General features: G+C 36.2%; 52 protein-coding genes, 15 non-coding genes and 7 pseudogenes across 78 annotated transcripts in view; 34 read left to right on the top strand and 40 right to left on the bottom strand.

The window, feature by feature from the left end:
* The window catches only part of Y50D7A.13, a gene marked incomplete at both ends in the record, with an annotated part of 5,164 nt that extends 3,102 nt beyond the window's left edge, over window positions 1-2,062 (top strand). For both annotated transcript variants that reach the window (NM_001312976.2, NM_001312977.1), the window contains one exon: window positions 1,987-2,062. In NM_001312976.2, the coding sequence (NP_001299905.1) occupies window positions 1,987-2,062 (76 nt within the window). The remainder of the gene's footprint in view (window positions 1-1,986) is intronic.
* taco-1 (Transcriptional regulatory protein) lies at window positions 2,008-7,409 on the bottom strand (the record flags this gene model as incomplete). Its single annotated transcript, NM_064782.6, has 5 exons — window positions 2,008-2,375; window positions 3,884-4,117; window positions 6,028-6,261; window positions 6,419-6,547; window positions 7,200-7,409. The coding sequence occupies 5 exons, from the start codon at window positions 7,407-7,409 to the stop codon at window positions 2,325-2,327; spliced, it is 858 nt and encodes a 285-aa protein (NP_497183.1). The 3' UTR covers window positions 2,008-2,324.
* A 1,107-nt stretch (window positions 7,410-8,516) lies between these two features.
* xpd-1 (General transcription and DNA repair factor IIH helicase subunit XPD) lies at window positions 8,517-26,436 on the bottom strand. The gene is made up of 12 exons (NM_001361883.3): window positions 26,325-26,436; window positions 25,786-25,915; window positions 25,002-25,291; window positions 22,739-22,990; window positions 19,627-19,782; window positions 14,571-14,828; window positions 13,896-14,061; window positions 12,359-12,638; window positions 11,055-11,242; window positions 10,790-10,886; window positions 9,966-10,071; window positions 8,517-8,892 (listed from the first exon to the last, which is right to left on the bottom strand). Exons 1-12 carry the CDS (start codon window positions 26,427-26,429, stop codon window positions 8,653-8,655), a joined length of 2,268 nt encoding a protein of 755 aa, NP_001348650.1. The 5' UTR covers window positions 26,430-26,436; the 3' UTR covers window positions 8,517-8,652.
* Y50D7A.18 lies at window positions 12,818-12,868 on the bottom strand. The gene has a single exon (NR_052039.1). It is a non-coding gene; the product is annotated as an Unclassified non-coding RNA Y50D7A.18 (non-coding RNA).
* A 197-nt stretch (window positions 26,437-26,633) lies between the features above and the next one.
* On the bottom strand, window positions 26,634-36,991 carry phkg-1. 2 transcript variants are annotated; one of them, NM_001381687.3, is made up of 7 exons: window positions 36,863-36,991; window positions 35,243-35,429; window positions 33,872-34,065; window positions 32,007-32,251; window positions 30,137-30,401; window positions 28,366-28,470; window positions 26,634-27,746 (listed from the first exon to the last, which is right to left on the bottom strand). In NM_001381687.3, the coding sequence occupies exons 1-7, from the start codon at window positions 36,965-36,967 to the stop codon at window positions 27,567-27,569; spliced, it is 1,281 nt and encodes a 426-aa protein (NP_001368037.1). In that variant the 5' UTR covers window positions 36,968-36,991; the 3' UTR covers window positions 26,634-27,566. The 2 variants fall into 2 exon arrangements, with proteins under 2 accessions (NP_001368037.1, NP_001360127.1); NM_001373828.4 differs by having other exon boundaries at window positions 26,648-27,746; window positions 33,872-35,429.
* Window positions 36,992-37,154: 163 nt separating this feature from the next.
* Window positions 37,155-55,682, bottom strand: hpo-29 (N-alpha-acetyltransferase 16, NatA auxiliary subunit). The gene is made up of 12 exons (NM_064779.6): window positions 55,602-55,682; window positions 55,464-55,548; window positions 53,514-53,776; window positions 52,293-52,427; window positions 50,689-50,959; window positions 48,343-48,797; window positions 46,561-46,842; window positions 44,475-44,828; window positions 42,403-42,622; window positions 40,685-40,828; window positions 39,610-39,770; window positions 37,155-38,263 (listed from the first exon to the last, which is right to left on the bottom strand). The coding sequence occupies exons 1-12, from the start codon at window positions 55,674-55,676 to the stop codon at window positions 38,150-38,152; spliced, it is 2,559 nt and encodes an 852-aa protein (NP_497180.3). The 5' UTR covers window positions 55,677-55,682; the 3' UTR covers window positions 37,155-38,149.
* Window positions 44,303-44,452, bottom strand: Y50D7A.17. Its single transcript, NR_052038.1, has one exon. It is a non-coding gene; the product is annotated as an Unclassified non-coding RNA Y50D7A.17 (non-coding RNA).
* On the bottom strand, window positions 52,022-52,088 carry Y50D7A.16. Its single transcript, NR_052037.1, has one exon. It is a non-coding gene; the product is annotated as an Unclassified non-coding RNA Y50D7A.16 (non-coding RNA).
* Window positions 55,683-56,436: 754 nt separating the features above from the next.
* hpo-38 (DUF19 domain-containing protein) lies at window positions 56,437-61,097 on the bottom strand. Its single transcript, NM_001393249.2, has 5 exons — window positions 60,944-61,097; window positions 59,406-59,494; window positions 59,082-59,198; window positions 56,752-56,813; window positions 56,437-56,607 (listed from the first exon to the last, which is right to left on the bottom strand). Exons 1-5 carry the CDS (start codon window positions 61,089-61,091, stop codon window positions 56,493-56,495), a joined length of 531 nt encoding a protein of 176 aa, NP_001380066.1. The 5' UTR covers window positions 61,092-61,097; the 3' UTR covers window positions 56,437-56,492.
* Window positions 61,098-62,710: 1,613 nt separating this feature from the next.
* Window positions 62,711-70,110, bottom strand: klp-20 (Kinesin-like protein klp-20). Its single transcript, NM_064777.7, has 13 exons — window positions 69,970-70,110; window positions 69,794-69,908; window positions 69,319-69,463; window positions 68,532-68,642; window positions 68,391-68,470; window positions 68,012-68,334; window positions 67,451-67,622; window positions 67,193-67,400; window positions 65,846-66,188; window positions 64,524-64,697; window positions 64,045-64,136; window positions 63,951-63,999; window positions 62,711-62,909 (listed from the first exon to the last, which is right to left on the bottom strand). Exons 1-12 carry the CDS (start codon window positions 70,105-70,107, stop codon window positions 63,960-63,962), a joined length of 1,941 nt encoding a protein of 646 aa, NP_497178.1. The 5' UTR covers window positions 70,108-70,110; the 3' UTR covers window positions 62,711-62,909; window positions 63,951-63,959.
* On the top strand, window positions 67,644-67,693 carry Y50D7A.15. Its single transcript, NR_052036.1, has one exon. It is a non-coding gene; the product is annotated as an Unclassified non-coding RNA Y50D7A.15 (non-coding RNA).
* Window positions 70,111-84,157: 14,047 nt separating the features above from the next.
* W10C4.2 lies at window positions 84,158-84,225 on the bottom strand. Its single transcript, NR_052035.1, has one exon. It is a non-coding gene; the product is annotated as an Unclassified non-coding RNA W10C4.2 (non-coding RNA).
* Window positions 84,226-84,402: 177 nt separating this feature from the next.
* On the top strand, window positions 84,403-90,363 carry W10C4.1 (G-protein coupled receptors family 1 profile domain-containing protein). Its single transcript, NM_064776.4, has 8 exons — window positions 84,403-84,597; window positions 85,008-85,187; window positions 85,674-85,895; window positions 87,132-87,393; window positions 88,253-88,327; window positions 88,384-88,445; window positions 88,861-89,001; window positions 90,100-90,363. The coding sequence occupies exons 1-8, from the start codon at window positions 84,434-84,436 to the stop codon at window positions 90,188-90,190; spliced, it is 1,197 nt and encodes a 398-aa protein (NP_497177.3). The 5' UTR covers window positions 84,403-84,433; the 3' UTR covers window positions 90,191-90,363.
* Window positions 90,303-97,064, bottom strand: F40G9.17 (26S proteasome non-ATPase regulatory subunit 10; the record flags this gene model as incomplete). Its single annotated transcript, NM_001393248.2, has 5 exons — window positions 90,303-91,455; window positions 93,490-93,662; window positions 94,269-94,418; window positions 96,079-96,234; window positions 96,975-97,064. The coding sequence occupies 5 exons, from the start codon at window positions 97,062-97,064 to the stop codon at window positions 91,302-91,304; spliced, it is 723 nt and encodes a 240-aa protein (NP_001379947.1). The 3' UTR covers window positions 90,303-91,301.
* A 112-nt stretch (window positions 97,065-97,176) lies between these two features.
* On the bottom strand, window positions 97,177-99,423 carry sec-20 (Sec20 C-terminal domain-containing protein). The gene is made up of 6 exons (NM_064775.5): window positions 99,311-99,423; window positions 98,982-99,090; window positions 98,812-98,929; window positions 98,674-98,756; window positions 97,838-97,981; window positions 97,177-97,556 (listed from the first exon to the last, which is right to left on the bottom strand). The coding sequence occupies exons 1-6, from the start codon at window positions 99,418-99,420 to the stop codon at window positions 97,416-97,418; spliced, it is 705 nt and encodes a 234-aa protein (NP_497176.2). The 5' UTR covers window positions 99,421-99,423; the 3' UTR covers window positions 97,177-97,415.
* Window positions 99,424-99,544: 121 nt separating this feature from the next.
* Window positions 99,545-100,540, bottom strand: cox-17 (Cytochrome c oxidase copper chaperone). Its single transcript, NM_064774.5, has 2 exons — window positions 100,437-100,540; window positions 99,545-99,761 (listed from the first exon to the last, which is right to left on the bottom strand). The coding sequence occupies exons 1-2, from the start codon at window positions 100,527-100,529 to the stop codon at window positions 99,663-99,665; spliced, it is 192 nt and encodes a 63-aa protein (NP_497175.1). The 5' UTR covers window positions 100,530-100,540; the 3' UTR covers window positions 99,545-99,662.
* Window positions 99,701-99,721, top strand: 21ur-15576. Its single transcript, NR_052034.1, has one exon.
* A 38-nt stretch (window positions 100,541-100,578) lies between the features above and the next one.
* ubc-20 (UBC core domain-containing protein) lies at window positions 100,579-102,688 on the bottom strand. Its single transcript, NM_064773.7, has 5 exons — window positions 102,566-102,688; window positions 102,418-102,513; window positions 102,268-102,350; window positions 102,085-102,211; window positions 100,579-101,124 (listed from the first exon to the last, which is right to left on the bottom strand). Exons 1-5 carry the CDS (start codon window positions 102,683-102,685, stop codon window positions 100,951-100,953), a joined length of 600 nt encoding a protein of 199 aa, NP_497174.1. The 5' UTR covers window positions 102,686-102,688; the 3' UTR covers window positions 100,579-100,950.
* A 706-nt stretch (window positions 102,689-103,394) lies between these two features.
* Window positions 103,395-104,577, top strand: mxl-2 (Max-like protein homolog 2). Its single transcript, NM_064772.7, has 4 exons — window positions 103,395-103,593; window positions 103,647-103,732; window positions 104,111-104,276; window positions 104,331-104,577. Exons 1-4 carry the CDS (start codon window positions 103,402-103,404, stop codon window positions 104,502-104,504), a joined length of 618 nt encoding a protein of 205 aa, NP_497173.1. The 5' UTR covers window positions 103,395-103,401; the 3' UTR covers window positions 104,505-104,577.
* Window positions 104,578-104,603: 26 nt separating this feature from the next.
* Window positions 104,604-105,874, bottom strand: btb-1 (annotated as a pseudogene). The gene is made up of 3 exons: window positions 105,798-105,874; window positions 105,093-105,378; window positions 104,604-105,041 (listed from the first exon to the last, which is right to left on the bottom strand). Coding segments are annotated over exons 1-3 (801 nt in total).
* Window positions 105,875-106,581: 707 nt separating this feature from the next.
* F40G9.5 (uncharacterized protein) lies at window positions 106,582-110,263 on the bottom strand. The gene is made up of 5 exons (NM_001393247.1): window positions 108,101-110,263; window positions 107,901-108,037; window positions 107,653-107,822; window positions 106,837-107,141; window positions 106,582-106,784 (listed from the first exon to the last, which is right to left on the bottom strand). Exons 1-5 carry the CDS (start codon window positions 108,179-108,181, stop codon window positions 106,662-106,664), a joined length of 816 nt encoding a protein of 271 aa, NP_001379946.1. The 5' UTR covers window positions 108,182-110,263; the 3' UTR covers window positions 106,582-106,661.
* F40G9.15 (TransThyretin-Related family domain) lies at window positions 108,511-109,146 on the bottom strand (the record flags this gene model as incomplete). The annotated part of the gene is made up of 4 exons (NM_001393246.1): window positions 108,511-108,671; window positions 108,718-108,818; window positions 108,864-108,957; window positions 109,004-109,146. 4 exons carry the CDS (start codon window positions 109,144-109,146, stop codon window positions 108,545-108,547), a joined length of 465 nt encoding a protein of 154 aa, NP_001379945.1. The 3' UTR covers window positions 108,511-108,544.
* A 1,122-nt stretch (window positions 110,264-111,385) lies between the features above and the next one.
* F40G9.6 (DUF148 domain-containing protein) lies at window positions 111,386-111,984 on the bottom strand (the record flags this gene model as incomplete). The annotated part of the gene is made up of 3 exons (NM_064769.3): window positions 111,386-111,636; window positions 111,696-111,816; window positions 111,886-111,984. 3 exons carry the CDS (start codon window positions 111,982-111,984, stop codon window positions 111,386-111,388), a joined length of 471 nt encoding a protein of 156 aa, NP_497170.1.
* A 646-nt stretch (window positions 111,985-112,630) lies between these two features.
* On the bottom strand, window positions 112,631-112,650 carry F40G9.20. Its single transcript, NR_052033.2, has one exon. It is a non-coding gene; the product is annotated as an Unclassified non-coding RNA F40G9.20 (non-coding RNA).
* A 1,060-nt stretch (window positions 112,651-113,710) lies between these two features.
* Window positions 113,711-115,254, top strand: F40G9.14 (RING-type domain-containing protein; the record flags this gene model as incomplete). Its single annotated transcript, NM_064768.5, has 4 exons — window positions 113,711-113,990; window positions 114,644-114,722; window positions 114,771-114,820; window positions 114,878-115,254. 4 exons carry the CDS (start codon window positions 113,711-113,713, stop codon window positions 115,252-115,254), a joined length of 786 nt encoding a protein of 261 aa, NP_497169.1.
* A 438-nt stretch (window positions 115,255-115,692) lies between these two features.
* On the top strand, window positions 115,693-116,917 carry clec-148 (C-type lectin domain-containing protein; the record flags this gene model as incomplete). The annotated part of the gene is made up of 5 exons (NM_064767.1): window positions 115,693-115,881; window positions 115,924-116,029; window positions 116,544-116,587; window positions 116,638-116,757; window positions 116,810-116,917. The coding sequence occupies 5 exons, from the start codon at window positions 115,693-115,695 to the stop codon at window positions 116,915-116,917; spliced, it is 567 nt and encodes a 188-aa protein (NP_497168.1).
* Window positions 116,918-116,967: 50 nt separating this feature from the next.
* Window positions 116,968-117,725, bottom strand: F40G9.19 (RING-type domain-containing protein; the record flags this gene model as incomplete). Its single annotated transcript, NM_001267901.3, has 3 exons — window positions 116,968-117,046; window positions 117,368-117,543; window positions 117,595-117,725. 3 exons carry the CDS (start codon window positions 117,723-117,725, stop codon window positions 116,985-116,987), a joined length of 369 nt encoding a protein of 122 aa, NP_001254830.1. The 3' UTR covers window positions 116,968-116,984.
* Window positions 117,726-118,740: 1,015 nt separating this feature from the next.
* Window positions 118,741-119,679, bottom strand: F40G9.12 (RING-type domain-containing protein). The gene is made up of 4 exons (NM_064766.4): window positions 119,476-119,679; window positions 119,393-119,422; window positions 118,895-119,331; window positions 118,741-118,850 (listed from the first exon to the last, which is right to left on the bottom strand). Exons 1-4 carry the CDS (start codon window positions 119,520-119,522, stop codon window positions 118,792-118,794), a joined length of 573 nt encoding a protein of 190 aa, NP_497167.2. The 5' UTR covers window positions 119,523-119,679; the 3' UTR covers window positions 118,741-118,791.
* Window positions 119,680-119,808: 129 nt separating this feature from the next.
* Window positions 119,809-121,207, top strand: F40G9.9 (F-box domain-containing protein). The gene is made up of 4 exons (NM_064765.6): window positions 119,809-119,958; window positions 120,005-120,313; window positions 120,376-120,969; window positions 121,021-121,207. The coding sequence occupies exons 1-4, from the start codon at window positions 119,816-119,818 to the stop codon at window positions 121,154-121,156; spliced, it is 1,182 nt and encodes a 393-aa protein (NP_497166.3). The 5' UTR covers window positions 119,809-119,815; the 3' UTR covers window positions 121,157-121,207.
* Window positions 121,208-121,947: 740 nt separating this feature from the next.
* Window positions 121,948-124,267, top strand: F40G9.18 (F-box domain-containing protein). Its single transcript, NM_001267900.2, has 4 exons — window positions 121,948-122,112; window positions 122,165-122,464; window positions 123,363-123,956; window positions 124,006-124,267. Exons 1-4 carry the CDS (start codon window positions 121,970-121,972, stop codon window positions 124,139-124,141), a joined length of 1,173 nt encoding a protein of 390 aa, NP_001254829.1. The 5' UTR covers window positions 121,948-121,969; the 3' UTR covers window positions 124,142-124,267.
* Window positions 122,633-122,737, bottom strand: F40G9.21. The gene has a single exon (NR_052032.1). It is a non-coding gene; the product is annotated as an Unclassified non-coding RNA F40G9.21 (non-coding RNA).
* On the bottom strand, window positions 122,760-123,037 carry F40G9.22. The gene has a single exon (NR_052031.1). It is a non-coding gene; the product is annotated as an Unclassified non-coding RNA F40G9.22 (non-coding RNA).
* Window positions 124,268-125,213: 946 nt separating the features above from the next.
* On the bottom strand, window positions 125,214-125,836 carry F40G9.7 (TransThyretin-Related family domain; the record flags this gene model as incomplete). The annotated part of the gene is made up of 2 exons (NM_064764.6): window positions 125,214-125,562; window positions 125,623-125,836. The coding sequence occupies 2 exons, from the start codon at window positions 125,834-125,836 to the stop codon at window positions 125,294-125,296; spliced, it is 483 nt and encodes a 160-aa protein (NP_497165.1). The 3' UTR covers window positions 125,214-125,293.
* Window positions 125,837-126,650: 814 nt separating this feature from the next.
* On the top strand, window positions 126,651-127,915 carry F40G9.8 (Ig-like domain-containing protein; the record flags this gene model as incomplete). The annotated part of the gene is made up of 5 exons (NM_001381683.1): window positions 126,651-126,704; window positions 126,751-127,017; window positions 127,298-127,524; window positions 127,580-127,822; window positions 127,885-127,915. 5 exons carry the CDS (start codon window positions 126,651-126,653, stop codon window positions 127,913-127,915), a joined length of 822 nt encoding a protein of 273 aa, NP_001367839.1.
* Window positions 127,916-127,983: 68 nt separating this feature from the next.
* ver-1 lies at window positions 127,984-134,702 on the bottom strand (the record flags this gene model as incomplete). The annotated part of the gene is made up of 12 exons (NM_064761.2): window positions 127,984-128,095; window positions 128,140-128,349; window positions 129,047-129,138; window positions 129,183-129,396; window positions 130,651-130,777; window positions 130,829-131,022; window positions 131,067-131,498; window positions 131,954-132,514; window positions 132,610-133,034; window positions 133,579-134,198; window positions 134,396-134,471; window positions 134,514-134,702. The coding sequence occupies 12 exons, from the start codon at window positions 134,700-134,702 to the stop codon at window positions 127,984-127,986; spliced, it is 3,252 nt and encodes a 1,083-aa protein (NP_497162.2).
* A 78-nt stretch (window positions 134,703-134,780) lies between these two features.
* Window positions 134,781-137,137, top strand: zig-13 (Ig-like domain-containing protein). Its single transcript, NM_064760.2, has 5 exons — window positions 134,781-134,914; window positions 134,960-135,232; window positions 136,235-136,482; window positions 136,529-136,966; window positions 137,015-137,137. The coding sequence occupies exons 1-5, from the start codon at window positions 134,852-134,854 to the stop codon at window positions 137,049-137,051; spliced, it is 1,059 nt and encodes a 352-aa protein (NP_497161.1). The 5' UTR covers window positions 134,781-134,851; the 3' UTR covers window positions 137,052-137,137.
* Window positions 137,138-138,107: 970 nt separating this feature from the next.
* adbp-2 lies at window positions 138,108-138,954 on the top strand (annotated as a pseudogene). The gene is made up of 5 exons: window positions 138,108-138,186; window positions 138,234-138,329; window positions 138,376-138,638; window positions 138,696-138,826; window positions 138,879-138,954. Coding segments are annotated over exons 1-5 (645 nt in total).
* A 766-nt stretch (window positions 138,955-139,720) lies between these two features.
* On the top strand, window positions 139,721-141,045 carry srz-7 (annotated as a pseudogene). Its single transcript has 4 exons — window positions 139,721-140,068; window positions 140,540-140,701; window positions 140,753-140,800; window positions 140,860-141,045. Coding segments are annotated over exons 1-4 (744 nt in total).
* Window positions 141,046-141,328: 283 nt separating this feature from the next.
* On the top strand, window positions 141,329-143,439 carry ver-2 (annotated as a pseudogene). The gene is made up of 8 exons: window positions 141,329-141,395; window positions 141,460-141,793; window positions 141,846-142,103; window positions 142,361-142,604; window positions 142,650-142,734; window positions 142,830-143,028; window positions 143,073-143,169; window positions 143,308-143,439. Coding segments are annotated over exons 1-8 (1,416 nt in total).
* A 466-nt stretch (window positions 143,440-143,905) lies between these two features.
* Window positions 143,906-144,557, top strand: sqst-5 (ZZ-type domain-containing protein). Its single transcript, NM_064757.8, has 2 exons — window positions 143,906-144,165; window positions 144,212-144,557. The coding sequence occupies exons 1-2, from the start codon at window positions 143,919-143,921 to the stop codon at window positions 144,541-144,543; spliced, it is 579 nt and encodes a 192-aa protein (NP_497158.3). The 5' UTR covers window positions 143,906-143,918; the 3' UTR covers window positions 144,544-144,557.
* A 499-nt stretch (window positions 144,558-145,056) lies between these two features.
* Window positions 145,057-146,044, top strand: fbxb-84 (F-box domain-containing protein). Its single transcript, NM_064756.4, has 2 exons — window positions 145,057-145,142; window positions 145,190-146,044. Exons 1-2 carry the CDS (start codon window positions 145,063-145,065, stop codon window positions 145,980-145,982), a joined length of 873 nt encoding a protein of 290 aa, NP_497157.1. The 5' UTR covers window positions 145,057-145,062; the 3' UTR covers window positions 145,983-146,044.
* A 270-nt stretch (window positions 146,045-146,314) lies between these two features.
* On the top strand, window positions 146,315-147,967 carry fbxb-83 (F-box associated domain-containing protein). The gene is made up of 3 exons (NM_064755.5): window positions 146,315-146,383; window positions 146,629-147,040; window positions 147,088-147,967. Exons 2-3 carry the CDS (start codon window positions 147,024-147,026, stop codon window positions 147,893-147,895), a joined length of 825 nt encoding a protein of 274 aa, NP_497156.1. The 5' UTR covers window positions 146,315-146,383; window positions 146,629-147,023; the 3' UTR covers window positions 147,896-147,967.
* Window positions 146,348-146,479, top strand: T17A3.12 (uncharacterized protein; the record flags this gene model as incomplete). Its single annotated transcript, NM_171057.5, has 1 exon — window positions 146,348-146,479. The coding sequence occupies one exon, from the start codon at window positions 146,348-146,350 to the stop codon at window positions 146,477-146,479; it is 132 nt and encodes a 43-aa protein (NP_741065.1).
* A 337-nt stretch (window positions 147,968-148,304) lies between the features above and the next one.
* fbxb-82 (F-box domain-containing protein) lies at window positions 148,305-149,433 on the top strand. Its single transcript, NM_064754.4, has 2 exons — window positions 148,305-148,388; window positions 148,436-149,433. Exons 1-2 carry the CDS (start codon window positions 148,309-148,311, stop codon window positions 149,361-149,363), a joined length of 1,008 nt encoding a protein of 335 aa, NP_497155.1. The 5' UTR covers window positions 148,305-148,308; the 3' UTR covers window positions 149,364-149,433.
* Window positions 149,434-150,308: 875 nt separating this feature from the next.
* fbxb-81 (F-box associated domain-containing protein) lies at window positions 150,309-151,454 on the top strand. Its single transcript, NM_064753.4, has 2 exons — window positions 150,309-150,396; window positions 150,447-151,454. Exons 1-2 carry the CDS (start codon window positions 150,317-150,319, stop codon window positions 151,390-151,392), a joined length of 1,026 nt encoding a protein of 341 aa, NP_497154.2. The 5' UTR covers window positions 150,309-150,316; the 3' UTR covers window positions 151,393-151,454.
* A 2,098-nt stretch (window positions 151,455-153,552) lies between these two features.
* On the bottom strand, window positions 153,553-157,032 carry pals-25 (Protein containing ALS2cr12 (ALS2CR12) signature). The gene is made up of 5 exons (NM_064752.6): window positions 156,950-157,032; window positions 155,279-155,425; window positions 154,929-155,225; window positions 154,713-154,880; window positions 153,553-153,928 (listed from the first exon to the last, which is right to left on the bottom strand). Exons 1-5 carry the CDS (start codon window positions 157,025-157,027, stop codon window positions 153,701-153,703), a joined length of 918 nt encoding a protein of 305 aa, NP_497153.2. The 5' UTR covers window positions 157,028-157,032; the 3' UTR covers window positions 153,553-153,700.
* Window positions 157,033-157,124: 92 nt separating this feature from the next.
* pals-22 (Retrotrans_gag domain-containing protein) lies at window positions 157,125-159,108 on the bottom strand. Its single transcript, NM_064751.4, has 4 exons — window positions 158,828-159,108; window positions 158,558-158,781; window positions 157,410-157,559; window positions 157,125-157,362 (listed from the first exon to the last, which is right to left on the bottom strand). Exons 1-4 carry the CDS (start codon window positions 159,099-159,101, stop codon window positions 157,156-157,158), a joined length of 855 nt encoding a protein of 284 aa, NP_497152.1. The 5' UTR covers window positions 159,102-159,108; the 3' UTR covers window positions 157,125-157,155.
* A 666-nt stretch (window positions 159,109-159,774) lies between these two features.
* C29F9.2 (uncharacterized protein) lies at window positions 159,775-160,579 on the bottom strand. Its single transcript, NM_064750.7, has 5 exons — window positions 160,502-160,579; window positions 160,411-160,445; window positions 160,255-160,364; window positions 160,066-160,120; window positions 159,775-160,016 (listed from the first exon to the last, which is right to left on the bottom strand). Exons 1-5 carry the CDS (start codon window positions 160,566-160,568, stop codon window positions 159,882-159,884), a joined length of 402 nt encoding a protein of 133 aa, NP_497151.1. The 5' UTR covers window positions 160,569-160,579; the 3' UTR covers window positions 159,775-159,881.
* Window positions 160,580-160,775: 196 nt separating this feature from the next.
* nhr-280 (Nuclear Hormone Receptor family) lies at window positions 160,776-161,380 on the top strand (the record flags this gene model as incomplete). Its single annotated transcript, NM_064749.2, has 3 exons — window positions 160,776-160,792; window positions 160,886-161,049; window positions 161,096-161,380. The coding sequence occupies 3 exons, from the start codon at window positions 160,776-160,778 to the stop codon at window positions 161,344-161,346; spliced, it is 432 nt and encodes a 143-aa protein (NP_497150.1). The 3' UTR covers window positions 161,347-161,380.
* A 2,174-nt stretch (window positions 161,381-163,554) lies between these two features.
* pals-23 (Protein containing ALS2cr12 (ALS2CR12) signature) lies at window positions 163,555-166,748 on the bottom strand. 3 transcript variants are annotated; one of them, NM_001384001.1, is made up of 7 exons: window positions 166,641-166,748; window positions 166,465-166,593; window positions 165,617-165,904; window positions 165,403-165,570; window positions 164,891-165,352; window positions 163,675-163,766; window positions 163,555-163,630 (listed from the first exon to the last, which is right to left on the bottom strand). In NM_001384001.1, exons 1-5 carry the CDS (start codon window positions 166,719-166,721, stop codon window positions 165,107-165,109), a joined length of 912 nt encoding a protein of 303 aa, NP_001370514.1. In that variant the 5' UTR covers window positions 166,722-166,748; the 3' UTR covers window positions 163,555-163,630; window positions 163,675-163,766; window positions 164,891-165,106. The 3 variants fall into 3 exon arrangements, with proteins under 3 accessions (NP_001370514.1, NP_741063.1, NP_001379740.1); NM_171857.5 differs by lacking the exons at window positions 163,555-163,630; window positions 163,675-163,766 and having other exon boundaries at window positions 165,007-165,352; window positions 165,617-165,789; window positions 165,841-165,904; window positions 166,641-166,735; NM_001393245.1 differs by lacking the exons at window positions 163,555-163,630; window positions 163,675-163,766 and having other exon boundaries at window positions 165,038-165,570; window positions 165,617-165,957; window positions 166,408-166,598.
* An 87-nt stretch (window positions 166,749-166,835) lies between these two features.
* On the bottom strand, window positions 166,836-171,091 carry pals-24 (DUF4200 domain-containing protein). The gene is made up of 10 exons (NM_064745.6): window positions 171,010-171,091; window positions 170,934-170,965; window positions 170,828-170,889; window positions 170,751-170,781; window positions 170,319-170,369; window positions 168,768-168,845; window positions 168,299-168,352; window positions 167,479-167,556; window positions 167,257-167,430; window positions 166,836-167,205 (listed from the first exon to the last, which is right to left on the bottom strand). Exons 1-10 carry the CDS (start codon window positions 171,032-171,034, stop codon window positions 166,885-166,887), a joined length of 906 nt encoding a protein of 301 aa, NP_497146.2. The 5' UTR covers window positions 171,035-171,091; the 3' UTR covers window positions 166,836-166,884.
* On the top strand, window positions 169,493-170,021 carry C29F9.12 (uncharacterized protein). The gene is made up of 3 exons (NM_064746.3): window positions 169,493-169,548; window positions 169,596-169,693; window positions 169,744-170,021. Exons 1-3 carry the CDS (start codon window positions 169,506-169,508, stop codon window positions 169,789-169,791), a joined length of 189 nt encoding a protein of 62 aa, NP_497147.1. The 5' UTR covers window positions 169,493-169,505; the 3' UTR covers window positions 169,792-170,021.
* A 1,520-nt stretch (window positions 171,092-172,611) lies between the features above and the next one.
* Window positions 172,612-174,016, bottom strand: C29F9.5 (histone acetyltransferase). Its single transcript, NM_001368613.2, has 5 exons — window positions 173,943-174,016; window positions 173,751-173,896; window positions 173,581-173,707; window positions 173,187-173,297; window positions 172,612-173,132 (listed from the first exon to the last, which is right to left on the bottom strand). The coding sequence occupies exons 1-5, from the start codon at window positions 173,968-173,970 to the stop codon at window positions 172,759-172,761; spliced, it is 786 nt and encodes a 261-aa protein (NP_001355379.1). The 5' UTR covers window positions 173,971-174,016; the 3' UTR covers window positions 172,612-172,758.
* Window positions 174,017-174,895: 879 nt separating this feature from the next.
* C29F9.6 (histone acetyltransferase) lies at window positions 174,896-176,623 on the bottom strand. The gene is made up of 7 exons (NM_064743.4): window positions 176,553-176,623; window positions 176,441-176,466; window positions 176,294-176,393; window positions 176,139-176,248; window positions 175,638-175,728; window positions 175,150-175,575; window positions 174,896-175,102 (listed from the first exon to the last, which is right to left on the bottom strand). The coding sequence occupies exons 3-7, from the start codon at window positions 176,316-176,318 to the stop codon at window positions 175,032-175,034; spliced, it is 723 nt and encodes a 240-aa protein (NP_497144.3). The 5' UTR covers window positions 176,319-176,393; window positions 176,441-176,466; window positions 176,553-176,623; the 3' UTR covers window positions 174,896-175,031.
* On the bottom strand, window positions 175,967-176,097 carry C29F9.15. Its single transcript, NR_101778.1, has one exon. It is a non-coding gene; the product is annotated as an Unclassified non-coding RNA C29F9.15 (non-coding RNA).
* Window positions 176,624-181,340: 4,717 nt separating the features above from the next.
* On the top strand, window positions 181,341-182,204 carry fbxa-58 (annotated as a pseudogene). The gene is made up of 2 exons: window positions 181,341-181,953; window positions 181,995-182,204. Coding segments are annotated over exons 1-2 (823 nt in total).
* Window positions 182,205-183,626: 1,422 nt separating this feature from the next.
* Window positions 183,627-184,702, top strand: fbxa-57 (annotated as a pseudogene). The gene is made up of 2 exons: window positions 183,627-183,709; window positions 184,084-184,702. Coding segments are annotated over exons 1-2 (702 nt in total).
* A 7,901-nt stretch (window positions 184,703-192,603) lies between these two features.
* On the top strand, window positions 192,604-193,128 carry C29F9.9 (DUF4708 domain-containing protein; the record flags this gene model as incomplete). Its single annotated transcript, NM_064740.1, has 3 exons — window positions 192,604-192,764; window positions 192,806-192,923; window positions 192,976-193,128. 3 exons carry the CDS (start codon window positions 192,604-192,606, stop codon window positions 193,126-193,128), a joined length of 432 nt encoding a protein of 143 aa, NP_497141.1.
* A 1,279-nt stretch (window positions 193,129-194,407) lies between these two features.
* On the top strand, window positions 194,408-194,743 carry C29F9.8 (G_PROTEIN_RECEP_F1_2 domain-containing protein; the record flags this gene model as incomplete). Its single annotated transcript, NM_001381681.1, has 3 exons — window positions 194,408-194,412; window positions 194,463-194,607; window positions 194,657-194,743. The coding sequence occupies 3 exons, from the start codon at window positions 194,408-194,410 to the stop codon at window positions 194,741-194,743; spliced, it is 237 nt and encodes a 78-aa protein (NP_001367588.1).
* Window positions 194,744-196,716: 1,973 nt separating this feature from the next.
* On the top strand, window positions 196,717-202,073 carry pat-4 (Integrin-linked protein kinase homolog pat-4). Its single transcript, NM_064738.8, has 8 exons — window positions 196,717-196,818; window positions 197,381-197,686; window positions 198,296-198,392; window positions 198,889-199,034; window positions 199,664-199,919; window positions 200,334-200,427; window positions 200,844-201,102; window positions 201,737-202,073. Exons 1-8 carry the CDS (start codon window positions 196,723-196,725, stop codon window positions 201,881-201,883), a joined length of 1,401 nt encoding a protein of 466 aa, NP_497139.1. The 5' UTR covers window positions 196,717-196,722; the 3' UTR covers window positions 201,884-202,073.
* A 209-nt stretch (window positions 202,074-202,282) lies between these two features.
* Window positions 202,283-203,967, bottom strand: mrpl-40 (Large ribosomal subunit protein mL40). Its single transcript, NM_064737.6, has 5 exons — window positions 203,840-203,967; window positions 203,631-203,761; window positions 203,521-203,587; window positions 203,314-203,478; window positions 202,283-202,457 (listed from the first exon to the last, which is right to left on the bottom strand). Exons 1-5 carry the CDS (start codon window positions 203,960-203,962, stop codon window positions 202,374-202,376), a joined length of 570 nt encoding a protein of 189 aa, NP_497138.1. The 5' UTR covers window positions 203,963-203,967; the 3' UTR covers window positions 202,283-202,373.
* A 177-nt stretch (window positions 203,968-204,144) lies between these two features.
* Window positions 204,145-204,849, top strand: F54C4.4 (NAM-associated domain-containing protein). The gene is made up of 3 exons (NM_064736.4): window positions 204,145-204,339; window positions 204,408-204,577; window positions 204,630-204,849. The coding sequence occupies exons 1-3, from the start codon at window positions 204,267-204,269 to the stop codon at window positions 204,744-204,746; spliced, it is 360 nt and encodes a 119-aa protein (NP_497137.1). The 5' UTR covers window positions 204,145-204,266; the 3' UTR covers window positions 204,747-204,849.
* A 292-nt stretch (window positions 204,850-205,141) lies between these two features.
* attf-3 (C2H2-type domain-containing protein) lies at window positions 205,142-221,676 on the top strand. The gene is made up of 18 exons (NM_001267899.4): window positions 205,142-205,319; window positions 205,379-205,499; window positions 205,549-205,757; window positions 206,361-206,554; window positions 206,755-206,871; window positions 207,128-207,320; window positions 207,968-208,096; window positions 208,234-208,382; window positions 209,471-209,652; window positions 210,006-210,101; window positions 210,659-210,909; window positions 211,415-211,560; window positions 213,050-213,252; window positions 214,441-214,853; window positions 216,451-216,717; window positions 217,614-217,931; window positions 219,103-219,480; window positions 220,831-221,676. Exons 1-18 carry the CDS (start codon window positions 205,149-205,151, stop codon window positions 220,996-220,998), a joined length of 3,705 nt encoding a protein of 1,234 aa, NP_001254828.1. The 5' UTR covers window positions 205,142-205,148; the 3' UTR covers window positions 220,999-221,676.
* F54C4.7 lies at window positions 207,728-207,785 on the bottom strand. The gene has a single exon (NR_052030.1). It is a non-coding gene; the product is annotated as an Unclassified non-coding RNA F54C4.7 (non-coding RNA).
* On the bottom strand, window positions 207,893-207,945 carry F54C4.5. The gene has a single exon (NR_052029.1). It is a non-coding gene; the product is annotated as an Unclassified non-coding RNA F54C4.5 (non-coding RNA).
* Window positions 209,137-209,192, bottom strand: F54C4.6. Its single transcript, NR_052028.1, has one exon. It is a non-coding gene; the product is annotated as an Unclassified non-coding RNA F54C4.6 (non-coding RNA).
* A 97-nt stretch (window positions 221,677-221,773) lies between the features above and the next one.
* Window positions 221,774-222,453, top strand: spt-4 (Transcription elongation factor SPT4). The gene is made up of 2 exons (NM_064734.6): window positions 221,774-221,945; window positions 222,096-222,453. The coding sequence occupies exons 1-2, from the start codon at window positions 221,788-221,790 to the stop codon at window positions 222,298-222,300; spliced, it is 363 nt and encodes a 120-aa protein (NP_497135.1). The 5' UTR covers window positions 221,774-221,787; the 3' UTR covers window positions 222,301-222,453.
* A 2,812-nt stretch (window positions 222,454-225,265) lies between these two features.
* On the top strand, window positions 225,266-228,638 carry pck-1 (Phosphoenolpyruvate carboxykinase [GTP]). Its single transcript, NM_064733.6, has 5 exons — window positions 225,266-225,544; window positions 226,106-226,494; window positions 226,541-226,728; window positions 227,299-228,183; window positions 228,319-228,638. Exons 1-5 carry the CDS (start codon window positions 225,270-225,272, stop codon window positions 228,535-228,537), a joined length of 1,956 nt encoding a protein of 651 aa, NP_497134.1. The 5' UTR covers window positions 225,266-225,269; the 3' UTR covers window positions 228,538-228,638.
* A 1,742-nt stretch (window positions 228,639-230,380) lies between these two features.
* btb-5 (BTB domain-containing protein) lies at window positions 230,381-231,657 on the top strand (the record flags this gene model as incomplete). Its single annotated transcript, NM_001330882.3, has 4 exons — window positions 230,381-230,469; window positions 230,724-231,126; window positions 231,178-231,328; window positions 231,377-231,657. 4 exons carry the CDS (start codon window positions 230,381-230,383, stop codon window positions 231,655-231,657), a joined length of 924 nt encoding a protein of 307 aa, NP_001317757.1.
* Window positions 231,658-232,841: 1,184 nt separating this feature from the next.
* Window positions 232,842-233,824, bottom strand: W05G11.2 (annotated as a pseudogene). Its single transcript has 4 exons — window positions 233,754-233,824; window positions 233,347-233,704; window positions 233,153-233,295; window positions 232,842-233,072 (listed from the first exon to the last, which is right to left on the bottom strand). Coding segments are annotated over exons 1-4 (803 nt in total).
* A 4,523-nt stretch (window positions 233,825-238,347) lies between these two features.
* On the bottom strand, window positions 238,348-239,083 carry W05G11.8. Its single transcript, NR_147816.1, has 2 exons — window positions 239,009-239,083; window positions 238,348-238,648 (listed from the first exon to the last, which is right to left on the bottom strand). It is a non-coding gene; the product is annotated as an Unclassified non-coding RNA W05G11.8 (non-coding RNA).
* A 1,760-nt stretch (window positions 239,084-240,843) lies between these two features.
* On the top strand, window positions 240,844-240,968 carry W05G11.7. Its single transcript, NR_101777.1, has one exon. It is a non-coding gene; the product is annotated as a small nucleolar RNA W05G11.7 (small nucleolar RNA).
* Window positions 240,969-249,554: 8,586 nt separating this feature from the next.
* Window positions 249,555-250,463, bottom strand: col-88 (Nematode cuticle collagen N-terminal domain-containing protein; the record flags this gene model as incomplete). Its single annotated transcript, NM_064730.5, has 1 exon — window positions 249,555-250,463. The coding sequence occupies one exon, from the start codon at window positions 250,461-250,463 to the stop codon at window positions 249,555-249,557; it is 909 nt and encodes a 302-aa protein (NP_497131.1).
* Window positions 250,464-253,308: 2,845 nt separating this feature from the next.
* Window positions 253,309-256,072, top strand: clp-10 (Calpain catalytic domain-containing protein). Its single transcript, NM_001381680.2, has 6 exons — window positions 253,309-253,541; window positions 253,586-253,876; window positions 253,935-254,400; window positions 255,182-255,579; window positions 255,633-255,780; window positions 255,835-256,072. Exons 1-6 carry the CDS (start codon window positions 253,456-253,458, stop codon window positions 255,874-255,876), a joined length of 1,431 nt encoding a protein of 476 aa, NP_001367887.1. The 5' UTR covers window positions 253,309-253,455; the 3' UTR covers window positions 255,877-256,072.
* The last annotated feature ends 11,266 nt before the right edge of the window (window positions 256,073-267,338 follow it).

Below are 267,338 nucleotides of genomic sequence, written 5' to 3'. Positions count from 1 at the left end.
CCGGCAAATCGACAAATTGGCGGAATTTTAAACTTCCGGCAAATCTGCAAATTGCCGGAATCGAAAATTGCTGGCAAATCGGTAATTTGCCGAAAATGAAAATTTCTGGTAAATCAGCAATTTGCCGAAAACTAAAATATCTGGCAAATCGGCGAATTTTCCGAAAATGAACATTTCCGTCAAATCGGCAAGTTGCCGAATATCAAAACTTCTGGCAAATCAGCATTTTGCAGGGAATTAAATTATCCGGCAAATCGGTAATTACCGGAATCGAAAATTGCTGGCAAATCTGCAAATTGCCGGAATCGAAAATTTCCGACAAATCGGCAAATTTGGCGAAAATGAAAATTTCCGGCAAATATGCAAATTGCCAAAAATGAAAATTTCTGGCAAATCGGCAAATTGCCGGAATCAAAAATTTCTGGCAAATCGGCAAGTTGCCGGAATTAGAACTTTCCGGCAAATCGACAAATTGGCGGAATTGAAAATTTCGGGCAAATCGGAAAATTGCCGGAATTAGAACTTTCCGGCAAATCGACAAATTGCCGGAATTGAAAATTTCCGGCAAATCGGCAAATTGCCGGAATTCAAAATTTCCGACAAATCGGCATATTGCCTGAATTGAAAATTTCCGGCGAATTGGTAACTTGCCGGAATTGACAATTTCTGGCAAATCGGCAAATTGGTGAAATTGAAAATTTCCGGCAAATCGACAAATTGGCGGAATTGAAAATTTCGGGCAAATCGGAAAATTGCCGGAATTAAAACTTTCCGGCAAATCGACAAATTGGCGGAATTTTAAACTTCCGGCAAATCGGCAAATTGGCGGAATTGAAAATTTCCGGCAAATCGGCAAATTGGCGGAATTGAAAATTTCGGGCAAATCGGAAAATTGCCGGAATTAGAACTTTCCGGCAAATCGACAAATTGCCGGAATTGAAAATTTCCGGCAAATCGGCAAATTGCGGAGATTCAAAATTTCCGACAAATCGGCATATTGCCTGAATTGAAAATTTCCGGCGAATTGGTAACTTGCCGGAATTGACAATTTCTGGCAAATCGGCAAATTGGTGAAATTGAAAATTTCCGGCAAATCGACAAATTGGCGGAATTGAAAATTTCGGGCAAATCGGAAAATTGCCGGAATTAAAACTTTCCGGCAAATCGACAAATTGGCGGAATTTTAAACTTCCGGCAAATCTGCAAATTGCCGGAATCGAAAATTGCTGGCAAATCGGTAATTTGCCGAAAATGAAAATTTCTGGTAAATCAGCAATTTGCCGAAAACTAAAATATCTGGCAAATCGGCGAATTTTCCGAAAATGAACATTTCCGTCAAATCGGCAAGTTGCCGAATATCAAAACTTCTGGCAAATCAGCATTTTGCAGGGAATTAAATTATCCGGCAAATCGGTAATTACCGGAATCGAAAATTGCTGGCAAATCTGCAAATTGCCGGAATCGAAAATTTCCGACAAATCGGCAAATTTGGCGAAAATGAAAATTTCCGGCAAATATGCAAATTGCCAAAAATGAAAATTTCTGGCAAATCGGCAAATTGCCGGAATCAAAAATTTCTGGCAAATCGGCAAGTTGCCGGAATCGAAAATCGTCAATTCTTGCCGATTTTCCGTAAAATAAAATTGCCGTCCACCGCTGAAAAGAGTTACAGTACCATTTTTTGGGAAAAATTTGGTATTATTGCAAAACCTGGCAATTATCGATTTTCGGCCGGATATTTTTGAATTCAAATTTTATTTAAAAAAAATTATTTTCAGCCCAAAAAAGCTGACCTTTTGGGATTTTTCCAAAAATTTCGTATTTTCGATGGAATTTTTCAGAGTTTTCAGCTCAAAAATGCCAGAATTTGAAATTTGCTGTCAGATTTTCTAGAAAGTTTTTCTTTTTTCAAAAAGTTTGGTGCAAAAAATCAAATTTTTCTAAAGAATTACCCCAAAAATCCCAAAAAAAAGTATAAAATTACAGAAAACCAGCAAAAATCGGAAAAATTCAATTGTCAAAATACGATATTCGAGCAATTCGGAAGCTGTATGGACAATAAAATATGGACATTTCAGTTTTTTTTTTTTAATTATAGCTTTATACTAACAAAAAAAACAGGTGGAATTCAATTTTAAAAAATCAATAAAAACTCAATAAAACAACAAGAAATGCGGGAATCCTATCTATTGAACTGATAAATAAAATAAAATAAAAGATTTAAAAAATGGAATTCTGATGGGAAAACGACTAAAAATAGAGAAAAAACAATGGAAATTTTCCGCTTTTCCGGCTTTTTTCAATGAAAAATTGAAAAAAATCGGCTACTCGTCTGGTGTGATGTTGTCGAAAATTTGGCGTACTTGTTCGTCCTCCTGAAATAAAAAATACAAATTTTCTCAAATATTTTCGAAATATTCTGGATTTCTTGAAAATTTCTGATATACTGTTGAAGTTTTTTGAAATTTTATGGAATTTTTTGTAATTTCTTGGAATTTATTGAAAATTTCTCATTTTTGAATTTTTTGATATTTTTGAAATTTTCTGGAATTTTTAAACATTTTCTGGAATGAAAAAAATTCGAATTTTCTTGAAATTTTTTAGATTTTTTACGGAAATTTTCTGGAATTTTTTAGAAATTTTTTCTGAACTTCTTGAAAAAAAAAATTTCTAGAATTTTTTGAAATTTCATGGAATTTTTTGATATTTTTGAAATTTTCTGGAATTTTTAAACATTTTCTGGAATGAAAAAAATTCGAATTTTCTTGAAATTTTTTAGATTTTTTACGGAAATTTTCTGGAATTTTTTAGAAATTTTTTCTGAACTTCTTGAAAAAAAAAATTTCTAGAATTTTTTGAAATTTCATGGAATTTTTTGATATTTTTTGGAATTTTTGCGAAAATTAGCGGATTTTTCAGAAAATTTCTGGAATTTCTTGAGATTTCCTATATTTTTTGGAAAAATTTCTGATTCTTTTTAGAAATTTTTTCTGGAATTGAAAAAACATTGTCGAACATATTTTTGAATGTTTGAACTTTTCAGAATTTCAGACATTTTTTAGGAATGTTCTGAAATTTCAGAACATTCAGAAAAAAATTGAAAATGTATTGAAAAAATGTCAAAAATTGGAAAATTTCAAAAAATTACCATAGAATTCCAAAAATCTTTCGAAAAATTTTGGAATTTCCAGAATTTTTCTAAATTTTCTGTATTTTTATTAATTTTTCTGGAATTTTTGAAAAAGTTTTGAAATTGTCTGGAACTTTTTTTTTTATTTTCAAACATTTTTTTTAGGAATTTCCTGGAATTTGTTACAATTTTCTCAAATTTCTTGAAAATATATGGAATTTTTAAAGAATTTTTTTGGAAAATTCCTGAATTTTCTGATTAAAAAAAACATTTTCTGATGCATTTTAGAAATATCTGAAATTTTTTGAAATCTTTTTGGAATTTTTTGGAAAATTTCGAATTTGTTGAGATATTTTTTGAATTTTCTCATTTTTGACATTCTTTTCAACACATTTTCGAATTTTTTAGAAATTTTCTGCAATTTTTTGTAATTTTTTGGAATTTTTGAAATATTTTAGAATTTCTTGGATTTTTTAAAGAAATTTGTGGAATTTCTTGAAATTTCAAATTTTTTTAAAATTTCTGAATTCTTTGAAAATTTCCGGAATATTTTTTTGAATTTTCTGGAATAAAAAAATTGTCTAATATATTTTTTTAAGTTTTTAAATTTTCTGAATTTTTTAAAAAATTACGGAATTTTCTACAACTTTCTCTGCAATTTTTCTCGGTTTTTTCAATTTTTTTTTTGATTTTTTGTCCAAAAATCTTAGTTTTTTCTCGAGTTTTTCCCGGAATTTTTAGTTTTTCCAGTACCTGAAGCATTTCATACAACTTCTGAACCTTTGGCTCCTCAGCTTCAGGACAATCAATTGGATGAACAGGTCGGAATTCAATTTCCGACTGTAAAATCGAGAATCCACCCTTTCCGAGGCCGTTTTCAAGAGTTTGAAGTGATTTTGCATCACAAATTAGTTCGAATTTCTTCGTTGAGTCCTCTTCAATCAGTAAAACCTCTTCAGCATCGAATTCCAGACCGATTTCTTCCATCTGAAACACAAAAATCGATGAAAAATCCAAAATTTCACTAATTTTCGAGTTAAAAACCGATTTTCCTGGTGAAAATCACGCCGGGAGCTGTTTTAAAATAAATTTTACGTTCGAAAAATCAATTTTCAGTCGAAAAATCGTGTTTCTCGTTATTTTTCACCCCAGCTAGCCGATTTCTAGAGATTTTCTGTCATTTGTCGTAAAATATGATGCCTAATCGGTGTTTGCACGTCTAGAGCTACAGTAACCCAATAAACCTCAAAATTCAGCTAGAAACCCAAATTCTTCACTATTAAGTACGTTTCTACCTAGTTGGATAAAACATTTCAATTTTCTTAGATTTTCTGCAATTTGTCGTAAGATTCGGTGCCTGGTCAGTGTTTGCGTACTTCTAGAGCTACAGTAACCCAAAAAACCTCAAAATCACCGTTCGAAAAATCAATTTTCAGTCACAAATTTTGAGTTTTCAGTCTAAAACTGAGATTTTTCCGTTTTTTTAGTTCTTTTAAGCCGAAAACCTCCGATTTTTAGAAATTTTCTGCATTTTTCCGTGAGATTTGGTGTATTGTATTGGGGTACGGTAGTCGGTTTTGCGTACTTTTGACGGTACAGTAACCCGTTTCTGAACGAAAATTCTCAATTTCTACGTGAAAAACTGAATTTTTTTCATTCTTTGCCAATTTTTATTGAGAAAATCGCGCATTTTCAGCGAATTTGACCCAAAAATTAAGTTTTTAAAGATTTTTTCGAGAAAAATCTAGTTTCAGCTGAAAAACTGCGCATTCTTATAGAAAAAATCGTGTTTCTTGTCATTTTTCACTCTGGAAACCTCGTTTTGCGAGATTTTCTGTCATTTGTCGTAAAATATGATGCCTAGTCGGTGTTTGCGTGCTTCTAGAGCTACAGTAACCCGGATAATTTCGAAATTTAGCTAGAACTCAGATAGAAATTATCTTAGGCAGAACGTAGTCGATTAAAGTTAAAATTCAAATAAATTCTGCAATTTGTCGTAAGATTCGGTGCCTTATCGGTGTTTGCGTACTTCTGGAGCTACAGTAACCCAATAAACCTCAAAATTCAGCAAAAACCTCAGACAAAAACGGTTTCAGGTTGAATTAAGCCGCGTAAGTCAAAATTACAAAAAAATTCGCAATTTGTCGTAAGATTAGGCGCCTAGTCGGTGTTTGCGTATTTCTGGCGCTACAGTAACCCGAAAAATCTCAAAATTGAGCTAGAACTCCGATAAAAAGGAATCCAGGCAGAAATTTGCCGATTAAAATTGAAATTCATATAAATTCTGCAATTTGTCGTATCCAAGCCGGTGTTTGCGTATTTCTGACGCTACAGTAACCCGGGTATTTCAAATTGAGCTGAAATATCAGATAAAAATGCTACCAGGAAGGAGAAAAAAGAGCATTATTCAAAATTTGAGCAAACTCCGCAATTTGTCGTAAGAATCAGTGCCCAATCGGTGTTTGCGTACTTCTAGAGCTACAGTAACCCAAGAAACCTCAAAATTAAGCTAAAACCTTAGATAAAAATGCTTTCAGGTAAGAATTAGCCGATTAAAATTAAAATTCAGATAAATTCTGCAATTTCTCGTAAGATTCTGTGCCTAATCGGTGTTTGCGTACTTTCGGGGCTACCGTAACCCGGACTTTTTTAAAATTGAGCTAGAAACCCAAATTCTTCACTATTAAGTACGTTTCTACCTAGTTGGATAAAACATTTCAATTTTCTTAGATTTTCTGCAATTTGTCGTAAGATTCGGTGCCTGGTTAGTGTTTACGTACTTCTAGAGCTACAGTAACGCAAAAAACCTCAAAATTGACCTAGAAACTCCAAAAAAAACGCCGTTAAGCTCCAAATTTTCAGGAAAAAACAGAATTTCAGCATAAAATCGCCCGTACTTCTTCAATATTCAGAATTTTTCCGCCTTTTTTCGTGTCAACATGCACAACACCCTTCTCCTCGAACCAACTACGAACACCACCATCAGCTGCCAACCGGAAACCGCCCAACTTGTTGAAATACTTCCGTAAATCGTTTTCAAACGCTTTTTTGTTCGAAGTTTCGGCGGTTACGATAAGGAATATTCCAGATGGTCCAATGATATCGAACGAGTATTCTACTTCGGGCTTGTCCTGCAAAAATTCGGGGGATTTTTGGAGTTTTTGTGGAAAAATAGACAAAATTTTGCGGTTTTTAGGTTAAAAATCAAGTTTTTTCACTCTTTTTTGCGAAAAAAATTGCATTTTCTGCGATTTTTCATCATTTTTCCTCATTTTTTCACTATTATACCTTCATTTTTTGCAAAAAGTTCTTCAACGTGTCCAGTGGAAGTCCTTGTGCTCTGAATTCGGACTCCAAATCAGCGAGTTCTCGATTGAGCTTCATGTCGAACCCGCCACGAGATACTGCTCCACGGACCTGGAAAAAAAAATCGCTTTTTCTAGGAATTTCTGAGCAAAATTTCAATTTTTCGTATTTAAACTCCATTTTTTCGTACTTTTTACGCCGAAAACCTAATTTTTTGAAATTTTCGGCTTTTTTTCGTAAGGTGTGGTGTATTGGGTACGGTAGTCTGTGTTTGCGTACTCTTGAGGCTACAGTAACCCAAATTTATGGATTTTCTGCAATTTGTCGTAACGTGTGGTGTACAGGGTTACGGTAGTCCGTGTTTGCGTACTTTTGTTGCTACAGTAACCCAAAATCTTGTATTTTTGAGAAATCTGATGGGAATTGTCAATTTTTCTGCAAAAAAATCGTAAAATCTTGGTGTTTGCGTACTTTTGTGGCTACAGTAACCTAAATTTTTCGGATTTTCTGTTTTTTTCCGTAAGATCTGGTGTACTGGGTTACGGTAGTCCGTGTTTGCGTACATTCGGGTCTACAGTAACCCAATTATTTGGATTTTCTGCATTTTTCCGTGAGATCTGGTGTATTGGGGTACGGCAGTCAGTGTTCGTGTACTTTTGGTGCTACCGTACTAAAAATCGCTGGATATTCATGGTTTTTAATCGAAAATTCGCTTTTCTCGGTGTTTGCGTACTTTTGGTCCTACAGTAACCCGAAAACCTACCTTTCTGAGTAAAAAGTTGGTTGCCTTCGACCGAATCAAATCATTTTTTCCCTTCACCGCCTTAATATTCTGCCATTTCGAGTGCCCCTTCTGCTGAAAAACCGTCAAATGCACAGCTCTCGCCGGCTGAAATTGTTGGAGCTTCTGCAATTTCTGAAGCTTCTGGAGCTGGAGACCCGTTGTGGTGAGCCGACGGAGCGGGGAGAACATCTGCAAAAAATTGGGGGAATTTTGAAATTTCAAGGGAAAAATCCCGGAAAAATCGATATTTTCAGGTAAAAACTACCATTTTAAACCGAAAATTGGCTGAAAATCGGAAAAAAAATTGAAAAACCGGTGATTTTTTTCAAAAGGAGAACGAAAATTATGAGATACAATTGAGAACATTTTCAAAAAAAAATTAATAAATTAATGGAGGAAAACTGGTAAAATATGGTAAAATACGAGGGAAAATTAATAAAAAATCGGGGAAAAATTGAGATTTTCCATGGAAAAAATGAGAAAAAAAAAGAGCATTTTCCAGTGAAAAATCTAGAAAATTAGCAATTTTAAATTTTAAATTAATTTTAAATTAAGAAATTCAATTTTACGGTCAAAATTCAGAAATTTCGCTGAAAATTCCACATTTCAGTGTTTGCGTACTTTTGGGGCTACAGTAACCCAAAAATATTCGAATTTTTGAGAAAATTCACTGAAAAACGGACATTGTAGTGTTTGCGTAATTTTGTGGCTACAGTAACCCAAATAATTCGAAAATTTTGAGAAATTTCACTGAAAATTGCGCATTTCAGTGTTTGCGTACTTTTGGGGCTACAGTAACCCTAAAATATTCGAATTTTTGAGAAATTTCACTGAAAAACGCCCATAACAGTGTTTGCGTACTCTTGGAGCTACAGTAACCCGAAAATATTCGGATTTTTGAGAAATTTCACTGAAAAACGCCCATAACAGTGTTTGCGTACTCTTGGAGCTACAGTAACCCAAAAAACTTAAATTTTTGCGAAAATTTACTGAAGAACGGGAATTTTAGTGTTTACGTACTATTGGGGCTACAGTAACCCAAAAATTTGATTTTTTTTTGAGAAATTTCACTGAAAAACGCCCATAACAGTGTTTGCATACTCTTGGAGCTACAGTAACCCGAAAATATTCGGATTTTTGAGAAATTTCACTGAAAAACGCCCATAACAGTGTTTGCGTACTCTTGGAGCTACAGTAACCCAAAAAACTTAAATTTTTGCGAAAATTTACTGAAGAACGGGAATTTTAGTGTTTACGTACTATTGGGGCTACAGTAACCCAAAAATTTGATTTTTTTTGAGAAATTTCACTGAAAATTGGCTTAAATATCAATTTTTAGCGATTTTTTTTGTTTTTCACTCATTTTTCACGGTTTTTTCTCAAATTTTTACAAATTTTCCATGAAAAATAGCTCAAAAATCAAAAAAAAAATCTAATCAACATATTCAACAACACGTTCAAATCTCTTCATAATCTGCGAATCGTGAACCATTTCCTTATCCAACAACGAAACACCCAGCTGATGCTCCTTTTCGAATGGCTGAGCCATTAGTGTGAGCCAACGCCTGGCAACTTGTGCCGCTTCGTCAATGCTCAGATTGGTACAAGCTGGCTCCAGGTATTCCTGCATCCAGCGGGGCAATTTTCCACGTTTGTCGTTTCGGGAGAATCTCTGAAGAAAATTACAAGTTTTGAGGGGAAACATGGAAAATTTGGGCAGAGGTTCCCCGGGAAAGTGGTCAAATGTGCTCTCTGTGAGCAATTTCGGGTGAAAATTCCAAATTTTTGCATATTTTTATGCTAAAATTTGAAATTTCCACACAAAAATCACCGACATAACACATTTGCCACGGAAAATATTTTTCAAATTCTCTAGAAAAATGGGCGGAGCATCACAAGCCACGCCCATTATATGGTCACTTTTCAAAGCTTCAAAATTTTGAATTTTGAAAATAATTTCGCATTTTTAAGCGAAAATTTTCAATTTTGGGGACGAAAAACTATATTTTTTGCGATTTTTGGCAGATTTCTAATAAAAATTTCAGAAAATTGGGCAGCTGGTGAAATTCTTCGTATTTCTTCAATTTTCCGCTATTTTTTTCAGCCAATTTCAGATTTTTTCAGAGTATCTCTACAATTCAAATCATTTTCCGAATTTTCCGTCCAAAAAAAAAATGAAAATTTGGGCAGAGGTTCCCCGGGAAAGTGGTCAAATGTGCTCCCGGTGAGCAATTTCGGGTGAAAATTCCAAATTTTTGCATATTTTAATGCTAAAATTTGATATTTCCGCACAAAAATCGCCGACATAGCACATTTGCCACATGGTACATCAGAATTTCAGCGCATTTCAAGCTGAAAAAAATCAGTTTGAAACTATGAACATTAGTGAACTTTCGATATGTTTTTAACAAAAATCGTGGAATTTTTCTACCAAAATCCAAAAATTTTTTTGAATATTTTTTGCAGCTAAAATGGAAAAAAAACTTGCTTAGCTTTTCAGGTTTTTTAGTGAATTTTGTGCAAATTATTTCAAAGTGTTCTGATTTTCCAGTGAAAAAAATCAATATTTAGCTTTTTTTTCAAATTCTCATGCCACGCCCACAAAATGGACACATTTTTTGTTGAAAAATTGCCAAAAAATTTTCAAACAACTTTTTCTGGTTAAATTTCGTGATTTTTTAATCGAGAATTTTCTGATTTTTCTGATTTTTTTTCGGGAAATCGATAAATCTCTTTATTTTATACCTTATCAGCAAATACCATCAATCCGTAATCAGTTTTCGAACGGAGAGCTCGTCCCATACATTGAGCAGTGTGTCGCATTGCGTCAAATGTCAGAAAATCATTTTCTCTGGAAAAATCATCAAGTTTTGGTAGTTTTTAGGCAATTTTTTCACTAAAAACTCCAAAAAATGTTAAAATTTCATTTGTTTTGAAGCTTTTTTTTTGCAAATTTTGTCGTGAAATCTGGTGCGCGCTGGGATACGGTAGTCGGTGTTTGCGTACTTTTGGAGCTACAGTAACCCATAAACTTCCAAATTGACTGAAAATGCACAAAATTCGAGTTTCTCGTGATTTTTAATTCCGGAAACTCGATTTATAGGGATTTTCTGCATATTGTCGTAAAATTTGGTGTGCTAGACGGTGTTTGCGTACTTTTGGAGCTACAGTAACCCATAAACTTCCAAATTGACTGAAAATGCACATAATTCGAGTTTCTCGTGATTTTTAATTCCGGAAACTCGATTTATAGGGATTTTCTGCATATTGTCGTAAAATTTGGTGTGCTAGACGGTGTTTGCGTACTTTTGGAGCTACAGTAACCCATAAACTTCCAAATTGACTGAAAATGCACAAAATTCGAGTTTCTCGTGATTTTTAATTCCGGAAACTCGATTTATAGGGATTTTCTGCATATTGTCGTAAAATTTGGTGCGCTAGACGGTGTTTGCGTACTTTTGGTGCTACAGTAACCCGGAAAGTTCTTGGAAATTGAATTTTAGGTGAAAATTCGCGATTTTATTGAATTTTTGGCTGAAATTCTCATTTGAACTGTAGAAAATTCCTACTTAATTCCAAATTGATCTCTCAAATACTCCAACCGGGCTCTGAGTACTCGGCTCTCGGTGTACATATACGGAATTCCAAGCATTATAACACATCGACCTGAAAAATTGAAATTTTTCGGTTTTTCTTGAAAAATGTGAGATTTTCAGTGATTTTCACTGAAAATCTGCTAAAATTTAATAATTTTTCGTGGTTTTTGAGTGTAAATTGCACATTTTTCGCAGTTTAGAGCCAATTTTTATCGAAATTTTCCGCTCGAAATCTCACCCAAATGATGGCTAAAATCAATTCCCTCTGAAACTTTTCCCCGTGCAACTGAAAAGAGCACAGCTCCACGTCCACTGTCACAAGCTTCCACGTATTTTTCAAGTGCCGCCGAGGTTTCCAGTGCATCGTTGGTTTCAATGAAAAGTAGCTTATACTTCATTAGCTCATCGATTATGTGCTGTTCGTACCTGAAATTTATTGGAACTTTTATCAAAATTATATATTCAGCTCGAGAAAAAAAAAGGAAAATTTGGGCATAGGTTCCCCGGGAAAGTGGTCAAATGTGCTCTCTGTGAGCAATTTCGGGTGAAAATTCCAAATTTTTGCATATTTTAATGCTACAATTTGAAATTTCCACACCAAAAATCGCCGACATAACACATTTGCCACGGAGCATATTTTAGAAAATTCGGCCACGCCTCTAAAATGGACACTTTCCATTTGTCGAAAATTCGCCAATTTTTTAATTTCGCGAAAATTTCAATTTAGGGGGAGAAAAACTGCAACTTTTGCGATTTTTGACAGATTTGTAATAAAAATTCCAGAAAATTTGGCAATTGGTGAAATTTTTCGTTTTAAGCTGAATTTATTCTCGTTTTTCTCCACTTTTACGCTTTTTTAGCCAATTTCTGATTTTTTTTTCGGGTTTCTTTACAATTTTTATCATTTTCCGATTTATCAGTCAGAAAAATTGAAAATTTGGTCAGAGGTTCCCCGGCAAAGTGGTCAAATGTGTTCTCTGTGAGCAATTCCGGGTGAAAATTCCAAATTTTTGCATATTTTAATGCTAAAATTTGATATTTTCACACAAAAATCGCCGACATAACACATTTGCCACGTGGAAACCTTTTTTCAATGTTTTACAGCTATAATCCACGCTTAGAAAAACATAAAACCCGCGAGAGGGTTCGAACCCGTGACCTTATGCGCCACAGCCCATCATCTTACCGCCTGCGCCACGCCGTATGGCGCAATGGCTAAGAGGTTGAGCTATGGCGCAGAAGGTCACGGGTTCAATTCCGCCCGCGAGCATAGGTTTTTAGGTTTTTCTAGTCGAGGAATTTGAATTTTTATGTTTTAAATCTCGAAAAACTAATTTTTCAGCAGTTTTCAGGTAAAAATCGATTTTCAAGCCATTTCAAGAGGCTCTAAATTCGCTTATTTTATTAATTTTTCTATGGAAAAAAACAAAATTTCGCTCGCTTAGGTCCAAAAAACCCAATTTTGGTCAGTTTTTCAACGGAAAAAATCTCAAATTATTGATTTTTAGCCAGAAAAGTCGATTTTCAGTCAATTTTCCGTACCAAACTCCAATAACATTCTCCATATACAAATAGCTCGTAAAGAATACAACCATTCCATCAGGCACCAACGACGCCATTTCCAACACTAAATTCCCGTAATTTCGAATAACCGCCACGTCGGCTCGTTGCTCGAATCGTGACGTCATCGCCACTTGGTCATTTCCACGTGCAACTACGAGGGGACTCAAGCACGGGCGGGCCAGTGTCATTGTGAATGATGCGATGACGGACGGGTCGAAATCCAAAACTTTTGGATACATTTCCAGTGGCGAGAGGGTTCCTGAAATTGGAAATTTTAAAGAAAATCTGGGATTTTTAAAGGTTTTTGAACATTTTTCATCAATTTTCCGTACTAAATTCGAAATCAGAGGCTTCAATTTAGCCTAATTATTGATTTTCTGCAATTTTCTGCAATTTTCTGCAATTTGTCGTAAGATCTGGTATATTGGCGTACCGTAGTCGGTGTTTGCGTACTTTTGACGCTACAGTAACCCCGAAAACGTCGAAAATTGTCCGAAAACAAATATTTTGCATGAAAATAAGTTTTCTTTCGTGAAAAATGTGAAAAATGTCACGATTTCTCGATATTTTAAGTCCTAAATTTGAGATTAAACGCGTTTTTCTAATTTTCTGCAATTTGTCGTAAGACCTGGTGTATTGGGGTACGGTAGACGGTGATTGCGTATTTTCGGGGCTACAGTAACCCCGACAACTTCGAAAATTCGATATATTGCAGGAATTTAACTGCTTTCAGCGAAAATAATCGAAAATTTTGGAATTTTACACGATTTTTCGAGTTTTTCTCAATTTTAAGCATTAAATTCTAAATCAAAAGCTTAATTTTAGCTCATTTACCCAGTTTTTCGGGTTTTCTGCATTTAGTCGTAAAATCTGGTGTATTGTGGTACGGCAGACGGTGTCTGCGTATTTTCGGGGCTACAGTAACCCCAAAAACTTCGAAATTGCAGAAATTCAACTTGTTTAAGAAAAAAATTATCAAAAATCTAGAATTTTAAACGATTTTTTTGGAAAATTTGGAGTTTTCCCGCAGTTTTGAGCACTAAAATTTAAATCAAAAGCTTAATTTTAGCTCATTTACCCAGTTTTTCGGGTTTTCTGCAATTTGTCGTAGGACCTGGTGTATTGGGGTACGGTAGACGGTGTCTGCGTACTTTTGGCGCTACAGTAATCCCGAAAACTTCGAAATTGCAGGAATTCAACTTTCTAGAGTAAAATGATCGAAAATTTTGGAATTTTACACGATTTTTCGAGTTTTTCTCAATTTTAACCACCAAATTCTGAATCAAAAGCTTAATTTCAGCTCAATTACTCATTTTTTCGAGATTTTCTGCAATTTGTTGTGAGGTTCGGTGCCTAGTCGGTGTTTGCGTATTTTTGGGGCTACAGTAACCCTAAAAATTAAAATTTTAGCGATTTTAACGGTAAAAGCTCCAAATTTCATCGTTTTTCTTCCATTTTTTTTCGATTTTCTTCGATTTTTTTGCAGAAAATCTCGTTTTCCAGCAATTTTACCAACCAGAAGTGATAATAACAGATTGAAATCGGCTCATAACAGGGCGAATCGCGATAGAAGCATCATGACATGATAGCGTAATAACTGCCAGTTGACTACCATCCTGTGGTTCAACAATTACTGAAAATCCTTTCGAATACGTCGAAACCAGTGTGCAAAGTGTTGTAACCTGAAAATTTGAGTGTTTTTTGGGAAAAAAATGGAAAATTTGGGCAGAGGTTCCCCGGGAAAGTGGTCAAATGTGCTCTCTGTGAGCAATTTCGGGTGAAAATTCCAAATTTTTGCATATTTTATTCCTTAAAATTTGATATTTTCACACAAAAATCGCCGACATAACACATTTGCCACGTGGAAACTTTTCTTCAAGGTTTTAAAACTTGAAAGTTGAAATCTACGCTTATAAAAACTTATAACCCGCGAGAGGGTTCGAACCTGCGACCTTATGCGTCACACCCAACTCTCTTACCGCCTGCGCCACGCCGTATGGCGCAGTGGCTAAGAGGTTGAGCTATGGCACAGAAGGTCCCGGGTTCGAGTCCTCTTGCGAGCTCTAGGTTTTTCTAGGCGAGGAATTTGAATTTTTATGTTTTAAAACTCGAAAAACTAATTTTTTAATACATTTGCAATGTGAAAATTCCCAATTTTTCTGAAATTTTCATCGAAGCTCGTAATTTTTACCTGCGAAAGCGCCCAAACATCTCCGTTATCAGTAATTTCCAGAGTTTTTACCAAATTCGACAATCTTTCAGCACAGAATCTCATTGGTTTTCTCTCAATACACATTCGATCGAGAATATCCTTCATAAAAGCGGCAGGACTTTCAATTAACACCTGATGGGTGCGTAGGCGGTGACGGATGTATTCTACGAATCGTTTGAGGAACAGGAGGAAGTGATTGGCTTGTCGAATGTTTCCCGGTACGGCTTCGTGGAGAATCTGCAAAAAAATAAGTTTTTTTTGTAATACATAAACCGGCAAATCGGCAAAATTAAAAAATTCCGGCAAATCGGCAAAATTAAAAAATTCCGGCAAACCGGCAAATCGGAAAATTACCGGAATTAAAAATTCCGGCAAATCGCGAGCTTGCCGGAATTGAAAATTTCCGGCGAATTGGTAACTTGCCGGAATTGACAATTTCTGGCAAATCGGCAAATTGGTGAAATTGAAAATTTCCGGCAAATCGACAAATTGGCGGAATTGAAAATTTCGGGCAAATCGGAAAATTGCCGGAATTAAAACTTTCCGGCAAATCGACAAATTGGCGGAATTTTAAACTTCCGGCAAATCGGCAAATTGGCGGAATTGAAAATTTCCGGCAAATCGGCAAATTGGCGGAATTGAAAATTTCGGGTAAATCGGAAAATTGCCGGAATTAAAACTTTCCGGCAAATCGACAAATCGGCGGAATTTTAAACTTCCGGCAAATCGGCATATTGCCTGAATTGAAAATTTCCGGCAAATTGGTGAAATTGAAAATTTCCGGCAAATCGACAAATTGGCGGAATTGAAAATTTCGGGCAAATCGGCAAATTGCCGGAATTAGAACTTTCCGGCAAATCGACAAATTGGCGGAATTGAAAATTTCGGGCAAATCGGAAAATTGCCGGAATTAGAACTTTCCGGCAAATCGACAAATTGCCGGAATTGAAAATTTCCGGCAAATCGGCAAATTGCCGGAATTCAAAATTTCCGACAAATCGGCATATTGCCTGAATTGAAAATTTCCGGCGAATTGGTAACTTGCCGGAATTGACAATTTCTGGCAAATCGGCAAATTGGTGAAATTGAAAATTTCCGGCAAATCGACAAATTGGCGGAATTGAAAATTTCGGGCAAATCGGAAAATTGCCGGAATTAAAACTTTCCGGCAAATCGACAAATTGGCGGAATTTTAAACTTCCGGCAAATCGGCAAATTGGCGGAATTGAAAATTTCCGGCAAATCGGCAAATTGGCGGAATTGAAAATTTCGGGTAAATCGGAAAATTGCCGGAATTAAAACTTTCCGGCAAATCGACAAATCGGCGGAATTTTAAACTTCCGGCAAATCGGCATATTGCCTGAATTGAAAATTTCCGGCAAATTGGTGAAATTGAAAATTTCCGGCAAATCGACAAATTGGCGGAATTGAAAATTTCGGGCAAATCGGCAAATTGCCGGAATTAGAACTTTCCGGCAAATCGACAAATTGGCGGAATTGAAAATTTCGGGCAAATCGGCAAATTGCCGGAATTAGAACTTTCCGGCAAATCGACAAATTGGCGGAATTGAAAATTTCGGGCAAATCGGAAAATTGCCGGAATTAGAACTTTCCGGCAAATCGACAAATTGCCGGAATTGAAAATTTCCGGCAAATCGGCAAATTGCCGGAATTCAAAATTTCCGACAAATCGGCATATTGCCTGAATTGAAAATTTCCGGCGAATTGGTAACTTGCCGGAATTGACAATTTCTGGCAAATCGGCAAATTGGTGAAATTGAAAATTTCCGGCAAATCGACAAATTGGCGGAATTGAAAATTTCGGGCAAATCGGAAAATTGCCGGAATTAAAACTTTCCGGCAAATCGACAAATTGGCGGAATTTTAAACTTCCGGCAAATCGGCAAATTGGCGGAATTGAAAATTTCCGGCAAATCGGCAAATTGGCGGAATTGAAAATTTCGGGTAAATCGGAAAATTGCCGGAATTAAAACTTTCCGGCAAATCGACAAATCGGCGGAATTTTAAACTTCCGGCAAATCGGCAAATAGCCGGAATTGAAAATTTCCGGCAAATTGGTGAAATTGAAAATTTCCGGCAAATCGACAAATTGGCGGAATTGAAAATTTCGGGCAAATCGGCAAATTGCCGGAATTAGAACTTTCCGGCAAATCGACAAATTGGCGGAATTGAAAATTTCGGGCAAATCGGAAAATTGCCGGAATTAGAACTTTCCGGCAAATCGACAAATTGCCGGAATTGAAAATTTCCGGCAAATCGGCAAATTGCCGGAATTCAAAATTTCCGACAAATCGGCATATTGCCTGAATTGAAAATTTCCGGCAAATTGGTGAAATTGAAAATTTCCGGCAAATTGGTGAAATTGAAAATTTCCGGCAAATCGACAAATTGGCGGAATTGAAAATTTCGGGCAAATCGGCAAATTGCCGGAATTAGAACTTTCCGGCAAATCGACAAATTGGCGGAATTGAAAATTTCGGGCAAATCGGAAAATTGCCGGAATTAGAACTTTCCGGCAAATCGACAAATTGCCGGAATTGAAAATTTCCGGCAAATCGGCAAATTGCCGGAATTCAAAATTTCCGACAAATCGGCATATTGCCTGAATTGAAAATTTCCGGCGAATTGGTAACTTGCCGGAATTGACAATTTCTGGCAAATCGGCAAATTGGTGAAATTGAAAATTTCCGGCAAATCGACAAATTGGCGGAATTGAAAATTTCGGGCAAATCGGAAAATTGCCGGAATTAAAACTTTCCGGCAAATCGACAAATTGGCGGAATTTTAAACTTCCGGCAAATCGGCAAATTGGCGGAATTGAAAATTTCCGGCAAATCGGCAAATTGGCGGAATTGAAAATTTCGGGTAAATCGGAAAATTGCCGGAATTAAAACTTTCCGGCAAATCGACAAATCGGCGGAATTTTAAACTTCCGGCAAATCGGCAAATAGCCGGAATTGAAAATTTCCGGCAAATTGGTGAAATTGAAAATTTCCGGCAAATCGACAAATTGGCGGAATTGAAAATTTCGGGCAAATCGGCAAATTGCCGGAATTAGAACTTTCCGGCAAATCGACAAATTGGAGGAATTGAAAATTTCGGGCAAATCGGAAAATTGCCGGAATTAGAACTTTCCGGCAAATCGACAAATTGCCGGAATTGAAAATTTCCGGCAAATCGGCAAATTGCCGGAATTCAAAATTTCCGACAAATCGGCATATTGCCTGAATTGAAAATTTCCGGCAAATTGGTGAAATTGAAAATTTCCGGCAAATTGGTGAAATTGAAAATTTCCGGCAAATCGACAAATTGGCGGAATTGAAAATTTCGGGCAAATCGGCAAATTGCCGGAATTAGAACTTTCCGGCAAATCGACAAATTGGCGGAATTGAAAATTTCGGGCAAATCGGAAAATTGCCGGAATTAGAACTTTCCGGCAAATCGACAAATTGCCGGAATTGAAAATTTCCGGCAAATCGCCAACTTGCCGGAATTGATAATTTCCGGCAAATCGGCAAAATTAAAAAATTCCGGCAAATCGGGACATTGCCGGAATTTAAAAAATCCGGAAAATTGTAAAATTGCCGGAATTGAATATTTCCGGCAAATCGGCAAAATTAAAAAATTCCGGCAAATCGGGACATTGCCGGAATTTTAAAAATCCGGAAAATTGTAAAATTGCCGGAATTGAATATTTCCGGCAAATCGGAAAATTGCCGGAATAGAAAACTTGAGACAAACCGGCAAACCGGTAAATAGGCAAATCGGCAAAAGTCACAAATTTGGAAAATTTCTGCATTTTGTCGTAAGATTCGGTGTTTGCGTATTTTTGGCGCTACAGTAACCCCGGAAAAAGTATTTTAAACCTTGTTTTTCGTGGTTTTTATGGCAAAAATCTAGGTTTTTACTAGTTTTTTCCAAAAAAGGACACTTTTATTCAAAAATTTGCCATTTTCTGGATTTTTTCCACTAAAAAATCTCAATTTTATCAGTTTTTAACCCATTTTTCACTGAAATTTCGGGCAAATCGGCAAATTGGCGGAATTGAACATTTTCGACCAATCGGCAAATTGGCGCAATTGAGAATTTCCGGCAAATCAGCAAATTGTCAGAATTTACAATTTCCGGAAATTCGGCAAATTGCCAGAACTTACAATTTCCGGCAAATCGGCAAAATTTAAAAAATCCGGCAAATCGCCAACTTGCCGGAATTGATAATTTCCGGCAAATCGGCAAAATTAAAAAATTCCGGCAAATCGGGACATTGCCGGAATTTAAAAAATCCGGAAAATTGTAAAATTGCCGGAATTGATTATATCCGGCAAATCGGAAAATTGGCGAAATTGGAAATTTCGGCAAATCGGAAAATTGCCGGAGTTGAACATTTTCGACCAATCGGCAAATTGGCGAAGTTGAAAAATTCCGGCAAATCGGGAAATTGCCGGAATAGAAAACTTGAGACAAACCGGCAAACCGGTAAATAGGCAAATCGACGGAATTTTACACTTCCGGCAAATCGGCAATTACCGGAGAAAGAAATTTCCGGCAAATCGGCAAACCGCACGAATTGAAAAATTCCGACAAATCGGCAATTTTAACCGTAAAAAACCCGATTTTTTTTCTTCAAATTTTTTTTTAGAAATATATATTTTAAAAAGCATTTTTATTCAATTTTGCACATTTTTCATTCGAAAGTCACAAATTTCGGAAAATTTCTGCATTTTGTCGTAAGGTTCGGTGTATTGGGATACGGTAGTCGGTGTTTGCGTATTTTTGGTGGCGCTACAGTAACCCCGGAAAAAGTATTTTAAACCTTGTTTTTTAAGTGGTTTTTACGGCAAAAATCTTGGTTTTTACTAGTTTTTTCCAAAAAAAAAGGACACTTTTATTCAAAAATTTGCCATTTTCTGGATTTTTTATCTAAAAAATCTCAATTTTATCAGTTTTTAACCCATTTTTCACTGATTTCGGCTCTAAAAATCCGGTATTTTTTGCGATTTGGGAAGTCATTGACCTGATCCGGTAGCACAGGATTCGCTAGCCTCTCATCATTTGCCCGTTCTCGTTCAGTTCTCTTCAGTCCTTCAACCAGCTTGTCGTATTCCGATTGAAGTTTTTCCGAATTTGAGCTTTTCATTCGATTTACCACACCTTCCAGGCTTTGTAGCTCCTAAAATTTCATAAAAATGCGATTTTTGTATTTAAAAATTGGATCTAAAATCATTTTTTTCCTCAAAATTGTGAAAATTTGGAGAGAAAAACGTTTAAAAAGATGGAAATTGTATCGAAAAACACGGCCCGGCGAAAGAGCCGCGAGAGCTGCGCCGGCTAGGCCACCGCCTCCTATGGTTAAGATTTTTTAACGAATAAACATTTTTAATTTGGCTGCTAAGCTCATTTATCTTCGTTTTTTCTCGTTTTTTCTCATTTTTATCGATAAAAATATACATTTTGTTGCAGAAAATTAAAAAACCGCGACAAAACAGCACTCAACCGCCAACTGGGAGGCGGAAAATCCGAAAAAAGTGAGTTTTTTCCATCTAGTGAAAAAATCCTATAGAATTTGATATTAAAAATGCCTTCATAGCATTTGTCTTGATGCCAGCTTTCGAAAAAGTACAAGAAAACAAACTTTCATGTCGAAAAAATCGAGAAAAATTGAAAAATGTGAAAAAAATGAGAGACGGAGATTTTCGTGTCTGGAAAATCCCAACATTCCTATAGAATTTCTTTATTTTTTTGACATTTTCACGTATTACTGGACGAGATCTTTCTAAAAAGACCAAAAAATTGAGGCCCCATGTTCAAAAAGTGGACTTTTTTTAAAAAGAAAATTTCAATAGTGCTGAAATTTAAAAAAAAAAATTTTCGAAAAACTATAGAATTTCGATATTTTTTGACGTTTTTACGATCTTCTGCACTAGATCTTTCTAAAAAGACCAAAAAATTGAGGCCTCATGTTCAAAAAGTGGACTTTTTTTAAAAAGAAAATTTCAATAGTACTGAAATTTTTAAAAATTTTTTTTCGAAAAACTGTATAGAATTTCGATATTTTTTTGACATTTTCACGTTCTACTGGACGAGATCTTTCTAAAAAGACCAAAAAATCGATAGTCTATGATCAAAAAGTTAACTTTTTTTCGAAAAGAAAATTTCATATCAAATTTGTCACGAAGCCTTTCATTAAAAAATTTTTCCAGGATTTTATACTCCTATTATTCGTCTTTTGGAAACGTGATGGCTGATGTTTGGAATCGTTTATCGACTCATCGTTCAACAGGAAGCGCCTTGAAACGGCATAAATCGCTGCTGGAATGCAATTAACTTTGGTACTTTTCGATTCATTATCCTGGTGACAGTGGATGGCAATACTTCAATATGAATCACGTGTACAATATTCATAATATGGTTAGTTTCCAATAAGATAGTTGTAACTTAAAAAATCAGAATTTTTTTAGAATCAACCCGATTGCGAATGGATCACTCTGCCACCGCCGCTGCCACATAAAGATGCCCGAATATAACTCGTATAAGCCCCGATTTGGACTGACAGTTACACCACCTATGGCAGAAGTCCACGATGTTTATGGAATCTAACAAACTGCTAATGAAATTTCCGAAAAAATGCGTCAAGATAACTGGACAAGAAGAAAAGCTAAAAGGAAATAATCTCTCTTATCGCAATTTCTAACTGATCACTTACGGATTAGGTCTTTTTACAATATTTTAAATTTTTATTGAATATCTTTTACATTTTTATCAAGTATTAACATTGTAATTTTTATATTAATAAACGAATTTCAATAATAACACGCGTTTTTCAATAACCAAATGTGGTATTATATGATTTAGGGAATTTCAGGGCTCTAAAACTCGAAAAAATTGGCCAAAATCGAGAAACATTGCGAAAAACTGTTTAAAGTATCGATTTTCTTCAATATCAGCAACATACAATACTTTCAAATAATTATTTTCTGTAAATTCGATAAAAATCCATTTATTTTTCACAATTTCTGCCCGAAATTGCCGAAATAACCAGCGTTTCTATAACTAAGAAAGTGTCGTCAATTAAAATGCCGCGTCCGCAAAATGTCGTACGAAACTTTTCGCTGAGTATCAAACGTTGAATATTCAGTCAGCCAAATTTCACTACGGTAGAGATTTTACAGCCACGTACGGTTCGCCGGGCCGTGTAAAAATCAAATTTGCAATTTGTCAGTGTTTGCGTACTTCTAGAGCTACAGTAACCCCCGGAAAGCAATTTTTAGGCGAATTTCCGCATTTTGTCGTAGAATTCGGTGCCTAATCGCTGTTTGCGTACATTCTCGAGGCTACAGTAACCCGAAAACATTGAAAAATGGTTTGTAACTTCATTTTTCCAGCATTTTTACAGATTTTTTCGGAAAAATTGCAAAAATCCAGTTGAAATTCAGTGTTTTTTTTTAATTCTGAATTTTCAAAAAAAAAAAATTTTGGCTAAAAATTTGAAATTAATTGATTTTTGCACATTTTCAAGTTTTTCCTCAATTTTTTTCTAAAAAAACCGAAATTTTCGGCGTTTTCTCTAATTTTTAGCATGAAATTCAAATTTTCGCCTTTTTTTCTTCAAATTTTCAGTAAAAATTCAACTTTTACTCATTTTTCTTTTTTTTCGTTGAAAATCCACCAGTTTTTTGCCGTTTTTCATCAAATTTAGCACTAAAATTCAACTTTTTCGGCGTTTTCTCCAATTTTTTGTCCGAAAAATCCAAATATTCAGCATTGTTTTCCGATTTTTGAGTAAAAATTCAGAATTTTCGCCTTTTTTCTTCAAATTTTCGGTAAAAATTCAACTTTTTTGCTAGAACTCCAATTTTTCAGCGTTTCTCATTAAATTTAGCACCAAAATTCAACTTTTTCGGCGTTTACTCCAATTTTTCGCTAAAAATCCAAAATTTTGGTATTTTCTTCAAATGTCCGCTAGATATCGACTTTTCAGCGTTTTTTCTAAATTTTTCGAGTAAAAATTAAACTTTTTCGCTAAAAATCCAAAATTTCAACGTTTTTAATCAAATTTTCGCTAAAAACCCAATTTTCACAGCCTTTTTCCTCCAAATTTTCCCTAAAAATCCGAAAATTCGGGTTACCTGAAGTGCTCGATCGGCATTTTTCTGTGAAATAGCGACCGACATTGACTCAATACACACATTATCGATATTATGTGCTTCATCAAAAACGACAACGGATTTTCGACTGAAATCCTTTGAAACAAGCTCAGCAATTTTTGGATCAAGAATATAATGATAGGAATAGACAACGATATGGGCTCGGTTGATGGCCTGACGAGCTGTGAAATATGGACAAATCTTCTTTTCACGGCCCAGTGAACGGAGGTCTTCCTGAAAATTTGGACAAAATTTCATTAAAATTGGAGTTTTTTTAGTGTTTTTAAGTGTTTCAACCACTAAATTTGACATTTTAGAGAATTTCTGCACTTTGTCGTAATATCTGATGTATTAGGGTCGCGTAGTCGGTGTTTGCGTATTTCTGGAGCTACAGTAACCCCAGTAAAGTCATTTTTAGAGAATTTCTGCACTTTGTCGTAATATCTGATGTATTAGGGTCACGTAGTCGGTGTTTGCGTATTTCTGGAGGTACAGTAACCCCAGTAAAGTCATTTTTAGCGATTTTCTGCACTTTGTCGTAATATCTGATGTATTAGGGAACCGTAGTCGGTGTTTGCGTATTTCTGGAGCTACAGTAACCCCAGTAAAGTCATTTTTAGCGATTTTCTGCACTTTGTCGTAATATCTGATGTATTAGGGTCACGTAGTCGGTGTTTGCGTATTTCTGGAGGTACAGTAATCCCAGTAAAGTCATTTTTAGCGATTTTCTGCACTTTGTCGTAATATCTGATGTATTAGGGAACCGTAGTCGGTGTTTGCGTATTTCTGGAGCTACAGTAACCCCAGTAAAGTCATTTTTAGCGATTTTCTGCACTTTGTCGTAATATCTGATGTATTAGGGTCACGTAGTCGGTGTTTGCGTATTTCTGGAGGTACAGTAACCCCAGTAAAGTCATTTTTAGCGATTTTCTGCACTTTGTCGTAATATCTGATGTATTAGGGAACCGTAGTCGGTGTTTGCGTATTTCTGGAGCTACAGTAACCCCAGTAAAGTCATTTTTAGCGATTTTCTGCACTTTGTCGTAATATCCGATGTATTAGGGTCCCGTAGTCGGTGTTTGCGTATTTCTGGAGCTACAGTAACCCCAGTAAAGTCATTTTTAGCGATTTTCTGCACTTTGTCGTAATATCTGATGTATTAGGGAACCGTAGTCAGTGTTTGCGTACTTTTGGAGCTACAGTAACCCCAGTAAAGTCATTTTTAGCGATTTTCTGCACTTTGTCATAATATCTGATGTATTAGGGTCCCGTAGTCGGTGTTTGCGTATTTCTGGAGCTACAGTAACCCCAGTAAAGTCATTTTTAGCGATTTTCTGCACTTTGTCGTAATATCTGATGTATTAGGGAACCGTAGTCAGTGTTTGCGTACTTTTGGAGCTACAGTAACCCCAGTAAAGTCATTTTTAGCGATTTTCTGCACTTTGTCATAATATCTGATGTATTAGGGAACCGTAGTCAGTGGTGTTTGCGTATTTCTCGAGCTACAGTAACCCCAGTAAAGTCATTTTTAGCGATTTTCTGCACTTTGTCGTAATATCTGATGTATTAGGGAACCGTAGTCAGTGTTTGCGTACTTTTGGAACTACAGTAACCCCCAAAAACCAATTTTTAGACGATTTTCTGCATTTTGTCGTAAGATTCGGTGCCTCGTCAGTGTTTACGTACTTCTGGGGCTACAGTAACCAACAGAAAAGGTTTTTTAACTATTTTACAGCGGAAATCTTAATTTTTCGTCAAAAATCGTGATTCTATTGACTTTTAATCGAAAATCTCCAAATTTTTGTAATTTTTATTCCCAAAATTGGACTTCACAGAAATTCCATTTTTGTCGATTTTTAACAAAGTTTTTCATGAAAAAATCAAATTTTTGGATTTTTCACCCCAAAAGCCAAATTTTTCATCCAATTTGCACAATTTTTCATTCGAAAATCACAAATTTGGAGCATTTCTGCATTTTTGCATATTTTTAAGAAAAAAGGCAAATTTTATCTACAAAAATTTCGCTTTTATCGATTTTAAACCCATTTTTTCAAAAAAAATTATCGGTTTTCTAGATTTTGTCTGTAAAAATCTTCATTTATTCGATATTTAACCACTTTTTTTTTCACAAAAATCTTATTTTTATAGATTTTGAGCCGAATTTTTCGTAAAAATTTCAAATTTCCTGGATTTTTTCCCTAAAAATCTCAATTTTATCCGTTCCCCAAAACTCGCAAATTTTTACCAAATTCCACACTCCATTCTGCATTGGAACACTTTTCGCCTCGAAATTTTCAAAATAATCGCACGCCTCCAACGTCGGATCTTCGGCTCTTTTCTGTCGAGCCGAGCTGGCGGTGAGCTTCTGACAAGCCGAATCCACTGTATTTCCGAATCTTAGAGCAGCGACCGGCTCATTTACACACAGATTCTTGCGTGCACTCATTGCTACAGTAATCTTGGCAACGGGCTGTCCTGTCTCTTTTTCCCAGTAGTCGTACAGTACTTTCATCTCTTCGACGCATTTTTCGATTTCTGAAAAAAAAAATCAATTTTTTACTGGAAAATCCCAAATTTTTGAAGGATTTTAGCACTGAAAATAGCATTTTCAGTGATTTTCAGCCCGAAAAAAAAATTGGAAAATTTGGGCAGAGGTTCCCCGGGAAAGTGGTCAAATGTGCTCTCTGTGAGCAATTTCAGGTGAAAAATTCAAATTTTTGCATATTTTAATGCTAAAATTTGAGATTTCCGCACAAAAATCACCGACATAACACATTTGCCACGGGGAAACTTTTCTTCAAAGTTTTTTTGGTGCTAAAATCTACGCTCAGAAAAATGCATAACCAGCGAGAGGGTTCGAACCTGTGAGCTTCTGAGCCACAGCCCACCATCCAAAATTTTACGCTAAAATCAAAATTTTTCAGACAAAAATTTGAAAATGTGGTATATTTTTCATTTTTGAACGTTTTTTTTCCGTGAATAACTGGATTTTGCCAATTTTCAACCATTTTTCAGAGCTTTTCCGCTACCTGGAATAGTTCTGGAACAATAGACAAGCTTATCAAGCTTATCCGGATACGATATCATATAAGCCAACACCAATGACAGTAGTGAGACGGTTTTTCCGGTTCCTGACGGCATTTCCAGTAGTCCATGACCCTGAAAAATGAAAATTTGGGCAGAGGTTCCCCGGGAAAGTGGTCAAATGTGCTCTCTGTGAGCAATTTCAGGTGAAAATTCCAAATTTTTGCATATTTTACTGCTAAAATTTGATATTTTCACACAAAAATCGCCGACATAACACATTTGCCACATGGAAACTTTTCTTCACAGTTTTACAGCTTTAAAGTTAAAATCTACGCTCAGAAAACATATAACCCGCGAGAGGGTTCGAACCAGTGACCTTCTGCGCCACAGCCAACTCTCTTAACGCCTGCGCCACACCGTATGGCGCAGTGGCTAAGAGTTTGGGCTATGGCGCAGAAGGTCACGGGTTCGAGTCCGCGCGCGAGCTTTGAGTTTTTCCAGGCGAGTAATTTGAATTTTTATGTTTTAAATTTGTCCGTACCCTCGCATCCAACGCCTTTTTGACCTCCTTCATGTACAAAACCTGTTCGGGATACACATAATCGTACGGAAATAGGACTTTTAACCCGTCAATGTCCAGTTGCATTGTGTTTCTGCAAAAAAATTTTAAAATTTTAAATAAATTCAAAAAAAAATGCAAATTTTTAATTGTTTTTCAAAATTTGAAATTCAGTGGAATTTCGAGAATTTCCAGATTCTTCGAAAAAAAAATGGAATAAAAATAAAAATTCCGGCAAATAACTAAACCGTAGCACACAAAAAAAACTAGCTATAACAAATTTGAAAAAATGTTTCGCGGAGAATTTATACTGAAAAAAACTGAAAATTAAAGACAGAAACAGTAGAGAGATCTGTACAACGAATTGTGTTGGGGCACATTAGAGAGTAGAAAATTACAGAAAAAATTCAGATTTTTGCTGGAAAAATTACAGAAAAATTCAGATTTTTGCTGGAAAAATTACAGAAAAATTCAGATTTTTGCTGGAAAAATTACAGAAAAATTCAGATTTTTGCTGGAAAAAATCGGAAAAATCCCAAAAATTTCAGTTTTTCCTCATTTTTTGCCCTTTTTTCGGGCAAAAAAATGCGAAAAATCTGAAAATTTCCGAATTTTTTTCAGCAAAATTAAATTTCGGCTGGAACATTGTAAAAAATTGTGCAAAAACTAGAACAAAAATGGTGAAAATGCGTGGGAGGAGGACATTTTTACAACGGAAATATGGGAAAATCGAATTTTCAGGCGAAAAATCCGAAAAAGCACATTTTTCGAGCAAAAACTCAGAGAATTAGGGAGGAGGCAAGAAAATAATTGGGAAGAGGGGAAATTCTATATTTTTTACATAAAAGCGAAGAGAAAATCGCGAATTTTTGACTGAATTTGAGTTAAAATCCGGAATTTTGAACATTTTCCAGTCAAAATAATCCAATTTTTTTTTTTGGAAAATTTCAGCCAGAAAATTGAATTTTCTCAACTGGAAATTAGTGAAAAATCCCAACAAAAAAAAACATGGAGTTTCACTCAATTTTCAGTTGAAAAATTGACTTTTTGTGTGGAAAATGGTGAAAAAACCGGTTTTTGAGCCAAATTTTCAGTGGAAAAAAATGACTTTTTTGACCAAAAATCAGGGAAAAAACCGGAAAATTCAATTTTTCTACTACAAATCAGTCAAAAAACCGGATTTTCAGCCGAATTTTCACTAAAAATTGCACAACAAATTTTCATCTAATTAACAGCTATCGGCGGGACTTTAAGCTTCTGCTCCACAGCAGCTGCTCCGTCAGTTTTCTTGGCAATTTTCGGGCGTGGCTTGTTGGCGAATAGCATATCTCTGGAATAGTAGAACCCTCGATTCACCCAGTGACCATATACACTGAACATTGATGATTCCGCTTCGTGACGAATCTGCAAAATTGTCAAAATTGAGAGTTTTTCGGGTTTTTAAGCTGAAAAATTTGAATTTTTGAGCACAAAAATGGAGTTTTTGATGTAAAAATCGATATTTTTCATTTTTCATTAACAAAATCCAATTTTTTTTTGGAGAAATTTTGACGGAAAATGAGAAAAAAGAGCACATATCGTCAATTTTTAAAGAGTTTTTGAGCAAGAAAGTCCAAAAAATATGCATTTTCAAGTGAAAAATAGTCAATTTACGAGTTTTCTGCCAAATTTTGAAGTTTCTGACTAATTCTGATCCGAAATGTTCAAAAATTATGCTTTTGGCACTTTTCTCGAGGAAATTTTTATAGTTTTTCCAAGTTTTCAGACTAGGAAAAATTTTAGGATATTGATGACCATTTCCAGCAATTTCAGATCAATTTTCGCCGAAATTTTTTGCAAAATTTCGTCTGAATATTGTGAATTTTCCGTCGAATAACTGAAATTTCGATGATTTTTCCGCTGAAAAATTGAAAAATCGAGTTTTCAGCAATTTTCTCTCAAAAAACTGAATTTTTGACAGTTTTCATCGCTTTTTTTTCGGCAAAAAACACTTTTTTTTCCAATTTTCAGCAGAATTTCTTACATCTCGATCTCTAAATGGTCTCTTCCTAAGTACATCCCGATCAATGACAGTTTTAAGATATTTGTATTTGGCCAGACGTTGGAAGAATCGAACCCAGATGATTGCCTGCAAAAAATCGATAATTTATTGGAATTTTTTGGGGGGGATTTTTCTCAAAATTTTCTTCATTTATCCTACAGTAATCCTACAGTACCCCGACCATATCCTCCACTAACCCAATCTAATATCAAACGGTGAAAAGTAAATTTTTCTAAAAATACAGTAATCCTACAGTAACACTACAGTACCCCGACCATATCCCCTACTAACCCCAAACCAATATCCCTTCAAAAGACGAAAAGTCAATTTTTCTAAAACTACAGTAATCCTACAGTACTACTACAGTACCCCGACCATATCCCCCCACTAACCCCAAACCAATATCCCTTCAAAAGACGAAAAGTCAATTTTTCTAAAACTACAGTACCCCTACAGTACCCCGACCATATCCCCCCCACTAACCCCAAACCAATATCCCTTCAAAAGACGAAAAGTCAATTTTTCTAAAACTACAGTAATCCTACAGTACTACTACAGTACCCCGACCATATCCCCCCACTAACCCCAAACCAATATCCCTTCAAAAGACGAAAAGTCAATTTTTCTAAAACTACAGTAATCCTACAGTACCCCGACCATATCCTCCCACTAACCCCAAACCAATATCCCTTCAAAAGACGAAAAGTCAATTTTTCTAAAACTACAGTACCCCTACAGTACCCCGACCATATCCCCCCACTAACCCCAAACCAATATCCCTTCAAAAGACGAAAAGTCAATTTTTCTAAAACTACAGTACCCCTACAGTACCCCGACCATATCCCCCACTAACCCCAAACCAATATCCCTTCAAAATAAGAAAAGTCAATTTTTCTAAAACTACAGTAATCCTACAGTACCCCGACCATATCCCCCACTAATCCCAAACTAATATCCCTTCAAAATAAGCAAAGTCAATTTTTCTAAAACTACAGTAATCCTACAGTACCCCGACCATATCCCCTCACTAAGCCCAAACCAATATCCCTTCAAAAGACGAAAAGTCAATTTTTCTAAAACTACAGTACCCCTACAGTACCCCGACCATATCCCCCACTAACCCAATCTAATATCAAACGGTGAAAAGTAAATTTTTCTAAAACTACAGTAATCCTACAGTAACACTACAGTACCCCGACCATATCCCCCACTAACCCCAAACCAATATCCCTTCAAAATAAGAAAAGGCAATTTTTCTAAAACTACAGTAATCCTACAGTACCCCGACCATATCCCCAAACCAATATCCCTTCAAAAGACGAAATACCAATTTTTCTAAAACTACAGTAATCCTACAGTACCCCTACAGTACCCCTACAGTATCCCGACCATATCCCCCACTAACCCCAAACCAATATCCCTTCAAAAGACGAAAAGTCAATTTTTCTAAAACTACAGTAACCCTACAGTAACCCTACAATACTACTACTATATAACTCTAAAAATTAGTGGTTTCTGGGTGAATTTTGGTATATTTTCTCAGACTTTTCAAACTGATAGAAACCAATTTTTCGAAATTTTCACAAAATTCCGTCAATTTTCAGCTAATTTTCGTTATTTTTTGCTCATTTTTCTTCAAATTTGGAGCATTTTCCTCTAAATTTCCTGATTTTTGTCGATTTTCCCGATTTATGTTGCAATTTCTTCGTTTTTGCTCGATTTTCTCCAATTTTCTAAAAAAAAATTTTCTCACCGTTTTGAACCGTTTCCTAGCTCTCTCCGATGTTTGATCCTTGACAAGCTCCACTTCAACGACAGGAACCATCTGTGGAGCCTGTTGTTGTGCAATTGGAATCATCCATTCATGTGCTAAACACTCTTTTGAGCTAATTCTCTTTGTTGCATCAACTTGGAGCAACTGGGTGATTAGATTTTTGGCTTCTGCAGTGATATTCGCCCATTGTTCGTTGCGGAACTCGAATTTTCCTTGTTGGATGAGCCGGAGCATCATTAGTTGTCTGGAAATTTGAGTTTTGACTTGAAAATCTAAAATTTTAGCTTTTTTCAGAAGAAAATTGAAAGAAAATTGAAAATTTGGGCAGAGGTTCCCCGGGAAAGTGGTCAAATGTGCTCTCCGTGAGCAATTTTGGGTGAAAATTCCAAATTTTTGCATATTTTACTGCTAAATTTTGATATTTTCACACACAAAAATCGCCGACATAACACATTTGCCACGGGAAATGCAGAATTTTCGTAAATTTCGATGAATTTCAAGCTGAAAACTTAGAAAATTCGGTTACAAATTTATTTTATCGGAAAAAACTCCAAAATTCTCACATTTTCATCAAAAATCACATAATTTACTTGAAAATCACGATTTTTGTTGAATTTTCAAACAAAAATCGTAGACTTTTTCTACCAAAATCCTTTTTTTCGCAGCTAAAATCGGTTTTTATTAAATTTTGTGCAAATTATTACAATGTTTTCTGAATCTTGTCAGTGCAAAAAAATCAATTTTTCCAAAATTCTCTTGGAAATCCCGAATTTTATCGATTTTTTTTGGGCGAAATCCCAATTTTACTGAATTTAGCGAAATTTTGTGTTAAAATTTCAACTTTTTTGCTCCAAACCCGCATTTTTCTTAGTTTTTAGCCGAATTTTCTGAATTTTTCCTCAAATTCAGGGAAATTTCGTAGGGTTTCTGTAGTTTTAGAAAAATTGACTTTTCGTCTTTTGTAGGGATATTGGTTTGAAGTTAGTTGGGGATATGATCGGCGTACTGTAGGGGTACTGTAGGATTACTGTAGTTTTAGAAAAATTGACTTTTCGTCTTTTGAAGGGATATTGGTTTGGGGTTAGTGGGGGGATATGGTCGGGGTACTGTAGGGGTACTGTAGGGTTACTGTAGTTTTAGAAAAATTGACTTTTCGTCTTTTGAAAGAATATTAGTTTGGGATTAGTGGGAGATATGGTCGGGGTACTGTAGGGGTACTGTAGGATTACTGTAGTTTTAGAAAAATTGACTTTTCGTCTTTTGAAGGAATATTAGTTTGGGATTAGTGGGGGATATGGTCGGGGTACTGTAGGGGTACTGTAGGGGTACTGTAGGATTACTGTAGTTTTAGAAAAATTGACTTTTCGTCTTTTGAAGGGATATTGGTTTGGGGTTAGTGGGGGATATGGTCGGGGTACTGTAGGTGTACTGTAGGGGTACTGTAGGGTTACTGTAGTTTTAGAAACAATGACTTTTCTTCTGGAGCTCCAGCCGATTTCCTCGCTTTTTGACAATTTCTAAGGGATTTTCGGTTTTCAGCCAAAATTTTCCCCATTTCAGCTAGATTTTCTCCATTTTTTGCACATTTTTCTCTCGTTTTAAGCCATATTTGCCGAATTTAGCCCTAATTCTCAGAGATTCTCCATTTTTAACAATTTTTCGACTATTTCAACTAGATTTTCTCATTCATTTTTTTGCAAATTTTCCACGACGACTTTAAGCCAATTTCAGCCAAATTTTCACAATTTTTTGTCCGTTTTAGGGTAATTTCTGCCTAATTTTCACGATTTTCCCGGTTTTAAACCAATTTCACTCAATTTTTCTGCAATTTTCCAACGAAAATGCTCACTTTCGATGATAAAACGGTGCACAACCGGCCAACAACGTATACATAATGACTCCAAGTGCCCATTCATCAACTTCTAATGAATATCCTTCTGCATTATCGTACCATTGGCATCGAATCGTCTCCGGTGCCAAGTATCCCGGTGTTCCACACAAATCACGTAGCTTTTTTCCACGTGGAATACGAGTGGCAAATCCGAAATCCGAAATGACGATTCGCTCCTCGTCGATGCATAAAATGTTTTCTAGCTGCAAAATTTGAGGGTTTTCGGGGGGATTTTTTCATTTGTTTTCCATGCAAAAATTCAATTTTCTACCTGAAAAACTGGCAAAAATGCCATTTTTAACCCCGGAAAATGATTTTTATTTAATTTTTTCTGAAAAATTTGAATTTTTGTGCTAAAAATGACATTTTTTGGCAGATTTTCACGTAGAAAATTGAATTTTTGCGTGGTTTTCTCGATTTTCAAATTTTCAGCTCGAAAAATTGGAAAATTTGGGTAGAGGTTCCCCGGGAAAGTGGTCAAATGTGCTCTCTGTGAGCAATTTCGGGTGAAAATTTCAAATTTTTGCATCTTTTAATGCTAAAATTTGATATTTCCACACAAAAATCGCCGACATAACACATTTGCCACATGGAACATGATGAGGACTTTTTGTTCGAAAAAAATCTATCAAACTACGCCCATAAAATGGTCAAGTATTTTTTTGCCGAAAATTTGCTCTTTTTTATTGTAATTTGGCATTTTTACGCAAAAAAAAAAACTTTTTGGGAGGAAAACTGTAATTCTCGCAATTTTTCATAGATTCTAAAAGAAAATCCCAAAATTTAGACAATTAGTGAATATTGTCAAAATTATGCTCATTTTTAGAAATTTCCGTCATTTTTTCTTGTAACTTCGGGCTTTGAGCAGCTTTTTACTCAGATTTTCAGAGTTCTAGTCTAAATTTTTGGAATTTTGAAGATTTTCAGCCTGAAAAACGAAAAAATGAAAATTTGTTTCTTGGTGCCAAAAATTAAAAATTTTTACTTTTTTCAGTTAGAAAATTGGAAAATTTGGGCATAGGTTCCCCGGGAAAGTGGTCAAATGTGCTCTCTGTGAGCAATGTCGGGTGAAAATTCCAAATTTTTGCATATTTTAATGCTAAAATTTGATATTCCCACACAAAAATCGCCGACATAACACATTTGCCACGTGGAAATCAGTGTTTGAGTATTTTGGAGGCTACCGTAACACGAAAAAAATGTCAGAATTGAAACATTGAAACTGAAAATCTCAATTTTCTAAACAAATTTCGGATTTTCGAATCTGCTTTCGGACATTTGGCTATTTTCTAGAAAATGTGCACGTTTCAGGAAATGTATAGAGTTATTTTTTTCTGATTTTCATAGTAAAATTTCAAAATTCTCGCTTTTTTTCAGTTCTTCGAACAAAAATGGTTTTTTTTGCAAATTTTCAAAATTTGTGCAACCTTTTAAGATTTTTCAGCACTAATTTCCTATATTTTTCTATCAATTTCTCGATTTTTACCCAAACTTTTGCAATTTTCACCATTTAAGATTAGTTTTTCTCAATTTTTGCCTAATTTTCATAGTTTTTTACTGACTTTGTCAATTTCCGTACTTTTAACCATGTTTTTCTCTATTTGTAATCTAATTTTCAAGTTTTCAGCTATTTTCGTGATTTTAGAGCATTATTTCATCAATTTTTCTGAATTTTCATTAAAATTTTCTTAGTTTTTCACTAGTTTCGCACGATTTTTGTACTTTTAAAATCTAAAAACTGAAATTTTCGGCAATTTTCATTATAAAAATCAGGTTTCCTCCAAATTTCTTCAATTTTTCCGAATTTTCGTTCATTTTTATACCTTTAAATCCCTATGAACAATATCCCGTGCATGCATATATTCAACTCCATCAAAAAGCTGTTTCATCAGTCTTCGTGCTCGTTTCTCCGACACGGTTACTGTAGAATTGAGCACATCGAAGAGCTCTCCGCGTGGAGCCATTTCGAAGACGGCGAACAGGAATGACGGAGTTTGGTAAAAATCGTGGATTTTTACTGAAAATTTTGAAATTTTTTTAGCGCTGAAAATGGTATTTGTGTTTTTAGGGAACTTTTCCACAAGAAAAAATTGGAAAATTTGGGCAGAGGTTCCCCGGGAAAGTGGTCAAATGTGCTCTCTGTGAGCAATTTCGGTTGAAAATTCCAAAATTTTGCATATTTTAATGCTAAAATTTGATATTTCCGCACAAAAATCGCCGACATAACACATTTGCCACGTGGAAATGGGAAATAAGTGTTTGTGTATTTTTGAGGCTACCGTAACCCGAAAAATGTCAGAATTGAGAAATCAAACTAAAAATGTCAAATTTCAAAACAAATTCCGGATTTTTGGGCGTTTTTTCGACCATTTGGCTATTTTATAGCAAATTGTGAACATTTTTGACAGAAAAATCAGTTTTCCGTTTTTTTTTTTCATATGTCCAGCCGGAAAAAAGGGATTTAAAGCTGAAAATGTAAAAATCCGTAAATTTTCAGCTGTACAGTCAGAAAAAAATCACATACATATTTCTTGGTGCCAAAAATCAAACATTTTAGCTTTTTTCAGTCAGAAAATTAAAAATTTGGGCAGAGGTTCCCCGGGAAAGTGGTCAAATGTGCTCCCGGTGAGCAATTCCGGGTGAAAATGCCAAATTTTTGCATATTTTAATGCTAAAATTTGGTATTTCCGCACATAAATTGCCGACATAGCACATTTGCCACGTGGAAACTTTTCTTGAATGTTTTACAGCTAGAAAAACATATAACCCGCGAGAGGGTTCGAACCTGTTATCTTCTGCGCCACAGCCCACCAACTTACCGCCTGCGCCACGCGTTATGGCGCAGTGACTAAGAGCTTTGGCTATGGCGCAGAAGGTCACAGGTTCGAGTCCTCTCGCGAGTTTTAGGTTTTTCTAGGCGAGAAATTTGGATTTTAATGTTTTAAATCTCGAAAAATCGAATGAAACACAGAGTTTTCCAGGGGTTTTTCAGTTAAAAATCGGCCGTTAAGCCATTTTTCAGCAGATTTTCAATAATTTCAGTGCTTAAAATAGCTCTAAACTTAGTTTTTGGAGCAAAAATCTGATTTTTGTGGTGAATTTTCGCAATTTTTTCGTATTTTAAGTATAAAAATCATCTTTTTGATCGAATTTCACCCAGTTTTTCAGTCTTTTCATCCAATTTCAGGCATTACTAATAGACGGATGTCCAGACAATTGCCGAAGAATTTCAACTTCTGAAATTGTCTCCTCCAAAAGCCGCTTCGCTTCATTTTCAGACTGTTTTTCAGTCGAAATATCGACAATTTTCACTGCAAAATGCTGTCCACTGCCTTTTTCGATACATCGTCGGACTGTTGAGGCTAGGCCTCGTCCTAGGACCTGCAAAAAATTGAAATTTACAGTTAAAATCGATATATTTTTTTTCGAATTTTTTGCTGAAAAATCAATAATTTCCCATTTTTCTGGGGGTTTTTACCCAAAAACACTGGAAATTTGAAAATTTCGCACAAAAATTCACGATTTTAGAGTATTTTCACCTCAAAAATGCAGAAAAATCGATAATTTCGACTTTGTTTCAAGAATTTTCGGAGATGTTTAGTTTTTTTTTAAATTTCCAGATTTTTGCTCAAATTTCCGTGAATTCAACTTTTTCAGCAACTTTTTCAACGAAAATTATCGATTTTTACCGAATTTTATGCTTCGAAACGCCAAAACCTTTAGAAATTCAATTTTTCCGTAAATTTTAGGGTTTTTTGTCGAAAAAAAATCAGAAATTATCGATTTTTAGCCATTTTTTGAAGCAAAAAATGCTCAAAAACAATTTTCCATGAAAAAAATTTGATTTTTACATTAAAAATGACTATTTTTTTGCAATTTTATACGGAATTTTCGTTGAAAATTAGTTTTTCCGTCAAATTTTGCATATTTTTCAGAATCGCTCAAATTTTGAGCCGAAAGACGGGATTTTTAGATTTTTTGGCTCAAAAGACGAGATTTTTAGAATTTTTGGCTCAAAAAAACGAGATTTTTTGAATTTTAAGCTTGGAAAGATTCCATTTTTGCATTTCTAGCTTCAAAAAAACTGAGATTTTGAATTTTTAGCTCAAAAAATGAGATTTTTCGCATTTTTTGCTCAAAACACGAGATTTTTTGAATTTTTGGCTCAAAAAACGAGATTTTTTGAATTTTTGGCTCAAAACACAAGATTTTTTGGATTTTTGGCTCAAAAAACGAGCTTTTTAGAGTTTTTGGCTCAAAAAACGAGATTTTTTGAGTTTTTGGCTCAAAAAACGAGATTTTTTGAATTTTTGGCTCAAAACACAAGATTTTTTGGATTTTAAGCTTGGAAAGATTCCATTTTTGCATTTCTAGCTTCAAAAAAAAAACTGAGATTTTGAATTTTTAGCTCAAAAAATTAGATTTTTCGCATTTTTTGCTCAAAAAATTTAATTTTTTGGATTTTTAGCTCAAAATCGGGATTTTTTGCAGCTCTAAGCACAAAAATGGCTGAAAAACGCCGAAAGTTCGCATTTTTAACTCAAAAACTCTGATTTTTCCAGTTTTTGTCCAAAATTCTCCGTAAAATAACGATTTCCAAGTGAAATTTCACTATTTTTTTTAACATTTTAAAATCAAATTTCACAAAATTTTCATGTTTTCGGGGTGAATTTCGCCAATTTTTCATATTTTTAGGCACATTTTCCAGTCAAATTTCATCAAATTGTCCAATTTTTAGGTTAAATTTTATTAAAATTTCAGGTTTTCGGGGTAAATTTCACCAATTTTTCATATTTTTAGGCACATTTTCGTACTTCTTTAGATTCATATGCTGCATTGAATCCCTGGTCCTCTTCATGTCGATAATGTTGTGATTCGTCAGAATCCTCGTGATCCGTATCCACAATCAACATTCCCATTAAATGGGGGGAAGCAGAAGCCTGCTGAAATTTGAGAGAAAAATTCAGAAAATTTTCAGATTTTTCAGGAATTTTTTTTTTAATTTTCACCAATTTTTGAAATTTTCAGATTAAAAAAAACCAAAAAATATAATTTTAGGGTCTAAAAACCCCGTTAAAACATCCAAAAATCATCTCAATTCAAAAAAAAACTGGATATTTTAATAATCATTATCAAATCAAACGGGGGGCATTGTAGAAGAATTTAAATATTAAAATTATAGAGGGGAATATTTTTTTAAAAAATGGGAGAAAAAAGATCGATAAATGGTAACAGCAAAAATGTCATAGAGACTTTCAGACTCAGGAGGGAAATATAACGATTTTTAGATTTTTTTTTAAGGCGGAAATTTGTAAATTTCGGTAAATTTAGATTTTTTGGGAATAATTTTTTTGGGGGAAAAAAAAAGATTTTTGTTTAAAATTGTTCCTAATTTCAGAAAAATTGTAATTTTTCGCGAAACATTGTGTTTTTAGGGAAAAATAATTTTTTTCAGCCAAATTTGGCAAATTTTCCCGGAAAAATCGAAAATTAAAGCAAAATTTTGAAAATTTCCGAAACAAAGCCCAATTTTTCTATAAAAATCGCCATTTTTCGCCAAAAAATTGTGTTTTTCCGGAAAAAGCACAATTATTAGCTAATTTTCGTCAATTTTTCCGGTAAAAATCACAATTTTCAGCAAATTTTTCCATACATTTTTCAAAAAAAAAAATCTCAATTTTTCCGGTAAAAAATCCAAATTTTCAGCTGAATTTTGCCTTATTTTTGGGAAAAAAACACAAATTTTAAGCTAAATTTTGTAACTTTTCCACAAAAATTAGAATTTGAAGCTAATTTTTCTGGAAAAATCACGATTTTCAGCCAAATTTTGCCTATTTTTTCCCGGAAAAATCCAAAATTTCCGCCGAAAAAATCTCTTAAAATCGTTGAATAAAACTCAAAAAAAAAAGTGATTACTAATCCTAAAATTGATATTTTTTGGGGGAAAAAAGGGGTGCAATTTAGGATATAAAAAAACCCTAAAAAATGAATGAAAAACATGAAAGAACGGGTGAAAACAGGGGGAAAAAAGACAAAAAAGTCCAATAAAAAAACAGAAAAAAACACGAGTTGAAAGGTGGGTGTGGGCAATAATTCCATATTTAATTAGTTTCAGCTGAAGTTGGAGCAGCAGAAGCCGATTTATGTTGAACACCTCCACCAAAATCCAGTGACAATGGGAACAGGCTATGCACTTGTTTACGGAGCTTTTCCATCTGAAAATTCGAGAAAGTTAGGTGAAAAATAAAGAAAATTTTTCTTGAAAATTTGGGTTTTTCCTGAAAAATGGGGGTTTTTTCGTCTGGAAATTACGATTTTTAGACAAAATTTGGCAAATTTCGATGAAAATTCACTGAAAATTAGATTTTTTTAAATTTTTGTCCAAAAATTAAATTTTCAGTGAAAATTTAAATTTATTCGAGTTTTACAGCAATTTTGTCCGTCTGAAATTTCAGTTTGAGGACACATTTTAACTCTGAAAATTCCAATTTTTCGGGGGGAAAATGATTATTTCAACTGAAATCATCATTTTCCAGCATTTTCAGAACCAACAAAACGACATTTTAAGCCAATTTTCAACGAGTTTCAGTCAAATTTGGGGCCTAAAAGTGGATTTTTAGTCCAAAAATGCAAAATTTTCAGCAAAATTGGCGGGGTTTTTCGACTGGAAATTCCCAGAATTTTAAGCGAAATTGGGCAAATTCGCTGAAAATTAGATTTTTTCCGCGTTTTTTTTTTTCAAATTTTTGTCTAAAATTCAAATTTTCAGTAAAAATTTGATTTTTTTTTGGTTTTTACAGAAATTTTCCGTCCATCTGTTATCTGAAAATTGGAGAAAATTAAGTGAAAAATGATGGTTTTATGATGAAAAACCAGTTTTTGCCCAAAAATTCGGGTTTTTTCGACTGGAAATCACGATTTTTTGGAGAAATTGGTCCAAAACTGTCCGAAATTCATTGAAAATTTGTGGGTTTTCAGCTGCAAAATTGGGCAAAAATCGATGAAAAAATGAGATTTTTTCCGCGTTTTTTTTAAATTTTGTCTATTTTTATTTTGCTTTATTTTGCTAATTTTGCGGGAAAAAAATACCAAAAATTCGAGAATTTCTGCCATTTTTCGGCGAATTTCTCTCAAAAATTATGAATTTTTATTCATTTTTTCTGGAAAACTGACCTGGAAAATCACGTTTTTCACAGAGTTTTTTGAATTCTAGCCAATTTTTCATACAAAAAGTGCAAAATTCCGATTTTTCCGAGGAAATTCTAGGAAAATCGATAACATATCGATTTTCAGCCTTAGAAGCTCAAAAATTCAAAAAATCCGAATTTTTCCATAATTTTCAATCAAATTCGGACTAAAATCGGCCCAAAATTTACAATTTTCAAGCTAAAATCCAATTTTTCAGCCGTTTAAGTCAATTTTAGCTCAAAAATATCAATTTTTCATCGATTTTTGGACGAAAATCTCTTTTTTTGGGCCAAAAATTAACATTTTTCAAGCTAAAAATCCAATTTTAGCTCAAAATTTTTATTTTTTCAGTCATTTTCCCCCGGCAACTTACATCATCTTTTGACCATTTTCCATATTTTCCATATTCAATACCATCTTTAAGCTTAATCATCATTTTTAGACTTCTTCCATTCACTTTTGAATCTTCAATTGATTTCAAAATCCAACTAATCAAATTTGTCGAAGAATCGATTGAATATTGAGCTTCAGCGTCTGAAATTACCAGAAATTATTGATTTTTTTCGCATTTTTTGGAGAAAAATCGGTGAAAAAAGTTGGAAAACCTAGTTTTTGGGCAGTTTTCCAGCAAAATTTGCAGAAATTCGAGAACTTTTGCGTTTCTAAAGCTGAAAATCGATATATTATCGATTTTTTCGCATTTTTTTCAACGAAAAAATTGTATTTTGCCCGTTTTTCAGCAAAATTTGCAGAAATTCGAGAATTTTTGAGCTTATGAGTCTGAAAATCGAAGAATTATCGATTTTTGTCATTTTTTCAGAGGAAAATCGGCGAAAAAGGTTGGAAAACGCTGTGAAAACCTAGTTTTTTGGTAGTTTTTCAGCGAAATTGAATGAAAATTCAAAAATTTTGAGCTTTTAAGGCTGAAAATCGATAAATTATCGATTTTTTCGCATTTTTTAAGCTCAAAAAATGCAAAAACTGTGTAAAAAATGGATTTTGATAATTTTTTATGCAAAAAAAAAATAAAATAAAAAATCTATAATTTTTGAGCTTCTGCGGCTGAAATTTTCGATTTTTGGCGTTTTTCGAGTAAAACCATGCGATTTTTGAGAAATTTTTATCCAAAAAATCGTAAAAATGTCAAAATTTCGGTGAAAAACTATGGTTTTCGATGGAATTTACTCAGGTTCTACTTATTTTTAATATAAAAATGGCGGAAAAATTCCAAAAATCCGTGAAAAACCTGATTTTTTGCCATTTTTTCAGCAAAAATGGCTGAAAATTCACAATTTTTCAGCTTTTGAGGCTGGAAATCGATAAGTTTTCGATTTTTTAATATTTTTTCGAGGAATTTTTTTATTTTTCTCGATTTTCTGGCAAAAAATCGCAAAATAATCCATTTTTGGGTAGAATTTTGCGCTTTTTCCACTTTTTGCACAACTTACAAGCCAAACGGTGAGCAAAATCGTGTTGATGCTCAATTTTGAACTTTTCGTTGAGCTCAGCGGCATCTCTTTCGGCTCCATACACACATTTCATCAGTTCGTCGGCTGTTTCCTTCACCAAACCGCTCAGCTCGCATTTTGGCCCTGAAAAATCAAAAATTTAAGCGATTTTAACACGAAAATCCGTATTTTTCAGCCAAAATTGATATAAAAATTCGATTTTTTGCCAATTTTTAGCTCGATTTTGGAGAAATTTTTTAAAGCATTTTTAACGGGAAAAACTCAAATTTTCAGCCAAAATTGCAAATTTGGGCCTGAAAAATCGAAAAATCGAGCTTTTTTTAAAATTATTTTAGTGTGATTTGAGCCGGGAAAACTGGAAAATTAAATTATTTTTGACAGAAAAATATGAATTTTCAGTCAAAATTGCAATTTTGCGCTGAAAAACTCAAAAATTCTGCGATTTTTTATTAAAATTTATGTTCAAAACTACAATTTTTCAAAGGTTTTTTGGCTCAAAAATTTCAGAATTTTGCAAAAATCGATAAATTTTCGATGGAAAATCGCATTTTTCGGTTTTTTTTTTCAAATTAAACGTGAAAATTGACGGGAAAATGAGCAAAAATCACAACTTTTAGGCTCGTTTTCGGCCAATTTTATGGGAAATCGTGTGAAATTTGTATTTTTGAGCGTTTTGAGCTGTTTTTAGTGAATTTTTGAACCAAAAAATCAGTTTTTCGACATTTTTCCGCGGAAATGGGGGTTTTCAGCGCATTTTTCTGCAAAAAATCCAGAAATTTGCAAAATTTATCAATTTTTGACCAAATTTCACAGATTTTCCGAGAATTTAAGTTCAAAATGATTGTTTTTTGCCTAAAATTGTGAAAATTAGGCAATTTTCTCCAACTTTTTCAAATTTTTCGACGAAAAGCACAGTTTTTCCAAAGTTTTTAGTTTTTTCAAGCTTGAAATTCAACTTTTTCAGCTTTTTCAGTCAATTTTCGAGCAAAAAATTAGTTTTTTGGCGACTTATAGCTATTTTTTGCAAAATTTCGCATTTTTCTAGCGGTTTTAGGGTCAAATTTGGCCGATTTTTATCAATTTTTCGCCTGAAAAAACGTACAATAAGTCAGAAATTTGACTTTTTGAACATAAAAAAGTGGAAATCACAGTTTTTCAGATTTTTTTTTCTAATTTTTCACACAGTTGTATGAAATTCGTTGTCGTTTTTTTTTAAAAGTTTTAATCGATTTTAATGAGCAAAATTTACAACTTTTAGGCAATTTTCCGACTATTTTGCGAAAAATCGTGTCTACCGAAACTACCGAAAAACTGGAATTTTGGTGAAAAAATTTTCAAAAAACAGCTCTTTTTGCTCAAAAATACGAATTTCCACACGATTTTTCGCAAAAAGTAGTCCGAAAATTGTCTGAAAGTTGTAAATTTTGCTCAAATTCGTATTTTTGGGCAAAAATTCGGATATTTTTGGCCATTTGAGCTGTTTTTAAGGAATTTAAGGAATTTTCGCACCAAAAAAACCAGTTTTTCTGCGTAAATAGATCAATTTCAGCCGATTTCCACTCAATTTTCGGAAAAATATCCATTTTTCGGCGATTTATCCTTCAAATTTGCAATTTTCTGCCAAATTTAGCATTTTTAGCGGTTTTAGGGTCAATTTCAGCCGTTTTTCATCAATTTCCAGCCTGAAAAAAACGTACAATAAGCCAGAAATTTGACTTTTTGAACATGAAGTAGTGGATGAGTTGGTTCACGATCTTCTCCTTCATTCAAACATTTCAATGCGAGAAGAACTTTTCCTTTTCGACGATAAACTTCTGCACAAAGAGCATATCCAGTTACTTTTTGTGTTCCAAATGTATGAATATTATGACAGAATTTCGCTGCCTCGCCAAGTGGATCTTCGGTTTTTAGAAGAGCCTGAAAATTGCAATTTTTATGAGAAATCGGGGGATTTTTTACTGTAAAATTGAATAAAAAGTTCAAAAAACATTAATTTTTACTCATAACTAGAATTTTTCAGACAGAAAAATGAAAATTTGGGCAGAGGTTCCCCGGGAAAGTGGTCAAATGTGCTCTCTGTGAGCAATTTCGGGTGAAAATTCCAAATTTTTGCATATTTTAATGCTAAAATTTGATATTTTCACACAAAAATCGCCGACATAGCACATTTGCCACGTGGAAAAATGACAAAATCAAAATTTCAGCGATTTTTAAGCTAAAAATCACAAAAAAATTCAGTTTCAACATTTTTTTAACATTTTTTGCAGATAAAATGGAAAAAATTGCTCTTCAGGTTTTGATTGAATTTTGTGCAAATTATTACAAATTTTTCTGATTTGTCAGTGCAAAAAAATCATTTTTTCTAAAATTCTCTGGGAAATCCCAAATTTTATCGATTTTTTTGGGGAAAATTCTAATTTTACTGAATTTAGCGAAATTCTATAAAAAATTCAAAATTTTCGCATTCCGCCAATTTTAGCTTTAAAAATCCGTAATTTCTCAATTTCATGCCAAAAAAACCAAATTTTTGGCAATTTTTCACAGAAACATTTGGCTATAAAAATCCGTAATTTCTCATTTTCCAGTCGAAAAATCCGCATTTCAGCCAATTTTTCACAGAAACTGGTAGTTTTTTGTAATTTGGGGGTCGAAAATCGCATTTTTGGCGCTTTCTTCTCAAAAAATCCGTAATTTCGGTTATTTCTCAATAATTTGTCAAAAAGTGCGCATTGCATAGCAATTTTTTGCTCGAAACTCCAATTTTAGCCTAAAAAATCCAAAATTTTCGCATTTCCGCCAATTTCAGCTTTAAAAATCCGTAATTTTTAATTTTACAGTCGAAAAATCCGCATTTTAGCCAATTTTTCACAGAAACTTCCAGTTTTTTACAATTTTGTCTTCCAAAATCCGCATTTTCGAAAATTTTTCAATATTTTGTCAAAAAGTGCGCATTTTATAGCAATTTTGATCTCGAAACTGCAAAAAAAACATTTTCACATTTCCGCCAATTTAAACCTAAAAAATCCGTAATTTTTCATATTCCAGTCTAAAAATTCCAATTTGTAGCTATTTTCTTAATATTTTCTCAAAAAATGCACATTTTATAGCATTTTTTTTACTCGAAACTCCAATTTTCGCATGAAAAATCCAAAATTTTTGCGTTTCCATCGATTTTAGCCTAAAAAATCCGTAATTTCTCATTTTCTAGTCAAAAACTCAGAATTTTTGGTGAATTCTCAATAATTTGTCAAAAAGTGCGCATTTTATAGCACTTTTTGCTCGAAACTCCAATTTTTGTGTATATTTGCCAATTATTAACTGGAAAATCCACAATGTTCGCATTTCCGCCAAATTTGGCACTAAAAATTCGTAATTTCTCATTTTCCAGTCAAAAAAAAATCCGCCTTTAGCCAATTTTTCACAGAAACTTCCAGTTTTTTGTCTTTTGCATCTGGAAAATCGCATTTTTGGTGAATTCTCAATACTTTGCTAAAAATTGCGCATTTTATAGCAATTTTTGCGTTTACTTGGCAATTATTTACTGGAAAATCGAACATTTTTGCATTTCCAGCAATTTTAGCTGAAAAATTCAGAATTTCTTTTTTCCATGCCAAAAAATGCGTAATTGCGGTTAATAATTTGTCGAAAAAATGCGCATTTTATAGCAATTTTTGCCTATATTTGCCAACTATTAACTGAAAAAACCAAAATTCTTCGCATTTCTGGCAATTTTGGCTCTAAAAATGCGCATTTTTCGAGCGATTCGTACCTCCGCATCAATCTGTGGTCCCCTCTGAAGACCCTCTTCCTTTTGTTCTTTATCCTTCTTCTTTTTCTCCTCTTCCTCTTGCAATTCCTTCTGTTTCTTCAGTTTTTTCTTCATTTTCTTAATTTCTTGATCAGTCATTCCTTCTTTAATCAATGCTGAATGCTCATTCATATCATCTGGTCGATCAATCATTCTTAAATAGATTTTAATGGCCAATTTGGCTCCCTGATAGTAATAATCTGCATCTCTAAGCTTATCACACATCCGGAGAAGTCGAATATACGAACAAAGTGTCATTTTACGAAGGCAATACGTATGGAAATCATATTGATCCTCGATCCATGTGTTGAAGTGCTGAAAAATTAGATTTTATTGGAATTTTTCATTTTTTCCATGCAAAAATTCGATTTTCTACCTGAAAAACAGGTAAAAAATGTCATTTTTACCATAAAACCCACGGAAAATTCAAATTTTTCAGTAAAAATCCACAAAATTCAATCAGTTAGAGCTAAAAACTAGCTCTGAAAATGATTTTCGTGAATTTTCACTGAAATTTTGGAAATTTCTGTGGGTTTGGGTAAAAATGGCATTTTTACGTGGTTCTTTAGATTTTTCGGCCCAAAAATTGGAAAATTTGGGCATAGGTTCCCCGGGAAAGTGGTCAAATGTGCTCTCTGTGAGCCATTTCCGGAGAAAATTCCAAATTTTTGCATATTTTAATGCTAAAATTTGATATTTCCGCACAAAAATCGCCGACATAACACATTTGCCACGTGGAAAAATGACAAAATCAAAATTTCAGCGATTTTCTAGCTGAAAACCACAAAAAAAATCAGTTTAAAACTTAAATTTTTGAATTTTTAAACAAAAATCGTGGAATTTTTCTAACAAGTTTAAAGCTGAAATTAAAGTGAGCTTTTGGTATTTTCCAACAATAAAATCTCATTTTTCAATTTTTGAACAAAAAACAGAAAAAATATAGATTTTATTGAATTGTTCGTAAATTTTTACAGGTTCTCTGATTTTTTCAAAATTCTTTGGGAAATCCCAAGTATTATAGATTTTTTTTGGCAAAAACCTAGTTTTAAAGCGATGTTTTCCCAATTTTTCGGGGGAAAATCCCGATTTTGGTGAAATTTAGCCTAAACTTTTCATCTTATACAGCGAAAAATCGATTTTTCAAGATTTTCACAATTTTTCTACTCAAAAAGCCTTAAAACGCCGCTTTTACAGATTTTCGACCCGAAAATGGAAATTTGAAAAATTTGGGCAGAGGTTCGCCGGGAAAGTGGTCAAATGTGCTCTTTGTGAGCAATTTCGGGTGAAAATTCCAAATTTTTGCATATTTTAATGCTAAAATTTGAGATTTCCGCACAAAAATCGCCAACATAACACATTTGCCACGTGGAAAAATGACAAAATCAAAATTTCAGCGATTTTTTAACTGGAAACCACAAAAAAATCAGTTTAGAACTGAAATTTAGATATTTTTAACACAAAAATTCGAATTTTTCTACCAAAATCCAATTTTTGCACCAAAATATGGAAAAAAATTCAGATTTTATTGAAATTTTGCAAATTATTACAACGTTTTCTGAATCTTGTCAGTGCAAAAAAAGCAATTTTACCAAAATTCTCTAGGAAATTCCAAATTTCGTCGATTTTTCTTGGCAAAAACCAATTTCAAATGTGCTTTTTCTCAATTTTTGTGAATTTTAGAGATCGGATCTCAGCAAATACAGTGTTTAAAAAACATTTTTCAGTGATTTTTCGCAGGGAAAAAACGTCTTCCCAGATTTTCAACAGATTTTTTCCAGCTCAAACAGCTCAAAAATCCGATTTTCTCAGTTTCCGAGCCAATTTTTCCAGATTTTTATCATTTTTCCCACTAAAAAAGCTCCAAAACTCAATTTTCTCAGTTTTCGGGCCAATTTTTTCAGATTTTCATTGATTTTTCTGCTCAAAGCTTTGAAAACTTCTCAAATTTCGCTCAGAAAAGGTCTAAAAAATGAATTTTTGTCAGTTTTCAACATTTCCGGGCCAATTTTCCCAGTTTTTCATCAATTTTTCCGCTTCAAAAACTTACAAAATCGATATGATGTGCTTTTCGAAGTGCTTCACCATATTTATTAACAGATCTGAATGCTCGTCCACTTTCCAGCTCATACCACATACATTGCATATCAGTCAAATGACTTGCAGCATTTTCACCTTCTCTCGTGAATTTTGCGAGCATTTTGTTGGCTTCATCACTTCGTTTGGCTCTCAACAGATATTTTCCGCATTTTCCATTGATATAACGATCGGCTGTATCAAGTGATTGAGCTTCTTCCATCCAACGAGCTGCTTCATCATAGTCTCCGGCGTGCTGCAAAATATTTTATGAGAAAAATGGAATTTTCAGCTCAAAAATGGGTAATTTCGTGGATTTTGAGCTTAAAAATGAGCATTTTTGTGAATTTTGATCTCAAAAATGGGCATTTTTACAGATTTTGAGCTCAATAAGGAACAGTTTTGTAGATCTTAAGCTCAAAAATAAGTAATTTTGTGGATTTTGAGCTCGAAAATGAGCATTTTGCAGAATTTTGAGCTTAAAAATGAGGATTTTCGTATTTTTTAGCTCCAAAATTATCATTTTGCAGAATTTCAGCACCAAAAACTCAAATTTTGAGGTTCGGAGCACGAAAATAAGCATTTTTCCGATAATTTCCAACATTTTCACTGATTTTAAGTAAATTTTAACCGAATTTTCTAAATTTTAAGTCATTTTTCACATTTTCACAGCCAATTTTACAACTTTCCACTGTATTTTTATTGGATTTTCAACGGAATTTGATGAACTTTGGGGCAATTTTTCATGATTTGAATGAATTTCCACTAAAATTTACGAATTTCGGGTCAATTTCCAGACTTTCAACAAAAATTGAGGAATTTTGGGTCACTTTTTCATGACTGTCGCGGAATTGGCGCAAAATCCATCTATTTTGGGTCAATTTTAACGATTTTTGATGATTTTTAACAAAAATTCATGTTAATTTTATGAATTTTGGCTCATTTTTTAATGGTTTTTCATAATTTTTCACTAAATTTGAACAATTTGGGGTAGTTTTTACGAGTTTTAACAGAATGCCACCTATTTAAAGTCATTTTTTTAAATTATTTTCAACAGAATTCGACATTTTTAAGGGAATTTTCACGAAAATTTACGAGTTTTGGTAATTTTCCGGGCTTTCAACGAAAATTGATGAATTTTGGGTCAATTTCCATGATTTGGAGTGAATTTTCATGAGTTTTGGCTCATTTTTCATGATTTTTCATAATTTTTCACTAAATTTGAACAATTTGGGGTAATTTTCACGATTTTTGATGAGTTTTGAGTCAATTTTTATCATTTTCAACGGAATTCGACGAGTTTTGAGTCATTTTCATCCAATTTTCTTCCAATTTACCTTATAAATACGCGCTTTCAACATATAATTCTCAACAACAGTCGGTGTATGTTGAATAGCTCTCTCAATATAATTCAATGCCATTTTTCATGATTTTATCCAAAATTGACGTGGTTTTGGGTCGTTTTCATCTATTTTCAACGGAATTTGTCAATTTTGAGGTTTTTTTTTCAACTCTCCGCGATTTTTATAGCATTTTCACAGAATTTGACGAATTTTGGCTCATTTATCAGTATTTTTTTTTTTAACTAAATCGGCCAATTTTGGGTAATTTCCATGATTTTTCATAATTTTTAATTAAATTTGAACAATTTGGGGTAATTTTCACGATTTTTATGAGTTTTGAGTCAAATTTTCATAATTTTCAACAGAATTCGACGAGTTTTGGGTCATTTTCATCCAATTTTCTTCAAATTTACCTTATAAATACGCGCTTTCAACATATAATTCTCGACAACAGTCGGCGTATGTTGAATAGCTCTCTCAATATAATTCAATGCGAGCTGAGTCATTCCACATCGATCAAAATGATGTGAAGCAAGAACATAAAGCCATAGTGCAGTTGTTGGTGGTTCACATTCCTGATCTTTTCCATCTAAACTGACATTTCCATACCCTTCATCATCCATTTTCTTCACATATTCAGTAATTAGTGATTCAATTACAGCCTGTTTTTGTGGATATTTGTATAATGGAACAAGTGATGCGAACAGCGATGGAGCACCTTTTCTCAACATTGGAATCATCCATTCGTGAAGGCGACGGCGAAGTTCTTCACCTTCAACCAGGTACAAGGCGAGGCGGCGAGGTGCGGCGGCTCTTTTGAATTTTTCAGCGAGTCCGTCGAGCATTGCGAGTTGGGCTTTTGGAGAATCTGCAAAATTGTGGGATTTGAGGCTTGACAAAAATTGGTAAAAAACCGGGAAAAATCGTAATTTTAAGCTTAAAAATGCAAGTTTTTGGGGGTTTTTCAGACAAAATCCGGAAATTGTGGGATTTTTGGGGCTTTTTTCAGTTAAAAATGGAATTTTGAGCTTAAAAAGTAAAGTTTTTTGATGGTTTTAGAAAAAAAAATATGGAAATTGTGTGATTTTAGCCTTGAAAATGCAAAATTTTCCGACAAAATCGGTTAAATTTGTGGAAAAAAATCGTAGTTTTGACCTTAAAACATAAAGTTTTTTGATATTTTAGAAAAAAAATCTGGAAATTTTGTGGTTTTAGGCTTGAAAAAATTGGTAAAAAAGCGGAAAAAAAAATCGTATTTTAAGCTAAAACAGTAAAGTTTTCAATGTTTTTCAGGAGAAAAATCTGGAAGTATTGACTTTTACTTATAAAAAATCAGTCATTTTTGTCTGAAAATCCGATTTTCTAGCTTAAAGTCAATACTTCCAGATTTTTTTCCTGAAAAACATCGAAAACTTTACTGTTTTACCTTAAAATTACGATTTTTTCCGCTTTTTTACCAATTTTTTCAAGTCTAAAACCACAAAATTTCCAGATTTTTTTTTCTAAAATATCAAAAAACTTTATGTTTTAAGCTCAAAACTACGATTTTTTTCACAAATTTAACCGATTTTGTCGGAAAATTTTGCATTTTCAAGGCTAAAATCACACAATTTCCATATTTTTTTTCTATATAGTTTGGGTCTGCTAAATATTTAGTATTGGTCTGTTTTCCTCATTTTCCGGCAAAATTGCCGGATTTTTGACGCTTTTTTGGACTAAATCGGGTAAAAATATGGAAATATAGCAATTTTAAGCTCCATTATCAGAATTTTTTACACAGATTTTGGAGACATTTTTCAGATTTCCAGTGTCGAAATTGTGGGGTTTTCAGATAAAATTGACACATTTTTTACATTTTCCGCAGAAAATTCGGATAAAACTTGGGATTATATGAAAATCAAATGATTTTCTGCAATTTTCAGACAAATTCCACTAAAATTTCGGCAATTTTTCAGAATTTTCAGCCGTTTCAGCGAAATTTTCAAAGTTTTAGGTGAAAAAACACAGAAAAAAGCCGCTTCTATCGAATTTCCGTATTTTTTTTCGAATTTTTGAGGAGTTTTGATCGAAATTTCAAGATTTTCATGTCAAAAAACATAAAATTCTTTGATTATTCAGCGATTTTCATAATTTCCCTGAAATTCACCGAGTTTTGGCTGATTTTCCTCAATTTCGACCCCATTTTTCACTTGAAATATGGTCAAAATCGATGATTTTTCAGAATTTTAGGTCGTTTTTCATCAATTTTAGGTGGTTTTCAGGGACGATTTTCACCATTTTTTCCGGCGAATTCCGCGCATTTTCCTTATCAAGAGATTTTCAGCAATTTTTCAAAGTTTTTAGGTGAAAAACTCGAATGTTTGAGATTTTAAAGCCTAAATTAGTCAATTTTCTATCGAATTATCGAAACTTTCCAGTCAAAATCCGCATTTTTGAAGAGTTTTAATCGAAATTTTAAAGTTTTAATGTCAAAAAACACGAATTTCATAGATTTTTGTCAGAATCGAACTATTTTCCAATTTTTCCATCGATTTTCCTCAATTTTTAGGTCAAAATCCTGCGATTTTCACCATTTTTTCATCGCTTTTTCAAAATTTTTGCGAAATTCTCCGAGTTTCCGCAAATTTTTCTCAATTTTGATCATTTTTCACTTGAAATATGGTCAAAATCGAGGGATTTAGTCGATTTTCATCAATTTTAGGTCGTTTTTCATCAATTTTCACCATTTTTTCGGGGCGAATTCCGCGCATTTTCCTTACCCTTAATGCCCATACACTTCTCCAACATATCGTAATACTCCAAACTATCAGGATTCCGTTCAATAAGTGCTCTCCACACATTTTCCGCTTGTTTCGGTTGTTCTAAATCCATTAAAAGATTGGCACGAGTCTCCATATAGGCGACTTTATCAACGATATGTGTGGAATTTTCTTCCAATTTCTGAAGAGCAACGTCTGGTAGACCGGCTTCACGCATTATCAGATTTTGGTAGAGAATCAGCTCGGAGAACTCGAAATCGTATCCGGATGGCTGAAAAATGGCGATTTTTAGAGATTTTTAGGTGGCAAAACACGTTTTTTAAGGAAAAATTGGTCGAAAATTGGCATTTTCAGGTGGAAAAACGCGTTTTTCAGTGTGAAAAATTGGTCTAAAATTGGCATTTTTGGCCGAAAAATCCTGAAATTGTACATTTTCTGAGGGAAACTCATCTTTTTTTAGTGAAAAGTCTGGGAAAAATGGTAATTTCAGGTGGAAAATCATGTTTTATCTAAGAAAAATGGAATTTTCCGGTGGAATAACACGTTTTTCAGGGAAAAATTCACATTTTCGACTGAAAAATCCTGAAATTGTACATTTTCTGAGGGAAACTCATCTTTTTTAGTGGAAAACCTGAGAAAAATTACATTTTTAATGTCAAATATCACGTTTTTTAAGGAAAAATTAATCGAAAATTGATATTTTCAAGTGGAAAACATGAAAAATTGGTCCAAAAACGGCATTTTTTGCTGAAAAATCATCCAATATTCAAATTTCGAGGGAAATCCGAATTTTTCGATGGAAAAAATCGATTTTTTATGATTAAACACGGGGAAAATCTGTGAAATTTCCCGAAAATCATCAATTTTCGGGGGGAAAAAGCTCGAAAATTGCTGAAAATTTCATATTTTTTTCCTATTTTGAACGAAAAAAAAAAACCGGGTTTTCGGCATTTTTTCACCGGGAAATTCAAATTTTTAACGAGAAAATTTCAAATTTTCTCGATTTTTAGCCAAATTTCTCGATTTTTAGCCAAATTTCTTCAATTTTCAGCTAAATTTAATCATTTTTCAGCCAAATTTCTCGATTTTTAGCTGAATTTCGTCAATTTTCAGCCAAAATTTATCAATTTTCAGCCAAATTTCTTCAATTTCCAGCTAAATTTAATCATTTTTCAGCCGAATTTCTTTAATTTTCAGCCAAAATTTATCAATTTTCAGTCAAATTCCTCAATTTTCAGCCAAATTTCTTCAATTTCCAGCTAAATTTAATCATTTTTCAGCCAAATTTCTCGATTTTCAGCCAAATTTCTCGATTTTCAGCTAAAATTCTCGATTTTCAGCCAAATTTCTCGATTTTCAGCTGAAATTCTCGATTTTCAGCCACATTTCTCGATTTTTAGCTGAATTAAGTCAATTTTAAGCCGAATTTCGTCAATTTTCAGCCAAAATTTATCAATTTTCAGTCAAATTCCTCAATTTTGAGCCAAATTTCCTTGATTTTTAGCCAAAATTCTCGATTTTCAGCCAAATTTCTTCAATTTTCAGCTAAAATTCTCGATTTTCAGCCAAATTTCCTTGATTTTCAGCTAAATTTCCAAATTTACCGTATTATTCTTGATATATTCAGCCATAATTCCAAGCGCCAAATTGTGCTCTTTGAGCAAATGATGAGCAACAATATAACCCAACCATGATACACGTTGAGTTTGACGCAATTGTAGAAGTTCGTATTTTGATGACTGAAAAAAAATGCGAATTTTTAGATGAAAAATCCCGTTTTTCGGGTAAAAATGCAATTTTTATCGAAAAAACTGTGAAAAAAACCGAAATTCTGAGCTTTTTAGGCTTCCCAGGCCCGATTTTTGGCTTAAATTCCAGTTTTTAAGAGAAAAATTGGCAAAAAATCACCGAAATTGGGCAGATTTAAACAATTTTTGGCGATTTTGAAGAAAATTCACATAGTTTGGGTTAAATTTTCCATTTTTTGGCCAAAAATCGTATTTCCAATGGAATTTTCACAGAAAAAGCCCCGAAATCATTTAAATTCCCAAAGTTTTGGCCAAAATTCATAAATTTTCACCAAAAAAAAAGCCCAAAACTCGAATTTTGGGTCAAATTTAGCCGTTTTCAATGGAATTTTCCCACAAAAAACCGCAAAATTAGTAAATTTGTCAGCTTTTCAGTCAAAATTCGACATTTTTCAAGGCATTTTCTCTAACACCGAAATCGGTCAATTTTCCTGTTTTTGGCTCAAAATTCGTCGATTTTCACTCAAAATGTGCCAAAACCTTTAATTTGTCAGCTTTTCAGTCAAAATTCGACTATTTCCAAGGCATTTTCTCCAAAAGTGTTCAAAATTGGGTTTTGGATGAAATTTTCACTCAACAGCACCAAAATTAGGTAAATTTAACAGTTTTTGTAGACAAAAATCATCAATTTTTGAAATTTCCGGTTAAAACTGTCCAAAACTTGAGTTTTGTGTGAAATTTCCCAATTTTTCAGTCAAAATTCGGCAAAATATGCCGATTTCCTGATTTTTGGGTCAAAATTCGTCAATTTTGACTACAAAAACGCCCAAAACACGGGTTTTGTGTGGAATTTACAGAGACAAGTGCAATCAATCTGTCAATTTTCTCGTTTTTCAGCCGAAATTGATCAATTCGAATGGAATTTTCACGGAAAACGTGCTAACATCCTGGTTTTTGGCCAAAATTCCACAATTTTTATGGAATTTTCACTTAAAAAAAAGCAAAAATCAGCGAATTTTCCAGATTTTAGCTCAAAATCAACCGTTTTTCGTCATTTTTTCGATCAAAAAAACCTACCAAATATCCGTCATAATCACGAATATGAATCTGCAAAAGACTCAAATCTCTCAAAATCTGCAAATTGTCCTTTTCCAGCATCAAGGCCCGTTTGTAGGCCTTAATTGCCTCATCGTACTTCTTTTCAGTCTTTTGAATTAGTCCAAATACGTGCCAGCAGACATATGAACGGAGATCCGATACAAGTCCACGACGAACACAATCTTGAGCTTCTTGAAGTTTTCCCATACAATTTAGGATTAAACCCTTCATTGCGAGCGTTTCTGCAAGAAAAATGAGTGAAATTGGAGTAAAAATTGACGAAAATCGGTGAAAATCCAATTTTTTGGATAAAAAATGAAGAAAAATCGGTCCAAAATTGGCAAAAAACGGTTAAAATCGATTTTGTAAGTAAATTTTGGGCAAAAAAACAATTTCCTGAGACTTTTTGTGAAAAATCTGGAAAAATGGTCTAAATTTGGCGAAAATCGATTTAAATTCATTTTTTACGGGAATTTTGTGCCAAAAGCCAATTTTTTGGGGCCAAAAAGAAGAAAAACCGATCCAAAATTGGCAAAAACCGGTTTAAAATTCATTTTTTTCGAATGTTTTCCACTGAAATCCGGTCATTTTCGCTGAGAAATTCGATTTTCCCACAGTATATTTTGATATTTTTAACAGAAAAATCGAATTTCCCATGCAATTTAGGATTAAACCCTTCATTGCGAGCGTTTCTGCAAGAAAAATGGGCGAAATTGGGGGGTAAAAATCACGAAAATTGGTCAAAATTTGGCGAAAATCGGTTAAAAATCAATTTTTATAGTGAATTTTGTGCCAAAAACCAATTTTTAAGTCAAAAAATGAGGAAAAATGGGCAAAAAATCATTTTTTGAATTAATTTTGTGCCGAAAAAATCCAATTTTTCGAGATTTTTTTTTCGAAAAATCTGGAAAAATGGTCCAAATTTGGCGAAAATCGATTTAAATTCATTTTTTTAGGTGAATTTTATGACAAAAACCGATTTTTCGGGTCTAAAATGAAGAAAAATGGGTCAAAACCCGGCGAAAATCGATTAAAACCCAATTTTTAAAGTTAATTTCGTGCGAAAAACCAATTTTTTGAGTCAAAAATGAGGAAAAATGGGCCAAAATTCATTTTTTAATTAATTTTGTGCGGAAAAATCCAATTTTTTTGAGATTTTTTTGTGAAAAATCTGGGGAAAATGGTCCGAATTCCGCGAAAATCGGTTAAAATCGATTTTGTAAGTACATTTTGGGCCAAAAATAGCTCAAAATTAGGAAAAAACGGTCCAAAATCGGCCAAAATAGGCTCAAAATTCATTTTTTTAAGTACATTTCGGGCCAAAAATCCAATTTTTGAGTCAAAAATGTAGAAAAATCGGTTCAAAATTCATTTTTCAAGTAAATTTTGTGCCGAAATCACCATTTTTCGAATGTTTTCCACCGAAATTCAGCCGTTTTCGCTAAGAAATTCGATTTTTAACAGAAACATCGAATTTCCCATGCAATTTAGAATTAATCCCTTCATTGCCAGCGTTTCTTTGAGAAAATTGAGATTTTTATGGGAAAAATGGTCCAAATTCGGCGAAAATCGGTTAAAAACCAGGTTTTTGGACAAATTTCGCGTCAAAATTCGTTATTTTTGCGAAAAATCTGGAAAAACGGTCCAAAATTCATAGAAATTCAAATTTTGAGTCAAAATTATTGAAAAATCGGCTCAAAATCAAATTTTTGGGATATTTTGCACCCGATTTCACAAAAATCTGGCGAAATTCTTAATTTTCGGGGGTTTCTCCTGTAATTTGGCTGGAAAATGAGTTTTTCCGGATAAAATTTGCATAAAATGGCGATTTTACTCGAATTTTTAGCTGAAAAACCGAATTTCCACTCAAAAACCCGTGAAAATCCAGTTTTTCGCATCATTTTTTCAGATTTTCCGGTCCAGCAGTACCTCCATGCTCGGCAAAGCCGGGACTCGTCAAAATCTTCTGCGCAAACTTCAAACCCGCTTTGTACTGCTTCTGCTCGTAGCTTTTCTGCAAAAATTGAGTGATTTTTCGGTTTTTTCAGCAAAATTCGAGTTAAATACCACGATTTTCTTGAAATAACCGAGCTCTTTGGCTGGCAACGGCTGGCTGCTCGATTGTCCTGGTGGTGTCGGCATTTTTACCTGAAAATTTGGATTTTTGAGGTGAAAGTCGGTGAGGAAACGTGAAAAGAGCACGAAAACGAGAAGAAAATCGATTTTTTGAGCCTAAAAACGATTAAATTCCGCGAAAAAATGAATTTTGGCCTAAAATGTAGGGTTTCCGGGGGTTTTAAGGCATGAAAAACTCGATTTTGACAGTTTTAATAGCAGAAAACCACTGAAAAAGCAAAAAAATCAGTAAAAAACGCTGAAAATCTAAGAAAACAAAATTGTCCCGCCGAACAAATCGGTGTTTTCCGCCAAAAAACTGCCAAATCTCCGAAATTCCGTGTGCCCCGTGGCAAATTAAAGGCGCGGAACACGTTTTTCCACGTTTTAACACGAAAAACGTGTATTTTTTGGGAAAAAACGTCGAAAATCCATCGAAAATAGTGTAAAATTGATGAGAAATTCTGGGAAATGAGCAGTGAGTCCGCAAACACCGCCACGCACAAATGCACAGTTTTCGTCCTCTGGCGCGCGCACTCTCCTCGTTTTGCACGCTCTCTCGCTGGGCTTCAAGTGAAATTTCTTGGAAAACCGTCTGAAAATACAGAAAATATCTGAAAAAATCTGAAATTAGCTGAAAAATCTGAAAAATCATCGAAAATAATGCTAAAATGTTATAAAAATTGGGAAAAACCTGGACAAACCCATATTTTCAAACAAACACCATGACGCAAAAATGCACAATGAGCCGAAAATTGAATTTTCAGCTGAAAAAGCCTTGAAAATCCAACAAATTGCAGTTTATTCAATGAAAAAGCACATAAAATATCAATTCGGGGGTCATCAGGTACGGCGGATTTTGCGGCTGAACACACGTTTTTCGTGGCGAAGTGAGAAGGCGGCGTTGTCGATGGGATTTTCCAGATTGTAGGTGCAAAGGCAGACTTGGGCGAGGCCTCTGAAGCTTAATGAGTTGAGAAAAAGTCTAAAAACGAGGGGAAATCTAAAAAACCGTGGAAAATTGACTGAATATCGAGAAAAATAGGCCAGAACTCTGATTTTTTAGCCAAAAATTCGAATTTCCCGCTTTTTTAGGACTTACGTGAAGCGGGGGTTGCGTTGGAAGCAGATTGGGGCACTTCCCGGCATGCAGCTCTGACAGATCTGGAAAAACCCAAAAAAAAATCCAAAGTTTTCGATATTTTCGCTTCGAGACCCGAAATTTGACAAAAAGTCGTAATATTTTGTCTTAAGCTCGTCACACAGGCAAAGCGGGTACGGTCCGTTTACGGATCTTGGACCGGGAACGGACCATTAACGTGCGAACTACGGATATGAAAAGCGGGACGGACCAATTACGGGCAAACTACGGGGAATGTAAAAAATGGCCATTAAGAGGAAAAAATGGATTTTAAGAAAACGAATTTTTTAAAATACCTATGATACCAGTTGGCTAATTCAAGCATTTTTACGTCGTTAAATGCATTATTCAGAGCAAAAACCACATTTACCGACCGAGATGGCTCTTGAGCCGTAGTTGGGCCGTTTCCGGTCCGTAGACGGTCCGTCGACGGCCCGTAGACGGACCGTAAATGAACCGTCCCGGGCACCAAATTTTTGTTTTTGAAAATTTCAGGTTCTAGCACGGAAAAAGTGCTCAAATTAGCCAAAGGAGAGTGTAGGCACTTCAAAAACTCCATTTTCATGAACAATTTTTTCGTATTATCCTCCGTTTTGGTGATCATCCGTAGTTTGGCCGTAGCCGGTCCGTAGATGGTCCGTAAATTAACCGTCCCGGTCGGCAAAACTGCACTTTTTAAAACTAAACCTTGAATCAGGCAAAAAATTAGCCAACTGGCTACAATGAACCAAATAGCATTGTAGGTACTTCAAAAACTCAATTTTCATGAAAAAAAAAATCCTCTGGGCAACCATTTTGTCTATCATCCGTCCAACTGGTCCGTACGCGGCCCGTAATCGCATGCGATCTAACTGAGGCATGTATTAAGCATGACATTGTGTGTAAAAGAGGTTATATTAATGTAATCCTATAAACATATCAATAAAAAAGATGAAATGCCACAATTGGGTAGATACTGTGTATACGCAACGTTCACTCTCTCTGCTGGTCTTCTTCAGCTGAGCAACAGGAGCATTTTTTGAAATATCATAAAATATTTTACTAACAATACATTCTGGAATCATTCTTTCTGTTCCGTGTGTATTTTAAGAAATTAAGGTATCATTCAAGTAGAACGCATATACCTTATTTCCTCTATTTGTCTTGCAACCCTACGGTCCAATCGAAAATTAGTCTTGCGTGCAAGACTAATAGAGGAAATATGGTAAGTGCCATTTCTGTATTACAAGTAGATGGAGCACGTATACATAGGTAGATGTTGAGAAATATGCGAAATAAGTTCTGAACTTCACGAAACTGTCAATTGTTATCGTTCGCTTTCATATAAGTCCAACGGCAAGATGGAGAATCAGAAACTACTGAAAATACAATCGAAAAAGTTGGTGTAAGACGTGAAAACCAGAAGAAAATGCGCGAGCGCGAGCTGATCGCTATTTATGCGAAGTCTATTGATTTTCCTCGCGTGCGCGAACGGCCAAACGGTAAGGTGATGGGCCAGTAATCAATCGACAGGCAGTGGACAAGTTCAACCCCGGCTGAGGCAGATAGAATTGGTACAACGAAGGATCACCGGAAGACGGTCTGGAGCAAGACCGGAGCTCGGTGGAGCATTGGGAAAGAAAAAGGGGGCAGCTGGAGGGTGAAAAAAATTTTCCCATTTTTTAGTCTCCTTACGGTTCAATTACGGTCCGTTGACGGACCGGGAATCGAACCGTGAACTGTTCTTAAATTTGAGCCGTTCCCGGTCCGTGAACGGACCGTTTTGGGCACTTTCCGCTTTGCCTGTGTCAAGAGCTTTCATTTGACCCCCGTATTGCCTATATTCCGTTAATTTTCGTGTTACGCTCCTTTAAGCTACAGTAACCTGGGCAATTTTCGCGGCGAGACCCAGAAATTTTCAAAATCGCCGGAAACTAGTCGATATGGGGGTCAAATGAAAGCTCTTAATGTGCAGAACTCAAAATTTGTAATTTTCCGCTTGCAGCACGCGTGGCTACAGTAACCTGAGCAATTTTCGCGGCGAGACCCGAAAAATTTCAGAAAAGCTTCAAAATCACCGGAACCTAGTCGATATGGGGGTCAAATGAAAGCTCTCACTGTGCTGAAATCGAAAATGACAGAAATTTCATGAAATTCTGAAAAATGAGCTCTGGAATTTCAGATTTCTAGATTTTCAGCCAAAAAACTTGAAATCCTCGCTATTTCTTTCAAAATCCAAATTTTTCGCCACTCAAAAAGCTAAAACTACTCTAAATTAAATTTCCTATCAATTTTAACCACAATCCACACACCTCGACACAAGTGTACTGATAATCAGCGGATAGAATGGTCGGTGCGAACTCGGAGGCATCACAGATGTGGTCGGCGTACTTTTTCAGAGCCAGCTCTTGGATGGTGGCTTGTAGGATCTGGAACATAAACATGTTAAGGTAAAAGAGTGTGTTTTAGGCTAAATTTTAAGTTAAAAATTTTAAATGGTTGAAAATTGGCAAAGTTATGATATTTTGAAAAAAAAAATTTTTTTTTCAAAAATTCTCAAAACTTTCCCAACTCAAACATGTCTAGTTTTAGGTACAAATTCCTATTTTTAAGCACAATTTCCCTCTAAAACTCACGAAATTTTGCTCCTGTTTCTGCCAGTCGTTCTCGTTGTCAAGGGCGTTGCTGATCAGCTCGCGGTTGATATTTTCAGTCTTTAGCTTGGCTGAAAGTTCGATTTTTCCTTAGTTTTAAGGGAAATCCGTTAGAAAATGTGATTTCGATCATTTTGTTAGTTGAAAACTTTTTGATAGCATTTTTGGTTTTTGAGAAAAATTAAAAAATGCAAAAATTTTTAAAATTTAATTTTTCCAAAAAAATTATTTTTTCTCATTTTTGCCATAACTTTTTTCAAAATTGGAATATTTAAAATTTGTAAAAAGTATTTAATAGAAAATTTAATTTGAAACATTTTGTCAGTTAGTAACTAATTTTTAGCTTGCCTCCCCGCAAAGTTATAAGACTCAGAACGCCTGGGGTTGTTTGGTGCAGGTGACTTAAAACTACTGTAGCTCCGCTATGGTGAGATCTATCAAAATTTTGCAGACAAGCAAAATATAGAAAATTTTACGGACTACATTTTTATAGTTTACAGTTTTTTGATAGCTTTTTTGGTTATAGAGATAAAATGAAAAGTTTAAAAAAATCAATTTTTCTTCATTCAGTAAAATTTGTTAAAAGTTGCTAAAAACTACACATTTAAAAGCAAAAATTCTAATTTCTAACATTTTTGCAGTTTTACAGCACTGCTCTGCGGCAAGACAGTGTGGGAAGGGGAGAGACGCAGAGTACTCTCGCCGCCTGCGTCTCCAATCTCCCTACACTCTCTCACCCTCAACTTCAAACCCTTATATCTCCGCGGAGCCGAGAGCTATCAAAAAATTGTCAACTAACAAAATATAGACCTTGAAATTTTCTATAATTCTTCAGTTAACAAATTTTTTCTAACTCTCCTACTTCACCCGAAAAACGCAAAATTTCCAAATTTTCACTTTCAACTTCCAGAAAAGTTCACATAATTGTGAGAACCTTTTCTGCAAAAATTCACTTTTTTTGATAAAATTTTGCCCTGTGACTCAATATTCCAAAAAGTTTCTTCCGATCACATTTTTTTTGTTTTTCGGTTTTTTTTACAAGTATAAAATTTTAAATTTACGGGGTTACATAATGACATATTAATTGTAGTTTTTTTGGTCATAAAAGTTACGGAGTACATGTCTCTGATCAGTCAAAAGTTAGTTATTACTCATTAAGAAGTTCAAACACTTATTCGAAACAATTTTTGAATTTATCTTAAAAACCACAAGAGCTATAAAAAGTTCTCAACTAAAAAACTGTAGCCCTTGAAATTTCCTATATTTCCTCAATTTTCAAAATTTTGATAGCTCTCACCCCCGCCGAGATAAACCACTTTCAAATTAGTGGTGCTACAGAGTGTGGGCTAGGGGGAGACGCAGGCGCGGCGCGCGCTCTGCGTCTCTCCCCCTCCCACACTGCCTTGCCGCTCAAACTTAAAACCGCTATATCTCCGCGGAGAATTGAGCTATCAAAAAATTTTCAACTGCAAATCAGCTCAGAATTTAATTTTCTATCTAAAAACCTTATTTTCTCTCACCAGACGAGCTCTCAAAGTAGTCCATGCAAAATTCGGGGACCTGTCTGCCCATGAAAACCTCATTTTTGACAATGAAACGACGGATAGATGACGTGGCAGACGGGATGGTGGTGGCAAGAAGCACAGCAATGACAATGAATGTCTTCATGATTACCTGGAAAAATAAGGGAATCACGAAAAAAAAATTTATTTAAAAAATTAAAAAATTAGATGAAAATCGCCTTGAAATCCAAAATTTTCAGCTAGAAATGGCCAAAAATTTGAATTTAACGTTACAATGATCTCTTACATTCGAGGCTTTGAAAAAAAAAAAAAACTTTTGAGAAAAATTTACGAAAACTTATGGAAAACCAGCTTTTGAAAATGGGCAGAGTTTGAGCAAATTCATACATTTTCGAAAGCTCCAATAAATTTCAATTTTTTCAACGGTAGATTAGTTTTGAGAAAGTTGAAATTGCATAAAATTCGTAACTTTGAAAAAAAAATCCCAGTGAAAGTTTTTGACGAAATTTCCCGCTAAAGTGGGCGGAGTTTAGATGCATTTCAGTTTTTTTTTCCAAAATCTAATTTTAGGCTTAATCTGATTATAATCTGCACAAAACTTTCCCAGGAAAATCTTAGAAATCCGAGGCTTCCAAAATAAAAACAACACAAAATTTGAAGGAAAATTTAAAGATAAACTCAATTTTTTACCTAAAAATGGGCGGAGTCAATACAAAATTATATTTTTCTGGAAGTTCAGGAAACCGACAGTCAGTTCAATTAAATAAAGCTTTTAAAAAAAATTGTTGTAAAATTAGAAGAAGCTTTGAAAAGCCCATTCTTGATCTGAAAATCTGGCCAAAATTGTGTAAAAACTAAAATAGTTGGAGGAAAGTAGGCGGAGCCTGAGCAAATTTATTTTTTTTCTGAATGCTCAATTCGAGTTTAATTCAAAATCAGTAATTTTAACACTGAAATTTCGAAATTCTCAAAAAATCAGAATTTTTAAGGTAACACATTCAAAAAGTGGACATAAAAAACTGGCTTAAACTCAAATTTTTTACCAAAAAATGGGCGGAGCCTAACTAAATGCACATTTTTCTGAAAGCTCTTTTTAAGCTTAAGTTGAAACTGATACTACAAACGCTAAAACAAAAAATTCCAAAAAATTTAGAACTTTGGATTTCAAAAGTTTCAAAAAATTTTGAAATGAAAATTTGATTAAACCCCAAAATTTTCCGCTGAAAATGGGCGGAGCCTAACTAAATGTATATATTTCTGAAAGCTTAATATTGGCTCAAGTTGAAAATAGTACCATAAACTTTCAATTTACAAAGGTCCTGAAAATTCAGAATATTGAAGAAAATGTTTTGAACTACTAGAAATGAAAAATTGGATGAAACTCAAAATTTTTCAGCTAAAAATGGGCGGAGCCTAACTAAATGTACATTTTTCTAAAAGCTCTTTTTAAGCTTAATCTAATGTACTTAACATGAACAACTAAAAATTTGAACTCAAAAAAATTTAAGCGTTTAAAAAAAAATTGCCATTTCTAAAATTCCTGGAAAAATCTAAGAATCTGAAAATCTATATAGTGGCTGAAAGTGAGTGTTGACTGACGCAAGTGAGCCCCATCTGAGTGGGTTGAAGCCGAAATTCGTCAAATTTGTAGTACAAAAAAGTACAAAAATTCTTCCCTTCTGACTTTACGCGTCGAAAATTTCCATGTTTTTCATCAAATTTTCTTCGATTTTTCGTAATTTTTTATAGTTATACGATATATACTAAAGGTATGACCAGATTTATCGAAAAAGTACGTGGCACACGTGGCACAGGCAAAATACAGCAGAAAATGGCAAAGTACACAGAAAAATTGGAAGCCAAAAGGGAGTGGAGGTGCTCGGGGAGCTGCTGGCAAAAAGTGGGCGGAGCCAAAAGATGTCACTGCAAATTCAGCGTAACATTGATGGAGATGAATATGTACCTGAATTTAGTGTATTACGAGTATGAAAATTTTGAAAAATTTAGAAAAAAATACGTCAAGAAAAATTAATTTTGAATTCGTCATTTTTTGTGACAAAAATTTTTTTTTTGGAAAATTTTTTTGTCAGTCATTTTTTTCTTGAAAACATTTTTTGCTACAAGCTGAAACTAATTTTGTCAAATGCACAATTTTTTGAGCTTTCAGAAAAGTATAAATACTATTGGCTCCGCCCACTTTTTGGGGAACAAAATTTGAAAAAAATCAGAGAAAAATTTAATGAACAACTTTTTTTTTTCCAAAATATGAAAAAAAAAAAATTCAAGAAAATAAAAATTTCGGCTTGTAGTTTGTAGTTTGTAGTTTGTAGTTTTTAGTCAGCATTTTGTAGTTTGTAATTTTTAAAGCTTACAATTACAGGCTTCGCCCTTTTTTATTAGGGGAAAATTTGAAAAAAAATCGAATTAAATTTTCCCCGAAAATTTAGGAAATCCAAAAAAAGTTGAAATTATGATTTGTAGTTTTTAGTGTGTATTTTGTAGTCTAATATTCGTAGTTTGTAGTTTTAGAAGAATGTAAGTTAGGCTCCGCCCACTTTTTGGCTAACAAGTTAGGAAAAATCAAAACAAAAATCGAATCAAAAACTTTTTTTTCCAAAATTTGAAATTCCAAGAAAATAAAAAATCCGGTTTGTAGTTTGTAGTTTGTAGTCTGTACCATGTAGTTTGCAGCTTTCAAAAAAGGTACTAGGCTCCGCCCACCTTTTTCTTTGTCAAAAAATCAGATTTTTTCAACTTTTTTCTCAAAAGTTGAATATGCCAAGATAGTGAAAGCTATGATTTATAGTTTGTAGTTTGTAGTTTTAATTTTGTAGTTTGTAGTTTGCAACAATTTCCTAAAAATAGAAAACCTGTAAGCTCCGCCCACTTAATGGCAGAGTTTGGAAAATAATTTCTCAAATTTTGGGTCAGAAACTTACCCCAAAACTGAGAAGTTTTTCAGTCAAATTAAAATTTGTAGTTTGTAGTTTATAGTCTAGCTCACCTGTACCAGTTATGTGAGCAATTGTTGTAGTCGAATTGATGCTCGATGTCTGCAAAAAAATCTATAAATAATAAAATCAATCGGTTTTACAAACTTTTTGGAGCTCGTCCGTGGCCTGTGCTCGGCGGTTGATGCACCAAGATCTGCACGATACGAGTAGTACATTGGCACCGTTTGGTTGTTGTTCTGGAAATATTTGGTTACTTGAAATGTACAGCAATCGATAGAAAATCAAATTCTAAACCATTTTGTAGTTCAAAGTTTTTCGATAGCTCCTCTCCTTGCGGAGTTATGCCCCTTCAAAGTTTGAGCGGCGAGAGAGTGTGGGAGGGGGAGAGGCGCAGCGTGCGCGCGCCGTCTGCGTCTCCCCCTCCCCCGCACTCTCTTGCCGCAAAAACTTTGAAAGGGCGTAACTCCGCGGGGAGAGACGCTAGAAAAAAATTTTCAACTAATAAAATGTGCAAAATTTTAAAGCCTATAACTTCTGATAGCTCTGCTAGTTGTTGAAAATATGAGAAAATGTAAATTGTTCGAAATGCAAGTTAAAAACGTAAATTAAAACTGAAAACCAACCGAAAACTCCTTCTTAGCCGGCGGCGCGGAGGCTCTCATATTATTTCCAGTATAGGCAATTGCTTTGAGCTGCCAATCTCCGTGCTCCTCACTCCAACTGACATATTTCTCAATTAGCTCCACGTGCTCCACCGGAATGTACTCATCGATTATGGCAATATTTAGTAGGAGCTCCTGAAAATGGATTGACTGTTAAAATTTAAAATTTTCAATTTTTCATCGAAAATCATAAAGTTGGAATTCTTAAACAGAAAAAAAATGTCAAAAATTTTTTTTTCAAAAATGTAAAATGAACTTTGTGAATTCTTGAGTTTTTCAGTAAAATTTGTAATCATAAAATCTTGAAACCCCACGTGGTGCCAGGCTGTCTCATTACGGTTTGATCTACAAAAAATGCGGGAATTTTTCGCCTAAAAAAATGTGGCGTCAGAACGCTTTTAATCATGCGAAATCAGTTGAGAACTCTGCGTCTCTCCCGCATTTTTTGTAGATCTACGTAGATCAAGCCAGAATGGGACAGTCTGACACCACGTGAAAGCCTCGATTTTCAGAAAATTCAATAAAATTGCTATTTTTCCAACGGGGAAATCCTGAGGTTTCATGGTACATCCTAAAACTCGGTTAAGCCTAAAAAGGGGCGGGGCCTAAGTAGGTGATCCTAAAAAATTATATTTATTTTTCTAGACAAAAATTAAAAAAAAAATATTAGGAAGAAAAACATTTTTCGTAAAAATCTGGGAAAATTTTTTAAAAATCCAAAAAAGTGTTTTCGAAAAATCAAAAAAAAAAGTGGGCGTGGCCTAAGAAAGTGGCGGAGCTTAAATATTTATAATTATACTTTTTTAGAAGCTATATTCAATTTTGAAGTTATTTTTGAAATTTGAGTAAAAAACTTTTTTGACGAAAAAAAAATCTGAAATTTTTTTTAATCCTAAAAAGTGGGTGTGGTCTAAGAAAGGGGCGGAGCTTAAATATTTATAATTATACTTTTTTAGAAGCTCTGTTTGATTTAGAAGTTTGAAAAAAAAAACTTCTTTGACGAAAACTAGTTCTGGAAAATTTTTCAAAAAAAAAGTTTTCGTAAATTCAAAAAAAAAGTGGGCGGGTCTTAACAAAGGGGCGGAGCTTAAATACTTAAAATTGTACTTTTTGAGACGTTCTATTCGATTTTAAAATTATTTTCGAAAATTTAGAAAAAAAAATTTCACAAAAAAATCTGGACAAATTTTTTTAAGTTCAAAAAAAAAAATTTTTTTTAATTTTTAAAAATCTATTTTTGACTTTTTTTTCAACTTTTTTCAAATTTCTAAAAAATCACTAACTTTTCTCAACTGGCGAATATCATCCAACATAGCTTCCACCTGCCTCTGATGGTCCTCTTCCAAATCCTTAAGCTCCGCTCGAGCATCCTTCAGCTCATTGCTAACTTTTTTGATTTTCTTGGATTTTACAAAGGCTTCCTCTTGTAAAGATGAATACCTCTCCTCAATTTCCACTTTTACAGCCGTCCGTTCTTCCAATTGAGTTCTGAGGTGGGCCTCCTGGAATTTGGATTGCTCCAGCTCTTTGTTGTTCACTTCTAGAAGTTTCGCTTGCTCCTCGACTTTTTCCAGTAAGTTTTCACCTCCCACAATAAGCTTTTTCTCGATTTTTTCTAGCTTTGATCTGAAAACAATAAAAAATTCATAATTTTTCGTTTTTTTTGCAAAAAACCACAAAATCTCAAATTCCAGCAGTGCTATCAAAAAAGTTATAATAGGCAAATTGTAGCCCTTAAAATTTCCCACATTTTGTCAATAGAAAACTTTTTTACATCTCTTCTCCGCGCTGAGTAACACCGCTTTAAAAATTGAGAGCTGAGAGAGTGTGGGAGGGGGAGAGACGCAGTGTGCGCGCGCCGTCTGCGTCTCCCCTCGCCTACACTCTTTTGCCGCACGAACTTTGAAACGGCGTAACTACGCAGGAAGTAGAGCTGGAAAAAAGTTTTCAACTGACAAAATGTGGGAAATGTTAAGGGCTATTTTGGTAGGTCGTGTAGTTTTTGACATTTAAGAAATTTTCCACCACAATTGTGTTTTTTTAAATCTTTTTTTGGAGTTTTTCCGTAAAATAAGTAAAAATTGGTAAATTAAAGATACATTAGCCTTTTTTAAAAATATTTTTAGTTTGTTATCAAAAACTTGTGGAATTTCTTTTTTCTGAAGACTTGCAATTGTTTTAAAACTTTTTCTCAAAAATTGTCAACAATTTTTTGCGAAATATCTTCAAATTTTAACTTTTTGAGATTTGAGAATTCTTAAAATATATTAAAACTCATCAGAAAACAAAAAAAGTGTGAAAAAAAAAGTAAAAAATCATAAAACCTCCCCAAAATTACATTCAATCGATAGAAAATAAAATTCTAACCATTTTTCCTTTTGGAAATTTCTCAAAAGCTTGATTTCTCGTTGAGTTATGCCCTTTCAAAGATCGAGCGGCGAGATAGTGTGGTGGTGGGGAGACGCAGACGGCGCGCGCACACTGCGTCTCGCCTCTCCCCACACTCTCTCGCTGTGCAATCTTCAGTGGGGCATATCTCCGCGGAGAATTGAGCTATCAAAAAACTTTCAACGGCAAAAATGTTCAGAATTTAATTTTCTGCACTTTGTACAAATTTTCATATTTCTCACCTCAATTTCTCATGCTCACTCCTAGCTTTTTTCAATTCCGCCTCATTCTCCATCATCTCCTTCACCAATCGATGCGTCTCCTCATCGTTAACCGCCGAATTGACCCGTTCCTCCAGAATTTTCCGCTTTTTCTCCATTTCCACCTCCCTTTCCTGCATTTTCGCTTCCCAGGCCTCTTCTTGATTCTCATCGTCGCCGGGATTTTCTTCTGAAAAACCGAAAAAAAAATTCAGATTTTCAAATAATTTTATGGCTTACCATCCAATATTTTACGCAAAGCCTCAATTTCCAGCTGAAACTTCCTGAGCTGAGCATCCTTGGGATCTTCGTTGATTTTCGCGACGTTTTGAATATTCTTCGCACGATTTGCGTATCTCAGCGTGGAAAGCGTCTCGTCATAATTGTACGTGGCAGGCCCAACGTTTGCAATCTGAAAACTTTCAAATTTTGATAGAAAATTAAATTCTCTACATTTTTGCAATTAAAAATTTTCTCATAGCTCCTCTCCCCCGCGGAGTTATGCAGCTTTGAAGTTTGCGCGGCGAGAGAGCGTAGGGGGAGGGAAGACGCAGGCGGCGCGCGCACACTGCGTCTCCCCTCAACCCACACTCTTTTGCCGCAAGAACTTTGAAAGGGCATATCTCCGCGGGGAGTAGTGCTAGAAAAAAGTTTTCAACTAACAAAATATGGCAAATTTCAAGGGCTATATGTTCTAGGTTGTAAATTTTTGATAGCAATCAGCTCTAAGGAGTTATGTGAGTCAAGGGAGTCTAGGTACTGTGAAACTGTTCAAAAACCTAAAAACCTAAAACCACTCACCATTACAGTCTTCGAATTCCCGCCCAACGAATCCTGCAACAACCGCGTCAACTTTGAGTTTCTATACGGAATATGCGTTGACTTCCCATCCACCAGCGAGCTTATCACATTACCCAACGTGCTCAAGCTCAGATTAATCTTCGCCGCCTCCTTCAACCGCTCTCCTTGTGCTCCAGTTTTGCTCTGGCGCTCTGAGCCGGCCAGATCGACAAGCTGAAGCTTTCCCTGGGTCACCAGGCCATTCCGGCAGGATTCAATGGTTACCGTGAACATTGCATGGGATCGGGAGGATTCCAAATTCATCGCCGTGGCGCCAACTTTTCCTGAAAATCATATCAAAGTTTATATTTTTCAGCCAATTTTTGTCAGAAAAACTCACGATTTTTGCTGCCAAACTCCATCAGTGCCTGCATCTTCGAGGCATTCTCCACAGTAGGGTTCGACAGGTTTCTGACGTAGCTGGAAATTTGGAATTTTTAAAATTTTAAAAATTTTCAGTAGTTTTCAGGCAAAAACTTACACGCCAACATCCGGTCTTTCCTTAATCTCCAGATTCCCGTTGTGATCCTTGGAAAGGAGGTCTCGAATCTCTTCGTTGTAGATTTCAAGGTAGGATACGCGGACGAGGAATCTAAAAATTTGTGTTATTTGATAGAAAATAAAGTTTTAAACATTTTTGCAGTTGAAATTTTTTCGATAGCTTCTCTCACCGCTGAGTTACGCCCCTTCAAAGTTTGCTGGGCGAGAGAGTGTGGGAGGGGGAGAGACGCAGGGTGTGCGCGCCATCTGCGTCTCTCCCCCTCCCACACTCCCTCGCCGGCGAAACTTCAACGCCGCATAACTCGCCGGAAAATGTAGTTATCAAGAAACTTTTTATTGCAAAGTTAATCAGAATTTAATTTTGTATCAATTAGAAATCTTCTGATGCTCTGAAGCATGTTTTTCAATTAAAAATATATTTTCCAAATGTTCGAAGTTTATCAAATTTACAGTGAATAGGTAGAAAATAAAATTCTGAACATTTTCGCAGTTGGAACCTTTCTAGCTTTCCTTTCCGTGGAGTTATGTCTCTTCAAAGTTTTCTGGGCGAGAGAGTGTGGGAAAGGGAGAGACGCAGACGACACGCACACACTGTGTCTCCCCTCAACCCACACTCTCTCGGCATCCAAACTTCAAAGCCGCGTATCTCCGCAAAAAACAAAGCTATCGAAAAGTTTTCAAGTACAAAAATGTTTCAAATTTTATTTTCTACCAGGATTCTATATTTTTAAGACACTTTTCCTCCCAATTTTCAAGCAAAAACCCACGTTGTATCATGCTGGCACTTTGCGATGTGATCAAAAATGTGTGCAAATGAATTTGGAATTATTCCACGCATCTCGACGGGCTCCAAGTCCCCAGCCATTGTGAAGGTCTTACCAGTCCCTGTTTGACCATACGCGAAGATTGTGCCTGAAAATGAATTTGAGATTTTTTACAGATAAATTTTTAGAATTAGTCGATAAAAAATTAAATTCTACATATTTTTGCCGTTGAAACCTTTTTGATAGCTCAACTCCCCGCGGAGTTATGCCCTGTCAATGAATTTGTGGAGAGAGAGTGGGAGAGGGGGAGAGACGCAGGCGGCATGCGCACACTGCGTCTCCCCTCCATCCACACTCTCTCGCCTCGCAAACTTCTAAGCTGCATAACTCCGCAGGGAATTGAGCTATCAAAAAGGTTTCAACTACAAAAATGTTCAGAATTTCATTTTCTATCGATTACCCACATCAAGCCACTCACCGTTATACCCCTTGAGCACATTCTCCACAATGGGTCTCGCCGCGACGTTATACACCGTCATTTGATCCGTATTCGGGGAGAAAACAGCGTCAAAGTAAAAAGTTCGTGGGGGATCCTGGAAAATTCGAACAAATTAAGGCTCTATAAAATACAATCTGAAATAAATCAGGGCGTACCTCCTGGCTCAGGCTCTTAATATTCACAGCCTTCTCCTCATCGTTACAGGTGACTGCAATTTTATGTCCTTGAAGTTTCTCTGTGGTGGATATTGGACGACATCGTACCACTACTTTCACTTTTTCAGCACCTTCCATTGTCTGAAAAATGGGGAAAAAATTAGCGGGAAATTCAAATTTTTCAGAAAAAAAATTATAAAATCAACGCATTTGAATTTGAAATCAAACAAAGTTTCGAAAAAAAAATTGAAAAATGGCTGAAAATTTCAGAGATTTGAAAATAAAAAAAATAAAATTTTACCGCGAAATTATAGAGTCGAGAAAATTTCAGATTAAAGCAAAGTTTAAATTTTGAACTTTTGAAAAAAATTTGGCTATAAATTTCCAAAATTTTTCGAAAAATTCAAAAAATTAAAATTTTTAGTCTATTTTAAGCTAAGCAAGGAAGGGGAGGAGCTTAGTCAACAAGGTAGATCAAAAATAAATTATGAGAAATTTGTGCGATCGTATTTTTTCGATAATAAAATAATATTAAAATTTCGAAATGCCAAAAATTTTTTTTTTATTCTAAAAATTTCAGCATCAACTTCAAACAGGGGTAAGAATAGAAAAATTTAAAAAAAAAACATTGCAGCTAAAATAGAAATTTTCAAAATTATAATTTTGACGGAAAATTCAAAAATTCGGCACCAAATTCAAACTTCGAACATTTTCAATATTTTGTTCAATTATTTCATTAAAAAACGTACTTTTCAGTGGGAAAATTCAATCTAAACAGTTCTTGAAATTTGACTCTAAATCTTCAAAATCAACCCAAAATCCCAAAAAAAAATTTCCAAACATTCTCAGAAAAAGTCAGGTTTTTCTAATACAATGTAAAAGTAGCCTCAAAACTTGAGCAGCATAGTAGTAGTAAAATGACCAGTTGTCCCCGGAAACCAATAGAGAGTGTAACAGCCGTGAGAGACGCAGGGACACCCAGAAAAAGACAGAGGAAGGGAGAGTATGTAGGGGAAAGGAGAGACGCAGAGAGTGAGCCGAGGGTGTCCACTAAATGGGGGTTCTAGTAGCCGTCTGGTATCGAATTTTAGTGCAGAGAGGGGACATCCTGGCATATAGGCACAAAGATTGGCTGCGAAGAAACCAAAAAAACCCGAGTTTCAACATTTTTCAAAATGGATAAAAACTAAAATTTTAGAAAAATAAACAGAAAATTAAATTCTAAACACATTTGTATTTGGAATTTTTCCAACAGCTTGATTTTCAGCGGAGTTATGTAGATTTTAAGTTTGAGAGGCGAGAGAGTGTGGGGAGAGGAGAGACGCAGTGTGCGCGCCGCCTGCGTCTCTCCTCCACCCACACTCTCTCGCCTCGCAAACTTCAAAGCTGCATAACTCCGCGGGGAATTGAGCTATCAATAAGTTTCCAATTACAAAAATGTTTAGAATTGTATTTTCTATCGATTTACTGTGTTTTTGGAGGGTCCCGTCTGTTCCACACTTCCGGAATGTACGTCACTTTGAGGCTGTGATGTTTAACTAAATTTTTGGGAAATTAAATTTGCGCTAAGCACTTTGAATAATGAAAAAACAGAACAACAAAAGCTAATGGAAAATGGAAATACAAAGGTCGAAAATTTCAAATTTTAGAAGAAAATTTGCAGATTTTTTTTTCAGAAGTTACATGATTTTTTTTTTCATTTTTTCGCATTTTTAGGCTTAAAATTGAAAATGTTGTAAAAAATGTTGCGAAAACTGTCCAATTTTCGGAGCAAAAATCTCCAAATTTTGACCTAAAAACTTAAAATTTTAAAGATAAATTAAATACATTTTTAGGCTAAAATAATTTATTCTTTAGGAACAAATTTAGCTAAATTTTCCACTTTTCAAGCTTATTTGCTCAATTTTTAGGGCAGACCTCTTCATGTTTTAGACAAAAATTATGCAATTTTTATGCTGAAATAGTCCAATTTTCAGGCTAAAATTATCTAATTTTTAGACTGAAATTATGCATTTCTTAGGCTAAAATTATCCAATTTTTATGCTGAAATTATCCTATTTTCAGACTGAAATCTCTACTTTTTATGCTAAAATTATCTGATTGTTAAGGTAAAAATATTCATTTTTTAGGTTCAAATTAACCAATTTTCAGGCTAACATTATCCAATTTTATGCTGAAATTTTTACTTTTAAGGCTAAACTTAATTAATTTTCTAGTGTAAAACTCGAAATTTAAACTAAAACATTTCAATTTTCAAGTTGAATTTTTCAATTTTTTAGGCCAGCATACTCACATTTCTCCCCAAATTTCCAAAATATTTTACTCGAAAATTCTCCAACAAAAGCTACAGTGCACTCTCCCGCTCAAAGCCCAAAAAATCTCAAAAACAAAAAATGCTCAATTAGTATGATTTTTCTTCTGTATTTACAAATAAGATTGACCCCCAACAAATCGTATAGTCAAGAGGAAAAAATATGCCAAAAAAAAAAAAATTGAGAAGGAAATGATCATCGTGAGAAAAATATAGTGTCTTCTTTTATTTTTTTTGTTCTATTATTATTATTACTACTATTACTATTTCATATTTTGACACTTTTGGTGCTTTAATTTTTTTAGATTTTTCAGATTTTTTTAACCCAAAACTTGTGAAAACCTAAAAAAAAAACTGTCTCAGAAAAATGTGAAAAAATTTTTTTTTTGAATTTTTAGGCAAAAATCCAGCCAAATTTTTGCAGTTTTTTTAGCAGATATGAGAAAAAACCCAGTGCTGGATCTAAAATTTTTACGCCTGCCTTGCGCCTAGGTAGGCATGCAGGCCTGCCGGAGGCAGGCGCTCACCTACTCAAATCTACAATGGGAAAATTTAGCAAAAAAGCATTTTTTAAGGGGTTTCCGACTAGAAATTTCCAATTTTGAGATTTTTTTTCAGCGGTGTTGAAATTGACAACACATTTTGCTCACTGGAATAAATTTCGAAATAATTTAAGGTTTTTCTTAAATTTGTTTGCAAATATTTTAAACGAAATTATCAATTCGGTTTTTAAAAAATTCAGCGGTACTGAAATCTGAAATTAACAACATATTTTGCTCAATTCAAACGGCACTTGTGAACATTGTAGTAATTTTTTTTTAATTGAAAAAGTGAGCCAAAAGTGTTGTCAGTATATATTTTGCTCTATTTTAGCCCGTCTTAACCGTACAACTCATTCATTCAAATATTTTAGGTTTCTCATATATTTAAGAATAAGTTCCCTTGTTTAAAAAAAACCTTGAATTTTCAAAAATTCTCAAAAAACTCCCCCTTCTAAACCGGTTTCCCCACCACCCTGTTTATTTCAAAAGTACAGAACCTCTAACTATTTTTAACCATGATTAACCTCTTGATCCTCCAAGTGCGCAGGAGCTCGCGGAGCTATCCGGTATCCCCCCCAGCCGCCGCGCACAGAGAGCCTCGTCACCGCCAAAAACCTCTTGACAGGTGGTCGCTCTTTTTCTTTTTTATCTCCCTGTTATCAGTTCTCTGTTTCTCTGTAGAGAGACTTTTACTGGAAATTTTCACAGTTTCTCTTCAATTTGGGTTCGGATTTACTCTTTTTTAAATAATATTTTTTGTAATTCCCAAAAAAAAGTCTGAATTTTTTTTTCAATTTTCAGAACACCTCCAAAACTTTTATTTCCCGAAAAAAAAAAACAGAATATTCAAAATTCCCGTACTTTACTAGTAGGTTTCAACTTTAAATTATTTATAAGCATTCGTACACTGAGCCGGGAGGCGAGGAGCTTCAGGTTTTTGAGCTTTTGACCTACTTTTGGCGTTTTTTTAAAAATACATTTCTTATCCTATAACTCGCTCAGTTTTTAAGCAAAAGTTTTGAAAATATTTCCGGCAAATCGGCAAAGTGCCGGAATTGCAAACTTGCGGCAAATTCGGCAAACCGGCAATTGCCGCACACCCTATAGTCCGATCTATATCTGTAACTTGGTACATATGTAGAAACCTACAGTTTTTTTTCTTTGCTATGCGTCGCCCCTCTTTCTTTGTGTAATTCTAGTCCCAGCCTACAAGAAGCGGAGTTAAGTGGAAAGTCTGTAGGTTGCAATGTGCCAAGTTGATATAGATTGCACTATAGATTACTAGAATATCCAAATGTCTTTCCGCTAAGCGGTATAAAGTTGTTTATGTATTTTGCAATCTATATCTGTAACTTGGCACATTGCAACCAAGGGTGTGCGGATAATAGCCGAATTAGCCGAATTAGCCGATCGGCTGATTCGGCTAGCTCGGCTAATATTAGCCGAATTATCCGTTAGCCGAATTTGGTACCAATTAGCCGAGTTAGCCGTCTGCCGACTTTTTGACAGTTCGGCTAATCCGAAGTTATCCGTTAGCCGATTTTGGCCGTTGTTAGCCGAATTCACCGATCGGCTATTTCGGCTAATTCCACTGAAACATTTTTTTGGAAAACAAAATTTTGTGAAATTGTATGATTTTTTCCTATTTGAACAGTCGTTCATCCCTGAATGTGCTCAATTACAGTGAACAAATTAACCCAAAACCTGAATTAACAGAATGGACAAAAAAAAGCTTAACCAAATGAATATTTTCCGAATTAGCCGAATTAGCCGAAAATTAGCCGATTTGACCGATTGATTTTAGCCGAATTAGCCGTTAGCCGATTGTTAAAAAATCGGCATTAGCCGATTTATCCGTTAGCCGAAAAAATCGGTTATCCGCACACCCCTGATTGCAACCTACAGTCTTCCCCTTTGCTCTGCCGTCCATCGGCAAGGCATTAACACACTGAAAGAGGAAGAGGCACAAAATCGGAAAGACTGTAGGTCACCAATGTACCAAGTAACAAATATAGATCGCACTATAGATAGGCATCTTTATACTGCTCAACTGTAACCAATTATGAAACATTTGAACTTTCATAGCAATCAATCAAACAGGCACGTAAATATACAACACTATATCTCCTACTTGGTACATCTCTTGTTGCTTTGCACTGCCGCTCAGCGGCAAGGGGACACAGAGCAAAACAGAACGACTGTACGTTACCTATGTATCAAGTAACAGATATAAATTGCACTATACTTAGATAAACATCTTTATACCGCTCAATGGCAAGCCATCGGGACTAGCATGACGCCTTGTACCAGGGGCGTGCGGGAAATCTCAAAATTTGCTCCGAAAATTTAGATACTTTTTGATGTTTTTTGTAGCACCAAAACCACTGAATTCTGGATAAGTTCTGTGTAGGGTGCCTGCTTAAGCATCAAAATAACTCAATTTTGTAAAATTTTACTAATTTTTAGGGACAAAATCAATAGTTTTGGTCGAAAATGTATTCTCAAATGATTTATGTGTGCAGCAAATTTGGAAATTTGCCAAGCTCTGCTTGAAATTCGTCGTGCTCGAAATTTGTCGTACGAACTTTTAACTCTGCCCGTTTTAGAGTATAATTTTTAAAAATTGATGCCTAGACTCAAGTTTTGCTCTAGTTTTCAAAGTTTTTGTAGTGTTTTGCCACTCAATTTCCCTTCTGGAAGCCTCACAATTCGAATATTTCAAAAACATTATCACCAGAAAAAACATGAAGCTCTCCCCCCCCCCCCCCCCCCCGTTCATTTTTGTATACTTCCTATTAAATTTCCCATATTTCACACTTTTTCTTCTCCATCTTCCTCCGCGCGTGCCAAGAGTAGAATTATCGCTTGTTGTTGTTCCCATTCAGTTTGTGGTTGTTTTCTTTTCCTCAACTCGTAAAAGGGGGGATGCTACACAAAGATTAACTTTTCGAATGTGTCGGCGGCGGCGAGAATATTGTCTTCTAGTCAGTACACTAGTACACTAACTTTTACGTTTTTTTTAATGCCGTGGCTCACACTTGTTATGTCAAAAATTGTGGCTTTGATTTTGGGCCTAGTAGGTTTTTAGGACCTTTCCAACCCTAAAACAACGAATTTTTAGGTTTTTAGGTACGGAGAATCCAGCAAGCTAAGTTAGACATGCCAGAGAGCTGAGAATTTCTAAATAACCAAACCATGTTGCTAGCACTATGGCGTGAGCTCAAGGTATCCGCTAGGCACCTGGGCTATATTATTAGATGTGTGCTCTATTTCACTATGCTTATCATGTAAAGCAGGGGTGTGCGGCAAATTTGCCGAATTTGCCGTTTGCCCAGCTCGGCAAATTTCAAAAAAGTAGATTTGCCGAATTTGCCGAGCTCGGCAAATTTCGAAATTTGCCGCACACGTCAAAAATTTGACAGTACAATTTTGACTAAAACTATTGATTTTTTAGCCAAAAATGTAGTAAAATGACACAAAATTGAGCTATTTTGATGCTTAAACAGACATACTACGCGGAACTTATTCAGAAACCAGATGTGTGTTAAGAATTCAGTAGTTTTGGTGCTCCAAAAAACATAAAAAATATCAAATTTTTCCGAGTTTATTAGGCACGGCAAATTTGCCGAATTTGCCGAATTTGCCGTGCTCGGCAAATATTGAAAAAAGAGATTTGCCGAATTTGCCGAGCTCGGCAAATTTTGAGATTTGCCGCACACCCCTGATGTAAAGCCTTAAGTTTTGTGGTAGTCAAGTTAAAAATTCAATTATTTTGCTCAAAAACTGATAGAGTAACGAGTTTGAAGCCTAAAAACGACTGAATCATAGGTTTTTGGGTACGAGAAACTCTTCAAACAATGCTAGGCAGGTGTGAAAGGCGAAAAATGTGGCCCGACATGTTTTCCAGTATACATGTACCCGCTGGAGATCCCCATAAGACCCATGGTAACCAGGTGTATACCATGTCTTCAGAGTGTTCAGAACAATATTTCAAGCCCATTATCCCTAATTTCTTAAGATTTTTGCCAAAAAACTGGCAACATCATGGTTTTGAAACCCAAAATCGACTGAATCATAGGTTTTCGGGTACAACGAACCATGTTAGACAGGTGAGAGAGCTAAAAAATTCTGAATTCTACTACCAGGCCTCAAGGTGCCCACTGGAGACCCCCCGTAAAACCCCTCATAACGTATCAACCATGTTTAACTATTTCAAAAACTGACTGAGTTATAGGCTGGGAACTTGGAAGCTACTGAATTGTACGTTTTTAGGTACAAGGAACTCATTAGGCTATGTTAGATAAGTGAGAGAGCGGAAAATGTTAGCTTCCATGATCTCAGCTTCGAGGGTTGCCGCTCAGCACTTTTTTATCAAATAGATACCCTTGTGAGGTATGCACCATGTTTAACTATTTCTATCATAAAAAGGACACAATTTTGTGCCAAATGCGTCTAATTCAAATATTTACAACTCAAAAACTGACAGAGTTATAAGCTTGTAGCTTGAAAACCACTGAAACTTAGGTTTTCAGGTACAAGGAACACATTAGACTATGTTAGACAGGTGAGAGAGCTCAACAATTTTTAATCTTACTACCATGTCGCTAGCATTATATCCCGAACGATTCAAAGTGCCCGCTGGATACCCCTGTAAAACCCGCATAACCTCCTTAGATGTGTACCAAGTTTCATTATTCTTATCGTCTTCCGATTACAATTTTGAGTCGGTTATCTCCAATTTTCAACGTTTTTGCTCAAAAACTGAGAGCTTTTGGGTACGGGAAGAACCCATTACACTAGCTAAAAACCTCCTCTTCCTGGACCTCCCCCGGACCTCTGCTCCCGTTCCCGTTTCTCCCCCACCCCCACTCTCCAGGTGGTCCTTGTGCTCCGGGTTTTGTTTTCCAACAACCACTTCTCACATTCTCTCATAATAATCCATCAAGTTTGTGATGATGATGATCCTGTGTGTCTGTGCAGCTTTGTGCCAATGAGCCAATTTGTGTGCTCTCAGGAGTCATTTATCTTTCAGTGGAAATCTATCAAGAATTTTGAAGCTTGTGAAACCAGCTGATTTTGTGGTAATTTGGAGCATTTTGGAGCTGAACATTTCATCAAGTTAGGCTCTTTTTAAAGCTTGAATTTTATTGATTTCGAGTAAGCCTAGCCTATTTCAAACTAATTTGGACTACTATTTTTAGGCCAAAGGTATAAAAATTTAAGGCCGCCTTGACCCAATTTGGACCTAAAATTTGTTATTTTTGGACTACTTTTTCACTATTTTGGAGCATTTAGATGTTAAAATTTTTAAGTTTGGGGCAATTTTTAGTGCAAATTTTGCCCATTTTTTGAGCATTGATCATTTTTTTTTGAGCATTGAAGGCTTTAAAACTTCCAATTTCCAGCTCTATTGTACTTTATTCTTCTCAAAGAAAAAAAAATTCTAGAACATAAAAAAACAAAGAAAAAACATGCTTAGAGCTCTTTCAAGCTATAAAAAATTTATGCTCTTCGCCTTGCTCCCGGGCAGGGAATGTTTTTTGGCATTTTGTACGTCATAAAACTTGTGAGCTGTGTTCGTGTCCCCGTTACGTAACATGATGCCACGTGTCTCTGAGGGTACTGGAACATTATGTTAGAGTTAGTTTTGACAAAACAACATTCCTCGGAAAAAATTGAAAAAAAAATCTTATTTGTAAAAAAAAAAATTTTTTTTTGTTGAATTACGACATTTTTAGTTACTAAAGTGGGCGCGTCCTGCTACAAGCTCCGCCCACGCTTTTTTTAAAAATAATTTTTAAACAATTTATTTTCATTTTTTCGGTTTTTTTTTAGAAGATTTTTGGAAACAATCCAATTTTGGTTTTTAAACAAACATGCCCAGCTTAAAAATACGCTCCGCCCAAATTTGGGGCGTGGTCTTTACTTTTATTTTAAAACACGTTTTTGGACCGTTTTCGGATTTTTTTTACTAATGAAAGTGTTTTCGAGAAAATTTTCGGAAAAAAAAATCTGTTTTTGGCTCACAGAATAGGCGTGTCCAGCTTAATTTAAGCTCCGCCCATTTTTTGGGGGGTGGCCTAATAAACACGCCCACTACATTAATTCAACATTTGTCGACCCAGTTTTCGGATATTTTCAAAGGAAAAAACTTTTTTTTTTGAGGAAATTTCAGAAAAATTCAACTTTGGTTTACAAAATGGGCGTGCCCAGCTAAAAAAAAGCTCCGCCTATTTTGGGGGCGTGGCCTAATTAACCACGCCTATTATATTCATTCAAAATTTGTTCGACCCCTTTTTCCAACTAAAAAAAAACTTTTTTGAGAAAATTTCTAGAACAATCCAATTTTGCTTCACAAAATAGGCGTGCCCAGCTAAAAAATAAGCTCCGCCTATTTTGGGGGCGGTGCCTAATCAGCATCGCATTTTCCCAAAAAAACGACCCATTTTTTGGATTTTTTTGAAGAAAAAATACATGTTTTCCCGGAAAAAAAAAAACTATCTCAAGCCCCGCCCACATAATGGACATGGTCTAATAAGCTCCGCCTATTTCCAGGCTCCCTTTAAATTGAAACAAATATTAATTGTTTCTTTCTTCTAAATTGGGGACATGTCTAAATCACGTCCAAAAAATATGGGCGTGGCCTGATAAGCCACGCCCTTTTTGAGAAACCTATAGAAAACAGGTTTTTTTAGGAAAATTTTCAAATTTTTCGCCAATTTTCGGAGCGAAATTCAATCCACGTGGCATATATATATACCAGCCGTGGACCGCACCTTCGGCGCGGCCCCCGACTTCTGGGGCTGAAAATTAATTTTTTATGAAACTACCGTAACCCTACAGTATTCCTACCGTACCACTATTGTACCACCACAGTACCCCGACTATATCCCTTATTAACCCCAAGTCACTATCCCTCCAGAAGCCAAAACTTCACAGACTACAAATACTACATAGACTACAAACTATGGACACACAGAATAAGCGCTTTATATATAGTAAATGATATCTGGTGTTTGATGATCCAGAAAAAAATATATAAAACGGAGAAAAATAGACACATATACTACATTTAAATTGGATTTCCTCCTCCCCTTTTCTTCTTCTTCCATGCCTCTCTCTTCCACCTTAGAAATCCAATTTAAGAGCCTTCTTCCCGGAAATCCACGGGAAAAGAACGTTTTTATGCTCCGCTATGCTCTTCCTCCGTTCAGTTTTTTTTGTCTACTACGAGCAAAATGTGTATATGACATGTTTTTGATGGTACCTATTATATCTAAAAAGTGGCAATTGCCGTTCGGCAAATTATTTTCCGGCATTTTGCCGATTTGCCGGAATTTTGAAATTCCATAAATTTTGCCGGTTTCCCGGAAATTTTCAATTTCGGCATCTTGCCGATTTGCCGGAAATTTTCAATTCCGGCAATTTGCTCATTTGCCGGTTTGCCTGAAATATTCAATTGCGGCAATTTTCACATTTGTCGGAATGTTTCAATACCGGCAATTTTGCCAGTTTGCCGGAAATTATAAAATTCCAGCAATTTTGCCGATTTGCCGGAATTTTTAAATTCTCGCAATTTTGCTGATTTGCCGGAATTTTGAAATTCCATAAATTTTGCCGGTTTCCCGGAAATTTTCAATTCCGGCAATTTGCACATTTGCCGGTTTGCCTGAAATATTCAATTCCGGCAATTTGCACATTTGCCGGTTTGCCTGAAATATTCAATTGCGGCAATTTTCACATTTGTCGGAATGTTTCAATACCGGCAATTTTGCCAGTTTGCCGGAAATTATAAAATTCCAGCAATTTTGCCGATTTGCCGGAATTTTTAAATTCTCGCAATTTTGCCGATTTGCCGGAATTTTTCAATTCCGGCAATTTGCTGATTTGCCGGGAAAATCGTTCTCCAGCTTGAAGCGCGCGAGATCTGGTGCTGTTGAGGAGGTAAAAGTTCCGGCAAATCGACAAATTGCCAAAATTGAAAAATTTGCGGCAAATCGGCAAACCGCCATTTTGCCGATTTGCCGGAAAAATCGTTTGCCGCTCACCCCTGGTTGAAATGTCATAAATGTCGATATCAAATTCTCATTTTTGGCAATTCCTAGATTTGAAATCCAAATCCACGTAGATATCGGTTTATCCATCATTTCATCAGTCCTTCCCCAAAAAAATGTTCAAAAAGGCTCTCGCTCCTGGGCATTGTTTCCTCCCCCGTCCTGCCGCCTGTATGTGCACACCTGCCTTCTCATTAAAAAAGAGCCCTGAGTCCCCCAACACGCACATATTAAAGTTCTCCTAATAATATTTACAATATGTTTGATTCTTTTTCCACTTTTTTCGCTTGTCATTTGATTTTTTTGCAAAAGCCTTAACTTTTTCACGGGAATCTGGCCTTCCTCATGAGTTTTCGCGCTCGCGTGGAAAAGTGTCGTGTACTCCACACGGACAAATACATCAGTTTTACAACTAAAAACAAGCCGCGACGCGACACGCAATGCGCCGTAAATCTACCTCAAATATGGCCGAGTCAAAATGGCCTAGTTCGGAAAGCTCTTCCATTTCAATTTATGAGGAAAGCCAGACTTCCGTGCTTCTTTCTAAAATTTCTTTTTTCTGAAGTAGATCAGTTTTTCTACTCACCTGAGCATGGAAAAGTGTATTGGTCCCGTCTTGACAGTTTCTGCACGTGTACATCGAATTTTCATATGTTCTGAAACCTCAATGTTTATTGAATCAGAATTACTTTTGTGAAACAAATACACAGATCAAAAACAAGGCTCAAGCCAATATAAAGGCTTGAGACTAAACTTAATCCTAAGTCTAAGCTTAATTAAGCCTCAGCCCAAGATCAAGCCTAAGCCTAAGGCGTCACTTCTTTTTTATAGTTTCGCTGTCAAACATTTATTAATACCTCAAATGTCGTGAATGTAGTAAAATAAGTGTTCTATGCTCTCTGTTCAAAAAAGCCTGAGACATCTAGCTCAAAACCAGAACACGGGAGGTAATTCGGTACACAAATATTGTTTCTCTTCTAGGTCATCATGCTCTCAGACAAGTTATTGACCTTAGGCTCTCAGAAGTTTTTCATTTTTTCGGGTTTTTGTCAAAATTTTTTAAATACCCTTTTGAAGTTTCTTTAAGACACTTAAATCGGCCAAGGTTTTCATAGCTTAGGCTTACGCTTAACCCTAGGCTTAGTCTTAATCTTAGGCTTCGGCTTAGGCTTAGGCTTAGGCTTAGGCTTAGTCTTATGCTTAAGCTTAAGCTTGGCGTCAGTGGCGAGCGTTTTTTACTATTTAGGCTTGGGTTTATAGCGTTTTTTTTTCATTTTTCAAAGGGTTCCCGTTGGCCGATCAAAGCGAAATTTAACAGAGAGTCGTATAGTTGAGCTTAGGCTTAGGCTTAGGCTTCGGGCTTAGTCTCAGGCCCAGGCTAAGGCTTAGGCCTAAACCAAGATGCACCTATTCCACCATGAGTTCACCTACGAATGTTCAGGAAAAGTGTCAGGCTAAGCTATTTCGTTTCAAAATGTTGTAACTTTCTCCACCCCAGTGCATGTTCCTGTCATTTGAATATCCATCATCATCGAAATCTCAGCTCTCCTATCCTCCCCTCAACTTTGTATATCCCTTGTTTCTCTCTCTCTCTATCTTCATCAATTTATTTGTTTCCTCCTTCGCCTGCTCCTGCAAGAAAGTCCATCCTTTTCTCTCTCTCAACTTAATCCAAATGCACTTTGCCTAGAGGCCAAATTAGATCTTTCTCGCCTAGTTCCTGTCGGACCTCCATGTCAACAATTCACATGGTATGGTACTTTGTTGCGCCGCCTAGTTGACTTTGTCAGGGTGCCGAAAATTCAAATTTGTGATTTTGGTACAGTTTTGAAGTACCAGAATTACAATTTTTGAAATTTGAGCACCGTTTCCAATTTCTGAAGTAAAACTTTTTCTTGACTTTTTGAGTACTATTTTGGAGAGCCGGAAATTTCTAAAAGAGGCTAATTTTTCAGTTTTTGGCACAATTTCACAGTGGCGAAGTACCGAAAAACCTAGCTTTTTTTAAATTTTAATATTCCGATCTACAATTCCAGTGTTCCAAATTCCCTAATTTTCAAAATTTTGGCGCTGTGTCAGAGTACCAAAGTACCGAAAAGTCAGCTATTCAAAAATTTCGACACAGTGCCGGAGTTCCATTAACACGTGGTGTCAGAGTTTCTCATTTCGGCTTGATCCACGGTGATCTACAAAAAATGCGGAAGAAGACACGCAGAATTCTCAACTGATTTTGCATGGCTAAGAACGTGCTGACGTCACAGTTTGTTGGGCAAACATTTTTTTTTTGTAGATCAAACCGTAATGGAACAGCCTTACACCACGCACAGTCTCCTCTGCATCGAAAGCACATTTTGTGGATTTCTCCGAAATTCAGAAATTACGTGGAAAATAGGCTAGAATTCCAAAATTACAGCCCGGCTTCTTTTGATAATTAGCTTCAGGATGAAGAAGATGATCGCGAAGGTGGGTGACTTGAAATATACAAGAAAATATGATATCTTCATAGAAACACAGCTTTTACCGTTGATTTTTCAATATCCCTACTCCTCCTCCAGTTTTTGACCAAATTTTCTCGGTCTTTCATTTCATTTTGTGCTAATAAACAAATGTTAGGTCGAAATCTGCGAAAAGATTCGTTTCAACGCTAAAAAACGACGAAGTTTATTTTTCAGCAGTAAAAAGATTCACTCCTGCCCCCGGCTGCGCCAAGGTGTCAGCAAGTGCGCCCTAGCCCAATTCGACGCCGAGAAGACTGTGCCACGTGCATTAAGTTGGATTTTCAAAATTTCTGCTACGAGATTAGGAATATGCCAACAAATAAAATTTGTGGAATTTTGGCTACAGTTGCAATGTGTCGGAATGCCGATTTTAAATAATTTCTTCACACATTGCCCAAAATTAAAATTTATTATACTTGCAGTATCAAATCTAAAATTCATCAGTTTTTTTCTAATTCGGTACAGTCCCAATATTCCCAAAAATTTCCCAATATATCCCCAAAAAATCCACATGCCCTCTCTCCTTACGTCATCCTCGAGCCCCCCCCCCCATCGTAATCTTTACCCAAAATCTCATTCGCATTCAATGATTATTCTACTTTTTTCAAGTTTCGTTCTTCGTCACCAAACTCATTTTTCATTTGGTGTGACGCCGTGCATTTGTTATTCCGGACATCGGAATAAAGTTACACTTTTAGTCGAAATGTGTCCTAAAAATCCCTTTCATAAGCCTAAGCCTAATCTTATGACTAAGCCTAAGCCTAAACCTAGGCCTTAGCCCAAGCCTAAGCCCAAGCCTATTCCTAAGCCTAGGCCTAGGCCTTAGCCTAAGCCTAAGCCTAAGCCTAAAATTTCATAAATTTTAAGGTACCCCTGCAAAATGTGTCTAAACTTCCGTGTGTACATAAGTGCATAAAACTTCATAGCCTCCACCACTTCTTCGTGTGCTCATAAAATTTTCCCACTCCTCGTCTCAATATGTATACTTCCGTTTCGAAAAAAAAAACTTCGTAATTTCTCACTTCTGCAGATATGCCCAATAGCTAAATGGCAGCAGCAATGGATTCGAGTTCACTATGTCTTCCCGAGTTACAGCTCCGGCTGTCGGGGTCTAATTTGGAGGCGTTCCTGTATACGGTGCTGTTTCCGCCGATTTGTCTGTTCGGAGTGGTGGGCAATGCGTTGACAATTCTTGTGCTGGTTAACAACGATTTTATGTCAAGGTGAGGTTAAACCTGTGCCTACTCGGTAGGTGCCTAGGTGCCTACCTGCCTAGATGCCTAGGTGCATAGATGCCTAGGTGCATAGATGCCTAGATGCATAGATGCCTAGGTGCCTAGGTGCCTATGTGCATAGATGCCTAGGTGCCTACCTGCCTAGATGCCTAAGTGCATAGATGCCTAGGTACCTAGGTGCCTACATGCCTACGTACCTGTGTGCCTACATGCCTAAGTGCCTACATACATGGCTACGTGCCTACCTACCTATACAGGTGTTTATCAGATTGTATAGGTAGACAAGCAAAATTGATTTTGTCGGGGTAGGTAACAATGAAGATAGGTGTCGGTCTCCTATTAGGTAGCCGGGTAGGCAGGCATAGGCAGGCCTAGGCAAACATTCCACAATTTCACAGAGCCAACATCTTCCTGACATGCCTGGCCGTATGCGATGTCTCCTTCCTGATTCTGATCATTCCGCACTCGCTGGCAAATTTTGACCGATTCGCGTTCAACTACACCTTCAGGTACCTGTACCTACCGTCTAAAATGCACCTCATTGCATTTGCCAATTGGACATCTGCCGTGGCGATATGGTGAGTCTAATGTGGCTACAAAGACTACAAACTACAACCGTGTAGTTTGTAGTCAAGTTGAACCTCTACAGAGGACTTTTGGCTAGTGGCTACAAAAGTTACAAACTACAAGTCGAGAACAAATTGTAGTTTATAGTCGAGCCATCCTTGTTTGAAATCCTCAAAACCTCTACAATGGTCTTCGAGCTAGTGACTACAAACTACAACTGGTCCTCATCCTGAGAAAATGTGTAGTTTGTAGTCTGACTGTCTGGCACGTGGTGGCTAGCTACAAATACTACAAACTACACGGAAGTTGCAGTCTGTAGTTCGGTCAAAACCTCTACAATGGGCTTCAAGCCCGATTCTAAGAAAATTTGTAGTCTTTGTAGTTTTGCGGTATGTCACCTGGAGGTCACTGAAAGTACAAGCTACGGAGACTACAAAGACTACAAAGACTACAAAGACTACAAAGACTACAAAGACTACAAAAACTCCATCTTTCAGGCTCGTCGTCGGTGTGTGCTTCGAACGTGTGGCCGGAGTACGGTCTCCGCTCCATCGGCTGACAACTCCGTCACGTGGCAAACTGACAACCGGCCTACTGACATTGCTGACATGTTGTGCCGCATTGACATTCTACAATCATGTCAGCCATCACTGCTTCATCAAGTCGTTTTGCAACGCAACACAGATTATGGCCGTCTGTTTGGACGTCAATTTGGATGTGTGAGTTTTGTAGTTTGTAGTTTGTAATTTGTAGTTTGTAGTTTTCATAGTTTGTTGTTAAATTTTGCAGTTTGTAGTGTTTATATATTTAGTAGTGTTACGTTCCTTGTTAGTAATCAAAAATGCTCACCGGAATAATATTCTCATAGTTTGTAATCTGTAGTTTGTAATATTTGTAGTTTGTAGTTTGTATTTTGTAGTCTGTAGTGTGTAGTGTTCATAGTTTATAGTTACATTTTTTAGTTTGTAGTGTTTATATATTTTGTAGTGTTACGTTCCTTGTCAGTAATGAAAAATGCTCACCGGAATAATATGCTCATAGTTTGTAATCTGTAGTTTGTAGTTTTTAGTCTGTAGTTTGTAATTTCTAATTTGTACTTTGTAGTTTGTAGTTTGTAGTGTTTATAGTTTGTGCTTGTATTTTGTAGTGTTATATGTAGTTCAATTTAAGTTAGTTTAGTACCATAAACTAAACTAAAAAAAATACTCGAAATAAAAACAATATAGAATAGGAAATTTGTAGTTTGTAGTTTGTAGTTTGTAGTGCTCATAGTTTGTAGTTGCAATCTGTAGTTTGTAGTGTTCATAGACTGCGCTTTTTCAATTTAAGTCAGTTTAGTACCTTAAACTGGAAAAGACTCGAAAAAAATCAAAATATAGAATGGAAAACTTGTAGTTTGTAGTTTTTGTAGCGTTTGTAGTTTGTAGTTTGTAGTGTTTGTAGTTTGTAGTGTTTGTAGTTTGTAGTGTTTAGTTACATTTAGTGGTTTGTAGTGTTTCAGTTTAATTTAAGTCAGTTTAGTACCTTAAACTAAAAAAAGACTCGGAATAAATACTATATAGATAAGAAAACTTGTAGTTTGTAGTGTTTGTAGTTTGTAGTTCGTAGTTTCTCTTTTATAGTCTGTAGTCTGTAGTTTGTAGTGTTCATAGTTTGTAGTTGCATTTTGTAATTTTATACATAGTTCAATATATGTCAGTTTAGTACCTTAGACTCGAAAAAAAAAAATCGCAATATTGAATAGAAAACTTGTAGTTTGTATTTTGTAGTTTGTAGTTTGTAGTTTGTAGTTGTATATTTATGATTTTTCTAGTTTTTTACGTTTCTTATTGGTCATAAAAATTGTCCACCGGAATAAAATTCTTATATCTATTATATTTGTAGTTTCTAGTATTTTTGTAGTTTGTAGTTAAACTTTGTAGTTTGTAGTTTCTAAAAATCAATTGAACCTTCAGATGGCCCAACAACCGTACAAACATCTCACCGCCGGCGTTGCGTACCTACGTGGCGGCGACGCGTGCCGCCAACGCGGCTCTCGTAGTGTTTCTGCCGATGATTCTCCTCGTCGTGCTCAATATGATGCTCTTGTACTATGTAAAAAAGCGATCATTTTTCATGTACGCCTCACTGGGAAGGGTCTCGGCACGAATGCGGAAGTCCGGCGGTGACGTGGCACTTCCGTTTGTGGGGACACTGTTTAGGAGGCACTCGGATCAGGTAAGCGGTCGACAGAAAAAATCGATAATTTCGTACCAAAAATCAATAATTCAGGAAAAATCAATAATTTTGGAAAATCGATAATTTCGTAAAAAATCGATATTTAAAAACTTCGACCAACAATTTTAAAAACTTCGGCCATCAATACTAAAAACTTCGGCCACAGATTTTAAAAGTTCGGCCACCAAGTTTTAAAAATTTGGCCACCAGTTTTAAAAACTTCGGCCACCAATTTCTCTAAACTTCGGCCACCAACTTTCATAACTTCGGCCACCGATTTAAAAACTTCGGCCACCGATTTAAAAAAAATCGGTCATCAAAGTAAAAAAAACTTCGGCCACCAATTTTAAAAACTTCAGCCACCAATTTTAAAAACTTCAGTCACCAATTTTAACAACTTCGGCCACCAATTTTAACAACTTCGGCCACCGATTATTAAAACTTCGGCCACCAATTTTTTGAAAATTCGGCCATCAAATTTTAAAACGTCGGCCATCAATTTCTATAACTTCGGCCATCATCAAAGTTGAAAATTACGGCCACCGATTTTTAAAAACTTCGGCCACCAATTCCCATAACTTCGGCCACCAATTCCCATAACTTCGGCTACCAATTTTAAAAAATTTGGCCACCGATTTTAACAAATTCAGCCATCAAATTTTTAAAAATTCGGCCATCGAATTTATAAACCTCAGCCACCAATTTTTATAATTTCGGCCACCGATTTTGAAAAATTCGGCCACCGACTTTAAAAAATTCGGCCACCGATTTTAAAAACTTTGACCATCAAATTAAAAAAAAAAAACTTCGGCCACCAATTTTCATAACTTCGGCCACCAATTTCCATTGCAAATTTCAGATTCTTCAGCAACGAACCGAGCACCGAGTGGCCGTTACGGTATGTGCCGTGGTGACGTCATTCACAATAACTCAGGTTCGTTTTTTTTTTTTCGGATTTTCAAGATTTTTCCTCGAATTTTGTATTTTCAGGCACCGTCCGCTGTGGTGTTAACTGTAAATTCGCTGCTCAAGGAGCGGCTCGACGCGCATTGGTGAGAAATTATTGATTTTTCGTCGCTAAAATTTTTTAAAAAATGTGCGTCAAATTTAGTGTATTGAGTACATTTCCGAAATTCCACGTTTTTCGCAGTAAATTTTCGAATTTTCGTCTAAAAATCAATAAATTTTGTGTTAAAATATATTGATTTTCTGCCAAAAATTTTGGTTTTTTGTGTAAATAAACGCCAACTTTCAAACTTTGCGCGTCAAATATAATGTATTTAGTGTGTGGCTAGAAAATGTGCATACACCGACGATAAAACATCACATTCGACGCGCAATTTTGAAAATCTAGCGTTCTCCTCGCTAAACTAGACGAATTTTTACAAATTTTAGGGTTTTTTCTTCAAAAATTCAAATTTCCCGCGCCTAAATGTAGAACAAAAATTGATTTTGTTTAATTTTCAGGTACCACATGACAACAATTACCTCATTCTTGGTTGTAATCGGAAAAAGTTTGAATTTCGTCGTTTTCTGCCTATCATCTTCCAGTTTTCGGAGGCGGTTAACAAATACGCTACGCTCGAAATATGGGTCTCGAGACGAAAAGTAAGCGAAATTTCGAATTTGAACACGCCGCGCCACGTGCCTCACATTTTGGTTTGATCTTCAAGAAATGCGGGAGAAGAGACGCAGACTTTTCAACTGATTTCTCATGGTTTCTCAAAAATTCCCGCATTTTTTGTAGATCAAACCGCAATAAGAGACAGCCTGACGCCATATGCGGCGCGAAATTCTAAGTTTTTGATTTTTTGTGTCGGCCGTACCGAATACACCATATTTGACGCGCAAATTTTTGAAATTTTCTCGTTTTTCCGTCAAAAAGCGTGGAAGTTTACGAATTTTTGCCTTAAAATTTCGATTTTTTTAAAAATTTTTACAGAAAATTCAATTTTTGCTCTAAAAATACGAATAAAAAAGTAGCATTTTTTTGCAGAAAAAGCTCAAAATTTCGAATTTTCGGGTAAAAAACCTGGAATTTTATGATTTTTTTTTTTGGAAAATTCAAGATTTTTCCTAAAAATACGTAAAATTCTGGAATTTTTGTGTTTCCAGTCAAAAATTAGGCACTTTTTGCTCCAATTTGGTAGGATATTTGAATTTCCCGCATAATTTCTATCCACGACCACCAATTACACCATATTTGACGCGCAAAATTTCAAAAAATTTCGAGTTTCTGAGTAAAAAACATGGAATTTCACGGATTTTAGGACTAAAAAAAATTGATAATTCTTCATTTTTTCCGTCGAAAATTCAAATTTTTACTCTAAAAATACGTAGAATTCTGTATTTTTTGGGTTTTCGAGTAAAAAACCCCTGAATTTTACGAATTTTATGACTAAAATCTGGAATTTTTCAAATTTCCCGCCAAAAATACGTAGAATTCTGCAATTTTTGGGGATTTTCGAGTGAAGAAACTTCGAATTTTACAAATTTTCCCGGTAAAAAACGAAGGTTTGTATTGAAAATTTCAATTTTCCGCACAATTTCTATCCACAAACTAATAAATACACCATATTTGACGCGCAAATTTTCAAATTTTTGAATTTTCGGGTAAAAAACCCGGACTTTTACGAATTTCCAAGTTCAAAAAATCAATATTTTTCAAATTTCCCGCCAAAACTCCAATTTTTCGCAAATTTCCAGACGTTCCCACTCAATCAACACCACCTACACCCGTTGCGATAGCCGAGATTCGCGGATTTTATCCCAGAAAAAATCGTTCCAAAGTATTTAAGCTCTCCACTCCCGGCGGATTTTTTGGGTCTGCTAAATATTTAGCAGACCCAAAAAAAAAATTTCGCAAAAAATTATTATTTTCCCCCCCCCGATTCACTTGTTCAAATGGGTATTCGATCTCTCTCTCTGTTTTATCATAATTTTGATTGAAAAAAAAAAAAATTTTTCGTACAACAGAAACAGAAAAAAAACGGCACAATTACGGACATTAAAAAAAAACACTGCAACTTTTTCCTCACGAGGGACGAGGAAAAGTGGTTTCTAGGCCATGGCCGAGGGGCCGACAAGTTTCAGCGGCCATTTATCTTGCTGTTTTCCGCCTGTTTTCTTTCGTTTTTCATCGATTTTTTTCGTTTTTTCTTAATAAAACTGATAAATAAATATTTTTTGCAGATGCTAAAACAATTTCCAAGTAAAAAAATTATGTATTCAGTGGGCAAGCAGCGGTGAAAGTGGGCATTGTAATATGATGGATTACGGGAATACAAAACCTAAACTTTTTCTGAAACATGATACATATGATGCTTAGATGCTGAAATTACCTGATTTTCATAACAAGACCGCTGAAAAAGTTTTGAGGTTTCCAAAATTCAACTTTTTTGGTGAAAAAGTCGAGATTTTCGCACAAAAAGTTAAATTTTGGAAACCTCAAAACTTTTTCAGCGGTCTCGTTATGAAAATCAGGCAATTTCAGCATCTAAGCAGCATATTTATCATGTTTCAGAAAAAGTTTAGGTTTTGTATTCCCGTAATCCATCATATTACAATGCCCACTTTCACCGCTGCTTGCCCACTGAATACATAATTTTTTTACTTGGAAATTGTTTTAGAATCTGCAAAAAATATTTATTTATCAGTTTTATTTAAAAAAAACGAAAAAAATCGATGAAAAACGAAAGAAAACAGGCGGAAAACAAAGCAAGATAAATGGCCGCTGAAACTTGTCGGCCCCTCGGCCATGGCCTAGAAACCACTTTTCCTCATCCCTCGTGAGGAAAAAGTTGCAGTGAAAATCGAAAAAAAATTTGTTTTTTTTTCGAAATTTCACAAATAAATTAACACATGGGACTTCTTTGCACCACCACACATTCTTCACCTTCTCTCTGGAATTATTTCTTCAAATTTAAAAGTTTTTGACGGAGCTCTGGGTCTTTAAGCATTTCCAGTGGTGTCTGCTTCTCCTTGTTGAGCATTTTCATATCGGCTCCACGATTCACCAGCAGAATTGCCACGTCACCACGGTTTTCGTCACACGCGAGGTGTCTGGAATTTGTTTAGAATGTGCATTTTTTTTGGGGGTTTTTTGGAATTTTAATAATAAATTTTTTCATTAAATTAATTTATTCATGATATTTTTTTGGTGTTTTTTTGATTTTTGAATTTACTGGATTTTTTTTGGGTTTTTTTCGATTTTTTTTTGGGTTTTTTTCGATTTTTTTTTTTGGTTTTTTTTTTTGGAATTTCATTAAAGTTTTGAATTTTTTTAATTGTTTAGAATGTGCATTTTTTGAGAGGTTTTTGAATTTTTATAATAAATTTTCATTGCTTTTTTTGAAATTGTCAAAAAAAATGTTTTTGAATTTTTCTATTATATTACTGATCCAAAAAATTTTTTTTGAATTTTATTACTGATTTTTTTGGTTTTTTTTTGGAATTTTATAAAAATTAATTTATTTACAGATTTTTAGAGATTTGTTTTGAATTTTTCTAAAAATTAATTTTTTTTCAGATTTTTTTCGATTTTTTTTTGGTTTTTTTTTTCGAAATTTATTAAAATTAATTATTTTGTCCATATATATTTTTATAATTTTTTATAATTTTTTTAAAGTTCCAATTTCAGAAAAAATGGTTTTTGAATTCTGCTCAAATTGTTTTTACTGATTTTTTAGGTGTTTTAAAATATTTTTTCAATTTCGTATTTCTCTTTTAAAGATTTTTTCGAATTTTTAAAAATAAAACAATTAAATAAATTTTTTGGGAAAACAGTTTTATTTTACTGGTTTTTCCTTATTTTTGATGAAGTTTTTTTTTTTTTTTACATTTTGGATTTTTTTAAAAATTAATTTTTTACTGATTTTTAAAGATGTTTTTTCAAAAAAATTTTCTGTTTAAAAAACAAATCTGAAAATTAATTTTTTTTCTATACAATTCCATATTTTTTCTTAAATTAATTTAAGTTTTTTTTTTTTTTTTTTTTTAATTTTTTTTTCGAGATTTTCAATTTTTGGAAAAGTGTAAAATTTCTCTTTTATTTGCGATTTTTCTGGTTTAAAATAATTTTTTAAAATTTAAGTTTTTTTCTGATTTTTTCTTTTTTTAAAAACCCTGTACAAAATTAAAAAAATCTCGCGAAAATCGTTTTTTTTTAATTTGCTCCATATCTTCTTCTTTACTAACAATTTTTTGTTGCTTCTTTTTGAAATTGTAAAAATTTTTTTTTTGAATTTTGCTCTAATTGTTTTTTACTGATTTTTTTCGTGTTAAAAAAAATTTCGGATTTTTTTTTCAAATGTTGAATTTTTTAAATTAAGTTTTTACTGATTTAAAAATCTTTTTACTGATTTAAAAAATAGAAAAACTCAAAAAAAACTTTAAATTAATTTAAGAAAAAATATGGAATTGTATAGAAAAAAAATTAATTTTCAGATTTTTTTTTAACAGAAAAATTTTTTGAAAAAACATCTTTAAAATCAGTAAACAATTAATTTTTAAAAAAATCCAAAAAACTTCATCAAAAATAAGGAAAAACCAGTAAAATAAAACTATTTTCCCAAAAAATTCATTTAATTGTTTTATTTTTAAAAATTCGAAAAAATCTTTAAAAGAGAAATACAAAATTGAAAAATATTTTAAAACACCTAAAAAATCAGTAAAAACAATTTGAGCAGAATTCAAAAACCATTTTTTCTAAAAATTGGAACTTTAAAATAATTTTTAAAAGTTTTTAAAATATATATGGACAAAATAATTAATTTTAATAAAAAAAAGGGGTTTTTAAATAATTGTTTACATTGTTTTAAATTTATTTTTTATTTTCGAACTTTTCTAAAAATTAACTTTTTTTCTATAAAATTTCATTTTTTCTTAAATTAATTAAAAAAAATTTTTTTTGAATTTGTCTAGAAATTAATTTTTCACAGATTTTTAAAGATAAAAAAAAAAGTTCTCCATAATTTTTTTTCGAGATTTTCAATTTTTGGAAAAATGTAAAATTTCTCTTTTATTTGCGATTTTTCTGGTTTAAAATAATTTTTTAAAATTTAAGTTTTTTTCTGATTAAAAAAAAATAATACTAACAATGCCGTATTTCCCTCTCCATCCTGCCGATCCAAACTACATTTTCCAGTCGAGACCAGCGCCCGGACGATGACGTCATTTCCACGACTTGCGGCTCGGTGGAGCGCAGTTGCTCCGAATTTGTCTGGCAAATTGATAATGTTTGGGTCGGCTTCGATGAGCAATTTGACGATCTGAAAAATCGGAGTTTTTGCGCGTCAAATCTGATGTATTGAGTGTCGGTAAAATGTAAAAATGCGGACCTAATACACCAAATTTGACGCGCAAATTTCAAAATTCGAGTTTTTCAGCAAAAAAAAACGTGGAATTTCTATAAATTGCGTTGCCAAATTCGAAATTTCAACGAAAATTCGACAATTCTAGTTAATTTTTTGAAAATTTTAACTAAAATTTGAAAATTCCCGTTTTTGCGCGTCAAATCTGATGTATCACCGTAGTGTTTGCACAGATACGAACTGCGTACCTATTACACCATATTTGACGCACAAAATTTAAATTTTGCATTTTTGAGCAAAGAAAACGTGTAATTTATTTTGATTTCGGTGCAAAATTTGAATTTTCGTTGCAAATTGGACATTTTCAGCCAAATTTTGGTAAATTTTATACTAAAATTTGAAAATCCCCGAATCTGATGTATCAAGCCAGTAATTGCACAATTGCGTACCTAATACACAATATTCGACGCGCAAAAGTTCAAATTTCGCATTGTGAAATACTATTTTTGGCGCGAAATTTAAAATTTTGGCATTTTTGCAGTTTTTTTCTATGAAAAACCGTACTTCAACGTGGTTTTTGCTGCACGCATAGTGAAGACTCGTCTGCTTATTACTATTAGTATGCTTCACATCAACATCCGGAAGCGTCAGCAAGTACCTGACCACGTCGACACGACCTGCCGAACTGGCAATCATCAGAGGGGTCCAGCCGAGCTGAAAATTGAATTTGAGGAAAAAAAAATTGATTTTTTTCATTGTTTTTTGAAAAAAAATTGTTCAAAAATCAACTTTGTGGTATGCTAAATATTTAGCAGACCAAAAATGGGTCTGCTAAATATTTAGCAGACCAAAAATGGGTCTGCTAAATAATTAGCAGACCAAAGTTGGGTATGCTAAATTTTTAGCAGACCCATTTTTTTTCGAATTTCTGTTCAAAATTGAGTTTTTTCCCAGAAATTTACGAATTTTTCAGGAGTTCTGGTCAAAAAATCGCAGAAATTCTCGATTTTTGATGCAAAAATTCGGAAAAATCAGTTTTGGATAGTCGAAATATAAAATTTCGCGAATTTATCGCGATTTTCAACTTGTTTCCGTTGAAAAAAATTGTTCAAAAATCAGAAAATCAAAGAAATTTCCAACTTTGCGCGTCAAATCTGATGTATCAAGTCAGGGTTTGCACAACTACCAATTGCGGACCCAGTGCACCATATTTGACGCGCAAATGTTAAAGTTTTATGTTTTTCAGTAGTTTTTTTGGGCTAAAATTCAATTTATTCCTCGATTTTGAATAAAAATTCGCAAAAATCCGATTTTTTTTTCGAAATTACAATTTTTTAAATAAAAATTTAATTTACTGTTCAAAAACTTATTTTCAATTGTTTCGCATAAAAATCTAGGTTTTTTGGCTAAAAACAACGAAATTTTGAAATTTTGCGCGTCAAATATGGTGTATTCGGTACGTGGCTGGAAATCATTGCACCATATTTGACGCGCAAATTCCATAATTTTGCGATTTTCAGTAGATTACTGGCAAAATCAAACAATTTAGGTCAAAAATATCAATTTTCAGCGAAAAAAACTTGAAAAATCTTAGTTTTATTTAATTTTTTTTCGTTTTTCCCCAATTTTTCACTTTTTTTAAAGCATTTTGCGAATTTTCGTGCTCAAAATCGATAGTCTCGAAAAAAAATTCCGAAAAATGCTAAAATTCAACTTTTTTTCTCAATTTTGAAAAAAAAATTACGCAAAAACTGGATTTTTTGTATTTTTTGAATAATTTTTTCTGAAATCGCAAATTTTTCGATTAAAAAATAAATTTTCTACTGGAAAACTGTTTTTTAAAGCTTTTTCTCACATTTTTTGAATAAAATTGACTAGATTTGCAATTTTTTGGGGGAAAATTCGTAATATTACCTATTTTAGGCTAAAAACTTGCAAAAATCTAGGTTTCTTGAAAAACCAGGTTTTTACGAATTTTCCGCCAAAAAATTGCAAATTTACCCGATTTTATTCAAAAAAAAAAAAAGAGAAAATTTCGGAAATTTTCGATTTTAAGCATAAAAGTTGGCGGAACAGCGCGAAATTTGAAATTTTGCGCGTCAAATATGGTGCCTTTGGTACGTGACTGGAGAATGTGCAAACACCGACGTGATTGCACCATATTTGACGCGCAATTTCCAGAATTTTGCGATTTTCAGTGTTATGGCGAATTGGCGAATTTCGAACGCAAAATCTAACAATTTAGGTCAGGAAATATCAATTTTCAGCGAAAAAAAAAATTTAAAATCTGAAAAATCATAGTTTTGTTTAATTTTTTCCAGTTTTTCGTCAATTTTTCACTTTTTTCCGTCAAATTCCACATTCCGACACGTACATCATCCGTCTTATGAGCCATTTCTGGATCATTAAGGATCGCAAACTGTAGAAGCGGCAAACTTCCTCCAACAGCTGCAAAATGAATCGTGGATCTTCCCGAATCGTCTGTGTAGCCTACAAGCTTCGGATAGCGAGTTAGAAGACGTTTGGCTTCCTGGAAAATTGTGAAATTCAGTTTTTAAACAATTTTTTACTCTAAAAACTGAAAAATTTGTCAAAACCACATTTTTAGTGAAATAATGCAAAATTTTGCACATTTTAATATGGAGAATCATTTTTTTTCGTAAATTTTGAATAAAAAAAAAGGTTTTTACGATTTTTTTAAATTCTAAAATTAATTTCTCTCAGTTTTGAACATAAAAATGCAAAACTTGTCGTTTTTACTGAATTTCATTTTTTTTTCTTCAAAATGCGCACTTTTTGTGTTAAAAAATATTTGATTCTGTACAAAAACTTTTTTATAAAACATTTTCAGCTATAAAATTGCGGAAAAATGAAATTTTTTACATTTTTAATGATAAAAATGATAATTTTTGCACATTTTCTGCGAAAGGGATTAATTTTTCCCTTCTTTAAGTTTAAATTAAACAAAAACCATTTTTATGAATAAAAATGCTGCATTTTAACATTAATATGGAAAATTAAATTAATTTTTTCGTGATTTTTCAAATACAAAAACTGAATTTTTTTTAAATTTTTAAAATTATTTTAATTTGAAAATTGAATTTTTTAAATTTTTAAAATAAAAATATTTTATTGCGATTCAAAAATGAAATTTTTAACATTTTTAATGATAAAAATGAGAATTGTTGCCCATTTTTATTTAAAAAAAATACAATTTTCACGTTTTTTACTTGAAAAATTAATTTTTTTTTGCAAAATTCGCCTATTCACATCATCTTTAGCCTCGCGGAGAAGCTCGGCGAGCTCATGAACCAGCTCAACCATATTGATTGATTTTTCCTGGGCGTCTTGAGTTGTCATCTGGAAAATTCGGAAAATAAAATTTAGCTGAAAAATGGTAAAAAATCAGATAAAAATATAGTTTGGATTGGTAAAAATGACACAAAAAAGGGAGAAAATTCAATAAATAAATAAAAAAAATTGAAATTTCATTTGAAAAGCCAACAGAAAAAAAAATTAAATATTGAATAAATATTATCACATTAAATACAGAAAATTGTGAAAAAAACCCAAAAAATTGATTTTTAGTGCAAAAACTGTCAAAATTTCGCATTTTTATCCAGAAAAATGTGAGGATTTTAACACAGAAAAAATGCCAAATTTCGCATTTTTATAAATATTTAGCCCGAAAATTCCAAAATTTTCCCATTTTCAAAATATCTTAAACCACGGGAAAACCCGTTTTTGCAGTATATACAGACAAACGGCACAGTAGAATAAGAAGCAGAAAAATAAAAGGAATTTTTCGGTGATTTCGCGTTGTTCGTACTTGGAGAGAAGCTTGCTGCTCGTCTGAAATTATGGAAAATTTGAATTTTTTGGGATTTTTTATTAAAAAATTATTAGTTTTCATCAATTTTCAGGATTTTTCATTGGAAAAAAGCCTGTTTTTTATTTTTTTCTTTAAATTTGAAACCCCTAAAAATAGAGAAACAACTTTTTTTTTGTCAATTTTTCTTTGAAAATTTGAATTTTTTGGGATTATTTTCTAAAAAAAATGAGTTTTTTCAAAAGGTTTTTTGGCTTTTTTTACTGAAATTTTCAAATTTTTGCCTGAATTTCATAAATCTCACCCCAATAAGTGCCTTTTGATTGTCATATTCGGAATGTGTATTCCCTAAAACTGACGAAGAATGTGCCAGCGTCGTCATTGTCTGCTCTCCGCCGCTCACGAGCTCCGCCATTTTTGCGTTGAGATCTGTTAGGGCTTTTGCGCGCTGAAAAATAATTTTTTTTCAAAAAATTTGTTTGGAGAAAATCGATTTTGGGTCTGCTAAATATTTAGCAGACCATACTTGGGTCTGCTAAACATTGAGCAGACCATACTTGGGTCTGCTAAACATTGAGCAGACCATACTTGGGTCTGCTAAACATTGAGCAGACCATACTTGGGTCTGCTAAACATTGAGCAGACCATACTTGGGTCTGCTAAACATTTAGCAGACCATACTTGGGTCTGCTAATCATTTAGCAGACCATACTTGGGTTTGCTAATCATTTAGCAGACCATACTTGGGTTTGCTAAATAATTAGCAGACCATACTTGGGTCTGCTACATATTTAGCAGACCATACTTGGGTCTGCTAAATAATTAGCAGGCCATTCTTGGTAATGAACATATTGAATTTCAAACATCCTCTGGCCGAAAAATGTGAAAAATCCACCAAAAAAGCGATGAAAACCTCGATTTTAGAACAAAAACCGAGTTTTCTCCGGTTTTTTTGCCACAATTGTAACGAATTTTAACGATTTTCTAGCTAAAAAAGCTTAAGAAATTCGTAAAATCCATTGAAAAAACTCAATTTTGAACAGAAATTCGAAAAAAATGAGAGTCTGCAAAACATAAAGATGCGAAAATCCGCGTTTTTATGGACATTTATCGATTTTTTTGGATGTTCAAGCTCCATACCACTTGTGGAGCCGCAATTTTAATATTTCCAGTTGCCATAGTCCCATCTCGCTTCATCAGCAGTGATCTCCGTTCTTCCTCGACTGAAAATTCAAATTTTTTCTCAATTTTTCTCTGATTTTTTGGAATTTTTTTTACCAATATCCTTTCGAATTTCTTCGGATCCCTCTTTCAACTTTCTCTGCAGAAAATTCATTTGTTTTTCGTGGCTTTCCACGTGGATTTTCACGGTTTTTTGGTCGTTTAGCGATGGAATCTGGAATTTTTTGGGTTTTTAGGAGAAAATTCTGGAAAATTCAGACGATTACATCTTTGCCGAGGGCTTTTAGGTCTGAAATTCGAGTTTGCATAGTTCTGAGCACCTTCTGTGCCTCTCTGACGTCATTCGCTAGCTGTTTCTTGTCATTTGAGCCATTTCTAAAATAAAAATGTTAAAATACTCGAAAATACTGAAAAAAAAACCAAGAAATATCACATTTTTAAACATAAAAAAAGTGATTTTTCGAATATTTCTTGGAGAAAAATCACATTTTTCACATTTTTTTCCAGAAAAATGCGAAATTTTCCATTTTTCTGCATTAAAAGCGATTTTTCAGATTATTTTGGGTATTTTAAAGTGCAAATTCCGTTTTTTTACCCAATTCTGACAACTTCCACCTTCTCCTTGGCAATTTCGAATATTCTATTGAGGCCCACGTGGAGGTACTCGGCCTCTTCCATTTTTTGCCGGCCCGTTTTTTGATCCATCTGGAAAAGTTTACAGATAAATAATAAAAAATAAACAATAGAGCCACGTGGCAAAATATATATATATATACATTTAATGGAAAAACCACGGTTTTCAGTGAGAAAAACTAATTTTAAAAGAAAAAAAAACAGAAAAATTCATGTTAAAGCTATGAAATATGAAAATTTGAAGAAAAAAAACAAGAAAACTAGCTACAGCTATAACAAAACATTCAAAAATGCAAAAAAATTAAAAATTTCAGTTAAATATTAAATCCGGCGGCTCGCATGCAGGCTTTATGGGCTTCGATCAGTTTTCCGCACTTCTCCTCGCCGTTTTCGATGATGCAAGCGTCACGGACCTGAAAATTGGGGTTATTTCATTTGTTTTGAATGGAAAATCATTTGAAAATGACGAAAAAGTGTGAAAATCTGGGGTTTTTAGCTAAGGAAAACGGGATTAGTGTAGTTTTGGGTCTGTTAAATATTTAGCAGACCCATTTTTTTTCGAATTTCTGTTCCAAATTGAGTTTTTTCAACGAATTTCACGAATTTTTCAGGTTTTCTAGTCAGAAAATCGCGGAAATTCTCGATTTTTGCTGTAAAAACCAAGAAAATTCCGTTTTTGAGGAAAAAATTAAGATTTTTCGAAATTGGGTCTGCAAAATGTTTAGCAGACCAAAATTGGGTATGCTAAATATTTAGCAGACCATACTGGGGTCTGCTAAATATTTAGCAGACCATACTGGGGTCTGCTAAATATTTAGCAGACCATACTTGGGTCTGCTAAATAATTAGCAGACCAAAGTTGGGTATGCTAAATATTTAGCAGACCAAAAATGGGTCTGCTAAATATTTAGCAGACCCATTTTTTTTCGAATTTATGTTCAAAATTGAGTTTTTTCCCAGAAATTCTCGATTTTTGATGCAAAAACTCGGAAAAATCAGTTTTGGATAGTCGAAATGTAAAATTTAGCGATTTTCAACCGCAAAATTGGAATTTTTCGCCATTTTTCCATTTTCCATCAAAACCTCACTCGTTTCGTTTCAGGACACGCGCAGCACGCTTTCAGCTTCTTCTCCGGTGCCACGCTGCCGGCTTCTGTGGATTTTTGTGGCTCTGCTGGCATTTTTTTGGGTGCTAAAATTATAGATTTTACAGATAAAAATGGAGTTTTAAAGATATTAAAAACGACATTCGCCAAAAATTTTCAGAAAATCGGATAAAAATTGCAGCTACAACTCCGTCAATATAATTCATGGAAAGAGTATCGTTGCAAAAAAAATGGGGGTCAAAGGGGGGAAATTTCAATGAATAATATCGATAATAAATAGGCAAAACACACACAAATCAGGCGGAAAATCTACTATTCTGATCGGTTTTTTTGGGGTGAGGATGGTACGAATTGGTAAAAAGAAATACCAGTGGTGCGGGGGGTTGGGGACGAAAATTTCTCGGAAAAAAATGGAAGAAATAAGGGATTTTTAGGACACAAACTTCAAGACAAGAGGCTCACAGAAAAAATTCAAAAAAATCGAATAAAAAAGAATTTAAGAGAAAATGTAGACCGTCGAGCGATTGATGTCCCAATTGTTGCAGCTGAGCACGCTGACAGCCTCTTCCTCACGGACTCCCATATCCTTGAGCTTGTCGACGAGAGCCTGGTATCCGGCGTTTTTCACGGCTCCCTTTGCGAATTTTGTCGTCCAGTACTCGGCGGTGGCCTGAAAAATGGTGGAAATTTAGTATATTAAGAGCATATTAGGCTATTATTCAGTTTATGTTGTCTATGTTTGTCTATTTTCTAGGCTACCTAAAGTTTTCAAGCGTGGAAATTGAGAAAATTCGAATGAAAACCAATTTTTTTTTTGAGATTTCTCGAGTTTTTACACTCACTGGAAACAACGAATTTTCGGGGAAATTCGAGTTTTTAGACTAAAAACAACTTCGCCAAATTTGTTGAGTTTTGGGTCTGCTAAACTTTTTTATAATTTCTTTTTGAAAAACAAATTTCGATATGAGCTGAAAAACTGATTTTTCTCGGCTTCTGGGACAAAAAGTGATGAATTTGAACGATTTCCTGGTTGAAAAACAAGAAAAAACCAGTAAATTCCGCGAAAAAAACTAAATTTAAAGGATAAATACGGGATTAGGGTCTGCTAAATATTTAGCAGACCATACTTGGGTCTGCTAATTATTTAGCAGACCATACTTGGGTCTGCTAATTATTTAGCAGACCATACTTGGGTCTGCTAAATATTTAGCAGACCATCGAAAACCACGTGGCGTTTCTACAAGCCTGCTAATTAGTTGGCAGACCCAAATTCTAAAGAAAATCGGCCAAATTCTGAAATTTCAGGGCAAAAATCAATAATTTTCCGAGAAAATCGTGCATTTCAGTGTAAAACAGTCAGAATTGTCTCCAAAATTCGGGAATTAACGAATTTTGCACGTTTCCCATCGAATTTTCTCAATTTTGACGCTTCAAAACTCGAGTTGGCCTGAAAAATGGGAAATTATAGATAATTTTTGGGGCAAAATACGCAAAAAAACACACAAAATAAGGGAAGATTTGGGTCTGCTAATTACTTAATTACTTAGCAGACCCATATTGATTTTTTAATCGGATTTCGCAATATTTTCCCCATTTTTCCGCGAATTTTCTGAATTTTCCACGCTGCTACCTTGAAAACTGCTGGCTTCTCCATGTATTGCTTGGCGACGACGGCATCTTGAGGATCCTTGGGCTCCGGTGTGCACATCAACGCCTGAATCGACAGGAGAACCGTGCGAAGAGTCAGCGAAGCGGCCCTGAAGTTGAAAATAAATTAAATTTTCCGATTTTAAAATAATAATCGCAATATTACCATTGATCCTTAAGAATATCGAGGCAAATGACGCCGGTCTGCGAGCTGACATTCGGGTGCCAGATTTTTGTGCTGAACTTGACCTGAAAAACCGCGATTTTTACACAAATTTCGACAATTTTCAAGCTTTCCAGGCAGAAAAACTCGTACATTTGGTGGCGAGAATGGATATTGGTCTGGAATCTTAATATCCAAATCGAACATTCCACCGGCGTATGGAGTGTCTGGTGGACCGCGGATGTGTCCCTGAAAACCGATAAAAATTGAGATTTCCGACACACAATTCGCGGCGTTTTACCTTGATTTCGGTGAGATTCTCGTTCAATATCTCGATCATAATTCCGGTTTCGCTGATTTCCGAGTTTGTGACGACCTCTTTGCATTCTCGTTGGAGTCTGTTGAATGCTATGTTCGACATGGTCTGAAAACGATGGAAAATAGTGGAAAAACTCTGAAAAATCGACGAAAATCATGAAGTTCAAGGAATTATCGAAAAAGCTTCGAGAAAGTCTGAAATTATCATCAAAATTATTCAAACACCAACTCATGATAAACAGGGCGCGCCGCGGAATTTCGGAGCATCGTTTGCAACTGAAATTTTTGTTTTTCCCCGAATTTCATCGATTTTTCATCGTTTTTCGTGAATAAAAATCAAAAATCATGTAGAAAAATGTTGAAAAACCAATTTTTATGCGAAAAATTGCTTAAATCACAGTAAAATTGAACAAAAACCCGGAAAAACCGGAGAAAACCGTGCGTTAAGTCGGAGCATCGTTGTCGCCGAGAAAAAACGGGTTCAAACGATCAAACCCGTGATCGGAAGTATCGATTCACAGATTGATTAAGTTTTTATAGGAATTTTAGTTTTTGCATCATGATTTTTCTCAAAAAAGAAAATTGAACGTTTTTGCCGAAATACTTCTAATTTTCTCAAGGTTTAGAGGGAATTTCCATTTGTTTATTGAGAAACCCGTTCAGAAAATATCTAGAATTGATTGAAATCTTCAAAAAAAATCTTGCCAGGGAACAATTAGGTCTGCTAATTAATCAGCAGACCCAAATTTCAAAAATCCGCGTTTTTCTTCGTTTTTTTCCCAATTACTCTACTGAAATTCTCTGTTTTTCAGCCCAAAAATGTCTCGAAGCCGTTCCGCAGCTGCCAGCTCCTCTCAAAAGCCGGACGATATGGACCTAATGTCGCCGGACGGCTCGGCGAGCTCCCCATCGGCCCCAAACACGCCAGCGACGAATTCCGGCGGATTTAGCTCGGATAGAAAGAAGGCGACGCACTTGAGGTGTGAACGGCAGCGAAGAGAAGCTATAAATGTTTGTTGAAGCTTGGAAATTCGTGGAAAAAAGCTAAAATTTCAACTTTTCAGAGCGGATACAGTGATTTAAAGGATTTAATTCCTCAGACAACGACTTCGCTGGGATGTAAAACTACAAACGCCGCGATTTTATTCAGGTACTGGCTGAAAATACTGAAAAATTGAAGGAAAAATAACTGGAAAACATAAAAATTTGGGTCTGCTAAATATTTAGCAGACCATAGTTGGGTCTGCTAAATAATTAGCAGACCATACTTGGGTCTGCTAAATAATTAGCAGACCATAGTTGGGTCTGCTAAATAATTAGCAGACCAACGTGGATTTAGCATACCCAAATTGCGAAATTATCGAATTTTGATGACAATTTCAAGTTTTTTACATTAAAAAGCACGATTTTTTTCAAGAATTTCGTGTTTTTCAGCGGGAAAAATCACAATTCCAGTCTGCTAAGCCCATTTTTTGCTTAAAAACCTTCAAAATTCTGCAAATTTCCCCGAAAATTCAATAATTTCCAGAGCCTGCGACTTCATGTCCCAACTGAAAACCGACATCTCCGACGCCGACAAGCAACTGGCCCAGCTCAACGCACAAGCGGCCGCACTGGAAATGATTGCCTCAGAGTACGAGCAGATGGCTTCTTCGGTTCCTGACGCCGGCCAGTCCACGATTCAAGTCAAAATGGTTAGAATTTACTGAAATTTCCAGATTTTTAAGTCGAAATTCTCCAACTTTCAGCTCCAACTTCTCCTCGACGACTGCTTCACCTCGTTCTCCTCCCAAGTGGACTTCACCACGTACGCAACGATCACCAGAACGCTCCTGTCGTGGGTGGAGAGCCTGGCGCCAAATGCGGAGCCATTCAAGTCGACAGCCGGAAAAATGGTCACAATGCCCTTCACTTCGCCATAGTATTGAGAAGAATTTCCAGATTTTTAATCAACAAATGTATTATTCAACGCGTAAAAATGAAATTTAACAACAAAAAAGAAAATAGTTTGGAACATAAAATTAACTTTTGGTAGTTAATTGAAGAACTCGATCCAGAAGCTTCTGAGTAACTTCAGTGGACATTTCTGTGAACAAGTCAGAGGTTCTAACTTGTCTGGCCTTCTCTGTAGTCTCAATGGTTGAAATCGCGTGGTTCATGAGTTTCTCCAATTGAAATTTGTCAGCCAACCAAATCTTTGTTACATGATCGATTTCCGTGGATTTGAGAAGATGATTCTCTACGGAACTCGTAACGAACGGAACCATGAAACGATCAGCCAATTCCAGAAGTTTCTTGGCATTACTGTCCGTCGGGAAGTCATTTCCCGGGTGAATAATGGCTAAGAAAGCCTTCATATCGTCTGCCGAAACATCACTGATCTTGAATTCATTCTTCTGCTTCTCCTCACTTTCAAACTCAAACAACCCGCGGAAGAACTCGGAATGATACGAGAGGAACTGTAAAAAAATCACTTATTGAAGAAAATCAAATTATTTTATTCAGCTTACAGCTTTATTAACATGAAGCTTCGTATCTTCAACTAGAAGAATTGCATCAGAATTTTCGGATTTTGTCAAAAATTGAGATTTAATAAGAGTCAAATTGAGCTTGACGTAGTTATTGATGTGGCCGGGGATGTAATGTACAGATATGAGCTCATTCAATTCTTACGCCATAACGTCAATTTTTCTGCCCTGTAGCATAACGTATCCTTTTACTCCTTCCACGCCTTGTTCTTTCAGGTCACTCCAATTGAATCTCAACTGGAGAAGATTGTCATTGCGATAACAACCCCTGAAAAATAAAAGATAATCATTTACTATATATAAAGCGCGTGTCCTTCTGTCCCTATGTAGTTTGATCTCTGATCAGAGCAACGAAATTTTGGGAAACCTTATGCTAAATGCGCAGCAGACATCGATCGAGGTCCGCGATAGACACCGTATATCTTATGTGTTTTCTCAAAAAAGTCGGGGGCCGCGCCGTAGGTGCGGTCCACGGCTGGTTTAACATAATACAACTATGTTGCTTTAGTAATAGAATTTTTGCGATTTTGTTTCCTTTTTCCTATTTTTTTTCTCTTATCAGCGCATGCATCAGTTGACACTTTGAATATTTTTTAAACACTTTCAGCACGTTCTTAAATTTTCAGGAAAAAACAGAAAAGAAATTTATTTTTATTGTTTTCGTATGTTTTTTAATCTTAAAATTACCATTTCAATCCATTTATATATTCTTCCCAACAATTGTGTTTAAGAGCACCTTCGCACACGATCACTTCATCAGCCATTTTAAGTTTGAGAACTGAAAATTTAATAAATTTATTTTAATTGCGACTGTGAGCGAGATCGATCCAAGATTTGACAAAACTTGAAGGAAAAGTTGAGAAAAAAACACATTTAAATCGGAAATTCAACTTGAAACAACTTGAAACAAGAGAAACGAAAAAATAGCAAGAAATGCCGTTAAAAAACAAAATTAAAGCATTTTTCGTTTTCAAAATTTGTTTCGTTTTAGAGACTACGGTATGCAAAGTGTTTGCACACTTTTTGTGCAAACACATTAACGTACGTCTGCATACCATAGTTTTAATGTTTAAAAAATTAAATGTGTAAAAAAACTACGATCACACAAATTTCTCATAATTTATTTTTGATCTATCTGTTGAACTTGACTTTGCCCCCAATCTTGTTTTTCGATAATATATTTCAAATTTTATTCAGAAATAAAATTAAGGAAAAACTTCAGATTCACTTTTTTCAAATTACACCACTGCATATAATTTTTCTGAAGGGACCTTGTAAAACGTTTTTATTTAAAAAGACAACTAATTTTTGGAAATTTTCTAAAACATTCGTCCCCTTTTGCGAACTTCCGAAAACTTTGCCTAATTTTTTTCAAATTTTCCCTCAACTTTTCACAACTTTTCCCAACTTTTTCCTATCTTTCCTCCAACTTTCCTTAATTTTTTTAAAAACTTTCCCCAATTTTCCCAAATTTTCCCCAACTATCTTTTTATTAAATACATGATGTTTTTCATTTTATTTCAAAAAATTGAATCAATTTAAAAATTATTTTCAGGAAACATCAGTTATCATTTGAAAACCGGGTAGCCAGTAAAACTGTGCATAATATTTCGGAAAAAGTTCATCTTCCGTCCAGTTCCGAATAATTTCCGACACGTGGATGATGATGGGGATCTGGAAAATAAAAATTTATTGAAAATCTGAAGCAGACCCAAAAAAAGCTCACATATTTCGGAATAGGATGTGCATCAACCCAAATTTCCTCATCAAAAACCACCAATAACGGGCGGCCCAGAGATTTTCGATTTTTCTTCATCTGAACTTTGCATTGTTTCAAATTATCGATTATTTGCGCCACGTCACATTTTTCTGTGACGTCATCGGTCATAGAGTCTAACGTCATCATCAACCTATTTTGAGACTCTTCGGATAGTGTATTATCGATTTTTGGAGCTTGGGTCCCGCCACGAATGGAAATTGTATTGAGTTTCTGAGCGGTGCAGTACTTGGGATCGGCATGGAGATAACTTCCTGAAAAATTTGTTGTTAACTCACAATTTTTTAAAATTTAGGCAAGAAATTTGAATTTCCCGTGACGTTTTACGCCCAGCCATCAAATGCCATAAACGGTAGTCGGTGTTTGCGTACTTCTGAAGCTACAGTAACCCAACATTTTTGAATTTTGAGCTAGAGACCCCAACTAAAATCCTACTAAACTCAAATTTCACGCTGATTTCGAATTTCATTTTATTTTTGTGAAAAAATTCCATTTTCCGTGTTAAAACACTACATTTTGCTACAATGCGAGGGTTTTGAGTATTTTAACGCAAAAATTCAAATTCCTTGTCACTTTTCACCCACAGGACCCAAATTCCAAAGCTAGGCTATTAAATGATTTGGTGTTTTGGGTTACGGTAATCGGTGTTTGCGTACTCTCGAAGCTACAGTAACCCAAAACTGCAAATTTTAAGCTAGAGACCCCGAAAAAAAACTATTTCAGACCTGATTCCAAATTCTTAACCTAAAAAATTCCAAGACTCACCAATACCAAACGGAGTAACCGCTACCAGGTGGCTCCTGTACTTTTTGAGCTCCCCAACAAACTTCTCATTGGAAACCACAACCACATAGCGAGAAGACCACCAAAATGAGCTGAGTGGCCCGTATTTTGTATTGAGGAAGTCTAGAAGTTCTCGGAAGTTTGAAGTTTTGCTGAAAACAAAAATTTCAAAAAAAAATTTTTGGATTTTTTTTTGGAAAATTTCAAAAATTCAAAAAAGTTTCCCAGACCTCTTAATATCCTCAAAATGCCCTTTAAACTCTTTTTCCACACGTTCTCCCGGTAATTTCACCATTTCCGGAATCTCCTCAGCACTTGATACATTAAGCTTCATACCCGGAATTGTGGTGTAGTCAAACGGTTTTGGCTGGAATTTTTAGATTTTTCAAATTTTTCAGATTTTTCAAATGAAAAATTGCTTGAAACTCACTTTGGGCAACCAATTCCATATTGCAAGAAAAACAAAAAATCCCGCGAAATTTAAAGTGAAATACAGTATTACTTGAATCATTTTGTGTCGTACAAAAAAAGTACAAAAAAATCAATAAAATAGTTAGTAGGAGGACAAATAAATATGTGATATTCTTATCAGTTGGCAACAAATTGATAAGAAAATCGTGTAGTCTAGTTAAGGGTACCATACTTAAACAGGAAAAAAAAAACTCTTGAAAGTCGCGATTTCAAGCTGAAATATAAAATCAGGGAAAACTTTCTGAATTTTTTTACATAGCAGTTTGGAATCAGTGGAAAACCTTAAAGGTTGGATTAGACCACTTCAGGCTTCTATTGGCCACTACTGATCTACCCAGGATGGAGAATTATAACAAGAACTGGAGCAAGTACAGTGGATAAGTTTATTAGATTATTGTAAAATTCAATAGAATTGTTGCTCATAGACTTCATGTACATCACGTCCATCATAAAACCGTCTCTTCCCAATTTTTTCACTCGTCAGCTTCCCCACATTGTGTATGTTAATGTTGACAGTTCTCGTTACGTCTCTGGAACTCAATTCTGTTACAAAAGGTGTAAAATTAAGAAACTAACCCTGGCTTGACCGGATAATGTCCAAGATCAACTCTAAGCTCTCGATTTTTCCCATCATTAGAGCAAGAGTGAACCATGATCATATAAATCTCGAATTCTTTCTGAAATATGGAGTTTATAAAAAGTTACAAAGGTATGTTTTCTACATCAAAGGGTCCGTCATTTGTATCTTGGGCTTCAGCTCTGTACGTGTGTGGAGCATGGGATTGAACGGGAGCCATGTGGGAAATTGGATCGTCGCTGAGGCTTTTGCTACTTTTCTGAATAATTTTTCAGCGAATCTCACCCATTGTACTTGTCCCACTCGTAAATAATCATTTTGTATTGGAATTTTGGAAGATTACAGAAAAGCTGGCCATTGAAATGGAACTTGGTCAGAGCATCTACGCTGACAAGAAGAAAAACAGCGAAACTGACAAGGCGAATCATTGTCGAATGGCCAGAGAAGAGAGAGGCGCTGAATTTATGCACAGTGTCAAATTGAATTAACCTTCTGGTCCCCGTCATCATGGGAATGATTGCCTACTGCTTGGCAGCCCTGTTCAACCATAAATGTTCCTATTTGATTTTCCAAATAAAACCTATAAGACTAAAATACATACCTAGAAGGCGTTCTAACTGGCGAGTGAAACCAGGTGAAGTATATTAAGTTGTTCAAACTTTTAATCATTCTAACATTCATTTGGCAAGAGCTCTTCAGCAGAACAGAGTTTTTACGGGAAATTTGACTTTTGTACATTTTGAAATAAAGTTTATGCCAATTTCAAACTTTCGTTTCATCAATAGGCTTTTGGGCTTCATGCATTGGCTCCACGGTAGTAGGTTTTCTATCCAATACTGTATTAATAAAACGGTTCAATTTAAAATCCACAAATAAACTTTTCAAAGCCTTTCGGTTGCATCCCAAGTAGGAAACTTGTACGATCAATGGAATAAATATCACATCTGCTTTAACAGAATATGCGAACATAATAAAAACTAGATTTTCTTTATTTATGTGTGCGACCGCGTATCATATAACACAAAAACCTCACAACCTGAAACCAAACGATAGCAACGGAGCCTACGGCCACCAAGTTTACTGTGCTCTCCTCCCAAAAACAATTTTATCAAGCTTTCTTCAAAAAACCCTCTTTTAAATAGCATAAGCCCAGTTGCGGAGGAGATCACAACCCGTGGAGGACCGCAAACAGCATAAGTCCAGTTCAGAAGCCCAATCCATAAATTTCGGTCGGGAACCATTCCCATACTGCGGGGGCCAAATGCTAATTCGATTTGATACCATCGGATGGTATAAATTCAGCGTCATTCTCTTCTCTAGCCATTCGACAATGATTCGCTTCGTTAGTTTGGCTTTCCTTCTTCTAGTCCGTGTAGATGCTCTAACGAAGTTCCATTTTAACGGACAATTTCACTGCAGCCTTCCGAAATTTCAATACAAGATGACTATTTGGGAGCATGACACAGTTACTAGGTGAAATTCGATAAAAAGAAATTATGAAATAGCAAAATAACGTGTTTTCTTTTCAGCGACGACAAAATTTCCCACAATGATTGGATGATAGAATCAAAAGCATGTTCACAGCTGAAGCCGAGGATACAGACGAAAATGTATATAGCAAACAGTGTTTCAAACCTTTTGATAAACTACTTATTTCAGAAACAGTTCGAGGTTTATATGCTCCTCGATCACACCTGCACAAAAAATGGAACATATACAACGTTGAGATATACGCTTGGATATTTTAAAGTCATGGAAGGGTTAGTCTCCTCATTTCACGGTTTTTATTGAACTTTTTTGCAGAGAAGTAACTAAAAGTTACAAAATTTACTTAGATGATGTTGAACCTGCGACGATTAACGTGCCTGGAAAGTAACTACTTGGATGAAGTACAAGAAGTCCATGTGCTATTCTATTCTATTGAGCATTAAAAAAAATTAATAAACTTTAATGGTTTGTTATCATTCGTGTTTTAATTTTCCATCCGGGGTAAAGCAGTGGGTAGTGGCGATCAATAACAGCCTGGAGTAGTCAAATGAAACCCTCATATTAACCAATCAGTGAACCTTATGTCGTTGGATACTCCCATGTTTTATAACAGTGGCTCTTAAATTTTCAAAACGAGATTTCAAAGGGGCCTATATGAACTGGAACTCTTTCAATAGTCCATGGTTCTAGTGAACCAATACTAAGTGATTGGTAACAAGGGTGTCAATGTCCCGTAAAAATTACAAAAACGGGACAACGGGACAAACGAGACAACGGGACTTGACACCCTTAATTGGCAATAATTTTTAGATTTTCCAAACTGCATATACATTGAATGTAATCTCAATTTTCAACGTTGTCACCGATTAATCTATAAAAATCGATATCATTATGGTAATTCAAAAAAGTTAATCTGAAGCCAGCTATTAATTGTTTTTGGTCAAACAGAAAAAGTGCGAAAAATATATTACACAGTTTAAATTTTTTACTGAATTATTTTAATTATCTGAATAAAGTACATTGGAAAAAAATCCTTCTAGCCTGCCTTTAAAATGTGTTTCTTTTTCACCTGTTTCAACAAATCTATTATTGGAAAGTGAAACAGGTGAAAGTGAGCAAAGCTTCAAGTTCTCACTCAACACAGCCCATTCTCAGCTTTACAATGAATGCAACTACAACTTACAATTTTTTATTCGATAAATCTTCTAATATCGATTTCATCATAATGGGAATAATGTCGTTGACCAATGTAAGAACGGGCAAGTCTTCAAGGAATTTGATCAACTTTTTAAGAACATCTTCCACGTCTGTTATGAAAATATTGAACACCTTAAAATTGTCAGGAAGATTCAGTACTTCTCTCAAAACTTTTGTGATCGTCTTCATAGAAAGATCTTCTAAATTAGTATATCGAAGTTTTTCCAATAAATCTGAAAATATTGTGCTGAAGTAAACATTTTTTTAATTCAAAACCTAATTCAAAACTCACATTCAACATTGTCAAATGTTTTTCCCACGTCGGATTTTTCTGAGTCTGTGAAGTTGCCCATGATCTTCTCTACGTTTTCGTGAATTTCTTCAATAGCTGTTTTAAGAGCACTCAATTTAGTCTAAAAAAGCTCGAAAAACATTTGTAGGAATTAGAATATGAGCGGTCCAGCAGCCCACAAGATTCTCACACCGAAAAGTTGGTTTTGTTCCTGTAAAACGGTGGCAATGAAAATTAGAGAAATGCCAAAAAAAATTAGGCTTACCTGAGGAGCAGCAGCCGCCAACATTTCAGATGTGAGTGAGTGACCACACTAAGTCGTCCAGCCTAGACCAACTAAGACGTTCCCACCCACCGCATGTGACCTCTTTACAGCTGGTGTGCACAGGGTGGTCCATAACTAGTGGTCATCCTGTAGAGGGGAGGTATTGCGATGGTCAAACAAAGAAGGAGGATTGGTGACGTCATTAATGGCCTGGGAGCCTTGCAATTGAGATTGGATGGTGGGGGACAGAGATGTGCGGCACTTGGAAAATTTCGGCACATCGGCACATGCCCGCCTAATAAATATATATAACCAACATATTGTGAACGTATAGTTCAGTTCTATTGTTTACTATTCTCTCTATTATTACTATCGCATTTCCCATCTGTCTTTGTGTAATAGAGGTCACTCATCTGGCCTGCCCTCTTAGTGTTCTACCCCTTCAATATATTCATTCTATACATCAGCTGGCGAGTGAGAGGTGACCCATCTCCTCTCTCTCTCTCTCCATCCGGCCTATTTAATCAATAAATACATGTATTAAAACACTATATTTAACAATCATAAACAGATAATGAGGTACCATTATCTTCCGTTTATAATATACTACTCTACTATTTATCACATTAACACCCAATGCAAGGTACTGCATTAGACTGTTACAATCTACACCTCATACTTGATATCTACTGATGTTAATGCTAAGCTGATTTGGAATCCGGATCACGAGGATCAACAGGAATTGTACGCTTTGCTCTTATGTCCATGGGGGTCCCAGCTGGCCAGGACCAGGATACTATATTGCAAATCCAGTGCAACAGCAGCGTAACTACGCCATTGAAGGGGAGTGCAGAACCAGTACAAATATTTTCTGAGAACTCAGAAGAATCCACCTAAAATTATGAATATCTATTTTTTATTTCGCTGATTTCTGATTCAAATAAAACATTATCAATTAAATGGTGTGTAATTGTGTAAATTATGAAGAACACGTCACTTTTCAGTTTTTCTTAAATAAAACATTGAAAAATGTAACATGTGATCGAAAAGATTATTGTAACAGGGGATGTAGCACTGCCACGCAAGAGATCGCAAGTTAAATCCCACCTCACACCAAAGGCTCACCAAACCGGCTCCGAAAGTGGGTAGCACATTTAGTTCACGAAAGGTGAATCGGTCATACCCCTAGTCCCGGCACGGCTTCAATTCAGACTAGAAGATATATAAACGCCACCAGTAAACCTGATGAATCTCTTGCCCACAGGAGGCTTTGTCGGCTCACCATTAAACCAAACGGACAACCTTTACCTTTTGTACCAATTTTGCAAAATTAAAAAAAAACTGTTCTTTTTACAAAACTCATCTGAAAGTCCATGCTTGAATCCCTAGGGTTATCTATATAAAATTCACTTCCCCTTTGAAAAATTTCGACCGATTTTTAATGTTCCATTTCCCTTGCCAATAAAACCAACGACGGTTTCCCAGACACGGGGAGGCGGATTCCTAATCGAATTAGGACACTTTTCGGGGTATAAATTCTCCTCCAAGTGGCATAGATGCTCACTATCAACCATCATCATGAGAAGCCTCCTGGTAAGTCTAAAATTCCTGTTCCCGCTAAATTCGCAAAACTTTCCCTCTTTCAGATTGTGCTCTTCCTCGTATTCGCTGCCGCAAGTGCATGGGACTTTTTGGATTCGTCCGCTCGAAATTTCGATGAAGCTCCAGAGTCTAAAAACGCCACTGAAGGATGTGTGTGGATGAAAAACTGTTTCCGCCACATCACCAGTGCAACAACAACCTCTGCAAACGATGGCCACGCCACTTCCAGGAAAGTCCAGTTGTCGCTCCACTTAGAACAGATGAAGGCCCGATAATTATGGATGGCTGTGGATTTTCGGGCTGCCAGTATCCATATGTTTGCAGAAAGCATGGCTGCGAACTTCCTCCTCGCTCTTCGAAGAACTTCTTCGGACCATGCCCAATCAGATGCCCAGATGGTATGGCCTGTGTCAATGGTGTCTGCCAAGGTTTCTAAATGAGATCATGTTATCATTTTATTTGACAATAAAGTTATTTAATATCATGCAAATTGTTTCTCATTTCTGCTTTGTGGATTGAACTAGAAAATGGGGAGGCCTTCATCGTCGGCCTTGCTGAGGCCCGCTGCAATCGTCGGAAGGCCGCCGAAGGTGCACTAGTTGGCCTAGTTAGACCTAGGCTCGGATGATCCGGGCCGCGTAGTAATGACAGAGTCTTGAGAATTTAGATAGATTTTGCCAAAAAAGATATCGAAGGGAAAATGAGTAGTTTCGTTTTTCCCCGGATTGCATGCAAAGAGACAAAAAAAAAGAGCAACTATCAGCATAATTATATTTCCCGCATTCATTGTGTGTTGTTTGAATGAACATGCATTAGTACTGCAATGAGAGCTTGTAACGGTCTGTATCGATAGTATCGATCAGCTTTTAGCGCGACAATAGTCTCAACAAACGTTCAATTCTGGGAAACGCTGGAGTAGTCATCATCGGATCGATAACATGTGCATCCCGCGCGTTGGTCAAAATATTCGTATGCATCTGACTAACATCATCATTAACCATCATGGGCTTGCTATCCTTTCTAACTCGCTTTTTCTTAATCGAGTTCATTATTGCATTGTTAGTGCTATTAGCTTTTCTAGGTGTGAATGCTATAATTACTATCTTTGTGGAATATCTCGAAAGGGTTATCAATGGCGCTTCGGAGGAGGAAAAAGAAAGGTTAGTGTTCACAGTTATAATTTTTATTTTTTAATAATTTTTTCTCAGAAAAGAGCAGATCAAAAAACGTTACCAATTAGACGAGTATGTTGATGATGGTAGGTAAGTTAGTTGAAGTTACCGTAAAAACTTCATTTTTTAAAATTTCATGCCAGAATGTAAAATCTGTTTTGAAAAGTATGAGGTCACTGGAAATCGAAGCCCTAGGGTTTTTAACTGTGGCCACACGTATTGTGAAAGTTGCATTCAGGTTTGCAAACATCAATTCCAAATCAAGTGCCCGTTTTGCACAACAACCTCATACCAAATTAATTTCTCTACTAACAAATTAATCCTAGAAGTTCTTAACGGGAAATCTAAGGATACGCTGAGTTGTACCAGCTGCCAGCTGACCTATTCTTCACAAACGTTCCCCAGAATCCATCCGTCCTGTGGTCATAGTGTCTGTGAGGATTGTAAAGAGCCGTTTTGCAAAATTTGCAAAACTGAGGAAGACAGAGTAGTAGAAATGATACTAGTTCGAAATGGATGAAATTCTACAGAGTGCCCATCAACCACACAATCCGAGATTTGCTGGAGGAATAAGATGTAACTAACTGCCTAACTGCATTTATAATTCTTAACAAACAATGATAGTACCCCTGACTGGTTTAAAATTTTTCAAAAACGATGAATAAATATTAATCATTTCTTATCAGTTACTATGTACATCAAAAAAGTGCTTCCAATAACAGTTGATAAGCAAATAACTTCCGTTGTTGGGTCATTTAGACATTCTCTAATTTGCTACCTGGTGCTATACAAAAAGTTTATGTTCAGGACCTGAACCTAACACTGCTCCTGAAAAAACATATTCCACAAACATAAGTTCTACTTCCTTTCGTATAGTAACTGATAAGCAATACAGAACATCCGTGAGTCATCCAGTATAAAATGGGTCTCCTGATCTGTACTAACCAGACAATCAAACATGTTCCTATCCTTCATCATCCTCTCCACCTTCCTTCCATCAGTGGTGTTTAGTGCATCATTTCCCTCCTTCTTTAATGAATCGGCATATGAAACCTCTGGTCACAAACCAGAAATCTATCAATTAGAATACTCCGGTGGATGCATTTCTGGGTACACCTGGTTTTCTTACACAAATTTTTGCTATAAGGTAGGTCATATGGACACCTTTAAGCCAATGTGTGTAATTTAGAGTACTGCTAGAGCCGCAAACTTCAATGATGCTCACAATGCTTGTAGGAGTGAAGGATCTGAGCTAGCATCAATCCATTCACTGACGGAGAATCAATTCCTCGTTCGTAAGTGTTTCTAAATGTCACAGGTAGGGTTTACATGGGAGGCAGGCGCGGTTTAAGGGCCTGGCGCCTGCCTACAACCTGACTGGCCCACACCACGTCTCACACTCCCGCAGCCCCCTCACCATCACCCTTATCTGTCGCCCACAGCAATCGCCTGACGGACCACGCGTGGGAAACTCGTGTACTCCACGCCGACAACAAAATTAAGTTTCACAACTAAAACTAGCCGCGACGCGACACGCAACGCGCCTTAAATCTACACAAATTCTCTCGGATCTAAAATGGCCTAGTTCGGCAAACTCTGCCATTTTAATTTATGAGGGAAGCCAGAATTCCGTGTGCAGTGATAATGTGGGCGTGGTGTGACCTCTTCGCGCCCCGCCTTTTTGGAAGGTTCACACTATACAAAAGGAGCGGATCGCGGCGCGAGGCAGGCTAAGGTCGGCGCGTTAGTTGTTTTAGCGCCTGCATGAAACCCAGTCCCCAGTCACGGGTCAAAAATTGATTTTTATAGAGCTATCAGCCGCTGGCAACCGAGTCAATAGCAAAACCAATTACGTAAGTACACCTATGCCTCAACTACTTATACAAAGATTCTGACAATTCAGGTCATGATCGGATTAATCTTCGAAAACCGGGAATGGTCGTGGACAGACGGAAGTTCAGTTAACTACCTCAATTGGGCAGCTGGAGAGCCAAATAATATGAAGCATGAGTTATGGACTGCGGTTAGTTATACCTTGTAGCCTCCAGCTACACAAAGATATTTAAAAATTTCAGCTAGTTTCCGATGTGAACCCTAAAAAAGGTCAGATGTACACCCATTGGAACAATGTGAACATGGATCGTCAGAGAGCATACATTTGCAAACGTGCTCCACTGAACTAGTGTATACATTTCCGCGCTTCCTCATTTGAAAACTTTTTCGAATGAATTTTATGCATATTTTATTATATTACTTCTTCAAAATGTCACATATAGTTGAATAGTTGATTGGCACCAGGGACTTCCATTTTTCTGCAATTGAATAATAACCATCACTTGTCCCAGGTAGCTCCATAGCCATCACACCACAGGTCAGACACGCAACTTGCCCATATCGAAGGTTGTCCATCTCAACACAAGCTTCACATGACGTGTGTCCACACGCTGGATAGACACGTCGTGTTCTGGAAGATTCCTAGCTACTGTAGCATATTTTACAGGTCTTGCAGTGCAAAACTTGTGAGCTCAGTGTGGACTTGTATTTGAGGAGAAGATGGTTAATTGGGAAGTTGGACAGTGATGAAAATGCTGAGAAGGAGCTTGTTATTTAGCTCAGTAAAAGCCCCAACTCACTATTATTCAGTAAACTGCTTCTCGTGCAAAATGGGCAATAAATAATCCCAGCCCAAGTCATCTGCCCGACAAGTTTCTTAATACAACCTCCGCAACAAGAGTGCCCACAGTTTAGAACTCGCGGAGCCATGTTCCCAGTAGGCTTGTACTTGAGGCCGCAATTTCCACATTTGGGCCTGAAAGTAGCAAAATTTTAACAAAAATAGTTGTTGTTTTTTGTAACTTACATTTTGGAAGACCGTCTGAAAAACCAACGAAGATATAGATATAATGCAATGAGGTACGTTAAAGCGAAACAGCCAATTATAAAATACAAAAATACCCAAAAAATTATATTACCCACTGCGGAAGGTGTCATTGTTTGAATTATGAAGAATTCTGTCACAATGTGTGCCCAGACACTACCGACAGGTAGGTGTTATCTCGACTGAATTATGGTGTATTGCGGTGACGTAGACATCTGGAACTGTCGACTGGAAAGGAGACGGGCAGCTGGCAATGAGATGATCACAGTTGCCAACTAAACTATTAAGTATACTATAGGACCCCTAATTGAAAAATTAATGAAACTATAATTTGTAGTACATACATATGAATGTCTAAACGAATGTCTCTCACAATTGCAGTTTGGCAATTTTACTTTCCGACAAACTGGGAAAATCGGCAAATTGGCAAATTGCCGGAAATTTTTATTTTCGCCAAATTGCCGGTTTGTCGTTTGCCGGATATCAATTTGCCCAAAGTTTTCAGAGGGATTTTTTATAAGACGGAAACACTTAAAACTGTGCCTTTTTGAAATTTTTTTCCCGTTTTCTTTAGACATTTTCATACAATTTGCCTACTTTTCAAAATAGATGTAGGAAAATTCATAGAATGCGCACAATGTTGCCGAGTAAAATTAAAATTCTGAAATGTTCAGAAAAAGGGCAAAACCGCTTGCTGACTTTGCTGAAAATTGCTGTTTTTCCAGGAAACCGGCAACTTACCGATTTGCCTGAATTTTTCAGTTTCGGCAATTTGCCGGAAGTTTTCAATTTCGACCATTTGCCGGAAATTTTCAGTTTCCGCAATTTGTCGAAAATTTTCAATTCCGGAAATTTGCCTGTTGCCGATGTGCCGGAAATTTTGAACTCTGGCAGATTGCCGGCTTGCCGATTTGCCAAAATTTTCAGTTTCGGCAACTTTCTGGAGTGCCGATTTGCCAGTTTGTCAATTTGCGGAAATTTTCAGCTCCGGCAATTTTCTGATGTGCCGAGTTGCCGGTATGTCGATTTGACGGAAATTTTTTGTTCCGGCAACTTTCTGGAGTGCCGATTTGCCAGTTTGTCAGTTTGGCGGAAATGCTCAGCTAAAAAACTCGAACCATAAGTTGAAAACACAATTTTTATTGATGAAAATGTACAAAATTAGAAACTAGAATCCAATTACTCCTCCAAAAAATCTCTGATTGTGTAGTTGATGGGCACATCTGACTTCCAATTTACTGAAAAAATTAATTATCACATAAAATCCTACTCAAACGCTCACCATTTCCTGCCAATCTAGCCATTACTAGTCTGTATAGAGACTGCTCATTGGGAGGTTCACAAGCTTTACACTCGTGCTCCTTACAATCCTCACAGACACTTTTACCACAGGATGGATGGATTCTAGGGATCCTTTGCGAAGAATAGGTCAGCTGGCAGACCCCACATTGCAGCATGTCCTTAGCTTTTCCGTTAAGTATCTCCAAGACTAAGAAGTTTGTCGGGAAGGCACTCGAAACTCGAAAAGACGTCAAAATCCAGTGCTTGAAGCTAATAATTGACAATTTTGTACAATACGGACAAGCTATTACCACATTGTTCCGGAGACTTGCAAGTTCTTGAATACAGATTTCACAGTAGGTATGACCGCAACTAAGGACCCTCGGACAGTGATCCCCAGAGGTCTCGTAGTTTTTATAACAGATTTTACATTCTGGTCTGAAAATTGGATAATCTGATTGTTAGTGACTTGAGCTAAATAAATAGCTAAATAACCAACCTTCCATCATCAATGTACATTTCCTGTGTTCTGCAAAAAAAAAACATATTTATAACTGTGTTAGGAAAAATGTTAAAACTAGCCTTCTCCGTGTTCGTTGAAATATATTATTTCTGCACTCGCAATACATAAAGTAAATTAAAATAATAAGAAAACAGATTACAATAAGAGGAAATAGTGTCAAAAATGACGAAAGAGCTTGCCTTTGAGGGAATTAAAAGAGAGAAACGGGTAAAATCCTACAAATGCACCTGGTATAAAAATGGTTTTAGCAACCTTCGATAACTCAAACAATGTTCTCAATAGGACCAGCTCAAACATGGTGCAAGACTGTACTAGGTTTATCGATTGATATTCTCTGCGCGCGCGTCTTGTGATCTTCGCTATCTCAATTTCCCCCTTCTCCATTCTGCAGTCATTGTTATGTCCTCGTTATCCAAATTTATTTATACAACTAGCTCCCATATTAAAGCTAACTATCTATTTGTTAGTACTACGATTTTGGCTGTTGAAATTATTTTAGTCATCACTTATAATGTTATTAAAGCTAAAATAAGAAAAATGAGGTAAGGAAATCTATGGCTATTAACCTACCTAACTTTTTTTTTTCAGAAACACCAGAGTAAAGAAACTGCATTTTATAAAATTCCCGGTAGTCGTGCAAAAAAGGATCTTCAACTTTATGAATACCCGCGACGTGTTTGTATTGTCACTTTGTTCTAAAAAACTGGCAATTTCAGTGCAAAACTGTAAATCGGCACAGCAATATATGACTCAAATGTGCTACAAAACATTTGTTAGACATCAGCATCAATTTGTGATTGAAAACGAGTACGTTCTTTTGTTAGTGCCCGATTTGATATTAAAAGCAGGACTGTGGTTTTGGTGCAAAGATTTTGAATTGGAAGGTGTACGTTTCAGGTGAGTTCAAGGGATTCCAGGGTTTCAAGGCATGTATATGTTTGCCAAAATTTTTTTTTCAGAGTAGAAAATGGACCAGATGGGTCTCTAATACTGTGGTCCATCAACTCATCATTCAAAACTTCTCACTTGGCCATTGACAAACGCCTGAGATCCATACATCGTCCCACGAGCGAAATTCATTTAAATATTAATTCAAAAGATTTTACAACTTGTTTACCACATATTGAGAACATTAACTACGCTTTTCTGAAAAATACCAGTGGAATTAATAGGAGATTCAAGTCAGCCGACATTGAACAGCTAAATATGAAGAACTTGGTTATATGTAACCCAATAGATGGAAGGTTTGAGAATGATTCAGGAATTCTGAACCTAAATCATTTGTACCTCACCAACGCTGGATCAACGATTGACCTACCGACTTGGCAATTCAACGGTCGTCATCTATGGCTATCAGGAGCGAATATTTCAAACGAAGATGTGATTCATTGCTTGGAACTTTGGCAGTCAGGTGCAGCGTTTCAAAATCTAGAATCTCTACTTATTCGTACTGAAAAAGGATATCCCTTAGAACCTGCTATGATCTACAATCAACTTGATGCAAATCCATGGGATTCTGATAGACGGCCGCAGTATTATGTATTTGATGAAAAGTCAGTTTTCTTTGATTTTCTATTTATTATTTTAAAAGAATTGCGTTTCAGTGTACGGTATTTCAACTTTTCAAACAATTGCAGCAAAATGGACTTTGCTCGTTATCTGGATATCGAAGGTATTGAGAAAATGGCCTCTATATACATTATGCCGCATTGTTTGGAACTTTACGTCTGGAAACTATAAGATAACGTTTTTTTTGTCAATACTTGTTAACGGTAATAAACTGGAATATTCAACTGTCGGTATTTTGAAGTGCTTTGTTTGCACAAAAACAAAAAAGAAATCATTTTACTTTAGCTAAGTTACAAGCTTACCTAAATAAAATTATAGCAACAAAAATAATTAATCAAAAAAAAAATGATAGAAAAACTATGTATGTGAAAGTTTTAAGAATGACAATTTCTCAAAAGTAAAAGTGCATATCAAATTGAGTTTTTTACCAATATTCAAGTATAACCCTGTTTAACCTCCGTACACATTTTTGTCTAGTGGTGTGGTAAGCTTTCAGGGATTGCCCCTCTGTTTCTATTCACCGATTGTCCTCAATCGACTGTAACAACTGGAGAAATGAGAGAATATTACATTCACCTCCCTTGATTTCAATAGGCTTCAACTAGAAAACATGGCCAAAAATCGGTTTTAGCAACCTTCGATAATTCAAGCAATGTTCCCAATATCACATAGTGTCAGACTGTCTCATTACAGTTTGATCTACCGAAAAAGCGGGCACTTTTTCCAGAAAAATTGTGACGTCAGCACGCTCTTAGCCATGCGAAATCAGATAAGATGTCTGGGTCTCAACTCCCGCAGTTTTAAGATCAAATCGAAATAAGACATTCTGGCTCCACGTGCAATATGAATAGCTCGGTAACATGGTGCAAGACTACACCAACGCCGGCAATAAATATTATCGATCGATAATTCGTGCTCTGCGCGCGCGCGTCTTGTGCTCTTCACTATCTCAATTTACCTCTTTTCCATTCTACAGTCATTGTTATGTCCTCGCTATCCAAATTTCTTAATGAAGCTAGCTCTTATATTGAAGAAAACTTTATATTTGTGTGTACTACGATTTTGGCTGTTGAAATTGTTTCACTCATCACTTTTGATGTTTTAAAAGCAAAATTAAGGAAAATGAGGTAAAGAAATCTATGGCTATTAACCTATATATTTTTCTTTCTTTTTTTCCAGAATGAAGAAATTGCATCTTGTGAAACTCCCAGTTCTCGTTCAAAAAAGGATCTTCAAATTTCTGAGTACCCGCGACGTGTTTGCATTATCCCTTTGTTTTAGAAAGCTTGCAGTTTCAGTGCAAAACTGTAAATCGGAACAGCAAAACATGATTCATATGTGCTACAAAACATTTGATAGACATCAACATCAATTTTTAGTGGAGGACGAGTGCGTTATTTTGTTTGTGCCCGATTTATTATTCAAAGCAGGACTGTGGCTTTGGTGCAATTGTTTTGAATTGGATGGTATTCGATTCAGGTAAGTACAACGGGGTTTTAGGGTTTCTTTGTTCCAGAATTCCAGGGTTTAGAGGTTCCAGGGCACCAGCGTTTTAAGGCTCCAAGATTCCCGGGTTCCAGGGCTTCAGGGTCCAGGTTTCCAGGGTTTCAGAGTCCAGGGTTCCAGGGATTCAGGGTTTCAGGGTCCAGGTTTCCAGGGTTCCAGGTTTCCAGGGTGCCAGAGTTCCAGGGATTCAGGGTTCCAGGTTTCCAGGGATTCAGGGTGCCAGGTTTTCAGGGTTCCAGGGTTCCAGGGATTCAGAGTTTCAGGGTCCAGGTTTCCAGGGTTCCAGGTTTCCAGGGTGCCAGAGTTCCAGGGATTCAGGGTTCCAGGTTTCCAGGGATTCAGGGTGCCAGGTTTTCAGGGTTCCAGGGTTCCAGGGATTCAGAGTTTCAGGGTTCCAGGGTTCCAGGTTTCCAGGGTGCCAGGGTTCCAGGGATTCAGGGTTTCAGGGTTCCAGGGTTCCAGGGTTCCAGGGTTCCAGGGTTCCAGGGTTTCAGGGTCCAGGTTTCCAGGGTTCCAGGGTTTCAGGGTCCAGGTTTCCAGGGTTCCAGGGTTTCAGGGTCCAGGTTTCCAGGGTTCCAGGGTTTCAGGGTCCAGGTTTCCAGGGTTCCAGGGTTCCAGGGATTCAGGGTTTTAGGGTCCAGGTTTCCAGGGTTCCAGGGATTCAGGGTTCCAGGTTTCCAGGGTGCCAGGGTTCCAGGGATTCAGGGTTTCAGGGTCCAGGTTTCCAGGGTGACAGGGTTCCAGGGATTCAGGGTTTCAGGGTTTCAGGGTCCAGGTTTCCAGGGTGCCAGGGTTCCAGGGTTCCAGGGTTCCAGGGTTCCTAGGCATGTATCTGTATTGTTTATGTTTTCCATAAAACTATTTTTTTCAGAATTGGAGTTTCACTAGATGGGTCTCTAATACTGTGGTCGATCAACTCATCGTTCAAAATTTCTCACTCGGCCATTGACAAACGCCTGAGATCCATACATCGTCCCGCGAGCGAAATTCATTTAAATATTGATTCAAAAGATTTTACAACTTGTTTACCGCATATTGAAAACATTAACTATGCTTTCCTGCACAATACCAGTGGAATTAATAGAAGATTCAAAGCAGCCGACATTGAACAGCTAAATATGAAGAATTTGGTTATTAAAAACCCGATTGATGGAATCTTCAAGAATAATTCAAAAATTCTAAACTTAAACCACTTGCTCATTTCCTACGTTGGTTCATTAATTGATCTACCTACTTGGCATTTCACCGGGCGTCACATATGGCTATCTGAAGTGAATATCTCAAACGAAGATGTGATTCGTTGTCTGAAACTTTGGAAATCAGGTGCAGCGTTTCAAAATCTAGAATCTCTACTTATTCGTACTGAAAAAGAATATCCCTTAGAAGCTGATATGATCTACAACCAACTTGATGCAAACCCATGGAATCCTTTTAGACGGCCGAAATACTATGTGTTTGATAAAAAGTGAGTTTTCATAATTAAAAAAAAAAATTTTACAAAAATTGCGTTACAGGGTACGGTATATGAATTTTTCGAACAATTGCAACAGATTGAACTTAGAACATTATATGGATATTGAAGGTATCGAGAAAATGGCCTCTATATACATTCTGCCGCATTGTTTGGATCTTTACGTCTGGAAACTATGAGATACTATTTTTTGTCAATATTTGTTAACGTTAATAAACTGGAATATAATTTTTAATGGTATAATGGTCTTTCAATAGAAATTTTTCAATATCAAAAAGCTGTTAAAAATAAAATCATCCTTGGGATCGATTTGTCTTCTTTGCACTAAAAAATTCTGGTCCAGTAAGATCTCAATTTGTATGAATAAAATTTCCTGAAAAATTATATTCGAGCTGTATTTGAAGTCGATATACGCATCTTTTGAAGAATTTCGCACCGAAAATTACTTACAAGGAAGGTGACATAGCATTTTTTCGATATAAGAGTGAAAATAATGATCCCTCCAAAAAATTTAGCTGTCCAGGTTTAGCAAAGTTATGACGTTTTGGTTGAAGTGCCGAAAAAAATCCTTGACCTACCTACTTGGCATTAAAAAAAAGTAAAACCTTTTTTAAAGCCTTTTTTTTAAAGATAAGCCTAAGCAAAAAAAACTTTAAAATTTTCAAAAAAAAATTGTTTTTCTAAAAATTGATAAAAACTGCTTTAACTTATTCAAAGATGTGAAAAACATATATGATACACGTTTTTTCTCCCCACGGACAAAAAACCACATTGCTTGATCTACATATCTTGAGTAAAACTCCAAAAAATACGTTTTCTTGTAGATTAATTTGTGGGTTTTCTTGAGAGTTATGAGCTAAAACTTGCATGGCATATGTTATTACTGTTTTGAATAATTTATAAAACACTTTTCCTATTTTTAGAAAAAAATTTTTTTTTTGAAAAGTTTGAAATTTTGTAAAAAGGTGTTTTAGTCACTTCCAAAACGACATAACTTTGCTGAACCTGTACCGGGGCAGCTAAATTTTTGGAGTGATTATTATCATCACTCTTTTATCAAAAAAATACTATGTCATGCCAAAATCAGACATTAAATTTTTCGACTGCCCTTGTTAGGAAGTTTTATGAGTTTCAGAACAGTCTGACAGTCTGATCTGCAAGTTTGATACAAAATTCGTCAAAAACCAACAATGGCTACTTACTTTTAGTGAGCTTTTCCTTGTAACTCTTAGAAGAAATACTTTTTTTTTGAATTGTGCCTTAGATTTATTAGAAGAATCAAACCAGAATAATTTATTTCGACTGAAAAAGTCAATTTCCATTTAGCCATATTATTCTTCAAAGTTCAGTAGAGCATCACGAGTTTCAAAATTTTCAGAGCAATTCTTCTCTCGCGCTGTGGTCAACGTGTGTTGATAAGCATTTAACACAAATGTGTGCACAACAAATCCAACATTAAGCGGGTCCAGCGGGGGAGAGCCCAAGCCGGTCAGTGTTGCGTCAAAATATAAATAATGACCAAAGAGACCAAAACTGGAGTTTGTAATTTTGTAGGAAAATTTATTCATGTCTGATTCCTCAATAATGTCCACTACATCATCTGCAATAAAACATGTATATAGTTAGTGGTTTTTGGTTTCTGGAGTCTAGAAAAACTTACCTAACGAGTAATCTCTTTTGCACCCGTGAAATAAGAAATTTTTGCCAAAATAAATCTTAATAAACACTATACTTGGCGATTTAATCGTCTGCAACATTCCATCCAGGAAGAATTTCGCTTGACTTTCAGGAGAGTCTGGATCGGGAAAGCAGCTAGGCGGAACTTGCATAGTACAAGCTAATACCATAGTGAATATGAGAAAGGAGAATTTCATTTTGGATGCGGTTCTTAGAAACATTGCGCCCTTTTATTGTTTGAAAATGCAAAAGTGTTTAATCGAATCATCATGTGTGGGCCGCATGAGAACAGGGTGCTGGGGGAAAGGAAACTGTTTAAAATTGATAAAGCTTGATAAAAGAAGATTGATCTAAAAGATGGAGTCCTTCAAGAAACTCTAAGCACTCAGTAGAGCTCCCATAAGGTCGCCGCATTGGCAATCATGATCTGAACGTTTACCAATAGACTATACGCGTGTGGACACTTTTCGGCAGCAGCCTTGATCCAGACCAAGGGTGTCAATGTCCCGTAAAAATTACAAAAACGGGACAAAAACGGGACAAAAACGGGTTTTCTGAAAATGTTCGAAACTAATGAAAATTGAAAAAGGACTGTTTACTTTCCAAAAAAAAACATGTGCACTGACCAAAAAAATTACATAAAATAATAAAAAAAACAACATGATCTATACGTCAAACCATGGCCTTTTGAAAACAAATGCCGAGGCCTTTCAATTGAGAGATTTTGAAGAAATTCACCTGCCGAGTTCAAGAAACTCTAAGCTTTAACAATTCTGTTGTAAGGTTGAGCTTGTCAGCACAGTTGTAGAATATCGTACCTGAAATTAAAATTTTCTCAAGATCCGATTTACACGCCCAATGTGCTTCAGGATGTTTTCTGTAACAGGGTTCCACCCAATCGCCCAAAAATTGGTGTTTTCTGAGGAATAGAAATGGCCGTGATATGTGATAAGGAATTTTTGTTATCAATTATTTTTTCATTCCTTATGGTTTTTTTTTGTCAAGAAAGTTATGATTATTGTCTATTTAATTTGTTTTGTATTAAAATTGAAGGCAACAAAGGAGGTGAGTTTTCAAATAGTGCCTAACAAAATTAGCTTGAAACATTCAGACCCCTGGCACCCGAATCATCGTCGGACCCCCTTCATTTTCAATTTTCGATCAAGAATTCTACACTCCCGGAACTCGCCTACAAATTAGCTGTTCGTCCACTTCAACATCCCCAGAAGCTCTAATCTTGGAGACTATATCCAGGAAATTCGGAAGTTTGGTTGCGGCGAACTACAATAAAGTGGTGGATGGAACTTTTGAGAGTGGAGTCTTTTACAATATCAGCTTGAAGGAAGACCTCGAGGTGCGGTGTTGGAAAGTGGGGAAGGTGAGGAAAGAAGTTTGTAGTCCCGCAAAGAGTCGGTTGCTAGCACACTAAAATTATTTGTTGAATCACATGCTCCCGTAAGGTATCGGCTGCAAAATTTAAGCTCTTGAAATCTCGATCAGAGCGGCTCGCTAGGTGTCGTCTGCCTAATTTATAGGGATGCCCACTATTGCTGCCGGGCGCTCTATATTTACCCGGATATTGTCGGCTGCTAAATCACTGTAGTTGTTGCCTGCCCGCATGATGCCGGCTGCTTATCATATTACTCAACTTTTTACAGAAAATCCCATCCATCAAACTAATCAATGTTGCTGATGGACCTGCCAAAACTTTTTATGAGTTCGAAAAATCCTCACATCTGCAAAAATCCGCGTACGATGGGGATACGGTCCACTTAATCTGCTCCATCCCCCATTCTGCAACAAATTGGGAAGTCTCCTGGCTTCCCGATCTGCCAGTCAACACAAGGATCCATGAAAAGTCCAAGTACTTTATTTCAACTCTAAGGTTTGTACTGGAAGCCTTAAAATATTATTCCCAGCTTGCAAGAGAAAAATTTCAGAAACATCTCAAGTTATGAAGTATGCACTTGTGTTATCAAAACCGACAAGTTTGAACCAATGTTCTTGGAAACTGTAATTGATGTGAAGCCGGCTTCAGCTTCAGCACCGTCCGAAATGCCGTTCACAGGAGGTTCCAGCAAACAATCTCTGCTTTTTTATATTCTACTGGCATTTTTATTGAGTACTGGTGTAGGAATAGGAGTTTATCTGTGTTCCGAGAGATATTCTTGTAGGGAAAATATGTAAGTTCCAAGGCTTGAAATGTTTAAAACCTAGTGATTTTTAAAAATTTTTTAAATTTCAGACGACTACATGTACCTGGGGAGTTTATTTGAATTACTGTTGTAATTTTTTTTAAATAAATTAAGCTTAATATAAAAAGAGAAATTAATTGCACATTGATTCAAAAACTAATAGTAAGATCCTTCAATTGTTTCTCAATAAGCTCCGAGCACAGGGAAAATTTCGGTCGGTCCTGAGGTGGAGCTCGCCAGCACAACTGCATAAGATCATACCTGAAGTTCATGTGCTACTAGTGAGTGACAAAACCTAAACTTACAGTGCGCTAGGACAGTATTCCGGTTGCAAATTCCGACTTCCATTTTTAATATGTTTCAGGATGTTCTCTGTAACGCAAGTTGGGTACGGGGTCCCACCCAAAGTGAAGATTTCGTAGAGGCAGATGCCAAATGACCAGACATCAGATTTTGAGGAGAACATCTGATGTTCGATGGCTTCCGGTGCCATCCATCTCATCGAGGAGGATTTTCTGAAACAGGAAGCTTGTATGAACAGAAAAAAAAAATTTGCCGAGCTCGGCAAATTCGGCAAATCTATTTTACCAATATTTGCCGAGCACGGCAAATTCCGCAAATTCGGCAAATTTGCCGTGCTTAACAAACTCGGAAAAATTACAAATTTTTTGATGTTTTTTGGAGCCCCAAAACTACTGAATTCTAAACACACCTCTGGTTTCTGAACAAGTTAGGTGTAGTGTGTCTGCTTAAACATCAAAATAACTCAATTTTGTGTCATTTTACTAAATTTTTGGCGAAAAAATCAACAGTTTTAGTCAAAATTGTACTATCAAATTTTTGACGTGTGCGGCAAATTTCGAAATTTGCCGAGCTCGGCAAACGGCAAATTTGGCAAATTTGCCGCACGCCGTAAGGGTTGAAAATCCTTTGGCGTAACCCAGCTTGGGACATCTCAAATTTTTTTTTATAGTCAGGTATGTCCCATGTGGCGTCGTCTTTCACAAATTGAGCACTAGCATACAGGTTCACCGCAGATCAGGAACCAGAATGGCCCCCTAGTAGACCTGAGTAGGTTGAGACATTTGCGAGCTTCCCAGAAACTGCCGAACAGATTTTTTGATGTCCACAAAAAGCTGCTATGCGAGACCTATTAGACCATATGGGCCGAGCTTCTACAAATTTCTAGAACCTCCCTGAAAAGTTGCTTACCGTTGCCTATCTCCAACTCCGTAGTCCGTTATCCGAATCGTTTTCGTTTTTGAGATCAGCACCTTACGGCAACACAAATTCCCATGAACACACTGAAAATTTTATTATTCCCCTGTCAAAAAATTCCACCGGTTACCGGAACATTTCCAAGCCACTCCATCCCATTCGCAATCTGATGTGCTATTCCCACCAGGTCAGTGGTGGATAGCGAATTGAAATCCGGCCGGATCAATGGAATATTCTCATCAAAGTTATCATGAAGCTCATCAATGAACACATTCCTCCGTTGTTGCAAGAAATCTCGTAGGTTACCTCCATCAATGTACTCCATGAGAATGTAGAGCTCTCCGCTGGAAGGTTTTAGTTTGGTGCCAGGCTGTCAAATTAGGGTTTGATCTACGAAAAAATGCGGGAATTTTTAGCACAAAAAATGTGACGTCAGCACGTTCTGAACTATGCAAAATCTCTGCGTCTCTTCTCCCGCATTTTTTGTGGATCTACGTAGATCAAGCCCACATGAGACACTCTGACACCACGTGAGTTTCCGGACGGGTGCACTAACAAGGGAAGTCTTTGAGGGGGTCCGTAGATTTGGGGTTCTCATGCTAAAATTCCTACAGAAGAGTGTTAGTTATGATCTCTCCAAAAAATTTAGCTGCCCCGGTCAAGTTTCAGCAAAGTTATGACGTTTTGAAATTTCAGTTAAAAACACCATTGAAATCCACTGTCTTACCATGCAATCCACGCAAATCTCAGCTTGCGTGACCACCGAAAATGTGACACCCACCACATTGAGTTGAAAAATGTCCTCGGTGGCCGAGTTGGGAGTGCGCGCGTCTGATAAGATTTAAGCTTTGGTTCGATTCCTTCTATTTTTGAAATATTTTTGTAAGTTGAATAAAGTTGTAAAACAACTCATTCAAACATTTTTGCGCATTTTTAAAGTGATTTTATTCTTATTCGGGAATCTAGAATCATTGTCCGCACTTTTTGGAAATTTTTATTTTTTTCATTTTTGCTCAAAATTTCTTGATCAACTCCAAGCAAAAAATTCAAAAAATTTCATTTTTCTAAACAATTGTGAAATTGCTATGTTGTTGTTCAGAAATGTATGAAACGTACATTACACAAGTTTTAACTCTCTATTCGCAAGTAAACCGTCGAAATGATCTACATCACACGAACTTTGTGCAAAATATTTAACCAACTTTGAAGTTGCATAACTTCGTTTTGAATGAGTTGTTTTACAACTTTATTCAACTTACAAAAATATTTCAAAAATAGAACGAATCGAACCAAAGCTTAAATCTTATCAGACGCGCGCACTCCCAACTCGGCCACCGAGGACATTTTTCAACTCAATGTGGTGGGTGTCACATTTTCGGTGGTCACGCAAGCTGAGATTTGCGTGGATTGCATGGTAAGACAGTGGATTTCAATGGTGTTTTTAACTGAAATTTCAAAACGTCATAACTTTGCTGAAACTTGACCGGGGCAGCTAAATTTTTTGGAGAGATCATAACTAACACTCTTCTGTAGGAATTTTAGCATGAGAACCCCAAATCTACGGACCTCCTCAAAGACTTCCCTTGTAAGTTACTTACTGTCTAAGGTTCTTGGTTATAGCTCCGACCAGCGCCAGAACATTCGGATGCTTAGGGATAGCACTCATTAGTTTCAGCTCTTCTACTATCACTTTCTGGAACCCAATGCTACTGCGGTATGATGAACCTGGAAGCATTATTATTACTCAAAAGTCTTTAATATCCAAGTAGCGCTCACTTTTCACAGCCACCACTGTCTTTGTACCCTTCAAAATTCCTCTCCTCACAACTCCAAAGTGGCCGGAGCCAATTGGCTCGAGAATTTCTAAACTATCCTTGTGAAATTCAAAGTTAAAATTACTAAATTGGTTTTTTCCATTCGGTAGAAAGTTTTCGCTACCAATCAGCGATTTGTAGAGAAGTTTCAGGTCTCTGAAAATAATATTTAATACTCGAAGCTAGAAGTTATGGCTCACCGATTTTTCTTCCAGCCCAGCTTTGTGGAGATCTTCCAACCCAAAATAACTAAGATCCCGAGAGCTAGTATTGCCAGAAGCACGAAGATTCCATAAGATCTTCCAGCAGTTTTCAATTCAAAGGAGTTAGTCGCAGATCCAGCACGATTAGTTGCCAGGCACTGATAAATCCCACTGTTATCTTCCTCAAAAAACTTCAGCCGTCTCCCAGTACCATATGGGGTGCCATCCTTAAACCATTGGTACTCGGGCGGGGGTCTTCCATCAATGTTGCAGTCAAGCTTTGAGCCCGTCGGAGCTGAGAAGCCAGTTTTCACAATGTAAGGAGCTATGATTGGCTCAACCTTGAGAATTGTGCTCAACGAGAAGTTTTCAGATGCTTGATTTTCCAACACGCAGGTGTAGTTTCCCGATGCGCTGGTGGTGGCGTTTCTGAACGAAATTGTAGGGTTTTGATTAGTCAAGATATGGGCAGGATTAACTAGGTACATATTTTTAAAACTTAAGCCTAAAAAAATTTAGCTACACAGGTGAAGCGGGATTCCTTAGAAGTGGCCCAATGGCGGCTAATAAGCTGCGGACGGCTGATGGCCGGCCCAGTGATCGACGTCAAATTGCTGACGGCCCAAAGACAAATCGCGGCCGGTTTTCAGGCTTCCCGCTTCACCTGTACAGTATTGTTCAACACGTGGTGCCAGAATGACCCATTTCGTTGTGATCTACAAAAAATGAGGGAATTTAGACACAGACTTCTCAACTGATTTTGAATGGTTAAGAATTCCCGCAATTTTTGTAGATCAAACCGTTGTGGGTCAACCTGACACCATGTGGTTCAAAAGTTCCTGGAAAGAAGGCCCCACGGCTTAGCCGACCCTGTAACAGCCCACCTTATGTAGAGAAAAGAGAGCTGTGAATGCTCAGTAACTTCTGTTGAATGCAAGATGCTCAAATTTCGATGAACCCAAGTGATACTGCATCTCCCTGCTAGCTTCGGAACCACACATGTAAGCTTCACAGTGTCCCCTTCATAGATCGCCGACTTATTGCTAGCCAACTTAAATTTAATGTTTGGGATCTCATCGGCCACGTGGACAGTTTCTAGTGCTACCCTGTTACCGACTCTGCACTTAAGCATCATATTCTCCGTCAAAACCACTTGATAACTGATTTTCCGCTCAAAAGTTCCATCTGCTACAAACGATCTTGAAACTTTCGTGAAAATCTTGAAGTTTTCCTTGCGATACTCCAATAATGCATCCACTAGGGGTATTGAAGTTGAGACACAGTCGATGTTGAGATGAGTCCCAAGTAAGTAGAATTGATGTCCGAATACTTTGAAGGAAGCTGGTTCACGGATGATCAGCTGAACATCTGGGTAGTCACTTTCCACTGCGACCTCCCAAAAGATGGTTTCCGATGTGTCCTGGTAATTGATTGATAGCAGGTACCTAGAAAATAAAGCGTGGGATTTATGTGGCTTAAATCTAAGGCCTGAAGCGCTTGGGTCCGAGATCCCCAAACTCTTCTTTTTTTGAAAACTCACTTTCCACTCTTATTACAACTCAAATCTGTAATATCCAATACCTCCATACTTTCACTATTCTCCAAGAATGTCGCTGATAGGCCTTTTTCCACTATCTCGTCCCTCGGGCCTTCTATAGAATTGTACGTCCTTCTCCACGTTACCGTATAATTCCCGGCAGGGTAAACTGCAAACTTTGCATACAGCTTAACTGATCCACTCCCCGCTTTTGCTTTCAAAAATGAGGGGCTCTGCTCGAGAATTCGAACCTGAGCAATAGTCGGAGAGACGTGAAGCGAGTGCTCAATTTCTTGTCTGGCCTTGCCAGTTTTCTTCCAGATGCATCGATACTTGCCAGCATCTCTGAGTTGTAAGTTTTTGATGTGGATCGCAGAGGAAAGTCGTTTTCTACCAACGTTGTGGTGCTTCTCGATGACAAGATGGTTCTAGAAAAAAATATTCTGGAACATTCCCTGTTTTAGGGCTCCCATGATGTCGGCCAGAGGGTGCGGCAAATTTGCCGAATTTGCCGTTTACCGAATTTGCCGAGCACGGCAAATTTCAAAAAAGTAGATTTGCCGAATTTGCCACCAAAAAACATCAAAAAGTATAAAATTTTTCGGAGTTAGTTTCGGAGCGGAGCGTTTCGGAGCTCGGCGAATATTGGAAAACGAGATTTGCCGAATTTGCCGAGCTCGGAGAATTTGGAGATTCGCCGCACACCCCTGATGTCGGCGGCTGCGCCGGCCTCACGGCGGACGCCGCATGTATCCAAATGCGGCGCGGAACCCCGAACTTGTCGGCCGTTTTCAAATAACTGATTTTTACACTACGTTGCGCACACACCAAGCTACTCGTTTCACGCCGAGCTGCGGAACTCCAAACGTGTCGGCCGCTCCAAATAACTACCTTTCGTAGCGGCGCGCGGCGCCCGCATTTCGCGCCTCACTCAACTGGGAGCCCTACTTTGATTAAATAAAATTAACTTACGTCAAGACGGCTCTGACACTGAGGGCACTCGAAAGCCAGCTCGCCAAGCTTTGGAGCATTTCCATTTGGCTCAATGTAGACCAGATGGCAGGTGAGTGAAAAGTTGTAGCCAACATGTGGAAATGGGAAGCTATCCTCCCAAAATAATATATATTCATTATCAATCGGCTCATTCTTGCTGATGATAAAATCCACACTTTGAGTCTTATTTTTCTTATTAAATTTACACTCAAAGAATGAAGGTTGAGCTGCATATCCTTTCCTAGTGATTCGGAAGCCATGTCTGGGGTCAAAGTCCTGAGAAGCCACAAGCTTCCCATCGGCATAGAGCTCAATCTCCTTGCTCTCAGTGAGTTTTGTGGTTTTGCAAGGTACTGTTAGCTCATTCCATAGATCTTTTTTACTGAATACTGATTTTGACGGCAGGAAAATCTTGGATTTATGCACAAAAACGTGAATAGAATCACTTTGAGCTGGATTTTCTGTGGAGTTGCAGGAAAAAGAGCCGGTGTCGGACTCCCGTATGTCTTCAATCCGGACATAGTCTGTATTAAGAGGTTCACTGAACTCTTGCTCTACCCGTTCGGCCAGGAAATTGGGGTAGGTGAATTTTGGAGTACCTAAATGTGGCAAGGTTAGAAGAAATTTACTATAAATAAGTCGCTGAGAGTGGTTTCATACCCAGCAAGTGTCGGCTGCTTATCTAATTTTATGTGGGGTGACCTGAGCCGTTAAAACAGCCAGTGAGATGACGGCTGCTGTTAAGTGATACCGTACACTTTGTCGCGTTGTAAGCTTCGAACTAAAATTAACTTACCACGCCTATAAGCGCACTGAAGAGATAAAGTTTGACCTTCCGTCAACTCTACAAACTTTCCAATTTTTTGATTTTTCTGAAAGTTTTCATGTTAAACCGCTTCAAAGTAGTTACTTACCTGAATCCGATAATCCGTTGTACATTTCCAAAACAAAAAACAGTCAGATTTGGGGCGCAATGAAATTATTGGTAGTTCAAGTGCAAAAATCACTAGAAATTTAAAATGTAACAGGAGAAATATCATTCCTTTGAGAAAAAGTGGAAGAAATAAGTGAAATCGTCTAAAATTGGGGGTTCGATGAGTCATGGGAAGAGGCGTGATGGTGTGTGTGATGATAAGGAATTTGTTCTGTTTACGGCGAAATCATTCCTCATAGTTTTCTTATTTCAGTTGTTCTAAATGTCATATATATTCCTAGTCGCAATTTTTTTCAAATTTTATTCATACTTTAAGTTATGATAATTTTGCTAAATGCTCTTGTAATTAGCTTCTTTTTAAAATTTGTTACCACGGATCAGGTAATTTTTAGAATATAAAAATTGGAAGAAAAATTAAATTTTCAGACCCCTAACACCCAAATCTTCGTGGGACCCCCTTCCTTCTCAATTTTCGAGCAAGACTTCTACTATCCCGGAACTCGCCTGCACATTGAATGCCTCTCAATTTCAATACCTCCTGAAACTGCATTTTTGGAGTATAGAACCAAGAAAACTGGAAGTTTTGTGAGGATCAACTATCAAAGGGCGATAAGTGATGATGGAACTTTTGATAGTGGAGTATTTTACAATGTCAGCTTAACGGAAGACATCGAGTTCCTGTGTTGGACACGGGGGCAGGTAAGGAAGAGTTGTGAAACCATATCCTAAGCTTATCCTAGTCATAGGCCTGTCCAAGCCTAGTTACGGGCAGAACTTTCTAGAACAGGTCCAAGCCTAGGTCTTGCCTCATCCAATCAGAACCTCCTAGAATGGGCTCCAGGACTTACCCAGGGCCCGTCCAAAGACCAATCCAAACCTAGTAAGGCCCTTTCCAAATAAAACAAGACCCCATTCAAGCTTAGCTAGACCTCATCCAACCCTAGCAAGGTCCTCTCAAATTTAGCAAGGCCTCAGACAGATCTAGCTTTCCAAAAATAGCATGACCCCATCCGCACCTTGTAAGGTCTACCGACCTACAGACCTACAGATTTACAATCCTACAGACCTACAGACCTAAAAATATATAGACCAACAGACTTACTAACCTACAGAAGTAGAAACCTACAAGCCTACAAGCCTACAAGCCTACGGACCTACAGACCTACAGACATACAGACGTACAGAACTAGAGACCTACAAACCTACAAACGTACAAACCTACAGACCTACAGACCTACAGACCTACAGACCTACAGACCTACAGGAATATAGACCTACATACCTACAGACATACAGATCTACATACCTACAGACCTACATACCTACAGACCTACAGACCTACAGACCTACAGACCTACAGGAATATAGACCTACATACCTACAGGCATACAGATCTACATACCTACAGACCTACATACCTACAGACCTACAGATCTACATACCTACAGACCTACATACCTACAGACCTACAGACCTACAGACCTACAGACCTACAGGAATATAGACCTACATACCTACAGGCATACAGATCTACATACCTACAGACCTACATACCTACAGACCTACAGACCTACAGACCTACAGACCTACAGACCTACAGACCTACAGACCTACAGAACTACAGACCTACATTCTTACAAACCTACAAACCTACAGACTTAGCCAGCGGCCCATCTTTACTATAAATTACTATTTTTACAGGGACACCCCTCATTCAAACACATCCATGTTGCCGATGGGCCCTCCAAGGCGTTCTATAATGTTGGCGGAGCCCCGCGTTTTCAAAAATCCGTGTATGAACAAGATACAGTCAATTTGTTCTGTGCAATACCCCACTCTGCAATCAATTGGAAAGTTTCCTGGAGGTTAGAGAACTCAAACTCCACGTCCGATCTGTCAGTCACAACATTAATCGATGGAAATTCAAAGTACCATGTGACAACTGTGAAGTAAGTACTCTAAAATACAGATATTCTTTTGACAACACATTTTCAGAAACATCACAAAATCTGGAGTATACACATGCGTTATTGAAGCCGACAAGTTTAAAGAAAGAAGACAGCTCCTGGAAACTGTGATAAAGGTGAAGCCAGCTTCCACTAGGCCTGAGCCAATAAAGTCTTCCAAAATGGCAATACCCAATTGCAAAAGCTCAATTGAAATTGAAATCCAGTGCAATATAACCGGTCACCCCTTACCTGAATACAGTTGGGTCACTGATGAAAGCTCTGGGAGCACCTTGACAATCTCTGAGGACTCTGGAGTATTCCAGTGCATTGATTCCAAAAATCGATATGTTGAAGTTAACGTCACAGGATCCCATAGAAAAGCTCTGGGTTTTTATATAATTGTGGCTTTATTGATGAGTGTTACAGTTGGAGTTTGCGTTTTTCTGATCTCAGAGCGAGTGGCGAATGGTACGGAAAAGAAGAGGTGAGCTAGTCAGTTTGTACTAATTTCCATAATTTTCCAAAATTTCAGACCAGTACAGTACAATCTTCGCGGACATTTTTTATGATCAACGTTATCGGGTCTCTTGTATTGATAAAAAATTTAATATGATACTCTTGTATTAAAAGATGATAAACTGATTAGTATGAGGAAGAACGGGTTATCAGCTGATAGAGTGTTGTGTAATATGATAACGATGCGGGGTCGGTTTTCTTATCTTATCAAAGTTCATACCATACGATTTTTTTTTCTAGATTTTATAAAACAATTTTTTAATACATTTTTTGTGTGAATAGAAAACTTGATAACCTAAGTAATGTACTGAAAGTTTAAAATTGGCCTGAACATCGATAATTTCACGTGAAGCCAGGATGTCCCATTACGGTTTGACCTACAAGAAAATGCGGGAATTTTTCGCCCAAAAAATGTGACGTCGGCACGTTCTTAACCATGCAAAGGGGTTGCTCTGTCTCTTTCTCTGTGAGACGCCGCGTTTTGCTCAATTCACGGATCGATAATTTCAGCAGTAGGTATCCCAGAATGTCGTAAATTGACAACAATTTTTGCTCATTTACGCTTTTTTTAAGTTTTAAGTGAATTATTTTATTTTAACTATTTATTAAATAGTTCTACTTTGTTTCGTTTCGTTACGGAAATTAAACGGGCACTTCTTTAAAAAATAAGTCCCAAAAACTAAAACTAAACTTTGAGCCTGAAAACTCATGTGGTGTCAGGCTGTCCCATCACTGTTCAATCTACAAAAAATGCGGGAATTTTTTGCCCAAAAAATGTGACACCAGCACGTTCTTAACCATTCGAAACCAGTTGAGAACTTTGTCTCTCCTCCCGCATTTTTTGTAGATCTACGTAGATCAATCCAGATCAAAAATGATACATTCTGACACTGCGTGAAAACTGAGGCTCAGTTTTTGGGTCTTAGCCATATTTTGCCTGGTGTAGTTTTTGGGCTTATAGTTAGTTTTTCATGTGAACTATTTAAAAAATAAAAAATGAATAATTTTTTTTAAATCTTTAATAGTTAAAATAAAATAGTCCACCTTGAAATCCAAAAAAAAAAAAACATGTGAGCAAAAAGTGTTGTCAATATTTTCAGAAACCGAAAATGAGCTTTGCCAGTGGATGTATGCCTATCTCATTCGAAAAACTTTTCGAGGTATCCAGTGGAGACAAAGTTAGCAGAGGTTTCAAATTTGCATAAAAATCCCAGAAATGATTGATTTTTTTCCAGAAAATTGGGGAATGTTTCCTCATTTTTAACAGGATTCTGCTGGGAATACGACAATTGCAAAAACAAAAGAAAAGATGAAACGTGGCGATGAGAAAAGTTAGCTTCTTGAATATATCCATAATCGTCCCGACTTTTTTTTTAGTCACCGACGAGGCGGCGAGAAATGCAGCAACACAATTACTCGATCAAATTCAGGACACTCCCGGCAAAATTTCTCTGAGCTTGGGAACTTCCCAAGTTGCAAACGTATGTCCGATCCCAGCAAGTTTTAATAAAACTGTTGATACAAACTGGACAGTCGACCAGCTTCAAGAAGGACAGTTGGCAATGCTCTTGGCTCAGGACGTCGGAAAGTTTAGGCCCTTGGGAATCAAGAATATCAAGAAGGGAAATATCGAGACACAGGTGAAAAGCTTAATCTTGGCTTCTCGCGGCTTTAACTAAAATTATATGAATTTAAAGATTCTTCCGCGACAAATAGACCCGAAGGAAATTTTGGAAAACTTGAACAAAGAAGACAATGCCAGTGATCATTATGTCGGCTATGCCGCTGCCGTCGCCAGTGTTCTTAGAAGATGTGACGCTAAAACTGCGTTTGTTGAAATTCAAATTTTCCGTTCCACCCAACATTTGTTTAACTTTCAGACAAAGAATAACAGAAGCCATAACAGCCGCAATCGAAAAAGAGGCTTCAAGCTGGATTTATTTATCTATGTATTAAATATATGAAACCTTGCGTTTTTAAACCAAAAATGGTCCAAAACTACCAAATTTCGTAATGAGAAGCTCCAAAAATTTCTGAAAAAAAGAAAAAGTTATGACCGCTAAAAAAGTATTGGAAAAAATGGATTATTTTTAGCTAAAATCTCAAATTTTGCGGGAACAAATATCATATAATTTTGGGCCAAAAAAAGCTTTTTAATTAACTAAATAAAACGTAATATATTGAGAAAACATGCATTAAAAAATGATAATGAAATACACTGAAAAGTCGCCAAAATTTGAGATTTTAGCTAAAAGCATAACTGTTTTTCCCTAAACTTTGAGCGGTCATAACTTTTTTTAAAAGCAATTTTCAGAGCCTTTCATTACGAAATTTGGTAGCTTTGGACTATTTTAGGTCTAAAAATGCAAAGTCTCAAGTTTCGGCACTCCACCTTTAATTAAAAAATAAAATTGGAAAACGTTCCATTTGTATTGGTTTTCTTTGATTATTCACACAACAATATTTCTGTACTTTTTCAAAAAACATGTGAACATCAAAAATTGAAACAACCCTCGTCGACTCTTCAAAAATCCGTACTTGCCCAAAAATTAATTTTTGGAAAACGTTGAAACACCAGGTGATTTGAAATTTTTTGCAGTTTTTGCAAAGTTTTAATACACCTGCAACGCTTCATTAGCATTGCGAGCTAACATTTGTCAAATTCAACTCAAAACGATGAATCCAAATGTTCCACTGAAAACCCCACTAGCATTTGAAATACTTCTATATTATGGTACATTTGATGCAATTCGTAATTTTCATCGACCTTTCCATTTTGTCAAGCACATTCTTGTTTCCTATTTTGCATAATTTATCCATATTATCGGATTTGCTATTCACATTCCTGCTGAAATGCATGTCGAAACTGTGCCAACAAATGATGGCGTTACTTGCGATTCAGAAGTTCACAATATACTTTTTTCCGGACACTGAGAGGCATTTGAAAGTTACCGGGAAAATGCTAAAATATGCGACGATCATTGTTCTGCTCTATTACTTTTTGGAATTGTTGTCATATCGTCTTATTTTTGTCTATGGTAGTAAGTCAGTTGCAGAAGTTATCTACGAGGTTGATTGTCTTCAAAGTAGGGCTCCCAGCTGAATGAGGCTCAAAATGCGGGCCTCACGCCGGCGTTGCGCGCCACTGTGTGTGCAATGAAGTTTGGAAGGTGGCTGTTTGGAAGCGGCCGACGCGTTCGGGGTTTCGCGTCGCATCATACATGCGGTGTGGGTAGGGCTGTGCGACCGGACGGCCGGTCGTCCGAACCGGACGCACATGCGTCCCGTTTGGGGTAGCTTCCCACGGCGACCGACAATTTCCGAGTTTCGCCACTCACTATAAAATTGCTGATTAAGTATAGTGAGTGGCGAAACTCGGAAATTGTCGGTCGCCGTGGAAACCTGGTGTCAAAATCGGACGACCGGACTACGATCTGCACAGCCCTGGGTGTGGCGTGAGGCCGGCGCAGGCGTCGTTTCGGCGACCTCATGGGAGCTCTACTCCAAAGTACTAACAGGGGGTAATTAATGTTTTTTTTAGGTAAATACTGTACTTCTGGGTGTTGTCTCTCCAGTCTGTGCAGTCTTATATATTCCGATACTGATCCACATCAGAAAGTTTCGACACCTATCATCAGCTCAACTGAATTCGCCCCAAATTTACATATTCTGTCAGTTTTTTCTTGTTTTGGCGTTTAAAATTGTAAGTATCATTAATAAATTTAGACAATATGTTCCAAAAACATTTTTACAGGGTTGTATCATTCCTATGTTCTTTATGGATGAGTTTAAACGTCTCCCGGTACGCTGCCAGTTTTTTTTAAATTTTAACTTCACTGTTCAATGTCATAAGCCTTTCAGATAATAGAACTCACGGATCTTTTGTATTGCGCATTTACACCTCTAATTATCCAAACTTCTTATTTGATGTGCAATCGGCGGAACTTCAGAACAATCTTGAAATTGTGCACTTGCTGTCTGAAATCGCACTTGACTCAGCCATCAGATCCCAGGCAGCTGCAAATTTTTTCCACCCAAATTAATTGATGTTAAAAAGCTTGAAGTATGAATAATGTGTGATTTGTCATGTTCTATTGCAGCGAAAATTTGTTTTTTTCTCCAAGAAATTAATTTTCTAAAATGTTGAGAAGTCAAATGATTTGAATTATTTTTCAAAGCTGTGTTACACCTGCAATTTGATGAAAAATTCATCTGAATGACACTGAAATCGAACTTGAATTTATCAAGTCATTTACGAATTATACGGCTGGCCACCAACTGCCAAGTTGTAAATTTTGCCCTATACACACAAAAGTTCAGACAAAAAATAATGCATTCTGTGAAGGTTGGTCGTTTCTCAGGCGATTCTCCCCAACACATATTCATCAACTCATCCTGTAATGTTCGAAAGTTTGATTAAAAGTGTTTCGCATTTGTTTGCAACCATATCTCAATTTTTAGAAACATAACACCTGCTCAAAAAGGGACATACGGGATATCCAGATCCAAAATATCGTTGGTACAAAGATGGACTTCCATACACACATGGTTTAATAAATGGATCTCGATTGATAATTGCAAATGCACGAGAGCAGGATGATGGTCTATTCCAATGTATTGCCAAATTTCCTAGTAAAGTTAGAACCAGTTTTACTGGTCTAAGTGTCTATGGATTTTCGAAAGATAGACTTTTATCATATAAAACTATACTGTTCATTGCTGTTCTTGTAGGTGCAGTTCTGATTTTTTTCGCCTATATATTTGTGCAGTATAAAACAATCAAGCAGAAAAATGTGTAAGTGGAATTTTAAATCAATTGATAGAGATTCTTCAAGAAATATTTTCAGGGACCTTCTTGAATTGTATAAAAAACTAAATTGCATGTCAGAATCACTGTCAACTCACACGATGAATCTTCCAGTCGAGGAGCGTACTGACTTTCTGTCCTACAATCCTAAATATGAAGTTGATCTTGAAAAACTAGAAATCTTAGAGCAACTCGGAGACGGTCAGTTTGGACTTGTTAACAGAGGATTGCTGCAGAAAGTTGATCCCCACAGCTTGATCGAATACAAGATTCGATTGCAAGTAGCGGTTAAACGTTAGTTAAATACTGTTGAATTTGTGATGAATTTTGATCTCATAGGTGCAAAAACAATGAATAACTTGGAACAGCAAAAAATGATGGTAGACGAACTGAAAGTGATGTGTGCTATTCCAAAACATCCAAATGTAATTGCTCTTGTAGGAGCTGTCACTAAACAAATCAAAGAGTGAGTAAATCAAAGAGTGAAAGACAAATCAAAGAGTGAAAGAGTGACAAATAATCCAGATTTAGCATAATGGATTAATCAAATTTCAGTGGTTTCCTTTACGTTATTACCGAGTACATTAATGGTGGTGATCTGCTTAAGTACCTGAGAAAGCTTAGAAGCCATTTTAAAAACGAACTTTGTAATAACGATATAGTTTTACATGTGTCTGAAAAAGAATCATGTGAAAAAGAGGAACTTCTTGTCGATGCGTTTGATTCGCTGTCAACTTCTGATTTGTTATCCATTGGACTACAAATTGCAACTGGAATGGAATGGCTTGCCAGTGTTCCGGTGAGCACAGCCAGTTGATTAATTGCAATAAATCTTTAATTTCAGTGTGTACATCGTGATTTGGCATGCAGGAATGTACTAATAACCAAAACCAAAATTATTAGAATTGCTGATTTTGGGCTCACAAAAAGTTTGCTAGCAAATCATACTACAGGTCTCCAGTCTCCAAAACAAATCTTGTTCAAATTTAAAACTTTAGATTGAAAACCGACACAGTCCTTCCAGTACCAACAATGTCCTCAGAAGCAATCGATGACTTGAAATTTACTGAGAAGTCTGACGTTTGGTCATTCGGTCTATGTCTCTACGAAATTTTCACTTTGGGTGGAACTCCTTATCCCAATTGTGGCTCGATTCAAGAAGTCATTGAGTTTATTGAAAATGGGAATCGAAATGCACAACCCAAATACTGTCCGGATGAAATGTAAATATGTTCATATATTCTGAAAAAAATCTCTAAAATTTTAGCTATAAGTTGATGAAAATGTGTTGGAAAACATCTCCAAAAAAACGTCCCACTTTTAAGGAATGCGTCAAGTTTTTCAAAAATTACATGCAAGAGGAGGTTCGATTGAAACTAGAATTTTCATGGGAGGCAGGGGTAGTTTTTACGCCTGACGCAGGGGTCCTTGCTTTCTCTAGTTGGAGCTATAGAATTTATTGACTAACTAACTTTTAGCAAATTAGATGTATTATATTTCAGGTTGTACAAAACATTGAAAGAAAACTGCAATTTGAAAGGGAAGAGCAACAGGAATTGGATTCTTGGACTGGAAAATCTCTCAGAGCAGAAGGAGTAGAGGATAAAGAAACTGAAGTGTTGGATAAACTGTAATTGATTGCAATAAATAGTACACATACATACGTTTGTATGTATAAAAAAGTATATTATACTAAACATTTACTGTTAATTCAATTCGTATTTGTCTCTACATTTTCTGATTTTTGGTATACATGATCTGCCACAAAACGTTTCACAAACTCAACTTTCACTTCCAGGCCGTATGTTTTAGTTTTATTATCAATTCGCCCGACAAAAACTCTTATCGGTGAAAATGTACGTGTGGCTCTATTGATTTGAGCTTTTTTGTTAAATTTTTTTTTGTGGTGTTTTTTCTGTAACCAGTCCTGGTTGTTAGCTGTCACTTCCTTTTTTATGCTTATAAATGAAGCTTCAATATTTTTTATGAAGCTTCAATATATTTTTTGCCACCAACTCTAATAGTATTGCAGTTTATATGTATTCTTACTGATAACATAAGCGTTCTTTGGTTTTGAAGTTGATTTTTCATCTTATTTAGAAAATTGTTCAGCATGACTTTAACAAAAGAAGAAGAGCTGGAGTTTATTCCACAAGAGCGACGTCTCGATGTTCTGGTTAACGCCCAGAAAACAATTTGTGAAACTAAAGAAAAGAAAGGGCGGATAGTTTTTGTGACATTCGCCACAAAATTCGACAAAAAAGTGGTTGAAATTACCTTAGATGAAGAGGACCCGCTGAGCCAGTTGTACAAAACAGCCCAGGAAATTTTTCCTTACTTCTCATGGCGGTTTTGTCTTGGTGAGTGATAATAACAGGAATCTTGCATGATATCATCCTTTTTCAGATGAGCCAACCAATCTCATTGAAGGCTTGTCAAACAAACGCCGAGTTTTTGGTAGTATCAAGCAATCCCGTTTCTACAACTTTCTCTATCTTGTCATCACTCTCTTACCGACTTATCATCCATTCGACTGTGACGAGTGCAAGGCAGAATGCAACTGGAATAATCGATACAAATGCACAATATGCGCCGATTATGACCTTTGTAGGCAGTGTGAGGCAAAAAACTTGCACGCAAATCATGCAATGCTTAGGATTCTCTCTAGTGATACCGAACTACCTAAATATATGTATATGAGTTCACCCAGTTTTGTTTCTGAACACTGTTCAAAATAAATTGTTATATAATATACCAGCCGTGGACCGCACCTCCGACGCGGCCCCAGACTTCTGGGGCTGAAAACTAATTTTTCTGAAACTACCGTAACCCTACAGTATTTCTACCGTACCACTATTGTACCACTACAGTACCCCGACTATATCCCTACACTAACCCCAACTCACTATCCCCACAGAAGCCAAAACTTCACAGACTACAAAGACTACATAGACTACAAACTATGGACACAATAAGCGCTTTATATATAGTAAATGATTTTTTTTTAATGTGCATAGCAAACAGGAAAAACAAATGAAAGTTGCGCGGATGAGCTCAATATTGGAAATTGGTTAGAACCAAGTAGACACTACGATTTATTGATCAATGTACCATGTTTCAAGTGAGACTGGTTTGCTCTTTATCTAGTGGAGTGTTCATTCATTGCGCAGCTGGAATGCGGTGTCTACTCGATCGATTACCAAGCGTCTGCTGGGCCACCAAACCTCCCATTCCAGTCATTCATTCCCTTTACAACCATGACGAGTGGTTTCCCACTTCTTCGATTACCTTCAAAACCTCTACGTTTTCTACTTCAAACAATGAAATTAGTAGATGTGTAAGTTAATTTCTTCAGTTTTTCAAAGTATAGCTATTTATTTTCAGAGTGAGCATCTCTTTTACCTCAAAAGCTGCAAAACGTCATGTTGAGGAGTTGAACATTAACGTTTCTTATATTAATATGTTTTTGTCAACGTCAACGATGAGATTAGTAGTCCATTTCAATGGTACTTCCCTGACTATCCAAATTCCCGAGAATGATTTTTCTGAACCACGGAAATTAAACAAAAAACTGAATTATATGAAAGTGAAGAAAGGCCCAATTGCTGAGGAAGCAGAAGTATTTGAGTGGAAACCGTCGGGAATTCGGTTCAAAGAGATCGCAAGTCATGTTCTTGAAATTTTCCACAAGACTGAATTTGATATGCTCATGATTTCTTTCGATTACGTCTACGACATAATGTTGCAAGAATTGAAGGATTTAAAGTTTCGAAGATTACATATTTGGGCTAATTGTCACCTGCAAAGAGTTCCCATGAAACTTGAAGATTTGTTGGTTTCAAATATTTCTGAAATGCGTATTGATAAATCATTTCCCTTAAATCAACTATGCTTGTTTCTAAAACATTGGATTAATGGATCAAACGACCGATTGGAATATCTCGAAATGAATCTTCCCGCCAATTCCACTAAAACCCAATTTATTTCGATTGCCTTGAAGGGTATTGATTATCAATTGGCCCCAACCGACAAGGAGTGGGAGAGTGCCAATAATGGGCTTATAAAAACTACTGTCGTTAAAGCTGGAGGATTTGATATCAGACGGAACGATGGAACCATTGCAACTGTTACTGTCGATGAAACCTTTCAATATTTGCGTATGTTTGTGTGGAAATGATAATTCAATCGAAAAACAAGTGTGTACTTTTTAATGATTGTTTTGAATAAAGTTTTGTTATTAAACTCACTATCAAGGTTGGATTTTTCTGTACGATTTTTTCTATTTAACGTAAAAACTTCTCCATCTGCTAAATTACCAGATCCTAGCTCGCCAAGTAGTCACTACGATTTATTGATCGATGCACTATGTGTCAAGTGGGAACGGGTTGCTCTTTATCTAGTGTAGTGTTGATTCATTGCGCAGCTGGAATGAGGTGTCTACTCGATCGATAACCCATCGTCTGTTGGCCCACCGTACCTCCTTTTCCAGCCATTCATTCTCTTAACAACCATGACGAGCAGTTTCCCAATTCTTCGATAACAATGCAACCATTGCGACTATTGTTCTACGTAATGTCGGTAAAGCCTTACCTTTTATGCAACTATTTGTTTGGATGTAGTTCTAGATTAGTTAACCGTCGGGTTTTGAATGTTTTTTTGCAATGCTCTGATTAAAATGTTTTTTGTTGATAATTTCTTAATGATTTTTTTGAATAAAGTTTTGTTAACTCAGCGTTTGGTTTTAAGTACTTTTCATTATCAATTCATTATCAAAACTTTAGTTTAATAGTAAGTTATTTCTACTTAAATTTACAAAATTGCAGACCCACCATGTTTCCAGATAGGAATTAGCAAACAATTTTGTGAACTACTAATTGATGCCAGGTTCCCATAACCGCCAATGTCCAAACAGCGTAGGAAATTGTCTTGCAGGTGCGTGACGTCATTTATTCTGTTTGACACAATATTGAACAACCAAGTAGACACTAAGATTTATCGATCAATGTACCATGTTTCAAGTGAGAACGGGTTGCTCTTTATCTAGTGGAGTGTTCATTCATTGCGCAGCTGGAATGCGGTGTCTACTCGATCGATTACCAAGCGTCTGTTGGCCCACAAAAACCTCCCGTTCCAGTCATTCATTCTCTTTACAACCCTGACGAGTGGTTTCCCAATTCTTCGATTACCTTCAAAACCTCTACGTTTTCTACTTCAAACAATGAAATTGCTGGATGTGTAAGTTAATTTTCTTAATTTCCTAAAACATAGTTATGTATTTTCAGAGTGAGCATCTCTTTTACCTCAAAAGTTGCAAAACGACACGTTGAGGCGTTGAATATGAAAGTTTCCCATATTCAAATGATGTTGTCACGGCAAACGATGAGAATAATGGTTAAATTGGATGGTACTTTAAAATTAACTTTCCAAACTCCCGACGAGAATGATTCTGAGCCGCGGAAATTAAACAAAAAACTGAGTTATATGAAAGTGAAAAAAGGCCCAATTGCTGAGAAAACAAAAGTATTTTATTGGAAACCGCCGGGTTTTACGTTTCGAACAGTACATGTTTGCTCTATTTTCATGGAAGATCTTAAGTTTCATAGAGACATATTGATGAAGTATTCGCGCCAATTTAATAAGCTTACTCTAGACTATCATTCATTGAAATCTCAAGAGTTTCACTCAATTCTCAGTCTTAACTACGATAGATTTTGCCTGGAAAAAGCTACCAAACTAGAAGATTTATTGGTTTCAAATATTTCCGAAATGCACATTGATTATCCATCACCCTTAAAACAGGTATGTCTATTCCTGAAGCATTGGATTAATGGATCAAACAAACGATTGGAATATCTTGAAATAAAACTTCCCGCCAGATCAACTGAAACCCAATTTATTTCGATTGCCTTGAATGGTATTAAATATCAATTGGCACCAATTGACAAAAAGTGGGAGTTTCTCAATAATAGGTTTATAAAAACCACTGTCGTTAAAGCTGGAGGATATGATATCAGACAAAACGATGGAACCATTGCAACTGTCACTTTTTATGAAGCCTTTCCATATTTGCGTATGTTCGTGTGGAAATGATAAATTACTCAAAAAATAAGTGTGTACTTCTTTAATGATTGTTTTGAATAAAGTACTGTTTTTAAACTCGAGGTTTGATTTTAAGTGCTTACAATATTGATATTGATACAGTTACTGCGGATTTAGTGGATTGTTGAGAAGAAGAGAGAGCCGTCATTATTTGAAAAGTGGATTTCTGCTATATCTGTGTTAGACGTCATCGATTCGGTTGGGCTCAATATTGAAAATTGGTTAGAACCAAGTAGACACTACGACTTAATGATCGATGCACCATGTTTCAAGTGAGAACGGGTAGTTGATTATCTAGTGGAGCGTTCATTGCGCAGCTGGAATGCGGTGTCTAATCGATCGATGATCAAACGTCTGTTGGCCAACCAAACCTCCCATTCCAGTCATTCATTCTCTTTACAACCATGACGAACGGTTTCCCAATTCTTCGATTACCTTCAAAACCTCTACGTTCTATACTTCAAACGATGAAATTTGTAGAATTGTAAGTTAATTGCTTTAATTGCTCAAAGTATAGCTATTTATTTTCAGAGTGAGCATCTCTTTTACCTCAAAAGTTGCAAAACGTCATGTTAAGGCATTGAATATGAAAGTTTCCTATATTAATATGTTTTTGTCAAGACTAACGATAAGACTAGTTGTTAATTTCAATGGTACTTTGCCATTGAATTTTCGAATTCCCGACAGGAATGTTTCCGAACCGAGAAAATTAAACAAAAAACTGAATTATATGAAAGTGAAAGAAGGCCCAATTTTTGAGGAAACAGAAGTATTTGAGTGGAAACCGTCGGGAATTCGGTTCAAAGAGATCGCAAATCATGTCCTTGAAATATTTCACAAGTCTGAATTTAGTACGCTCATGATTTCTCACGATTACGACTACAAAACGATGCTGCAAGAGTTGAAAGATTTCAAGATTCGCAAACTGTGCATTTCTTCTGATCGCATTCAAAACTCCGAGCTTCGTAGAAACCTATTGGAGAAGTATTCACGACAGTTTAGAGAGCTGGCTCTAGACTATCATTCATTGAAACCTCAAGAGTTTCACTTAATTGTCAGTATTAGCTACAATAATTGTTACCTGTACAAAGTTCCCATGAAACTTGAAGATTTGTTGGTTTCAAATATTTTTTTAATGTGTATTGATAAACCATGTCCCTTAAAGCAACTATGCTTGTTTCTAAAACATTGGATTAATGGATCAAACGACCGATTGGAATATCTCGAAATGAATCTTCCCGCCAATTCCACTAAAACCCAATTTATTTCGATTGCCTTAAATGGTATTGATTATCAATTGGCATCAACCGACAAGGAGTGGGAGAGTGCCAATAATGGGCTTATAAAAACTACTGTCGTTAAAACTGGAGGATTTGATATCAGACAAAACGATGGAACCATTGCAACTGTCACTGTCGATGAAACTTTTCAAAAATTGCGCATGTTCGTGTGGAAATGATAAATTACTCGAAAAACAAATGTAAACTTCTTTACTTTTTTTAATGATTGTTTTGAATAAAGTTTTGTTATTAAGCTCAAGGTTTTATTTTGAAAGTACTAAAATATTGATTTTGCAATACCATATATTCTCTAGTAGTGCTGCGCCCCATTGGTCTCTTCAAAGGACACTCAATGATTAATAATTACAAAACTCTAGAAAAAAAAAGTAAAAAATGATTTTTTAGTGAACGATTTTTTCATAAAACGAAAGACAACCGAAATATGAAAAAGTTGAGCATTGGTGCTGCCGAATAGCGGTTCCTCTTTAAATAGGCGTCTCAAAGTCGAATTGTAGCAAACGACTGACAAATTAGAAGGAAAGATATTCGCTGCAGTGGATAAGCAATGAACGCACAGAATACGGATTATTGATAGAATTGGCTGTTCCCTTCACTCCCTCTGCAGACGACGTTTTGGTTCCCCACAATACACAAAACATTATAGACTGCTTAGCTACCAGGTCTTCTAGATATCTACAACTCCGTATGTCCGATTAACAACATTAATTTTACTATACGAAAGAAGAATCTACGAAAATGGCATGATTCTATTCCAAAACAGGTACATCGCTTCGATATCTTCTGTTTCAACAAAATCAAATTGTGTTACAGACAATTTTTGTGGAGGGTGGGGCAGAATTATTCGTTTTAATGCAGTTATTATGCTGAATGAATTTTTTTCTATTTAACCTAAAAAGGTATCCACGTATTTGCTAAATTACCGGATTCTAGCTCACCAAGTAGTCACAACGATTTATTGATCGATGCACCATGTTTCAAGTGAGACTGGTTTGCTCTTTATCCAGTGGAGTGTTAATTGCGCAGCTGGAATGCGGTGTCTACTCGATCGATTACCCAGCGTCTGTTGGCCCACAAAAACCTCCCGTTCCAGTCATTCATTCCCTTTACAAACATGACGAGTGGTTTTCCAATTCTTCGATTACCTTCAAAACCTCTACGTTTTTTACTTCAAACGATGAAAATGCTAGATGTGTAAGTTAACTTCTTTATTTTTCAAAGTATACATAACTATTTATTTTCAGAGTAAGCATCTCATTCTCTTCAAAAACTGCAAAACGTCGTGTTGAGGAGTTGAATATGAACGTTTCCTGTATTGATATGTATTTGTCAACGTCAACGATAAGACTAGTTGTTGAGTTTGATGGTACTTTTCCATTGACGTTTCAAATTCCCGACGAGATGATTGAGTCTGAGCCGCGGAAATTAAACAAAAAACTGAATTATATGAAAGTGAAAAAAGGCCCAATTCCTGAGGAAACTGAAATATTTCATTGGAAACCGTCGGGAATTCGTTTCAAAGAGATCGCAAATCATGTTCTTGAAATATTCCACAAATCTGAATTTTATATGCTTATGATTACTTACGATTACGACTACGAAACGTTGTTGCAAGAATTGAAAGATTTCAAAATTTGCAAACTATTCATTTCTTCTAATTTCATGCAAAACTCCAAGCTTCATAGAAGCCTATTGGTTAACTATTCACGCCAATTTGATAAGCTGGCTCTAGACTATCATTCATTGAAACCTAAAGTCTTTCATTCAATTGTCAGTCTTAACTACAATAGTTTCTGTCTGGAAAGAGTTGCCTTGAAACTAGAAGATTTGTTGGTTTCAAATATTTCTGAAATGCGTATTGATATAATGCGTATTGGTACACGATGTCCCTCAAAGCAACTATGCTTGTTTCTAAAACATTGGATTAATGGATCAAACAACCGTTTGGAATATCTCGTAATGAATCTTCCCGCCAATTCCACTGAAAACCAATTTCTTTTGATTGCCTTAAATGGTATTGAATATCAATTGGCACCAACCGACAAGGAGTGGGTTTTTTCCGACAATCGGCCTATAAAAACTATTGTCGTTGAAGCTGGAGGATTTGATATCAGACGGAACGATGGAACCATTGCAACTGTCACTGTCGATGAAACGTTTCAATATTTGCGTATGTTCGTGTGGAAATGATAAATTACTCGAAAACAAGTGTGTACTTCTTTAGTGATTGTTTTGAATAAAGTTATTAAACTCAAGGCTTAATTTGAAGTGCTACAATTGTAGGCGGGATGCTCCTAACCTGCCTATTAAATGCGGATCTCTTTATCTCCATCTGGGTGGTAGGGACTAGGCCATGTCCTAGGCCCAACGTAAAGCAACTTATATATGAGTAAAAAGAAAGAGCAGTAAATGATTATACAGTTTGCGCGCACTGTAGTGAAGAAAATACGATAAAATAGATTACTTTGAGAGTCGGGTTCAACCGTTACATCTCGAGATTGCCCTCGCCCAGACTCCCCTCTCCTACTCTTATCGCCGCTCCGCTAGGTTGAGAGACGCTGGAAGGCACGCCCATAGGCTTGCCGAGCCACCCGCCAGCACAATATTGATATTGATAAAACAATACTTGTGTATTACATGCCTTCATTTTAATAGTGAATTTTTAAGTTATGAAAAATAAAAACGTGAACCACAATTTTGCATTTCTTTTTTGCAAATCACATTTTCTAATTGTAAGCCTAGAGAGGAAAAATGTATATTTAATTTTATTGGAGAAGTTAGTGGAAATTTAATTTAATTTTGAAACGAGGGCATGTAATACACATGTACCGATAAAACAAAAAAGCCTACGGATCACGGCTGTGCGGCTGGTAGAAGAATTCGGCTGTAGTTAGATGTTAATAATTGATAAATTACGCAAAATTTATTTTATCATCATCACTCAAACACCATTTTGGTTAGAATCTCTGCATATAGAGTCGAACCTCAACATCCGGAACCTTGTGTATCGATGTTAAGCGTTTGGTAATTGCAGCGTGACAAGATTCAAGCGAAGAATTGATTGAATAAAGTGTTAAGTTTCCGAAACAATTGTTCACAATTCTGAAAAAGTTTCACTTATACCTGAACATCTCGCCAGTATATACCTGTATCTTGTGTCACCGATGCTGAACTCACTGGAAATCCACGGAAGAAGTTTCCAATAAGACGGAGCGTGTCGAAAAAACACGTTGCTGTTTCCTACTGTCAAACAATAATAATAGTCGTAGATTTGTGTACTGCACACATGCTTTATCAGTGGCGGCGTCGATTTGCAGTTTTGTACCAAAAATGCCAGGTCACTAGAGCAAAGGGATATTGCAAATACATCGCGTGTGCTCATAAATTTGAAAATCCTTTTTTGCACTAGAACCGGGAGTTTGGTAAGATGCATTTGTTGTTTTCTGTGAAAAAATATTACAGGTTCTTGGATGCAAAGCCTAAGTTATTACTTTCTCGAACAATTTACTACCTTTCGCCAATAATATTGAGTGGTCAAATAGATTCCATATATGAGCCTAAAAATAATTTTAATTTACTTAATTTTCTAACTGCATAACCTATCATTCACCACAAACGATGGTTAAAACACATGTATACGCAAAAGCAAAGATACCAAAGCCGATAAGTAGAATAGGAAAAAGAACAATTTTACATATGTGGTAAATAGTGGATATGCTGCTTACTATTACAGTAATAAGAATATTCAACAGTGAGGTTAAAAATGCGAGAATGAGCTGAATGAAGGAGAAAGTCGGATTGTAGCAAACGATTGGTACAAACATGACAACTGGGAGGACTGATATTGGTTTCAGTTGAGGAGCATTAAACGCGCAGAATACGGATTATTGAGTTTGGTTTTTCCATGAACCCTTCTGCAGGTGACATTTCGGCTCTCCGCAGTACGGAGGTATTGACGTCATTGGATTACACAAAACAACATAGGCCCACAATTGAAAACTAGCGGAATGGCACCGGAAACGATCGGACATCAGAGATTGACTTCAAATCCTGATCCTTTGAAACTTCTACCTCAAATTTCTTTACATTGTATGAGACTCTATATTCAAATTGTAAAGACTCGAAATTCGTCCTAATAATAGCATGAATATTTCAGGTACGCCCTTGTATGCTGATCCTCAGGATAGTCAGGCAATTTCACTTTCCAGGCTTCCTGCAGCACACATTTGATTCGAAAAGTTATCTGAAAATGTTCAAAGCAAAGATTTTTAAAACAAACGGTTCAAAAATGTTTTTTTTGTTGAAAACCCCTTGTCCAATTAATTTTAAACATTGTAAAACACGTGACTGTACAAACCCGTCTTTATTTTTTTGCATAACCAGAATTAACCAGAAACAATAGAAAACAATAGATTATGCTAATAAAGTCGAGATTGACAAAAAATCGTAGTATACCCGTCATAGTATCACCCGAAAGATCGCATCCAGTGTTCCAATTTCAGAGGCCCACGTACGATGCCTGACTGACATGATCTTTTTGGAGTTGACGAAGACTACGTTCAATTTTCTTTCTATTGTCAGTCATTTTATTGCACAACTCGGCCACCTGTTGTCCATAAAACGTTATTTTATCCTTGTTCTTTTGATCAATGGCGATTGGAAGATGAGTGCACACCGATGTTAGCTCCCGATTGTTCACCATGTCTCCTAGTTCTTGTAGGAGAGTCTGAAAAAAGAGGCTATAGATTTGGAGGAAGAACTTCAGGAGCCGGGATTTTACAAAACTAGGAATATAGGTACCGCCTACAAATTTTAGGGCTAACAAACGATTCTTTTTCTACAAATTTTAGGGCTAAACAGGGTGAGACTGAGCAATGAGCCCACTGTCGAGGGCCTGGAATATGAAAGTTGGGCCAGAATCCCGTAGATAAGAAATGTTACAAAGGGGTCCAGGCCCAATGTTCAAAGAGGCCGTAAGCTACGGGAATTTTACCTATAGTATCAGGGTCTATGGTTCTGAGCCAAGGGTTCAGGGACCAGGAATAGGCAAAAATAAAAATACAGAGGAAGGTACGGGGTTTTTAATTAAGTGCGACTGATCTAGGTGTACCGGGACTTTACGAATTCAGGGTCCCAGTAGGTACAGGGCTGAGAATATTGAACTCAGGGGTAGGAGACGTAGGCCTATGAATCCAGGATCAAGGGCCCAAGCCCAGGATGTGAAAACCATGGGCTATGAACTTAGGATCAGAACCCCAAAAAATCCAGGGTCAGGAGGCCCGGAGCTACGCGCAGTTGATCTATAGGCTCAGAGCCAGGGTTCAAGGACCAGAAATAGGGCTGTCAAGCTATGGAGGATCGGGCCCTAGTCCCTCACGCCCGCACTATCTCTGTGTATTGCGGCCGACCCTACACGGGACCTCGCGCCACTATAGCTGTGTGCAACAGAGAAGGACGGAGTAACGCCCTCGTGGAAGGCCTTGCTAAATCTTTCCGGATTCTTGACTTACCGAACTATACTCAAATATCTCCAAAGCCAAATGCGATGTGCTACTCAAATAAGTATCAAAATCGCTTGCACTTGTCTCAAATTCTTCAGTAAAAGATTTAATGGAATTAAATTCCACATCCAGCTCACGAACTCCAATGCTTGGAGCATCTCCGTCAGGAGGTAAGCACTGAAATATAGTCAGTTATGACAAACATAATGTAATCCGTAAACTTACAAGAGTTTCAATCTTCCGCAATACTTTTTCAATGCTAAATACCGGCGATGTAAGACTTTTGATTTTTCTGAACGTTTGCCGAGCAGTTTCAAGTGATTCCGCTTTAGTTGCCTGTTTCACTTCTACGGAATCAAAATTCCTCAGTTGTTCGAGTATTTGCTGAACCAGCAACTCCGCAAACTCCCCATACTTCTTCAAATCTTCACAGTCACCCCGATCAACACATTGTGAGAGATGAAAGCAAATTGTAGAGAAATAAGTTTCTTGAGTAATGTATTGAATATCAGATAAAATTCTCTGAAATTATTATTTGAAACGTTGAAATATCTTTTGATTTATTTGTCTCTTACAACTTGCTCAGCATGGATCCTTCCAGAATTGTTAGTCGTAAGTTCGTATATTTTATCACGTAGGTCTTCTCTACCAGCTACTAGAACTTCAACGTCTGCTTCATGGCCACCCGGGTTCACAGAGGGCTCACCAATCTTCGGATTGCACTGAAAAATGAAAAATATATATGTATATACGGAAATTAAGTCAAAATATCGGAAAAATGGCCGTCCAACTTCTATAGCACCCCCTCTGATTTTTGACAAATTTCTGTAAGGGTTTTCTTCGTAGTTAATGAATTTATTTTGTAAATAACTTCACACCGAAATGATCAGACGGTTTCACTTTTACATTTAAAAAAGAAATATAACACTTGAAAACACGTGGAATGCCTGGGATTGTCCCGGAACGTTCTTATTTGCTTCAGAGGCCATATCTCGGCTCCCAATGATTTTCGCAGCACCAAAATTGATCAAAATGTTCTTCTCCGTCTATTCATTACTATGTAATTAGTTGTAAAAAGCATTTATTCATATGAACCAAATGGTAAAGGGAGCAACTTCAGTGGTTTTTAAAAGGTTCGATTTAACCATGAAAACGAGCGTTCGGAGGCGCAGAGCTGAAGGTTTTGACTTCGTATTGTACAGAACATCGGCTCATCCTGCTCAAATGTCTTTGAAGCTTTGATTTTGATTAGAAGTCTTTGAAAATTTATACGGAAAAGATCATGAGACCGCTCAAAAAAGAGGACAAAGGCAAAGCGAGGCCGCAAGTCTTTTTTCAAGCTAACATGCGAAAATTTTAGACAGAAAAGTAAGATATACCTTTCCGAATGACGATTTTGCTAGTTGTATTTTTAACTCAAGTTAAATTTAGCGAATTCGCTCATTGAATCTTTTTTTGGTCAAGTAATGCAAAAGCTACCAGACAACACATTGAACCTGCGATTGTAGATGTCTGGCATCTGATTTACCCATGGATTTCCACGGATTTGTTGTTCATATAAAATAATTTTTGCTATAATGTAGTAATTTTTAGTCGAAAATGTGTTCCCAACCATTATCTCTGCGCCTCCGAACGCTCGTTTTCATGGTTAAATCGAACCTTTTAAAAACCACTGAAGTTGCTCCCTTTACCATTTGGTTCATATGAATAAATGCTTTCTACAACTAATTACATAGTAATGAATAGACGGAGAAAAACATTTTTATCAATTTTGGTGCTGCGAAAATCATTGGGAGCCGAGATATGACCTCTGAAGCAAATAAGAACGTTCCAGGACAATCCCAGGCATTCCACGTGTTTTCAAGTGTTATATTTATTTTTTAAATGTGAAAGTGAAACCACCTGATTATTTTGGTGTGAAGTTATTTACAAAATAAATTCATTAACTACGAAGAAAACCCCGAATTTACAGAAATTTGTCAAAAATCAGAGGGGGTGCTATAGAAGTTGGACGGCCATTTTTCCGATATTTTGACCTAATTTCCGTGATTTTTGAGATATCATGATAAAAATTGGGGAGCATAGGTTTTTCAACATTTGCTATCGAACTGCACTAACACTTATCCGAAAAATATTTTGAAAAGCTCCAAACGGCCGAATTGGAGGGGGGTGCTATAGAAGTTGGACGCACTGTATATATGTATGTATACATATAAATTTTAAAAATTAAAAAGATTTATTCTCACCAAAGTACTGATCCGTTGCAGGCTTTCAACAATATGGTGAACTTTCTTCCTGATCACATCGAGTCTGAGGTCTACCATAGCAGCTAAATATGCAATTTTTTACACAAAAAAATTATAAAATCAGATAGGTAACCCTGTAAAGCTACAGTAAGGCTTAAAAGTCTTAGGAGATGTTAAAAGTTGAAAATTTATAAAACATGTTGAAATCAAAGTGTAAAACCATTATCAATTAGCAATGTTTTGACCTTATTATTATTTAACACAACAGCAATGTCTTTTTTCGCTTCTCCAGCCAATTGCAAGTAAAACCGAACTTTTTGTGCATCAGAATTCTTCACAGCCTTCGGGAGGTGCACTTGAACTGCTTGGAGCTCTCTGCTGTGTGTTACATCTTTCAGTTGAGAAATATAATTCTGTAAAAGGAAATTGATATACTACAAGTGTTCAATAGCATGCTTACCGAGCACTCTGTGAACAGATCCGGGTGAATTCCGTCGAGCTCGAGTAACATTTCATTAAAATACTCTGCTCTCGATTCAAAATCCTCAAGGTATTCTGTTAGGGAAGTTGTATGAAATTTTAGTAGCCACATAGCTTTGGTATCGGGATTCTGAAAAACTGTCGAGATTGGGATTTTAATTTAAGTTTGAAGATCTACACAGTATTTGCCGTAGCGTTCAAAGGAGAGGTGGGCGACAAACGATTATTTTTTGGCAAATCGGCAATTTGCCGCAATTGAAATTTTCGGAAAATCGCCAAATTGCCGGAATTGAAATTTTTGGCAAATTGGTAAATTGCCGGAATTGAAATTTTTGGCAAATTGGTAAATTGCCGGAATTGAAATTTCTGGCAAATTGGTAAATTGCCGGAATTGAAATTTTTGGCAAATTGGTAAATTGCCGGAATTGAAATTTCTGGCAAATTGGTAAATTGCCGGAATTGAAATTTCCGGCAAATTGTGGTTCTGCACTTTTTTTTTTTGGAAATTTCAATCGGCAAAATTGTACGCATCCTATGAATGAAATGTTCCTATGTATGTACATCTATTTTGAAAAATAAGCAAATTCTATGAAAAAAAGCACAGTTGTAAGTGTTTCCGTCTTATAAAAAATCTCTCTAAACATTTCCGGCAAATCATTTGCCAAAAATTAAAATTTCCGGCAAACCGATAAACCGGCAATTTATCGATCTGCCGAATTTGTCGAAAAAATAATTTGGGGTGGGCTGCAAACGATTTTTTTCCGAAAATTTTCAGCAAATTGTGATTTCGCATTTTTTTGGAAATTTCAGAATTTAAATTTCAATCGGCAAAATTGTACGCATCCTATAAATAGAAATTTTCGGCAAATCGGCAAACCGACACATTGCCGGAATTTAAAATTTCCGGCAAATCGTCAATTTGTCGTCGAAAAAATTTTGCCGCCCATCCCTAATTCTGAGCATGCAAACCAGTTGGGGGGGGGGGGGGTCTGCTATCTCTGAGGGGGGGGGGGGGGGTCTGACATAAGCCTACAAGTAAAAAATGATTTTAGGTTCTCAAAGGATAGGTTTTGATGTTTCAATCAAGAGGGATGATCTAATTTTTTCAAGCAAAATACATTTACTCACCAATGTTTTCATCATATTTAGTGTCACATCAACTATTTCAGCCGCTTCCAACACCTTTTTAAGTTCTTCCCAAACCGTAATCTGCACGTCCACATGTTTCCAATCAGTTCTGAGAACTCTCTGTTGTCGTCTTGCAAAATTCGCCACTGGTCTTGTTTCGGAACCTTTCCACTGTGACTTGATTTGCGGATTTTCCAGTTGATCTTCTTCCCAGCGGTCACTTTCTGAAACTGGCAAATTCAAAATACTCGATAACCTGTGGAAACTTACCAAGATTAAAATCACATTGAGGTACTGGCCTGCAAGACGAGGTACCGGCGAGTTCATCTTCTTCTCTATGCAACCTGATTGGTTCAATGAGCGCTTGAGGCACGATATGAGCACTGATAGGTCGAGTCGCACATCCCGCTTGAGCATGAATCCCAGGTGGATAAGGGTCATAAGGAGGTTCAGGTGAAGATGGATCCCTGGGGTTATAAACACGAGAACGTCTTACTATTTGTCGTTGCTCAGGAACATCATCTGAATTTTCATTTGAAGACATTGGATTTCTGTAACATGGGAATTTTCATTTAAATAGAGATTGGCAGAAAGAAACAAGGAAATTGGCGAGAAACAGAGTGATTTTATGTGCCAGGTGTGGCAAAAAGTGAAAATTTGAGGTAAAATTGAGGGAAACTAGGAAAAAAGGCGATTTTTTCGAATCTGTACTAATAAACTGGGCTTTGGAGAGGATAATTTGTTATTTTGGGTCCCAGAGGTCTGAAAACTAGCGGAATGGGCTGAATTTTTTGAAACCTGTTACAAAACTCAATCGAGTTAAAAATTGATAGAAAACTGCTGCAACTTCATGAAAATTCATGTGTGGCAGTAAATTACAGAGAAAATGAGTTAAAACCCTGAAAATTTGAAGAATTACAAGATAAAGGTGATTTTGTTCAATTTTGTGAAAATTAACCATTTCTAACGGTGAGAAATAACAAAAAATCCTAATTTTCTTCAGATTTTGCTTGATTTCATCCAAATAAACATTATTAGGTGATATTAAATTGAAAAATCAAGAAACAGAAACCCAGAGCCCCCTTGTTGCAATAGAGGCGCAGACGGTGAAATTGAAGGCAATTTAATATGAGGAAAAAGTGTGCAACTGCGCTCTAGTGAACAGTGTAATTTGAAATGAAGAACAGGGGGGACGATGTACCATGTATCATGAATCTGACGGAATTTGGTTCATTTTGAGTATAAATTAGAGAATATAGTATCAATAAGTTAAAAAAAAAGGAAATTATGTGCAATTGAATTAGAAAATCCACCGGTGAACATGCTATTTCTCCTGGAGACCTCCTTCATGCTCCAGCTCTGCGGAGACCTCTGGCTCACTGTGAAGCTTTATGTTCAATTCCTTAGCCCCTTCCAGTCGAATTTCTTTGCGCCATTTCTCGAAATTTTCTAGCTTTGTCTGAAAAATTACGTTTACTTGGCGAACTGAAATTTAAGAAAAACCTCACCTCCAGATCTTTGAGCTTAACTTCCTCCCTTTCCTTCATTTGACTCATGAATTCTCTGAAAACAAAATTAGTTAATATCAGCAGGGGTACGTGGCAATCGGAAATTTCCGGCAATTCCGGCAATTGCCGAAAATTCGATTGCCGAGCATCCTGGTTAATATATTTATTTCAAATAAAAATTTGTCTTACTCTTCTTTGATCATCATTTGTCTTTCAAAAGCGACAGTTTGTTTCTCGAAAATTTCAGAAATTCTAGCATTGAATGGGTCAGTTTGCAAATTCTCGGTTTGGGAAGTTTGCTGAAATGCAAAGTTTTCTTTTTTGCCTGAAAGATTTAGCGCCTACCTCTGGTTCTTCATTTTGCCGGTTTCTGGGGCTTTCTAAAAAATTTCAAAATGATAAAACGGAGAAAATTTAGAAACTGACAAGGACTTACCTTCAATTGCTGTACTTCCAGTAGATTCATCTGTCAAAACCTTGCTCCTAGTTTCAGAAGCACTCATACCCCTTTGAACTGAAATTATACATGTTGTAAGCAGAACCTAAATATAAGAAAGTATAATACGCGGGTTGCCTCGACAAAATTAACCGACTGACCAAACCAAACCGGCCGCTGCCCAAATGATAAAAATGAGCACACTTTCTTGTTATCAGGCTTATTTTTGAATTCAACAACTATATATACCTATTTGTTTATTTTTTTCACAAAAATGCTATCGGGAACCAGGTACAAGTTCTAGATATTAGTAAGTAAATATTAGTACGATTTTTGAAATTTTTATTGGACACAATTTGATATTGAACGTCGATTTCAATTCAGGAGTAGGTCATCCACGAAGGCGAGAAAAGGCACACCACGCCCGCCCGCGCTATCTCAATCTGTGTACTGCGGCCGACGCTACACGGGACCTCACACCACTTTTTTTTTTGAAATAACTAATGACGAGTACCTGCTGCTAAGTGTTTTGATCTTTTGTAATCCAGGTAAGCTCAAATTTTACAGAAAGTAAGCTCATTTAAAATTTTTCAGCACTACTGCAACTTTCTGAAAACGGAAAGCTCTTGCTAACCATCTATCGAAACTTGTATTGCTCTGCACTTCTTCAACATTGCCTATTAAATAATCAAAAATCGGGACCAGCTCGTTTTACTGAGCTACTCGGAGTTTATCAAGCTATTGAAGTTCATTATAGTGATCTCGCAAATTATATTGTCTTGTTTCAATTGAATCGGCCAAAAGTGAACCAGATTGTAAAAAATTGTTTTGAAGCTGTAACCTGAGTTAAATACTTTTAAGCGCCAGTTCAATAATATTTATAATTGTTCTCCACTTTTTTATAAAAATTGAAGTTTGCATCCCTGGATTATATTTTATAAAACATGATCCATTTTTCAAAAGGCAGGTGGTAACTGCGTTATTCAAGGTCTCTCCGGGCATCGTATTCACACTTTTGAGAAAAATTATGTAATTGAAGTATTTGGAATCCTTGCAACCTACATAAATTGTGCCAGAGAGTAATTTTTTCAAAAAAAAAATGCTACGGATAAAATTATTAGGAAACCCTAGGACAAATGATTAAATAATTACAGAATAAAATTTACGGTACCTGGGACTGAGTCTAGATTTCAGGTAGATAGTGTTAGTATTGGCTGAAAAAAAACAGAATAAGCGTACTACCCCTTTATCAGTTCGCGTACACACAAGTCATGTGGATTTTTTTCAAAGGAATTTTATGTTCAACGGAAAATTTAGACAAGTGCAATTTTCCCCCCATTTCCAAATACTAGCCAATCTGAAAATTTTATAATTTATTTTAACAGTGAACCATATTTCTATTATGTCTGATCATTACGGTTTCATAAAAAACAATCCAGAAGTGACCTGATTTATTATTCACCTCTGCCAAAAAAAAAAACGAACTCCATACACGTAAAAAGTAACAATTGTAATAGATGTTAACAGAAAAAAAAATAAAAAAAGTAAAGGGAGGCCCTACTCAGACAGGTGCGAGTCACGACTAACCGACTCAAAATCAATGCTAATTAGCAAAACACCAAAAAACCAGAACTAATTAGCTTAAAACCACGGCTAATTAGCAAACCATTGCTAATTAGCAGAAAATCCGTGCTAATTAGCAATTAATATTGATTTTTGTTTTCTTTCATTTGATTTTATGAACCTGATTTTTAATAACTTATTTATTTATTTTTATTGTTAGTCATAATTACCGTGTGGTATTGAACTTGCTCAACTTTTTAAATAGTTTTTTGTATAATTCTAAATTTCAAATGGGGAAAAGGAAGTTCCTCTAGACGATGGAGAATTCATGCCGCCAGCCACGAACAACTCAAGAGAAGAAAAAGAGGAAGAAACTACAGATGTTTGTTCGGCTAATGCCGAAAAATCAACGAAAATCCTCAATTGTGCAGAAACTCATTTCACCCTTCAAAGACGGCTCCACTTGTAAAGGTAGAGGGTTATAATAGGTGGGAACAACTGCGGGGACAGGAAACTGTCAAAAAAAAGTTTTTCATTTTCGGTATCAAAAACCAGAGCTAATTAGTAAAAAACCAGAGCTAATTAGCGAGAAACCAGAGCTAGCCAGGTTGACTCTATCCCTGGTCAAAAAGCTAATTAGCAGTGATTTTGAGTCGGTTAGCCGTGACTCGCACCTGTCTGAGTACTCAGACTGAAAATAGTTGTTTTTTGAGAGAGAAAATGGGACAGATTAATTCGAGAATTGCAAAAGGGAAAATCATGAATTAAAAAATAAAATTTCTTTCCGGCTGTGTTTTCAGCTATTTTCAACACAAATTCGGTGCTTCGAATCCAGGGAAAACTGTTTTGCGACTGAACAACTTTTGTTTTGGTCCAGAGAAACTAGAGTTGCCGGCTCAAAAACAAAATTATCCGAAAAATCCGACGAATTGTCATAGTCTGCTCCTGGTAGCTGTTTGAAAAAGAAAAAGGGACAGATTAATTAAAAACCTGAATGAAAACATCAGGTTAAAGTGTTTAGCGTTAAATTAATTATTGTGACTGTACACGGAACACAGTTTTTTTTACTGAAAAACATTATTTTTGATTAACAGAAACTAAAGTTTCGGGCTCAAATAAATTGCCTCCGTCACAAAACACTTTTCCATGTAAAACACTTTTCCACGGAAAAAAAAATTCTTTTTTTTTATTGCAGCTCTGGTCTGAAATTCAAGAATCTAGGCCGGCTTAAATCAAATAAAATAATCCCTAGAAATCATGTATTATTTTTTTGCTGAAATTCGAAAACTCTAACCTTTTTGGAACTTTTTATCTCATAGTTATGGGGCTGGAATTGTGTGACCTAAAATGTAACACTGCTAGATTTTTATAAACATGTACTTTGTGAAAGAATGTTTACTTTGGGAACTTTGCTCGAAGTATTTATGATATTTCACTGCAAGCTCCGTTCTGATATGTGGCTACTTGCTGAAAAACTGAGAAACTGAAACATTTATTTATTTATTACAATTAAATTAATTATTTTGTCGTGAAAGGTGAAATATGTTTGTGTTGTTGACAATGTGACTAAAAATTTAATCAATAAATCAGTCTTCTGTTCGCCAAGCTACCGTGTTAGTCTTGCTCGTGCTGTTGGTGCTGCCGTCGTGCTCCTTCTAGCTTCCGTCATCTGGTCCAGTACTCGAGCTTCTTATGAATAAATCTGGAAGATACTCTATGCGTTGCGTCAAATTTTTTTTATATAAAACTTTTCATTCACCACAGTCTTCTGCCTATATCATAACACATCTTTTTTCTACAAGGGTGCGCCAAAAGTATGGTAACACGAGATGCGCTCTTTTACATGAGTTTTTCGCGCGACTGCCACGTCATACGTACATTTTTCTATCGAATACTGATAGCTGGATAAATTTCCTTAATTTGACCTAAAATTTGTAATGTTTCCCCATAAAGTGCGATCTTAATCGCCTCGGCAATCTGACAAACTCTTTCGCCGAAACGCTGTTTTGGCACGCGGCACTTCCAACACAAACGCACGTCCCACGCTCGCCAATAATTTTCAGATGTTTTATTTTTATGTTAAATTTAAAGTTAAAGAAGTGAAGGAGCGTTTTTGCCTGTTTTTGTAGCAATAAAAATTTTCTGTTGAATTCAAGCCTTTAACTACTGCCACATTCCATAACAAAAACACCATGACAGAAATTTTTTGAATTTTTGTTCTTAAAGAATCTCTAGACCAAGAGCATTGAACTATAAAAACTTGTAAGAATCTTGATGGATTCGTCGAAAAAAATGTAGAACTCCCGCAGAATGCCAAGTTTGAAACAAAATAAGAAAAGTTTGGGCCAAAGTTTGGCAAGAGTTGGGTGAAACTTAAGTTAGACTTTGGTAAAGCTTGAATCCAAGTTTTGCCAAAGTTTTGCCTAACTTTGGTCCAAGTGTAGACAGCTTCTGATCCAAGTTAATATTTTTTTGGGCTAAACTTGGGCAAGAAGCTAGAGCCAAATGCCGAGTACTTGCGTGCCATCAAGATCGTGATCTCAAAAGTTCTGAAGACCTGCAGCGATGCGGATGGGGATATTTTGAAAATTCAAATAGTTAATCTGGAGAGTATTTTATGGAGAACAAAACTTGTACAAATTGAGGTAATAACTCTCTCCACACGGGAAGCTATAGAGCCGCGAATGTGTTACCATACTTATGGCGCACCCTGTAAAGTCTCGAAATTCATTAGACTGGGAAAATCTGAATGACTTGTTGCATGCGGGTCCAAGTTTTGTCTCGCAAAGGGAGTCTTGCGGAATGTGAGTTGGAATGAAGTTTCACCCTTAGAAAGACAAAGCAATTTTCCGTTGAACTGCTCTCCGCACAAGAATTCCACTAGGTTTGTGAAATGGATCGAAGGGTTCGATCCACTTATAGAAGGTGTCCAGAGAGATGATATATTTTCTATGGAGATTGCATGCAGAAAATTATTAATAAAATTCTTGAAATTTCAAGGGAAGTTGAAAAACTTGACATCATCAATAGAGTTAATTTAATTTATGTGGGGTTACTAGGAACTTGAAGGAAAGAAGTGGGCTCTTGAACATTCTCGAGCACAATTTGATGTAGTTCTTCCTCGGTATCGCCGGTGACTTTTGCGAAATACTGGTTCAAGGCTCTAACTTTCTTTCCGTAATACAAAATCATTTCCTCGTTATTTTCTTCAACTGCTTTCGATAGATGTGTGCAGACTGCGATGAAATCCGCGTTGTTCATCAATTCCGCCAAATTAAGTTGGAATCTCTTTAATGTTGAGGAGTAAAAATTTTTTGTTAATTTCCTTAATGAGATACCGAGAAGGATTCAAATAGTTCTGGAGGAACACGAGCGTCGTTATTCAGGAACTCTTTGAACTTGTCATGACATTGTTCAAGTATTTCTCGGTTTTTTTGCATCGCAGAAAATTGAGAATTTAGTGTCTTGGCATTGACTTTTACAACCGTCCTTTGCATTGGGTAAATCTGGAATTTTTATGAAGTCAAACTAAACCAAAAAATGTCTTATTACAATAGCTCCAATGATCGACATATTTGTCCTAATCGCATTGGTCCAGTATAAAATGGTTTGAAATTTATCAATGGTTGGCTTAGCGTTTCCTACACGTTCCCGCTTTCTTGTTAGTTCTTGTTTAACGCTGTTGAGACTGGAAATTTGCACTCTGAAGTTGTTGATCAGACTGTCTGCGAGTTCGCCATAACTTTTAAATTCTTCACCATCTGCTTTTGACAGACCTTTCGTGACAATAGCAATCATGAAGCGATCATTAAGAATGCCAAGAATGCTGGTCGCAAAGTTCTGCATAAAAGTAATGTAATAAAGAACACCAAGGGAAGTATTTCGGCCTAATCCTGCAATTTTGAATGAAGCCTATGTGAGTTGAAAGAACACTTTCCAAATAGGCCCCTACAAAAAATTTAGCGGCAGAGGAGCACTTTGAACTGGAGAAAAATCGCACTGAAAAATTTTCGAGAACCATAGAATTGCTCAAAATGTGAATTTTTGCAGATTTTTGATGATTTCTAGGATGTTCAGGGGCCGGTAAACATTCAGGACTTTTTGGTGGAATTTTTTGAAATTTTTTGAATAAGTCAATAACAAAATATTTATCATTCAAAAAAAAATTCTAAAAAAGCTGTTTAAGGTTATGAAAACAATTTTGAAAGTTTTTTGGAACTGCAAAACCAATATTCGAAAAAAATCGTTAAAAAAATTCATTGCAATTTTTTTCCAGTTCAAAGTGCTCCTCTGCCGTTAAATTTTTTGTAGGGGCTTATTTGGAAAGTCTTCTTTCAACTCACATATTCAGAAGTCCGGGATTAGTTCAAAATACTTCCATTGTAAGAGAATCGACTAACCCCTTGCGCCGTGAGGAATTGGCCGGGGTTTTTGTTCGTTTTTTCCAAGAAATTAGTGATAAGCTCCTTGATAGAAGTTCTGCAGTCCGATATCTTATCAACATGAGCATCGAAGCGAACTTCATTCCACTGAACTTCAGTACAAAAGTATTTTTGTTTGTTAAAAAGTAACCCACCAAACTATCAGTCGACTTCAAGTCATCTATAAATTGATTAATCTTGAGCTTTACCTTCGAGAACAGCAGTTCATGGCTCATTGCATCAATATCCGCGAAAAAACTCAACTTTAAAAACACAAAGTTTAAAAGACAATCACAAAAAGTATAAAAATCGCACCGATCTTTGCGGATGAAAATAAAATAATGTAAAACGTTCAGATCAAATTTTTAAATTGAGAGTTATTACCTAACTCGATTATTTTTAAATAGACTCTGGAAGGAAAGGCAATAATTCGGTCTCCAAGCTTTCTGCTAAATCGACATAGAAATCAATGTCCTCCTGATTTCTTTCAGCAATTGCTTCTGGGAGTTGCATCAAAATTGCAAAAACATTTTCGTCATTCATTACGGTTTCTAGTCGCATTTTATAATCCGAGCAGGCTTTGTATAAATCCGGATGAATGCCATCGGTGTTCACCAAATACTTGGTAAACTCTGCAGTAACTTTCTCAAAGTTTTCCAACTCATTCGACAAAGTGTTAACGTTTTCTATTAGGCAATCCGGGTCCATTTCTTTTTTGTACTGTAAGACCTTATTAAATATATAACAGATGCTGCATAAAATTGCTCTTACACAGCTTATGGATGTCAACTTGTCGCTGAATGAACAAACAGACCATAGAATATTTTCAAATTCGTCAAAAACTTCCGTAATGACACTTTTCTTCCTCTTATAAGCCTCGATAAAGTGTTCTTCCGCAAGTTCAGGATCATAGCGAATTCTTTCAAATTCATCCCTTTGTGATTTCTAAATTAATTGTATATTTTCGTTAGCAATACGTGTAGAATAACTTACAAAAAAAGGAAGAAGAGGTTTCAGCGGATCCTGTAATTTTCCTAACGATGTTCCGTCAGTTTCTTTTTGATCCGCATTCTGAAATATTGGTAGTTGTAGCGAAACTTTATCACTACGTCTCTTATCTCTCTAGAACTACAAAATACGACAAATTGCTCCTCCTGGAGCATGGAGAGGGCGCATCTAGATTACTGGTTCACAATCAAATTGCGCTTGCAGGTGGAGTAGCGCCAGTGGGGAAAATGTTGAAAACCACTCCTTGAGTCCCAAAACGACCAAATATCATGATAAAACTTTTCAAAACAATTTTGAAAATTGTTTATTTACTGTCAAAAAGTGGCAATTGCTCAGTTTTTGCCACTCATAATTTTGGAAGTCGACCAAAAAAAAATTTTTCGACATTTTTTATGTTTTAATTTTGTTTCAATTGTTTGTATTAAAACATTTCCTCAAAAGCTCGTGTTTTTCAAAATTTTGGCAAATTGCCAAAACTTTGACCGGAAATTACGATAAATCTAAAATTTTTTGGAGTGTTTTATTATGATATTTGGTTGTTTTGGACCATTAAAACGTGCATTTAGACAAAATCCCCACTGGCCCACCTTTAAAGGGGGAGTACTAAAATTATCGAAATATGCACGTATTGTTTAAAAAAACCTGGAGCGACAAAATCAATTTGCCGGAATTTAAATTTTCGGCAAATCGGCATACCGGCAATTTGCCAATTTGCCAAATTTTTTAACAGAAAATTCGCCAAAGGGCAGTTGCTTACATTTTTTATTTTAATATTTTGAAATGAAAAAAAAAAACGAAACTGAACCTGTTTCTCAAATTCTTCGATTTCCTTTTTGTGTTGCTCTTTCAACATCCTCCACTGAAATAATTATTTTATCTATTTATTTTATATTTACTCAGATTTCCTGTGGGGATTTTGTTTTCTGTTAGCAGGAACCGGTATAGGTTCCTTAAAAATCAATGAGTACTAGGAGAGACGTCCCCATTACAGCCCTAAACCGAATAGGTAACTGTAAAAAATTGTACAGTAAGAATTGTACAAAAATCAACAAATGACCAAATAACAAATTTTGAAAGTTTCGTTAAATTTGGGCAATTTTTCAAAATTCTCAACCGCTTTAGAAACATTTTTTAAAATTTTCAATTTTGCCAAAACTTTGAAAGTGTTTTATTATGATATTCTGCCGTTTTGGTTTATTATAAGTTACCCCACCTTTAAATTTTTCATCACAAAAATAAAATATTAAAAAATAAGATTTATGTGAAACAAATACCTTTTCAGCGTGTTGCTTCAATATTTGTTTCTTTTTCTGGAAATCCATCTTCAACGAATTTTTCGTAATCTCTATCAACTGAAATGATAAAAATTGTAAACGTTGTGTCGATGCAATGAAACATTCAAAAAAGAATAAGTTTAGTTAAAATGTTAGGATTGTTTCTCCTATCACGTGGTGTCATGATGTCCCATCACTGTTTGATCTACGAAAAATGCGGGATTTTTTCACCCATCAAATGTGACGTCAGCACGTTCTTAATCGCGCGAAATCAGTTGAGAACTCTCCCGCATTTTTTGTAGTTCAGATCAAACCGATATGGGACACTCTGACACCACATGTCCTATTAGTTTTGAACAGCTCAGATAAATCGAACCACACAGGCGCCGCTCCAAACCACGCAGGTGACTGCCCACCACGCAGGCAACGCGTCAAGACCACGCAGGCAACCAAAAAGCACGCAGGTGACGCCTAGAAACCACGCAGGCGACTCAACGGTGGGCAGCTGTGGGCAGTGGCTGCAAAACCACGCAGGCGACGCCTACACACCACGCAGGCAGCCAACGTTCAGCCACGCGCGGGCTCCCTAGGCCAATGGCTGCGTACTCCTTTCGGACAAGCTTTTCTTTTAATTTTTTTTCCCAATTTAGTTGATTTACCCGTCTTTTTTCTTGCGAAAAGCACTTTAATGTTTGTTACCATGTCTTTATGAAACTAAATATATATTTTCAGCTAAATATGTCAATCCTAGCCCGTAAACCCAGAAAGGAAACCGAAAACTGTAAGTTGTGAAATCCCCGGATTTAGCTACAATAGTTTATTTTTCAGACAATTCCTCCAGAGCTCCTTCACACCATCAGTGTCAGCTCGAAGTTATTGAGTGCCGATTTTGGAGACGTTTTCTCCCGACAGGTGGATCAAAAATTGTAAGCAACGTATTTTCTATTTGTATTTCCAAAAATCAATAATTTTTCAGTTCGAACGCAAAAACATGAGCAAGGAAAAGGAAACTTCATCACACTGATCACTGGGACGAAAACAACTGGCTAATAGACTTAAATTTTTTCAACCTTTTTTTTGTTGTTATTTTTGAGATTTTCGTTGTTAGAATTTTGTACTTATTTTTCGATTTTTTCTGTAAGATTTTGTTAGGAATTTCATCACAATTAGTCAGATTTTCTGTAAATTTCGTGACTTTTTTGGTAATTTTTGTTTTTTTAGTTTAGAAATAAACAATATTTTTAAGAAACAATCGTAATTTGCGTTTTATATGGTTAAACGGTAGGAAGGGGAAGGAGCGGGCTGCGAACTGCCATTGCTGCAAGACAACGCAGGCATCGCCTCCAAACCACACAGGCAACGCGTTGAAACCACGCAGGGACTGGCATTCTTGAGCGTGGTTTGTACGCGTTGCCTGCGTGGTTTGGAGCGGCGCCTGCGTGGTTCGGTTTATCTGAGAGTTCGCGTTAGGTTTTTTGTGTTGCTTCAAAAATTCATGCTTTGCATTAAATATATGCTTGAGGTATTGCACGTAATTGAGGCAAAACTGACCTTCATCACTTCTTCTAATTGCTCTTCTTGTTTTAATCTGAGCATCTTCCGCTGAAATAATTTTTTGACATAAAATGTGTCGGGTGCGCGATCAAGAAGTTTTTGCGGTCCAATTTTTATCATTACTTATATATTTAAAAAAAATGGTGGGTCTGCCCATAGTTTGCAGTCTATGTAGTCGTTGTAGTGTGCAAAGTTATGGATTAATGAAGGGATTTTGGTTTGGGGTTAATGGGGAGACTGCAGTAGTACTGTAGGATTACTTTAGTTTAAGAAAAATTGATTGTTTGTCTTCATAGGGATATTGGTTTAAGACCAATGGCGGATATGGTCGGGGTACTGCAGTAGTACTAAAGAGGTACTGTAGTACTGTAGGATTACTGTAGTTTGGGAAAATTGAAAATCTCAAAAAAAATACAGTTTTTTTGTTACCTCCGCTTGTTCCGTCTCCATCATCTTCTCGCTGAAAATCACCAAAATTTTAATCGACAAATTTTTTTTCGACTTACTGTTTTTCCAAGTTTTGCAAAAACAACAAATATTTAACATTACTTTCAGAATTCGTGTTTTCCTGTTAAAAATCAAATATTTGAAGGGTTGCTGGTCAAAACCAACCAAATTTATTTTTGAAAGGTTTTGTAGAGCATCTAAAACTATACATATTTACAACAAGAACAAACAGAGCACAAACCTTCGTCATTTTTTCGAGCAGTCATAGCTGTGTGCTGAAACATAAATTATCACAAGGAAATAAGTAAACATAATGTTTGGAAGAAGAAACGCATTAGAATTGCTTGCTCTCACTATCAGTTTTCCAATTTGAGCCCCGCCCGTCAGACTGAGTATCAAGACCGGAAAATTTAAACAATATTTTGAAATATGTTGAAATAGCTGAAACTGAATTTTTCAAAATTATCTACAAGAAGTTCTCTACCAAATTTCGAGAACGTAAATAAAATGTTTTTGAAGTCAGTATGCTCTAATCAAGAGCAAATGAATAAACAGTTTCCTTATCAGTTGAGCCTCCACTATTCAAGTAGAGACTTTCAGAGAAAAACAAAGAAAAGTGGACTGAAGCAATCAGCATAAATCTGGAGGCCCGGAAAAATCTATAAATTCTTTTTTTCATTAAAATTTCAATAATTATTCATGATCTGGTTTTTTATGTTTTATGTTCTATCATTGTTTTACGAAGCTCGCCCTCACACGTCTCTGAAATCGACCGACTTATAGAAGGTGTCCAGAGAGATGAAAGTCGAATAAAGTATTTTCTATTGAGATTCCGAATTTAAAACAAAGTCTTGCCCGATTTGTATGGATAAAATCATTAATAACACACTTGAAATTTTAAGGAATTTTCAAGGATACATTAAAAGACTTGAGATCATTAATACTAGAAGCTTGGATATGTGGGCTCTTTGACATTCACGAGTACAATTTGATGTAGTTCTTTCTCGGTATCGCCTTTGATTTTTGCAAAATGCACGTTGAAGGCTCTAACTTTCTTTCCATAAAACAAAATCATTTGGTTATTTTTTTTTCAACAGCTTGCGGTAGATGTGTGCAGACTGCAATAAAATCCGTGTTGTTCATCAACTCCGCCAAATCAATTTGCAATCTCTGTAATGTCAAGGAATAAACTTTGCTAATTTCTTTAATGAGATACCAATAAGAATTCAAATAGTATTGGAGGTATACGAGTATCGTTACTCATAAACTGTTCGAAATCGCTTCGAAAATTCTCAAATTCTCTCATAAAACTTCATATTTTATGTGAAAATCAATGAAAATTGTGTATTTTTCCCCAAAAGGCACTAAAATGCAATGTTCAAGTGAAAATTTATGAGAAATTATTGAAGAATGAACAAGGATACCATTGGAGTAATCGAATATTTGAGGTGGCTTTCGCAAACAAAAAGAAGGGGCGCCATTTTACAACAACAACATACAACAACTGGATTATAGTTAATATCAATTGAATGCAGAATCGCGCCGCTCATCCACCAGTAATAAAATCTGTAAAACCTCTTTTATAAAAAATTATAATTTTCCATGATCAGGTGTTGCAGAAAAAACGCTTTTTTCAGTCTTTTACACGGCTAGGGACCTACAAATTAACATGTAAACTTAGATGTTATTAATTAACATGTAATCCGTAGTGAAAAAAAGAACACCAGGTGTTCCCCGTGACCTTGGTTATGTTTTTTTGTTTATTTAAGGTCTTTCCACTTCGAGTCTTCTGCATCAAAATTGAAAACAAATGAATTATGCCAGAGAGTAATTTATTTCAAAAAAAAATTCCAAGGATACAAAGTTCAGGAAACACTAGGTTAAACGAAGCTACAAGAGACATGGTTAAGATTCTTGTACTAACAGTTGGTAAATTCAGCCACTACAGTAGTGATTTGGTCAATTGAACATGAAATCTTTTGATAGGTGATTAGGAACCCTGGTAGTCCGTGGAAGTCCCCTCCAAGCGATCGTCAGCCTCATCCTCCTTCTCTGAACCATCACTTTCATCCTTCTCCTCCGTCTTCTGACGTCTTGGAAATCCTTCCTGGTAGCGGCAAACCTTCTCTCTAGCCATATGGTAGTACGCTTCCAGCTTTTGGGCGGTATCGAAGATCTGAAGCTCCGCAGATCTCGAGTACTCCTTCCAGGTATCCATTTGGGCCTCGGACAGGGTACCCGGCTTCACATTGGACATGATTCCCTTGTAGATCTTCTCGATGAGTTCGCTTCGGTAGGTTTTGGGGACTTCCAGGTGCCAGATCTGGTCGTGTTCTGGTTTTTTGGGCTCCGCAGGGGTGGTGTCTGAAAGAATAGGCCGATTTACTGAGCCGGTGGGGTAGAATCTCAAATAGTTACCCTGAGGAGGAGCAGTCCGCTGCTCAATAATCGGCTTGCACACTGGGCATTCCTCGTTGAAGCATTTCTTCCAATGGCTGAGGATGGTGCGGGAGGAAGCACAGTGGACCGCTGGAATTTCAGGGTTTGTGGGTTTTAGAGGAAAGACCTATGCTTCGGCTTAGGCTTAGGCTTAGGCTGAGGCCTAGGCTTAGGCTTAGGCTTAGGCTATGACTTAGGCTTAGGCCATGACTTAGGCTTAGGCTTAAGCTTAGTCTTAGACTTAGGATCAGGCTATGATGTAGGGTCAGGCATGGGACCAGACTTACAAGGCTCAGGGTCATTTCAGCCTGCTGAAACTCAAGCGCGGCACCGTCTAGATCCTTTTAGCAATCCTTCATCTATTTTCACTCACAGTTACACTTGGGTCCTTCCTTGCACGACGTCATATGCTTCAGCACCTCCTTCATGATCACACAATCCTGAATCTTACACATTGCATGAGGAGCCGGCTCGTTCTTCTCGGCAGCTTCACGGATTTTCTGTAAAATATTTCTTAGAACCCCCGGGAGCCCAGAAACTCACAATATCCCGACGGACACACTCGTGGGCGTGAAGCAGAAGCCCTAGTTGACGGGAGATCAGCGTGTTCATCGTGGCTGTTGAGACCCTGGGTTGTTGCTGGACGTTATCGGAGGTAACACAGATTCGGAGATTGGAGAGGTCCTCGACTGAAAGGTTCAGGCGAGATTAGAGGTGCGAAGGATCGTAACTTACTAAGCGCTTCCTCAAGGGATTCCGACATTTCTAGAATGGGTCAAAAGTTGGAGTAGAACCAGGAGATGCTGAAAACGCAACGAATTTCAAATTTTAAAAGAAAATTTAAGGAAATGAATGAAATAATTTGGCACACTTCTTTAAATACACCAATTGGCAAAGTATCTGGAACCAGTGTCACGCTATGAATGAGCTGTACCAAGCCCACGCAAAATTGGACACACATACATTGATTTTATTCAATATACACAGTAAATGTATAGGAGTCTCAGAGACACAGAGCGGGAGACCCCCCCGGCACCGGCTTGTGTTTCTCAATCACACATTTTCCCATAAAAAGTGTGTTGCGTGATATGTATCGCAATTTTGAACGAGTTTTTGGACAAAGTATCTGGAACCGTTTTGAATGACGGGTGATAATGTGGAGCTGGCCCACGCATGGCGTGTTGGAGCAGAATGATAAGGACCGCGAGCCCAAGAGCTTTGTCTGTGTTGGAAGGGACCATAGCTTATTAGGGGCTTGAAGCTGTGGGCCCGAAGCTGTGGGGCCCGTACGTGTGGGGCTAAATCTTCGGAAGCCTGTAGCTGTAGGGGCAGTAGATGTGAGGCCGTACTTTTTGGGCCATATCTGTGGTTCTCGTTCCTGTGGACCCCGTACCCGAAAGGACCATGTCTGTGGAGCTCGTGTAGGGACCCGTACCTCTTAGGTCCCGTACATGTGGGCCCGTTCCTGTGAGGACCATACCTGTGGGGGCCCGTACCTCCTGGGTCCCGTACCTCCTAGATTCCCCGCAAGGCCATGGGGGCAATTGTGGTGCAAAGGGACCAAAGCTGTGATGCTGAAGCCGACTAAGAATCTACTGAAAAGGTTCTTTCAGAATTTTTTACTTTTTTCCAAATACTGAAGTTTCAAGTAGCCCTTCACCCAGTTCTGAACAAAATTTTTTTTTGTTTTTTTATTCTACTGGTTTTCTATACTTTTTTTGAGCAATGATATAAAAATGTCAATTAACATAAGAAAAAGTCATTGTAAAGAAGTCCTTAAAATGAGAAGTATTGCAATTTGAGATTCTGTGAAGCTGGCGATCATCAGTCTGTGGAGCCCTGGAAGTCCTTGGAAGTGCCTTCCATATGATCAAACACCTCATCAGGATCTTCCTCTGAAAATCTTCCATATTACTTAAATTACACCTGACTAAAAGTCTACCTCCAGCCCCCTTCTCCTCTTTTTGTGCCTCCTGGCCAGGGCCCTCAGGAGCTTTGTCCTGCTCGCGGGGAGCTCGCTCCTCAACCATGCGGTAGTACTCATCCCTACTCCCCGCTGCTTCAAAAATCTGAAGCTCAGCAGCCCTCGCGTCCTCCTTTATCTTCCAAATTGGCTCGAATCTTTGCGGATGGAGCATGATGTGTTTGGAGATTCTCTCAATAACTGCCTCTCTATCGGTTTTCGGAACTTCACTGTGCCACGGTTGTGAGGTTCCTGGAGGTCTTGGCTCGGGATCCTTGACGATAGGAATTGTGCTCAACGCGTTCATATTCTGTGCAGTCCTGTGTGCTCCACAAATCGGGCATTCCGCATTGGTACAGCGTGTCCAATGGTGGATGACCATACGAGACGAAGTGCAGTGTTCGGCTGAAATTGAAGGGATAAGGTTACTATTGGGGGGGGGGGGGGGGGGGCTCTTCTGAACTTACAGGGACACTGAAACCCATTCCAACACGTCATCATATGCCCGATCACCTCCTTCATCGTGGAGCACTGCGGAACAGGACATTGCTCAGCGATCTGCAAAATCAAACTAGAGAATCGAGTCTTTAGAAGATCCGAGATATCTGAACACTTTTCAAGCTTGATACCTTTGCTGACTATAATTGGAAAATGCATGCTTCTCAGCAGACTTTGTACCTGGATTAGGAAGCATTGGGCTTTAGGAGCGCGCGGCCAGGAGCCCAAGGCGCTCTATAGGGAGTCAAGATCACAACTGGGACGCTAAAGCCTCCATCTCGGCCCCCGCACACGCTCTAGAACTCCTTAAGCAAGTTGCACTACAACCCTGATACAAAGTCCTCAGCTGATTTTTTCCAATTCCATGCTAGCTCGCAGAGATACAGAACTTCTAGGTTTTCAGCTCAGCCTATCACGTATCCCTCATGCCAAATGACTAAGTTCCCCAGTGAGTCTTTCCAGTAACTCACCTGACATCGTTCGGCGTGGAGCATGAGCCCGAGCTGGCGGGAGAGAGTAGATAGCGCCAAATCTTCTTCGGAAGGTGGTTGTACGATGCGAATGTTGGAGAGGTGTAAGGCTGAAATTTATTAGGTAATTAAAAGGAAAGAAGGTAAAGACAAACTTTGCGGGTTCTTGGGAATAGTCATCGGATCAGTAAATTTGGGAAAATCGCAGAAATTTTAGGCCAGAAACAACTGATTTCGAAACTGTGTGAAGGTTCTGAGAGACTGTAAATTAGGAGGTCACAGAGATGCAGAGGGCCCTGGCACCACCCCCTCTTTCTCTGCTTCTCTAAGGGTGTCCCGCGACAGATGTGAATGTTATGGCAGTTAAGGGGTCAGAAAACAGGCCCGAAACTTATAGACTACAGGCTTCTACCATTAGATTGATCTGGGCGAACTCGAGCTCTCAGACCTAGTTGAGCAAGCCGATCCAGAGATTCTGATCCTAGCAAATATTCGATTGGAAATTTGGGGCAAATCCACATGACTCAGAGTCCACAAAAAATTTCTTTGTAGAATTCTATGGGCTGATCAGAATCCAAAAATGATATCAGAAAAATAATATCATATCTATGAGATTCAAACTTGGAAAAAACAAGAGAAGAGTCCTTTTACAACTTCGAGAGGGTACTGTAAAACTGGAGACGGTTAGAGATAACAAGATAAACATGGAGCGGAGGGGGGTAGGTGCCGTCGACTGATGGGCCAGGCACCGACCCTCTCTTTCTCTGCTTCTATGTCACAGTTATGGGCACGCGAGGGGCTTGTGAAGAACAGGTGTCAGGGGCAAATGAGAAACTGACTAGAATAACTGGAAGAGAAAATACGGTACACTGGATACATTTTTGGTTTTACTTGAAATTTGTGGAACTCTAATTTTTAAATATAATCAATGAGAAAATTAGAGTTGACTGAAACTCTAGTTATTCAAATGTCAATTTATTGAAAATTTCAAAAATTTAAAATTCTCTTCGAAACTATCTAAAAACATCCAAAATTTCTGAAACATAATCAAAAAAGTAGCTTCAAAATTTGACCTTTTTTTTCTTTTTTTCTTGCCGTTCAAAATTTGACTGAAATTCCAGTTTAAGCTGTGAAATTTTATTCCGAATTCCAAAAAAATTATTTTACCTCGGTTATATTTATGCAGAAAAAATTGTCCTGACTAGATAAATAGCAAATTGTTTCTTCTTTTAGATGAGTTTATCTCTGTAACTACAATATTCATTTCAAAAAACAAAAAAAGTTTCCTTTTTGAATGCAATATTTGGCCAAAAACTGTAATTTTCAAAATTCCAAAAGTACGGGAAATCATATGAATTGCTTCTTTTTTCTTTCATAAAACTGTTTAGAATTGTCATTTATACCAGAAAATGCCAAAAAAGTATGCTAGCTTGTCCGGAAGTTTATTCTAAAAAATTCAAAAGTACGGCAAAATCATATGGAGTCATTCTTTTTTATTTTATAAAACTGTTTAGCATGATCAAATATAAAAGACTAGCGGGCCTATGGGCCCGCCAGCCCTTCGGGAATGGGGATAGGGTTAATTCGCTCTAAGTTATTAGCAAGGTAGCTGGCGAAGGTTCTCGGCTTCGCCTCTAACCTGGTATGGGGTTATTCGAGATCTCCTTGAAATTCCTTCGGGAGTGGGGTATATGTTTAGAAAACCTGACTATTCAGGTTCAAGGCTTCGCCTCGAAGCTCTTATTGTGTAAAGTGAAATATCTTTAAACTTTGTTTCGTTGCTCCAGAACCAACACTGTACAATCATTTTAGGCTGAGTTTTTGTTCAAGAATAATTTGAATGTTTTATCAATAATATATGCGTGCCTTCAATCATCACTGTGAACTACAAAAAACAGTGAAGGAAAAGGAAAACTCATGAATACGGCCTGCTCTGCTTGGAATAGGATTACAGCCAGCCCACAGTTTTCAAGAGTATTCTGGCCTGCGGCCCTCAAACCTGGTTATTAGGCTTGAGTGAATAACAGCCCTGCTTGGAATAGGATTAAAGCCAGCCCACAGTTTTCAAGAGTATTCGGGCCTGCGGCCCTCAAACCTGGTTATTAGGCTTGAGTGAATAACATATCTGCTTAGGATAGGATCAAAGCCAGCCCATAGTTTCCAAGAGTGTTCGGGCCTGCGGCCCTCGAACCTGGTTGTTAGGTTCGAGTGAATAACATATCTACTTTTTGGAAAATCGTGAACGCCTGTGGGCCCCCAGCCCTTCGGGAATGGGGATTGTTTTAGAAAACTGAAAATAATAAAAGCTTTCTAAATCAAACTTATCTAAGAGTAATCGCATATCAAGCCTCCGGCCTGCCTTGGTATAATGATTTAAGGTTGACTGCGTCTTCTAAGAGTAAGAGTGCCTGCGGCACTTAATCCAGACAATCTGGGCTTGAAACAGTTGTAATCGCACAGCAGGCCTCCGGCCTGCAATGCCTGAAGTATATGTTCAAAGTGAACTTCTTCTTAGAGTTAAAGTGCCTTTCTATGTTTTTTTTTGGAAAGAAAACATTTTCCAGCCACCCGCACGCATGCAGCCTCTTGTGAGGAGAGGCGGCCTGTGAGGAGTTATGCACTAAGACTTCAATCCGTCATAACTTTGCTCATAGTAGGAGTTTGAGAAAAATTAAATAATTTTTGAAATTGGCGTAAAAGTACAATAATACGGCGGTTATTATTTTAAAAAATAACAAAAATTGAAACATATCACCTTCTGGGAAGGCCTGGAAGCTCAAAACTTCCACCAATGTGCTGAAAATTGTCAAGACCGACCAAATTTAGTTTGTCTACCTTGCTTCAATGAAAATTATCAAAATTAAAACATAAAATCACAATTTTAGTTGAAAACTTGTCCAGGAACAAAGGAAAACTGGATTTCCATGTGAAAAAATTAAATACCCTATCTCCGCGAAAAATGATCGGATCGAGCTGTGATTTGAGATTCCATTTTAAATCATTATATTAATTCTAAATTTAACATAAAAACCGGAACGATAGTGGAAAGTTTGTGAATTTTATGGAAAAATGTAAATTGTTTGAAAGAAGTGTTCATTTTGTCGATTTTTGAGACTATTATTTACCTTTTTTGAAACAAAAAATTATATTTTCCGCTTCCTCTCGATGTGATGAACATTTTTCCAAAAAAAAATTTGAAAAAGGAGCAAGACTAACGGAGATTTGACCGAAACAATGGTGAAAATGTGGCCGAAAACACACCAAATATGAAAAGGGGAGGTGGGTGTGTGTGTGTGAGAAAAGGGGGGAGGTGCAGAAATTTTGGCAAAACTTTAATTATCGTTTTTAAAATAGCGGATAGAGATATCACTACAAATTTAGATACTATGGATAGGTATTGAAAAGGAGACCTTAAGTTTCGAGTTTCAAACGTTTTGAACATAAACTCGAATTTTCCTTCAATTTAAAGTGGTTTTCGGCCAGTACTTCGGTGTGCGCAAAAACAAGCGGGGTGTGGTTTTCCGCTTGTGGAGCCGACAGGATGCTCCAAAATCAACCCCCTTTTAGATGAACACACGTCGCTATATTTTGTGAATGTGGAGAAAAAAGAATTTCAAAATTCGGTCTGCCAAGCAGCCTCTAATAAATGCCGAGTGTGGCGACTCCGCCCCTTTTTCGCGTTTTTTCGCATTTTTTTTGGCTTGCGAAAAAATGTCACACTTCGTTTTCATTAATAACTCCAGAGCCGTTTGACTGAATTTTATAATATTTGACAGCTTACTAGAAATATTTCACCCCACGGGGGAGCAAAAAACTGCACAAAAAGTTGTGATGAAACAAAAGGCCAAAAAATGCCATTTTGCCAAAAAAAAATTTTTTTTCCGAAAAAGTAGTTTTTCGTCTTTATCTCAAGTTCTACTTCATCTTTTTCGATACCTTTTTTTCTACCCCACGTAAAAGAGTACGCTGAACACGATTTTCAACTCAGAATTAAGAAAAGTTTTATGAGTCGGCCGAGCAAGACGAATAAGTGCCACATTTTGCACACTTTCCCATTTTCGCGAATCTACTTTTTCAATCATAACTCGGTCAGTTTTCAAGTTTTCTTAGTTTTCCAAAAATTGACGTGTAGGTCTCATCAAGACGCATCGAGACATCCAAAATTTGTAAAAAGTTCAGTGGGAAAATTTTTCAAGAAAAAAATAATTCAAAAATTTAGTATTGGGGGGAGTGGTTTCCTGGGTTTCCTGAACATTTTTTCCACTAAAGTTTTGCGGAATGTATTTTTGATTCATAGTTTTTGATTTTATCTAATGGAAGATGAAGTTTCGTCGCGTTAGCAATGCTCTGCCAAGAGATATTATTTTTTTTAATTTTCAGGCCAAAACTTGTTTTTTTTCTATACATCTGTCTGTGTACAAGATATAGCCCTCAAATGTACGTCTCCCTTTCGGGAATTTTATGATGAGTACAATGCTGTAATAAAATTTTCAAAAATTAGGTTTTCCGCTGACTTATCAGTGATAAACGGTTTTCGAACTTCTTCCCCAAATAGTAGTAATTGAAGAAAGCGGAATCGAAAGACGACTTCCTCCAGAAAATTTTCTTCCCTACATCCCAGTTTGAGGTGTCTCCCGCATGGCCGTGTGGTTAGTGCGTATGACTGCAGGACTTTTGGTAGTTGGTTCAATTCTGCCAAGTGATAAATTTTTTTGTTTTTTGTGAGTAATCGGGATTCGAATAGAAATACTCAATTTTATACAAAATATGGGTACGTCTCCCCTAATATAAAGCCTCCTCAAACTTCAATCAATCAAAACTCAGCTTTAACTGATTCATCGGGTGCATCTGTTTTTGGTCAAACCGAACTCAAAAATTAAGAAGACTCCCATTGACCTACTGAAATTTTCACAAACCCTCTAACAGGTTCGAGGCGAAGCCGAGAACCTACGCCCGGCAAGGGGACTCGCCTTACACCCCCTACAACTGGCGGGCCCGCAGGGCCCGCTAGTCCTTTGTAAAAGTACAATTAAACATTAAATGTGCTGCGCAGAATTTAAGAAATATTTGTTCTTTGGCACAATTCTATTCATTCCGATTTCAAAAAAGGCTTATTTTGCATTCCAAGCTAAAATATCAATAGAGGAGATTTTCTAAAAAGTAACTTCATAGCCACACCCAAATAAGATTTATTTATTACAGACTGAGAGCGAGAAAAGTCTGTCGCAGTTTGAGAACTGCTGTCGATAAATTTGGATTACGTTTTGATTGCATCAGGTTACGCTTGTGGAAAGATAAAGTCGAGATATTTAATACTGCAGCAAATGGCAGTTCGAGTTCGATTGTAATTCACAATGAACAGACAAAGTTGATTGATGGAGAAAACTTTGTGGAAAAAGCGGCCAAGGATTTTAAGATATTATCGAAGCACGCAGGGAAAATTGTAATTTCGAACTATTCGGGAAATAGATGCGACATTGTTACAACTTTCATTAAGATTTTCAAAGCCGAAAAATGTATTCATGTAAAAGAAATAGAACTTTGGTTTTTCGGTTTTGATGAAGTCCTTACGATTCTTTCATGGTTTGATGCTAAAGAGCTCAAAACTATTAAATTAATATGTATGGAGTCAATGAAGTCAATAGACCGTTTTGAACGTATAACCCAATTGGAGCAATGGAAAAATGCAGAAGTAGTTAAAATTGATGGTTCTAAGATTGCCAGTACAATGATTGTTCATTTTTTTCATTTCAAATGTTTCACTGTTGACTACACTGACGAATTTCCAGCACAGGCTGCAATACAAATGAGAGATGTAAGATAACCCTGTTTTTCATTCAATTAATTTTTCTTCAGGATCTTTTAAGAAGAAGTACATTCCAAAGTTGCGATTTAAAATTGGCAAATTCAAAGTCAAATCCGATTGAAATTGCAAAAGTATTCAAACCGGACTACACTGGTGGAAACGTATTTAAGATTGAATTTCCAAATGGTAACGACACATTCGATATTTCGCTTTGGAAGTTTAATTCAAATCATTTTCAATTGAATGTGAGAAGATTGTGAAAATCCATTCCCATCTGATTCTGTCAGTTTGATTGTATGTGAAACAGTCTGAAAAATTTGTTTTCCGCGATTTTGTAATTTTTAATGTTGCTTCTGTTTTTTTTTAAATAAATAAAGCCAATTCTCGTGTATGTTTTTTGTTCTATTACTGTGAATAAATCAAAAGACACTTCAAAGGCAGTCACTTTTCTCTTTTGGTGTGTGTCTTACCAGGATTTTCAGACTATAGATGGTCTTCAGTGTTTTTCAATGACACTTTGATGTGATTGGGCTGATCACAATTTATTACAAATCCTTGACGCTAAAACCAAGTTCCAGCAATTTTCAGAAATATAGGCACTCTTCTTTTGACGATTTTTCTCTTTAGAGTTACTATACAACTTTTTTTGAGGAGTTCATTTTCAATTCAACCTACAAATAATCTTATTTTGTTTTCAGGCCAAAATCGAAACGCAAAAGCAATGACGTCATTAACTGTATTGAGTGGGCTGATATAGAACAAAAGATTGATGGAAAACTGGCATAATTTTTTATCAAACCCAATTGTTTTTACTTTGTTGTCTGGTTATCTAGCTTCTTGAAATATTAATAAATCTAATTCAGTTATAACAGTTCATTAAAAAAATTCCTAATTTTTAATGTTGGAAATACATATATTCCGCAGTCACAAGGTTTTTTGTGTTTCTCTGCAAAAGTTAACGATAGCAAAATGTGAAAAGGAAAATGATAAGTGAAAACTAAGGAAGCAGAATAGAGAATAATGGAAAAGTGATGAGCTTCAAGAGCTTTCATACTGTTTTCTTTTGAATATGAAAAGATCCCTTTCAGTTTGATTGTAAGTTTAAAAAAATCTTTTTGTCCGAGATTTTTGTATTTTTTTTCTTAATTTTCGTTCATTTATTATTGAAAATTAAAAAAATGCATTCTATTCATACAGGAGTAAAATTAGTCGCATCATTTGAAAGTGTAAGAAATACACTTAATTGTTAAAAGTTAATGATATACAAGAAGTAGAGCTCAAAGAAGGTTTATGTATTTAGAGAAATATCATTACAGATAGTAAAATCTATGCAAAAATGTATATTTATTAACTCAAAATCCACATGCCAGTTGTGAACTGATAAGAAAAAGTATTGGAGAGAATTGAGAGACACAAAGAAATAAAGTTAAACTGATAAAGTATTCCAAACTGTCAACACTATTTTCAAATCGTTTTTAAATTTCTTTCGAACAACTTTTTTGATTCCTGTAAATGACGGTCATATTACAGTCTCTGTGTGTTCGATTCCCAGAATTGGGTTTCATTTCATTTTTAATACTTCTCCTCGTTAGATTGAATTTTCTTATTTTCCAGGTTCAATTTTCCAATCATATATTTAGATATTCAGGAACTTTTCAAAATGACCGATATCGGTTTGAATACACAGCAGAGAACTGCCAACTTTCCTCAATATACCTCTGCTGGTCATTAACCAAGTGTTGTAAAAAATGGAGCATTTGGATCTGTAAGTTATTATAGTTTTTTTTCTTTAAATATTTCAAAAAAACTTTCATTTATTGCATAGGAAACCGGAAAAAAATATTTTTATGAACTTTCTCTGTTCCAGTTTTCTTTAACTTTTAGAGAAAAAAAACGAATTTAGAATAAATGTTTTGTTAAATGAATATGACCTAGAAATTGTGTTGTGGCCTAGATTTGTTATTTATATTCCGCGTGTCCCAACGCAGGAGCCATGTAAAGTGTCGTATTTCCTCTGTAAAAAGTAAAACTGATTATTGAATGTGCTGTGTAGAGTTTAAGAAATAATTATTCTTTGGCACAATTCTATTCATTTGTTTTCTGAAATGCTCATATTGCATTAAACATTATGTGTTACAGACTAAGAGCGAGAAAAGTCTGTCGCAGTTTGAGAAGTGCTGTCGATAAATTTGGATTACGTTTTGATTGCATCGATTTGTACTTGAGGAAAGATGAAGTCGAAATGAATTTGAGTGGAACTACAAGCAGATATATTACTGCTGCAAATGGTAATTCGAATGTGATCCACAATGAACAGGAAAAATTAATTGATAGAGAAGACTTTGCGGATAGAGCGCTCAAGGATTTGAAGATAGTATCGAAGCACGCACGGAACATTACAATTTGGAACAACACGGATGATAGATGCGACATTGTTACAACTTTCATTAAGATTTTCAAAGCCGAAAAATGTATTCACGTAAAAGAAATAGAACTTTGGAATTTCGGTTTTGATGAAGTCCTTACGATTCTTTCATGGTTAGATGCTAAAATGCTCAAAAAGATTGAATTGGTTTTCATTGTGTCAATTGACCAATTCGAACGAATAACCCTTTTGGAGCAATGGGGAAATGCAGAAGAATTTATACTTTGGGATTCTAAGATTGCCAGTGCAATGATTGTTCATTTTTTTCATTTCAAATGTTTCACTATTGACCACACTGACGAGTTTCCAGCTCTGTCTGTGTACAAGATATAGCCCTCAAATGTACGTCTCCCTTTCGGGAATTTTATGATGAGTACAATGCTGTAATAAAATTTTCAAAAATTAGGTTTTCCGCTGACTTATCAGTGATAAACGGTTTTCGAACTTCTTCCCCAAATAGTAGTAATTGAAGAAAGCGGAATCGAAAGACGACTTCCTCCAGAAAATTTTCTTCCCTACATCCCAGTTTGAGGTGTCTCCCGCATGGCCGTGTGGTTAGTGCGTATGACTGCAGGACTTTTGGTAGTTGGTTCAATTCTGCCAAGTGATAAATTTTTTTGTTTTTTGTGAGTAATCGGGATTCGAATAGAAATACTCAATTTTATACAAAATATGGGTACGTCTTCCCCAATTTAAAGCCTCCTCAAAATTCAATCAATCAGTATCGAAGCACGCACGGAACATTACAATTTGGAACAACACGGATGATAGATGCGACATTGTTACAACTTTCATTAAGATTTTCAAAGCCGAAAAATGTATTCACGTAAAAGAAATAGAACTTTGGAATTTCGGTTTTGATGAAGTCCTTACGATTCTTTCATGGTTAGATGCTAAAATGCTCAAAAAGATTGAATTGGTTTTCATTGTGTCAATTGACCAATTCGAACGAATAACCCTTTTGGAGCAATGGGGAAATGCAGAAGAATTTATACTTTGGGATTCTAAGATTGCCAGTGCAATGATTGTTCATTTTTTTCATTTCAAATGTTTCACTATTGACCACACTGACGAGTTTCCAGCTCTGTCTGTGTACAAGATATAGCCCTCAAATGTACGTCTCCCTTTCGGGAATTTTATGATGAGTACAATGCTGTAATAAAATTTTCAAAAATTAGGTTTTCCGCTGACTTATCAGTGATAAACGGTTTTCGAACTTCTTCCCCAAATAGTAGTAATTGAAGAAAGCGGAATCGAAAGACGACTTCCTCCAGAAAATTTTCTTCCCTACATCCCAGTTTGAGGTGTCTCCCGCATGGCCGTGTGGTTAGTGCGTATGACTGCAGGACTTTTGGTAGTTGGTTCAATTCTGCCAAGTGATAAATTTTTTTGTTTTTTGTGAGTAATCGGGATTCGAATAGAAATACTCAATTTTATACAAAATATGGGTACGTCTTCCCCAATTTAAAGCCTCCTCAAAATTCAATCAATCAAAACTCGGGATTTTATAAAACTATTCTGATCTAATTTTGAAAACTGAATGTTATTTCAAATTTTCCTGGATTATTTTATTCTCAAACTAATTCCGAAATGTGTTGTATCCATTTAATTGTTAATTGTCAATTTATAGCAATAAACTACGATGTTTTTTTTTAACTTGTAAGACCACAAAACTCGGGATTTTATAAAACTATTCTGATCTAATTTTGAGAACTGAATGTTATTTCAAATATTCCTGGATTATTTTATTCTCAAACTAATTCCGAAATGTGTTGTATCCATTTAATTGTTAATTGTCAATTTATAGCAATAAACTACGATGTTTTTTTTTAACTTGTAAGACCACAAAACTCGGGATTTTATAAAACTATTCTGATCTAATTTTGAGAACTGAATGTTATTTCAAATATTCCTGGATTATTTCATTCTCAAACTAATTCCGAAATGTGTTGTATCCATTTAATTGTTAATTGTCAATTTATAGCAATAAACTACGATGTTTTTTTTTAACTTGTAAGACCACAAAACTCGGGATTTTATAAAACTATTCTGATCTAATTTTTGAGAACTGAACGTTATTTCAAATACTAATGGATTCTTTTATTCTCAAACTAATTCCGAAATGTGTTGTATCCACTTAATTGTTAATTGTCAAATTATAGCAATAAACTACGATGTTTTTTTTAACTTGTAAGACCACAAAACTCGAGATTTTATAAAACTATTCTGATCTAATTTTTGAGAACTGAACGTTATTTCAAATACTAATGGATTCTTTTATTCTCAAACTAATTCCGAAATGTGTTGTATCCATTTAATTGTAAATTGTCAATTTATAGCAATAAACTACGATGTTTTTTTTAACTTGTAAGACCACAAAACTCGAGATTTTATAAAACTATTCTGATCTAATTTTTGAGAACTGAACGTTATTTCAAATACTAATGGATTCTTTTATTCTCAAACTAATTCCGAAATGTGTTGTATCCATTTAATTGTAAATTGTCAATTTATAGCAATAAACTACGATGTTTTTTTTAACTTGTAAGACCACAAAACTCGGGATTTTATAAAACTATTCTGATCTAATTTTGAGAACTGAATGTTATTTCAAATATTCCTGGATTATTTTATTCTCAAACTAATTCCGAAATGTGTTGTATCCATTTAATTGTTAATTGTCAATTTATAGCAATAAACTACGATGTTTTTTTTTAACTTGTAAGACCACAAAACTCGGGATTTTATAAAACTATTCTGATCTAATTTTTGAGAACTGAACGTTATTTCAAATACTAATGGATTCTTTTATTCTCAAACTAATTCCGAAATGTGTTGTATCCACTTAATTGTTAATTGTCAAATTATAGCAATAAACTACGATGTTTTTTTTAAACTTGTAAGACCACAAAACTCGGGATTTTATAAAACTATTCTGATCTAATTTTTGAGAACTGAACGTTATTTCAAGTACTAATGGATTATTTTATTCTCAAACTAATTCCGAAATGTGTTGTATCCACTTAATTGTTAATTGTCAATTTATAGCAATAAACTACGATGTTTTTTTTAAACTTGTAAGACCACAAAACTCGGGATTTTAGAAAACTATTCTGATCTAATTTTGAGAACTGAATGTTATTTCAAATATTCCTGGATTATTTTATTCTCAAACTAATTCCGAAATGTGTTGTATCCATTTAATTGTTAATTGTCAATTTATAGCAATAAACTACGATGTTTTTTTTTTAACTTGTAAGACCACAAAACTCGGGATTTTATAAAACTATTCTGATCTAATTTTTGAGAACTGAACGTTATTTCAAATACTAATGGATTCTTTTATTCTCAAACTAATTCCGAAATGTGTTGTATCCACTTAATTGTTAATTGTCAAATTATAGCAATCCTGGATTATTTTATTCTCAAACTAATTCCGAAATGTGTTGTATCCACTTAATTGTTAATTGTCAATTTATAGCAATAAACTACGATGTTTTTTTTAAACTTGTAAGACCACAAAACTCGGGATTTTATAAAACTATTCTGATCTAATTTTTGAGAACTGAACGTTATTTCAAATACTAATGGATTCTTTTATTCTCAAACTAATTCCGAAATGTGTTGTATCCATTTAATTGTTAATTGTCAATTTATAGCAATAAACTACGATGTTTTTTTTTAACTTGTAAGACCACAAAACTCGGGATTTTATAAAACTGTTCTGATCTAATTTTGAGAACTGAATGTTATTTCAAATATTCCTGGATTATTTTATTCTCAAACTAATTCCGAAATGTGTTGTATCCATTTAATTGTTAATTGTCAATTTATAGCAATAAACTACGATGTTTTTTTTTAACTTGTAAGACCACAAAACTCGGGATTTTATAAAACTGTTCTGATCTAATTTTGAGAACTGAATGTTATTTCAAATATTCCTGGATTATTTTATTCTCAAACTAATTCCGAAATGTGTTGTATCCACTTAATTGTTAATTGTCAATTTATAGCAATAAACTACGATGTTTTTTTTAAACTTGTAAGACCACAAAACTCGGGATTTTATAAAACTATTCTGATCTAATTTTTGAGAACTGAACGTTATTTCAAATACTAATGGATTCTTTTATTCTCAAACTAATTCCGAAATGTGTTGTATCCACTTAATTGTTAATTGTCAATTTATAGCAATAAACTACGATGTTTTTTTTAAACTTGTAAGACCACAAAACTCGGGATTTTATAAAACTATTCTGATCTAATTTTTGAGAACTGAACGTTATTTCAAATACTAATGGATTCTTTTATTCTCAAACTAATTCCGAAATGTGTTGTATCCATTTAATTGTTAATTGTCAATTTATAGCAATAAACTACGATGTTTTTTTTTTAACTTGTAAGACCACAAAACTCGGGATTTTATAAAACTATTCTGATCTAATTTTTGAGAACTGAACGTTATTTCAAATACTAATGGATTCTTTTATTCTCAAACTAATTCCGAAATGTGTTGTATCCATTTAATTGTTAATTGTCAATTTATAGCAATAAACTACGATGTTTTTTTTTTAACTTGTAAGACCACAAAACTCGGGATTTTATAAAACTATTCTGATCTAATTTTTGAGAACTGAACGTTATTTCAAATACTAATGGATTCTTTTATTCTCAAACTAATTCCGAAATGTGTTGTATCCATTTAATTGTTAATTGTCAATTTATAGCAATAAACTACGATGTTTTTTTTTAACTTGTAAGACCACAAAACTCGGGATTTTATAAAACTGTTCTGATCTAATTTTGAGAACTGAATGTTATTTCAAATATTCCTGGATTATTTTATTCTCAAACTAATTCCGAAATGTGTTGTATCCATTTAATTGTTAATTGTCAATTTATAGCAATAAACTACGATGTTTTTTTTTAACTTGTAAGACCACAAAACTCGGGATTTTATAAAACTATTCTGATCTAATTTTGAGAACTGAATGTTATTTCAAATTTTCCTGGGCTATTTTATTCTCAAACTAATTCCGAAATGTGTTGTATCCACTTAATTGTTAATTGTCAATTTATAGCAATAAACTACGATTTTTTTTTTTTAACTTGTAAGACCACAAAACTCGGGATTTTATAAAACTATTCTGATCTAATTTTGAGAACTGAATGTTATTTCAAATATTCCTGGATTATTTTATTCTCAAACTAATTCCGAAATGTGTTGTCTCCATTTAATTGTTAATTGTCAATTTATAGCAATAAACTACGATGTTTTTTTTTAACTTGTAAGACCACAAAACTCGGGATTTTATAAAACTATTCTGATCTAATTTTTGAGAACTGAACGTTATTTCAAATACTAATGGATTCTTTTATTCTCAAACTAATTCCGAAATGTGTTGTATCCACTTAATTGTTAATTGTCAATTTATAGCAATAAACTACGATGTTTTTTTTAAACTTGTAAGACCACAAAACTCGGGATTTTATAAAACTATTCTGATCTAATTTTTGAGAACTGAACGTTATTTCAAATACTAATGGATTCTTTTATTCTCAAACTAATTCCGAAATGTGTTGTATCCATTTAATTGTTAATTGTCAATTTATAGCAATAAACTACGATGTTTTTTTTTTAACTTGTAAGACCACAAAACTCGGGATTTTATAAAACTATTCTGATCTAATTTTTGAGAACTGAACGTTATTTCAAAACTAATTCCGAAATGTGTTGTATCCATGTAATTGTTAATTGTCAATTTATAGCAATAAACTACGATGTTTTTTTTTAACTTGTAAGACCACAAAACTCGGGATTTTATAAAACTGTTCTGATCTAATTTTGAGAACTGAATGTTATTTCAAATATTCCTGGATTATTTTATTCTCAAACTAATTCCGAAATGTGTTGTATCCATTTAATTGTTAATTGTCAATTTATAGCAATAAACTACGATGTTTTTTTTTAACTTGTAAGACCACAAAACTCGGGATTTTATAAAACTATTCTGATCTAATTTTTGAGAACTGAACGTTATTTCAAATACTAATGGATTCTTTTATTCTCAAACTAATTCCGAAATGTGTTGTATCCATTTAATTGTTAATTGTCAATTTATAGCAATAAACTACGATGTTTTTTTTTAACTTGTAAGACCACAAAACTCGGGATTTTATAAAACTATTCTGATCTAATTTTGAGAACTGAATGTTATTTCAAATATTCCTGGATTATTTTATTCTCAAACTAATTCCGAAATATGTTGTATCCATTTAATTGTTAATTGTCAATTTATAGCAATAAACTACGATGTTTTTTTTTAACTTGTAAGACCACAAAACTCGGGATTTTATAAAACTATTCTGATCTAATTTTGAGAACTGAATGTTATTTCAAATTTTCCTGGGCTATTTTATTCTCAAACTAATTCCGAAATGTGTTGTATCCACTTAATTGTTAATTGTCAATTTATAGCAATAAACTACGATGTTTTTTTTTTAACTTGTAAGACCACAAAACTCGGGATTTTATAAAACTATTCTGATCTAATTTTGAGAACTGAATGTTATTTCAAATATTCCTGGATTATTTTATTCTCAAACTAATTCCGAAATGTGTTGTCTCCATTTAATTGTTAATTGTCAATTTATAGCAATAAACTACGATGTTTTTTTTTAACTTGTAAGACCACAAAACTCGGGATTTTATAAAACTATTCTGATCTAATTTTTGAGAACTGAACGTTATTTCAAATACTAATGGATTCTTTTATTCTCAAACTAATTCCGAAATGTGTTGTATCCACTTAATTGTTAATTGTCAAATTATAGCAATAAACTACGATGTTTTTTTTAACTTGCAAGACCACAAAACTCGGGATTTAATAAAACTATTCTGATCTAATTTTGAGAACTGAATGTTATTTCAAATATTCCTGGATTATTTTATTCTCAAACTAATTCCGAAATGTGTTGTATCCATTTAATTGTTAATTGTCAATTTATAGCAATAAACTACGATGTTTTTTTTTTAACTTGTAAGACCACAAAACTCGGGATTTTATAAAACTATTCTGATCTAATTTTTGAGAACTGAACGTTATTTCAAATACTAATGGATTCTTTTATTCTCAAACTAATTCCGAAATGTGTTGTATCCATTTAATTGTTAATTGTCAATTTATAGCAATAAACTACGATGTTTTTTTTTTAACTCGTAAGACCACAAAACTCGGGATTTTATAAAACTATTCTGATCTAATTTCGAGAACTGAACGTTATTTCAAATACTAATGGATTCTTTTATTCTCAAACTAATTCCGAAATGTGTTGTATCCATTTAATTGTTAATTGTCAATTTATAGCAATAAACTACGATGTTTTTTTTAACTCGTAAGACCACAAAACTCGGGATTTTATAAAACTATTCTGATCTAATTTTGAGAACTGAACGTTATTTCAAATACTAATGGATTCTTTTATTCTCAAACTAATTCCGAAATTTGTTGTATCCATTTAATTGTTAATTGTCAATTTATAGCAATAAACTACGATTTTTTTAAAAAACTTGTAAGACCACAAAACTCGGGATTTTATAAAACTATTCTGATCTAATTTTGAGAACTGAATGTTATTTCAAATATTCCTGGATTATTTTATTCTCAAACTAATTCCGAAATGTGTTGTATCCATTTAATTGTTAATTGTCAATTTATAGTAATAAACTACGATGTTTTTTTTTAACTTGTACGACCACAAAACTCGGGATTTTATAAAACTATTCTGACTAGCGGGCCCTATGGGGCCCGCTAGTCGGCAAATTGAAAAAAAATTGGAACCTTCCAACATATCGGAAAACCGGCAAATTGCCGATTTGCCAAATTTGCCGGAAAAGCGGCTAATTTTGGTTTTGCAATTTTTTTTTGGAACTTTCAGATTTTATCTATAATCTGCAAAATTGTAGGCATCCTATAAATGCTCCTACATCTTTTTTGAAAAGTAAGAAAATTCTACGAAATTATGGGAAGAAAGCAGGAAACCTCTAAACACTTCCGGCAAAATGATGTTCGACAAACCGGCAATTTGCCGAAAATAAAAATTTCCGGCAAATCGGCAAACCGGAAATTTGCCGAATTTGTCGACCAAAACATTTGCCAAACGGCAATTGCCACCCACCGCCTGGTTCAGGTCTGTGGTCCTGACTCTGACTTAAGCTTAGACTCTCTAAAGATATGAACAAATTTCAGCACTCCACCACTGACCTACCTCCAAAGCCAGCTAGACTTCTGGGCTTCCTACCTAGAAGAAAACCTCCGAAGGTTGGTAGCGCTCTTCGGAGCCGACGCTGCGCGGCACCTCGCGACACTATAGCTGTGTGCGGGGCGTGGCGAGAGTAAGGCCTACGTCATTTAACCACCTAAAATTTTTTTTCAGGTGCTTTGGCTTCCCTGCAAACTACAGCCAACCCCAGTTCTACTCAACTATTGAAGAATACTCTAATCACACTTCTGTCGTGTATGTTCTTTATAACACATGTGATGGAGTTGTTAAGGTTTGGAGTTTTTCAGCTACCTAATTTTTTTTTTTGCAGTCAGAAATTTCAGGTTTTCCTTACAATAGCCTTTCCAGCACTTACCTTTTTTGCTACAGCAGCAGCTGAAATACGTCAGAGAAGTCCGTCGGAAGAGCTCGGCGAGCATGGGAAAAAACGCGGAAAAGTAGGTAAATTTTGTATTATTTCTGACTCACAAAACTAAATCCCAATGGCAATTACATTTGTGGCACTAGAAAGACCCGTTGGTATCCTGTACAGCTGCGGGGTTTTGCAGGGCAAGCTGGAATGGTGTAAGTTTTTTGTCTGTAGCAGTGCACACCTTTATAAGCTGAGCTTTCAGAAATATAGTCTACAATTTCCTGGACATTTTCACGATTTTCGTGCCAATTAACGCGATTCTCCACTGCCTTCTCTGCCTTGGAGTGAAACTAGCGGGCCCTATGGGGCCCGCTAGTCGGCAAATTGAAAAAAAATTGGAACCTTCCAACATATCGGAAAACCGGCAAATTGCCGATTTGCCAAATTTGCCGGAAAAGCGGCTAATTTTGGTTTTGCAATTTTTTTTTGGAACTTTCAGATTTTATCTATAATCTGCAAAATTGTAGGCATCCTATAAATGCTCCTACATCTTTTTTGAAAAGTAAGAAAATTCTACGAAATTATGGGAAGAAAGCAGGAAACCTCTAAACACTTCCGGCAAAATGATGTTCGACAAACCGGCAATTTGCCGAAAATAAAAATTTCCGGCAAATCGGCAAACCGGAAATTTGCCGAATTTGTCGACCAAAACATTTGCCAAACGGCAATTGCCACCCACCGCCTGGTTCAGGTCTGTGGTCCTGACTCTGACTTAAGCTTAGACTCTCTAAAGATATGAACAAATTTCAGCACTCCACCACTGACCTACCTCCAAAGCCAGCTAGACTTCTGGGCTTCCTACCTAGAAGAAAACCTCCGAAGGTTGGTAGCGCTCTTCGGAGCCGACGCTGCGCGGCACCTCGCGACACTATAGCTGTGTGCGGGGCGTGGCGAGAGTAAGGCCTACGTCATTTAACCACCTAAAATTTTTTTTCAGGTGCTTTGGCTTCCCTGCAAACTACAGCCAACCCCAGTTCTACTCAACTATTGAAGAATACTCTAATCACACTTCTGTCGTGTATGTTCTTTATAACACATGTGATGGAGTTGTTAAGGTTTGGAGTTTTTCAGCTACCTAATTTTTTTTTTTGCAGTCAGAAATTTCAGGTTTTCCTTACAATAGCCTTTCCAGCACTTACCTTTTTTGCTACAGCAGCAGCTGAAATACGTCAGAGAAGTCCGTCGGAAGAGCTCGGCGAGCATGGGAAAAAACGCGGAAAAGTAGGTAAATTTTGTATTATTTCTGACTCACAAAACTAAATCCCAATGGCAATTACATTTGTGGCACTAGAAAGACCCGTTGGTATCCTGTACAGCTGCGGGGTTTTGCAGGGCAAGCTGGAATGGTGTAAGTTTTTTGTCTGTAGCAGTGCACACCTTTATAAGCTGAGCTTTCAGAAATATAGTCTACAATTTCCTGGACATTTTCACGATTTTCGTGCCAATTAACGCGATTCTCCACTGCCTTCTCTGCCTTGGAGTGAACACTTTGTACCGGAAAACTGTGGGGAGGATGTTTTGTGGTGAAGAGGTGGCCAGGAAGGTTAGATTTTTAGATTTGCTGAATTTTCCAAGTAAGTTTAATATTTCAGACCTCGAAGTCAGTGTCCCCCCATTCATCAACTTTGGTAGCTTTGGAGCTCGTATTTCTGGATATTTTTGAATATAACACATTGTAACTGTTATGCTATAGAGTAAAAGATAATAAACATATCGTCAGCTGGCAACTTATTTACACGAGGTGCCAGGCTGTCCCATTACGGTTTGATCTACAAAAAATGCGGGAATTTTTAGCTCGAAAAAATGTGACGTCAGCACGTTGCTAAATCAGTTGAGAACACTCTGCGGCTCTTCTCTCGCATTTTTTGTAGAAGATCTACGTAGATCAAACCGAAATGGGACACTCCGACTCCCCCCGCTGGAATTGTCAGAAAATCAATAATTTTCTACGCAACCCTCCCGGTCCCCAAAATCCTTGGCATCATCATCATCAATGCTCAGTTTCCATCCGAGAATCGTGTTACAACATCCGTCCCTGCTTCTCTGCGTCTCCTATCTCTCTCCATATCTCTTTATCTCTAACTCACACGACTCCCACGGGAACCAAATCTCTGCGTCTCTCACTGCATTTCACACTCTCTCTCCCCCGTCTCTTCTCTTTCTCTCAAATGTTCTTGAATACCTTCTTCCGATGAGCTTCTCGCCCCCTCAAAACCAACTCAATTTTATGATATACTTTCTAGTGATATGATATTCCGTTATTTTTCTGCCACGTGGCAAAATTTTGGGATGTTAGGCCACGTTAGGCCCTTTCTTGGCTGTTTTGGGAAAAGCGTCTGAAAATGGTTTTTTGTCTGAAAAACGTCATTGAATTTTAGTGCTGCAATTGTGAAGTGGTAACTTTGTTAAGCTTCACAATTTTTCGTTATGCTCCGGGTTCAGGTATTTTGTAAACCCAGTCTTTGAGAAGAAAATTGCTAAAAAAACTTGGGTCCCGCCACGAAAACGCTAGGAATTTCAAGAGTTTTTACAGGAATTGATACATAACTTTTCAGTGCTGTAGAGGAAAAATTTACAGATCTTTTGGGCACAAAAATGTGCGATGGGGGCTTTGAAATAACGTGAAAATTTTTTTTGAATTACTTTTTTAATCAAAAAAGTCCTTTGGAATATTGGGGTTTTTTAAAGCTTTTTTAGCAAATTTATACTATTCTGAAAACCCTTAAACTGCTTAATTTAATGAAACTAGGTATAACTTTGTCGAACTATTTTCAGCCAAGTTACAGTAATTCTTCTGAAACTCGCTGCGGAGCTTCAGAGCAAAAATTACGATTTCCTCAAAATTTTTAAGAGAAAGTTACCATAAATTAATATTTTTCTGATGGCTCGGAAATTTTCCTATTCAAATTTTGAATTTTCAAGACCAGAAGCTCGTTTTCAGCCAAATTTTAGAGCTTTTTCAGGAGTTAGCTGTGAAAGGTAAAATTGGAAAATGTCCTAGAAGCGAATTTGCCGGTTTTTTGATAAAAATTTTCAGGCAAAATCCAGGCAAATTTGTACTTTTCTGAAAGCCCGAATTCTCATCTTTTCAAATTCTTAGCATTCAAGACCAGAAGCTCATTTCAAGCGAAGTTTCAGAGCTTTTTCTGAGCCAACCTCTAGACGACGGAATGGTCAACGAAAAGATATCCCACAATCGCTTGCCGTTTGTTCTCTGCGCGGGATACTACTCCCTCTCCACAATACATACATTTACAACAAATTTCGTCTTGTTCTCTGCGTCTCCTACATAGTCCTCTACTATCTCGCCTGGCCAGCGGGGGAACAATGTTGACCCCCCCCCCCCCATGCCGTCGCCTCAGCAAAATTCTACTGCTTTCTGTTGTACTTATTGCATTGTTTATTTGTCTATGTCTCTTATATCTAACTTTTTTGGCTTGAAATTATAGATTCCGGGCTTCATGGGGCCCGGGAAAAAGTTGGAAAAATTGAGAAAATTTGGAAATTTTTGGAGATTTTTATTGATTTTTTAATAGTTTTTTTCTTCAATTTTCACCGATTTTTTTTGTTGTAATTTTACATGTTCCTGCTCAATTTTTCTTGATTTTTTCAAATTTTACACTATTTCACACGTAAAACCTTATATTTCCAGTCAACAATGTCTTTGTCGACTCATTACCATGCGCACAAGCCAAATGTGCCCATTATAATGGAGGATGTGTTTGGATGGGTCCGCGAGGGTAACGCTTTTCAGGTGAGTTTTGTAAATATTTTTATGGGGTTAGGCTCGATGAGAGCTTTTGAAAAAGTATAATTTTGTATAGGTTTTTGAAAAAAAAAATTTGGAAAAAAATTGAAAATGTTTGGAAATTATTTTTTTTAATTCTAGAAAAATTCAAATTTTTTCGCTGAAAAGTGGGCGGAGCGTATATGAATTTATACTTTTTTGAAAGTTAATGTTTTTCCTCAATTAAAAAAATTTAAATTTAAATCCGAAATTCTGAGATTTTCTAAAAAAAAAATTCATTAAAAATTTTTTTTTTTTAAATTTAAATTCCTATTTAAAATGGCGGAGCTTATACAAATTTATACTTTTCTAAAAGTTAAAATTAAGCTGAATTTGAAAAAAATTGTTGCCAATTTGAAAAATCAAGTTTAAAGCTAGATTTTAAGCTTAAATCTGGAATTTCCGGTAATTTTTGTCCGATTTTTCTTTTCATGCTAACTTGATCAACTTTCACCGAAATTGTCCAATTTTTTTGCAGAGGATTTATCACAATCCTTACTATAGACTAAGACTACTATCAAAATTTCAGGTCCGCGTCTGGTTGGACGATCACGAGCACGATCTCAACGTCGGAGACGATCACGCCTTCTCACTGCTCCACTGGGCCGCGAAGGGCGGCCACGTGGCGATTGCAGAGATGCTCCTGTCACGTGGAGCACGTGTAAACTCTACGAATATGGGAGATGACACGTCATTGCATTTGGCGGCCGCCCATGGACACCGACAAATTGTGGTGAAGCTTTTGTCGAGAAAAGCCGATGTTAACGCTACCAACGAGCACGGAATGACTCCACTGCATTATGCTTGCTTTTGGGGATATGAACAAATTGCTGAGGTGATTTTATTGATAAATTCGAATAGAGCTTGTTTAGAGCTTCAAAATAAGTATAAACTCGATTGGGAAAATTTTTTGGGAAAATTGGAAAAAAATGATTTTTCAAAAAATTCAGAAAATTTTTTTTCCAAATTTTCGAATAAGTTCTTCTCGGAAAGTTTTAATTTCGCAATGAAAATGTATAGTTTAGGTGAAATTATTTTTATAATCAAATATAACTAGATTTGAGCTTTAATAAATGTATAAATTCATAAAGGATGCGCCCACTTTTGACCAAAAATTTTGAGCTTTTTTTTGCCGGAAAAAATTTCTGAAAAAAAAATCATTTTTTCAACACTTTATAACTTTGGAAGTTTTTTGGCTATTTTTTTTTATGTTTTCATACTTGCGTCCTAAATATTTTAAAATTTCAATTTATTATACCAAAAACACAAAAAGTCCCTATTTACAGTAGCCCCTGGGAGTTTTCGTGGCGGGACCCAAAAATTTATCGAAAATTTGTAGAATTTTCAAAACCCGGGCATGATTATACTTTTTTGAAAGCTCTTAACAAGCTGAATTTGAATTTGTTAATAATTACCTTGATTTCTTGCAAAATAACAACTTCAGGACCTAATCTCCTGCGGCGCCGCTGTCAACGTGTGCAACAAGAAGGGAATGACCCCACTGGACGTTTGCCAGCCAATGTGCAAAAACACTATTTTGGGTAAGTTTTTTGTGCATTTTAATCTGAAAATTGAATTTTTTTAGTCGGAAAACATATAGATAAGATTTTTAGAAGAAAAAATGCATTTTTTGAAAAAAAAAACATTTTTCAACATTTTTACAACTTTTCAAAAACTCATAACTTTTTAGTTTTCAAGCGATTCGATTTAATTTAACGTTAAAATAAGTCTAAAAGATCAAGCTTTTTGGTAAATTAACTTAAAAAATTGAAAAACATAAACTACAGTAACCCTATAAGTTTTCGTGGTGAGACCCAAAAATTCTGAAGTCTTCTGGGCAATGCTCATTTTGTGTGGAGCCTGGGCATGATTATACTTTTCAGAAAGCTCTTGGTGAGCAAAATTTAATTTTGATACTTAAAAATAATGTGTACAAAAATTTAATGTTTTTTTCAGCAAAGACTTTTGACTCGCAAAAAGTTTTTTTTTTGGGATGACTTTTTTCTAATAAATTTTTAAATTATCGATTTTTTCTAGAAATTGCTCAAGAACATGGACAATCTCCAAATGACCGTGTACCATTCAAGGATACCACATGGAAGGGTACAAAGTCCCGTACTCGGGACGCCACACTGTCCCGCTACACCGGAGTCGACGTCTCCTCGCTGAATTTGATCACTAAAGTGGGTTATAGATTTTTTCAGTGGAAAATAACTTAAAAATTCAAATTCAGCGTAAAAAATTAGTTTCAATCGTTGAAGGATGGGAATTTTCCGCGAATTTCGAAGTTTCTGAAAAAATTCGAAAAAAAAAATTTTTTAAGGAAAATTTTCAAACATTGAAAAAATCATAACTTTGACTGTTTTTGAGATTTTCAGCCGGTTTTAACCTCAAAATATGCACAAAAACTTGTTCTACGTCAATAAAATATTAAAATACTGTATTGACACAAAACAGCTTAACACTATGGATTTTCGCGGTGGGACTCAAAAACTCGTCGAAAATTGGAACCCGCTACGTAAACTTCCAGAATTCACTTACCGTAGTGTATATTATTATTTAATATAAATAATACTGTTTTTCAATATTTTATACGTGTTTTATGTCAAAAATCTGCAAAAAATCTTAAAAATTGGCAAAGTTATTAAGATTTGAAATGTTTGAAAAAAAAACTTCATTTTCGAAATAAAAATTTTTTTTGACCTGAGTAAATGTATACTTTTCTGAAAGTCTAGATCAAGATGAACTTGATAAGCTACCTCAAACTTTAAAAATCCCAAAAATTTCCAGCTTAACCCCCACTCTGTTACAGATCGCTGAATCACACTCCGGAGAACTGTGGCGTGGAAAATGGCAGGGCAACGATATTGTGGCGCGAATTTTGAATGTTCAAGAAGTGACCGCCCGTATCTCACGTGACTTCCAGACCGAGTTTCCGGCTCTTCGTATTTTTGCTCATCCGAATATTTGTGCGGTGCTCGCCGCGGCTAACCAGCCACCGAACTTGGTGATCATCTCGCAGTACATGCCATTTGGAAGCCTGTATAACGTGCTCCACGAGCAAAGTTGTGAGTTTTGAAGGTTTTCATTGAAAAGGGCGCAAAAATTAGTCCTAGAAAATGTTTTGAAAATTTTTTTTTTTGATTTCGAAAAAGTAGAAAAAAATTTTTTTTTGATAAATTTTTTTTTTTCAAAATTTGTACTTTTCCCAATTTTTGAGATTTTTTGTTAAAATACTGCGCACAGATAACTCAAAAAATTGTCTTTTTAGTAAAATTATCAATATCATATTAGATAACTTATCTACAGTAACCCAACAGTTTTCGTGGCGAGACCCAAAAATTCTCGAATTCATGCTAAAATGGCCGGAGCCTAGGCATGATTATACTTTTCTGAAAGCTCTTAACGAGATCTATTAGATTTTGACATTAATTTGTGAAAAATCGCTGAAATAATTTAATAAAATCAATAAAATATTGCAGCTGTCGTCATTGATCACGGGCAAGCCGTCAGATTCGCGTTGGACATTGCTAGAGGAATGAGCTACTTGCACAGTTTGGACCCTATGCTTTTGAGGTTAGTGTGGTTGAATGGAGCTTAAAAAGAGCTCCCAGAAAAGTATAAATTTTTATAGGCTCCGCCCATTTTTCTGGCGGGAAAATTTGAATTTTATGTTTTTAAAAAAATTTGGATTTTTTTTTCCAAATTTCAAAAGTTCATAACTTTTTTAGTTTTTGATACTTTCAAACGGTTTTTGGCTTAAAATGTGCCTGAAATAATGTTCTTCGAAAAGTAGCTACAACAAAAATTTTCAAAAATTGTTTTCAGGAATCCAAGAGTTTTTGGGGCACTACTCGAAAAAAAACTTAAAAAAAATTTTTTTTTTTTTTTTTTTTAATTTTTTAATTTTCCCCCCATTTTTTTACGTTTCTTAACTAATTTTAGAGTTTCAGATAATTTAAGCTATCATAAGCCTAAAGCCCAGTTTCCAGGTTCTACCTCTCCTCCAAACACGTTGTAGTCGACGAGGAGCTCACCGCCAAACTCTCAATGGCAGATACGAAATTCTCGTTCCAAGAGGTCGGAAAAGCCTATTCGCCTGCCTGGATGAGCCCAGAAGCCTTGTCACGGGCTCCAGAAGACTTGAATATTAGAGCTGCCGATATGTGGTCATTTGCTATATTGTTGTGGGAGCTGAACACTCGTGAGGTCCCATTCTCTGATCTACCGCCAATGGAATGCGGAATGAAGGTAAGGGAGGGTTTTTGGAGGGCTGAAAGTGTGAAAAATGATGTTAAAATCCTAAAATTAATCTATCAGTTAATTTCGGATGAAATTTTGGAAAAAAATTTTTTTTTGGCCCAAAAAAAATTGTTTTTCTATTATTTTTTTCAAAAGTGTTCATTCTTAAATTCAAACTCAGAAGCTCAAAACAGGCCGTGACAACATTTTTTAGCTCGTTTGGGCTCAATGTCGTAAGATTCGGTGTTTGCGTACTTCCGAGACTACAGTACCCCGAAAGCCCTGAAAATGGAATAGAAACGTCTAGTAACGACTGACCACGCTCAAAATTTTGCGAGAAATTCGAATTGAACCACAGTTTGTTGACATTTTGAGATAAAATCAAAATTTTTTTCTGAAATTTTGTCAAAAAATTCGAATTTCTTCGTATAATTTTGATCAAATATAATTTTTATCAAAAAATTTGAATTTCCCGTCACTTTCTACCTCAATAAACTCAAAAAACTCATTTTCCACCGCTTTTCTGCAAGTCGTCGTCAGATTCAGTGTTTGCGTACTTTTAGGGTTACAGTACCCCTTACACCTCCAAAATCAGCGTTTCCAGACCCAAATTTCACGCTGAATCCAAATTTATTAATTTCAGATCGCTCTGGAAGGTCTCCGAGTGCACATTCCCCCTGGAATCGCCCGTAATATGAACCGTTTGATGAACATTTGCATGAACGAGGACCCGGGACGTCGGCCAAACTTTGATCAAATCATTCCGATTTTAGAGAGAATGATATTATGATTTATCGATTTTGCTTTTCTAATGTTTTCAACAATTTTTTTAAAATTCAATTTATCAAAGCTTTACATCAAAAGTGCCTGCTCCTTGTCCAGCCCCATCGCATTTTCCGTCTATATATTAATTTTAAATGTTAAACTGTCAAAAAAAATTGCTCAATTTATGAAAAAATCAATAAAATCTTATGAAATGTAAGGATTACTGTACGCAAACACTCTTCGACAAAAAAGTTCGCTGCAGTAAGTTTCATGTATCCAAATAATCAGTTGCCAAAAATTTGCACGTGTAGCCTAGTGGCTAGTGACCTCGCCCGCCAATCACAGGGCCTGGGTTCGATCCCCGCAGTGGCAAATTTATTTTTTCCAGCTCGGTTTCACTGAAATTTTTAGTTTTTTCCATAAAAATCGATAATTCCTTTATTAATGCGTCATCCTATGTCACTGTCTACAACAAAAATACCCATAAAACACATAAAAATCAACAATTTTCGGCTCTAAGATGCCCAATTTCTCGTAGTATCAATGTAGTCGCCGTCCGGAGCCTCGTAGTTTCGAATGGGCGGAGTCAGTGAGGGTCCCTGTAAGAAATTTTAAAGGATTTTTCGGAATTTTTTAATTTTTAGAAAAAAAAATTTGGAAAATTCCAGGTTTTTTAAAAAAATTTTTTAACCAATTTTCGGAATTTTTCGCAAAATGTCAGTGAGTTTTCAGATTTTTCTAATAAATTTCGGTATTTTTGACATTTTCTCAAGATTTTACATGTTTTTTGGGAATTTTTAACATTTTCTGAAATTTTAAGCATTTTTTTTCGAATTTCTAGCAATTTTTCAGATTTTTAGCGAAATTTTTGGTATTTTTACGACAATTTTCAGGGATTTTTCAAAATTTTCCCGATTTTTAGGTAATTTTTTTGGATTTTCGGATTATTTGGGGGAATTTTTACATTTTTTGCAATTTTTCGAGAAAAAATTTGAAAATTTTTGGGGGATTTTACAGATTTTTAAAGGTTTTGTCGCAAAACTTCTGTGCTTTTTCAGCAAAAACCGGTATTTTTGTGTATTTTCCGAAATTTTTGGATTTTCTCGAAATTTCCGGGGATATTTCAATTTTTTAGTGAATTTTTTCAAAATTTCCGCAAAAATTTTAGAGATTTTTTAGAAAGTTTTTTTTTTTGAATGATTATTTGGGAATTTTGAAACTTTTAGAAAAAAAAAGTCGAAAATTCCAGGTTTTTCCAGATTTTTGGCAAAATTTTCAAGATTTTACTAATAAATTTCGGTATTTTTGACATTTTCTCAGGAATATTTAAACATTTTCTAAAATTTTGGGCATTTTTCCGAATTTCTAGCAATTTTTAAGATTTTAATGAATTTTCGTGAGTTTTTCGGGTTTTTCATCAATTTTTTGACCATTTTTCTTCAATTTCTCCGCTACCTGAACAATAAGCGGTAAATCCTTGGCTGCTGGCTGTACAGCCGCCTCGTAGAGCTCCAATTTGAGCATTTTCAGCTCATTTAGAGCTTTTCTCTGCGATTCGATGGCTCCACGAATCCACGCGTCATCCTCCTGCTGCAAAGCCAACCGGGAGCGTGTATAATCCTGAAAATCCACGGATTTGAAGCGAAATTCTCAGATTTTTACCTTCAGAGCGATGGCTCGTTCGTCAATTTGCTCCAAGGTGAGCTCGGTGCGTGGGCGGCGGCGTTCTCTGTAAGAATTCCGAGTTTTTAGGCAGAAAATCGCTGAAAAACCCGATATTTTTCGCGGATTTCACGTCCAAAGTGAGCTCATCCACTGGTTTCGGCTTTTTCGAGTGCTTTTGCATCTGACGAATATCCTTTTCCAGCCGTTTTCTGCGTCGGGTCTCTCGCTGCTTTGCTACCTGGAAAATTTTTGAATTTTTTCTCAATTTTTATTAAATTTCCCGTTTTATTCAATGAGTAACTGTAATTTTCTCTACCTCCGGATCAATTTTCTTCTGTCTTTTCATAAAAACCGAGGAGCCGGCGGGAATTGTTTGATGAATTTGGCGGGTTTGAAGTAGGGAGAGCCGGGAGAGGCTCGCAAGCAGGCTGGAGCTCATTTTACCTGGAAAAATTGGAATTTGAAGTGATTTTACATCAAAATCATCAAAATTCTGAAGAAAATAGTCGAAAAAACCAAGGAAACCTCCTAAAAATCAACAAAAACAATAAAAATTTAATAAAATAAATTCCCAAACGACACTCCGCTATCCCACCCCCACGCGTTGTTCACCGTAAATCTACACAAGCTCCGTCTCTCACTTCCCCACACTCTCTCGTCGTCCCTAATCGATTTTCGGACAATTTTCCGCGTTTTTATTGACAATTTTTGAGTTTTAATAAGGATTTGGCAGCTAAAACACTATGGAAACCATTTTCGAAGACGAGGAGACCATGATGGCTGCTGAGCAGAGTTCTTCAGGGATTTCTGCCAATTGTGAGTTTTTTATCAAATTTTTATTAAAATTCAGGTTTTTTTTCAAATAAAATCGAATTTTTTTTCAGCAAATAGCAACTGTAGTGCATCGAAAACCGAAAAAGCGTCGAAAAAACCGAAAAACGCCATTCCAAAAGTCAAAAACTCTGGAATTCACAAGAAACCCGCCAAATCGGACTTTGACGAGTTTCTGAGCAGCATGAAGAGCCGATTATCTCAAGCTACCAGTATGAAAAGCGTACGTTTTTTAGAAAAATAAAATTTCCAACCTAAAAGCCGATTTTTTACAGAATAAAGAGCAACTCAAGATGTTAGAGGAGACGCAGAAGCTTATTTTCGATAGAATCACAAAGTCAGCCGATGCGCGGGATATGGAACATTTGGAGAAGCAAATGAATAAACTTTAAATGTGCTTTCTTTATTTTATTTTTTTTTTAATTTTGTGGCAAAAATCCATGTAAATTTGTGAAATTATGTATCAATCGCTGTCGAAATAAATTATGTATTTTTTTTTTATCATGTATTATTCAAATTTTAGAAGAAAATTGAGCGAAAAACTGCAAAAAAACCGCAATAAATAGCCGAAATAAATTGTAAAATCAAAGGCGCATGACATTTCCCGTCTGTTGGGTCTCGCAGCGCGCGTCTGACGACGCTCCGAATGCCGCCGAAAACATTGTTTATCCTTTTCTTTTTCTCTCCCGCTCTCTCGTTTTTGCATGCTCTCTCGTCTTCGCTTTCGAATTTAAATGGAAAAATGCAAAGAAATTAACGAAATAAATTGAAAAATGTTATTTTTCAGCTAAAAAATGATGAAAAACGATGAGCAGGACGATGTGGACGTGGTGAATGTGCCGACAAATATCGATTTTCAGTGCAATTTATGCGAATACGTCGGGAAATCCGATCGAAGTCTCAGTGCACACAAAAGACACAGACATCCACGGCCAGAAGGTCAGGAAGATGATAAAAAACCAAGGGTAAGGCGGATATTTCAAGATTCTGATTGAAAAACGAAAAAAAATTTAATTTTTTCCAGGGCCGACCGAAAAAATACGAAGATTCTCCGGTTCCACTGCAACGAGTCACCACAAAACAGCTTCTCGGCGGTCGAAAACGTCCGAAAACGATAGTGGAATGTGTGGATGATTCGGCAATAAGTAATAAATCTTTTAAAAAATCTGTGAAAAAACGATTTTTTGCTTCCAGGAACCGATAAAGAAGCTTCTCGCCTTCACGGACTCGGAATTATTGACGAAGAGACTTCCCTTGGGGATTATGTTCGCCGTGGAGCCAATTATCAGCTGATGGGCGGCTCGGACATGAATTTAGACGGAAATTCCATGATTGTCGGCCAAGAAGTGGTTATTGATCATGAGGAAGACGAGGAAAATGACGATAGTCCTATGTTGGATTCGGTAAATCGAGGAAAATTTGTAAATTTCGAGAAAAATTTTCGTGAAAATTGAGCCAAAACTGATGAAAATGGACGAGAATATATATTTAGCATACCCAAAAATGGTCTGCTAAATATTTAGCAGACCCAACTTTGGACTGCTAATTATTTAGCAGACCCAACTTTGGTCTGCTAATTATTTAGCATACCCAACTTTGGTCTGCTAATTATTTAGCATACCCAACTTTGGTCTGCTAATTATTTAGCATACCCAAAAATGGTCTGCTAATTATTTAGCATACCCAACTTTGGTCTGCTAATTATTTAGCATACCCAACTTTGGTCTGTTAAATATTTTGCAAACCCAAAAATGGTCTGCTAATTATTTAGCATACCCAAAAATGGTCTGCTAATTATTTAGCATACCCAAAAATGGTCTGCTAATTATTTAGCAGACCCAAAAATGGTCTGCTAATTATTTAGCAGACCCAAAAATGATCTGTTAAAAATATTTAAATAATTATGTAATTACATTTTAACCCAGAAAAGCCCGAAAAATACGTAAAAAACCGCGAAAAACTCAAATTTCACCTCAAAAACCTGCTAATTCCTTCAGTTTTTCCAGAAATTTGTTCAAAACCGGACTCGAACTGCATTCCGCCGGTACCCGAACGATCGTCTACCGGACAGACTTACCATTGGAGATGCCAACGGAAAATATAAGTGCTATATGCCGGATTGTCTGTGGAAAGGCGGCTATCGATCACTTCGTATGGATCATATGAAAGCGATTCACCCCGAATGGAAAATGCCTTCAAGGTGCTGGAAAAATCTATGATTAACTAGAAAAATCGTGATTTTCGGCAAAATTCGACCTTAAAATCGTGAAAAATGACCTAAAATTGCTATTTTTAGTCGAAAATTGAAGGAAAATGGCAATTTTAACCAAATGTCCCGTCAAAAAATCGAAAATTTCGAATTTTTTGCGAATTTTCACTTTAAAACTCGATTTTTTACAGATTCCTGCTGGAAAGAATCTCGAAAGACGGAAAATACGTAAATCCGGAAGAGCATGTGCCTCAATACGCTTGTCAGGTGAAAGGATGCAATTGGAGAGGAAATTTCCGGGCTTCAAGGTGAAAAATGGACCAAAATTCCCGAAAATTGGCTGAAAATGAGCCAAAAACGTTCCGACCAATCAGCGACGTTGGCCACGCCCCCTGCACATCGCTGATTGGTCGGCATTGAATTTTTCGTTTTTTTCCACTATTTTCTAGTGTAAAAAAGATGATTTTCATCATTTTTAGGTGAAAAAAATGGTTTTTGAGATGGTTCCAGCTGAATTTTTACTGAAAAACTTGAATTTTCAGCCAAAAACCGCCAAATTTCCAGATCTTCACACATGCGAAAAGTGCACCCGAATGAGCACGCTGAACGTAAGAGAAATGCTCCAGGATACAACTCAAATGGCACATACAACTGTCATTTTCCACTTTGTCAGTGGCGGGGATGGTCCCGGTCGACCAGAAGCACACATTTACGAAAAGCTCATCCCGAGTGGCGGCCCGATGATAATCGAGTCATGGTACGGGCTTTTTCGGGCTGAAATTTGAATGAAAATGCTGAAAAATTGCAAAAAATCGTGAAAATTCGACTGAAATTCGTGAAAAATAATAAAATTGGCTTAAAATGGTTCAAAATTGGCTTAAAATGGTTCAAAATTGGCTTAAAATGGTTCAAAATTGGCTTAAAATGATCTAAATAGCCTTAAAATGATCTAAATAGCCTTAAAATGATCCAAAATTGGCTTAAAATGGTCCTAAATTGACTTAAAATGATCTAAATTGACTTAAAATGATCTAAATTGACTTAAAATGATCTAAATTGACTTAAAATGATCTAAATTGACTTAAAATGATCTAAATTGTCTTAAAATGGTCCTAAATTGTCTTAAAATGGTCCTAAATTGTCTTAAAATGGTCCTAAATTGGCTTAAAATGGCCCAAAATTGGCTTAAAATGGTCCAAAATTGGCTTAAAATGGTCCAAAATTGGCTTAAAATGGTCCAAAATTGGCTTAAAATGGTCCAAAATTGGCTTAAAATGGTCCAAAATTGGCTTAAAATGGTCCAAAATTGGCTTAAAATGGTCCAAAATTGGCTTAAAATGGTCCAAAATTGGCTTAAAATGGTCCAAAATTGGCTTAAAATGGTCCAAAATTCCAATTTTTCAGACGGTTTTGTCGTGTTTCTACTGCAAAAGCTCCTTCCACACGTACGCTCAGCTGGCTGATCACACAATAACTCACGGCGGCTTGGCACTTATGATTTCTCAAAGTTTCGACAATAAACACCATTTTTCGGTGAGTTTTTAGGCAAAAAATGTGAAAATTCGAGGTTTTTAGGTTGAAAATCGGCGATTTTTGCGATTTTTTCCCCAAAAAATTCAGATTTTTCTCAGTTTTCCACCTAAAAAACCCCAAAATTCTCAAATTTTCAGGCTTGGCTTCAACAAATGGAACGCGTCTACAGTGTCACATTCGAACGGTCGGAATTTGGAAGTGATCCTGAGCTGCAGGATCTTCACAACTATGTCCTACACTGCGATTGCGTGGGTGGACGTGGGGAGCAGCTCGCCACGGATTCGAGGTAGAAATTTGGCTGAAAACGGCTCAAAATTCGAGGAAATCGGTGGAAATTAACCGAAATAAGCTGACAATTTGAGAAAAATGGCTCAAAAATGAGAAAATTGACTTTCAGCGCAAAATTTAGCTCTAAATTGCTTTTATTTGGCCTCCCCAGCTCGATGTACAAAAATTCCGGGTTACTGTAGCTTCGAAAGTACGCAAACACCGACTACAGTACCCCAATACATCAGATCTTACGCAAAATTGCAGAAAAAGCTTTGAAAATTGGGTTTTTTTGGAGAAAATCACCTAAAATCCTCGAAAATTCGAATTTTCAGAGCCTACATCGACCAAAAGCACACAAATTTCAAATTTTCCGGGTTACTGTATAGCCAGAAGTACGCAAACACCGAATCTCACGCAAAATCGCACAGAAGCTTAAAAAGGCGATGTAAAACATATTTTCTGAAATTCCAAAAAGCAAAATTTATTCAGAAATAATTCGAAAATCGGTTTCCCCACGAAATTTGGCTCTAGAATAAGTTTAATTCGTTTTTGTAGCTCAACTTTGAAACATTCCGGGTTACTGTAGCTTCGAAAGTACGCAAACACCGACTACAGTACCCCAAAACATCAGATCGTACGCAAAATTGTACAAAAAGCATTGGAAATGGGGTTTCTGGGGTAAAAAGTGCCAAAATTTCAGAAAAAATGGCCTAAAATCACCTTAAATCCTAGAAAAATCGATTTTTCAGAGCCTACATCTACCAAAAGCACAAAAATTTTAAATTTTCCGGGTTACTGTAGCGCCAGAAGTACGCAAACACCGAATCTCACACAAAATGTTCAGAAATAATTCGAAAATCGGTTTCCCCACGAAATTTGGCTCTAGGAAGAGTTTAATTCGTTTTTGTAACTCAAATCTGAAAGTTTCCTGGTTACGGTAGCGCCAAAAGTACGCAAACACCGTCTACAGTACCCCAAAACATCAGATCTTACGCAAAACTGCACAAAAACGTTAAAAAATGGGGTTTCTGGGGTAAAAAGTGCCAAAATTTCAGAAAAAATGGCTTCAAATCACCAAAAATCCTCGAAAATTCGAATTTTCAGAGCCTACATCTACCAAAAGCACAATTTTCTGAAACGCCGACACCCACAGCTGCTCACTCGGAATAAAAATGACTGTTGTGTGCATTTGGAGGTCCGTGAGGACTCGGAATACGGCCCGATTCACGTGAAAGGCACTCTGGAGCACACGGGCCATCGTTTCGGAACTCCGTTGCTCAGAATGTGTAGGTTTTTGGCTTTTTTCGGTAAAAAATTTGGCATTTTTGAGGTTTTTAGCCCAGACATGTAGAAATTTCAATGTTTTTGAGGTTTTTTAGCTTAAAAATCGGCAAAAATCGCACATTTTCGAGGTTTTTTTGCTAAAAAATCGGCAAAAATCGCCTATTTTTAAAGGTTTTTTAGCCTAAAAATCGGCAAAATTCGCCTATTTCCAAGGTTTTTTTGCTAAAAAATCGACAAAAATCGCCTATTTTTGAGGTTTTTAATCCTAAAAAACTCGCAAAATGCCATTTTCAGCCGTTTTTAAGCTAAAAAAGCCCAAATTCAAGCTTCCGAGCCTAAAAATCACTAATTTCAGCTCCAATGGATCGTCAAATATATTCGGAAGTGCTCAGCTGGAAAGAGCAACGAGATTTTCAGTTTATGGCTCTAGACGTTGTCGAGAAGCTTAATGGTACTGGAAAAGAGCTAAAAACTGCCGAAAAATAAGAATTTCAGCCAAAAATCTAGTGAAAAACTGGGAATTGGACGATTTTTGTGTAAAAAATTGGAAAAAAAATTGGTTTTTAGCCTAATTTTCATGATTTTTGGCCAAATTTTCAACATTTTAAGCCAAATTTTCAACATTTCAAGCCGATTTTTCACTATTTAAAGCCAAATTTTCACCATTTCAAGCCAAATTTTCACCATTTCAAGCCAAATTTTCACCATTTCAAGCCGATTTTTCACTATTTAAAGCCGATTTTTCACTATTTAAAGCCAAATTTGAACCATTTTAAGCCAAATTTTCAACATTTTAAGCCAAATTTTCACCATTTCAAGCCAAATTTCACCATTTCAAGCCGATTTTTCACTATTTAAAGCCAAATTTGAACCATTTTAAGCCAAATTTTCAACATTTTAAGCCAAATTTTCACTATTTAAAGCCAAATTTGAACCATTTTAAGCCAAAATTTCAACATTTTAAGCCAAATTTTCACGATTTCCAGCCAAATTTTCCCCATTTTTCAGTATTCGAAGGCTTCACAATGGATCATTACACCACTCCGCGGTCCGTAATCCTGATGGAACCCCTTCACACGAATCAATTCCAATCCCTCAGAGAATTCATCGAGGCTCCCTCCACCTCAACCTATCAAAATCCGTATTTTTCCGTCGATTTTGGCGATTCGCCGGAGCAATTTTCGTTTGGTTACATGTCCGACGAGATGCAAAAGTTGTGGAGCAAATATGCGCCTGGAAGGACAATTACAATCGATTCGGTACGGGAAAATTTGAGTTTTCCGCGAAATTTGCCCCTGAAAAGCCGTTTTCAGGGCTCTGTAGCTCGAAAATTGAAAATAAGGGGTACTGTATCCCCAAAAGTACGCAAACACCACCCAATGCACCTGAATTTACGCAAAAATGCAGATAAGCTCTAAAAATCGGTTTCGAGGGGAAAAATGACGAGGAATTCGATTTTGGTGTCAAAAGTGTGAAAAAACGGCATATTTTTGATTAAAATAACTAAAAAAATAGTTGAAAATTCGAATTCCCCGTCACTTTTTACCCCGAAACCCGATTTTCAGAGCGTTTCTGCAATTTTACGTAAGATCTGATGTATTTGGGTACTGTAGTCGGTGTTTGCGTACTTTTGGCGCTACAGTAATCCGGAAATTTTCCAATTAAGCTAGAGAGAGCCCATCTAAAAGTTATTTAAGACTAAATTTCGCTTAGATTTCGATAAATTTTCAGATTAAAATTACCACCAAAACTTGAAATTTTCAGTCCCCGCTGGAGTTTGGCGAAGTGGATTTGTTCCAGTACAGCGTCATTGTGACCGACGAGAATTACATTCCAAAGTGTGCGATGATCTACGTGACGACGGACAATTCACGGGCTCCGCACACAATTTTGCGGCAAATGAAGGCTGTGTAAGGCCTTGTTTTTAGTGAAAATCTGGAAATTTCTAGACAAAATCTTGGGAAAATACCGAAAAATTGACAATTTTTTATTTAGCAGACCCAGCTATGGTCTGCTAATTATTTAGCAGACCCAACTTTGGTCTGCTAATTATTTAGCATACCCAAAAATGGTCTGCTAAATATTTAGCAGACACAAAAATGGTCTGCTAAATATTTAGCAGACCCAACTTTGGTCTGCTAATTATTTAGCATACCCAAAAATGGTCTGCTAATTATTTAGCAGACCCAACTGTGGTCAGTTAATTATTTAGCATACCCAAATATGATCTGCTAATTATTTAGCAGACCCAACGTTGGTCTGCTGAATATTTAGCAGTCCCAACTTTGGTCTGCTAATTATTTAGCAGACCCAACTTTGGTCTGCTAATTATTTAGCATACCCAAATATAATCTGCTAATTATTTAGCAGACCCAACTTTGGTCTGCTAAATATTTAGCAGTCCCAACTTTGGTCTGCTAATTATTTAGCAGACCCAACTTTGGTCTGCTAATTATTTAGCAGACCCAACTTTGGTCTGCTAATTATTTAGCAGACCCAACTTTGGTCTGCTAATTATTTAGCATACCCAAAATGGTCTGCTAATTATTTAGCATACCCAACTTTGGTCTGCTAATTATTTAGCAGACCCAACTTTGGTCTGCTAATTATTTAGCATACCCAACTATGGTCTGCTAAATATTTAGCAGACCCAACGTTGGTCTGCTAATTATTTAACAGACCAAACTTTGGTCTGCTAAATATTTAGCATACCCAAAAATAGTCTGCTAATTATTTAGCAGACCCAACGTTGGTCTGCTAATTATTTAGCAGACCCAAATATAATCTGCTAATTATTTAGCAGACCCAACGTTTGTCTGCTAATTATTTAGCAGACCCAACTTTGGTCTGCTAATTATTTAGCAGACCCAACTTTGGTCTGCTAATTATTTAGCAGACCCAACTTTGGTCTGCTAATTATTTAGCATACCCAAAAATGGTCTGCTAATTATTTAGCATACCCAACTTTGGTCTGCTAATTATTTAGCAGACCCAACTTTGGTCTGCTAATTATTTAGCATACCCAACTATGGTCTGCTAAATATTTAGCAGACCCAACGTTGGTCTGCTAATTATTTAACAGACCAAACTTTGGTCTGCTAAATATTTAGCATACCCAAAAATAGTCTGCTAATTATTTAGCAGACCCAACGTTGGTCTGCTAATTATTTAGCAGACCCAAATATAATCTGCTAATTATTTAGCAGACCCAACGTTTGTCTGCTAATTATTTAGCAGACCCAACTTTGGTCTGCTAATTATTTAGCATACCCAAAAATCCTGAAATTTCACTCTACACGTGACAAATCGGACCATTTTTGTACGAAAAAATCATGTTTTCAGGCTGTTTTTCAACAAAATTTGCTGAAAAATCGAATTTTTCAACAAAAACATTTTCAGAGAACCTCGACCGCCGACAATTTTTATGGTGGACCCGTCACAACTCTGGGTGGAACTTATCCAAGACCTATGGCCCACAGATTTGGATAATCCCGAGTCGGAAGTGACGATTCTCATCTCCGAATGGACTCTGATGGATTATTGGGCTGCGAAAACGGAGGAACTAGTCAAAAACGAATTTGACGTGTTTTGTATCGTTACTGGTACGGGTTTTCGGCTCGAAAATCTTAATTTTGAGTGAAAAACCGGCATTTTTCGACTAAAAAATAAGATTTTGAGATTTTTAACCAAGAAAATCGAGTTTCCCATCACTTTTTACTCCTGAAAATCAGTTTTTACAGCTTTTCTGCATTTTTGCGTGAGATTCGGTGTCCATGCAGTGTTTGCGTACTTTTGGCGCTACAGTAACCCGAAATTTCTCAATTTTGAGCTAGAAAACCGAACTAAACTGCGTCTAGAGCCAAATCTCGTGGAGAAACCGATTTTCAAATTATCTCTGAACAAATTTCGGTTTGAAGCTTTGGAATTTCAGAAAATCTGTGCAATTTTGTGTGAGTTTCGGTGTTTGCGTACTTTCGGCGCTACAGTAACCCGGAAAATTTGAAATGTTGCTAAATATGCAATTTTGAACTGGAGATTGTCTTTGAAAGTGAAAATTTCATTAAAGAATCAATTTTCCGATTAATTTTCAAATTTTTATTCAAAAAAAATTATTTCAAAAAAAAAAATTTTTTTATTCAAAATTTCTTCCCAAAAACTCTGATTTATATCTGAATTTGAAAAAAAAATTCCAAAAAAATCGGTAAAAATAGAAATTTCGGGTAACTGTAGCGCCAAAAGTACGCAAACACCACCCAAGACACCCAATCTTACGCAAAAATGCAGAAAAGCCCGGAAAATCGGAGTTTCCTGGCTAAAAAGTGGCGGGAAAATCAAAATTCGCTGAAATTTTACGATTTTATGAGAAAAAAATAGAATTTTGAGATTTTTCTGAATTTTCGGTTTTTAAAATCGAAATTTGCCAAAAAACAAATATCAAAATCGAATTCTCCACGAAATTTGGCTCTACACAGCTTTTAATTGGGCTTTCTAGCTCAAAATTTGAAATTTCGGGTTCCTGTAGCGCCAAAAGTACGCAAACACCACCCAAGACACCCGATCTTACGTAAAAATGCAGAAAAGCTCGGAAAATCCGGTTGAATCTTTTTTCCAGTTTTTGAGCAAAAAATCTCGATTTTTGAGCCATTTTCATCGATTTTCACCCAAAATTTTGAATTTTTCATTGAAAATCTCGGGGTTTTTAGCTATTTTCTTCTTAGATTTTCCCATGTAAAAATCGATTTTTAAGCCATTTTTTTCCAAATTTTCACCCAAAATCTCCAATTTTTCAGCTCTCCGCCGTATGCTCCGCGTCGAAGATGCTCATCAACTCTATTACACAATCGTGGAACTTTTCGAGGCGTTTTTCGAGTGCGGCTACGATGGTTTAGCCGAATTTTTCGACGCTCAGCTCTCCGACATGGAATATTTTAAGCGTTGGGGTCCCCTTCATCGGACCACACTGACAAGCCACGCCCATCCGACTCTCGGAGCATCTTTCAGAATTCTAAGGGATTGGTATTTGAATCCGGCGAATATGGATCACGACGCGCCACGTGTAGATCAATGGTTTTCGCATATTTGTCAGCGAATTGAGGATTTTAATGCAATTACCAATACACAAACCTACACTTTGAGACCCTTGGACCCCCCGCATAAATTCTTCTATACTACGGTAGAGGATGAGGAGGGCGAGGAAGCTGAGGTAGAAATTTTGGATGAAAATCGGTTGAAAACGGCCAAAAATTGGCTAAAAACAGACAAAAATGACCGAAATTGGCTTAAAATTTTCTGAAAAGTAGAATTTTGGCTGAAAATGGCCGAAAATTGGCTGAAAAACGTTAAAAAATTGAGTAAAATTGCTTAGATTTGACTTAAATTAGCTGAAAAATAGAATTTCAGCTCAAATTTTTGTCAAATTCATATTCACCGCAAAATTTTGCTCTAAATGGCTTTTAGTACGCGTTTCCCGCTCAATTTTGAAATTCCTAGGAGTACTGTAGCTTTAGAAGTACGCAAACACCGAATCTTACGCAAAATTGCAGAAAAAGTCTAAAAATTGGATTTCCAAAGTAAAAAATGGAGGGGAAGTCGATTTTTGAACTATTTTTAAGTTTTTTCGCAAATTTAACTGGGAAATTGCAGATTTTAGCTGAAAATTGGTGAAAATTCGGTTGAAAACGGCTGAAAATTGGCTAAAAACGGACACAAATGATCGAAATTGGCTTAAAATTTTCTGAAAAATAGAATTTCAGCTCAAATTTTTGTCAAATTCAAATTCACCGCAAAATTTTGCTCTAAATGGCTTTTAGTACGCGTTTCCAGCTCAATTTTGAAATTCCTAGGAGTACTGTAGCCTCGGAAGTACGCAAACACCGAATCTTACGCAAAATTGCAGAAAAGCTTTAAAAAATGGGTTTTCCGGGGTAAAAAATGAAGGGGAAGACGATTTTTGAACTATTTTTAAGTTTTTTCGCAATTTTGACTGTGAAAATTGGGATTTTAGCTGAAAATTGGTGAAAATTCGGTTGAAAACGGCTGAAAATTGGCTAAAAACGGACAAAAATGATCGAAATTGGCTTAAAATTTTCTGAAAAATAGAATTTCAGCTCAAATTTTCATCAAATTCGAATTCAGCCCAAAATTTGGCTCTAAATGGCTTTTAGTATGCGCTTTCCGCTCAATTTTGAAATTCCTAGGAGTACTGTAGCTTTGGAAGTACGCGAACACCGAATCTTACGCAAAGTTGCAGAAAACGCCTAAAAATTGGATTTCCAAGGTAAAAAATGGAGGGGAAGACGATTTTTTCAACTATTTTTAAGTTTTTTCGCAATTTTGACTGTGAAAATTGGGATTTTAGCTGCAAATTATAAAAGATGGCCGAAAATTGACCAAAAATAGCTTAAAATTGATTGAAAACGGAAAAATTGGAAGATTCCTTTAAAAATTGAGAAAAGTGCACAAAAATTCCAAATTTCGGTCAAAAAATCGGCGATTTTCAGCTTTTTGTGTGTGAAAACCTCAAAAAATTTCGAATTTTGGTCGGAAAATCTGAAAATTCACGAAAAAGTGTGAGAATTGTGGCTGAAATTTGCTTTAAACATACACAAAAATCAATATTTTTGGCAAAAACGACAAATTTTGGCTGAAACCCCCGCGAGTTGTAGCTTTTTTTGCCTGAAAACACCACCAAAAACCCGATTTTTGACTGAAAATTTTGGAAATTTTACGAAAAATTTCAATTTTCAGTGCAAAAACCATGAAAAATACCCTTGAAACCCCCCAAATTTCCAATTTTTCAGCACGAAAATCCGTTCAAAAACCCGCAAATTCTAATGTACGACGACGACGGGGACGAGGTTGTCGTGGAAGAGGAAATCATCGGCCACGAAATTGACGGCGCCAGCGAGCTTCAAGGCTCGGAGCTTCCAGACGAAGAAGTGATCTACGAGACTTATGAAGATTATCCTGAATATGGTGGACATTATGATCTGGAAGAGGAGCATAAAATGCACCATAATATGCGGTTGGAAGAGGAAGAGCTTCAGCAACATTTACACGAGCAGCAGGTGCTCTTTTTCAACGAATTTTCATGGAAAATGAGGAAAATGTCGTGAAAAATCGATATTTTTAGTTGAAAATTCGAAAAATTCGAAAAAAATTAATTTCAAACCCAAAAACTGGCATTTTTTGAGAAAAACTGATCAAAAATTGATTTTTTTAAATCAGTTTTTTGTAAAAATTCGAAAAATCGATATTTTTCCGATCAAAATTGTGAAAATCGACTTTTTCTTTAAAAAATGTTGAAATTTTCGGTGAAAAATCGATATTTTTTGCATAAAAATTCCTAAAAATCAGTGAAAAATCGATATTTCCATCAAAAAATTGTGTGAAATCGAAATTTCGGGTTACTGTATCGCCAAAAGTACGGAAAATCGAGATTTTTAGACTAAAAAACTGAAAATCTCATGAAAAACTGAACGAAAATCAATTTTACCGCCGCTTGTAAACTGAATAATCAGTGAAAAATTGATTTTTTCAGATGAAAATTTGAAAAAAAAATCGATAATTTCGAGAAAAACTGATCAAAAATTGTTTTTTTCGAATTAAAATTGAAAAAAAAATAGAGAAAAAGCGATATTTTCGCCTAATAATCCGAAAAATTGATTTTTTCTTTGAAAATGTGGAAATTTTTGGTGAAAAATCAATATTTTTGCTTTAAAATTCCTAAAAAATCAGTGAAAAATCGAAATTTCCGGTTACTGTAGCGTCAAAAGTACGCAAACACCGCCTTAAAACACACGATTTTACGCAAACATGCAGAAAATCTCTACAACAGCGTTTTGGTGGGAAAAAAGCTGAAAATATCGATTTTTCACTGATTTTTTCGAATTTTTATTCAAAAAATGTGGATTTTCCCCATTTTAACCGAAAAAAAAACCCAAAAAATGCTCAAAATTTCCAGAAACCCGAGCACCTGAGCCACCAAACCGAGGAGCTCGGCGAGCTTCAGGACCATCATCACCACCATCATCATCATCTCGACGAGGATCCAGAAGCCACAGCAGAAGGACCATCAGAAATTGTGGAACACGACGATGAGGAGGAGCAGGAGGATCTTGTCGATGTGGAAATGGTCGATGATCAGCACGAACAACACGAAATTCCGGCAAAAATCCCGCCGCACCGGCAACGGCTCTATCAGAAGCTCGATCCGATGCCTGTAATAAGCCATGAGCTGCCGCGGAGCCCGTCGCGAAGAATTCGAATTCCTACGAGAAAGGTAGAGGAGATTAGCTGGAAAAATCGGTTTTTTCACGAAATTTGGAGCCTGAGAGCTTTTTTAGGGCGAAAAATTGAAAAATTCGACGATTTTAACCTAAAATTTTGAATTCCCCGCGAAATTTGATCCCTGGGGAGCCTGTTTAAGCCTATTTTTGAATTTTTCGGGTTACTGTATCCCCAAAAATACGCAAACACTAATTACAGTACCCCCTACTGCATGTTTTTCGAAAAACTGGGCTCAAAATTGAATTCCCTGCGAAATTTGGCCCCTGGAACCATTTTTTTGCGCTCTTTAACTCAATTTTGGAATTTTCGGGTTACTGTAGCCCCAAAAGTACGCAAACACCACACAAAACACCCGATCTTACGCAAAAATGCGGAAATGCTCTTAAAATCGAGATTTTCGGGGTAAAAAGTGACAGGGAACTCGAATTTCGAGTCAAAATGCGCTATAATTTTGAGATTTCATAGAAAACTTGAAAATTCCAAGATTTTTCAGGAATTTCACAGGTTAAAACTAAAATTTTCCAAAAATTAGTATCAAAATAGGATTTCCCGCGAAATTTGGCTCTAAATCGCTTTTAGTTGGGCTCTCTAGCTCAATATTTTGAATTTTTGGGTTACTGTAGCCCCAAAAGTCCGCAAACACAATGACCCTACGCGAAAATGCACATTTTCCGTATTTTTTATGGCTAAACACTGAAAACTGAAGTTTCGGAGTAAAAAATGGTGAGGAATTCGATTTTGGCACACAGGAATTCAGTAGCACAGCTGGTTTTCGAGAAAAATCTCATTTTTCATCGTTAAAAGTTGGGTCAAAAAAAAATTTGGGTCAAATTTTGCTCAAATTCGAATTCCCCGCGAAATTTGACCCCCGGAACCATATTTATGTCCCTTTTAGCTCAAATTTTGAACTTTTCGGGTTACTGTAGCCCCAGAAGTACGCAAACACCGCCCCCAATTAACCGGATTTTACGCAATTTTGCGGAAACGCTCCGAATGCTCTAGAAAATAGGTTTTCGAGGTAAAATTTGACGGAGAATTGGAATTTTTTGGTTAAAAATTTGAAAAATGACGAGAAAAACAATTTTTCGGAAAATTTTGAAATTTTCTGAGAAAAATTAAAAAAAAAATTTTTTTTTTTTTTTTTGAAATATTTTAATTTTCAGATACAAGAATTGGACCAAGAATCAGTGCTCCCACCACCACCGCGGCGTGAAACCACCCGCTCAGTAGTTCGGAGCCGTAAGCGGCGAGACCGATTCGCCGAGCTCCGAGACTGTCCGCCAGAGGTGATGCGGGCCATCGCCGCCCACGCAATCGCCTACGATGGCCGGAAAAAAGAGCAGCGGCCGATTGTCTATGTGCCTAGGCAGGCGAAAATGGCGATGAGCTCGACGCCGACTGCTCCGACGCCGCCCGAGGATTACGATGGGCCTCCTGGCCATCAAATGACGACGATTTTACAGCATCAGAGACAGGCGAAACAGGAGGAAGAGGAAGAACAGTGGAGTGGAGAGTATGATGATGAGCTCCACGAGCAAGAGGTAGAAAAAAAAAACGAAATTCTGGAGCGAAAATTGGAAAATCCCAGAAAAAAAATCCCATTTTTGGCCGATTTCTGAGCTTTTAACGCAAAAAGCATGTTCAAAATCAATTTCCCTGCAAAATTTCACACCTAAGACGTATTTCTCGGGCCACCAGCTCAAAATTTAGAAAATTTGGGTTACGGTAGCCCCGAAAGTACGCATACACCGAAGAAGACTCTACGAGAAATTGCACATTTTTCGTATTTTCGATGGCTTAGCCCTGAAAAATGGGGTCCCAGGGTGAAAAATGACAAGGATTTCGAATTTTGTGTCAAAAATTGAGCAGAACTAATAAAGATTTTTCGATAGTTTTCTCTCGAAATCGGATTCCCCGCAAAATGTTCATCTAGAAACTGTTTTTTCCTGGCTATCTAGCCTAATTTTCAAATTTTTGGATTACGGTAGCCCCGAAAGTACGCAAACACCGGGAACCACCCTACGGAAAAATGCACATTTTTCGTATTTTTGATGGCTAAGCTCTAAAAATTGGACTTTCGGGGTAAAAATTGACGGTTAACTCGAATTTTGTGTCAAAAATTGAGTAGAGCGTCTAGTTTTTATGGAAAACCTTGAAAATTGAAGTTTTTCAAGACGAAATTCAAAATTTTTCGAATTTTTACCGTTAAAATTAAATTTCCCGCCACATTTCACTCCTGGTAACCTATTTTCCCGGCTCTGTAACTCTTTTTTCGAAATTTTTGGGTTACTGTAGCACCGAAAGTACGCAAACACCGACTACCGTACCCCAGAACACTGAATCTGACGCAAAAATGCAGAAAAGTTTTAAAAATTGGGTTTCCGGGGTAAAAAATGACCAAGAATTCGAATTTGATGATTAGAATTCAGTAATGTGTAATTTTCAGTTTGAAAATGCCGATTTTTTTCAGAATTTTTAAATTTCAGATTTTAAAGTTTAAATTTTAAAGACTTTAGCAATAAATTCAGTTTCTACGCAAAATTTGGTTTCCGGCACGGGTGGTTTTTCGGCTTTCCAGCTTAAATTGAGAAATTTCCGGGTTACTGTAGCCCCAAAAGTACGCAAACACCGAATCTGACGACAAATTGCAGAAAAATCAGTTTTTGTAGTGAAAAATGGCTGGAAACTTGAGTTTTCATGTAAAAAACTCTAAAATTCCAATTTTCTGCAACTTGTCGTCAGATTTGGTGTTTACGTACTTTCGAGGCTACAGTAATCCAAAAAATTTTGAATTTTTACGTATTTAGAGCCAACTTTAGCGAGAAATTTGAATTTTACCACCTAAAAAGCCAAGAAATCCTATAATTTAAGCCAAAAATTTAAAATTTCAGCACGATCCTGCCACGTCATCACCGCCACCGTCACTTCTACCACACACGGGTCCATCGGAAATTGTACACCACGAGGAGGAGGTTCATATGATGTTACCGGAGGAAGAAGCCGATCTGATGGACGACGATGATCAACAGCCATGTACATCGGCTTCTATGTATCGCTAAATTTCGTGTTTCCCCCCACATTTTTTTTGAATTTTCTGTACTTTCCCTCAGTTTTTGTGCGATTTCAATGCAAAATTCGAATTCCCTGCCATTTTTTACCCCGGAAAACATTGTTTTAGAGCTTTTCTGCATTTTTGCATAAGGTCGGGTGTTTCGGGTGGTGTTTGCGTACTTTTGGCGCTACAGTAACCCGAATTTTCAAATTTGGAGCTAGAAGGTCCAATTAAAAGCTGTTTAGAGCCAAATTTCGCGGGAAATCCGATTTTGATCCTAATTTTTGGTAAATTTTAGTTTTAACCTGTGAAATTCCTGAAAAATCTTGGAATTTCCAAGATTTCTATGAAATCTCAAAATTATAGTGCATTTTGACTCGAAATTCGAGTTCCATGTCACTTTTCACCCCGGAAAACGCTATTTTTTGAGCTATTCTGCATTTTCGCGTAAGGTCGGGTGTTTCGGATGGTGTTTGCGTATTTTTGGCGCTACAGTAACCCGAATTTTTGAAAATTTAGCTAGGGAGCCCAACTAAAAGCTGTTTAGAGCCAAATCTCGCGGGGAATTCGAATTTCGCATTGAATCCTTCAGTATTTTGTACCATCATCTCCATATCCTGAGATCTCTCACCATATTTATATTTTATTAATTTTCGAATTTTTTTGTTAAAAATTTTTATATATTTTTTTGATTTTCTAATTTTTTTTGTGGGTTTCCTGAGAGTTTTTTGCTCAACTTTTTATCGATGTTTTCACGAATTCCCCAAATTTCGAAAATTTCCAGAACTTCAGCACAATGTCAGCCTCGGTACCGGCGGATCTCCGAAACCTACGTGCCTGCCTACTCTGCTCACTGGTAAAATCGGTGGAAAGCTTCCAGAAAGAGGGCTGCGAGAATTGTGAAGACGTGCTTCACCTGAAAGGCGACGAGGAGAAGGTCTATGATTGTACCAGGTAGTAGGAGTGGAAAATTTTGAATTTTTATGTGGAAATTTGAATTTCCCGCGAGATTTTAGGCGGGAAATTGGGGGATTTTAAAAATTTGAAAAAAAAATTTTTTTTGAAAATTTTTTTTTTTTTAATTCGAATTTTCCCATTTTTCAGTGCAAACTACGATGGAATGATCGCGGCGATGAGCAACAACGAGTCGTGGGTGTGCAAATGGCAGAAAATGCAGCGAAAAGTGAAGGGAATGTACGCGATCAGTGTGTCTGGAGTACTGCCGAACAATATTGTCAGCGAGCTCAAGAGCCTCGGCGTCCGCTATAAGCCCAATCAGAGAGACTACTCGACGCAATTCAAGAAATAATTTAATTATTCACCCTTTTTTTCCACTAAAATTGGTCGATTTTGAAGATTTTTCAGACCCAAACCTAACTTATTTTCTGTGTTTTTTTTTAACTTTTTATATCCATTTTTGAATCATTTTTTTCTCGATCTTCCAATAAATCACACTTACGGGAGTTTTTTCCTTTTCCTTGGAATTTTGAATGCTCTCCTAATTTTTTTGGATGGGAAAGTACAACTATAGTAATCCTACGGTACTCTGGGACTGCGACTACAGTAACCACACAGTACCCCGGCAGTACATGTACAGTAACCCTACAGCACCACTACTGTAACCCTTCAAAAACTATAAAAAAGTGGCAAAAATGGCAATTTATGGCAAAAAATCACAATTTTGAAACTCCCATAAAATGGTTAGTTTTATAGTTAGAGGACTCAAAATTGATTTTCTGGCACTATAACATTGCCCTTTTTAAGAATATAGTGGTTTTGTACAATTTCCGAAAAAATATTTTTTTGCCAAAAAAAAAAAGGACAGTCATTAGATGGCTTTAAAAAATTTGGGCAAAAATAAAAAGTTGTCTAATTTTGTTGAAAATGGGTAATTCATGTATGCAGCATTCAGAAAATCTAGGTTTAACCCATCAAAAATTTTTAAAAAGTGGCAAAATGGGCAATATTTTTTTTGGTCAGTGCATTTTTTTTGGTCAGTGCACATGTTTTTGAAACTTCTCTAAAATGGTTGGTTTCATATTTAGAGGGTTCAAAGTTAACTCAAAAATACTAAAACCTTGCCCTTTTTTAATTTCCAGTAGTTTTGTACATTTTCCGAAAAAAAGTTTTTTTGCCCAAATAGAAAAAAAGTACAGTCATTAGATGGCTGAAAAAAATTTGGGCAAAAATAAAAAGTTGTCTAATTTTGTTGAAAATGGGTAATTCATGTATGCAGGATTCAGAAAATGTAAGTTTAACCCATTAAAAACTATTAAAAGGAGGCAAAATGGGCAATAATTTTTTTTGGTCAGTGCATTTTTTTTGGTCAGTGCACATGTTTTTTGGTCAGTGCTTTTTTTTTGGTCAGTGCACATGTTTTTGAAACTTCTCTAAAATGGTTGGTTTTATATTTAGAGGGCTCAAAGTTAACTCAAAAACACTAAAACATTGCCCTTTTTAATTTCCAGTAGTTTTGTACATTTTCCGAAAATAATTTTTTTTTGCCCAAATAAAAAAAGGACAGTCATATTAGATGGCTTAAAAAAATTTGGGCAAAAATAAAAAGTTGTCTAATTTTGTTGAAAATGGGTAATTCATGTATGCTGCATTCAGAAAATCTAGGTTTAACCCATCAAAAATTATTAAAAAGTGGCAAAAATGACAATTTTTTGCAAATTTTTTTTTGGTCAGTGCAATTTTTTTTTGGGCAGTGCACTTTTTTTTTTGGTCAGTGCACATGTTTTTTTGGTCAGTGCACATGTGCGCAGCCACTTTTCAGAATATAGAGGTCTTTTGTAATTTCAGTTTAGAACCTCAAAATGTCTATAAAAATTTTAATATTTGTTAAGATCTTCTAATTTTCGTGGTGAAACTTTAAGTCAAAAGCCATAGCCTAAGCATGAAAATTGAAATCAGCTCTATATTTTTGGTGCAGAAGCTCAAAAAGTAGCTCAAAAGCTGTAAAAGTATGATGGTTGGTCAATTCTCGGCGTAGAAATCTTTAATGATCATTGGAGAATTTTGAATTTCGGAGAACCGCCAGAAAAAGTACAAGAAGTCCAGACGTTTTTCCGTAGATTCCGTGCGTTTTGGCTCAAAGAGCTCTTGTCAACAGGAGTCATAGAACCCCATCACAGTTGTCCCCAAAAACATGTGCGTCTTCAAAATGCAACTCTCCTGCTCCCTCATCGCTTCAGACACAACTTATCCTCCCGGCCCAGCACTCTATTCTATGCCGTAGCGTGAACAAAATCACGCTACGTGCAAATTGTCAAAACCGGGCGGCTGGGGAGGACCGGGGGGCGGGGCGACCTTCTCGAAGAAGACGACGAGAAACAGATAGAAAGATAGAAAAGGAAAGCGCCGGGCACCACTTCTTCTGCATTTCTATGTGTTTGTGTGCTCGTTTTCTCTAAGACCTCCTACTTCTCGTGTGATGTGTTGTTTGGAAAAAAGGACTTTGCTCGGTTTTTGGCCAAAAGGAGCCGCTCTGCATTTTTCCCATTTTTATTTGTTGCTACTCTTCATGAAATGTTTCAAACTTTTAGGCCCCCCCCCCCCTCTACACATCTAAATTCTGCCGAAATACTTGAAAATATGGCTTAAGGCTGCAAACTTACACCCTAAACCTAAAAAATATAGCCCTAAACCTTGAAATTCAGCCCAGAAACTTACCATTTCACACTGAATCTTGAAAATTTTTTAAAGAGTTTTTGCTTTTCCGTTTGGACCTAGACCGACCTTAAATCTAGGTTTAGGGTTTAGAACTCTATTTTTTATTGAGAATCTGCCAATTTCAAACACTGAACCTTGAGTTTCCAGCCAAAATATTGGACAAAACCTCGCAATTTTGTTTAGAACCAAAAACATTTGGTTAGAACTCAAAATTTTGGAGTAGAATTTGAAAAACTACAGGATTTTTACACAAAGTTAAGCTCACTTTCGAAAAAAACTTACGTTTTTGAGAAATAAAAAGCCTAAATCTAAGCCTAGACCTAAGCCTGAGCATGAACCTAAGCCTAAGCCTAATCTTGAGTCTGTGCCTATGCGTAGGCCTAAACATGAGCCTAAGTCTTAGCCTAAGCCTAAACCACAGAGTTTCTGGCCTAAATTTCCTGCACAACTTGAGCTGTCTGTTGACATTTCCCGATGACCACAATGTTTCTTGTAGCAGCTGTGACTTTTCCGCTCCTCCGACCAAGTTTCTTCTTAATTTTTCCTCAACTTTTTCTGCTCATTTTGCAGCTAGAAAAAATTTTAACAACCTATTCCAGAACCATGGCAAACGAGTGTCGTTCTCTGCGTAACATGGAGACCGATGGTTTCCAGGTGGTCACCGAAGTGGTCACCCACAAGCTGAACCACATCCCAATTTTCAAGGGAGACTTCGCTTCGTTGTCGCCAAAAGTTCAGAGATTCGTTGCCGAGAAGGCCGAGCTTATGAATCCGGCCGGAATCTACATTTGCGATGGATCACAGAAGGAATACGACGATATTGTTGATAAGCTCGTCGAGCGTGGTGTCCTTACTCCGTTGAAGGCCTACGAAAACAAGTGAGTGGGAAAATCTTAGAGAACCCAGGACCCCTGACCCCAGGACCGCAGGACTCCGGACCCCGGACCACGGACCCGGACTAGAATTCTGTACCCGATCCAAAAATTGGGGGCTGAACCTCGAATTTTGAACCAGAACCTTGGGTGGTCACTTTTGCACTTTTTCTTGAACTTTTGAACTAATCACTTTAATTCCATCAGATGATTTGCCACATCTCATCACTTTTTCTATCTCTTGTTTACCTCTCCACCGGGCGATCATATCACCTATCCCTCACGTAGCCAGCGGCCGCCGATCTCTGAGAATTATCAGTGATTGGCAGTAGGAGAAAGTGTCTTCTGCTGGCTGCTGGCTGCTGCAGCAACATGAGAAAAATAAACAAGTGTTTGTCGATTTGAACTATGATTTTCCTGATGATCAACATAAGAAAAACATGGGTTTCTATGATCGTGACGGACATTGTACCATAAATAGGAATTTGAAAATTTCGGGGGTTTTTAGTTAAAGGAGTACTGTAGGATTACTGTAGTTTAGACCCAAAAACTCGATAAAATTTCCAGCTACCTCTGCCGTACCGACCCACGTGATGTGGCCCGCGTCGAGTCCAAAACCTGGATGGTCACCAAGGACAAGTACGACTCAGTCTGCCATACCCCAGACGGTGTCCGCCCAATCATGGGACAATGGATGAGCGAGGAGCAGTTCGGTGTGGAGCTCGACTCCCGCTTCCCAGGATGCATGGCTGGACGTCCAATGTACGTTGTACCATACTCGATGGGTCCGATCGGAGGACCATTGTCCAAGAATGGTATCGAGTTGACCGATTCACCATATGTCGTGCTTTGCATGCGTACCATGACCAGAATGGGAACCAAGGTTTTGGAGGCGCTCGGGGATAATGATTTTGTTAGATGTATTCATTCAGTGGGACTTCCACGTCCAGTTAAGCGTAAGTTTGTAGGGTTTTCGGAGCCCATATGTGTGATTTTTTTCAGAAAAGGTGATCAACCACTGGCCCTGCAACCCAGAGAAAGTAATGATCGCCCATCGTCCAAAGGAGCGCGAGATCTGGTCATTCGGCTCGGGCTACGGAGGTAACTCGATTCTCGGAAAGAAGTGCTTCGCTCTCCGTATTGCCTGCAACATTGGAAGAGACGAGGGATGGCTCGCCGAGCACATGTTGGTTAGTGATTCGAAATCCCAAAATTTTAGGGGGAAAGTTTAGATTTTGAAGTAGAACTTCAAACTTTAAGCTTAAACTACTGAAGTTGATCCAAAAGTGCAAAATTTAGACGTAGAACTTTTGGATTTTGTTGAGAAATGCGAAATTTGGACTAAATTTTCAAATTTTGACATATGTACAAACCTATGAAATTAGATTCCAAATCCCAAATTTCAAGGAAAAACCTCAGTAGACCTTCAAATTTCGACCATAAAACTCTGAATATGGTCTAGAAATGCGGATTCCAGTTCACAAACTTCAAATTTGGAAGCCTCGAAATCTGGCCCATTTTATTACTCAAATTTTTAAAAATTGGGCTCAGAAATCCATTAAATTTCAAATCTAGAAATGATAAAACCACTGAGCTTGACCTGAGAATAAGAAATTTGGATCAGAAACTTAAATCTGAAGCAGAAAAAAAATAAGATTTTGGCCCAAAACTTCAAGTTTCAGTTCAAAAATTAACATATCTTATCTGTAAACGCAATTTTTGGTTCACTACAATTTTTTTCCACAATAATTTATTTCCAGATCATGGGAGTAACCAACCCAGAAGGCGAGGAGAAGTTCATCGCCGCCGCCTTCCCATCCGCCTGCGGAAAGACCAACCTCGCCATGCTCACCCCAACGGTTCCCGGCTGGAAGGTCCGAGTCGTCGGAGACGACATCGCCTGGATGAAGTTCGGAGCCGACGGTCGCCTCTACGCAATCAATCCCGAAGCCGGATTCTTCGGTGTCGCCCCGGGAACCTCTCATAAGACAAACGCCATGGCCATGGAGTCGTGCCGCGCTAACACAATTTTCACAAACGTCGCCGAGACCGCCGACGGAGAATACTTCTGGGAAGGTCTGGAGAAGGAGTTGAAGGAGGCCAAGGGATATACTGATGAGCAGTTGAAGCACTTGGAAATCACTAACTGGTTGGGAGAGAGATGGCATATCGGGGATGAGGGAAAGGCTGCTCACCCGAACTCGAGATTCACGGCTCCAGCTAAGCAATGCCCGAATATTCATCCAGATTGGGAGGCCCCACAAGGAGTACCAATCGACGCTATCGTCTTCGGAGGCCGCCGTCCAGAGGGTGTCCCACTCGTCTTCGAGTCCTTCTCCTGGGAGCACGGAATCCTTGTCGGAGCCCTCGTCAAATCCGAGACCACCGCCGCCGCCGAGTTCACTGGCAAGAATGTGATGCACGATCCAATGGCAATGAGACCATTCATGGGATACAACTACGGTAAGTACTTGGAGCACTGGATCAAGCTCGGCAAGGCTCCACACAAGGCGCCAAAGATCTTCCACGTCAACTGGTTCCGTGAGACTAAGGATCACAAGTTCTTGTGGCCAGGATTCGGAGATAACATCCGTGTTCTTGATTGGATCTTGAGAAGAGTCGCTGGTGGAGAGGAGGAGATCGCTGTAAGTTTTTTTTTTCCCCCGTTTTCCGATTTGAAAATTAAATTTTAAGCAAAACTGGAGGCTTTTACTTGAAAATTACTAGAAAATTCAGTTTTTTCCACTTCAAAACCTTCCAAAACCATCAAAAATATCCAGATCGAGACCGCGATCGGATACGTTCCAAAGCGTGGAACCATCAACCTGGACGGCCTCCCACGCATCGACTGGAACGATTTGATGAGCATTCCAAAGGACTACTGGGTTGAAGATGTTGACGAGAGCAGACACTTCCTCGACACCCAAGTCGGATCCGATCTCCCACAACCGATCAGAGATGAGCTCGACAAGCTTGAGAAGAGAGTTCACGCACTTTGAATAATTTAAGACTGATTTTTTGTTTTGCATGAATTTGTACAATTTACATCGATAATTTGAGTAGAGAACCGCTAAATTCGCTAAATAAATGTATTTTCGCTAACTCTTATGTTGCTGGGAACTCTTTTTAGGGAGCACATAACTGAGCTAACTTAAGATTTCACAGAAATCTCTCAACTACAAAAATATAGAAAAACTCATATAAAACAAGATTCTCGTTCGAAAAATCAGATCAAACTAAGACTATATGAGGGTTTTTGCTCATGGTGCATCAAGAAAGCTCAAAACATCAAAAATTTTCCTTTTGAAACAAAATTTCCCGCCTATTGTTCAAATTTTCTTACATATTGACATAATGTGCACAAAATTCAATAGGGGTAATCAAATAAATAGCGAGAAATTGTTTAACTACGTTGGCTAGACCCATGGAGCAATGTTTGAGAAAACAAATTGTTGGAGAATATTGGGTATTTTGAGTGGAGATATTTAGGAAAAGGAATAATTCTATTTGAACTTTGAGGACTCTTCGTAAAAACTTCTTTTTTAATTAGAAAATATTTCTAATTGAAAATTTTCACTCAAACACGTGGTGTCAGGTTGTCCCATCACGGTTTGATCTACAATACTTACTTACTTAGGATACTTAGTAGGTAAGTAATGAGGAAAATTTAGTCCAGAAAAGTGTGACAGCAGCACGTTTTTAACCATGTGCCAACGGTTAAAATTTCTGCGTCCCTATTTCGCGCATTTTTTGTAGATCACACCGTGATGGGACACTCTGACACCACGTGCTCAAACAAGTTTATCTCAACATTAGAAAAATGCGATCAAATTTGCATTTTGATGCGGAATGCAAGTGCACCCCAACGCACTGTACCTTCCCTCCTTGAATTAGTTTTTTTTTTCTTTTTTTTTGCTTTTGAAACAATAATTTATTATTTCTTGCATGAAACATTCAGAAGAAAAATATTCGAAGAATAACACTATTGATTCTCGAAAATTTTTCTAAACTCTGAGGAATGAGAGATATAGCTAAACCACCTAAAAGTGAGATCCACAGGCACATTGAGAGAAAGATAGAAAAGGGCGCACAGAAGATGAGACGGATTGTATTAAAGATTTTCATCGTTTACCGGTTTTGAGCGTTTTCAATTCTTATTATTTTCCATGATGTTCCTGACGCTTCTCAAAAACGTCGAACTTTTTAAGAATTTCCTAGAACTTCTGGAACTGTCCAGAAGTTGTTGATTCGAATTTCCAGCTCAAAAAATATTTTCTCCGCCAACATTTGTTTTATCTCAAAAAGTTTTATTAGGTCTCCAAATAAGTTCCGGGTCAAAAATCATAACTTTCTTCGCCTTCTATTGATTTGTTTGAAACTTTTCAAATTAGTTCGATACACTAAAATGATAATAGAAAACATAATTTTTTCGGAAAAATTTTTCAGTTTTTTGAGTATTTCTCGAGATCCAAATTTCAAACTGAAATGTGTTGTATTTTTTTGGACGGATTTTTTTCGAAACTTTTGTTATTTTTTCCAATGTATTCTGAACAAAGCAAAATCCACACACAGAGTTCAGTTTATAGCTGCAAAGAAGCGAGATCAGAAAAATGCCTAAAAAGGTTGGCTCCGTTAGGGCACTTCGAGTTTTCAAAAATTTTGTGATCATTTTAAAATGAAAGATCATGGTTGATAACATAAATTCCCACAAATTCAAAAAATCGATAAAAGGCAAAAAACGTTATGATTTTTGACCCGGAACTTATTTGGAGACCTAATAGTTTCCTGCCAACATTTATTTCTAAAAAATCGTAACTTTACAGGTATCTGGAAAACTTAAAAATGGTCGAGGATGTGATAAAGTTTCAAAGCGAGATCATTAAAGTTCAGGGTGGTTCTGGATTAGCACACGAGGTGAAAGGTTTGAAATGGTGAGGTTGTTTGTATTGCCCATTGTCCCAAAAAAAAAGTTATGGCGGTTTAAAATTTTCGAAAAAAAGATGACAATTACATAACAATAATTCCGCGAGCTATATTTTTTCTGATAAATTTTCGAGACGTCTCATTACAAAATTCGGTAGTTTTGTACCATTTCGAGTCTGTTACAGCAATGGCCCAAATTTCGCTACGTTACCTCCAAACATCGTTTGGCAGCGGCCATTCCACAACTCTACCAACATTTCAGGTGTTGGAGAAGCTCTTTCACACCAATGACATACGACGATTATGACGATGAAGACGGTTTTGATTACGAGACTAATGGTCAATTCATGTTAACTTGGAATTTTGATTGGAGCGAGCTGAAACTTGCCGAAGTGGACCGTATAACAGGTTCTATTGTTGTGAAACCTGTCGCAGGAAAGTCGAATATCTCTCTAATGCAGATTGAAGTTGATATGAACAATCCGAAGCAAAGCTTGGTGAAGAATTTTAATCATCCGTACAAAAACCTAGGCCTTGTTGCATTTGAATATGTATTCTGTCTTCATTACAACCCAAGAGTAATTTATAAAGAAATGTTTTTACCTTCCGATGAAACCGATGCAGTTCTGGTGGTTGACGGCAAGAAGATATATGTTTGTAAAGCGGCAAGTGAAACATAGATGCAGGTTTTGATACGTTCAATCACTGATTTTTAGTTTCTTTCCTTTCATTCGAGCTACTTCCGCAAGCTTTTCTCGTCAAACTTCAAAGAAGCTCAATTGACCGAAATTCCTATCAGGGACGTTTCTTACGAAGATTTCTGTCTTTTGTTAAGCACAATCTATCCTAATATGATTTTTCCGAATGGTAATTTTGATACTTGATTTTAATTTACTATAGGTACTCTTTTTTCAGATGAAACTGCCGATAAACTTCTGGAATTGGCTGATCGTTTTTTGATGCCAGCTGTAACCAACATGGTGGGATTTCATCTTTGTCACAGTGACAAATTAGAATGTGAGCAACTGATTTTCTTGGCGGACAAGTATTCAATTCCGAGGCTTCTTGAAAAAGTGATTTCTCGGCTGGATTCCATGGAAAAAGGAAAGCAATTGAGGGATTCTCCGGTATACTCGCAACTGTCTGACAACGTGAAGGCTAAAGTTCTTGACCATGTCTTGAAATTGATTGACTAAATTTTTATTCTGGTGTTTGTTAAAGATAATTTTGAAAATATTACTGGATTCTGAAAAAAAATTAGAACACAAAAAAATTGATCAAAATTTCAAAAACCTGTCACATATCGCAATCTCGTGTTTATTATTAAATTTTGAGCCATGTGGGGCTCCAAGGTGCATTCGGCAAACTGCCCACCAAATAAGGCTCGCAAGACCAAGTAAATCGATTCTTAGCTCATCAATGGCTCCTCTGACCTTACAGCCGTTTAGTCTGCGTCTCTCACTCTTCAGTACTCTCTTCATTGAAACAATTCAAGACGGAACTTCGCGCCAAGGTCGCGACAGAATTTATCAAAAACTACGACTTGCTGGGAGCAATCGAGAAAGCCGACCAGTTGATCAGTTCCAAAAAGGGAGTAATTCTGAATAAGAACACGGTGGACGAGGAAGGATATAAAGAGTACTTGGAACTGATGAAAGACAACTTTGTGAAATTACAACGCCTTATTATTTAGGCAACTAAATAAATATGAACTGGTTTTATAAATGTATCATTTAGTTTTTAGCTCACACGCCGACTAGCGGGCCCTGCGGGCCCGCCAGTTGTAGGGGGTGTAAGGCGAGTCCCCTTGCCGGGCGTAGGTTCTCGGCTTCGCCTCGAACCTGTTAGAGGGTTTGTGAAAATTTCAGTAGGTCAATGGGAGTCTTCTTAATTTTTGAATTCGGTTTGACCAAAAAGAGATGCACCCGATGAATCAGTTAAAGCTGAGTTTTGATTGATTGAAGTTTAAGGAGGCTTTATATTAGGGGAGACGTACACATATTTTGTATAAAATCGAGTATTTCTATTCGAATCCCGATTACTCACAAAAAACAAAAAAATGTATCACTTGGTAGAATTGAACCAACTACCAAAATTTCTGCAGTCATACGCACTAACCACTCGGCCATGCAGCACAGGTAAACCGCGTCAGGTTAGTGGCAACCTGCCAGCAGGCCGCTGGCTGCTGAATGGAGAACAACTGGCTGGTGAAATCGCGGCCCGCTGTCAAGTTGACACTAAGCCGCCGCGGGCCGGCAACAGGTCAACGTCAGGTTTGTGTCAGGTTCTTGTAGATTCTGTATTAGGCCCCCATATACCGGGAATACTGCTTTTTGTTATTAAATGTTAATAAAAAAAGAGAAAAATTGCCAAAAATTTTGTTTATTGAACATGAAAAATGAAAAAATAAATCTGAAAAAAGGGAAAAAAAACATAAATATTATTTAATATTTCGGATCGTCTCGATTCCCGATTCCTTGGATCCATCATTAGCAGCCACTTGGTCGAATTGTTGATTCTGTGATTCTGAGCAGCATCAGATGGGCTGTAACGTAGAAAATAAGCATCTATCGGCGACAGCTCGAGGAGTTTGACATCATTCCGCATCTTTCTGTAAAAATTAACGTTAAAGTTGAGAGAAATCGCTAGTTTTTTCCAAAGGAGCTAAAAAATCATGATTTTAAAACTCACTTTGTAAGGTTAATTCTCTTTGCAAAGCATGCTCCGAGCCAAGATGGTGTGGGCTTAGCGACGACAAATTCGAACTTTCCAATCAATTGCTCCATCAAAAGAAAGTCGGGCACTCGATTGGTGGGAAGATTTCCTCGTATTTTCTAAAATTTTTAAAATTTACATTACATTTAAATATTTAATTATGAACATACACTGTGATCATCATAGACGTAATTCCAACCAGTTGAAATCGCATTTTATCAATGATGAACATTGGAAGAGCAAGATCCACGAGGCTCACAGCGAGATGAAATGCTTCCTTTTGGAAATTGTACTCTCTCACGGCATCGCTGAACCAATCGATGTGAATTGTTCGCATCTCTTATTAACTTGTGTTTGCCTGTCAAAGCATTCGCGTGAGGCTCGATTCTTCTACTTTCTTTTGAATCTACTTCACAGCTTCTTCATTTTTTAGTTCCTTTTTACGTTGATTTTTATCAAAATGGAAGGATGAGGTGGTTTAGTGGACGCTTGTGGTCAATGTCGAAGAGGCGACGGATCTGTACGACTCTGAAAACATATTGTTATGAATAATTTCATTTTTGAGTTCAACTCTAACCTTATCTTCCATCTTTCGTTCTTCGCGAAGCAATGCTGTCGCCACCGCCGGTACTTCTCTCCTCCAGCCATTTCCGTGTTATCCCAATCGTTCGCGTCAACGTCGAAAATGCTGAAACACGAATAAATATACGAAAAATAATTATTTTTGCCGAAAAATCAAAGAATTGCTGAAGAAAACAAAGAAAAATCGAAGAAAAAGAAAAATAAATGGTGAAAAAATAATTTCGAAAATGAGGAGGATTTACGGTAAAGAGTGCGCGCTACCGTTATTTCGGAGTGTCGTTGCCATCTGAGTTTGGAGCTTCTTTTGAAATGCTTTCTCGCTTTTATTAGAAGTCGAAAAAAACAAAAAAAATCACGCTGAGTCGGGAATGTGATTTGTGCTTGAAAACTACAAAAATTTTTTTAAAAATTTAGTTCAGAAAAAATTTAACTAAAAATTTTCCACTGATATCAAAAATTTCATAAGGGTCCCCCCTTATGAAAATACTTTTGATAAAAATTTTTTTCCAAAAATCCTGAATACTTCTTGAATGTGTGGGAAATGTATATTTTAGTATTTTCCAAAGTTTTCATGGCTCAATCACACTCCTGGGCAAAAAATACAACACTCAATTTGGCTTGTTCATAGAAAGTCAATACTTCCAAAATGGTCTAGCACCGTTGGTAGCGGAAATATGAAAAACTTGTCAAGTGGAAAGTTGTTAGGAATAAAGTGTTTGGCAAATTAATCATTGTAACTTTTAGCCATCTCGGATATCTGAGCAGATAGGAGCACCTAATTACGAGTCAAATATCACTGATTTTGACTGATGATATCTCGGTACTCTGCAAAGAAAACGAGAAACTATCAAACGTAAAACATGGTCCATAACGAAATTAACAAGTTTGTAGTTAATAATTTTTTGATATCTTGCTTGCCCGATGAGGGTCATGGTACCAAAGAACTGGCATAGCATGTAGATTAATTAGAGTAATTGAGTAAGGAAAATCTCTATTCAACTACAAAAATTGTTTCAACACATAATTTTACGTTTTTCCACATATTATTTAATAAAAGTTTGAACAAATTTTCAAAAATAATTTAAACATGATTTCGAGTTTTGGAATCGCATCATAAGTATGAAATTTTAAAAACCGTGAAAGTCAATTTGTCTTTGTTTCTCACTAACCATATCTAGTGAGTTGATTTAAATAGGAAAATTGTTCGAAAAAAACAGTTTTATCCCTTCATTATTTTTGTGTCAGTCAAAAAACTTTGCCTGACAGTAACCTGTCAGTAGCCATTTGCCGGCTCTTAGCCTGCTCCGAACCTGACACTTGCCTGACGCGGTGCGGTAACCCACAAACTGTATTTCTGGAAATAGTATTTTCAGAAAGTTTTTACTTCTCGAAATTTTCTTGAAAACTTATAAAATTGCACTGAAAAAATGTCGTTTCTGCCGTTCAAATGCCCAGAACACGATTTCTGGTAAAAAATTATGGTAAGTTTTCAAGAATGGGCTCATAAAACTTGTTGTCTCCGGTGGCCTATAACTCTGCGGAAAAAAATCCAATAAAAAAATGAATCACTAACGAGTTAAAGATAATGATCTAATCAACAACTTCTCAGTTGAAAACTTTTTGTCAAAAAAATTGTTGGCCGAGTTAAGAGTGCTTGAAAAAAAGCGGGAGAAAGCTTAAATGTTCCTGAAATTCTCATGTCCAAACCTCGGCCAAAAATTTTTTTGACAAAAAGTTTTCAACTGAGAAGTTGTTGATTAGATCATTATCTGCAACTTGTTAGTGATTCATTTTTTTGTAGGATTTTTTTCCGCGGAGATATAGGCCACCGGAGACAACAAGTTTTATGGGCCCATTCTTGAAAACTTACCATAATTTTTCACCAGAAATTGTGATATGAGCATTTACATTGATGTAAAATAGTAAACCATTTGTGTTCTACAAGATTAAAACAGTTTTGGAAAAAATTGGAAAAAACTTTTTTTTTTGGAGTCAGAAAAACTTTGCCTGACAGTAACCTGCCAGTTACCATTTGCCGGCTCTTAACCTGCCATCAACCTGACACTCGCCTGACGCGGTTCATGATCCGGTGTGTTAACCCCGAAACTGTATTTCTGGGAATAATTTTTTCAGAAATTTACACGAATGAACATAAAACTCATTTTTATGAACTTTCACTCAGTTTCTGAAACTTCCATTTTCACTCATCTGACCCATCACCTGACACTTACTCGCCGTTCACCTGACGCGCTTTTCTCAAAATGTGAGCGAAAATTACTAAGCTGACACTAACCTGCTCTTAGCCTGACAGGGACTTTTAGCCTGATACTAAGCTGACACTAACCTGCTGGCGGCTTTTAACCTGCCATTCACCTGCCACTAACCTGTGGCGCTTTACCTGTGAGGAGACACCTCAAACTGGGATGTAGGGAAGGGAAATTTCTGGAGGGAGTCGTTTTTTGATTCCGCTTTCTTCAATAATTACATTTTGAGAAAAGGCGTTCGAAAACCGTTTATTACTGATATGTCAGCGGGAAAACGAATTTTTGAAAATTTTATTACAGGATTGTATTCATTATTGATTTCCCAAAAAGGAAACGTACAGTTGAGGGCTATATCTTGTACACAGACAAATGTATAGAAAAAAACAAGTTTTGGCCTGAAAATTAATAAAAATAATATCTCTTGGCAGAGTATTTCTAATGCGACGAAACTTCATCTTCCATTAAATAAAATCAAAAACTATGAATCAAAAATTCATTCCGCAAAACTTTAGTGGAAAAAATGTTCAGGAGACCCAGGAAACCACTCCCCCCAGTTCTAAATTTTTGAATAATTTTTTTCTTGAAAAATTTTCCCACTGAACTTTTTACAAATTTTATACGTCTCGATGCGTCTTGATGAGACCTACACTTTTTTTTTTTTTTTTTTTTTGGAAAACTAAGAAAAATTGAAAACTGACCGAGTTATGATTGAAAAAGTAGATTCGCGAAATAGGGGAAGTGTGCAAAATTTGGCACTTATTCGTCTTGCTCGGCCGACTCATAAAACTTTTTCCAATTCTGAGTTAAAAATCGTGTTCAGCGTACTTTTTTACGTGGGGTAAACAAAAAAAATATTAAAAAAGATGAAGTAGAACTTGAGATAAAGACGAAAAACTACTTTTTCGGAAAAAAAATTTTTTTTGGCAAAATGTCATTTTTTGGCCTTTTGTTTTATCACAACTTTTTTCCATTTGCACTTATGAACTCAAACTTTCTTTCAAAAAATCCACCTCTCTGAGTAGTATCTTGCACATAAATTTGGAACAAAACCGAGCAAAACCCGAATTTTAATTCAATTAAAACATGATTTTTTGGGGGTAAAAAGAACAACAAAATTTTTTTTCAAACTGGGGAAAGCCGCCCTGAGCTCAGTTTTGCTCCAAACTTTGTGCAGTTTTTTGCTCCACCGTGGGGCAAAATATTTCTAGTAAGCTGTCAAATATTATTAAATTCAGTCAAACGGCTCTGGAGTTATTAATGAAAACGTAGTGTGACATTTTTTCGCAAGACAAAAAAAACGCGAAAAAACGCGAAAAAGGGGCGGAGTCTGTACACTCGGCATTTATTAGAGGCTGCTTGGCAGAAAAAACAGTAAAAAATGGCAAAAAAGAACCACATTTTTGAGCTTTCCTCCATTTTTTGACCGCGAAGTAAGTTCGGAAAACTGCTTTTTCAGCTTTACTAGTTTTCAGCCAGTTTCTCCAGATTTAGGATGTAAAAACTTGAATTCTACGCATTGAAAAACCTATATCTCGCAAGAGGGATCGAACCCGGGACCTTCTGCTCCAAAGTCCAGCTTCTTACCGATTGCGCTATCCGGTTACTCGTGGCTGGAGCGTCGGTCGGCGGCACTGCTCCTGATGGCGCAGACGGTAAGAAGCTCGGCTGTGGTGTAGAAGGTCCCGGGTTCGGATCCTTTTGCACTCAGAAGTTTTTTCTAGATGAGGAATTCGAATTATCACGTTGTAAAATCTTGAAATAATCAGGAAATGAGTTTTGATAAAACAACAACTTAATTTCTTCGTTTTTTTTTAAATGCCCTCGAAGGTCAAAAAAAATTGCTTTTTGCTACTTTTTACTTCTTTTTTGGGTTTTTTTTGCTGAAAATTCTCAAGTGTGTACTTTTTTTTTTAGTTGGCTGTGGAATTTTGAAAACCACAAAAACAAGGTGCTCATGGGTAAAAGTAGGCCAAAAATCATTGAACCCAGGCAAAAAGTATTGCAAATTTTACTACCAAATTTGATTATTTTTTGCCTTTCCGAACATTTCTTCACTAGTTAGACTGAAATTATTGAAATGTTTACCTAGAAAAACTTATATCTCAAAGCAAGGTTCGAACCCGTGACCTTCTGCACCATATCCCATCATTTTACCAACTGCACTATGCCGCCACTCCCGCCGCGCTCAGGTGGCGCGGCGGCTCCTGATGGAGCAGTCGGTAAGAAGATGGTCTGTGGCGCAAAAGGTCAGGGGTTCGAATCTTTCTGCGAGAAATATGTTTTTATAGATTAGAAACTCGAATTTTTCAAAAAAAGAAAGTGTCAAACTGTATCACTAGATTTATTGATTGATCAAGTGGGGGAAAAACGGGCAAATTTCTTGGGAAATCATCATTTTTTGTGGAGAGAGGTTACCATTCTTGACACATTAGGGAGCGGGAAATTTGAAGAAGGGACAAAAAAAATTATGGGCGGCGGTGGTCACGAAACTAGCAGCAACGCGAGTGTTGGTCGGTACGGTCGAATGAAGATGGACGGGAATTGGGTACGTTTTCGCATGTAGGAGGGTCCCAGTTCGGACACTTTTCTGCCTTGCTTTTTGTCTTTTGTCGGTTCGGATTGGGATCTGAGAAACTTTTATTTAGATTTAACAAAATTTCAATAACTTTTTTGGTTAGACTAATAGAGCTTAAAATTTTACACATTTTGGTATGTAATAATATTTAAATACCTTTTCTCCTCGCGGAGATATGCGCTTTCAACGTTTGCTAGCTGAGAGAGGGGGAGACGCAGACAGCGCGCGCACTCTCGTCGCCTCGCACCCTCCATTCTCTCACACTCTCTTGCTGCCAAAATTTTGAACACGCATAACTCTGCGGAGAGTATAGCTATCAAAAAGTTTTCAACTAACAAAATGTGCAAAATTTTAAGCTCTACAATTTCATAATTGAAAATATTTTGTTATCTCAAAAACTGAGCGACTTACACAGATTGTGAGACGAGCAGCACGGCGAATAGTAGTAATATGATCCAGCGCCGCATAGGCGCCATTTGTGTTACCTGGAAAAAGTTTGAAAGTATTATAGTCAAAAAAAATTAAAGAAAAAAGGAAATAAAAGTGTTTCCGAGAAGCGTCTCTAATATTGGAAATGGAGCAAATAAATATAGAGAGTGGAGAAGGGCATAAATAAACCGAAAATTATGGGGTTTGAAACACAAAATTGCCCGTCCAAAATAGGTCAGACGCCCATAAAGTTGGGTTGAAAAAAAAATGAAAAAAAAATGACATGACTCCAGAAATACGCAAAAAAGTCGGATAATCAATCAGGAAATGAATCAAACATGTGGGGGAGATATTTCTTTCTTTGACCTCACTATCAGAAGGATCTTAGAATTGAAGAAAGAATTTAGTTTTTTGCACTTTTTGACCCGAAAATTCAAATTTATCATTCAGAAAAACTATAAATTCGGAAAATTATTAGAATTTTCACTTAAAATTGTATGAAAACAAAGAAAATTAGAAATATTTGTTGAAAAACGGGTTTTTGAACTAATTTTAGTTTTTCTAATGTGAAAAATTTGAGTTTCTCACCTAGAAAAAACTATTACCCGCGAAAGCGTTTGAACCTGCGACCTTCTGCGCCAAAGCCAACCATCTTACCGCCTGCGCCATGCCGCTACCTACCGCAAGGGAGAGGGGTGCGGCGCCCCGCTCCCAATGGCGCAGGCGGCTAAGGGCAGGGCTTTGGCGCAGAAGGTTACGGGTTCAAACCCTCTAGCGGGTAATACGTTTTTATAGATGAAAAATTCAAATTTTCAAATAAAAATGCTCCAAAAACTGTTCGGAAACAAGTTTTTGTGGATTGAAAACATGAAAATTGTGATTTTCGATACACAATGACAAAAGTTTTGAACCTACGACTCTACTGTGGCCAAAAATGTTTTCTACTCCAAAATACCCAGCCCCCCCCATCAAAAATTCATCGAAAACTCGGATTTGAATTTGTAATGTGTTCTAACGTCATTTTGTGTGGTTTTTGTGTCAATTTGATTTGGGAATTAGGTTGTTCAAACAACTAAATGTCTAGGTCATTTGTACTCAGGAAAAATATTTTTTAAATTATCGAAAATTATTTTTCTAAAACAAAAAATTCAATTAACTCGTTTCGTAAAATCTATAAACCATTTGAGGATTTGAACCAATGGCCTTCTGCGCCAAAGCCCGCCTTCTTACCGATTGCGCCACTTGTTTCTCGCGCCCATCAGAGTAGTCAGGATGGCGCAGCCGGTAAGAAGATGGGTTTTTGGCGCAGAAGGTCATGGGTTCGAATCCTTTTACGGGGTTTTATCTTTTTGTAGGTGCGAAAGTTGAATTTTTCAGTTAAAATTTTGCTAAAACTACTTCAAAACTAATTTTTTCCAAAAACTCCCTTATAAATAGCAATGAAAACAAAACAAAAATAGCCGAGATTTGAGAATTTAATAATATGAAAATAGATGAGCCATTGAGCAAACACAAATTTCCAAGTTAAGGTTTCTCTCCTTCGGCCCCGCCTTTTCGAGAGAAATTCGAGACTGAAAGGTTTCCGGGGCGGAGGGGATAAGTGGCTTGAGGAGGGGAGGGGAGGGGAGAACCCAGAAAAAAAACAATAAATTATTGATAATTGGACGACCTGCGTGGGTTCTTCAAAGCGCAAGGTTCAGACTGTGCCACGTGGTTTTAGGAAAATTGCACTTTCAAGCTTTTCTAGAAATTTTGAAAGTTGAAAATTCAAAAATCTCACCTAGAAAAACATGAAACCCGCGAATGGAATTGAACTCGTGACATTCTGTGCCACAGCCAACCTTCTTACAGGTTGCGCCAACCTGCCAACTCTGGCGGACGCTGAGAAGCGGCGCTCGGGCACCGGTGGCGCAGTCGGTAAGAGGATGGGCTGTGGCGCAGAAGGTCACAGGTTCGAACCTTCTCGCGGGGGTTTTGTTTTTCTAGGCGAGAAATTCAAATTTCATGTTGTAAATCTCAAAAAACTAGCTGCAAACTATTTTTTTTTGACAAAAGTTCCTAAAGTTTCCAAATTTTTTAGTAAAACTCTAAGAAAACTATCCGTTTTTTCTAAAAATAAACTCAAAAATCTCTGAAAATCATCTGAAATTCCAGTTTTTGATTAGCCAGCCTAGTTCCGGGCACCACTTTCCCATTCTGACATCAAATTTCTGTTGTGTTTTCTGAAAGGAATGAGTTGATCGGTTAGATAACAATTTTAGGGCTTCTGGAAATTTTTAAAGATTCAATTTTTGAAGGGCTTTCCCAAAAAAAACTGGACTTTGGAAGGAAAATTCGTTCATTTAACTATTTAACTTCCGCTAAATTTTCGTAAGAAAAGGTCCAGAAAAACCAATTTTGTGAGATTTCTTGTCTGAACACTTGGTAAACAACAATTTTTGTGCAATTTAAAAAAGAAAATGAGGGGTTTTTATGGAATGAGTAAAAAAAAAGTTAAACATCGAAAATGAAATGTAGAGAAAAATATTTCTCGCGAAAGGGTTCGAACCCACGACCTTTTGCGCCAAAGCCCATCTCTTTACCGGCTGCGCTACCGGAAACACCTCGCCGATTTTCCGCATCCGACAGGAGCGGCTGTATGGCGCAGGTGGGACGAGTCTACGCTGTGGTGCAGAAGGTCACAGGTTCAAATCCTGCTGAAGGATTTATATTTTTCTAGGCGCGTAATTTGAATATTCCCGTCTCAATCCTCAAAAAACCGAATTTTTATGCTATATTCGGTGAGCTTTATACTCTCTAAAAGTGCCCACCCACCATTTTTCAGACATCCCTTCCTCTCGCTAAAAATAAATAAATTTCCCTTAACTCAAAAACAAAGCAAGAAGATCCAAAGTACAGAAAAGTGTAGGAGTTTGGGATGAAAGGGAGGAAGGATGAAGTCTATTTCTATCTCTTTTTCCACTCAATTTAGCTACTCAAAATTGACATAACGTAATTGACCGCGTCAAATGGGAGATGACGGAGATGTCCCGTAGGTCAAATATCACATTTCTGGTGGGAATTTGGACGTTTGAGAGTGGAAAAATTAAAAATTTCATATAAGAAAACCTTCACACCAAACAAAGATTTGAACCTGCGGTCTTCTGCTCTAACTCCAACTTCTTACCGGCTGCGCCATGCCAGTAAACCGGCAACCAATCTAGCCGCGGCGCACTGTTCCCTGTGACGCAGCCGGTTAGAAGATGGGCTAAGGCGCAGAAGGCCACAGGTTCGACCCCTGTTTGCACGATTTTGGTTTTTCTAGGCGAGAAGTTTGAAAATGTGACTTTAAAATCGCAACAATTTTTGGAAAATGCAGTTTTTCGCCACTTTTATACATTTAGATCTACCCACGGTAATCCAATATTGTTACGTGATGATTCATTGAAGAAAGTGGAAAATTTGGAAGGAAATTTGAACGCTGACAAATCAAAAAGCAAAGGCGTTCTTGAATTACTGGTTTTTGGGCTTCAAAAAGACGGAACAAAATGTGAATTTTTTCAATCAAGGAATAATTTTTATCATAAGTTTTTGGAAAATTGTGACGGAAGTGTGCACTTACCTCTTATCTATGTTCTTTAGACCACGGAAATTTAGGTCACAAATTGAAATAAATTTGCAGCGTAAATGAGAATTCAGAGATCTAAAACTAGAAATAAAAGAATAATGAAAACAAGAAAGGTTAGAGGGCAGATTAGAATAATTAATTGGAAAAATAACCCAACAATAAATCAAAGAACGGAACATTTCAAACATCAGTTCCACTTAGCTTTTATAAGAAACCCAATTTTTCTTCAAAATTCCAAAGTTTGAAAGTGGAAAATTTAAAATCGACGCCTAGAAAAACGTGCAACTCGCGCAGGGGTTCGAACCCGTGACCTTCTGCGCCACAGCCCACCCTTTAACCGGTTGCGCCACACGGCCGCTCTGTAGCGGGCGGCGAGGCGCGGCGTCCGCTCCCGTTGGCGCAGGCGGTTGGAGGATGGGCTGTGGCTCAGAAGGCCACAGGTTCAAACCCCATTGAGAGTAATAGCTTTTTCTAGGTAAGAATTTTGAATTTTCAACTTTAAAATCTTGTAAAACCGATTGAAACTGAGTATTCCAAGCTGTCAACTGATTTTTTTTCTCTAGAACTATCTGTAGGGGACTTAAAGGAAACTTGATCCTTGATATTTTATTCTAATTTGGGAATATTTTTTTTGGAATAGAATTCCAAAGAAAACCAGAAACCAATTAGTGTTCTTTGTTCCAGCTAGAAATATATATGTCTTGCGAATTGCATAAGTTTTCTTGCAACATTAATAATGAAGTCACAGGATTAGTCATCGAAATTTGATACAATTTTCTTGAAATTCGTGAAAATAAAACAAAATAATACAAAAATAGTTGTATTACAAAAACGCCTACATTTAGAAAAATGTGTTCAACTACTAACTTGTAGAGCTCAAAATTTCACACAAATTTTCAGCTTAAAACTTTTTCATAACTCCACGCTTTGCAGAGATATCCACGTTCCAAGTTTGGCCAATGGAAGAGCGTGGGGAAAGGGGAGACGCAGGTGGCGAGAGCGCACTGTGTCTCCCCCTCCCCCACGCTCTCTCGCCTTTCAAATTTCAAAGAGGCATAACTCTGCAATGGGTAGAGTTATAAAAAAGTTTTAAACTGAAAAAATGTATGAAATTTTATGTTCTACAAATTATTAGTGACCAACATTTTGCTAGCACTAGTACTTTTTGAAATATCACTAGTCGAAGCTTTAATTAGACATTTTCTGCGGTCCGGTGTCAAATTTCAGGTTTGATTTGGTCACTGAATCTTTCTTTAAACCCAGTTTCTTTAATTTTGCAAAAAAAATGACGTCAAAAACTGTTGCATCCCTTTAAAGAAACTTTTTGAAACATGAGACTTGTGAGACTTTTGACCCGACATTTCGAAATTTTCATATTATTTTCGAGAAAAAAATAGTAATAGTACAAAACACAATACATGGCAACACGGAACAACCACGGAATTAGACAAAAAGATACGAAATGTGCCTTTCTTCGTACAAATTGGATAATCCGTGTGGGGAAGACCCCCCGCCGAAAATGATCCTAAAAGAGCAGAATCCTATTGTATTTTGTTAGTTTTAAATATAACATTTTGATTACAATTTTAAAATCTAAAAATAAACACAAAAAAAAACAAAATTTGATGCCCTGCCAAGAAATTCTATAAAAAAAATTCTATCCTAAAATTTTTAAATTCGCATTTTGAAGAGCTTCAAATTTTGCACATTTTAATAGTTGAAAATTTTTCAACAGACCTATTCCCTACCGAGCTATGCGCTCTGTCACTTTGGAGAGAGAGAGAGCGTACGGGTGGGGGAGACGCAGACGACGAGAGCGCGCTGCGTCTCCCCTCACCCCACGCTCTTTCGCGCCTCGAACTTAAAAGGCTCATATCTTTGCGTGGAACCGAGTTTTGAGGGAACTTTTTTTTCATAAAATGTGTAGAATTTTTAGCTCTACAACTTATAGTTAGGAACAATTAAAAAAAGTGGGTGGAGGAACATAAAAAATTCAATTAAATTCCTTGACAAATTTTTAGAAAATGACGTTTTCACAGCACAAAAAGGAAACATTACGAAAGCAACGGCGGCGGGAGGAGATTAAATCAAACGGGGGTAGTAGTGACCTAGGGAGAAGCCCCTCTATCCGTGTGTAGGTTTGTTGGGATGTCTAGAATTATTTGCTGAAAGTTTCTAGAGCAATTGAAAGCTTGAGAACTATTAAAAACCATTGATTTTGAGATATTGCGAACGAAAAAACCGAAATATCTTCACAACCTTGGCATCTAGAAAAATTTTATCAACTAACAGTTAAAAGAGCTCAAAATTTTACACAATTTGTTAATGTACAACTTTTCGATATCTCCACTCACTACAGAGTTACGCGCCTTCAAACTTCAGAGGACGAGAGAGCGTGGGGAGGGGGAGACGCAGCGCCCTCTCGCTGTCTGCGTCTCTCCTCTTCCCACACTACTTCCCCTGCTATCTGTTAAAAGTGCATAACTCTGCAGGGAGAAGAACTAGAAATAAGTAGTCAACTGGAAAAATTTGTGAAATTTTCAGCCCTTCATTTTTTCAGTTTACAGATTTTAGATCAAGCTCCTAGTTTTTGAAATTTAACAGCATAATCTTAGATCTCAGCTGAAAATTTGTTCCAGAATAACCACAATTGTTGATATATTGATGCTTAAATATCAGCTCGAATGGAAAATTATATGGTCTACACTTAAAATGGAGGAAAGTGCGAAAACAGGTGATATCAGGTGATAAATAAGTGATGGGGAAACGCAGGAATGTAAGATCAAAAGGAATAATTTTTGATCTTAAAATTTGGCAAAACAAATCAGCCTTTCCTAAAAATTTAAAACTATTTCAAAGACTAAAGTAGTAGAACTCAAAATTCTATACATTTTGTTAGTTTTCAACGTTTTGATATCTCTACTCGCTGCAGAGTTATGCGCCTTTAAAGTTTAAAGGGAGAGAGAGTGTGGATGAGGGGGAGACGCAGTGCGCTCTCGTTGTCTGCGTCTCCCCCTCCTTCACGCTCTCTCGTCCTTAAATCTTCAAAGGCGCATAACTCTGCGGGGAGGAGAGCTATTAAAAAGCTGCCAACTAATAAAATTTGTAGAATTTCATGCTCTACAGTTTTTACATATATTGTTTTTAAATAAAAATTTGCTAACTCTGAAAATTAAAAAAAAAATGATATGGAATTTCCGATAAACAAAATTTATTTGTACATTTCTGCAAGCCTGGGGGTGTCCAGACATTGCTCCGCCCATTCAATTATTTTTTCGAACGCAAGTAAATTTTTTCACGCCTTTCTGCACTTCCAATTTAGCGCAAATGTCACGAACAATTTTAGGTGGAAATTTCCAAAAAATGACGAAAAAGAGCACAAAGTTGCTCGCTGAACTATGAATATAAATTGCAAAAGAGATATCATAATTTATAGATATCTATGACAAGTGGCCTTTTAGCAGACATCACCGGCCAAAAATTGTTAGGAAGTGGAAAGAAATGCGGTTTTTGAACCATGAAATGTGATGTTTCAAGTTATTGCGGTGAAAAACCAAAGATATCTTAAAAACTAAAAAGTTTTTCGGAAAATGATTGGTTATCAAACGATAGAGCTTAAAATTCTACACATTCTGGTAGTTTTCAAACTTGAAAAATTTCTACTTACTGCAGAGTTAAGCACCTTTAAAGTGTTAATAGTGAGAGAGCGTGGGGAGAGGGGTGACGCAGCGCGCTCTCGTCGTCTACGTCTCCCCCTCCTGCACGCTCTCTCACCATCAAAACTTTAAAGGTGCATAACTCTGCAGAGAAAAGAACTAGAAAGATTTTTCTTTTTGGAGAGAAATGTGTAGAATTTTGAGTTTTGCAATTTTTCAGTAAAATGTTAACAAAATTTCAAAAATTTGATTCCAATTTTCTCAAAAATCCAGAAAATTCGTCAGATATTTCTATTGTTAGTAAATATTTTCCATAAACTAGTATGCTTAATGCCCTTTTTTTGCACTTCTTTCACTTTTAAAATCCAATAAAAACGTCATGAATTATTCAATTTCCAGATAGAAAACACCGCAAAAGTTCGAAAATTATGTTGTTTTGCCACAAATTACTGAATTTCCCAGAACATTTTACAACTATTCCAGAATTTTTCTCACACTATACTAATTTAATACTGTGGAATTTTGAAAAAAAAAAACATAAAAAAATAATTTTCTTGAAGAAAAGTAAAAACAAATTTTCACCTGCAAAAATGAGATCATTTTCACGAGCCTGGAGGCATGGCTCCGTGAGCACGAGCACTTAATTTTTTGACGTACTTTTGAACTGTGAGTTAATAAAAAAATTAGTACAGAAATTTAAAAATTTCCAGATAATTGCCAAAAAATACAGAGCAACTTAGGCGTGTTTCCAAAATTTTCAGATATTTAAAAAATCGTCATTTTCATGGAAATTGTAGACAAAGTAATGCAGACAGTTTCGAAATTTTTTCCAGACAATTGCGTATGCTTCAAAATTTTTTCAGGTATTTCGAAGAAATTTCAGCTCATTTTCAGACTGATTTCTCAAAAATCCAAAAAATTTCAAGAAAATTGCAATGGAAATCTAATCAACTCAAAACTAGTTCTGATCGGATCAGAAATTAAAAAAAAATTGGAAAAACCAAAAAAAAAAGTGAAATCATGAAGGGATCAAACAAAATCCAATTTAAATTTAATTTCTTCCAATTTTTGCCAAAAAAGAGCAGCTCAATGCTCTGTTCGGGGAAGGAATTACACAAAAAATTTAGTTAAAATAAGGTCGCCGGGTTGTTGATCTATGAAAATTTGAATATTCGGGAAAAATCCAAGACATCTTTAAAGCTTTGAAGCCTGGTTTTCAGGCCAAAGGTTGATTTTAAAATAGGGGAAAGCAGGTGGAAAATCTTAAAAAAACGGCCTGTCGAAACTAAATTTTGAAGGGCAATTCTGAATTTCAGGCCAAAACTATCTAAAAATTGCTAAAAATCAATCCTCAGCAATTTCATAAAGCTTTATAGATTTACAGCTATGAAGATTTACAAAAATCGAAATGTTGAAGTAAAAACTTGTCTTGGCAACTAGACCAAAAACAAACTCAGACTATTCAGAATTCATTACAAAACAGCGCTGGTAAAAGTCATAATACCAAGCCAGACCCTGTCAAACATTGTTAGTCACTTCCTAATGAGGTCTGAAAACAAAAGACGCCAAAAAAGTGACAATGCTTCAAATTTAGCGTAATATGACAGCTAATAAGCCTAAAAACTATTTTTTTTCAGCAGAAAAATTACTGAAAAAAATCTGGGGAATCACGTAAGACTGAGCTAAAATTTGTTGGATGATATCAGAAAAAAACAATCACACAGGAAGTTAACTTGCTCAAAAGTACGTTTGGCACCTGTTCTAGGGTAGTTTTTTTTTCTCCAGGAATAAATTATAGTATGAACTTTTAATTTCGCACGTAGCGCACCCCCCGCACACATTGTTGTGTATTGATAGTGTACGTAAAAGTGTATAAAAAATAATTAACTACGTCATAAATTATGCTTGTTGGGGGGTAAAGCCGGGCGGTAATAGGATAGAGAAGTAGAGTCTAGAGTCGAGGGCCTTGACCCAGGGTTCTGGGGTCCTGGGGTCCTTGAAAAGTTCAAGAAAAAGTGCAAAAATGACCACCCAAGGTTCTGGCTAAAAATTCAAGAATCAGGCCCGACTTTTGGGATCGGGACCAAAATTCTAGTCCGGGGTCCGGAGTCCAGAATCCGAAGCCCGGCATCCAAAGTCCGTGGTCCTGGGGTCCTGGGGTTCTTGAAAAGTTCAAGAAAAAATGCAAAAGTGACCACCCAAGGTTCTGGCTGAAAATTCGAGATTAAGACCCGACTTGGGCTCGGGACCAGAGTTCTAGTCCGGGGTGCGGAGTCCGGGGTCCGGAGTTTGGAATCCGGAGTCCGTGGTCCTGGGGTCGTGGGGTCGTGGGGTCCTGGGATCGTGGGGTCCCGGGTCCTGGGGCCCTGGGGTCCTTGAAAAGTTCCAGAAAAAGTGCAAAATGTGACCACCCAAGGTTCTGGCTAAAAGTCCGAGGCTCAGACCCGACTTTTGGGATCGGGACCAGAATTCTAGTCCGGAGTCCGGAGTCCGGGGTCCGGAGTCCGGAGTTCGGAGTCCGTGGTCCTGGGGTCCTGGGGTCCTGGAATCCTGAAGTTCAGGAACAAGTAGACACAGAATACGTAGCGCACAGATAAGCTCAAAACAAGAGAAGCATACTAATTTCCTCGTCAAAAACTGGATTTTCTTTGCAAAACATAAAAATCTGCCTCAAAGTTCAACATAATGCGCAAAACTTATGAAAAATGACATCAAATCCGGCTGAGCTCATCAAAATGACCAGACGAGTGGGCTCCAACCAAAAATAACCCCTAGTTCCTTGAAAAACTTGTCACTGCCCACTTCATATATCTCGAAAACAATTGAAATATGTGTTGGTGGTGGTCCACCATCACTCCACCCCGGACGTGACATGGCCTCAAGTTTTTTTTGTGTCTTTTCTCAAGTAAGTAGAAGATTCCGGAATAGCTTTTGTGTGTGTCTTAAGACCCCATTATCAAGTCTGATGTAATCGAGTAGGGGTCCGCGCGGGGGGTGATGAGCTTGATGATATACACGCAATGACATTTAGTGGGGCTCCGCTGGTTGAGCTCATGGCTTGGAAATTCAGAGTTATCTGTCCAAAGTTGAACTGAAATTCACTGAAGCGTAGGAAGTATGGAGGGCTCTATAGAATCCAGGTCCTGGGTTCCTTGTGGTTCTGGCGCACCTATAGGGTTATAACTTCATTTCAGTTCACACTAACAATTTCAAATGCTTAGCGAAATGTTCTTTATTTACAAAAATCACGTTCAAAAACTTAAAATTAGTTGGAGAATCTGTACTTTCTTCTCTTGTATCCCTCCTCCTGGGTGGCTGGCTCGACCTCGATGGCACCAGTTCTCGGTGGGCACTGGCAGTACTCGGCATCAGTTCCTGGCTCTCCATCGGTACCGTTCTCTCCAGCCTCTCCGTCTTCTCCGGCTTTTCCTGGCTGTCCTGGTGCTCCGGCGATTCCGGCGGATCCTTGAGCTCCTGGCTGTCCGTCGGCTCCTGGTTGTCCAGCTTGTCCTGCGTTTCCTGCTGGTCCTTGTGGTCCTGGTGCCCCGGCGGCTCCGTTTCCACGCTGTCCGTTCTGTCCTGGAGCTCCGTCTTGTCCTGGGGTACCGTCATTTCCTGGGGCTCCAGCGTCTCCCTGTGCTCCTGGGCCTCCTGGCTGTCCATCCTGTCCTGGAGCACCTGGGGATCCGGCTTGTCCATCAGCTCCTGGGGCACCGGCTGGTCCGTCTGGTCCTTGTGGTCCTGGGGCTCCAGCTGGGCAGGTAATGCATTCACTTGGCTGTTGGGATGATCCCTGACCAGCTCCATCCTGTCCATTTGGTCCAGCTTGTCCATTCTCTCCATCAAGTCCAGCATCTCCTGGGGCTCCCGGTGGTCCTGGTGGTCCGGCTGGGCAGTTGCTAGGCTGTGGGCCACAGTTGCAGGATCCCGAACGCTTAGCTCTAGTGAAAATGCTTCCAAAATCTGGGAGTGCTCCTCCGTTAACTGGAGCATTCGCCTGAACCATGGATCTCCAGGCATCATTGGCAAGGCCGCGGAACGAGTGCATATCCTGCAGGACGTCATCACGAAGCTCGTTGATTTCCGAGTAGAGGACACCGGCGTAGAGCAGGGAGCCAAGGATAGCGGTGGAGAGGATCACCTGGGTACCGATAAGGATAGTGTTGGAGGACATTCTGAAAAAACGAAGATTTGAGAGTGGAAGTAGAAGCTGAAGAAGCCAAAATTGAAGAACTGATGCCTCTACCTCTAACCTTCTGTCCTTTTATACTCCTAACAAATGTTACAATCCAGAAGTTTTTTCCTAATCAAATTTATATAAGACTAACATTGTTACATTTCATGCAACTTTTTTTCATACCTCCGCCGTCTTGTTAACTAACTTTTAGTGTAAATTTATACACTATCACTCTATCAGTATCACTACATATCCATGACTTGAAGAGACGCAGGCAGAGGAAGGGCTTTCACTTTTCTTCCTTGTTTTTCGGCTAGACATCAGCGTAGAGATAGGATCAGAAACCAGAAAGGCTAGGTAAAAATATGAGGTTTAGGGTTTAGGGCTTAGAGTTTAGGCTTAGAGTCAGTTTCCAGTGCTTACAGGTATTTTCAGATTTTTCAGGGATTTGGTTTGACCTTTTTTTTGTAATTTCAGACGTTTTAAAAAATTTGAAAAAAAAATCCGGAAAACTACAGAAAATCCTATGGAATATTACAAAATTCTAGAAATGTTTAGAACAAATTCAAAAAGTTCCGAAAATTGGAGAAAATTCTAGAAAGTTCCAAAAAAAAATCCAAAAATTCCAGAAAGTTCAAAAATTCCAAAAGGTTCTAGAACCTTCTAGAAAAGTCTTTAAAAATGCTGAAAGTTCCGAATAAACTCCTGAGCATTTTAGAAGCTTTATAAAAGTTTTAAAAAATTCAGAAAATTTTAGAAAATTCCAGAAAGTTCAAAAAAAAGTCCGAAAGACTCTAGAACCTTCTGGAAAATTATTTTCAAATTCGAAAAGTTCCAGAACCTTGAGGAAAATTTAGAGAACTCCAAATACTCTCATACCTTCTTGTGAATCAAAAAAAAAGTTTGTATAAATTTCGGAGGATTCTAGAAAATTACAGAATATTTTAGAATAATTCAGGAAGTTTGTAGAAAAGTTTGAAAATAATCAAACATTTCTAAAAAATTTTCAGATGTTTTCAAAAAACTCTGGAATTAAAAAAAAATTAAAGTCCATCGCTCCAATATTCCATCTAGACTCGGAAACTCTGAAATTTAAGCGCTAAAAATTCTTTTGTTTCATAGGAATTTCTCCAATATACCTCCCTTAATTCAAATCCCAAAACATCTCAAAACGTCCTTCCGCTTCCAATTTTATGATGTCTTCTCTCGTCAGCCATAATTATCGGTTGGGGTGGAAAATGATCGGTGAGAGGAGGGTCAGCGCAATTTGCGGGGTGGTGTTCCCTGGGAAGGCCGCCAGGTGTATGGAGGGGGGGGGGGCTAACTAATGGGCTAGGTGTACATGTCAACATGGTTGCGGATCATTAGGCTATTCCGGCTGTAGAAATTAGTGCCGATTGCCGGAAATGAAAACTAAAAAAAAAAACAAAATCGGAGAATTGAAAATTTCGGCCTAAAACAGCATTTGATTTAAAAATGGAATTTTATTGCTAATTTTCAGATTTTTCGTTTTTACATAAACTCACGTTTCCACAAAGTTTGCTCTTCCTAGCCCAACTATTAACTCTTCAAAAAACTTGAGAAACCACTGGGGAAGATGCACAGTTCATTTTACCTCGTATTTGCCAACTTGAGCCCCGAACATGATAGAGCAATTGCTCAGTTTAAATGTAGAAAAAATGCTTATAAGTTTCCAAAAAACACAATTTTTTTAAAATCTATTTACTCGAACAAAAAAGACACTATGTTCTTGCAAATTACACCCTCTTTGAAACAGGCACAGGATAATTCTGACGTGATCTACGATGAGATAATTTATTTCAGCACGTGAATTTTATCAGGACTGTGAGCAATTGTCCTGATCAGTTCGATGCAAGCTTCTACTAGGAAACTTATCTTTTATAAAAAATTTAAATTAAAACAACGTATTTACAAATATTATTTACGAGATTTTGGCAGGATACTCAAATTTTTTGTGAAAAGAAATTGAGCGAGGCTTGAATTTTCCGAAGTAAAATTTTGAGGGACAAAGCTAATTTTCGGAGAAAAACAATTTTGGCGAAAAATTCAAATTTTCTTTGAAAAATTTTTGGCGGGAAATAAAAATCTTCGGAGAAAAAAAATGTTTGGCGGGAAATTCCTATGCTCTGATGGGAGAACAAATTTTGGTGGAAACTCAAATTTTCTGAGTAAAAATTTTCGGCGGGAAATTCAAATTTTCTGGAAAATATTTGGCTGGAAATTCGAATGTTCAGAGAACAATTTTTGACGAGAAGTTCCAATTTTCTGAGAACAATTTTTTTGGCGGAAAATTCAAGTTTTCTAAGAAAAATTGGACGGGGAATTAAAATTTTTAGAGATAAAATTTCGAGGGGAAAGTCGAATTATCTAGGAAATAATAGATGGCGGGAAATTCAAATTTTCTGAAACAAATTTTGGCGGGAAATTCAAATTTACTGGAAAAAAATTTGCGGGAAACTCAAATTTTCTGAAAAAAAAACTTTTTTGGCTGGAATCTAAAATTTTCTCAGATAAAATTTTTGGCGGGAAATTCAAACTTTCTGAAAAAAATTTTTGAGGGGAAAGCCAAATTTTCTAGGGAATAAAATTTGGCGGGAAATTCAAGTTTTCAGAAAACATTTAGGCTGGAAATTTGAATAATCTGAAAAAAAAAGAAAAAATTGTTGTGACGGGAAGTTTAAATTTTCCGTTTGAAGCCATTAACCAAATTTACACTTTTTCAAGGTTATTCAATTCTCCTTTCATTGACCCTTGCTTTCGACATAACCTCAAGTCAATTGGCACTTTTCCTTCTACAACAAATGGAGTTCAGTGTAACAATTCAATTATCGACTCCCTTCACTGGCTTCGACCCTCTCAAATCCGAACAAAAGATGGAACATCATGCGCATGGTCTGTGTTCAATAATCCACAACCATCGGACATTGAACAAGGTAATCTAGTTGGAGATTGCTGGCTCTTGTCTGCAATGGCTCTGATTGCTGAGAAACCAGAAGTTCTTGATGCTATTATTCCGAAAAAGCAGTACTCGAAGCATGGAGTTTATCAGGTCAAGTATGTAGAATTCTTCAATTCATCATGATTTACAGTAATTTTAGAGTATGTGTGGAAGGAAAATGGGAAGTAATAATTGTTGATGATTTCTTCCCCTGCTATCGAAACACCAACTCTATCGCTATAGCTGTCGGCCGTCGGAATCAACTATGGGTTCCACTGATCGAGAAAGCTATGGCAAAAGTCCTGGGGAGCTATTCCAAACTTCATGGTGCATCGTTAGCAAGAGGACTCTCTATGCTCACTGGAGCATCGTGTGTGAGGTACAAGTGTCCTCAAACTCTAAAAATCGACGAAGAAGTTGACACATTTTGGGCTCAATTGGTCAGCTCACAGTGAGTGGTGTTCTACGAATTTCAAATTTCCAAAACAATCGGAAAATTATGGTTTCAGAGAATCTGGATTTCTGACGTGTTGCCATTGTGGACCATTTGAAAGTGAAGAAGCTGAGGCGGAATTTAAAGCATTGGGATTAGTAACAAGTCATGCATATTCTATTCTAGATGTCGTTCATGAGCAAGGCCATCGATTACTTCGAATTCGAAATCCGTGGGGACAATTTGTTTGGAATGGTAAATGGTCGGACGGGTGGCTCGAGTGGCCTATAGACATGAAACGCGCATTATTGGATAAAAGAAGTGATGAGACTGGTGCATTTTGGATGGATTTACAAGATTTCGTCAAACGGTTCGCATCGGTAACTGTTTGTAAACTGAGAATGGATTGGAGTGAGCTTCGTGCAACACAAGAAGTTGGGCGCCATGCTGATTCAGCATTGCAGATTGTGATTACCGAGCAGCTATGTGAAGTATCAGTTACGGCATTTCAAAAAGGATCCTTCAGCAAAGAAGATAATCTGGTGCGTGTTCCATGCAAGCCTACCTAGCCTTCTGTATAGTGCTGCGCGAAACCCGAAAAGTGTCGGCCGCGGCAAAAGAATCACCTTTTGCAGTGTAAAGGCCGGTTTCGCTTTGATCTACGCAGATCTACAAAATATGCGGGAGAAAGAGAAACCTGGGAAATATTTTTAATTGACTCCAAATTTTCCCCTGATTCCGAATATCTATGTGAAAAAATTCAAAAAAATTTCCCACGATTTTCATTTGCGTTCCCATGAGATTTTTCAAATGCGCGCCCAAATAAATTATCCTTGGAGCGCATTTGCCTCATTTAATTTTCTCCATTTATTTTTCCTTTTTTTTTTCAGTTTTTCACCTATTTTCATTCATTTGTGTCTTATATTATTGGATTTTTTTTGAAAAGTATATTCTTTGCACAAAAATGAATGGAAATATCTTAAAAACTGAAAAAAGTAAAAATAATTGGACAAAATTAAATGAGGCAAATGCGCTCCAAGGATAATTTATTTCGGCGCGCATTTAAAAAAGCTCATGGGTAACCCAAAAACCCAAATGAAAATCGCGATTTCAAGCTCAAATATAAAATCAGGGAAGTTTTTTTTGATTTTTTTCACATCGATATTCGGAATCAGGGGAAAATTTGGAGTCATTTGAAAATATTTCCCAGATTTCGGTACAAGAACGTGCTGACGTCACATTAGAAAAAATATGCCCGCATTTTTTGCAGATCAAACCGTAACGGGACAGGTCACAATTTTCCTTTAAAATACGTTGTTCCAGACTGATCTCATGGTCTGTGTGCACAAAATATCTGAAGATGGACGTATTGGGGAATTAATAAAAATGTCCTATGAGATCGCTGACAATCACTTTACAATTGACGAATTCTTCCTGCCACGAGGAGTCTATCAAGTTGTCTGTCACAGTCCACACTCCTTAGTGACAAATACAACAGGCGTGGTGAATATAATTGTGCACACACGTTTTCCAATATTTGGTGAAAGTGTTCCAATGTCACCTCTTACGAGATTGGAGTCGTTGCATCGTGTAATAATTGAAGAAGGAGTTGTACAAAATATTAAACTTGACGGAGTTGTCATCAGAACTTTGAACCAAAAGTTTAGAGGATCGATCACGATGGTAGATAATTATATGGAACAAAAGTACTTACATGTCAAGTTAGTTCGAAAGTTTAGATTACCTTGTAAGGCCTCTGAAATTATTATTTCAGAGTTGACAATTCTAAATCAATGAATGTTCAATCTTCACGAGGGTCCCTTCTAATAGCCGACGTTGTTCCTCCGCGCTCTCGTCAAGTGATAGCAGTTCTATCGACCATCGATGATTGCGCAGAATATAAGACTGCCAATTCTTACTGGGTAATTTTATTCCTATATTATATAAGTAGTGACTCCAATGTGTACTTTTTACAGCTCCGTACCAATAAATCAACAAGTCTTTTGCCAGATTGGTGAGAGGAAGCCAACTTGTCGGAGCCTAACCTGCACCACATTCCTGTTTTGGATACGACTTCTTTTGATCCTATTCATTCGATTGTTTCTGTTGACTGATTTTGAATTTATTTTGCTCGCAATGTTTTCGAGGAAATGCTATAATATTATTTTTGAGACATACAAATTTTAATACTTATTTTGAAACTTCTATTATATATGTTTAAGATGACACTTTTGTTGAACTGTGAATAAATGTTACTCTATGCGTTATGCCTCTCATTTGCACATTTTTCCAATAAATACATAGTTGCGTGAAGTAGATATTCCGGCCATTTTGAAAATTTTAGCATTTTTGGCAATTTTGGCAATTCCGGCAATTCCGCCAGTTTTGGCGAGACCGGCAATTCTGTCAATTTCGGCAATTTCGGCAATTCCGGCAATTCCGGCAATTCCGTCAATTTTGGCAATTCCGGCAATTCCAGAATATCCGGCAATTCCAGAAAATCCGGCAAATGTGGGAATTGCGGCAATTTCGGCATATCCGGCGATTTCAGAAATTCCGGCGATTTATGAAATTTCCGCAATTTCGGCAATTCCGGCAATTCTAGAAATTCTGGCAACATCATCAATTTCAGGAAATCCGGCAATTTCGTCAATTCCTGTTATTCCGGCAAATTTTGCGCTTCCGGCAATATCAGCAATTTCTAAAACTTCGGCAACTTCAGCAATTCCAGAATATCCGGCAGTTTTAGAAATTCCGGCAATTCTAGAAATTCTGGCAACATCATCAATTTCAGCAATTCCAGCAGTTTTGGCAATTCCAGCAATTCCGGCAATTTCAGAAAATCCGGCAAAAGTGGGAATTGCGGCAATTCCGGCAATTTCAGCAAGACCGGCAAATGTGGGAATTTCGGAAATTCCGGCAATTTCAGCTATTCTAGCAGTTTTAAAAATGTGCCCAAAAAGGAATAAAAAATGAAATTCTGAACAAGTTTCCATTTTAAAATGTCTTAATATCTCAATTTTAAGCATAGATATGATGATTTGAAGTTTGAGGAGACGCAGACAGCTAGCGCACTCTCACACTCTGCGTCTCTCTCTCTCGTCGCTCAAACTTCAGTGCTCTGTATCTCTGTGGGGGATTAGAGATATCAAAAAATTTCCAATTGCAAAAATGTTTAGAATCGTATTTTCTATCCATATAAACACTCAATTTATTTTTAAAAGCTCAAAATATTGCACTTTTCTTGTGGAAACAGAGTTTTGCCCCTAGTTTTGAGCTACTCCATTTAAAATTTCTATACATCTGCGTCTCAACACCCACCACACCTCTTCCTAATTCCATCCCGTCGTCCCCAGAAACCAATTCGCTATGGAAATTAGCAATCCCCCCCCCCCCCCCCCCTGCCGAATCGAAGGACATTTCAATATACACATACCATTACACTTTCTCGTTTTTCAATCTTGTTCTGGACCAGGTTTTGTGGGGTTTAGTATTGAATTAAAGAACACAATCTGAAAAAAAATCCAAAGGTTTTTTGGCCTATAGACCAATTAGTACCTGAAATTGTGTTCTGAGAAATTTTCTAGCAACCAAATATCGGTTTTTTTTTTAATTTTCAGATCATTCCTGTCAATTTTCACCGAAAAATTCAAATTCTTACACTATTTCCGTACCTAGGCCTTCTCGAAATAGAAATCCAAACCACTTAGGCGACCCCCCATGTATAATGGGTCAAGTGGCTACTCCGGTCATTGTGAAGAAGAACATAAGTTCTGTCTCTATCTTTTTTATTTGGGAGAAAACGGTGAATAAAAAACATGAAATTCGATACCACAATCAGGTCAGTTCCTTATCTTTTTTATGACTAAGAGATTGTACTTTTGAAGGCCTTTTTTTTGGGAAATTTTATATGGGAAAGTAGTTGGTTTAGTTGAAGGTTTTTTGAAATTAATTTTTATATTTTACAGTTTTTAGTTTTTTAAAATGTATTTTACACTATTATTTACTTTCCATACGTTCCCTTTTTAATGCAGTTTTGTTTTAATTTTTTTCGGAAATAATTATTTTTATTGTATGTTCAAATTGTATAGAGCTAAACATTCTAAACATATTATCATTTTAAAACATTTTAATATCTATACTCCCTGCAAAGCTACGCGCCTTTAAAGTTTAGACGGCGAGAGAGCGTGGGGGAGGGGGAGACGCAGTCGGCGAGAGCGCACTGCGTCTCCCCCCACCCCACGCTCTCTCACCCTCAAAACTTCCAACGCGCCTAACTCCGCCGGGAACAGAGCTATTAACAAATTTTAAAATAACAAAGTGTTTCAATTTTCAAGGGCTATAGTTTGCAGTTAATATTTTTCGAAATTTCTAAAATTTTATACCCTAATTTCTCAATTATCCCTGTTTTTTTCACACTTTACAACCAAAATTCCTTCCTAAAACCCTTTCACCTTGGGTTAACTGGTTCCATTCACTTTCGGCATTGTGACTAATTGTTTGTTTAAGCTAATTTTCCTGTTATTTTTTTTTTTGGAATTTCTCGGTTTCTACATCAAAAGCAGTACTGCCCTAGAAATATAACAGCAGGTGATAAGAATTGACATAAATTCACAGGAATAAGTGAAAATACGTGTGATTGGCTACCAGTAATTTCCCCTTCTAATTCCGTTTTTGCAACAACTTTCTTCTTCTTCTTCCCCTTATCCTTTTTCCCTGACTACTAATCCAACCGGTTGATGAACTTGTCTTATTCCGTCTGCGTCTAGCTTTTTAGTTCACTGTTTTGGTACTGTAGTTTATTAATTTAGTTTTGCCAAAAACTTTGAATTTTCTGGAATTTTTTGGGAATTTTTGGGAATTTTTAGGAATTTTTAGGAATTTTTAAGAATTTTTTGGATTTTTTAGGGTTTTTAAAGGATTTTTTTGAATTTTTTTTGGATTTGTTGGATTTTATTTTGGATTAAATTTTTTTGGAAAAAAATTTTCCAAGAGCCAGTGGAAGTTTCTGAATTTTCTAAAATTGTCTGAAATTTTTAGATAATTTTTGGTGGTTTTTCAAATTTTGTAAAGATTTTTTCCCGATTTTTTGTTGAAAATTTTGTGCCACATCTATTTTCTGAACAATTTTAAGCTTTTGTATTTTCTTTAAAAAATGTTTTGGGATTTTTCTGAAATTTTCAAAATTATTCCCAATGTGTTCTGATTTGTTCTAGAAATTTTGGAACTTGTCTCAATTTTTGGGACTTTTTTTTTGAAAAATTAAATTTTTCAAATAATTTTTTTTTGAATTTTTTTAGATTTCCCAAATTTTGGAATTTTTCCAGATTTTCTGGAAAATCTGAATAAATTTTTTTTTCAAAATTTTCCAACATTCCTATCTATCTTGTTAGTATTCAATGTCCTGTTGTGAAGAAATCCCCTCATTTCATGGATGGTTGGCAACCAAGTACTTTTCTACTTTCTTCTGTGTTTGTACAGTTTAAGAAGCCGGTTTTTTTTGAATTTTTTTGGGTTTAGGCATTTATAGGTCTAAATAGACGGATTCACACAATTAAAAAACGCTAAAATCTCCCGAGAACATAAAAATCTAGAGAAAAAACCACTCACCTTCTCCCAAGGTAATAAAAATTCAGTTTCTCTTTTTTGACACCTCCACCTTCTTGATTTTTTTTTCAGTGCTGGAAATTTCTAGAAACATTTTTTAAAACTTTCAAAAAAGTTTTTTTCTCAAAATCCAATATTTTCTCTCAATCTTTTTCGTATTAGCATGTTTTTCTAACTTTTTCACAAATTCCCGACACAAAATTCAATCAAATTATGCTCGAATCTCCATAGCAACTGGCACATACTCCGTCACAGAAGCAGCTCACGTGTGCTCATTTCTCATTTCCTTTAGATTTTCACATGGTGTTGTTGATGTCTAGAACCTTACTGAAAAACTAAAAAAATTGGTTTTCACATGACAAAAATATCTGAAAACATAGAAGAACGAAGAAATTTCAGATAAATCTTTTTTGAAATTTTTAAAGCTTCACAGATTTGCTGGATTTTCAGCATTTGTATAAAGTTTTCTGAAATTATTTTTAATTTTAATTGAATCTTTTGAAATTTTTAAAAAATTTTTTGAAATGTTCCGAACATTTATGAAACTTTAATAAAATTTCCTGAAATTTTCTGGCGTTTTCAGATTTTTTAGGAAGTTATATTCCCCAAAATTGTTACTAAAAAATTAATTTTTTTTCTCAAGTAAAAAAAGCCTCAGATTGTATTTTTTGGAATTCCAAGACCCTAAATTTTTTCCAATTTTTTACCAAAATTTCCAAATTTCCAGCACCAATTCTAGTACATACTTCAACGCAAAAGTTCACAATTTTTGCACTTTTTGAGCTATTTTCAAGTAGTATTGTCAATAAGCAGAAAAATTGAATAATGGAACCAGAAAAAAAAGTTTTGGAGAAGTTTGTTTTGGCACGTAGTACTCGAAAGAAGTTTTTGTCGAAAACACGGAATTTGGAATGAGTTCAGGCGAAAAAATTGACTGAACTTTTGCTTTTCTTTTTCCTTCTCTTTTTTGGTTTTCTTCTTAAATTCGGAAGAAGCTCAAAAAGTTTAGAATTGTGTAAATATGTTATTGGATAAAGAATTGAAGAAAAAACTATTTTAGCGAAGTTTTTTTTTGCCCAAAAACCTTGAAATTTCACCGGAATGCATAAAACCTGGTGCTAAACACGATAAACTTATTGAAACATGGCACACACCTGAAATTTTCCGATTTTGAAAAAGTGCTCAGCAGGTACCCCCAGCTGGACCACTGGGGTGTCCAGAAGGGTACCCCGTTATATTGGAAAATTTGGGCCCTCTGTCATGTTTAACCAATTTTTTTGAATTCTACAAACCTGAAAACGTATAAAAACCGCGTTTTTAGGTAAAAATCCATAAAGATTTCTGGACTTTTCACCTAAAATTTCCAATTTCTGGTCTCTCCAGAAAAAAAGAAACCGAGTTCCACGGAACGGAACCCTTTCATTTTTCTAAGAAAAAGAAAAAAAAATGAAAAAAGAGGAGTCTTCATCTTTTTCTTCTTTTCCTTTTTTGACGTCATTCCGCACGTTTTCTTGCCTCTTTTTCATCTCATCCCCACTGCTTCTTCAGAATTCAAAAGATGCCTCACCGAGAATATATGCGTTTTTTTCTGTTTTTTGCTCTTTTTCTGACGGAAAAATTTAAAATTTGAGAATTATAATAGAAAAAATTATTTTGGCTAAAAAAAAATTTTTGGCCTAAAAAAAATTTCACAAAATTTTTAAAAAAAGTTTTAAATTAGCATCTTACGTGCTCTTTTTCATTTTCCAAACATCATTTTACCCTTTTAGGACATATTTTCTCCTATTTCCTCTTATTATAAAATAATATTAACGAAGGCGAAAATATGGGGAAATGCCGGCTGAAGAAAATTGTAGAAAAAGGTCATTCTCAAGAAAATTGGCTCAAGTAACAAGGGTTCTAATTGGATCTACTAGTTCTATACGCTAACTTCCGTATTTGGCTAGTTCTGAGATTAGAAAAAGTTTTTCAGAAATTTTTTTTTTAAGAAAACAATTTTCCAAAAAAAATTTTTTTTTTCAAATTTTTTTCCAATTTTCTGAAAACCTCTAATTCTTTTTCCATCTCCCTAAAAATAAAATTACTTTTCTGCAGTCACCAATGCATGCACAACACACCAACTTTCCATGTATCGTTTCCCGGAAATAATAATAAATTTCCCCTCTTTTCTTCTTTCTGTCCAGCCTATTTTTCATGTAATACAACAGGATATATAACAAGAAAAAAATAGAATAACAAGAACTCTGCGCGCTCGGGGGACGAGATGTATCAAAAAATTTGCAATTCTTAGAACCTTGCTCGTCCCCCGCCAATGGACTTCATTAGTGATAGAGGGAAGCAAGTTCGCTGAAATTTTAAAACTTGATTTTCTTAGGTTTCTTGGGTGCTAATGTGCTTGAAATCTCTGAAACAACGTAAAAAAAAACGAATTCTTAGGATATCGGACACGTAGAACCTAAGAAACATAGTGAGACATAGCAGAAAGCGCGCTAAAATTCCAAAGTTCTCTAGACCCCTCCACGGGGTACCCCCAGGGTATCCCATCGACACCTTTGAAAATCTGAATTTTTTTTTTGAGATGTGTGCCATGTTTCACTATATTTAACGTGTTCAACACTAATTTTTACACTATATGTCAAAAGTTTAGCCAGTTTGGACTAAAATGGCCAAAGTTATAGGTTTTGGGGGCCGAAAAACATTGTAAACATAGGTTTTTGGTTGCTTATAATGTGCTGAACATGGTTAGACATGTCTGCGAGCTCAAAATTTCTGAAATCTTACCAATTGGCACTTCCGTATCGCATCTAGTACTCTATGAAAATGTGCCATGTTTCACTATTCCTAGGACAAATTTTTACACAAAATTCTCAACCCACTCTTGCAATTTTGAGACGAGTTATAATGAAAAACACTTCGATGACTCAATTTTTTTTCATCATCTTCTTCTTTTCTGCTTACTCGTGAGCTTTTTTAGCCTAACGGATAGAATTAATTAAGACTAAGCCCCGAGCCTCCCACCAATTTTTGTCTCCTCAGTTGGTTCCGCGTTTCTGATGGGCTCCGCCCATTTTCAGCCGATTCTGCTGGAAATTAGTGAGGGGGTGTAGAATTTGATGCTGAACACGTTAGGTTTAGTGAAACATAGCACACACCTCATAAAATCGTTCGGATTTTCTAGGGTGTCCAGCGGGTACCCCTGGGGTCCTGCTGAAGGGTCTACGGAGGTAGCGCTGAAATTTTGTGAATTTTCGCGCTCGCAGCCAGTTTTTAATATGTTCAATCAGTTTTTCGTACTTTGAAAGCTACAGTCCTCATGTTTTTTTCCTGCTCCATGAGCACAACTCCGTCAATTTTTTTCAAATCCACTGAAATTTTCTCCAGAAGCTCAAAATTTAGCGATAAACTTGTTAAGCCTAGTGGAACATAGCACACACCTGGGAAAACTATAATTTTACTCAGAGTCTCTGAGGTGCCCAGCGGGTTCCGGTAGAGTCTTGCTGAAGGAGGGGGGGAGGGGTGTCCGGGGAGGGTGTTCGGAATTTTTGAATTTCGCGCCCGCAGCCGTGTTTAACGTTGTTTTTCAGATTTTCTGTGCCCTAAAACCTAATTTTTTATATGCTCATTAGTTTTCTTTGGTTTTTCATAGATTTTGTCACTCAACTCTTTAAAAACTCCAACTTTTTCCGCGCCTTGGTGCCAACAACATGTCATTCGGCGGGATAAGCTTCAACGAAAAAAAGAAAAGAAAAAAAACAGCACAGAGCCATGTCAAAATTAATTGGTTTTTGTCTCGTATTTTTCTTTTTGAAAATATTTTTTCTTCGAGGTTTTTTTGTTGAGATTTTGGAGGAAGTTTTTCAAATATATAACTTCCAGGAAAAAATTATTAGAAAAGAAAAGAGAGCGAAGGGATCATCTTTAATCCGGAAATGTGAACTTCAAAGGATTAAAAAATCAAAAAAAAAAAAATTTTTTTTTTGAAAATAGTCACGTATTGGAAAAATCTGTTATAAAACTGAAAAATTACAGATTTTGAGAGTTTTTGAATAAAAAAACAATTTTGTAAAAAAACTCAAATTTTTCAGGAATTTTTTTCCTTTTTTTTCGAGCCTGAGATCTCAACTCTCCAACCCCGTTCAATTTTTTTTCTCTTTAACTTTTAAACTTTAGCCTTTTTTGATATTTTCTGGCCGTGTTTATGAAGTTTTGATTATTCTGTACTTTTCTCGTAATTCGAATATCCTCCGTAATATTTTTCCCGTTTTCCTTCACTATCATCTTTCTATTTTTAATTACGTCATAGATTTGAATAACACAAAAATTTGCACCTATTCATACGTAATTTCCCGGTTCTGACGTCACAGGAATACAAAAAATAACTCGGGTTTTTGTGAAAAATTCTTAAATAGTGACAGTAGAGATACTTTATAAATTTTCAGCTGAATTGTCTGATTTCTCTGTTTTTAAGCAGGTTGATACTTTGCTCTATGATTTTTCGAGTTCAAAGTAGCAAAAACCCAAATTTCATCATATGATGAAAATCCGAAATAGTCCAAAATATCAATTTCCGGCTTGATTTTGTTTTTCTGGAATTTTCTATAAAATAATAATACTTTCAATTCAATTTCCTGTGGATTATCTCCAACTTTTCGTGATTTCGTGGAATCAAAACAAAATATCATCATTTTTCGTTTTTATCACCCGAAATATGCCCAAAATCCCCGAAAAAAGTACGTCAAATATATGTTTTCTTAGGTTTTCGGGGACGTAGAATTTAATAAAAATAGTGGAACATGGCAGGGGGCGCTAAAATTTCAATGTTCCACAGGCCTCTCCACAGGATACCCTACCAACCTCCCAGGGTATCCCGTGGACACTTCTGAGAACTCGGATAAATTTTTGAGATGTGTACCTTGTTTCACTATGTTGTACGTGTTCAGCACCAATTTTCACGCAGTCTATGTCAAAATTTCTGCCGGATTGCTCAAAAATGGTCAAAGTTATACGTTTGAAGCCGAGAAACTTAAAAAATTTAGTGAAACATCACAGAAAGCTTAATAATTTTGATAACCCCATTTTCATCGTGTTCAGGCCTAAATTTTGTACTATTCCGAGCAAAATTATACGCTAAAAAATGTTTTTTCTACACTTTTATTCAGGTAAAATATTTTTTCAAAAAGTTTTTTTCAAAAATTTCTTTAATCACATCCCAATCTTAATTTTCCCTTTCTGTCACCCACATCCAAATCCCATAATTAATCCTAATCCTGTCATTTGTAATACTTTTCTAGCACGTAATTTGATCGGGTTGGCCGTCAGAAGCCGGAAATTTGCAAAAAAATTATTCTGAACAAGTTAGACATACACGTGACGTCAGATTGTCTCATTTCGGTTTGATCTACTTAGATCTACAAAAAATGCGGGAGAAGAGACGCATACTTTTCAACTGATTTTGCATGGTTAAGAGTGTGCTGACGTTACATTTTCCTGAGGGAAAAATTCCCGCATTTTTTGTAGATCAAACCGCAATAAGACATCCTGAAACCACTTGTGTGGTATCAGAGTGTCTCATTTCGTTTTGATCTACTTGGATCTACAAAAGATGCGTGAGAAGAGACGTAGAGTTCTCAACTGATTTCGTATGGATTAGAACATGCTGACCTCACATATTTTTGGGAAAAAAAATTCCCGCAATTTTTGTAGATCAAACCGTGATAGGACTGCCTGTCACCACGTGGACATAGTAAAACATGGTACACACTTCAAAAAATTGGTTGGAAAGAAGGGCCTCCAGAGGGTACCCTGAAGAGTACCCCTGATAAAGGGGTCTCACGCTATTAAAATTTTTGAGCTCTCTGCCATTTTTCACTATCTTAAATAGACTCCACGTACCCGAAAACCGTGGTTTTAGTGCTTTTAGGCCTTAAACTCGTAAATCGATCAGGTTTTGCCCTTTTTTGAAGTTTTGCCGCTTGACACAGTAGGGGTCTTTATCGGCTTTTAAGGTATTAAAATTACAAGAAATTTTTGCTCTCTGTCATGTTGAACTGAGCCTATCGTATTTTTTTCCTAAAAAACCGGATTTTAAGTAGTTTTAGGGTTTTAAAGTGAATTTTAAGTGGAGTTGTAATGCTGATATTTACTGAAATTACATCTACTTCCTCCCCCTCCTCCAGTCTAGTGTACCCCGATGCACCCGGTCGTGCTCAATGAGCCCAGCAATCAATAGGAGCCACTCTGCCTCTCTAACGCCTTCACATCCCTTGAGGCAAAGCGGCGGTGACTAAGCGAGGGGGGAGAGACGCAGAGATGCGGGGAGCTCAGCTGGCAAGAGCCGCCTGAGGCACTGAGAGGTGAGAGACGCAGAGAAATAGAAGACGTGAGCACACGCAACCCCTCGGGGTCGCCTTATACGAAGAGAACGACGTTTTTTTTTCGTGAAATGAAAAGCGAAAATTTCGTTTTTTTTTTTGCTCGTTTTTTGTCCCTTTCTCTTTTGCCTCATTTTCTACTTGCGACAGCAGGGAACATGTGCTCATTTCCGTCATTTTATGGGCTCCTAGAGTTCTCGAGTTTATGAGCCGAAACTTTAAAACGCCAGAAATTGATTTTCTAGGGGAGTTGGGCTTGAACTTTGGGCTGTGAGGTTCTAAAGGTTTTGCTTAGAAATTTTAATTCCCACTTTTTTTTTCTTCTGAAACCCGCTTGAATTTCTTTAAAAATTTGTTTGAAACACTCGCAAATTAAGATTTATTCAAGGTAGAATTCAGTAAAAACGGTGAGACATAACCGAAATCGGCAAATCGGCGAACCGGCAAATTGTCGATTTGCCGGAAAAAAAACGGCAAGTGCCGAAAATTTCCGGCAAATCGGCAAATTGCCGAAATTGAAAATTTCCGGCACATCGGCAAATTGCCGAAATTGAAAATTTCCGACAAATCGGCAATCTGCCGGAATTGAAAATTTCCGGCAAATTGTCTATTTGCCGAGTTTGCCGGAAAAAAAACGGCAAGTGCCAAAAATTTTCGGCAAATTGTGGTTTTGCATTTTTTCGGAAATTTCAGAATTTCAATTTTAATCGGCAAAATTGCACGCAACCTATAAATGTTCCTACATTTATTTTGAAAAGTAAGCAAATTCTATGAAAACATCTGCAGAAAATGAGAAAAAATTTCAAAAAGGCACAGTTTTAAGTGTTTCCGTCTTATAAATAATTTCTTTAAACATTTCCGGCAAAATGATATCCGGCAAACGGCAAATCGGCAATTTGCCAAAAATAAACATTTCCGGCAAATCAGCAAACCGGCAAGAGTGTATCCTAACGAGTTGTGTGTCATGTTTCGTTATCTTTATCATGCTTAAAACCGACTTCCGAGTAGTTTTGCCCAAATTCCAGCTGATTCTGACAATTTTCAGCCAAGTTATGAAATTGGTAATTATAAGCACTAAAGGACATGTGAACTTTATTTTTTCTGCAATGACATATCCAAATTAGGATTTTCATAAAATTTTAGGACTTAGCAAAATCCAAAATTTCCAATTTGTGCCCCACTGCTTACGTCAACACCTCCAGAGGTGCTTACTCACACTTTTGATCTTTATCTTCATTTTTTCTGTCCCTCTGAGCTCTTCGCTCATTGCTCAGTCATTTGGAATCCGCTTAGACGCCCCTGGTTTTTTTTTCATTAAAATTTTTTTTCTCGCTAGTGTCTGAAAACCATTGATCCTTTTTCAATTCTCTAATTAGTTTTTTTTCACGTGGTTTTTTTTTTTAATTTTTGAAATTTTTTCCAAAAAAAGTTAATTTTTTTTTGAATTTTTAAGAATTTCAGACATTTCATATTGAAAAAAAACTTAAAATTTTTTTTAAAGT

Source organism: Caenorhabditis elegans, chromosome III (assembly GCF_000002985.6).
Source record: "Caenorhabditis elegans chromosome III".
Lineage (NCBI taxonomy): Eukaryota > Metazoa > Nematoda > Chromadorea > Rhabditida > Rhabditidae > Caenorhabditis > Caenorhabditis elegans.
The sequence above is the reverse complement of the archived record's forward strand: the minus strand, read 5'-3'. Positions and strand labels throughout refer to the sequence as shown.

Coding starts and splice junctions, on each gene's coding strand:
- xpd-1 (NM_001361883.3), bottom strand. CDS start 26,429: ATGCAACTGGACATTGACGGGTTAAAAGTCCTATTTCCGTACGATTAT. Junction 11,243..12,358: donor GAGAATGTTATTGGAGTTTG/GTACGGAAAATT, acceptor AATAAATTTCAG/GTACGAACAGCACATAATCG. Junction 10,072..10,789: donor AGAGATCAATTTGGAATTAA/GTAGGAATTTTC, acceptor TGATTTTTCCAG/AGAAAATGATTTTCTGACAT.
- phkg-1 (NM_001381687.3), bottom strand. CDS start 36,967: ATGGGAATGTTGATTGTGGATACGGATCACGAGGATTCTGACGAATCA. Junction 35,430..36,862: donor CAGCATATGAATCTAAAGAA/GTACGAAAATGT, acceptor AATTTTTTGCAG/GTCCTAGGACGAGGCCTAGC. Junction 30,402..32,006: donor GCACCGTTTTATCATCGAAA/GTGAGCATTTTC, acceptor TCAAATTTCCAG/ACAACTAATGATGCTCCGGC.
- hpo-29 (NM_064779.6), bottom strand. CDS start 55,676: ATGCCGACACCACCAGGACAATCGAGCAGCCAGCCGTTGCCAGCCAAA. Junction 48,798..50,688: donor GAAGTGTATGGGCATTAAGG/GTAAGGAAAATG, acceptor ACAATTTTGCAG/ATTCTCCAAAAGCCCAACTC. Junction 46,843..48,342: donor TGAAAGCGCGTATTTATAAG/GTAAATTTGAAG, acceptor AATATTTTGCAG/CACGCCGGAGACTATGATGA.
- hpo-38 (NM_001393249.2), bottom strand. CDS start 61,091: ATGAAGACATTCATTGTCATTGCTGTGCTTCTTGCCACCACCATCCCG. Junction 59,199..59,405: donor AGAAACAGGAGCAAAATTTC/GTGAGTTTTAGA, acceptor TTTATGTTCCAG/ATCCTACAAGCCACCATCCA. Junction 56,814..59,081: donor ATCAGTACACTTGTGTCGAG/GTGTGTGGATTG, acceptor GGGTTTTTCCAG/ATCTGTCAGAGCTGCATGCC.
- klp-20 (NM_064777.7), bottom strand. CDS start 70,107: ATGGAAGGTGCTGAAAAAGTGAAAGTAGTGGTACGATGTCGTCCAATA. Junction 69,909..69,969: donor TTAAGAGCCTGAGCCAGGAG/GTACGCCCTGAT, acceptor CGAATTTTCCAG/GATCCCCCACGAACTTTTTA. Junction 69,464..69,793: donor TGTGCTCAAGGGGTATAACG/GTGAGTGGCTTG, acceptor ATTCATTTTCAG/GCACAATCTTCGCGTATGGT.
- W10C4.1 (NM_064776.4), top strand. CDS start 84,434: ATGGATTCGAGTTCACTATGTCTTCCCGAGTTACAGCTCCGGCTGTCG. Junction 85,188..85,673: donor ACATCTGCCGTGGCGATATG/GTGAGTCTAATG, acceptor TCCATCTTTCAG/GCTCGTCGTCGGTGTGTGCT. Junction 88,328..88,383: donor CGTCATTCACAATAACTCAG/GTTCGTTTTTTT, acceptor TTGTATTTTCAG/GCACCGTCCGCTGTGGTGTT.
- sec-20 (NM_064775.5), bottom strand. CDS start 99,420: ATGGATCAAAAAACGGGCCGGCAAAAAATGGAAGAGGCCGAGTACCTC. Junction 97,982..98,673: donor AAATTGCGGCTCCACAAGTG/GTATGGAGCTTG, acceptor ATTATTTTTCAG/CGCGCAAAAGCCCTAACAGA. Junction 97,557..97,837: donor ATCAAAAGGCACTTATTGGG/GTGAGATTTATG, acceptor CCATAATTTCAG/ACGAGCAGCAAGCTTCTCTC.
- cox-17 (NM_064774.5), bottom strand. CDS start 100,529: ATGCCAGCAGAGCCACAAAAATCCACAGAAGCCGGCAGCGTGGCACCG. Junction 99,762..100,436: donor CGTGTCCTGAAACGAAACGA/GTGAGGTTTTGA, acceptor CCCAATTTTCAG/GTCCGTGACGCTTGCATCAT.
- ubc-20 (NM_064773.7), bottom strand. CDS start 102,685: ATGTCGAACATAGCATTCAACAGACTCCAACGAGAATGCAAAGAGGTC. Junction 102,514..102,565: donor AGAATCTCACCGAAATCAAG/GTAAAACGCCGC, acceptor ATCGGTTTTCAG/GGACACATCCGCGGTCCACC. Junction 102,212..102,267: donor GATATTCTTAAGGATCAATG/GTAATATTGCGA, acceptor TTTCAACTTCAG/GGCCGCTTCGCTGACTCTTC.
- mxl-2 (NM_064772.7), top strand. CDS start 103,402: ATGTCTCGAAGCCGTTCCGCAGCTGCCAGCTCCTCTCAAAAGCCGGAC. Junction 103,594..103,646: donor AGCGAAGAGAAGCTATAAAT/GTTTGTTGAAGC, acceptor TCAACTTTTCAG/AGCGGATACAGTGATTTAAA. Junction 103,733..104,110: donor AACGCCGCGATTTTATTCAG/GTACTGGCTGAA, acceptor AATAATTTCCAG/AGCCTGCGACTTCATGTCCC.
- F40G9.5 (NM_001393247.1), bottom strand. CDS start 108,181: ATGATTCAAGTAATACTGTATTTCACTTTAAATTTCGCGGGATTTTTT. Junction 107,142..107,652: donor GGTTACTCCGTTTGGTATTG/GTGAGTCTTGGA, acceptor CAAATTTTTCAG/GAAGTTATCTCCATGCCGAT. Junction 106,785..106,836: donor CACATCCTATTCCGAAATAT/GTGAGCTTTTTT, acceptor TTTATTTTCCAG/ATCCCCATCATCATCCACGT.
- F40G9.12 (NM_064766.4), bottom strand. CDS start 119,522: ATGTATTGCGAGTGCAGAAATAATATATTTCAACGAACACGGAGAAG. Junction 119,423..119,475: donor TTTCAACGAACACGGAGAAG/GCTAGTTTTAAC, acceptor TTTTTTTTGCAG/AACACAGGAAATGTACATTG. Junction 118,851..118,894: donor GGCTAGATTGGCAGGAAATG/GTGAGCGTTTGA, acceptor TAATTTTTTCAG/TAAATTGGAAGTCAGATGTG.
- F40G9.9 (NM_064765.6), top strand. CDS start 119,816: ATGTCCTCGTTATCCAAATTTATTTATACAACTAGCTCCCATATTAAA. Junction 120,314..120,375: donor TTGGAAGGTGTACGTTTCAG/GTGAGTTCAAGG, acceptor TTTTTTTTTCAG/AGTAGAAAATGGACCAGATG. Junction 120,970..121,020: donor TATTATGTATTTGATGAAAA/GTCAGTTTTCTT, acceptor ATTGCGTTTCAG/TGTACGGTATTTCAACTTTT.
- F40G9.18 (NM_001267900.2), top strand. CDS start 121,970: ATGTCCTCGCTATCCAAATTTCTTAATGAAGCTAGCTCTTATATTGAA. Junction 122,465..123,362: donor TTGGATGGTATTCGATTCAG/GTAAGTACAACG, acceptor TATTTTTTTCAG/AATTGGAGTTTCACTAGATG. Junction 123,957..124,005: donor TACTATGTGTTTGATAAAAA/GTGAGTTTTCAT, acceptor ATTGCGTTACAG/GGTACGGTATATGAATTTTT.
- zig-13 (NM_064760.2), top strand. CDS start 134,852: ATGATAATTTTGCTAAATGCTCTTGTAATTAGCTTCTTTTTAAAATTT. Junction 136,483..136,528: donor TACCATGTGACAACTGTGAA/GTAAGTACTCTA, acceptor ACACATTTTCAG/AAACATCACAAAATCTGGAG. Junction 136,967..137,014: donor AATGGTACGGAAAAGAAGAG/GTGAGCTAGTCA, acceptor CCAAAATTTCAG/ACCAGTACAGTACAATCTTC.
- sqst-5 (NM_064757.8), top strand. CDS start 143,919: ATGACTTTAACAAAAGAAGAAGAGCTGGAGTTTATTCCACAAGAGCGA. Junction 144,166..144,211: donor CTCATGGCGGTTTTGTCTTG/GTGAGTGATAAT, acceptor ATCCTTTTTCAG/ATGAGCCAACCAATCTCATT.
- fbxb-84 (NM_064756.4), top strand. CDS start 145,063: ATGACGAGTGGTTTCCCACTTCTTCGATTACCTTCAAAACCTCTACGT. Junction 145,143..145,189: donor ACAATGAAATTAGTAGATGT/GTAAGTTAATTT, acceptor ATTTATTTTCAG/AGTGAGCATCTCTTTTACCT.
- fbxb-82 (NM_064754.4), top strand. CDS start 148,309: ATGACGAACGGTTTCCCAATTCTTCGATTACCTTCAAAACCTCTACGT. Junction 148,389..148,435: donor ACGATGAAATTTGTAGAATT/GTAAGTTAATTG, acceptor ATTTATTTTCAG/AGTGAGCATCTCTTTTACCT.
- fbxb-81 (NM_064753.4), top strand. CDS start 150,317: ATGACGAGTGGTTTTCCAATTCTTCGATTACCTTCAAAACCTCTACGT. Junction 150,397..150,446: donor ACGATGAAAATGCTAGATGT/GTAAGTTAACTT, acceptor ATTTATTTTCAG/AGTAAGCATCTCATTCTCTT.
- pals-25 (NM_064752.6), bottom strand. CDS start 157,027: ATGGTAGACCTCAGACTCGATGTGATCAGGAAGAAAGTTCACCATATT. Junction 154,881..154,928: donor TGCGGAAGATTGAAACTCTT/GTAAGTTTACGG, acceptor ACTATATTTCAG/TGCTTACCTCCTGACGGAGA. Junction 153,929..154,712: donor AGATATTTGAGTATAGTTCG/GTAAGTCAAGAA, acceptor CTCTTTTTTCAG/ACTCTCCTACAAGAACTAGG.
- pals-22 (NM_064751.4), bottom strand. CDS start 159,101: ATGTCTTCAAATGAAAATTCAGATGATGTTCCTGAGCAACGACAAATA. Junction 157,560..158,557: donor TAAATATGATGAAAACATTG/GTGAGTAAATGT, acceptor ACAGTTTTTCAG/AATCCCGATACCAAAGCTAT. Junction 157,363..157,409: donor ATCTGTTCACAGAGTGCTCG/GTAAGCATGCTA, acceptor TTCCTTTTACAG/AATTATATTTCTCAACTGAA.
- C29F9.2 (NM_064750.7), bottom strand. CDS start 160,568: ATGAGTGCTTCTGAAACTAGGAGCAAGGTTTTGACAGATGAATCTACT. Junction 160,446..160,501: donor TGGAAGTACAGCAATTGAAG/GTAAGTCCTTGT, acceptor GAAATTTTTTAG/AAAGCCCCAGAAACCGGCAA. Junction 160,121..160,254: donor CAAATGATGATCAAAGAAGA/GTAAGACAAATT, acceptor TTTTGTTTTCAG/AGAATTCATGAGTCAAATGA.
- pals-23 (NM_001384001.1), bottom strand. CDS start 166,721: ATGAGCCATGAACTGCTGTTCTCGAAGGTAAAGCTCAAGATTAATCAA. Junction 165,571..165,616: donor TGTCGATCATTGGAGCTATT/GTAATAAGACAT, acceptor TAAAAATTCCAG/ATTTACCCAATGCAAAGGAC. Junction 165,353..165,402: donor AACTATTTGAATCCTTCTCG/GTATCTCATTAA, acceptor TCAACATTAAAG/AGATTCCAACTTAATTTGGC.
- C29F9.12 (NM_064746.3), top strand. CDS start 169,506: ATGTCAATCCTAGCCCGTAAACCCAGAAAGGAAACCGAAAACT. Junction 169,549..169,595: donor CAGAAAGGAAACCGAAAACT/GTAAGTTGTGAA, acceptor TTTATTTTTCAG/ACAATTCCTCCAGAGCTCCT. Junction 169,694..169,743: donor CGACAGGTGGATCAAAAATT/GTAAGCAACGTA, acceptor ATAATTTTTCAG/TTCGAACGCAAAAACATGAG.
- pals-24 (NM_064745.6), bottom strand. CDS start 171,034: ATGACTGCTCGAAAAAATGACGAAG. Junction 168,353..168,767: donor TGAAGCAACACGCTGAAAAG/GTATTTGTTTCA, acceptor TAATTATTTCAG/TGGAGGATGTTGAAAGAGCA. Junction 167,557..168,298: donor TCGAAGAATTTGAGAAACAG/GTTCAGTTTCGT, acceptor CCAATATTTCAG/AATGCGGATCAAAAAGAAAC.
- C29F9.5 (NM_001368613.2), bottom strand. CDS start 173,970: ATGTCGGAATCCCTTGAGGAAGCGCTTA. Junction 173,298..173,580: donor GGAAGGACCCAAGTGTAACT/GTGAGTGAAAAT, acceptor CTGAAATTCCAG/CGGTCCACTGTGCTTCCTCC. Junction 173,133..173,186: donor GCGGACTGCTCCTCCTCAGG/GTAACTATTTGA, acceptor CTATTCTTTCAG/ACACCACCCCTGCGGAGCCC.
- C29F9.6 (NM_064743.4), bottom strand. CDS start 176,318: ATGACTATTCCCAAGAACCCGCAAA. Junction 176,249..176,293: donor TATTCCCAAGAACCCGCAAA/GTTTGTCTTTAC, acceptor AATAAATTTCAG/CCTTACACCTCTCCAACATT. Junction 175,103..175,149: donor AGAGGAGAAGGGGGCTGGAG/GTAGACTTTTAG, acceptor GAAGATTTTCAG/AGGAAGATCCTGATGAGGTG.
- pat-4 (NM_064738.8), top strand. CDS start 196,723: ATGTCTTTGTCGACTCATTACCATGCGCACAAGCCAAATGTGCCCATT. Junction 197,687..198,295: donor GATATGAACAAATTGCTGAG/GTGATTTTATTG, acceptor TAACAACTTCAG/GACCTAATCTCCTGCGGCGC. Junction 198,393..198,888: donor GTGCAAAAACACTATTTTGG/GTAAGTTTTTTG, acceptor GATTTTTTCTAG/AAATTGCTCAAGAACATGGA.
- mrpl-40 (NM_064737.6), bottom strand. CDS start 203,962: ATGAGCTCCAGCCTGCTTGCGAGCCTCTCCCGGCTCTCCCTACTTCAA. Junction 203,762..203,839: donor AGAAGAAAATTGATCCGGAG/GTAGAGAAAATT, acceptor AAAATTTTCCAG/GTAGCAAAGCAGCGAGAGAC. Junction 203,588..203,630: donor AAATCCGCGAAAAATATCGG/GTTTTTCAGCGA, acceptor GAATTCTTACAG/AGAACGCCGCCGCCCACGCA.
- F54C4.4 (NM_064736.4), top strand. CDS start 204,267: ATGGAAACCATTTTCGAAGACGAGGAGACCATGATGGCTGCTGAGCAG. Junction 204,340..204,407: donor TTCAGGGATTTCTGCCAATT/GTGAGTTTTTTA, acceptor ATTTTTTTTCAG/CAAATAGCAACTGTAGTGCA. Junction 204,578..204,629: donor AAGCTACCAGTATGAAAAGC/GTACGTTTTTTA, acceptor GATTTTTTACAG/AATAAAGAGCAACTCAAGAT.
- attf-3 (NM_001267899.4), top strand. CDS start 205,149: ATGATGAAAAACGATGAGCAGGACGATGTGGACGTGGTGAATGTGCCG. Junction 205,758..206,360: donor ATAGTCCTATGTTGGATTCG/GTAAATCGAGGA, acceptor CAGTTTTTCCAG/AAATTTGTTCAAAACCGGAC. Junction 214,854..216,450: donor AGGAGGGCGAGGAAGCTGAG/GTAGAAATTTTG, acceptor CCAATTTTTCAG/CACGAAAATCCGTTCAAAAA.
- spt-4 (NM_064734.6), top strand. CDS start 221,788: ATGTCAGCCTCGGTACCGGCGGATCTCCGAAACCTACGTGCCTGCCTA. Junction 221,946..222,095: donor AAGGTCTATGATTGTACCAG/GTAGTAGGAGTG, acceptor CCCATTTTTCAG/TGCAAACTACGATGGAATGA.
- pck-1 (NM_064733.6), top strand. CDS start 225,270: ATGGCAAACGAGTGTCGTTCTCTGCGTAACATGGAGACCGATGGTTTC. Junction 226,729..227,298: donor GGCTCGCCGAGCACATGTTG/GTTAGTGATTCG, acceptor ATTTATTTCCAG/ATCATGGGAGTAACCAACCC. Junction 228,184..228,318: donor GTGGAGAGGAGGAGATCGCT/GTAAGTTTTTTT, acceptor AAAAATATCCAG/ATCGAGACCGCGATCGGATA.
- clp-10 (NM_001381680.2), top strand. CDS start 253,456: ATGGCTCTGATTGCTGAGAAACCAGAAGTTCTTGATGCTATTATTCCG. Junction 253,542..253,585: donor CATGGAGTTTATCAGGTCAA/GTATGTAGAATT, acceptor CAGTAATTTTAG/AGTATGTGTGGAAGGAAAAT. Junction 253,877..253,934: donor GCTCAATTGGTCAGCTCACA/GTGAGTGGTGTT, acceptor TTATGGTTTCAG/AGAATCTGGATTTCTGACGT.